The sequence below is a fragment of the Euprymna scolopes genome, chromosome 12 (genome assembly GCF_053919585.1).
Source record: "Euprymna scolopes isolate OS-2025 chromosome 12, ASM5391958v1, whole genome shotgun sequence".
Taxonomy (NCBI): Eukaryota; Metazoa; Mollusca; class Cephalopoda; order Sepiida; family Sepiolidae; genus Euprymna; species Euprymna scolopes.
Genome location: NC_136493.1, coordinates 85,939,467 through 86,227,824, shown reverse-complemented (window position 1 = coordinate 86,227,824; position 288,358 = coordinate 85,939,467). Strand labels below are relative to the sequence as shown.

Genomic DNA, 288,358 nt, shown 5'->3' with positions numbered 1-288,358 from the left:
ATTTTAATATATAAAAAAATAATTTTCATAAATATTTGTCTAAAGTTTTAAAAAACTTGCAAAAAGACTTGCAAATGAGAATTTTTAGCCCGACCAAATCGAAACATCCAACCAAACACATTTCATTAGCTAAGAGCTCCAGGGCCCATCTCTGAGAAGCATACAAACCTTAACTAACCATGAGGCGCCAAAAGAAACAACTAACCCTCTGCTGTAATAGATATAGATATTCTGGGACCATGTCAAAAAAGGCTACTTCAGAAAATCAGCTACCAATCTATGGATATAAAATAAAACATCATATTTGTAGAACCATTATTTTTTTCTTATCAAGTGATCCAATCGAATTCTGGGTGGTCAACACGAAACCAGACATATTCCACATTTTTAGGTGATTTCTTTTCTACTGGTTATTTCTTACACCAAGTCTATTATTCACATGCATCACAAACTTGCAACCACGTATATGTTTACATTAAGATATTTAATTTTTTTTTTAACATTACTTATATTACAATTTTCTTAATCGTGTTCACATCTACTATTTATAATTATTGGTTTCTATATTGTATTCAATTCTTCAATAAGCCTCTTAGATTGTCATTGACCATACGCATTGTTTTGAGACATCTTATCATCCACCTTCTCCTCTGTCTATAAATTTTACATTGTCTAACAAATGCAGATGTTTTCTTTTCCTCAAGATGTGGTCAGTTTTACCTGACTTTTCAATTTCTTACTTGTAATCATTATGTCCGTGGCATGTGAACCATTCTAGGAAGAATTTGGGGAACTATAATCTGGTGAAGAATTACTTCCTTATTTATTACTTAACTAGCAAGACCTACTAACCATCGATTACAAATTTCTGTAACGGCGTTCATAAGTTACATAAGATGGTTGGTAAAAGTTTAGATGCAATAAATTCGGATGTGACATCTGTCATTGCAAACCATCGTAATTTGGTCCACAGAGGAATTTCTGTAATCAAATTATTATATAGAAGATTACTTATTGATTACTAGGGCTATGACAACAGTATAAATGTCTGAATGAAGAAATAAATGTTTAAATAGAAAAAATAAATGTTTAAATAGAAAAATAAATGTTTAAATAGAAAAATAAATGTGGTTGGTTCAAATTCTGTTACTTCAACGACTTACCTCATAAAAATTACAAACAGGAATGGTTTTGTCATATTTGTATTTCGTTCGTATATGTGTAGCAGTTAAGGTGTGACACCTGGCATCAACAGTTTTGCCATCGCGTTCATTACTAACCTGAAAAGGAAGCAGAAAACAAATTCATACATTTCTTTTGATGTAATCTAATTAATTGTGACATAACTAAAATTCTCAACCATCTTCATACGAAGAATTCTCTATTTCTTACATGATACAGAGTTTAGCTAAATTGGAATTAAATTTAATAACTAAAATAATAAGTATATATATATATATATATATATATATATATATATATATATATATACTTATTATTTATTCAATTAATTATAAATAATAAGTATATTATATACATATATATCTACTTATTAGTATTATTTATTTACTTTTGCATTTTTTTTTTATTTTATATATTAGTGAAATAGTAACTATATATATATATATATATATATATGATTAAGTATATTAATGAAATAATAACTGGATTGTGTCTCCATTTGATTATTGAGAAAGAGGTATTCTGATCAGTGCTACTGTTGTATATTAGCACTCCTGGACAGTGTCGAGTCACCTAAGCGAGGAGATTATTATTGTAGAGATGTAGCTATTTTGAATGTGAAATATCCATGAGAGAAAAAGGGATGTTATTGAACCGGATTAGATATTTTAGAATAATAAAATATTATGTGAAATACTTATATAACAACTTTGGAATTTTAGAAACAATAAATAAAATTTAGTATCAAAACAACAACCTAAGGGCTGACCTCGTTATGTGACATTAGAGAGTCAACAAACAAAGAAAGGATTTTCATATATTCAGTAAAACAGACCAGTTAGAGCAGTTTAGGTTTTAGTCAGAGAGATTAAGTCCAAGAGTTGGAGACAGAGTTTGGGTCTCTTGACACGTTGAGAGGTTGATGGGTGTGAGATAGAAGAATGTAGACAGTAAGAGGTGTTTGCATACCTCGAAAGGGATCCAGCGTGAAATAAATGTGTATATGTAATAGAATATAATTCGCATCTTGATGTTTTCCTTTTGGATGGAAAAATGTTGGCAGTGTGGCAACATGTAAGAACCAAAGAAAAAGAGAAAGGAAAGGAAACTAGGTATTTGACTTATCTCAGCACCTCAAAACAAGAATATATATATGTATACGTTGTAATAAATGAACTGTTTTTTATGTTTGAACACCGACACACACACATTATACATACACAAGTTCACACTAGACAATCACAGATACACAGTTATAAATGCTATAAATATATACACATAAATTATACAGACATTATTTATACACACAATATACAACACTACTAGATATTATACCAGTTGTGATAGAAGTAACTGGTCTATTAAAAAATAATCTTCAGAAATACTTAGAAGCAATCTCAGGAAGATCAAACTGTAATGAAATAGAGATAGCAGCCATAATGGGAACAGTGTCTTTTCTTAAAAGAACCCTCAGATATAAATTTAAATCATAATGGAATCAAGTGTTATCTCAAGGAGGGATTAACCCCTTGATCTCTAAAAACTCACTGAAGTAAAATGAAAAAAAAAAACAGGAGGGAACACCTTGATCTCTTAAAACTGAAGTAAAATAAAAAACAAACAAAAAAACTGGAGATCAAGTGTTAACTCCTAGCAAAGCAACCCCTTGATTTTTGAGAACTTCAGCTGAAGTAAAATGAAACAAAAGAGCCATACATTACCCATCTACACCGTTTTTAAATCTTCAAAACAGCTACATGGTAAACAGTTAATGATTCCTGTTTTCTATTTCACAATTTGATTTAAATTTATGTTGCACTACTATATACTTGAATCTCCTTTGGTAATTGTGACTTTTTCAGTGGTAAGTCAGCTTAGGCTGATGGTTAAAAAGAAAACTTCATAACTTTCTTAATTTTTCATATTTTTCTTTTATTTTTTCAGATCATCTAGAGTATCCCTTCCAAGGTCATCATGAGTTGTTACACCACCAAGGAGCGAATATTTATCGTAAAGTCGTATTTTTAGTTGAATGAGTCAATATCAGAAACTCAAAGAGAATTTTGATGAAACTTCAACACAAGAAATCCCCCTACTCCCAATGCAATAAAAGCTATGGTGGCTCGATTTCATGAGCAAGGGTCTGTATGTGACCTCCCTAAATCTGGTAGACCCCATATGGCAAGAAGTGATGAGAATCGTCAGAGATTAGCAGAGAGTGTGGCCGAGGATCCATCCACATCAGTAAGAAGGAGATGAAGTCAAATTGGGGTCTCTCGATCAATGTGCAGCAGGATGGTGCAATGGCGCATACGACACGAGAAACATAAAATCTGCTCCAGGACATATTCGGCAACCAAATAATTTCTCGTGGCTGTGAGATAAATTGGCCATCCCGCTCGCCAGAGAGCACAAGAGTGTGAAAATGAAAATAGTGGACATTTGAGTAACATCATTTTTCATAACTAAAATTAGACCTTGTGAAAAACATACTCTAGATTAAGTTGTGTAAATAAAATTAAAATAAGTAGAGCATGATATCTTACTATATCGCAAAACATCACGGAGAGGCTCATCTACCTACATATGAAAATCGGTAAGCATAACTTAAATATTGAGGAAGTTAATCAAATTTTAAATCCGTCAGCTTCTTTTGGGACACCCTATATATATGAACCATCTGAAACCAGTGGATCTAGTTTAAATTTGCTTGATTGCACATTGAATGTACTAGATGGTGGGTGAAAGGTCTCGAGAAGTGCAGAATAGAGGGAGTAGGATTAGTAGCAGCAGCAATGTAAGAAGAGAAGAGTAAAAGGATAACATAACTGAATCAAACTTTAAGCAGTCGTCTATTTAATCAGTCACCATAGCAATAAGTATTTTGATTGGATGATGTAAATATAGTTTTATCCAGCAACATCAGCATCTGAAACAGTGTATTTATGTTTTGGCATAACTTATATATCTGAAACTTATTTGTGAAATCTCACTAATTTTTGTTAAATTGAAAGCAGACAGTAACTTTTTGGAAACATTTTTAAAATATTTATTTATTTACTTAAAGATTAAAATGTTTGCACTAGTGTACAATGTACCAATCAGTTATTCAGTGCAGTACTAAAATTTATGTTTTGTTTTTATTATATTTTAAGGGAAAACATTTTGTTTCCAATTGAGTTGATGTGTAGAAGAGGAAGATTTGAAAAAAAAAAATGGGTTTTTAAATAGGACACTTGTTGTCACATCTTAGAAGACATTTCGTAGGTAAATTAAAATTATTTGAAAACCAAAAAATGTTACCGAAAGTCTCAGACAGAAAAAAAATAAATTAATGATTTTATCATTTAATAAAATTTTCCTTGGCATTTTCTGGTTTTCAAATAATTTTAATTTATCTACGAAATGTCTTCTAAGATGTGACAACAAGTCTCCTATTTAAAATTTGTGCCAACCAGTGTAATGTGCACATCGATTCAGACTGACTGCCGTCATCAATAAGAACAGATATTTTTTTGCTCAACTCCATGTCAATATAATCCCCAAAGACTAAAATGAGAAAAAAAAATGGAAAAAGAAAAAACACTAAAAGGAACAGTCTTCTTTGATAAGGGTGTGTTGACACCGAAAGTCTCAGACAGAATAAACAAAAAACTAATTTTATCATTTAATAAAACTTTCCTTGGTGTTTTCTGGTTTTCAAATAATTTTTTTTTTATATAGATATATATATATGAGGGCCTTTCCAAAAGTAATGCCTCTTAATTTTTAATTCTACCCAAATGGATTAGAGGGGATTGCAAATTGCATTGTTATGATGACTGAACTTATGCATTCATGACCTGAAAATTTCATCTCTTTGTTGATTGAGAGATATTGACATTGAGAGACTCTAAGAAAATAAACCCTGTCATGGACATGCATCAAAAACAGAAATGTGTCAATGAATTCCTGGCAAATGTGCATTGACAATAGTGGTGATTATGTAGAAAAATAACTTCTAGAGCACAAAAGGTTGCTCGTTCTAATGGCACAACTCCTGTCTTTATAGTTCTTTAATTTTTTGAGCTAAAAAGAAAAGGATGTTTTACTTTTGGAATGATCCTTATACTATTCATTCATCGATATATACAAAGTTTGTCTGTGAATGTGCACAAGTTTGTTCCCTATGGACTCCTAAATAGCAGGGACGATATTTTTGAAATTTCACACAAATGTACTTTATGTGCCTGATAGTGTTCTTAGATAGATTCTGTACAAGGAAAATGCACACACAGACACAAAGTGAAAAGTGGACAACAAAGAATCAATACTCACCGTCGGATTAATGCATAAATTCTTTCGTGAAGACAATGCAAGGCCTAAAAAATTGCATTTTTCTTTTGTCTCTTTTTCATAATACAGCATTAAATTTTTCAATTCTTCAACCACCTGCAAGAAAATTGGTTGAAAATTAATCATCTAAAAAGTAAAATAAACTGTTTGTCTGTCCGCAGAATAAGAAATAATTAGTTGGATTTTAACAACTTCGTATGTAGAAAAAACTTGGATCTAAAAACAAAAACGTCATAGATAAAGTTAACCATGGGCATGCCAAATAAATCTGCAATGAACTTGTAGTACTTGTGCCCCCTAAACATAAATACTCCTGATTAAGCTTACAGGTGGCAAAATCCCACCCCTTCACTGTAGAGATCTACAGATGCAAGAAGGACTTCTGCTCTAATAGTTTCTTCCCTCAAACTGCTAGACTTTGCAATTCCCTCCCTATTTCCTGCTTCCCTGACTTTACTAACATGCAAAAATGTAAATAATGCGAACAGACATCTTGCCGCTCAATCCCCTACATAGTGTTCCCGCAGACATGGCCCCAAATAGTCAACCCTTGCATTCAAATGGCAATATGTCTTGTTTGAGGTGAAGAAAAGAAATCAGAAAAGATAAATCAAGATTTCCTTTCCTTCTTTTTCACTGGGGAATATCAAACGAAATTATTAGTTATTAAATTAGTACTCAGTGATTTGGATGGCAGTATTAGGACTTTTGACTGTGAGAGTAACACAAACTAACAGTGAAAGTGATACAATCAAACACATGCATAATGGCCACTTCCTTAAAAGACTGCATTTTTTTTTCTGCATTTATCACACAAATCAGGGTCCACAATATATAGGCAATAAAGGCTTGGTCAAGGTGAAGTTTGGCCATCTTGAAATCTTTGTTGCATCTGTCCTCTTGACCTTTTCCCAGGATCCTCTATAAAAGACTTACCAGACTCAAATTTTAAACATCTAAACTTTTTAACAACAAACTAAAAATGCATAAAATGGCCTTCAATTTCCAGCAACAGCAGAAATTTGACAGTGCATCCATGAGATATTTCACCATTTGTTTTTCTTTTTTTATGTGATATGTGCTTTATTTACAGTTACAATATGTTTTTGTTGCAATCAAAGGGAACTAAATTTGTATGGACGTATGCTGAAATAAGCTATTTGAGAATAATTTTGACTCAGACAAAAAATTACATTTTATTCTTCTTCTGAGAAACTAGAATCAAATATCAATTTTATAGGAAGAAAGCTATTGATAACAAAGAAATGAAAAACAAACTGATTTTACTTTATATATTAGAGGACAAAAAACATAAAACAGCATACCTTCTCCAATTCTGGTATCGTTCTTGAGCAATAAATTAGTTTTGTTACATCTAATGGATGAGCCTATTTAAAAAAGAAAACATTTTTTAATAAGACATTAAGCAGAGATAACCTATCACATATAACATTTAATGAAACCAAAAAGACATGCATACTAAATAAATTGTGTAAGTTGTAAGTGTCCCACTAACCAATTGTTCCATGAAGCTAGCACAATAGCAAAAAAAGATTACACTATCATAGATGAAGGGATTTACTCTTTGTCAATCAGATTTATTTATGTATTCTGACCAAAATTATACGTCTCTCCTGAGCCATCATTCCAGTTTAACTTACTGATTTTTATTGCCTATATAAAACATATAACTTTCCTGCTTCAATAAGTCACCAAATCTTAACTAATTTTTTGCTAATATTTAAAGCTACTGTTTCTTTGCATATATAAACCACTTCCATCAATTTTTCCTCGATCTCATCAGTCATTAAAGTTGAATTGACTTCCTGATATTTTAACTTCTCATCCACAAATTAATTCAACGGCTGACATCAACCACGATAACAACTTTTATGTCCACTCTTGTTCCAAACATTATTTTTCTAACATGTTTTTCTTTAGAAGCTATCCTAAAGTAAAGTTTACTGTATGTCTACAGTTTGTAAGAATTCCATTTCTTTGGTTTCATAGATTTTTATCATTAAATTTGAACATTTCTAGTTTCTTTCTCAGATATAATCCACATATATTGCCTAAAAAATCTATATCTTAGCCTTCCTTATGATTTTCCATCCAAGTACTGGTGATTGTCCGCGATACAAAAATTTCATAAAAAATAGATAGTAATGTACTACTGTGTTGTAATTAAATGTACTAATGCAGATGCATGTATGCAATAGTTTTTTTTTTTTTTTTTTTTGCTATTCTGGTTTTTTATGGTGTATAATTATAGCTTTGTAGATTATGTTTTTTGTTAAACAAGCATTTTGTAGAGGACTCTTTACCCTTATTTTACAGTTACGTTTGTTTTTCTAGGTTTTTCTTATTTCAACTGGAACCATTACTATTTCTTTTATTTTCATTATTATTATATAATATTATTATGCTTATTAAGTAGGTGTTCTCACAGGAATCAATACTCAATGATTGCTTACTGGCAGAAACAGGTGGTATACTATAAAGTCAGAGTGACAACAAGTCTCCAAAGATTATCAATACTGTTTTTTTCTTGTTTTTCTTTTAGAATTCTGCAAATCAATTGTTATTGCAACAGCCGTTTATCATTGATTTCTCATTGGTTACAGTTTTTGTTCTTTTCTATGGAATTTAAATAAGAATTAATCCTCCTCGGGATTACAGTAATCTCCATGGATTCCAATAGATTAATAACTCTGTCCTGACAGTTGTTATTAAAATATACTTTGATTTTGTTTGTAAAATGCATAATCAACGCCTCAGACCACAAGATCTGTTTCTATTATTCAATGGAGGTTTGGCTGATGCTTTCCCTCCTCAGTGTTTCTTTCCTCCTAGAAATGGTGTCAGATTATGGCAAGAGATTGGACATATTTTTTATTGAAGTGGAGGTCAGACCTAGGAGTTTATCAAAGCAAAGGTCTCCCTCAAGAAATGAATATATACAGTGTTGTGTATTTTTTATGAAAACCAAGGTTGTTAGAGCTATGGTTAGGGTTACGGTTAGATATGATGTTATGCTAAACATGTTCCTTTCATCTGATGGGAAAAATTGACAAGCCATTATTATAATCTCTATATAAATAAAATGAACTCATTTTTTCCCGTCGGATTTTGACATTAATAGGATTAAAAATCAAGATATTTCATGCAAATATAATATGCACAAACGGCAGAACAATATCTGAGGTGTGTTATAGGCTTATTATTTCTCAAATTCCTCGATAATTTTAGATTTCTATACTTTTTCTGCTGAGAAGTCACGGCCAAAATCGGTTAAGATCAATGGAAGTGGTAAAATATTTTCTCTCTAATAAATTTCTCCTCCCCCTGCCACCACTTAACACCATTTGGGGATCGTTCACAAGGAACAGTTGAGAAGAGAACACCGGTTTGGCTTCGTAGTTCTTTCATGTGAAGTTATTTAAAATCACTAAACTAAGCTGCAGTGCTCTGTGGCGTAGTGGTTAGCGTGCTGGACAATTCACATTATATTTTCACGTTCGCGCCGACCTACCGTAGTCGTTTTTTTTTGTTTTTTTTTTCCTAAACAACTGGAATGGACTTTTCTTGGTGGCCGAACTGTTAACGTTGCAGATGTTTTTTGTTTTTTTGTTTTTTTCACACTTTATTTTCCTACTTTTACTCATGACTCCGGGTTTGATCCTTCCTACTTACCTACCATAACATTTTTTAAACCCCCCCCCCCGACCCGGAAACAAACACTCGGGCAACGCCGGGTACCCCCGCTAGTTTATCAATAAAAATGTCACTTTTATCTGCTTTTTTTTGGGTTGCAGATTTTTCAAACATCTTTTATAATACACTAGTGGGGGGGGGGAATACCCGGCGTTGCCCGGGTGTTTTTAGGTGTGTGTATGGGGGGGGGATAAGTAATAACCCTGAAACGATGTTAAAAAAATCGGAAAAACCAAATAAAAAAAAAAAAAAAACAGCGAAAAAAAACAAAAAAATGCTGTGTGTATGGGGGGGGGGGGTAAACTAAAGAATTAGCAAAGTAAAAAAAATAAAGAAACGTTGCCCGCGTGTCTAAAGATGTAAAAGAAAAAAAAATAGTTTTGGTCATGAGGCTGGATTGAACCCGGAACGCGGAGGTGAAACTAACTCCAACCACTTAACTGTCTAGGCCAAGAGTAAGAGGAATTGATTATAGTGTTAAAATAAGGCATATAAAGCGAGTGAAAGAGGTTTGATTGACAGATAGCCACTAAATGAGGTCATCGCGGGAGCGTTACGAGATGACATAGCAGTATTTTATATTTTATTAAATTACGTATTTCGTTTCCTGTCTAGACGTCTCTCTCTATCTGTCTGTCTGTCTCTCTCTCTGTTTGCGTTTGTGTGTGTCTCTCTCTCTCTCACTTCGTCTTCCTTACTCTAAAGACTGCTACTAAAAAAGAAAATGGCGTCTCACTATTTTTTTTTGTAAAAACTTCGATTGTCAATATTTTTTGTAAGCGTATTTTTTTTTTTACTTCACATTTTTGGCTTGTTATTTTTCGTTTAACTATCGTATCTAACTATTTTGAATGTGCTAATAACTTTGGTAACGTTGCCATAGCGTAGAAGTTCATAGTTTAGCTTGTGTAAGGGTTAAATTTTTTTTACCCATAACGTTTTTTTAAATTCAGACTGCCATTAGAGCTTGCTGACGTCAAGATCACGTGACATGACTCAGCGGGTTTTAAATACAAGTTGACCCAAAATAAACAGCCCTGTGTATACTTTATGTAGAAGAGTTGGCGCCCGTATTTTTTGGGGCAGTTATAAATCGATTTAAAAATATGTAATGTTTAACATTAAAATGTCACTTTTTTGGGCCCCCCCCCTCCCCTGCAGAAAATCGATCAGTTGACGTACTTCTGATGGTCCTTTTGGGCTAATTTTTCGATTAGTAATACACACGGACGAAAAAACGCTTTGGATAATCACAGATTTCAAGGTAGTTCTACTAAAATAGCCATATTTTTTTAAACCAAAGCACTTCAAGTCTTCAAATTACTACTGTTTTGTTCGGAAATTAATATACTTTCAAATGAATTAATAAATATGAATGTACATTATATATTTTAAGAGTTTTAAGCAAATAAAGTGATAAAAATGTGAACGTCATAAAATGGCATTTTCGGTAAGGTTTTGTAATGACCCCCCCCCCCTGTTTTCTAAAGGTCCGTACCGTGATTGTATGAAGAATTTCGTCATGAAATTTGGGAACCAATTAGAAGAGGTGTTAATATTAATACTGTCAAGTGTCCGAAATATTTTTGACCATTTCTTTTTTCGTCGTGTTAAAAATAAGACTTTAATATGACGAGTATTGAACATTTTGAAAAAAAAATTCTTCGGACACCCAGTAGTAAGTAAATCAATCTTTTTACTATCTTTATCAATTAAAAGTATTATTTTATGTTGAGTAGGACCGCGGTAATTGATAATTTAAAAGGACCTACCCGAAAAAAAAAATCGTTTCTATTTCTCGAATTTGGTCAAATGAAGTTAGTATTTTAAAGCAGCAGCAGCAGCTCCAGCCTGTAGAATCAGCCATAGCACAGCACAGTGTAAACAACACGCGTTCTTTAATTTTTATTCAAGAACGAATTAAGAAAAACATGAAAATATGAATATAAATGTTCTTATATGTTTAATGAGAGCTATTTTGTTATCAGAATAACATTAGTTTAGAACTATTCGGTTTTCAGAATGTATAATAACAACAATCCCAACCAATTCGGCATTATGAATCTGTTGCAATTTCTTACATTGCTCGTCAAATTTAAAAACATGGTTAAAAAAACAAAAACTACAATTAGGAAGCTTGCATGCACTTTTATTCTTTAAATTAGTTTTGAACAACGAATTAAAACAATGTTTTACTGCGAACAGCCACAAATGTTTTTTTTTTCAAAATCAAAATAAGTATCAAAATCTCGTTCATACATAGATTGGAAAAAGTTGTCAAAAAACAAATATATAACAAATAAATGTTATCAAAGGCAAGATAAGTTACTTTTCTACCAAACTGGATATATTTTTTGTGTTTTTATTCAATGTAACATGTTTATTCAGCTCGAAAAACATACAGTGTTTACCGATGTATTGGAAAATTAAAAATGGCGCCCGGCCCGACTCTCTTTGACACGGTAAGTTTGAGAAAAGGAGTTAAAAATTAAAAAAAACTATACAAAATACTGTTAAAAACTCACCGAATATATGTCAGCCTATGTCACGGTAACATATATTGAGCGAGTTTCTAGCAGTATTTTGTCTACTTTTTTATTTTTAACTCTTTTCCCCAAACTCACCGTTTCAAGAGAGTCGGGCACCATTTTAAATTTTCCAAAACATTGGTAAACACTGTTTTCAAGCTGAATAAACATGTTACATTAAATAAAAACACTAAAAAATTATCCAGTTAGGTAAAAAAGTAACTTGCTTTTGATAACATTTATTTGTTATATATTTGTTTTTTTGACAACTTTTTCGAATCTATGTGTATAGTAATACAAACCCTCAAAATCTATATCAATATTCTTGAAATTTTAAAAGCAGTTAGAAAACACATCAAACTACAATTAGGAAGCTTTCTATTTCGTTATTTTTTTTTCTACTTATTAAGCGAAAGATATTTTTACAACCTGCTCCAGCGTAGTATAAACGGCCTATGGAATTAACACCTTCAACCTCAAAAATAGAAATCAACAAATTTTTGAACGCTCTCTTTGAAAAAAAGCTCTCTTAACTTCACCTCTAATACAAATTATGTGTGGCAAGTCTCCTCCTAAAACACTCTTTAACCCTAACAATAACACTAAGTTCGAGTGGCAAGCCCCCCCCCAACAAAATACCTCTGTAAGCCACATACAAGCATCTAAAACAAACAAACAATAGATCCTTTCTTAAAGAAAAATACACATAAAAATAAATTGGTTAACTGTCCTAAAATGCTAGAATGGCCAGGAAATGGTGAATTATTTTACATTAAATTTTTGTGAAACTAACCGCTCCCCCCTCTAATATTGTTTTTGTTAGCTTTGTCTCTGTCAAGTTTTCAGTATGTTCGCACATAATTTTCCTTAGCCCTACAATTAATTCAAAGACCGAATGGCAACCCTCCCCATATTCTCATTGCATAGAAACCCTCTTAAAACTACACATAATCATCTTAAAAAAAAAAAAAAAAAGCATGCATATTTTCCCATAGAAAAAAAACAGTTAACTACCCTAAAATGCTAGAATGACCTGTAATAGGAAATTATTTTACATTCAATTCTAAAATAATTTGTTTATCTTTCATTAAAGTTTTTCATGGTATTTTATACATAATTTCCTAAAAAGGTAGAATCACATTTTGGAGGGGTGGTCAGAAGGAGTTGAGTGAGGTTAAACAGAAGGTGTTAATCTACAATAATACCAAAGAAATATTGCAATATATTCATTTTTAAATGGTCTTATGTTTAGATTTAAGTTTTTTGTACATAAAGCACATTACAATTCAACTTTGAGTTCTCCAACTTCTTTTCTGTTTATGGATACATGGCATTTTTAAGGAATTGCTGCATATGTATGCACATTTACTGCAGATTATTTGGAAACCATAAACTTTGGGAGATTTGCAGTTGCATATTCTGTTTCCTTGTACAAAAATACACTTATATGGTAAATTTCATTTCTTAGTCTTGTGTTTTAACAAAGATATGACATTTTTACTGAAAAAGTAATGCAAAAAATGTGACGAAACGCATATGGTCTTAAAGAGGGAAAAATATCCAAACGTGTGAGGCACAAAAATAGCCATAACTTCCTTAATTTTAATCAGATTTCAAAAATTTAAAAAGATTCTTTCTTAGCTCATCAAGCTCTTTCTATGCATACCAATATTGAAATATTTCAAGCTATTTCAACTTTTTCATGTGTATTGCTATTTCGATATTTGTCGTCCGGAGGGTGGGGCTTTAATATGATACCAAGTTTGTGAATTTTTGTTCCGTCGGTCAAAAGTTTTTAGCAGACACACAAACATACATACATACATACATACATACATTTTCGCTTTTATATATATAGATAAAATGCTCATATGCAAAATAAAAAAAAAAATATTAAAGCAAAACTGTCGGATTTTTCATAATGGTTTGCTCAGTTGAGAGACTATGGCTCAATCCTCGGTTAAGACACATCAAAGACTCAAAAAAAAAGAAAATAGTACCTGATGTCGCATTGCTTAACACGCAACATTCTATGGTGAGGATCAAGGGTATGTGGAGTAATTCTGGTGTAGAAGTCAATAAAAAGAGAGCCTTCAGGTCACTTTTTGGTTATGGTCACCCAGTTTAATTATTAAAGCTATAGTTTATGATAGTGCAACTTGAGATACAAATAACTTGTGTCCTCATATCATTAACAAAATTTTAATCATAAAAAAAATTTATTGTATAAACAGCTAAAGAAATCATAGACAATCATCTATAAATATAAAAGCGAAAATGTATGTTCGCTTTTTGTGTATGTCCAAGAAAGGCTTTTTTCAGAGAAGCAGTTGGTCGGTTCACAACTTTTTAAAACTTTTTATATCACATGTAAATCGTAATATCTCACAGTTAACAACGGAGCTCGCGTGTCTATTTAATTTGCTCGACTTCGGGAAGATAAACATTCAACAGTTTTCGCTCGCCACATGTAGGTTAGGCCTTTTCTCGTAATCTTTCCCCCTACCTCCAACATCTTGGGGGAGGGGAAAAAAAGCATTCCCGCACTAAATGAAATGCTACCCCGCAGTCAAAAGTTGACCTCATTAAATCATTAAAATGTGCACCAGCTAATTTAAGTAATTAAATAAATTCAAACGTGTTTCCGTTAGCATCTCACGGTGACGCAATGGTTAACATCGCACTTTTTTTTTTCACACTTTAATTTACAACTTTGCCTCAAAGGTTTGGGTTCGATCCTCATACTTACCTACCAAAACATTTTTTTTTATTTTAGCCCCACCCCGGAGTTTTGATTTACCCAAAACCACACACACCTCCAAACACCCGGGAAACGCCAGGTACTCCTCGCTAGTCTATATATATAAAAGGTAAAATGTGTGTACACATTTTATATATGTCTGGCAAAGGTTTTTTTTGCCGGGCTTCTCGGGAGGGGAGGGTACTATTTCTTAGAACTTTTTATATACCGTCTGAATGATAATATCAAGGATTTGCGAACATGCAACGCATCTAGATTTATTTACATCGACTTTTATAAAAATTGTGCTATTTCGCTGTGTCGCCTGTTTGTTCGGCTTTTTAGTATAAATAAAATGAAACTAAATTGAAACGGTATGTGTTCTCGGCTTTCATGCCGGAACGTCCAGAAAGCAATCAGCTTTTGATGAATGCAGTAGAAACCGTCATATCAGACAATTGCTTTTATTTAGACATCCCCATTTTTTATGGGGAGCTGGTTTTCAACCCAACATCTTGGTTAAACAAAACCAAAACAAACTTGACTGCGGGATTGATGTTTGACCTAATTCACTTTTTAGTAAAGTCATCACACTTTTTTTTCACTTTCTCCTCAAGGATTCGGGTTCGAGCATACCTCCCTCACCCAAACTTTTTTTTTTTCCAAATACCCGGACACCGCCAGACTGTATTTATTGCATCACATTCGTTTTTTTAATTGTTTCCCTCCACCCTCCCGATTTCTTTTAGAAGTTTTAACATTGTTTTTTTTTAATAATATTTAAACAGGGTTATTATTTTGTTTTGTTTTACTTTTATAACCCTCCCTCCCCACCAGACACACCTCTAAACACCCGGGCAACGCTGGGTACCCCCGCTAGTCTATATATATAAAAGACAAAAGCAACGCACGCATTTTTGTATGCCTAGCAAATGCTTTTTTTGCCGAGGTTCTCAGGAGGGTTACTATTTCCTACAACTGTTTATATACCCTCTAGATAATAATATCTACGATTTGTGAAGGGATGTTATGTCTAGATTTATTTTGATCCACTTTTATAAAATTCGTGCTATTCCATTCTGTCCCGTGCTTGTTCAGCTTTGTAGTATAAATAAAGTGAAGCTAATGAAGCGACGTTGATTCCTCGGCTTCCCCGCCAGGGATGTTCAGAAAACAATATTAAGTTTGATCAATGCGGTGAAAACTGTCATATCAAGACAATTACTATTCATTTGGACACTTCCTTTTTTGTTATGGGGAGCTGGTTTTCCCCCAACATCTTGGGGAAACAAAATATTTCCTCGCAGCCAAAGGTATGTACGAGATTTCCTTTCGTCTATGGCGTGATGGTTGGCCTCATTAAATTTACGCACCTGTCACATGACTTCTTAATCATTTAATTTCATCCAAACTCATTCCACTGCCTTCGTAACGTCAAGGTAAGTCATCACACTTTTTTTTTCACTTTTGCCTCAAGAATTCAGGTTTGAGCCTCTCTTTAAAAATGTTTTTTTTCTTTTACACAGGCAACGCTGGCCACCCCCACTAGTCTATAATATAAATTTCACCTGTCTGTTTAAATGTATGTATGATTGTAAGTCTGCCTAAAACTTTCAACAGAGGTGACGGATTTTTACGAGATCAGTATCGTTTTGAAGCTCAACCTTTCGGACAACAAATATCAAAAAATTGGTTAAAAACATTAATTCTTTCACTCTCAATTGGGCACTTTTCTGCAAGGGGGGGGGGTCGCTTTTTTCGCTGAAAATTTTTAAAAGTCATCCCCTCTTTTCGACTGACTAGCCTTAATTTAAACCTTCATCACTTCCGGTTTGGTGATGGACGCAACAGCAAAGATGTCACTTTTTTTTTCTCACATTCTTTTCCTCCTTTGCGGTACAGGTTCGAACCTTCGTGCCTACTACCATATTTTTTGTTTTTTTGCTCAACATACAACTCCAAACACCTGGGAACCCAGGCTAGCAAAAAATAATGCATATTTTTTTGTGAAAAAAGAAATGATAATATGACAGATGTTTAATGTGAGCATTAAACACAGGTTTAGATCTCATGACTTCAGAGGAAGATTAAATCTGGACAATAAAGGCATATCGGTACAAAACAGAAGAGTTGGCTTTGATCGTATCGAAAAGAATGGATGACATTTCTTGTCTTAGTAGTTGAGTAATAAGGTGAGATAGCAGTGAAAGGCAACGGAAAAAAATGAAAGCAAATGATAAGGATGGATTTGAGATAGAAAAAGGGACAAGATTCTAGCTAAAGATAAGTTAGTTTGGAAGCCAATTTTTAAAAGTTGTCCAACACATGCCAGCATATAAAATGGACATGAAACCGAATATGATGATTTATTAGATATGTTCTACTTACTCTCATGTAAGCTGTGATAAGACTGAGAAGAGAGACAGTTTTTCCTGTTCCTGACGGCATCTCAAGGCTGCAATGACCCTGTGCGAAAATAATATTTGATAAACAACAAAATCTTTTTATATTCAGTTGACATTATCTATCACATACGCACACACACACACAACAAATCAGAAAATGGATTTGTTTACAACAATTCATGATGTATTGCATGTTACACATATCTGCAACAAATTATTCAATCCAAATATAATGAGAAATAATGATTCGATAGCATGAAGTAAACCACATTTTTAGATCATTTGTAGACATTTAGCAGACGACACTACCATCTATGACAACACTTAAGGGGCCGGCAATAAGCAATGTATTTGTGAGTATCTCTTCTGATCTTGAGCACAAGTTATAATGGGGAAAAAGGTAGCTGGTTAATTTTAATGCATCTTATATCAAGTGTCTCTCTTTCCATCATAAATGCACTGATCTTCACTTGGCCATAATTGAAACAAATGATTCTCATCTTGGGGAAGCAGCATGTTTATACAAGCTTCAGGATTAGCCCTCATTCCTGATCTGAAATAGAACACACACATCACATCTGTTGCCAAGATTACGGGGAATATGGCTAGATCATTTTATTGATCCATTAGATTTCTCACTTCTGATGCAATCATCTATATTTATAAAAGCTAAATACGTCCTGATCGCATCACTCTATCTCAGTTGTATGTAGGTATGCGTGATACAATTAACAATGCGGAGTAAAAGTTGAGCTGATTTTGCTCCAATGGCTCAGTTGTTATTTATTGAATGAGACTAGAAAAACTGCTCTGATTTTCTGGATATATCACATGTCATCCACCTGGAATCTGAATAGCGAACAGTATTAACACTTTTCTGGACACAAAAATGGCACTGAAAACAGGTGAAAATCTGGCTAACCTTTGTGATATCTAACTTAAACAGGAACTCACAACCAACAATCTATGAAATGCAAAGCTGATAAAAGGAAATGGCTCAACATTGTCACTCAGAATGCAATGATTCATGATGCAGTGACATTATTAAAATAGACTTGGGTGAGAGTCAAATCAAGTCAAAGGATTGTAGCGATAAAAAATGTGAAATGTAAACGTTTTAATTATTTTACATTTAATGTTTTCTAATTTTTGTAATTTTGTAATTTCATCAGCCAAAGAGTCACTATTCCACTAGCAAATTGCTGACTTCAACAAAACAATGTTTTAAGGAAATTAACGCACTATTAAAAATTATTAAATATTACTCATAAAATAATTTGGAAACTATTAACCATATGAAACTTGTGGATCAATATACATTCTTAGTTGATTTTAATCAGTCTTATCTTTGGTTCGAGTGGAATTAAAATATCCACATCACATGCCACTAGAACTGAATATATGGGCTTAGATAGTCTGTGAAATCTCAAGGATATCCAACCAAATCAAACCTTACAGATTTTAATAGGAATGAAAGCTATGAATTATAAAAAAACAATATTTCTCTTTAGTTTATCAGTTTTGAGTGTCTTTTTTTATTATTTTTAACTTGAAGTATAAAAATATTTAACGTATAAAAGCACATGTAATTAATATTGGTTATAGTCAGATAATGTACTTCTTATCTTCTGGTATGACTGCTACTGAAAGCAGTGATAATGTATATTAGTTGCTTCACTTTTTTCTCTCACCCCTATATCTCCCCTGTGCATGTATTCTTTTTTTTATATTATGTTTTCTAATCGTTTTTTTTTTTATTTAATAATGATTAAAAGTTTTTTAGGTTTTCTTTTAATTAAGAATTATTGAAATTAGTTTTTTTTTTTTTTAAAGAATTATTAAAAACGCTTTTTGCACTCTTTTTTTCTTAAAAGAATTATTGAAAACACTCCATAAAATCCTTTTAAACTATTTTGGGAATATTATGTATTGGATATGTTTGTTGTTTGAAATTATATTTTGATTTCAATAATTTTATTTTTATACTTTCATAAACATACATTTATTTTTTTTAAATTAAAAAAAAAAACGTATTTTTATAATTTCGTAAACATATTTCTTATAAAATTTCAAATAAAATAAAAACTTATTTTTTAAATTTTGTTATTAAAAGTGCAAATGAAGACTAATTTCGTTATTTTTATTTTTTATAATTTTGTTTATTTTTATTGCATATTTTTCAATAATATTCTTTTTTTTTTTATATTTTATTTCAATAAATCGCTTCACAATAGAAATACTGAAGAACAATAAAAGTAAAGGAACTGATTTGCCCTGTCACTGTTTCCAGTAGCAGCCATGCCAGAAGTTAAGTATGTTAGCTGACTATTACCTTAATATTATTGGAAAATGCTAATTTTATTCTTTTTTCAATCCATATAATTGTTTAAAAAATTGGCACACAAATAAGAAAGACTACAAATTTTACTCTTTACTGCTACCTAATAATAAATTGAATAGAAATGATATTAACAAACCTTTGCATCCAGAGTTTTCTTCAATTCTGTCATGTAGAGATACTGTTCCGGGTAAATGTAATCATATGGAAAGTAGACAAGTAAGCCATCGATATTCAACCTTGAAAGAAAAACAAAAAATTCATTATTGACATTTGGCAGCTGCAAATTTGTTCTCATGCATACACAAAAAATTATTAGCACAAGAATAAAATCAATAAATATGTTGTAACTTTCATCAAAGCAACACTTGACCTTGTGTCTAATAGCCTGGAAAAGAGGTAAAGGAAATAACCTCAGCGAGTCATTTAACACCAACCAAACTTAAAATATAATAATCACGTTTTGTAATCATGCTGTTTTCAAAACAAGATTTTATCTTGTCAGTATTATTATTTGTGAATTTGTAAGAGCATTTTTAGGAGGAGTATTTATCAAGGGGATATTTGTAGGTGGATTATTTATCAAAGCAGTATCTGTTGGAAGAAGCATCTGTAGATGGAGTATATATACATTTTTGTACAACATTGAAGCATCAAAAAATGTTATATTTATCCTAAGACAAAGAGAAATATGTTGATAAGAGAAGAATCTTTATTTTGCTTTTGTGGATCTGGAAAAGACTTTTGACAAAATGCCAAGGGTTGTTACCTAGTGGGCTTTGTGCAAACGAGTGGTTGGTGAAAGTTTTTCAAGCAACGAACAAAAAGTCTGAAAATCATGTAAGAATTAACACAGACCAGATTTCGCAGTCATACTCAGCCATGTATATGTGCATATCAGCACTTGGAATATTCTGAATTTTATTGAGAGTTTTATCTCTTGTCAAGACTGCAATCTACTCTGGTGGCAGCAAAAAGCTGCGTGAACGCAATCAATACAGATTTCAATCTCATCCTTAGTTTGTGGCTCTAAAAGCTGAGCTGAGATACTTGAACTGTATGACTACTACAACAATAATGCCATTGAAAATGATAGGGACTTGGTTGGAAAGGGGACAGTTGGCTGACAGAACCTTTGTATTAAAGACATTGATAAGCATACCCACACATATTGTTAGAGAATGGAGAGAGAGAGAGGGAAGAGGTGAGTTATAGTGTAGACACGTTGACCGGAAGTCAAGATCAGCTGATTGGATTGTGTGTGAGTCATGTGATCAGGTTAGCTGAATCGAGGAGATTTGGTTGGGACTTGGAAGAGAGCAGACGGCTTCGCCGTTGTCTCCTCCCCTTCGCTGGGGGTGGGGAACAAACGCTGACGTGGTAGAAATAAGACCTAGAAGAAAAAAACAACACAGGCCAAATTCACTTTCCACCTTCTGCAAGACATCTGGGAAAGTGAAATAAACTATAGAACCAATTTCTTGTCTTGGTGTGAAATAAATCTTCGTCCCAAAAACAGGTATCAAGTCTCCCTCCCAGATGAGAATGGTGAATTTTTAAGCCATGCAGATTTTTTCACAAGATTTTCTTAGATTAAATTAGCACTAAAAATAGCACCTCCAATTGCTAGTTCAAAATAAATTAAACCAGGAAAAAAAGATATTGAAGTAATGTCAATCAAAAGGTTGATTGCATATTATTGCAACAGTCGTCATACTCCAAACATAAAAATAAAACAGAAAAAAATATTTGAAACAAATTTTGTGTTTTAAAAATCTGATTCAAATGCAAAAAAAAAAAATGTTTTTCAGAAAGCAACTAGTAACATACATTTACATTTTTTGTGTATATTTTGTTCAAGAGGTTTTTCCAGGAGTGACTCTTAATCTCTGATGAGCTGCATAAATGGAAGATCCTGATAATTACATTTTTATTTTCAGTTGTTTGTTTGTGCATGAAATGGTTGTCAAATTACACTGCATTGTTTCGAATTTCAGAAAAACAAAATGAATAACGTCTTGGTCATCAAAATTTAACATACCATTGTTTACTTGTGTATGCCATGCAGATTTTTTCAAAAGATCTTCTTAGATTAATTTAGCAGAAAATTTTTAATTTTATCACTAAAAATAGCACCTCCAAATATTGATTTTGTTGCTGAAATAAAATGACAAATAAAAACGACTGTATTTTCTATGAAATTTTAATTCAAGCCAAAAACGACTTTAAAAGCTTCTAAATTAGTCCAAAATTTTGAAATTTAATCAACAATTTTAATCTATAATTAAAAAGATTAAAAAATGGACAATACTTTTTAAAAGTAATTTGGGAACCTTTAAACTGTCGATTAGAAAGTCATTTTTGATTTGAATAAAAGTTAAAGGCCAAAATTCAAATATTACATCGTTTTTCAGCTATGCTCTTAAATCAAAAGAAAATATAAATTTTATCACATGGATTTGGTGTCACATTTTTCATAAATGTAAGATGTTTTTTTTTCTTGGTGGGAAGAGTAAAGTTTTTTTATATACTTTCATTCACCCAAACACTGCAATTGCCACAAAAGGGCTACTGTGAATTAGAGGTTTATTTCAACAGAAGTGTCTAAAGGTAAAAAATAACAAGTTCTTTAAAATGGTCATTCATTTGGGCCATATTGGATAGCTTTACCTAATCTATATAATTATAAAACTCAAATGATCTTGTAACGATGTATGTAACCCACTTTTCGGTTTACAACATGACCTGCGCACTGAAATATTAACGTTATTATTTCGAAATTATTATTTAACATGGAAGAGTGGGGTTTAAAATAACTTAAACGTAATACAGAAATGAACGATGTAAAAAAAAAAAGTAGATATATCAAAATTTGAATTCAACTATAATAAGTATTATGGTATCTGTTCAGTGCACGTTTACCTATAAGTATGGCCAACCACTTATAATTCAGTAACTGTAAATTTTTTTTTTTCAAAAATAATCAATTATAATAAACAGAACGACTCATAGAAATCTATCTATATTCTTTTTTCATTTTAATATACTTTCATAGAAATGTTTCTGTTATGTAAAAAAAAAACTATTTTCTTTACGTCACAAGTGTCACACTCATACATGAATTACATAGCTAATATAACATACTGACCCAACAGGTCACGGGTAGTCTAGTGTTTACATATTTAAAGTTACTTTCTCAATATAAAATGTGTATTTCTCAATAGATTTTACCTCAAAAAGATTGCTCATATAATAATATTCAAAAATAACAAAAAAAATTTAATTCATACACAAAATTTTTTTCTTGCATAACCTCATTTTGCTCCCTTATCAGAAGAAGTAGATGTTCTAAATAATTACAACAGAAACAACGACGATAAAAATACTAAATAAAGAGTTTTACTCTTAATGAAAAAAGATGGCAACCATGAAGAAAGACTAATTTGTCTAAGGGATGTAAGTCTACTTTTACTAAAAGATTTTTTTTTCATTTGGGACGCTCATTGTAAGAAATGAAAAATGTAACTATTTTTTTTGTTTCAAAGAAAAAAATGTTGATTTTTAAATTACTTTATTTAATTTAACAAAAAAATTTAAAAAAGTAAATAGATAATTTTATTGTTTTTTTGTTTTGTTTTTACATTTTGTTATATTTACTCAAATTTTAAAAAAAAATTACAGTACTGGCAGTTATGAAAGATGTGCCTATTTTTATTTGTTTGAAACAAGAAAATATTTTTTCAACTACTTTTTTTAAATGTAACAAAAAAGTTTTCAAGAAGTAAATATGATAACTATTTTTTCAAATGGTTAAACTTCTGATTGGCATTACCATGGTTTTTCTTAAACAAAACATTTGAGTAAATTATAGGAAAAATATTTTTAAAAAATAATTATCTATTATAATTACTTTAAAAAAAATTTTTTTTACATTAAATAAAGTAGTTGAAAAAACTTTTCTTTTTTGAAAGAAAAAATAATCGCATCTTTTTTTTCTTACGATTGCATCTCAAATTATTGTATGAAAAAAAATAAAAACTATTCTTTCAGTAAAACTAAAGTTATGAACCTTAGACGAATCAGTTTTTCTTTATGATTGCCGAATTGTATTTTCTGAATAAATATGTAATCTAATTATAAAAAAAAAGGTAATTGCCAACATGTGCACAACTTTTTACCTCGTATCGTTTGCTCCCAACCACTCAACCCCTATCCTCTTGCTTTTGTATTTTTAAGGCAGTTTATTCGTTGACATGTAAATTAATGCATATCAAATTGCACGCCCCCATGATCCTTACAGATCATCTCACATGAACCCATGCCAAGATTGGCACTCACATCCTCAGAGCTTCCAGGAACAACTAGCCCCTCAAACACAGCTAGCTCCTACGACATGCCTAGACACAGCTAGCCCCTTACTACACAGTTACCTCCCTCCCACTATATATTAGACACAGCTATTCCCTCACTACACAGCTAGTCCTCCAAACGCAATTACACCAATTCTAAAAAAAAGAATTTTTTAGTCCGGCTTGAATTATAACTTACTCCTCTCCATAATATAACGACGTATGTCTCATGAATTCAACCTGAATTGTATTTTAATCTCTCCATTTCACGATGAAGACACTTTTTATAAAGTCTGACTCTCACCCTGGTCACATCAACTTTACATTTTTGCCGAAATAGCTTGTAATCTAATTAAAAAAAAAAAAAACTCATTGAAAGCATGCTCACAACTTTTTACCCAGTCTCATATCCTTCACTGCCAACCACTTGACTCCTGTCCTCTCGCCTTTGCTCTTTTTAGAACAGCTATTCATTGATATGCATACAAATAATTGCATATCAAACTACACAATAAATGACATTAATTCTCGGATTTAGGTGACCCTAACCCTTTCACGTGTTGTTCATACAAGTCAAAGACAACCAGGCAATGCTGCCGGGCTGAGGTATAGTTCTGTTCAGTCCTAGGTGGATCACCGTCCCAGGCTTTACCTTCTCTCCTTAAAAAAGGGGGAGGGGGTAGTTCATTGCTAATAACCTTAGACGCTCCTATGGGAAAGTGTCGACACAGTTGCTCAGGCATTTTTTGTAACTAACATTGCACTTCATCTAGTTTGCAGGCTTTTTTCAAAACCTCACTTGATCTTTGTGCCCAACAAGGTAAATAATAACATGCTATATAAAATATAATGCTTCAACAAAATTTGAACCGAACTAAACTATAACCCACAACAGTTCGGTTCAAATTATGTAGAAGTATCGAAAACATGTTTTAGCGGAATCGGCCATCAAACCACAGAGCGATAGTGTCACTCGTTAAATATTTCTTTTAACTCGTTGGATTAAGCCTCAATTTTTTCAGTAATTAGATACATATTTTTTAGCGGTAATTAATCGATTTAATTTATTACGACACATAACTAAGAACTGAACGTAGAAAGCTAAATATTTCTTGTCCTTCTACTTCTTCTTCTTCTGACAGAGAGAAAGATTAAATATAGAAGTTACAGTAAATATAAATAAAAAAAAGGGGGGGGTAAAAACAAAAGAATCTATTCGCCGGTAGTTATGTTATAGTCAATTGCCAATAATAATACAAATAATTATCATTAAAAATATATTTAAAAAGTCTTTTAAAAATAATAAAACTTATCTCACCTCATTTTAAATATATTTTCTTATAAAAACAAAAATTAATAAACTTTCAAACGCGTGGTTAAGTTGGATGTGATTATTCAATGTAAGCATTTACACCGAAGCCGGTGTCATACCAAAGAAATCCACCGGTTAAAAAATGCCCAATAAAGAAAAGAAAGAAGTGGCATTTTTCTCAGTGAAGAAACATGACGGTTAAAAAAATGATTGACATATACAACAGGCTCAATCTCTAAAACTTTAATTACATTTAAATCTTCGAACTATCACCAAATTGTTGTTGTTTTTTTTTTTGTAATTTTAAAACCTATTATATTTTTAGTTGGTCTTTAAGTTTGCTTTGTTACGTAAGTTTAAAGTATAATGATTTCCCTCATATTTTTTTAATTTTCTGGTGTGTGCAAGGGGGGGGTAAGATTACGAAACAATGCTGGTGCTGAATTTAAAACTTAGAAAAAAAGATTATTAAAAATACATAAATAGGAGTTTTATTTTGTTTTGCTTTTATTCTGGGTGAATTATTTACTTCCGGTCAAGGAGCGACTATTATAAAAATTATCGGTGAGGGAGTAATCCTCATGCATGTAAATAATTATTTTCTATGTGCTATCCTCTTGCCAGGGTTGCAGTTTGGCCTTTTTAAGGCCAAATTTCACGAATTTGGCCTTTTTAAAAGCAGTTTGGCCTTCAAAATTTCTGTTTGGCCTTTTTTCTAATTTGACTTCAAATTTGGCCTTTTTCTGGTCATTTTATGTAAATATTTTTAAATAGTAATTATTAAAGAAAAAGACATAATTAGTAATTTAAAAAGTAGTTCGGATGTCGAAACTTGTAGATTTTTTAATTTTGGCTTTTTTTCTTTCGATTCATGGATTTGCATGAGAAAAACAGACCCGGAATCAACATCTGCTAACATTTGTCATATCAGGAAAAAAATCTTTTTCTAAAGACTAAAGCCTCGAAATAAGGGAATCTTACACCTAAATGTTTAAATTTGTTTTCACACTTATTTACTAAACGTTTGGAACCTGTCGGAGGGTTTACAGTTGGGTATGAAACCGTTCTGGAGGCATTTTTTTTTTTTTTAGTACTGGCACCTTGGCTCTGTCCAGTCAGGTCACTCGGTCACTGTGTATCCTCTGAAATAATTAATGTTTGAATTTTTCGTTTGGAATTCTTTAAACTTAGTACTTTGAAATTAATGGAATCAATTTATTTTCAATTTATGGAAATTTGAAAACTTATAACTGTTAAATCATCTCTCAAATAGCTAAAGTTGTATTTAAAAAGAAATGTTTAAAAATAATCTTATACTTTTCCTGAGTAAGTCTCAAAAGTTTCTTTAAAAATCAATAATTATAGATTATCTACCTTAGATTAATAGGCGTATTTGTTTTAGTAATGATGCATAGATTTTCTTGGAAACAAAATCTACTTTTAGAGTTATGACTAAAATTAAATTTATCAATATTTTAGAGATATTTTAAGTTGATACCCCCCACCCCCTGAGTAAATGTGGTATTGTGGCGACTGAAATAATTCTTCTCTAAGCATATGATAGACAAATAGAGTAGACAAATAGGAACTTATGTACAAACTGAACCAATAAAAATGATATGGGAAAATTAGCACTAGTAAAATGGTAAAATTGGTTAAATATGAAAAAAATAGGAGTGAAAGATATAGATGAAAGTCTCATAAGTTAATGAAAATCTTGGCTGCAATGCATAAAGGGAAAACATTAAGAACTTTGGACAATTAAAAATAAGTCATATCTATATTTAAAAGTAGATGTGGAGTCTCAGCTAATGACCAATTACCTTGCAATCATACCGTAATCTTAGAAATCTGTTGATTATACTAGCATATTTATTCATTTTAATGTTTTCTTGAGATTTCATGTGTAATACTAAATAGATTCTAACTCCAAAGCATTAACTATGTCATGATCTTAAAAAAAAATTATATCGCCTATAAACATTTTTTTTATTGTAATCTGTCCCAGTCATGAATCAATGATTATGTTAAAGTGTAGTACTTGTTCTGATACTAAACTTTATTTAATCTGTTCTTGGTCAGAGAAAGAAAAATTCATCTAAACTGGGGCATATTTTTGCTATGGGAGATAAATTCTGTGCTTTTTACTTTTTAAGGCGATTTCATCTGGTTTTACGATTTTGCCAGTCAGACTTAGAGATAGAAAAAAGTTAATTACCCTAAAAAGTTATGATGGCCCGAAAATGGAGGATCATTTTATGTTTAATTTATATGCAAAACTAATTAATTATAAAGTATTTCTTTTCTGGATGTTCAACGTAATTATTTGGAAAAAGTAGAATCACATCTTTAGGAGGGATAGCTGAGTTTCCTCATCTACTTTAGAATATAAATATAATTTAATTTTAATTTTACAAACTTCTTAATGTTGTCCTGGTGCTTATCCATAAAAATACACAGGTGAAAATATCAGTTACAAATAAATTAACATGAAAACTCTTTGATATAATTACCTATTAGACAAAAATAGGTATATACACCAAAAACCTTATCTCCCCGGTTTAAAAAAAATAAACCAAATACAAACATAATAAATGCTCATAAACAGAAAATTATATACTAATCATCATCATCATCATCGGCGGTCACTCGTGTCCGAGTAAGACTGTCCTCCGTTGTGGCTTCTGTGGGTCCTCAGGTGAGCATAGAGCCCAATCCTAGACGCAATTTGTCTTGTGCAATTTGCGCAGATAAAGGTAGTGGTGGTGGGGTGGGGTTGGGTGTGTCTGGTTGATAATCTCTCCTTTCTGTGCTTGCGTTTATCCTCAGCAGCTTGATTTAGGTCACTACTATAAAGCGCAGCACCTTCGTGGACAGCGCTCCTCCATGCCAACCTGCTCCCAGCCACGTCCTCCCATGTCTCAAGGTCCATGTGAAACCGCTTTAGATTTATATACTATATTATATACTAATAACCTTACACTTACCTATGCACACATTAACAACATGTCACTATCCCCCCCCCCCAAACAAAAACAAACCCTGAAAAAAAATGTACAGGTATCATTTTTATGTTTCGATTTTTTTTTTAGCGGCTTATCGAACCTTATTAAGATTACATTTGGGGCAAATACTTTGACAACCATCCTCAAAAAATGGCCGTTAGTCGTTATGTTTGATTTTAGACAAATTATACTTTCTGTGGTGTATTTTGTTTACTTCTCTTTTCCTGACTCTTTATCGACACTGCACATACATTACCTTTGTTTATCTTTTTTTATAGGTAAATTTTTACGTTAGCTCCACCTTCACACTTTTCTTTAAAATGCCGGCTTTAATAGGTTTTCGACTATGCTGATTAAGAAAATCTTATTTATAATTAGCAGATACAAGTAGTTTTTGAAATATAAAAACTTGCATTATGCATTTTAAATCAGTGGCTGCCAGATTTGTACGCATGCACGAGCAACAAATTTAATTCTCTCCAACCGACACTGCCCCCCCCCCCAATTATTTTGTTGGTTTATAGTATTTGCAGGTTGGTATCCTAACAACGATTATCAAGGTTAAATTTTGGGGCAAATATTTTTACAACCTCCCCCACACACACACAAAATGGGGTGCCTATTCTGATAGCCGTTTTTAACATTGGGAGGTTAGGGGAGTCCATTCTGAAAGCCGTTCTTAACATGAGGAGGTCGGGTGTGTCTATTCCAAAGGCCATTCTTAATATGAGGAGGTTGGGGTTGGCCAACAACAACAACAATCATACTTTAATTTTTTAAAGGGGGAGAGATGATTCCACTGGGCAACACTAGTTAATGGGGCCTGCTAGTATTTAAATAATTTAAGTTAATAATCTTGTAAAAAACACAATTTATTTTCTTTCACACAGAAGAAATTCTGGTTATATGCTCTTAAAATGCTATCCTGTTAGAAATGGGTTATCAGCGTATGTTAAATTTATATGCGAAACTGATCTCTCACTCTAAATTCTAAAATAATTGTTTTACCCAAGTTTTTCAAGATATTCAAATGTAATTGTCTAAAAAAGTAGATCTATCTGTTATTTTGGGGGGACAGGAGCACCTACAAATTTATCAAATTTTCCTTAAATTATTTAATATTGAAATAGTATTAAATATTCTTTAACGTTTTCTTGTATAATGTTAAAAATATATAAGCTGTAGAATGTATTGTAATGAAATTATATTTGTTTTCACGTTCGGAATGTCTACTACATGGGGACGTTATTTTAAAGCGCCAATTATGTAAACACGATTTTCGTTTCGCAATTTCATTATTTTCGTTCGATGAAAAAAATATTAAAAATAAAACCGTTCCCTATTAACTTAAAACCGAAAAATATGCTTGGAGGGGGGGGGGGGGGCAAAGCATATTTTTCAGTTTCAATTTCATAGGTACCGTTTTTGCCAAGAAAACACGACAACACTAATATAGAAAAAAAAAACTGTTAAAAGTCAACTTTTCTTTAATTTTCAATTTGGCCTTTTTTATCTAAAAATGTAGCTTTGCTGTTGAATTTGGCTTTTTTTGGCCTTTTTTTTTTCCTGAAAAATTTGGCTTTAGTCTTGCCTTTATTGTGAATTTTGTGAGAGGGCGTCAAGTTAGTGGAGATCTCCAGACTGCCAAAATTCACCACAGAAGTACCCCACCCTATATGTAACACGATGTAACTTTATTATAAATTAATATTATCAGTATAACTTTTGTACCATTTAAAAGAAGAAGGGCAAAATAAACCAGTAATAATTTTTGAACATTTTTTCATCGAACGAAAATAATGAAATTGCGAAACGAAAATCGTGTTTACATAATTGGCGCTTTAAAATAACGTCCCCATGTAGTAGACATTCCGAACGTGAAAACATACCCATATTTAATAAATCTAGCAAAAATCAACTAATGGTCAAACTTTCGTGAAATTTTCGATACTTATCCATTTTAGAATGAAATTACATATAAAATGCAGTTTTCGTAAAATATATGCCCCCCCCCATATTTATTTTTCGAAATTCGAACAAAATATATTTAAATCTATCGAAATTTCTATTTATTATGATACATAAGAGTTCAAATAAGTAAAAACTATTTAATTTTTTAAAATTTAAATACATGTATTGAACAAAAATCTACCTTTAAGTTGCAATTAAAAAATTGACATAAACTTTTTATTATGTTTTTTTTTAAATAGCATTTTATCGAATTAATATATACTATAATCAGTTGAATTGCCAAGAAAAAAACTTCGTAAACATTAATCAATTTTTTAAAAATTAAAACGATTAAAATTCCATTATTTCAAAATGTTCCGTTACAAAATAGATTTTTAATTAATTGGGTTTTAATTTTTTTTTAAATATTAAGTTTTAATATAAACATGACACTTGTCAGCTATTTTATCGCCAGATTAAAACCCATTTGAAAATATTATTGCACAATATTAAGCATTTTGTAGGCCCCCCCCCTCATATTTTGTTTGTCTTTTTTTTACCGAAAAAATATGGAAGCCCGTAGGTAACCAAAAGAGCATTCAGTAAAACCGTATTTCATATTTGATATACAAATATTTATAACATTATTAATCATTAAACTGTGCAAATCTTAAAACCTAACAAAATTATAACAAAGATTAATTATTAATTGCAGTTTGAAGAAGATAAACAAAGGTTTTAAAAAATCATTAAGTCGCTTCTGCTTTTCCATAGTTCGTATAGTACACACAAATATGACGTCACGGAAACATGCGGTCCAATCTTTACAATCATTTGGCAGTCCCTAGCGATTCTTGTTGACGTCCATGATTATGAGTTGTGGTTGTACATTATGTTCATGTCCTGGCGTGGATTTGGAATATTTATGGCGTAGTTCTTGGCTTTGGTAGAGGCTTATAGAATAAGAGACAACAAAATGGAGTTTCATTCTATATTCAAAAGCAACTTTATTTGTCATCTTCGTTAATAGAGTGTACACGAGAGAAACGGGTTAGTAGGTGGACATGTTCTTGTGTAAATATAGATTTAATATATTGCCGGTTTGTTGAGGAGAGAACAGCTCAATCCACTCGTACCAGCAGTCATCGAAGGAGGCTGGTTAAAGGAGAAAGAAAGAGTACAGTCTTCAGTGTATTTATGTGTTGTAGTGGGTGTGTGTGTGTCGGTGTATCGACAAGAGCAGTTCTGTCGCATGATAAAGAATGTTTGTTTGGGTACCGCACATGGAAAAAAATGGGAGTTAGAAGGTTAGGGTTAGCTTGTTGTACTCATGTTTGGCCTGGGGCCAAAGCCGCAGGTGAAGTCTGCTACTTGGCTGGGCCAGGAGGAAATAAGAGTAAGAGTTTCAGATTTCGCCTTTTATGTACCTGGTCACGTGATTGAGAGCTGACTTGTGATTGGGCAAGCCAGGAAGAAAATGGATTTCAAATCTTGAGCCGCAAGAATTAGCTCCTGCCTGTGATTGTAGCAAGTTTCGGCTGCTACAGGCTATTTTTGGACGATGATAGCATTTTTGTATTTAGCCAAGAACCACACCAACATTCAATATGAATTGGGAAAAGAATTGACCCACTGAATTATTGCCCTGTAGTGACCACTACATACGGCTGGAACAAATCTCCAGCAAGAACATTTTCACACCAATCATCGTTTTCAATGCCAATACGTACAAAGAACACACAAGCACACAATGTCATGATGTGACCACCCGCACACACAAAACAAAGGAACTATGTTACATTTCCTCACATAGAGATACAGCAAACTGGCTGGAACATTTGAGAACATCTCTATATAAAGATTTGCCGTGAAAAATCAACTCAGTTTTTCTCTTGTTTTTCCAAGAACTGGATGTTCAGATTAACTCTGTCACAAGAGAAACATTAAAATCCCCTTTCTTGAATTTACGCACCAATTCTCATCATGGAATATTATCGCATCGAATGAGAATTTATTTCTCCTTTTTTTTTTAAACAATTTTATTTCAACCATACCAAGTTAGATTTAAGCCAAGCTTACCAGCAATTATTGCTGGATGAAAAATCAAGAAAATTAACAACTATTAATACTCATAAGGGCCTTTTCATGTACAACAGATTATGCTATAGATTGAAATCAGCCCCAGGAATATTTCAAAGGACTATGGAAAACGTTTTGCAGGGCATTAGAAACGTAATTATTAGAATTGATGACATTCTACTGACAGGTAAAACCAGAAAAAAAACACTTAGAGACCCTGGAGGAAGTTTTGAACAGGCTGGAAAAATGTGGAATTCGACTAAACCGGGAAAAATGCAAATTTTTAGTGCCCGAGGTATTATATCTAGGCCATATAGTAAACAGGGAAGGAATAAAACCCGCAGAAAAAAAAGTGAAAGCCATCAACAAGGCGCCACGCCCAACATCAGTAAAGGAGCTACAAGCTTTTCTGGGTATGATAAATTACTATGCCCAGTACATTCCGAACATTTCAAATATTCTGGCTCCTTTGCATCAATTATTGAAGAAGAAATCAAAATTGGAGTGGACGTCAAAACAAGACGGAGCATGGGAGGAAGCAAAAGAACAATTAAATTCCTCAAAAGTGTTGGTGCACTTCGATGCAAACAAAGCAGTGACAGTGGCATGTGATGCTTCCCCATATGGAAGGGTAGGCGCTGTACTATCGCACATCATGGAAGATGGATCCGAAAGACCAATGGCTTTTGTATCAAGGACTCTCGCACCAGCAGAAAAAAAAATATGCCCAAATTGACATGGAAGCGTTAGCAGTAGTTTTGGGGGTGAAAAAGTTTCATCAATATCTGTATGAAAGGCCATTCACATTATATAATGACTATAAACCGCTCTTGGGATATTTTAAAGAAAATAAGAAAATCCCAAAGATCAGTTCGGCGAGAAGTCAACGTTGGGCAATGATCCTATCCACATATGCATACCAACTAGAATATCGGGAAGGAAGGAAAAATGGAAATGCAGATGGGTTGAGTAGGTTGCCGAGACCTACAACACTGGAAGAAGTGCCCATAACAGAGGAGAACATCATGCTGCGAGAATACCTGGATCAAACTCCTGTTACATACCAAGTAATTGCCAGGTGAACAAAAAAGACAAACTCCTAAAGAAGGTGCTAGACTATGTAAAAAATGGGTGGCCAGAGAAGTGTCCTACTACAGAAGATTGGCAGCCTTACTTCAATAGAAAACATAAATTGGGAACTGTGGAGGAATGCTTACTTTGGGGAAACCGAGTAGTAGTACCCATATAAGGGCGAAAAGAACTCTTAGAGGCATTCCATGAGGGACATCCAGGAATTGTAAAAATGAAAGGGCTGAGCAGAAGCTATTTTTGGTGCCCAAAGTTAGACCAGGAAATAGAATTTAAGGTGAGGAATTGCTATGAGTGTCAGCAAACCAATCAAATGCCAGCAACCGCACCTTTGCATCCTTGGGAAATCCCTGAAGAGGAGTGGTCTAGACTGCACATAGATTATGCAGGCCCATTCAAAGGTCATGTGTTTCTTGTGATAGTGGATGCTTTCAGCAAATGGTTAGATGTCTATATATCAGACTCAGCCACCACAAATACCACTCTGGAAAACCAATAAAGATGTTTTGCAACTCACGGGTTACTAAAAAAAAAATTGTAACGGATAATGTAGCCGTTTTTATAGGTGAAGAATTCCAAGCATTTATGTAAAGACAAGGAATACACCATATCACAACATCACCAAAACACCTCTCTTCAAATGGATTGGCTGAAAGATATGTACGCATTTTTAAGGAAGGGATGAAGAAAATGGGTCATGAGAAAGGCTCCATAAGTTCAAAACTGAGCCATTTCTTGTTGTCATATAATTCCACACCACAAACAGTCACCGGCATATCACCAGCAGAATTATTAATGAACCAAAAAATAAAGAGTTTTGGATTGGATCATTCCAAATAAGACTACAGTGAGGGAGCGGATGAAAAAACACTAAGAAATCCAAAAGAAATATCATGACAACTCTAGGATCATACGAGAATTATAGAAGGTGAATTAGTTTTCACCAAAAATTTCTATACAGGACCCAGATGGAAAAAGGGAGTGGTCACAAGACCGACAGGTCCAATATCATATGAAATTAAATTAGAGTCGGGGACAGTAGTAAGGTGACATGTGGACCATGTAAAAAAAACGGATAATGCTGGACTCAGATAGAACTTTGGAAATAGAAAGAACAAGCCCACAAAAAAGAAAACAAAATTCGGACACAGACTGGGTGATCCCACTGATCTCGGATGCCAGTAGTCCATGTAGTTCTCATCCGGCCAGGGAAATGACAACTGGAATGGGGAATACCCAGCATGAGGCTCCAGTAAGAGAAACCATTAGATGTAGTGGAAGAACTAAAAACAAACCCAAGCACTTAAATGACTATGTCACATAAACAAGTAAGTAATTCTGAACTATGGGGGGGGAGAGATGTAATGTATGTAAATAAGGTTCAGACAGAGTAGTTTCCCTTGAACTAAGAAACCAACTAACATCCGGACTACTGGCATCCGAGGTCAGTGGGATCACCCAGTCTGTGTCCGAATTTTGTTTTCTTTTTTGTGGGCTTGTTCTTTCTATTTCCAAAGTTCTATCTGAGTCCAGCATTATCCCTAGCAAATATAGACACAACTTCACAACAAAAAACAGTAGACTTCCCACATTCTACCACCCCATTAAGACCCATAAAACAGGCCCCACCACTCATTGACTTGACTGATCTTCTATTCAGTATTAGGTGTGACTGGAATGTGATCAACTGCAAGATATATAAATTGCGATAGATATATATAATTTCGGTTCAAAATAAAAGTCTGTTGATTTTGTTTGATTTAAGAAAAATGACGTTTTGTGTTTTTTCGTGACTATTTTTAGTATGCATGGTCATGACATCAGTCATGCATCTGTCTCTGCCGACTGGCATATTCACACTAGTTAAATATAAAAAAGGAATGTACAATTAATTGTAAAAATAGTAAAGAATCATTCAATTATTAAACTTTTTAAAAAGTATTGAAACGTCATGCATTTGTTTTGCATTTGCTTTCAGAATAAGAATGAAAGTTGAAATGTTGAATTTCAATTAAAACCAATGTTATCCACTTAATTTTCATGTCGAAATTAGTAACAGATCCAAAAAATTATGAAAAATGATAAAGTAAAACGTTTTTTATTATTAATTATTAAGGAAAATAGTTTTCAAAGAAATTGCAAGTTTTACTTAAATAATAGATGGACGAATCCATATAGGTAAGTGCAATATGAATAGCCATACTCTATAAACATTTTAATCCCTCCCTCTACTTAAAAATTCACCAAAATGAAATTTTCAGTATTTATTAATTAACAATCACAAAATATAATGAACCCGTTACTTTTTTTTATGTCTTATGCAACAGTGTAAAAAAAAAAACAGACAGGATAAAAAGATCAGACAGGATTTGCTTCCCACTCATTATATTATATTTAATTATTAATAAATAATTATTTTAGCTTATTTTTACAATGATTAAATTGTCAGTGTAATCAGTGATTTTAATTTACTTTTTCACACTCAAAATACATATTTACTTTTATTTAAAAAAGAATTATTTAATTTATCATTACAACATGTTTAAGAATAAACTGAGTCACCATGTAAAAAATAAATTAAATAAAATTAACTCTAGGCATGTTTTTACAAAAATTATTTTAAATTCTAAGAAAAAAAAAACATTGAAAAATAGATTTCATCAATATTTTCAGAATATTACTGAATTTGAGAATTTTTAACCATTAATACTGTTGGCTATTGTTAAAAAATCCTCCTGCACTTAAAGCTAATACCAAGTTAAATTCAATCGTTATAGAATCTTAATTGTATACATTGAAAAATAATGTAACTAAATAAGCACTTCTTTTTTATTACAAAAAAATAGGATTACTTCCATTAATGAATATTTCTTATAATCTTCAACATTACTGAAACTAAGGTATAATAATGTTTCAATTTCTCTATAAATTAAAAAAAATGAAATAAAACTATTTACATTTTGGGCTTCCATAGACATTCTGGCCTTTTTGTTTGTTTTAATTGTGCAAAGACCAGTTTTTTATACTAAAGTCACTTTTTGAAGATAATTAAACAATTAACTTTAGTAAAAGTACATTTTTTTGTTTGTTTTTTTTTTCCTTCAGTATCTTAAGACTTCACTTTACTGTTATGATACCACAAATACTATTTACCTCGGATTGCCTGGAACCAGATGTAACCTTTACTGGCCCAGTGCTCCCTCCTGAATAAAGTTGCTATCATTCAGCTCTGATTTCTTAACCAAATAACAACTATCACTTCATGGTGGCAGCGGTATTCCCTTTGTTTCTATCCTACCGTGAACTAAAACAAAACAGGTGAATGTATTAAATATACATGGATGGTGTTATGAAACAAAATAAAATAGCACACCACATGATGAAATAATATACATGACACCATATTGCAAACTGTAAGCGAACGCTGTTTTCATCATTCATATTCAAATTGCTTTCATCATACACATCACTCTATTTGTGTTCATCACACACAGCATTCAAATTTTTTTCATCATACATATCATTTAAATGAAAACATCATGGCACATCTCCTGCCAACGATGAACTGGTCTGACTCAGATCTCAGTGAAGTCATGGCGCTCTTCAAACAAAAAATGACTGTATATATCAAACAAAAAAATGACTATTTATAGAAGATGAAGAGATAATGGATGAAGTTAGGAAAATATTCCGTGATATAGGGGACCAAGGCCTAAAACGCCTAAATGCCAGTGGCCACATGTTTCAACATAAGAAGTCACTCGAGCACCTGTGAGACTTCTTCAAAAGCCAGCTGAAAGTGAATGTTAATTTTAGGATTCATAGACTTCACCTTATGCAGTACCACAAGAAGTCAAATGAGTCTCTAGACAACTTCGTCACACAAGCTAAGATGTTGGTATAAAAATATAACTTCACAAATGAGAAACTGAGCAAGAAACTTATAGAGCTCATCATATTTTCAACGTCATATGATGCTTTCCAGAACAAACTCTATAGCAAACCAAGAGGCTACAGTATAACCAACTTACTGACCAAAAGCCGAAAGTATGAAGCCCTTACTACCAGAAATGACCAGTTGAACCAGCTCAGAATACCGAAGGCAGAAAGAATATGTAATATTAACTACAGAAGGAAACACGAGAACTGCGATACAAACCAAAAGCATCGACAGTGTTCAGCATACAATGATGAGAGCTCTGCATATAGAAGCAAAGCAGGTGCTGCAGAAAGACTAAATCAAGAGAACACAGAAAGAAAAACAGATACAGGAGCAAGTTTCACAATCACCAACACCAATCTCCATGGAGAACTGAAAGCAGGAGACAAAAGGAAACCATCGACCACATCAATACTGGAAGTGACAAAGATGATTACCAACAGAAGTTTCACTCTCCAACTATCAATGCTAAATGCATGGATAGTTTAACTAGGGATGAAGACTACATGACCTCGAATATCAAACCACCTCATCTAAAATGCAGAATACATTATGCTTTTCAAATGAAAATCGATTCTGGGGCATCCAACAACACACTCTCAGTGAGAACTTTCTATGACACTAAAAGCCCTCTCCAATCTGTGACCCTGCTGACATGTAAAACTTCTTATGGAGATGATTGAATTCGATGTCTTCAAATTATTAGCTTTCCATGTCAGTTTAGGGACTCAGAATGGACAATTACAACATTTTATGTTGCAGAAGTATCAGGACCTGCAGACAGGCTTGCAAAATGGAAAGAGCTTTTGGTAATTTTCCATACATTTGTTGAAAATTTTGCAGTGGGAGTGTTGCTAGATGCCTCAGAATCAATTTTAATGTGGTGTGTTCTATATTTCAGATTTTGATATCCGAGGTCATATAGGTGTTGTATCAGTGTTCCTTAGTTATGCTAAGTGGAACTGCTGTGGGTAATCATGTTCATCACTTCCAGTATCGATGTGGTTGATGTTTTCCTTTTGTCTGCTTCTGACATGTGAAAAGTTGAAGCTAATAACCATACTTGTAAGCACCTTTATAAAAGTCTTTAAATACGCCTATCTCTTCTGTGAGTTAACTAATGTCACAATATCCCAAGCAGTTTGATAAGATTGAAAATTTTAGTGAGACCACCAAACTCCTACTAAAGGAACCTTTCATTGACCCTCCATGCAAATGCAGTATCCATCTAAAATACAAATTGAAGTTCTTGAACTCTGAAAAGTTGAGGAATACACAGGCTGGTGCTATAGGTTGGCATACAGCACAAAGAAAGACGAGTGCCTCCAAATATGCATGGACCCACAGAAACTCAACACTAGCCTCAAAAGATGTCCACACAAAATACTGACAGTGGAAGAGCTAAACCCAGCCTTTGCAAAAGCTAAGGTGTTCAGTAAACTTTATGCCAAGGTAGGATACTGATTAGTTCACCTGGATGAGGAATCCCAATTGTTGACAACCTGCAGGGTGCCATTTGGACGAGTATGCTGGAATTGTCTCACAAGATATATTTCAAGCAAAAATGGTCCAAATCCTAGACGGCCTAGATGGCGTGATCAGATTAGCTGATGATGTAACTGTATTTGGCCAAAACAATAAGGACCATGACAAAAACTTACACAACCTCATGGCTAGAGCAACTAAGCTGGACTTGTATTCAACAACAAGAAATGTTTCATAAAGCAGTCAATATATTTCGTTGCGCAGGACCGTACACACAATGAAAAAATTGAATTTGGTTTTGTAATATTGTGACGGTATCACGAGCCTGTTTCTTGACGAGAACCTCCCTGTACGGTACCAAGGTTGGAGTTCTCAGAGAAAATCCCAAGGCCGGGCACGCATTTTAAGAAAAAGAAAAGTTTGACGGGTACCGACTGCAAATTATGCGGTCTCTATGGTACAGTGTCCAGGTTCAGACCAGAATCGTCGTGGAATATACTCGAGGCATTCACGGGCAGCAATGTAAGGCAAACAAAAGAGACACAAGTCGACACGGGTATGAGAGTTATTAAATCAACAATTTATTTAAACAAATTGAACCGGGTAAAATGTAACTACGAAAACAGAACATGCAACTGAAATCATAACTGAAATAACATGAAAAAAAAAGAATAAAAGAATATATACATGCAGACAATGATTTGGGACAAGGAGAGGGGGGGATGAGTGATATTTCGATTGTCTTAGGAAGGTTCTTTTTGTTCTCTTCGATGAGAATCAACGAGATATGAGTGATACTCAGAGAGGGGGGGTCACACTGAAAGTCTCAAGATATAGAGATAGTTTTTCCCTCTTTCCTCTATTTTTTTTTATTTTCTTTTCTTTCCCCCTTTTTTTTCTTCCTTTTTTTCTTTTTTTTACAGTCAATGATATGTTACTTATGGGCCGATCAACGGGGGGGGGGATTCAGCATTTAGAAAAAAAACCTTAGTTCGAGGGTTGCTTTTCTTTTCCCCATTTTTTTTTTTTTTTGTTTTTCCTTTTTTTCATGGGGCATTCAACAGTTCACATAATTGATCGAGCAAAAACAATTTAGAAAGAGTTACTTAACTTCTTTTGTTCAGTCGACGTTCAATTCACCCGAAGCTTCTTTCCCTTTTATGAGGTGCTGGTTTGAAGGATCGATTCTCGTAAATTCCAATCCATTTATGCTAAGGTGGATATATGTTATTCCTTATCAGCACGGCGTGAATTCCAATCGATTAGTGCCAAGGTGGGTATATATTGTTCCTTTGTGGCACGATACGAGTCGACGAGATGTTTTTCTTTTTTTTTTTTTCACCATGCGAATCAACCGCGGTGTTTCCATTTTTCGAGCAGAATGCCCCCACACATGTTTCCGTGTCCACCGCCTTCGTCGAACTGCTTTGATTCTCCCGCGTTTTTCTTGTTGGCGACAGTTGAAGGTCATTGCGTGGGTGTAGAAATCTAGGTCGCTCGGCCAGCCTCATTTTGACTCCGTCTGCTAAGGATTGGGTGTGGGAAGGGGTGTCTGCTTAATTGATATATATGAAGGGTGTGAAAATGTTTCTCTTAACAATATATTTATTATTCTTATGAGAGAGGAATTTTGTATGTTTATGTATCATTTGCTATTTCGAGCAAAAGAATATTTTACCTACATAAGACGGGTATTACACATATGAAATAATTGTATCTTACCTAGGGTAGGTAATTTACAGCATGTATATGCAAGGACAGGTAATATGCAACACATTTATCTCATCAAATTCCAAGCGACTTGAATTAAATTCCACTAGAATTAAACTTTTTTTTTTCATTTTTCTTAAACTTTTTCTTCTAGGGGATGGGACATCCAATCAGATGTCTGACATTTACCCCTATTTTAGTGAGTCCAACCAAGAGATCTTTTCAGGATTCTAGCCGTCCCTTTCAGTGCAATCGTTTGTATTTCACTTGCACTTGGTTCACCGGGTATGCTTGCTATGTACTTTTTAAAGTTCTTTTTCATAAGCCCAGTTGCTCCTATGATGACTGGTATAATTGAAACGTCTTTTAATTTCCAATTTCGTTTCATATCATACATAAGTCCTTGATACTTTGTTATCTTTTCCCTCTCAACTCTGTTAAGCCCTGTATCATTGGGTACACTGACCTCTATTACGGTCGCTTTTTTGTTTGCTCTGTCCCAAATCACTATATCTGGTACTCGGATAAGATGTGTGACATCAAGCAAATGTCAAACTGAAAGGGGAAACTACAATGTTTTATAGGTATGCTAAATTATCTTTCCCTGTATATTCCAAGCTTCACTGAAACGGCTCACCTATTGGAACCTTGACCATCAAAAGTGCTATGACAAACTCAAGGAAATGATTACCAATGACACATGCCTTTCATACTACTGTAGCAATCGAAAATTGCTACAATAACTGGCAGCGGCAAAATCTCGCAACTTAAGATTTAAATCACAAGCCAGCTCTCAGTCACATGAAACCAGCAACAAGCTCTTTCTCTCTTTCTCCCTGCTCAGGTTGCAGGCTAACGTAAGTAAAACAAACCAACATACAGCCTTCTTTCTCATGCTCTTCTTTCTTATGGGACTCTTTAATCCTTGGTCCACAAATGGTACACACAAAAATTTTCTTTATCATGCTATGGGACTACTTATATCTTCACATCAGAAACTCTTTCCATGACTACTATAAATACAAGTGCGCACGAGCACTGAACTCTCTTACTACTCCTACAACACGTAAACACACTAAATACTTTTCTCTTTCTTTCTCCGTTAACTGGCCTATCTAATCTACGTCTCAGGACTGTCTAATACTTTGTCCCAACTACTACTGACTATAGGATTATCAGACAATTATGGTACATGCATACGTATTTGTTTATTAGTCACATGTGTACTTATTGCAGTTTCTGTTTCTATTATTTTCATTGTTATTGATCATTGTTTAATCAACGAATAAAGATTGACAAATAGAGCAGACTCTTATTTATGATCAAGATTTGAAGTCGTATGATGGTCATCAGATAGAAAAATGTCCGAGTGTGTGAGAAATGGTGGGTATTTCGTTTTAGTGACAGGAAACCAAGGCAAACGCCAAGTACAGACAATCAAGTAACGTGCTCTTACTGTGGTAAACACGACCATGGCGAGAGAAGTGTTGCACAAATCTGTAAGACTCGATATCCTGCTTATGGTCATCGGTGTGAACTTTGCCATCGAGAACATCACCTTGAAAGTGTCTGCCGCAGCAAGAACTACCCAAAACGTCAAGCACAACCAAAGCCACAAAACTATGACAAAGAAAGTGCAGTGTTTGATTCATTGTGCACGTTAAACTCTTCTAAGTCACAGAATGACAACACGAATGCTACCGACACTCACAAGCAGAAGAGACAACAGCAAAGTGTCCCACTAGATCATCACGTTTACAATAGCATGACAGACACATGGGTACGCAGAAAATCAAAGCCTCAATCATTTGTGAACATCACTGTGCAAGCCCTTCCCAAGGACTATTCAGCCTTTGGAATTGAGCTGTCAGCTCCGTCAGTGTCTGCAAATATACCTGCTATGGCTGACACAGGATGCCAGAGCTGCCTCGCCGGTCTAAAATTGGTTCACCACCTTGGATTGTCTGAATCGGACCTTATTCCAGTGACAATGCGTATGCGCACAGCAAATAATGATGGAATCAAGATCCTTGGAGCCATGATACTGAGATATTCATACACAATCAACAGTACTAAAGTGGAGACAAGACAAATAACCTATGTAACAGACTCGTCAGACAAACTGTTTCTTAGCAGAGAAGCTTGTGTGAATCTTAGAATCATTGGTGACAACTTTCTTAGAGTACAGCTTCCATAACACCATGCAGCAGCCGTGCAAGGAGAGAACAAAGCACCATGTGGTTGTCCTCTTCGCCAACGACCACCCCCACCTCCGAGTGCTCCACCATTCCCACCAATAGAAGAGAATCACCAAAAACTACAAGAGTACCTGCTTGATTACTACAGGTCTAGCACATTCAACACATGTGAACATCAGCCGCTGCCTCTGATGGATGGACCACCAATGAAACTTATGGTCAACCACAACGCTGAGCCTCTCGTTCACCATACACCAGTGCCTGTCCCGCTACACTGGCGAGATGCAGTTAAAAAAGGCCATGATCAAGATGTACGACTAGGTGTTCTGGAACCAGTCCCCATCAGGGAACATGTCACATGGTGTCATCGAATGGTGATATGTGCAAAAAAGAATGGCCAGCCTAGACGTACAGTGGACTTTCAGGCGCTCAATGCTCATGCCACCCGTGAGACACATCACACACCGTCCCCATTTTTTCAAGCTCGATCGGTGCCTAATGGCAAGAAAAAGACAGTCTTTGATGCTTGGAATGGCTACCACAGTGTCCCTCTATGTAAAGAAGATCAACTTTTGACCACATTTATAACACCATGGGGGAGATACCGATACAAAACGGCACCACAGGGTTACATAGCTTCAGGTGATGGCTACACAAGACGGTATGACGATATTGTGACTGATGTTCCAAACAAGACAAAGTGTGTTGATGATGCCTTACTGTGGGCTGACGACCTACAGGAGAGCTTCTATCAAGCCGTGAACTGGCTTGATGTTCGCGGAAGAAACGGGATAACGCTCAACCCTGAAAGTTTATCTTTGGAGCAGATGTGGTCGAATTCACAGGCTTTGAAATCACTCTCAATGACGTCAGGCCCTGTCGTAGATATTTACAATGTGCGATCATGGTTTGGCTTGGTGAACCAAGTCTCATACGCATTCAGCATGGCAGAGTGCATGTTACCGTTTTGTGATCTTCTGAAGCCAAGCACTCCCTTCCAATGGAATGAACACCTCCAAACACTATTCGATGAGTCAAAAGCTCAGATTGTGGAAGAAATTGAAGACGGTGTCTACATCTTTGACCCCGATAGAACCACATGTTTGGCAACAGACTGGTCCAAATCGGGAATAGGATTCTGGCTACTACAAAAACACTGTGCATGTATCAAGAGTGAACCATTCTGCTGCCCAACCAGCCGAGTCCCGCTATGCACCTATTGAGGGTGAAACACTGGCAGTGGCAGATTCCCTAGACAAAGCCAGGTATTTTGTGCTAGACTGCAGAGACTTGAACATCGCTGTTGACCATAAACCTCTACTCAGGGTATTTAGTGATCGATCTCTTGAAGACATCTTAAACACCTGCCTGAGAAACTTGAAATAAAAAGACACTAAGGTACAGGTTCTGAATGATCCACATTCTTGGAGTCAAACATCGTGCCACAGACTGTCTCTCATGCCATCCAACATGTGATGCAGAGAAGCTTGTCCTACTCGATGATATAGCACAAGTTCACAATCACAAACATGCCGGGAACAGTCATCAGATAGGTGGCATAGATGAAGGCATAGTCTCAGTTGCAGTCACATCCCTGAACATACTTGACCTAAAGTCAGTGACCTGGAACAGAGTTCATACAGTCACAGCCAGCGACCCAGGTATGCTGCAGCTGAGTGACCTCATAGAGCAAGGCATACCGGAGCACCGCCATGAGGTACCAGAACCACTGAGGTAGTATTTCCAGTACCGGGAGGGCTTATCAACTGTTGATGGGGTCATCTTGTACAAGGATTGTGTAGTGATCCCTCCTTCACTCAGGCAAGAAGTACTGGATGCCCTGCATTCTGTTCACCAGGGAGTCACATCCATGACAGCTAGAGCCGAAACATCTGTATTCTGGCCAGCACTTGGATTTGATGGCGCATTACTCCAGATATATCTACTCTTCGTTCAAGCTGCCAACAATGCAACCGTAATGCGCTATCAAATCCAAGTGCTCCACCAGTTCCACTAATGAGCCCGGATTATCCATTCCAGTGCATTTGTGCAGATTATTTCACTTACCAGGGGCATCATTACCTGGTAGTCGTGGACAGATATTCAAATTGGCCAATTGTGGAACAATCAGCTATTGGAGCCAGTGGACTCGTGACCTGCCTCAGACGGATCTTTGTGACTTACGGGATTCCTGATGAACTTGCATCTGATGGTGGCTCGGAATTTACAGCCACAACCACATGACAGTTCCTCAGTGACTGGGTGTGCATCACAGACTATCTTCAGTAGCATTTCCTCACAGCAACTGCAGAGCAGAGGTAGGCATCAAGACAGTAAAGTGCCTTCTGATGGACAACACAACTTCGTCTGGTAACATTGACACTGACTCGTTCCAACGGGCTATGCTACAGTACAGGAATACACCAGACAGAGACACAAAACTCTCTCCAGCCATGTGCATATTTGGCCGACCAATTAGGGATTTCATCCCTATTCCACCTGGGAGATACACGCCTCATCCAACTTGGCAAAGCACATCTCTTGCTCGTGAAGAAGCATTACGAAACAGGTATATGTAAAGTGCTGAAAGATTATCTGAACACACCCACAGACTACCGCCATTGTCGGTTGGAGACCATGTTTGCCTCCAAAACCAAATTGGGCCATTTCCCCGCAAGTAGGACAAGACAGGGGTGGTTGTCAAGGTTTGTCAGTTTGACTAATATGTTGTGCGCATTGATGGTTCGAGACGGGTTACTCTGCGGGACAGGAAATTCTTACGCAAATATATTTCAATGCAGGTTAAACCAAAGAGACTTACCATAGACTCGGATGTAGGACTACGCCAACCATCAGCTTACATGCCACAACCTGTAGTACTAACTGCAGTGGCTCCGGGCACAGCTCCAAGACCTAGCATATCTATGTGTGTGAAATATGTCAGTAGGCTACCCGATAGGCCACCTCCACCTGCAAAATCTCCAACCATGGCACCATCGTGTGAGATGCCTACACATATTCCAGTGCACCAGAGTAGCCGTCTACTTACATACACAGAGCTACAATCCCCAGATGTCAGACCATTAGACCTTCCCTTTGGACCCCCTTGGGTTGAAACGGATCATGTCCCGTCACCAACAGTTGAGGCTACACCTACTCCGCCGAGACGCTCCAGCCGTGTGAAACATGCCCCAGAGTGGCAAAAGGACTTTGTTATGTGAAAAAACACATAAATGACATTCATGCACTCTTAGTGCACATCAGTTGATTCCTAGGTACAGTGGAATCTACCCATTTACACTATACCCAACAGTTCCATATGTTTCTTTGTTTTCAAGTTTTATATAAGTCTTTTTCAATCAGTAAGTCCAGCATCTCACGCCAACATACATATGGATTCCTTACTAAAAGACTTAGGGGGAGATATGATTATCAGACAATTATGGTACATGTATACGTATTTGTTTATTAGTCACATGTGTACTTATCGCAGTTTCTGTTTCTGTTATTTTCAGATCTTGATCATTGTTTAATCAATGAATAAAGATTGACAAATAGAGCAGACTCTTATTTACTGACTACAACACATGTACAATGAACTATCTCTCCGTCAACAAGCCAGTATAATATTTAATCTATCCTTACACACAAGAATACTTTAAGCTACTTACTCATTTCTCTCTTATATACACGGTAATAATGAAGATGGCAAATAAAGTTGTTTTTGAAATGTTAAAATGAGACCTTTTCTTTGTCTTCATTTTTTAACTAAACTATGATCAAACTAAACCTACATTATTGGAGGTGGATGCCTTGCAGAAGGGCCTGGGAGTGGCACTGAACCAAGATGGCAAATCAGTTCCATTTGGATCTAAAATACTAACTGATACACAAACCAGATTCAGCAACAGCATGAGAAAGCTTTTACACAGACCATAAGTCACTAGTTACAATATGTGCTAAGCCATTACATTCAGCAGTACACTGGCTACTGTAAATGCTATTGAAGATCCAGACCTACCTATGCCAAGTAATATACAGACTGTGTAGCAAAATAATTCTTACCAACACCTTAAGTCGATTGTTTACCCTGAAAACAACAAACCAAGTGAGCTAAATGAGAGGGTGGATAGCATAAACTCGACAACACATGGCACTCTGGAACCATCATCAAGGATCTAGAAGTCACATAGTAGAGTCGCCCAATGAAAATAGACTTTGTTGCAATCACACCCATTTATATGCCATACCAATTCCGGTGATAAAAAAGTTCACTTTGATATCCCTGAACCTAACACTATACAGGGCACGATAAGACCAAGAGAGATTGATGCTGAAGATGAAATCACCAAACTCGACATCACCAGAACTACACTAGGCAAAAACAAAGATGGCCCAGTTCAAACTAAATTGGACAGAACTATAAAAGCATCCTCGTGGTACAAAGACTGCTTTCATTCTATTCTATAGACCATAACATCATCACATGCTATAAATCAAAGACAAAACAGACAACAAATATACACATACAATTAAACGGGAATGTTATAGTACTGCAGATACTATTCACCCTGGATTGCCTGAAACCGAATGTAACCCTTACCAGCTCCAGTACATTCTCCTAAATAAAATTATCATGCTCACTTTATCATTCGGCTTTGATTTCTTAACTAAATATCATTAACTATCGCTTCATTTACTAAATTATTTTTGAAATAGTTTCAGAAAACTAATATTTATTTTTCAAGGGATTTTTACAATTAAACTTTCAAATGTTAAATTTCCAAGTTTTTTGGAGCCGCCGTGAAAACATTTTTCATGATAACTGTTTTTTTTTTTTTTTAAATTTTATTTTACTTCTTCAATCATAAATATACATTTTTTTCCTTTCAGAGATTAAATTTAGGTTTTAATCTTTCAAGTTCAGTCAAAATGTAATCGGGAACTTAGGAAAAAAAAATATAAACTGGCTTTCAAAACTATAAACCCTACGAGTCTTCACCATTAAATTTCACTCCACCAGATGATAGAGGCGATAACTGTGATCTGTCTTGTTACAATACCGAAATAATAATGGCTGATCAATGAATCGTGAAAGTACGTTTTATCTAATAATGCAGTAACATGTTACTAATTGCGACATGGCAGTCAAGTTAACATTGCTTTTAGTTGAAATTAATATAAAAAGTAAGTAGATAACATTGGTTTTTAATGGAAATTCAATTTTTCTAACATTTGATTCTCGCTCTTATTCCGAACATGCAACTTATTTTCTCACTTTTAAATTAAAAGAGAAGAAAACAACACCATAAAAACCAATAAAGTATATGAACCCACAAACATTATAGTAAAAATGAATTTATTAAGTTAAATGTTGGGTGAAGAACTGAAGAACAAATGGGAAAACACAGACGCTGATTTTATTCGATGAAGCGATCAGCAGAAAAATATTTCAATAAATGTTTTTAAAAATTAGTAAAAATTGTCATGATTTTAATTAATGAAATAAAATACTTTTATGAAAAGAAATATAAAATCGCGTTAATTTAAAGCAGTTTAATTTTAATGTAGGCGGTGGTGAAGTCGTTGGGGGGGGGGGGGAAGCCGGTCCGCAGCAAATCGTTTTCCTCTTTTTCAAAGCAGACAGCTTTGTCTTTATTGCAGACTTGTTGAAATAAATACCAATGGCCAGCCGGCCCCGGCGAACCAATTTGGGCTATTCTTAGAGCAGCGGTCGATGCAAACAACGGGTATTACCTCGTGGGTACTTAAATAATTCTGTAGCAAACCAAGCCATTTTTTTTTAATCGCTGATGACGATGACTGTGAATTGAATTTCAATATGGACAAAAAAAACAAACGAACAACATATGTCGTCGTCGCGCTTCTCGTGTTATTCGATTGTCAATGAATATTTTTAGTGTTTAGAAACGTTGTTAACATTATGGAGCGTGTGTTAAGAGACCTCGCCAACGAGGCTTCCATCCCAAAGTTTCATTCAATCAAGAAAGCTTGTCTTGATGCATTAGGTAAGAAAATATTCTTTTTTGTTTTTTTTCTGCTGTTGTGTTGTTGCAGAACCGAAACCATTTAGAACCCAATGAACTGTAATGAATTGTAACATAAATAAATAATAATACAACTAGAAAAAAAATTGTTATAATTTATTTTTATTAAAAGAAAAATGCGAAATACATTTTCTGTTGTGTTTATAATTGTAGTTATCCGAATTAATTTGTTATCATAATTTGCATTTATTTACCCAATGTTTACAAGTTTCTAAATACACTGTGCGTGCATACGTAAGAGGCTAAGAGACTCTGATTATATTTTTATCTAGCGTGTTGTCTATAATCAAAATGTAATATCCAATAATATAATTATAAATATCTTTTTTGTGAATAAAATACATTGGGGGATATTTTAAGTGAGGTAGTAGTCTATAGAGTAAATGTGGTATTATGGTGAAGTGATAGTCATGGACTATTGGACTAATGGTGAACAAATGTATCAAAATATGTCTCCACGGAGTATGACTACTGACCCCTCATTCTCCAGATTCTCCATACGTCCCTTATGCCTAACTTGTAAAATGTGTTTACTCTTTTTTTTTTTTTTGTAATTAATTCAAAGTTTGGTATAAGAACATATTCTTCAAGGCAATACCTCCTCCTTTCAAAAAGAGGATGGGTTTACTGCCGTTTACCTGGGGAACCCTTATTCTCAATGGGTTGACCCAACAGTCAACAGAACTATAGAAGCAAGTATTTTTGTTTTCAGTAATCACCCTTCTTCTGCCTTTGATAGATAAGCTAGATTTTGTCCTCATAAAAAAAATCGACTTTATGAGGGCATTTTAGAAAGATCGCGGTCATAGAAGAACGCGAGTTGTTTCCGTTATATACTATTAAATAAGGAATCATTTCTATAAAAAATTCGGTTATTATTATGCATCTTAAATTTAAAAACAAAGCAGTTTTCACCCAGGTTTGCTATTAGATAAACATGACATCCGGTAAAATTCGGGGCCATTTTGTTTTGTTTCAGCATGCTTTCCTCAATTTTGGATGCATAATACTAAATAGATTTTTAATGGAAATGATTCCTCGTTTACTAACGAAAACAATACAAAGATACTATTAATACATAAACTGATTTTTCGCGCGTTTTTCCATGACAACGATCTTTATAAATTGCCACCGTATGTCCAACTCTGGCTTCAGGGGAGGGAGTAAGAATTCGATCATAAAAATAATTTATTTGAAGATAGATTGATCAATTGACCCCAACATGTTTTGTTTATGTAGTCGATGTTTTTCGTTTCTTGTTTGCATAAATTGTAATTTATCGAAAAAAAATAAATGTTAGTGCTATATTTGCACGTGATGAATCTCGTTGAAAAAACGATGGTTAAAATAATTTTTCAATTTTCTATTAAAAAATGTTTGTCAGCCAATAAAAAAAAGAAATGCAATCAAATGGCTAAATCACAACTGCTGTGAGTAGAAACCTAAACACAGATATTTAACGTGTTGAAAACTTCAATAATATATAATTATAGCGAATTGGAAAAGCAACGTGCCAGTTGCGACCGTTCTGTTAAAAATGTTAAATATTTGCATGCTATTCGTGTTTATTTTAGGTATTTTCCCTAATTTTTTGCATTTTGTTTATTTTGTTATTCAAAAACCTTAGGCAGGCAAAAATAATCAAGATGCTAAAATTATTTACACTGACTCGTGTTTTTTTGTTATTTTTTTTTTTTTCAATGTTATTTTGTTCTTCGTTAAATTTTTTTTTCTTCTGTTCTTTGGGTTATTTACAAGTTAAGATATTTCTCATATTTAATTTTTGAAATTATAGTTTTGTGGTTGATCGCCAATATTTTATTCTGCTTGCTTGTAAAATCCCATATGTCAACTTGTCAATCGTTAACGTCTGTCATCTTTCTTGAAATAAAACGGAGAAACAATTATTTATGATTTATTCAAGTGCCAAGCCGATCATCATTTAATTTGTTTTAAAAAATTAAATGAATTAAAAAAAATGTTTTATTTTATTATCAAGGCTGTTTTATTAGTTGATATATAAATAAATAAACATCTCTCTCTCTCTCTCTCTCTCTCTCTCTCGTTTCTTAACTCTATCTTTCTTACTTTTCATGTTTTTCAAATTATGAAATATTCTATTTTTGGCACGTTGACTCCCCACCACCACCACCATCGCCGCTGTTTACTTCATCCTTTCTTAATAACTGCAGAAAACGAAACCGACAATATTAGTTTCTTTCCATCAAGCCATAAATGATGAATCACTATTTTGCATTTGCAGTGACGTGCGATGCAATAAATCGGAGGATGAATCTCCAGCACTCGTAGTTTGTTGATGATGCCAAATAAAATAGAAGTTAGATTAAAAACTAACTGTACCTACCGAGCGTTGCCTGGGAATGTCTTACTTTCATTTTTAAAATACAATGTATTTTATATTATTGCATTTTAATCGCAACAAATATCAATAGTAAATAAAATCAAATAATGTGTAGGTCACGTAGATACGAGACAGTAGACACGCATGAAAAAGATTATTTGCCGCTTTGATTTTGATTTTGATATAAAAAAAAAAAAAAGCAACTGGTATTTTATTTATTTATTTATTTTTTACATGGAGGTCCCCACTTACCAAGGCCCAGGGGCCATTCGAGGATAAGGGTTAATGGGTATACATTAGTCATTGTGATTTTAGCGTAGTAAACATTAGTGGGAATTTTGTAACTTGGATTACTTTGGGGAGACGGTTCATCAAGAACTTGTTTACGTTGGACTTGAAGACAATCAGATTGTAGTCAGCTGGGAAGCAGGCAAACGAAATAGAGTTCCACAGGCGAGTAGTTCTAAGGAAGAAACCCTGTTCATGGAATCTACGTTTAGGTTTAGGCAGAAATAAAGAGTGTAGTAAATTGTTGATAGTGGTTCTGGCTAGACGAGTGTTTTTCGTGAAAGTCTGGCGAGGGGGAACCATAGATTGAAGTTCAGATAAGCACCTGCCATGAAAATAACGATAAAGCAGGGACAGGCTCGCTACGTCTCTTCTGTGGGAAAGAGGTTGCAGGAAAGAGAAAAGGGCACCTCCCATTAAGCTACGAAGTCTATTTTGAACTCTGTCAAGACAGGATAAGCTGCTTCTAGCAGCTCCTGCCCAGATGTGGCAACAGTACTCCATCATTGGCAGAACCTGGCTTTTATATAGGTAAAGAATGGCATCAGGAGTGAGATATCTGCTGGAGCGGTAGAAGGATTCCATCATTTTTCCAGCGACTTTGGCAATGGATTTGATATCCGTGTTCCATTTCAGATCAGGAGTAAAGGTCAAGCCCAGAAGCTTGTCAAAGCATGAAGTTTCCCCAAGGTAAGCCATTCATTTCCATTGATGGCAGCTGGGCAACAGTGTTGATGATGTAAAGACAGAAGCTTGATTTTAGATGCATTAAAAGTAACCAGCCACTTTTTTCCCGATTGTACCACATGCTCAAGATCAGAGGAGAGAGAGTCAGAGAGAACTTGGTCATTTACGGTCTTTGAAGTGCTACCATAGATGGTAGTGTTGGCAGCATAATGCCTACAAATGATCTAAAGATGTGGTCTAGAAGAGTAAGAAGAGAATTGAACCCAGGATGGACCTCTGAGGAATTCCAGCATTAATACTGAGAGCCTCTGATTTCTGCCCATCAACCACTACTCTTAAGAACCTATCAGAGAGAAATCATTTAATAGTTGAGAAGACATTTTCAGCTATACCATGACTGGAGATCTTGTGAAGTAGACCTTTATGCCATACCTTATCAAAGGCCTTTGATATGTCAAGAGCAATTGCCCTAGAGAGGAAGCCTCCATCGAGGGATTCACCAATCTTATGAGATATAACTGTAAGCACGTCTGCTGTAGATCTAGCACAACGGAAACCATATTGCACGTCACTAAGAAGGTTAATTTTGCTGAGATGGTTGACAACTTCCTTATTTAGCACAGATTCCAGCAGCTTACTTATGATGCATAGGAGACATTGGTCTGTACTGAGAGGGACATGAGCGATCACCTGAGTTCTTAAATACAGAGCATACTGATGAGATTTTCCAAGGTGTTGGGAAGCATTTCTCCTTAAGACAACGCTTAAATAACTTTGTAAATATGGGCACTAGTTCCGGTTGAAGCCTTTTGAGCACTATAACTGGAATAGCATCAGGGCCAGTTGCTTTACTGGAATCAAGGTTTTTGATTAGCTTGGCAACATTACATACATATATTTGTATGTCACATAGCATGTTTTCTGATATACAAGGGAATACTGGGGGTTGGTGGCCTTAGTCGTAAAGGGTAGAAAAATCAATTGTAAAATAAGTGGGTGCTTGTGTACATTTTTTTTAACCAACACATTTCAGGTGTAAATATTATGTACTTGCGTGTCATGTTGAAACTAGTATAAACTCCAAAAATTACAAAACCTAATGCAGTAGATGTGCTTTCAATAACGAAAAAATCATCCACACTTACGTTCAGTCTAAAAATGGCAAGGAAAAACGGTTAAAATCAAGTTTCGTACGTTTTTGTTTGCATTCTTCGTCAGCTGATCATTCTGTTTCATGAGGAATGCCACTTCTTGATTAAAATTTGCCATTTTTTAAATATGCAAAAACGAACTTGGCTGTTTTCATAATAACAGAATGTTTTAAAACTGGTACGCATCATTCAGAAGTGACATTACAGACATTCATTGTGTAACAGAATGATCAGCTGACGAAGAACGTAAACAAAGATGGACGAAACTTGATAATTTAAACCAATTCAAATTTTGTCATTTTTCCTGCAGAAAAAAAAAGGCAATCAAATGAGAGATTTCGTTTATCTCAACATAGAAGCGCATTGAATGCCTACTGTCCTCGAGTGTCTAAGGTCTCTCTGTACAGAGGTTTGTCAGAATTACCTGGCATGAGGATACTTTTCCCTGACCAAATATTCAAAATTACATAGTATTCGCTGCGCAAATAGATCTCCTGTCTATGGCTAACTTTACATTAGCTTTGAAGAGGAATGGAGCACCTTCTCCAAGTGATGTTACCTCAAGTAACATCACAAAGCTGGATACTCCACCAGTCTAGATAAATTCTTGTCCTGGAATTCAGTAAGAAATAGACCAAAATAAAAGATATACGGCAACATATGAAAATGGTTGATTGGGGAGAGGAAAATTATGTTCTCAATTTCTTTACTAACTCAGTGTTTGAGAGATAAAGAACTTAAATATAGAGTTCAAGTGTTAGCTCCAGGTAGTGGGCCCCTTGATTTCTAAAAACTTCGGCTGACCTAAAATAAAACAAAAAAATAAGAATAGGAAGATTATTGCTTAACACGAAGATTCATGTGTGTGTGTATATATATATATATATATATATATATATATATATATATATATATATATATATATATATATAGAGAGAGAGAGCAAGCAAGGGGTCCTTCAGTCTTTGATGAAGGGGTGCCTGTGCATGAAATTTTTGTGGCAGGAGGTGCCTGAGTCACCATTACTAAATACCAGTGGCAAGTGAAGTGTATGTTCAGGACGATTGGAAACAAATACTGAGATAAGCGGAGAGCACATACAGCACCTAGAATTCCCAAATGGTCACCCATCTGGTACTAACCAGGCTCAATGTTACTTAACTTCGGTGATCCGACGAGAACTGGTATGTTAACGCAATTATGCTATATATATATATATATATATATATATATATATATATATATAATTATTTACTATAATAATTATTAAATACCTACAGATATTAGTGTTTCAGCTTTTCGGGAATCATAGATTTGAACCCAGCAACAGAAGCCATCTCTGGCTTCATTAGCAGGGACCTAATCCATTTGGCCAGCATTAATCACAAGAAATACTGTTGAAACTGAAACATTTATTTTAAAATTTTTTTTTTTAACGTCTGTCAGAGTAATCTAATTATATGATAATCTGCATATCAGAGCTAAATTGACCGACTTGATTTCAACTGAAAGTGCTCAACAATAAGAAACGAGTTTCTTAAAAGGGCAAACATAATTATTTACTATAATAATTATTAAATACCACCTTTCAAGAATCATCAGTGCAGGGTATCACGATTAACACTGGTCAATAGATTTGAACCCGGTTATATATTTATTTTTATAGACAATTGTTAGACTAAACATGCTAATGTTTTGGATAATTGATTTGCAAGAAACCATTTGAGTCTAAAGTTTCATTTAATATAACCCATCCCACTTAAATTTAGCATTTTAATATTTTATTGATAAAAAAATATATTTCACTTCTTTCATTTGAGAACCAGCTGCCTTCTCTGGCAAATAAACTTTATTTCATCGCCTGACAAGTGACTTTTGCTGGTTTTGGTTTCCTGCAAATCAATTGTCCGAAACATTAGCATATTTAGTGTAGCAACTATGTAATATTTGTCTATATAAATAAAAATATCATATTTTGCTCTTTTTTATTGAGCACTTTTAATAACCTTGTACTTTTTAACTTGGTGTATATATATATATATATATATATATATATATATATATATATATATATATATATATAATAAATGATGCGCATACGATGTAGATATTTTTCATTGTAGAAGTATCATCTAAAAGTTGAACATAACAGATTTGACTGGGTTTGACCCTGGCTCAGCAGATTCCATAGTCAGGATTGATGTTCCTTAGGTATGTGCAAAACGAATGCTGATGCTCAAAATGTATAAACATTTTTACTCCCTCCCTTTGCTCAAAAATTCACTAAAATTCAGGAAACTAATCAATTTTAATGAAATTTTCAGTATTTATCAAATAATGATCACAATATAATGAACACATTATTTTTACTTAAATCTTAGTGGAAATGTTTTGTTTAAAAAAAAATACCTTTACTAAAGTTATGGCTTTCAGTAGTAAAAAAAATTGCTTTTTTTTTATGAAAATAAAGCATTATAAATTGTAACAATTTTAAAAAAATATTTAATTTTTACAGGAACATTATGAAAAAAGCCCCCTAAAGTCCATACTCGATATAACTCGAAGAAAAATTAATTTCTTAAACTACTGATATTAGCAGTATTATTGTTTCTTTAATATTTTCACACAAAAAAACTTATAATTGCAAAAAAAAATATTTGTACATTTTTTTTTTTTTTTTAATTACAGGTTTCGCATAATTTTTATATGTATGATTTCAATATTTTCTTTGCTTGCATGAATGTGAAACTTGCGGCATAACATAATTTTTATATAATCTTGAAAAATAAAAAATTTTCTTTTTCAATATAACATTTTAATATATAGGAACATAAAAAAATAATTAAATTAAAAAAATGGTAAAATTAGACAAACCTTCATGATAGGAATGTACGGATGCACATCTGGGGGAGAGAAAAAAGAAAAACAGCACCCCCTACCCGCCTTTAACTACCTGACGTCATTTTCAGACAGCCTTTCGACTGTCTGAAATTTTGGGTGTCCGTATAATCCATGTGACAAGGACTTTGTTTTCTTTCGGTTGAACAAATCGAGAATCTCTCACTTTTGGGAGCTTATTAAGCTATTTTTTGTATAAACAAAGTGTTTTCTTAAAAAAATTTTTTAAATCTAATTCAATATCTAAGGACTTTACTAATTATCTTGGAAATAGATCCAGAAAACTAATAACAAAGATTTTTACAATGAATTTATTTAACTTCAAAATTTATTAAAAATGTTTTCACGACGAGCTAACTAGCTCGTCGTGAAAACATTTTTCATAATTTTTTTTTTTCACGTGTACAAATATTGTTTTTTATTTTGGAAATTTAGTCTTTAATCTTTCAAATACAATCAAAAAGTAGTCAGAAACCTACAAAAAATTATGATAAATCAGCTTTCAAAACTATGTCCTCCTATCTTTATTCGTCCATTTTTTGCCCGTACCTAGTATTCATCATTCTACCATTCTTTCTTTTGGTTTCTTTTTGCAGCCGTCATTTCTCAATTTCCATATGGTTGATTTCATTTGAAAAAATTTGTTTTCTTTTTAGATAAACATCACACCACATCAATACATTAAATCACATTTTTTTCAACAACTGAACTCCTCATCATCTCTATATTAAAAAAGTTGTGCGACCACTTTTCGTCTGCCTGTGTGTGTATTTTCTTGCCTCTACATGACTTACACGTTCTTATTATTTACTACTACTTAGTTGATTATTTATTTAAATGAAAAAAAAAAATCCATATAAAATATGAAAACGAACTTTTCAAAATTTGACTTAAAAATAATTCTAAAATGCATTTCGGTTTCTTCCTACGTGGGTCAGTATTTTGACCATTTATTAATAGCTGAAAAGACAAAAGATTGAATTATTTTGTGACTCTTCAAAATTTGAAAGAAATTTTAGAACATTAATAGAAAATCATTTAGTTTAAATTTCTTCACAATTAAAAGATTAAAATTTTTGGAAGCTATTTGCATCCAATCTTTTCATGAATATTACTTTAAGAAGCAATTGTCAACCTTCACAGGAAAACAATCTTCTCAGTGACAAGCAATATGGATTTTGCCCTGCAAGGTCAATTGCTGATCTGCTGTAATATCGCATAGGATCAGCAAATCTCTTGACAGTCTTTGTTTATAGAGTAATAGCCGTTGACATAAGGCCTTTCATAGAATCTGTCACAAAAGATTGCTTCACAAATTTACAAGCTATGGAGTATCTGACAATGTCTTTGCGGCTGTTGGACTCTGTCCCAGCAGCATTAGCAGTAATCATAACAACAATGGCAAAGAACTAATCTCCTAAATCATTTGATATTTGCTTGATCTAAATGCTTCATACTGATTCGATCAAAAAAAAAAACATGCTCCTGACTTCTGCAAGGTTGGTTGTCTATAATAGACTTTAGCCAATCAAACACAATCTCTCTGGGAGCCAAGCACCTGTTCATGAAATCTATATAAACAACCACATTTGCTCTTTATTATAAAAGAGTCAGTGATGAGACAAATTTGCCAAACAAATACTTACTCAGAACATTATCACTATCTTTTTATAGCACAGAAACGAATGTCAGTCTAATCTCTGGCAACATCAGCATGTGGACTTATAAAAATCTCACTCACTTTTAAATATAACGACACCTTAGCAGTTATGGATTTACTTTCACATAATACAAATTTTGCTAATTCACCCAACACTTCAACTTGCATACATATAGTTATAACTTTTTCCTTGTTCAGGCCTGTGGCTAAGCAATAAACTAACCATTCTCAGCATATGCATATCTCAACCTGACAGAAGCTAGATGGGCAACTCAGAAATGACTCAAACTCTAGAATGTATTCTCGACTGTTATGAATGACACCAACACATCATTTGTAGCAGCAACATTAAACGCATCTACAGTGATTGAGAAAAGAGCTAAGTAGAGAGGAGCAGGTGACACTGAACTGTCTATAAAGCAGTCAACATTCGAAATTGAAATATTGACTCATCATAAACACTGATGAGTCTTCATTAAGATGAAGCATATACATACAGTAGAAACCCGGGTACAGCATTAGTCCGTTCTGGGGTTGTGATCGTAAGGTGAAATTGCCATATGACTGGGGGCTAAGCAAAATTGTCTGCATTACATATTAAAAATTAGTAACTAAATACAGTACAGTATATAATACACATGTATATAATCAAATAACACTGGGCAAATACTGTAACCAGGGACGAGAAAAACATTGTATTCCGCATCGTAATCTGAAAAAAACGTATCTCGGGGCTACTGTATTCTGGGGTTCTACTGTATGTGGATTTAAAGAAATATTTATTATGAATAAATATAAGGGAGTAAATCCAAATATTTTGGTCTAGCTTTAATGATGTGTCCTTATTTTTTACCAATATATATATTCAATAACTTTCTTATTAAACTCAACACTATGGCAAGAAAGAAGAAGAAAAAAAAAGGAAATGTATAAAGTGCTGAAGATGAAGTATTACTTCAAAATATATTCATCTTAATCAATAAATATTGTTTATTATCATATAATTGCATCACGATTTGGCTTTCAAACATATATAATACGTATTCATTTTATATATGCCCTAGCTGGGCAAACTTGAGTCCTTGTACCGGAAAAATGTCCAGTACATAAAAATTGTTTAGTAAATTTCAGTACCTTACTTGCCTGGGTGGATTGCCTGCAGACTGAGATAAACCGCGTCACACACACACACACACGCACACGCACGCACACACACGCACACACACGCACACACACACATTAGAAAAATTTATAACAATCTATATATATAAAAATGTAAAGTTGGTTCGTTCTAAACAAATAAAACCATGTTTATACGTTACCAATTTATTTGAAATTTTCAGACAACCCATTTTTAGAGTCGAGGTATGTTTTTATATTATTAAAATAAATTTACCTAATTAAAATTAAAATATTAAATAAAATAAATATATTTATTTATTGTTTCTGCGAATCTGTTCTGTTGATAAAACTGAACTTCCGGTTCGATTCATTTCACAGCCACGAATTGACGAAAGGTTTAATTTTCTGTTAACTCGATAAGTAAAAAAAAAACAAAAAAAAAACATATTTCATTTGTTTATCTTCCAAATTTTTTAATTTACACATCTTTTCTTTATTATATAAGGCCAAAAAAAAAAAAGTTTGTTGCTTGCTTTTGAGTTTTTTTTTTTTTTTCTATATAAGATTACTCATGCAGAGAGTGATCCGTGCTGAAATAATGTTATTATTTAAAAAGTCATTCTTAACATGGGGAGGTAAGGATGTTTTGTACCTATTCTGTACTTTAACCTTACAATTGAATAAATAAAAAAAAAAAACATATCGTAAAACGTTATTTAAACGTGGAAATATGATTTAAAAAATAGCGCGGCTCTCTGCATTAGCACCATTTTTATTTATTGTTGTTGTTTCACGAATTTTCGGCCAACTATTCCTCTGGCCTTCATGAAAAGAAGTCCTTTTATAAATGTTCAGTAACTTTTTCCTTTTATTATTCTTAAAGAGTAAAACTTTTCTTATTCATGAAAGGAGTTAAGCCTACGTAAATAAATAAATGTTTGTACACGTGACAAATTATCAATAAATGGTTTAGTTACATTTTTAAAAAAATGTTTGTAAAAGTGCGAAAGGTGACGTTGTTGTATACTCCCATGCTTAATTTCTATACTTATAGGTTTTTGGAATTTTTTTTCACTGGATTATTATTGATTGGACATTAATTAAACAGATTATTAAAAAAAAAAAAATGTAAAAAAGAAATCATTATTTCGACATTTGAAAGTGGTGCTCACTTTTTAGTTACAACGTTCTGATAAATCAGTCACCCATTTTGTAAGCAATAAAAACGCGGTATATCAAAACCATAGAAAGTAAAAATAATGAGTCTCTACCGCATTTGTAAGTCAGAAATATATTTGTTTCTCAAAGAAAAAAAATAGAGAGAACAGGACTTTTTTTATTGTTTTCATGAAGATAAAGTTTCGAGATTTTTAATTATTTTTTTTTTTTTTTTACTTATTTAGTCAGTTTGTGTTTTTTTTTTTTAAATTGTTTTTGTGAAAGGTGAGTTTTTTTTCCAAACTTTTGTTTTGTTTCTTTTTAATTTTTTTAAAGTATTATAAATTTCACTAACATGCTGGAGAAATGTTTAATAATTTGGTATTTTTTTAGATTAGGTCCACCTCCACAATTTTCCTTTCAATGACGACATTTATAGGTTTCCGAGAATGCTGAACACGCAAATTGCATTGAAATTTTGCGGAAATAAATAGTTGTATTATGCATTGTATTCTTCGGCGGCCATCTTTTTATGTGCACACGCGCCATAAACAAATACACACACGTAAAAAATATGGCCGCCAAAGATTACAATGCATAATACAACTTTTTATATCTTGATAACTACTTATTTCTGCAAAATTTCGATGCAATTTTCATATTCAGCATAGTCGAAAACCATTTCAAGTCGTCATTTAAAAGAAAATTGAGGAGGTGGACCTAATCTAAAAATTTACCAATAATTTTTAATCCCGTACGCCTCCCGATACATTGCTTCGTCAACATGCGACCATTTTATATCTCCCGAAGACACTTCCGTATTTAGAAAAAAAAAAAATAAATAAATAAAAAGTGACCGATTTACCAGAACGTGGTAACTAAAAAGTGAGTATCCCTTTCAAATGTTGAAATGATTTTTTTTTTTTTCAATTTTTTTTCATAATCTGGTTAGTGTTCAATCAATAATAATCCAGTGAAAAAATTTCAAAAAACCTATCAGTATAGAAACTCCACCACGTAAGTAAATAAATAAAAAATGTTACGTGCGCATGCGTTAGCCTTGACTAGGGGGGTACTAAGGGAACGACCATTAAATAATTCTGCGGGTCTCCATGGAACTCAACGCCCAAGGTGTATCAAAATAGTTTTCATGATCTGAAGAAATTTTTTTTTCCGAAAAGTGGGTGATCACTTTTCCATCTAAATTTAACTTAAAATGAGCACCCACTTTCTGGCCACCTGAGGAAGGGGCATTTATTTTCGTGTTTATTGGCTTAAAGGGTTTTTTGACAAGGCAGTTTGGTACGCGAATGCATATTTAACAGTTTTCGTTTATGCTCACGCATAGCATAAACAAAGGCTACGTCTGTGAAATGGAAAATAGTCCCAGAGTTCAGGGGTTAATACCATGCAAAAGAAATCAAACAAAAAGACTTTTTAGCCAAGAAACACACAGAAAGAAAAAAAAAAATAGCATCCATTTTTTTCTATCGAATTCATTTCCTGTTTTTATTGAAAACTATTTCCCCCCGGATTTTTTATATAATTTTCCATTAAGGGCTGTGCGTCTCACGTTCGTAAATAACAAAATTTTTTTTGTAGATTTTGGTGTGCTAAAAACGAATCTGCAAACCGTTTCCGTCACAAAAAAATAGTTTTTATGATATGAAGAAATTACTTTTTCGAAAAAGTGGCGATCACTTTTCCATGTAAATTTAACTTAAAATGAGCACCCACTTTCTAGCCACCTGAGAGAGGGGGGATTTTTTCCCATGTTTATTGGCTAAACAGCTTTCGTTTATGCTTACGCATAGCGTAAACGAAGGCTACGGCTGTTAAATGGAAAATAGTCCCAGAGTTCAGGGGTTATTACCATGCAAAAGAAATCAAACAAAAAACTTTTTAGCCAAGAAACAGAAAAATGCCCCTCTTTCAGGTGGCCAGAAAGTGGGTGCTCATTCTAAGTTAAATTTACATTGAAAAGTGATCACCCACTTTTCGAAAAAGTAATTTCATGAATGTCATGAAAACTTTTTTTTTGCTACGTAAACGGTTTGCAGATTCGTTTTTAGCACACCGAAATCTACAATAAAATATTTTGTTATATATGAACGTGAAACGGGCCTTAAAGTAAAATAATACCGGATTTTTTTGAGCAGATTTGCCGTTTAGTTGTACAAATATCCTCAAACCAGGTAATCACTAAAAGGGATTTTTAAAAGTCGTCACCTGTATCGAGCAAAAGTTTAAAACCACCGATTATATGTCAGCCTACATCATGGTAACATATATTGAGTGAGTTCCTAACAGTATTTTTAGTTTAAACTCATTTTCCCAAAATTTCCCCAAACTTAACATGTTCGATACAGTCTGCCGCCATTTGTATTTTGCAGATATACCGATAAACATTGAATGTTTTTGAACCGATTATACATTACATAAAAACACTAAAATCTTATCCAGTTAGGTAGAACACTTACTTTTCTTGCCTTTGATAACATTTATTTGTTATATATTTATTTTTTGACAACTTCTTTGTATCTGTGTTTAGTAATATAAACCCTTTTCATTTAATGTAACGTTTAGTCGGCTCGAAAAACAGTGTTTAGTGGTGTATTTGAAAGCTACAAATGGTGGTGGACACTGTTGATTACTTTAAGTTAGAGAAAGTGAGTTAAAACTAAAAAAACTATACAAAATACTGTCAGAAACCTATCCATTATGCCAGCCTATGTCATGGTAACATGTTCGGTGAGTTTCAGACACTGTTTTGTATAGTTTTTAGTTTTCAACTTACTTTCCCAAACTTAACGTATTCAACAGAATTCGCGACCATTTCTGTTTTTTGAGCCAATTAAACATTTTACATTACATAAAAACACTAAACAATTATCCAATTAGGTAGAAACGTAAATTACCTTACCTTTGCTTTCATTTATTTGTTTTTGGACGACTTTTTCGAATCTGTGTATAGTAACCCCCCCTCCCCCCACCATCAACCAAATATTAATTACTAAATCACATTTTTTAAAACAACAACAAAAAAAGCATTTAGCGTTTCAACATTTTTGCTACGTTCGGCTTCATCCACTGATTGTTGGTTAAGTCCAAAACATGAATGATTGACAGAAACTCTCGAGGATCCAGATCAAATTCTGCAAGAGCACCATTTTTTTCAGTTTCGCCTTCTTTTTCACTTTTTGCAGTGGATTGCTGTACTAATATAAGAAACATGCATTTTCTCTTTTATTAAATTTTTCCATTACACCAAATTGAGCCACTGCAATGCGTGGCAGGGTACAGCTAGTATATATATATATATATATATATATATATATATGCACACTATTATATAAAAATCACTTGGTGCGTGTGTGAGTTCCTTCCTCTTAGGTTCTGAAATGGCTGAGCCTAACTTTTGCAAATTTCACACAACAGTAATTTATATGTCTGGCAGTGTTCTTAGATGTGTTTTGTACAGAAATTCATCCAATAAATATCGGAAATCGAAAAAATTCCAATCCTAAAAATAATCTTATAGATAAAAAAGAATTTTTACAGGGGAATATAATAAAATCTCACCAAATCATTTCTTCTTTAAAAAAGCAAATTTATTACTATCTGGAGATGTAACTCAGTGGTAGAGCATTCGACTACAGCCTGTGTGTACCTCAATTTTATTTTAATTTTTTCTTATTAATACAATAAAAGAAGAGGTACCATTTAAAATCGCTGCAAATCATTTCTTCGTTTGCATATTTTAAAACTAAACATTAATCAGAAATGACTTTTCCAGAGGATTCATCGTCAAGCCCAGATATCAGCTGACATGATATTGTAAACGGAAATTGATGAATGACATTGTCATTATTATTTTTAATTAAAAAAAAAATTTTTTTTTTTTTGCGACTTGGTCCACTGGACAAATTATTCCTTGAAATGTATAATTGATTCTATAATAATAAAGACACAGTTTGCATAAATCAAAATACTATGTATAGTCATATTGTACGACTGGCAACTGAGCAATGCCAGGCAGCCAGCTAGTATGTATATATACAGAGCCGTCAAAAAGAAAGTCCACACTTGTAATTTTTTCAAAAACTGCAAATTTAAGCTAAATTTAATGTAACTGTTTAAACAATCTATACCTCATTTGATTCACCTTTTATTCCTCTATAATTTTACCTCTTCATATTTGTCTTTTAATTGAAATATTCTAATGTTCATGTCAATTTAAAAAAATAGCTTCAAATTAAGGAGGCAAAATGAAAGTCCGCAGGAACAAATTTGCTTAAAAACAGTTTAAATTATTGCCCCTAAATCAGTTTAAAATATCCACCAACAGGCAACAAAGCATCTCTAATCATGTGTTGTTGTTCCAGGTTATACAACATAATATTTAGTCCATATGCCACAACTTTCTCTTTGTGATCGTCAGGAGCTCATTAATCTCCACCTTTTTGCTTTATCTAACCGAGAAATCGGCCGCAGATTGAAATGTGATGAGAAAACAGTACAAAAGACTGTGCAAAAGCGCCAAAACACCAGCAGTGTTTGTGATACCTCTAAATCTGGTCGTACTAGAGTTACTTCTAACAAGGAAGACAATGCTATCAAGATCCGTACCCTAAGAAACAAATTTGAAACAGCTCCTAAAATTCAACAACAGTGCAATCGTGTTAAAAAGTGCTCTCTTTCTACTGTCAAGAACAGATAAAAGGAATTTAATTTGTTGCAAGATGCAAGCCAATGATTTCTGTAAAGAACAGAAAGCGCCATCTGGATTCGTCAGATGCAATGACTCTTCATATTGGTCAAAAGTGCTTTTTAGTGACGAAAGCAAGTTCAATAGGCTAGGCAGTGATGGTAGGCAGTACGTCCGTCGGAGGAAAAATGAAGAATTTAATCCTAGGTGCTCAGTTTCAACACTGCAAGGTGGTGAAGATTTAGTTTTGGTGTGGGGCATTATTAGTACCAATGGTCCAGGGCATATAGTTTGCTTGCAAGGTCGAATTAATTCAACCAAGTACATTAATATGTTGACTGAGCATTTTCTGTCCTACTTTGGTCGGAATTTGGATGATAATCCCATCTTCATGCAGGATAATACTCCCATTCACACAGCTGGCAATGTTAAAAGGTTCCTGGAAGAGCATGATATTCCATGTTTGGATTGGCCTGCACAATCTCCAGACCTCAATCCAATCAAAAACGTATGGCATTACATCAAGCAACATCTACGCAATGCTAAAATTTCAAATTTGGAAGAACTAGGGACAAAAATTAAAGAAAAGTGAAATGCTCTTTCCTCGGAGTATTGTTGCAGTATAATTCAAGGAATTCCCAAAAGATTTAAGGTTGTCAAATTGCAGAAGGGCTATGCTACTAAATATTTACTAGTTCATTGTGTTTCTGTTGTATTTGTGTTGCAATAATGTCCTAAAGTTACATTTAAAGAACAATTTTCCATTGTGCGAACTTTTTTTTTGCCTCCTCAATTTGAAGTTATTTTTTTAAATTGACATGAACACTAGAATATTTCAATTAAAAGTCAAATATGAACAGGTAAAATTATAGAGGAATATAAGGCGAATCAAATGAGGTATAGGTTGTTTAAACAGTTACATTAAATTTAGCTTACATTTGCAGTTTTTGAAAAAATTACAAGTGCGGACTTTCTTTTTGCCATGTGTGTATATGTATATATATATATATATTTAAAAAAAATTTTTTATTACATTTTCACCCCAAACAAGGCACATTGCCACTTTGTTGTAGGGGGGCTTCTATCAGGGACATAAGCATCAGGGGTACTGTGTAGGGAGTTGGGCAGCAAGCGGTCGGTTCACATTACACTTGAACTTCTGCATGTCAGTACAGTTGGGGAAGCAGGGACCCGGAAGGGAATTCCAAAGTCTAGCTATCCTGGGGATGAAACTACTGGAGTAGAAGGCTCTCTTACATCTAAGGATTTCTACTGTGTAGGGGTGAGATTTAGTTGCTTGTCTAGTTTGTCAGGGGTGTTTACGTCGAGGGGGCACAAGTGCTTGCAGTTCGTCAGAGCATTCACCATTAAAGTACTTGTAGAACAGGCAGAGGGATGCAACGTTTCGTCAATGAGACAGAGGCTGAAGGTTAGATGACAGTTCAGGACCTATCAGATTGGCGACTCTCTTTTGAACCTTATCTAGGAGCGAGAGACTAGTGGCAGATGCACCATCCCAAATATGACAACAATACTCTATACATGGGCGAATGGTGGCCTTATAGAGGTATAGGATACTTTCGGGCATTAGTATCTTTCTAGCATGGTAGAGAGAACCCACCTTCTTCGCGGTGGTCCTGGCGATACTCTCAATGTAATTGTTCCAACTCATGTTTCCTGTGAGCATTAGGCCGAGGAGTTTAAAAGATGTACTTTCAGATAAAGAGTCATTGGCTATTGCTATTAGTGGTAGAGAAGGTTTCTTGTAATTATTGAAGGAAACGAGTTTAGTCTTGGCAGCATTTAATATGACCATCCATTTATGTCCCCATTCCACTACAGATCGGAGGTCATCCTCTAGTGTTTCTGCCATTTCTTTAGATATGTGTTCATTTGTTTTCCTGTTGTGTATGTTATAGAGTGTGGTGTCATCAGCATATATACCCATCTCACAAACAATTTTGTCAGGGAGGTAATTTATGAATATTAGGAATAACAGGTCCAAGGATAGACCCCTGAGGCACTCCCACATTTATATCATATTGTTTAGATGTATGACCATTGAGACAATCTGGATTTTTCTGTTATCTAAGAAGGATTTAATTATGTTATGTATTCTTCCAGTGATGCCATATCATCTGATTTTCCTGAGAAGACCTTCATGCCATACCCTGTCAAAAGCCTTAGATATATCTAGAGCTACCGCTCTACCCTCTCTCCTGCTTTGTCCAGTGACTGGTATATACGTTCTGAGATTAAAGTTAGAATGTCTGCTGTGAAACGAGCTTGCCTAAATCCATATTGTTGCTCGGTCAGAAGTTTAGCATCTGTAAGGTGATGGACTAGAGCTTGGTTAATTATGGTCTCTAATATTTTGGCGAAATGTGGGAGGAGGCTAATGGGGCGATAATTTACTGGGTCAGTTCTTTCGGCAGAATTCTTGAAAACTGGTACTACAGAAGCAGTTTTCCAGCAGGCAGGAAAGTAAGATTCATTAAGGCATTTGTTGTAAAGTTTGGAGAGAACTGGAGCTACTTCGGCAGAGCACTTTTTTAATAGCACAGCCGGGATGAGATCAGGTCCACATGCTGTTGCAGTGTCAAGATTTCTTATGATAGCATGCACTTGAGAAGGGGGTGATTTTCAGATCGTCTAGTGTGACATCTGTCTGCAAAGGAAAGTCAGGGAGGTGGTGGTTGGCAAGGTCCAGTGTGAAGTCGGAGGCAAACCGACTGGCAAGTATGTTAGCCTTCTCAGTTGTAGAGCAAACAACTTCATGATTGTTGGATAGTGGGGGAATTGTTGATTGCCCATTATTTACTACACTGTTGTAGATTTTCCAGAAGTCGCGAGTTCCTAATTTCTGTGCTTCGATGCGTTTTTTAGTGGTTTCAGTAAATTCTCTCTTAGCTGTTGCTATTTCTTTCTTAACGTTACTTCTGGCTTCTGTATACTTCTGCCTGTTTGAACTGGATTTATGTCAGTTAAATTTGCGGTACGCATGCTTCCTTTATGCTATTGCAGCTGCACAAGTAGAAGTAAACCATTGGGGAGAGTGGGGCTTGCTATAAAATTTGCATGTGGGAACGTGCTTCAATGGCCGTTTTGAACCATTCAGTGGCCTCATTTGCACAATGTTCAGCAGGAAGTGAAAATATATTTTGCCATGGGGCATCCCTGGTGAGATCCCTGATGGCTTCCCAGTCAGCCTTTTTATAATATCTCGTTTTGAGCAGTGGCTCTTCAGTTTTGGCTCTAAAGTTTAGGGCTATTTCAACCATTACCACTGCATGATCGGCGTTCCCAAGTGGGCTGTGGGCATTAGTTACAGTCATCGGGAACTGTGGTCAGAAACAGATCTAGAAGTGATGCGTGTTGTTCATGTTGGTCTGGGAAACTGGTTGGAAACGTAATCATCTGTGATAGCGAATGAAATATAGAGAAGTTATGAGTTGTGGTACCAGCTGTGTCTGTGTGAGTAGAAAATCCAAGCCAGTTGTTGTGGTGGACATTGAAGTTACCAAATACATGCACTTTTGCACTAGTGTTGAGGGAAAGTGCTGTATCTATGCTGTCAGAGACTTTGTTTAATTGGGTACAGTGCTGGGTCGAGGGAGAGCGGTAGAGAAAATAAAAATAGCTAATGTTATGTTGCATGTTAAGTGTAAAGCACATAAAGGCTTGATCATCCAATTCTACTTTAGTTTCTCTAGTCAAGGGGAGTGTGTTTCAAATATATACTCCAAGCCCGTGCATATATCTGTCAGAGTCCTTATGGCAGAGTGGGAGATATCCAGGCATGTTAAAGTAGTTAGAGGGGATCGAGGAGTGTAGGTTAGTCTCACTTAGTGCTAAGATATCCGGGTGTTTAAGAGAAATGCTTCAACATCATTTAAATTAGTTCTAAGCCCACGGATGTTTGTAACTGCAAGCCTCAAGGGAGAAGGCAGGTTGGTTTTGTTTGAGTTTGGGCCTGGTTTTAGCGTCATTTTTTATTGTACTCTCATTTTTATATATATATATATATATATATATATATATATATATATAAAACATTGGATACTTTACCTTTCACCAGACTATCCATTCACGTGAAATCACCTTTATCTTCGCCCTATTCCCTCTGCTTCACTTTTTGTTATCAAGTAAGATCTTTGACTTACTTGCAGTTTCACCAAATACTTTTGCATGCAAAATCCGATCCCGCATTTTGCTAATTCCTACCCTCTGATGAGAAGGAAAGTATTTCTTCGAAACTCCACGGATTAAAGACTATCCACTTATTTAGTGTTTCCTTTTCAAATTAAATATGTTTTTAACTCTTTTTCAAAGTGTTTTTAACGTGTTTTATTAACTATTATCTCAATGACTCTGTTAAGTCTCTAAAGACAAAGGATACCCCCTGTAGGGGCAGCTGCACGTGTAATTGTGTGGCAAGGGTTGCACAATCTCTAACTACACCTTTCCTAGATCGGCACTGCTTGACTCCAGTGGCAAGGAGAAGTCTAGAATGGCTGGAAACAATGCCGAGATAAATGTAGAGTACATACAGCACTTGAAAATCCCAAATGGTCACCCATCTGGTACTGGCCAGGCTCATTGTTGCTTAACTTCGGTGATCTGACGGGAACCGGTGTGTCAAATATGATTATGTCATATATATATATATATATATATATATATATATATATATATGTATATTAAAAGTTGAAATGAAATTAATGATTAATAAAACTGAAAAAGGCATAACAAACAAATCCTAAGTAAGCATTTGAAATTCTAACATCTGGAACCTTGAGGTGATCTACTGATCTGAATCGCTCAATACGCCATATCTTAAAAAATATCAATATATTTATGTCACATCCATTCGTAAAGCATATGTATTTCATATGGATTGAAGGATAATATGTTTTAAGTTGTTACATTTTTTACATTTTTCCTTTTTTTTATTTTTTTTTTTTTTAGGCATTAACTGCTGTACAATGTAACAATATGGAATTGCATCGAATTCATGTAAAAAAGATGAGAATTTTCTGTTGTAATAAAACCTAAGTTTTATGCTTTAAAAATTGGTATTCGCATTCCAAAAAACATGTATTACATAAGCCAGAGGAATTCCAGTACACACACATGCACACAAGTTTTGATATGGGGCAACAGGGAGAAAGTAGCAGCCCTAGTTGAAGTAAGTGCCCCTTATGATGATGGCCTTAACAGAGTTAAGAGGGAGAAGGTAACAAAATACCAATGCTTTGTGTACGATATGAAAAGAAAAAAAACAAAACTACCTAGCGAATACCTAGTGAACCATGTGCAAGAGAAATACAATTGCACTCAAAGAAACGGTCAGAATCTTAAAAAGATTTCTCTGTTGGAGTGGAGAGAAACAGAGTGAGAGAGAGACAGAGAAATAGAGATTTTAAAATCATTGTATCGGCACACAGAGAGAGACAGAGAGAGAGAAAAACACAGAGAGACAGAGAAAGAGATTGAGAGATAGAGAGAAAGAGATTTTAAAATCATTGTATCGGCAAACAGAGACAGAGACAGAGAAATAGAGAGATTAAATTATCGAATCAGCACAAAGAGAAACACAGAGAGGGACATTAAAACAACGCTACATTTTTACTCTGTGACTCATCGCTGTTTAACCCATAAAAATATTAAAATCTACTTTTTTTGGCCATGCCTTTATTAATTATATGAAAGCACAACTTTGCATAATGACTTAAAATTTAACTTATTAGAGTGGGGGATCACTTTCCTATGAGACTTTATCATAAAATGCGCACACACTTTTTGGCCACCTAGTGTTCAACAAGACATGTCACCCTTACTATTTCTTTAAAGTTTGGTGATTGAGAGAGAGAGGGAAGAAAGCAAAGCATGACAAAAATTTTTTTTTTTTGCGACAGGGCAGGGGGAAGGTTTACATTGAAACCAAAAAATAACAATAAATTTAATTAATTCTTTTTCGATGGAAGGGGATCCAGGATTAAATTTTTTTATGAGACCGTTCTGTACTTTCACCTAACAATTTCATAAACAAAACTAACACAAAAATAGGACAAATTAAATTGGTGGAGGGATTACATTAGAAACATAAAAAATCGAAATATTTAATTTCTTTTTTGTAAATATGACCTGGTAGACCAACACACAACCTACCTTTAAAAAAATATTTTCATGAGGAGTTGGAGGTGTCTATTCTGAAAGCCGTTCGTAACTTTAGGAGGTTGGGGAGCAGCAGCAACAACAATGGTAATATAATTTTTTGCAAGGGAGGCACGCTTTTACTGGGCGACACTGGTTAGCGGGTACTGCTAGTTAAATATATGATAGTTTCTGGTCCAAGAATAATAAGTTGAATAAATACAAAAAAAATATATATATATCCATTTTAGATGTGTTCTCGGCAGCTCCATAACTCTCACTTCTTCTATTTTGTTTCTCAGTTCTTGTTTACAATGGAGCAATGTTTCTGACAAAAGGAGAAGAAAATAGCTGTGATCAGGAGTGTTTTCCTAAACAGTCACTTGAGATGTCCTCATTTTTCTCCTATTTCTATCTTTGTGGCCATGTCATTAATAAAGGTGCTGGAAGTAAACGTTTTACCTGGGCTGACATTATCTGCCTGATAGTCAGAGACCTAAACCTTGGATTAACCACCAAGGAAACCATCCTATCAGCATGTGCAAAGTTCTGGGGCTGCTGTATTCCCATTTGGTGAATGGATTCTAGACCTTGCAGTAGCTTCTGGTGGTGCCTCTCGATGCCATATTAGTGGGTAATGTTATAGCTTTTCCTTTACATGGTTGCAAAAATCATTCTTCGTTCCTTTTCTTTTTTTTTTTCTCTCTGTTCTAACAACTCTGTCAACCTTTTCCAAATATTTCAATCCTCAGTAATGAAAATTCTCAAGAAACAAAACAAAATTAAACCCAGAACCCCAACTCTCAACATAGACCCCCACTACTATGTCTCCTTCTCTAACATCAGGTCTATGTTCCAACTTTCAGAGGTTGTAATCCAATAAAGAGACTAAACCTGACCTATTGTTCTTGTGTGAAATTGGCATTAGACCGACTGTTTTCCTAGATGATTTTGGGATTAAAGAATACTTAAACAACATCTAAATCTGACCCCCAAAATCGTCATGGACATGGAATATGTGCCTACATTAGAGATGGCTTTCCATGTGGTAGGAACATCTCCAGAGAAGATCCTAATTTGCCTTATATGTGCTTCAGAGTAACACTTGCTCAAAGCACTGCGTTCATATTTGGCGTCTATTATCCCCATAACAGCTGAGATACTATCATTGAAAGTATCTCTGAAAAAATGAACCACATTCTGTCTATCTATCTGTTGGCTAACATTCACATTTGCGAAGACTTTAATGTTCACAACAGTTAGTCCACTCAAACAAGATGGATGATGAGAGGAGGTATTGTCATGATTTTCGATTGTCTATGAACTAACATAAATTGTTCACAAACCCACCCGTACACCTGACTCCAACAAACAATATGCAAGACCCTTTTTTTTACAACTTGCTCAGAAATGTGCTTATCCTCTGTTGTGTCTCGATTGGGATCTTCCAATCAGTTGTCTTGTTTAAGATAAAAGAGCAAAATGTAATAAACCCTCAAATGTACCTCTCCATTGCACTGTATATTGATATACTATGGCTGATTGGGATAACTTCTGAACATTTATATCAAATATACCTCTGCACTCCATTTTCAAAAAGAATGTGTCCTCTATAGTATCCGACCTGACTGAATGGTTAATTGTGAGTATAGACTGCTTCATACCCTCCAAGAAATTCCAGCAAAAGCCCAACAGCCAGCTGTGGTTCACCCCAGAATGTGCCACTGCCATTGCACACAGAAATTACTATTTCCATTGCTTCCAACATAATAGATGTTGTGAAACTAAAGCCATCTTTAGAACTGCCAGCAACCATTATAAAAGAGTAATAAAGAATGCAAGAGATTCGTTTGCTAAGTACGTCAAGTTTAAAGTAGCTGGGCAGTGGCTTGGTTCCCACTAGTTTTGGCGAATGACAAACAGGTTCTGAACAGAAGTGTGTCCTCTATCTCTACCATCATTAATGGACCTGAAATAATTTCATCAGCATCTGACTAAACAAAATTCTTTGCTAAGAACTTTGCAGCAAATTCTTCCTTTTGCAGTCAGGGCCGTCTACCCCCCACTATATTTCCTCATGTGACTGAAAACACACTATAAGACATACAAATATCTGTATGTGATGTTGCCAAGCTTATCAAAAACCCTGATTCAAGTAATGCGACTAACCCCAGCAGCATTCAGTTCAGTTCATAGTGCTCAAAAAACTTCAACTGGAACTAGCTCTCATACTAACAAAGTTCTTTAAACGTTGCCTTAAGGAGAAATGCTTCCCAACACCTTAGAAAACTTCACCAGTCTGCCTCGTATTTAAAAATTTCAGACATTGGTCATACCCTCTCAGTACAGACCAATTAGTTTCCTGTGCATTATGAGTAAGTTGTTGGAAGCTGTGATAAACAGAGAAGTGGTCAACCACCTGAGCAAAAATAACCTGCTCAGTGACATGTAATATGGTTTCCATTCTGCAAGATCTACAGCTGATGTACTAACTATAATATCACACATAATTATTGAATCTCTCGACAAGGGCTTCGTTTCTAGAGCAATAGCTCTTTACATATCAATGACTTTTAATAGAGTATAGCATAAAGGTCTACTTCACAAGATCGCCAGCTATGAAATAGCTGGAAATGTCGTTTCAATTATTAAATCTTTTCTCTCTGATAGGCTTATAAGCAAATTCTTCCTTTTGCAATAGATTGGGGGAGCGTAGATGGGCAGAAATCAGAAACTCATAGTATTAACACTGATATCCCTCAAGGTTCTATTCTGGGCCCAACTCTCTTTCTGACCTTCATCAATGACCTCATAAATCACATTCTTAGATCATTCGTAGACATTTATGCAGATGACACCACAATCTATGGCAACACTTCAAAGGCCAGTAATGACCAAGATCCTTCTGATGCTCTCTCTTCTAATCTTTAAAACATGGTGCAATGGGGAAAAAGGTGACTGATTAATTTTAATGCATCGAAATCCAAGCTTCTCTCCTTTCATCATAATCACTTTGGCCCACATCACACACCAATTGAAATGAATGGTTCTTGTCTTGAGGAAGCTCCATGTCAATAACCAGATTCTAGGACTGACCTTCACTTCTGATCTGAAATGGAACACCTACATCAAATCTGTTGCCAAGATCACTGGAAAAATGGTTGGATCACTCTACTGCTCCAGTAGGTATCTCACTGCTAATGCACTCTATTTGTATAAGAGCCAGGTATGCCCTAAAATGGAGTAGTACATCTTGGCAGGAGCTGCTCGGCATGCTCTATCCAACCTTGGCAGAGTTTGAAACCTAGTAGGTGATGCCCTTTTCTCTTCCCCGCAACCTCTTTCCTACAGAAGAGACGTTGCGAGTTTGTTTCTGCTCTATCATTATTTTCATGGCAAGTGCTCATCTGAATTCCGGTCTATGGTTCTCCCTTGCCAAACTTTCACACAAAACACTTGACTAGCTACCGCTACTATAAACGATTTTCCCCACTCTCTGTGCCCAAATCTAAACCCATATTCCATGAACAAAGTTTCTTTTTCAGAACTGCCTGCTTGTGGAATACTGTTATGCTGGCTTGATTCCCAATTGAATACAACATGACAGCCTTCAAATCCAATGTAAAGAAGTTCTTATTGAGCTATCCTCATAAATGATTAAATTCTACCCAATTTACACCATTTACGATTACTGCACTACCCCTTTACATTCATTAAACCTTATCTTCGAGTGACCTTCTGGCCTTGATATACGGTGATTCCCAAGTCAAAAAAAAACAAATGACAGCTAAAAAATTACATTATTTATTGCATTATCATATGTGCAAAAACAAAAAAACAATAGAGAATATTCCTTAATGGAGTTTCAAAAAATTATAATTTTCTCATCAGAGGAAGTAGTTCAGGTAGTATATAAAAGAAAAGGAAAGATTTCTTGAATAGAAAAAAAAAATGTAAAACTTAGAAAACATGGAATCTGATTGTGGGAGTGAGAAAGAAGAATTCGTATGAACAAACACAATCGAATGGTAAAATTTGTGGACAGTATTGAAAGATTAGAAGCTGCAATCATGGAACAAAGTTTGTGCGAATGGGAAAAAGTTATAATCTATTACAGATTATAACTTTTTCCCATAATCCAAAGGTAAATGCGGTCAGCAGATTCTTGCTAAAATGAATTAGAAGACTGTTAAAGAATAATTTTAAATTCTTTAAAAATGAAAGTTAAAAAAAAAATATATGCGATCTTCAACCTTCAATCGCTTCCTATTGCAAGAATTGTTTTTGATAGTACTTGTATTTTGAAATTCTCTTTTCTTCTAACACACACACATATGTGTGTATTAGAAGAATATATATATATATATATATATATATATATATATATATATATATATAATGTATTAGACAAAAAGAGAATTTGAAAATACAAGTACTATCAAAATATATACTCGACTATTCTTCTATATATTCTATATATACTTCTAATACACACACATGTGTGTATTAGAAGAAAAGAGAATTTGAAAAATACTATCAAAAACAATTCTTGCAATAAGAATTGTAATATATATATATAGTATGTCATAGGTGGAGAGTGGTAGTTAGCAATTTGTGCAGGAGTTCAGAATCAGTATCAGGATTTTAAAAGCGAAATAATGTAGGGAGTTTCATAATAGATACATTATGAAATACATTCAGTTTTCCATGATCCAGAACATCAATAGTTGTCACAAAATCCTGGCATATTATCACACACTGTATTTCATTTCTAATTAATATTGTTCATAATCAACTTTAATAATCCCACACAGTTAACAGGTGTGTTAGGTCAGTATGAACATGAGAATAGGTCTGTGTGTTTATGATGTGTACTTTATTTTAATAAAGAATTTTATTTCACCACATTTTAGACATTTGTGTGTTTAATTATAAACATTGCATGAATGTCCAGTCCTCCTCCTCCTTCACATTATGCACACTTCTAATTGCTGTAATTCAACGTTAATTACATCTTTGCTACATATTCCAGTTTGTACGACTAAATCCACACTATTTTCTCATGTCAATTCATGTCCAATTTCTTTGCATCATCTTCCAGCTTTTTTAACAATTATTGTATTTATTATTTTTTATTAAAAACATAATTCGACTTATTTTGAAATCCTGTAATTTTCCGAGTCAATTTATAAGTAAAATGTTGATTTCTGTCTAGGTGTATCAGAATTTGGGGGGAATTTTTTGACATCCCTAATAGAAAACTGCGAATAAAATATATAAAACCCGTAATTTCTCTGTTAAAAGTGGATTGTTTATTTTCTGTATGGAATATACTTCCAAAATAAACTATTAAAAGTTGTTTAAAAAATAATAGAAATATTATTTTTTAAAAAACAGTGTTCATAAAATGCCGATGCGCATTCAACCAGCCATTTTTTTTTTTACGTATGAAGTCAATTGAATTTTACAAGTGAAATCTTTTTCAATTTTTAAACTTTAAAAATCTATCGAAATTTTTCTATTGGTTCAATTTTTACGATATTTTCAGGGTTAATGTGAAATTTTATGCTCTTTCCAATAAATTAAATATAATATTTTAGACAAACGTTTTTTTTTTTTTAATTCACTCCCCCATTTTGGAATGTCTATTAAAAATTAAATAATTTATGTACCAAAGTTTTATATATCGCAAATTGAAGATAAAAGATCAATAAATAAAATATTCTAATTTAAAACAAAAAAGGAGAAGTGTTTTTTGGAAATTTACCTGTAAAGTCTAAAGTATAAAACCTTTTTTTTTTTTTTTTAAACCACGTTGAGCTCATATTATGCTTATATCGTCAAGTAAATACTGGACGCCGACGGCAATTTTTTCTATTTCATTTAATGTTTTCTTTTTTTAGATATTTTTTTTTTAAATTCAGTCGATAAAGTAGAAATAAGATATAATAATCAAAAACTCGTGTATTTCATTAAGAGAATTAAAAAAACAAAATCGGTCGACTGAATTTTTTGTTTAACGGGAAAAACTTATAAGTGAATGTGTGATTTTTTTTTTTTTTAACTATGAAGGATCAAAAATACTAATTTTGGTTAACAGTACGCAATAAAAAAGAGACATTAATTATGTCCCTTTGACGAATCCGTATTTGATAAATTGCAAATTAGCAGCAGCAGCACTTTAAGCTTATGGGGCAAAACGCGTTACGAAAATGTGATTTTCTACAACCCTCACTTTAAAAAATCCTTTTATTTAAAAAATACATGGAATATAAAATATAAATATGGACAATTCTTATAGATAAAGAATTGAAGCAGCCATTACTTAGTTTGTTTTTTTTACAGGTAAGTGATTTTTTTGGCATTTATATATACTTAATAGATTTTGGTAGCATTTAAAATTTGTTAAATTTTGTGAAATCTTTTTTTAAGAAAACCGATGAAAAAAAAAATTGTATTTTTTTGATTAAACCTTTTATTATTTTAAAATTTGGTCTTTCCTCATTTTATTGAAAAAAAATTACGGTTTGAAATTACATTTTCATATTGATTATAAGCTTCGAAACAGAGACAGTCTATATAATCAGATGTTTATTCAAGTTTTCAATGGTGGCCTCTGATACTCCTAGTTTCTGTCCAATGCAAAATTTCATTTTCCATATTTTTTAGCCTGTTGTATTTTTTGTTCGCTTTTAAAACATGATCTGAATAATGCGTTTCCATATTCAATATTAAAACAGAAACCCATTGCATTTAACATCTTGTAATCCATTCTTTAGATTAAAAATGAATTATATCCGCATTTCAACAAAAACAGAAATCCACTAAATTTAACATTTTGTAATCCATTCTTTGAATTAAAACTGAATTATGTCCGAATTTCAACAAAAAAAATTTATTCACTTGACACACAATAACTTATGTTTCCATTTCAATATTTGATGTTATTGTTTGAGAAAAATAAATCACCTTTCTGTGCCATTTTAAGATTGGCAATATGGATTAGTTAAAACATCTGTTGTTAAGTGTTGAGATGAAACCATTTGATAGTTTTTTTGGGTTTTTTTTCATTTGCAAAAAAAAAAAAAAAAACATTTGAAATTATCGAATGCAAAATAAAAAAAACTGTCCAGCAAAATTTTGTATCCATTTCAATTAATTGCTTTGTTCACACAACTCGTAAATGCTTCAATTATTTCTGAGTATTTTACTAAGTATTTACTGCAGTAATTACCCCCCCCCCAATTAAAATGTTAACATTTTGCATTCTTATGTCATAAACATATACTACATAATCCAATGGTAAGTGAAGACACATCTAATATTTTTTGTGTCAAACTTGGTTCCGTTGAACTAACATCTTATGGAATTTGATATTCAAAGTATGATTATTTATTTATCTAATATTATCTAGTTCCATATTTTTTATTCTAGATATTCGTAGCTTTTTTTAATAGATAATTATTTCCATTCTTTTTGATCGCTTGCAGAGATGCATCTCAACATATTTTGATGTCCCTTCTTAACAAATTTCTTCTTCCTTTTTTTTTTTTTTTTTTTTTTTTTTTTTTTTAAAGCATACAAGTTCATTGAAGAAGTCTGAGACTTTATTGTGTTAACTTCCTTAAATTTATTGCGATTTGAATTTGATAGCTTACATTTATTTAATTTTTTTTTAATCTATTTTCATGGAGCATTTCATTCCGGATCTAAAAATGAAAGATGTTTTCAATGTTTCAAATTTTATGGTTTACACAGATTTTATAGAAACCACTAATTCTAATATCACCCTTTGCTTTTCTCAAAACTATTGTCGATTGTGTCGTACTGTTCCCTTCCAAGTTTTCATAAACTACATCTTTGATACAGACCCATTCTCATGTGGTAGGTTCAACGTTAATCCTCTGGGGTAGCACACCTAAAAGGCAGGAGCTGTAGTGAGTAATATGCTGGCTACAGGCTAGATGCATCTGAGAGACCGAGTCACTGGTGGTATAACTGGTAAAGTATAGTTGCAGATGCAATAGAAGTGACCGTATGCTCCACAGTGGCTACTTTCGGCCAGAAGCTGCGGCTTCCTGTGTTACTAGTTATCGTAATTATACTCCACTGGACCACAGCACAGTAAGCTCAGAGGGTGCACATTTGGTATGCAACAGATGAAGCACCAATTATTGTGCAAGTGAGGCAAGGGGAAATTGTTATTAAAGAGTAAATCTTTAACAAAGCAAAACTTATCAAGATAAGAAGAACTCAACACTATTAAGAGGAGCAAATTAAATGTTATTGTATAATTCTGGTCCTTCTCTTCTGATGAGAAACATTTAGCTTTAAAATGCCATGGCCTAAAGAGTTTTTTTTTTTCTTAAATTTTCAATTAATTTTTCCTTATTGTTCTGATGATATAATAAAGGTATATGTAACTTTTCTTCCTCATCTTTCATTTAATTTAATATATGTACCCCCCACACACACACATATAATGGACTCTCCCATCGATTTCGATGTATGAGCATCTAAAAAAAAAACTAATTTCAGTTTTGGTGTTTCAGTCTTTCATGGAGCTTCAGCCTCACCAGTGACTTGCAGATGCAATCACAAGCCATGCACAAAAATGTATTCCACAAAGTGTCACTTGGTCTAGCAGCCAATTCTTTTCTCTTGATTCTCTGAGTTTTCATACTCTTCCTAATTCAAAAAATTTTAAGGCATTGTGACATGTCAGTTTCCATTATTTCCTGTTAGAAGCAGTTTGTTCAAGAGTTAACAGTGGGATGTTAGTTGTTGTCAGATTGTACTTGAGCTTATCCATGTACCTCAACAGTTGGCAGCCAACATGCCTTTTACCTGTCTGAAGTTGACTGTACAAAAGTGCCTTAGGCATTCTATTATCACTCCTATTTATATATTTATATGTAATCAATAAAGGTGAAGCTGCACAGCTTATTCCACCATCTTAATTTGCTTCAGTTTGTGTATATCCATGATACCTTTTTCTTTATACATTAAACAATGCTTCAAGCAAACTACATCAATTTTTTTTATGGAAATTGCTCCAAACAATGCATGAAGCCACTTGATGTAAGGAGCTAAAACAAAAAAGGTCAAAAACTAACTAATGCTAAGTATTAGACAGCTAGATTCTGACCCAGAAAACAGTAATTCTTCCTCCTTTCTCAGAAACATCGCTCATGAAATTGGAGAACTAAAGGACAAAATAAGGGAAGTGAGAGTCACGAGGCTGAACCTCTTATATTATCCCAGGTTAATATAATTCAGCGGTAAAACATCCAATGAATTTAACGAAGTTTGTACATGAGTACTCAATACCAAGATAGAGCAAGATATACTTTTTATTTATTTTTACATAAACATTTAGGTATCGCTACGCATTCATGACTGTTTCAATCAACTAGTTATAACTAACTAGAGACATCATTACGTTATGTTGCTTTTACAAAAGTTCAGTCCTTGCAAAAGTGACCTAATGATATATAATCAGTTATAACTAATTGACTGAAACATACTCATGAATGTGTTGCAATATTTATGTAAACATGAAGTGTACATATACAGGGTGGAACGATAAATTTGTTGCCCTAAAGAAAACAACAGTATAGCTTTATCTTAAAACTTTTATTGAAAAAAATCAATTCAGGTAACGGGATTATGTAGAAGAGCTAATATCTATTTAATGTAAACGTCTTCAACCTCAGTCACCACCTTGTATATGGGTCTGGAACTGGGAGCATGCCTTTTCCACAAACGCCAATGACAATGAGGCAAATACTCGGCAGATGGTGGTGATCAGGCTGGCTTTGGTATTGTGGGAGGTCATGTTGGTGATGTTCTTGATGTATGACCAAACGAAGTAGTCCAGCGGGTTGAAGGAGGAGGAGGGGCCAGTGAGAGAATACAAAGTCGTAGCACTCTTTCTGAAGTCAAGCCCAGGTCTCTTTGGACTTGTGGGCCTTTGCTGAGTCTTGCTGCCTCACCCATGGTCTGCTAGCGGCCACCTGATTGCATCAGGGGATCACTACACTTTTCAGCACATCCAAGTACACTTTGGTGTTGAATTTCAAGCTGACTTCAAAGATGTGAGGCAGCATGATGTGGCCCTCATTTGAAACCGCACCAAAGACCATAACCGTGGCTGGAAACTTTGAACTGTGCCCTCAAGCGTTGAACCATCCGGATTTGCATTATGAGGATGCTGGCTATGCTCCTGTTGTCATAACTTAGATCAGTAGAGAGCATGAGTTGTACAGTGGCGCATCTCTGATCTTGCTCAGTGAACATTGTGTCACTTTCAGACATGATAGAAGGTTCCTATCGCTCGTGGGATTTGTACATAACTGGTTAACTAGTAGATGGTCTGTAACAAAAAAAGAAAACCGGTTTTCATCAGATGAAAATGGAATCATGTTTTTTCTATGTTAAAATTTTATCAAAATTCTGAAGTAATATTATGTAAGAATTAAAAGAATACTCCAAAATATTTTTAAAAAATATAATTTAGTCAAACGAAAAAATATTAGTTTGAAATGAATTTTTCTTAATAAATTAGATTGTAATATCATTTAAAACTTTAACTTTTGTTCAGCCCAAACAAAACTTATTGCCAAAGTAAATATGAGAGGCTACTGTGATATGGCCAAATTTATATGGGGCAACCTGATTGGAAAGTTGGGCAGTAACTTGTTTGTTCTCATTACATCTAAATTTCTGTATGTTAGTATGGTCTGGGAAACAGGAGAGAACTCCAAGGCTGAGCAGTTTGAGGAAATAAACTTTCAGAGAAAACCTTCCAGCATCTGTGCCCATCGTTGGTAAACTTTATAGATGTACTTTAAAGATGCACATGCAGAGAAATTGGAGAAAATTGCAAGTTGTACAAACATAAAAGCGTAGTTATTTGGAAAAATGTCCTTTTTATTAATTCTTTGGCATGAATATCAAACTATATCATGGGCAGCATATTTGTTTCTGGCATGAAAAGTTTCACCACAACAAAAACACTTATTTTGTTGTTGATTTTCATTAGAAACAGACTGATAAGTAGGAGTTTGCATTGCATTAAATCAGAATAAGCCTTGTTATATTAGCTGTTTTTCAAATTCAGCATTTTATTCTCAAGAAGGCGATGGCATACAAGGCGAAGATTTGCTATTAATGAGAGCCTCCCTCACGGTTTATATAATGGCTCGAATTAAAGTTTAAAATGCAAAAGTCAAGTATCATGGATCTGTTGGGCTCTAATAGCAACATTTTGAACACGTCCCTGTCTTCTCAAAGAAATTATTGTTGATTTTATATGCTGGGCCTTTCTGCTTGTGTGAGAAAACTTCTCAAGTGGACTTGTGATGTTAGGTTTTATAAAGTGTTAGCTTTGTTCAAAATCGGTCTGTTCTTTGCTTAATCGAAATTTTTGGATTATCGCTTAATGATTTTTGATATTTATCATTCCAATACAAAACCTATATAAAACATTCTCAGACACATAAAGTATATTTGTGTGTAATTTCATAAAAATCGGTCCAGCCGTTTCGGAGTCCACAGGGAACACACACACACACACACACACACACACACAAAGTGCCTTTTATATATAAGTAGAGATTCTAATTTGGTAGACTATTTCATATCACTTTTAGTTATGCAAAAATTATAAGAAATGTCTCAGAAACATTAACTAAATATTTTATTCAAGAAACAGATTTTTTTCAAATAATTTTATGCCCAATTTGGATAATAAGAGGTTCTGTCGGTTCGTCACATTTAAATTTTCCATCACATTTTTATAACTTGTGTTTTAAAGAATTAAGAAAACTATTTAAAAAATAATGGAAAGATAATAGTTGAATCTGTGTTTTAAAATTACTAGTATTATTAAGCACCAATTCTTTTGAAATAATGTTCCCAATTTTAGCTACACATGAACAGACCACCAATCTTCATTATGGTATGATACTATATTATTGAGTTTTTTTTTTAAGAATTAAAAAATATCGGGAAAACCAATGCTAACAACAGAATTTTTAGATGATGATTCTCTTATTGTATTTATTCCATTCACAGGATGGCTATTTCATCTAGGTTTTGTTTACAGGTAAATTTATTGCATTACTATTTGCATAGCCGGTAGAGTTCTAATTTGCTAATGTTTATGCAACAAACCATTCTAAGGTCATGGTTAAAGCGTGAAACTAAAATGGCCAACTTGAGTATTTCTTATCACTTCATGTTTTGCTGACAATGTATTTTGCTGATTGCTGCAAATGTTGCAATCGTTCAGCAGCAAACTGACAATGACAGCTGTTGATAACAAAAAAAAATAATAATAATCATGTTTTATTGTTTATAATCACAGCATAAACCGTTTGCAAATGTGAATAATAAAACAGGAATAATCTATTGTTATTGCAATGGAGTTTTTTTTTTTTTTTTACTAAAAAGCACTGATTGTTTGATGGGCATTTAAAAAAAAAAAAAGAAAGCAAATTTATAAATGCAAGAAGACAAAAAATATTTGTTTGAATTCCTTTCGACATGTTCAAATTTTTAAAATGAGGATTGATAATTTGTATTATTTGGACTACTATTCTCATCTTATATGTTATTCTCACAACGTTTCGGTCAATGTAACCTCTGTTCTTCTTCAAGCGTATCATTTTGAACTTGGGAATTTGCATTTAATTTCAAACAGAACTCTTTATTTAATCCACGGGGGTAGCAGGCATGCCCTCATTCAGTCAGCTTAAGTAATTCACAATTGTATTCTTTCATATCACCCGCACTGAGGTTTGAACCTTCAACCTTCAAAAGAGTGTCACTTACTAATGAATTTTACCTAGTACATTATCTGTTATGCCACAAGTCCTTGTGGAAAATTAGCATGAATTTTGGGGACCTTAAACCTATTCTTATTTTTAGCTGTGCAATGTCACTACTTATCACTATGAGCCGCTACTTATTACTGCATATATATATATATATGCAGTTATATATATATATGTATATATAAGAAATAAAAATTACAATAAGTTTACCAAGGTAATCAAAATGGTAAACTTAAAATATATTATAAATATTAAAGAGTTAATATTTACAAGTAAAGTAATCTCAACCAGATGTAAAAGCTCAATAAAACCGAAAAGGAAATAGAGCTTATAATATGAACAAATGATGAATAAAACATGTTAAAAAACATCTTGAAAAAGAGTTAAAAACATATTTAATTTTAAAACGGAAGCACAAGATAAGTGGATAGTCCTTAATCCGCTGAATTTCGGAGAAATACTCTCCTTCTCATCAGAGGGCAGGAATTAGCAAAATGTGGGATCGGATTTTGCATGTAAATGATGAGAAGGGGAGTATTTCTTCGAAACTCCGCAGATTAAGGACTATCCACTTATCTTGTGCTTCCTTTTTAAAATTAAATATGTTTTTAACTCTTTTCAAGATGTTTTTTAACATGTTTTATTAATCATTTGTTCATATATATTTATATATATATATATATATATATATATATATCTTATTACTGCATATATATATATATATATATATATATATATATATATAGGTCTTATTACTGCATATATATATATATATATTACTGCATATATATATATATATATATATATAACTTATTACTGCATATAGAGAGATAACTTATTACTGCATATATATATATATATATATATAACTTATTACTGCATATATATATATATATATATAGATAACTTATTACTGCATATATATATATAGATAACTTATTACTGCATATATATATATATAGATAACTTATTACTGCATATATATATATATATAGATAACTTATTACTGCATATATATATATATATAGATAACTTATTACTGCATATATATATATATATATATATATATATATATATATATATATAACTTATTACTGCATATATATATATATATATATATAGATAACTTATTACTGCATATATATATATATATATATATATATATATATATATATATATATATATATATATATATATACTCTTCTCATGAGGCAAGTAGTCTGAATAATCCAAATACAAAAGTTCTCGATATTGAAAAATTTGCAAAACCAATAATATTTATCTCATGAATTAATTTTTTTTTAAAATCTTAATGCAATAAAATTTTGTTTTCTATGTTTAATAAAGATTAAATAGGCATAAGCTATTAGGTTGGTGCAAAAATAATGACATTTTTTGACGTTCAACTTCAAAAGATCATAACTCTTTTCATAGTAAACTTTATTAATCGAAATAAGAACCATTACAATCGACCCATTTTTGCCAACGAGAAACAAGTTTACTTATCCCATTCGCATAGATATCCGAAGTTCTGGAAGCGATGAAGTCATTGAAGGCAGATTCGGCATCATCTCGGTTTTTGAACCATTTTTCGCACAGGAAGTTGTCGAGATGCTTGAAAAAGTGATAATTGGAGGAGGCAGTCTCATAGCCCAATTCGTTCAGTTTCTGCAGGGTCAGTATGGAGGAGAATTGGTCCCTTCATATTGACCAGTCTCGGGCACATATGTTTGAGCTTCTGGTGCATTTCATCAATTTGATGGTAGTACTTCTCCGCTGTAATTGTTTTGCCATCCACCATAACCTCTTTTTGGTGCAATTTCAGCTTTGGGAAGTGTTGTGGAGTTTCTCCAGCATCCAACCACTGTGCTGAATGTCGCCAGTTGTCATAGGATCCATTTCTCATCACATGTCACAATCCGCTTGAGAAATGGGTCGTTTTTGTTGCGCAGAAGGAGCGTAGAAGACACTTCAAAATGACAATTATTTTTAATTATCATTCAATTCATGCAACACTCATTTATCTAACTTTTTTGACTTCTCTATTTGCTTTAAATGGCGAACGACTGTTGAGTGGTCGACCTCGAGTTCAACAGCAACTTCTGATGTGATTTTGCGAGGATTGGCTTCAATTAAGGCTTTCAAATGTTCATTATCAATCACAGTCGGCTGGCTGCGACCATCTTCTTCAAAGCTCTCATTACCATTGCAAAATTTCTTGAACCACCATTGTGCCACACGTTCGTTAGTGGTTCCTGGGCCAAACACATCATTGATATCATGAGCTGTCTCGGCAGCTTTCCAGCCTAGTTTGAACTGGAACAAGAATATCGTGTGGATTTGAATTTTGTCCATGCTGTCGAAAAGCCTGCAAGGAAATGAATGAAGAGATTGAGAACGGTAATGAATAACATGATTCGATAGAGTGAAAAACACGCTTCAAAATGATATATAAAATGGCTATATATATATATATATATCAATGAATTAATTCAGAAATCATATAAAAGTTGTATGTGTGAGAAAACGATATTGTTTTTGCAGCAACCTAATAACAAAAAAAGTTGATGTAATTTATGAAAATACCGCAATTAAAAGCCAATGATTGATTAAAAAGATAGAAACTAAATGGAATGAACGACTAATAAAAAGGATCAGAAAACCAAATAATTGATTAAAAGAAAAAAAAAAAACAATTTAAAATTATATGGATCCAAATCACTGTTTAAAGAATCAAATTCTCTCAAATAAGGAAATCGTTAGAAAAATTATTTTTGTAAATTTAAATGCTATTTCAAAGAAAAACATATGTTGCGCCTCCAAATATAATGAATTAAAATGCATTTCAAAGACTGTATTCTTCAACATAATAAGAAAACTTACATTAATTTTGTGTGTGCCGTGGTTTCTGATCTTGGTTGAGACCAACTTTCACCGTCTTTGAATAGAACCAAGAACCATACCGATATTTTAATATGAATTGGGGTAAAAGTCATTGTTTTATGAAAGAAAGAAAATGATATATATATATAACAGGCATGCATAATAAAATGAAACATTAAAATAATAGAAGAGTCGGCAGGTAACAAATGCTGCCTAAAACATAAACAGAGTTTTATATGAGAAATATGAAAGTTTACAAGAAAACATTTTTTATACAAAAAAAACACAAAAGTTACTTTCATGTTAAATGTTCAACAAGTGTTTGAGTGAAGAAGTTAAAATGTTCGTTGTATGAACAGGTGCAGATTTGAGTATTTGTGTGTGTGTGTGTGTGTGTGTCTCTCTCTCTCTCTCTCTCTCTCTCTCTCTCTCTCTCTCTCTCTCTCTCTTTGTTCTTGTAGCAGGTCTGTAGATGTGCCATATGTGAGTTATGGAGTTCTTTTCCTTGTGCTTTTTCAAGGGCAGTAGGGGGGGGGGGTTAGTAGAGAATGCTTTCTTGGAGTTCCTTTTGGTTGGGCCAACTGGATACTTCTGAATTCTTTTAGGCCCCTGTCTCCCTTTTCAAGGAGTTTCCAACTTCACACTGGCTTATTGCAAATAGGTATTACTTCTTGGGGGTTTGGAAATATTTTCATTGATTAAAAATTATTTGATTTTCCAACTTTCATGCTAAAAGTTGGAAAGTGAGGAGGAAAGCGAAGGAAGCAGAGAAGGAAAGAGTGTAAGCAATTAAGGCCATTTGTGTTAGAAATCATGTCTACTCTCCTACACAACTTTATACATCAGAATTCATTTACACTTATTAGATCTTAGCTTTTAATTTTAAAGATTCTAAATTATTAAAATACACGGTAGAAAACAAAGAAAGATCTCAGAAATTCTAGCATTATTTCGAATCACAACATAAATAATGATCCAAATTATTTTTATATTACAATTTTTTATTATATTTTCCTCCTTAATTACAACATCCCATTGCGCCCTGATTAATACTTCTTAATAATAAAACTAGAAATTAACCTTTTAACAGTTTGGACACATGTGACAATACGAACACAATTTAATATTGTTTCATGCATCTTCCTTTCTGCTGACCAATCAAGTGTTAAAACTAGCAACTGATCAACCTGTATAAAAGAGATGTGCTTTGGGCACTTTAGGTGACTTTGTAATTTGCCTCAAGAATTGTTGTCAGGTGAGATGAAGATCTGTTATGACGACAGCGATGATAACAGCAACAACAGGAAGGTGACAATGACTACGTGGTTAATGACACGGACTAACAACCTGGGTATGCCAAGTTCGAATCTGGTTTATGCCACAGAAACTCTTTCACTTAGGGATGTTGGCAACCTTCACATGGTCCCTCCTGTAAGTATCTGATGTCTTTCTAGAAAGGATTCTAACTAGAAAATATCTGGGAAATGAATGCTGACAATAATCATTTGAAAAGAATGATGCTCAACAGTAACAGCTTTCATGAGGTGATGATCATGATACCTAATGTCAGCCTTGATCCAGTGACAACAGTCATTATCCAAAGCCCAAATCATCATCATCATCATACACTGTGACAAGCCAACACTTAATAATTACAAGATAACTGGTGACTTTTCAATATTTCTACCATTATCATTATTATCATCTACTACAGTAGCTCTGTTCCTATTCACTACGACTAGGAGCAACAATTCTGTCCTCTATGACAAGCAGCAGTTTCTGATCCTGCTGGCATCATCAGCATCTATTATAGTAGGTCTGTGCTTATCTACAACTAGCAGCAGTAATATTGCCCTCTAGGACTAGCAAAAGTTATTAATCTCATCATCATCAGCATCTACTATGGTAACTCTGCTTCTTACCCACTACAACAAGTAACTATTATCAACATCATCATCATCATCATCATCATCATCATCATCATCATCATCTACTCCAGCAGCTCTTTCTTAGAGACATATTTATTTCTAATGAAATAAAAACACTTTTATCTTTATTATATACTCCTCTTTGTTTTCCTTTTGTCACATTTCATCATGTCACTTGTATTTATCTTTGCTTATTAGCACGAGTCATGATACACTGGAAAACTGACCCTCATCATCTGTGCTGCCACTCCCACTAGAATTCCATTTAAAAATTATTCCATTTATTTGTAGACAACCGTAGATATATAAATAATTGTCACAAAAATAGATCATAAAATATGAAAATGCAATGTTTTGGATTTGAAAAAAAAAAAAAATCTTTTTAAATATATTTTCTGTTTTTCTTTTTACCAAAAAGTGCTTTTGTGTTTGACAAAAGAAAATATTAATTTTTTTTTACAAATCCAAGTTTCATTTTTTTTTTTTTCTGTTATATAACCCTCTGCCTTAAAGATAGTCAGATAGCTTAAGAATTTTAATTTTATTTATTTTTGTGGTTTTTAGATTTTTTCTCGAGTTCTGATGCCAAGGAAGTGCCAGTATATCAACTCCGGAATCGGTGTTTGGAACCATTCCAAATGGCATTGGAAACACGGACTAAAAGACTGAGCAACATGGCCATCAAAGGGATCGAGGTTGGTTTTCTTTGTTTTGCTTTTCAATAAATTTTTGTGACTTATAACGTGTTGTGCAATGCAGGTTTATCCATTCAGATTCACATAAAACGTGTTAAAAAAGTTGTTGTTGTTTTACAAAAAATAGTGATTAACAAAACAATACTATCAAATGTTCAGAAGACAATATTACCTGACAAGAATAAAGTATTTTAGGTAAAATAAAACAAAGTATTAATATAAGTATTATTAGAGGCATAGGCAAGAAAATGCAATAGTTTTTAAAAGAAATGTTATTTTAGAACCCCCCTACTCTCTCTCTCTCTCTCTCTGCCATGTTACTGTAATATTTGTTTATTGGTTGTTATAACTGACAAAGTGGATACAAATATTAGCTTGAGAGGAATATTTTATTTTCTTAGTTTTTACATACTTTTAGAATTCTGTGTCTGCTCTTCGTAGGACACCTGTGACAACGTAGAAGCCTGGAGACTGACTGTCCAATCCTTTTTAGGTCAATCATCGGTCAAAGAGAGAGAGAGAGAGAGAGAGAGAGAGAGAGAGAGAGAGAGAGTGTGTGTGGGTGAGCGAGCAGCAACAGCAGAAGAGAAAAGGGAATAGATTTTTGGGTATCTTGGTTAGTTGAGTTCTTTTAGAGAAAGAGAGGATTAAAGAAACAATGCCTTTTCTTCATGGTAGTAGTATGTGGCCTACCAGATAACAGAGTGTTTTTTTTTGTTTTTGTTTTTTTAATAATAAAAATATTCATTATCTTTTTTCCATTTGACTCTCCTACCAGAGTTTGTTGTTTTTATTTTATGTTGTACTTTTTCAGGCGGTAAAATATCAGGCTCTTTATTTTTGTTGATAGTTGTATTTTGTGTACATTTTTGCTTGTTTTCAATGTAAGGTTTTAAACGATCTATTGAAACTTGTGTATGCGTGTTTAGGTTAGTTTCTATAAGGAAATATTTAGGTGTTCGTTCGAGTACAGTATAAGGACCTGAATAGGGGGCTTCTAGCGGTTTTCGAATGCGGTCAATCCTTATCCAAACTTTTTTACAGGTTTGCAGTTGATTTGGTATGTAAGATTTTTGTGTTGATTTTTCTCTGTTCGAAAAGTCAGTCAAGTCAAATTTTGCCATGGTTTTATGTAGTTCTTCAGTAAAATTTTGTGTGAGTGTTTCTGGATTTTCCGAATCTATCATTAGGTGTGGCAATAACATTTTTGCACCTGTGACTGCATAAAATTAGAGCAGTTGGGCATACTTCGAATTCCCAAAAGAACAATTGGTAGGGCTGAAATCCAAGATTCTTTTAGGGCCATTATAGCTGCTTTGATAGTTCTGTGAGCTCTTTCTATAAGTCCGTTGCATTGTGGGTGATACGATGTTGTTCTTAGCCTATAGAATCCAATAAATTTTTGATAATTCCATGATTAATTCACTTTCAAATTGTGTGCCTCTGTCTGTTATGACATGAAGTGGGACACCAAAGCGAGTAATCCACATATTTACAAAAGCTTCTGCAACAGTTTGTGCTGTAATATCTACTATGGGTTGCGCTTCTATCCATCGACTGGTTCGATCTATGCATGTTAAAATATATCGACATGGATTGATGTAAGGATTGTTTGAACATTTTGCTGGTGGTAGAGGTCTAATTATGTCGATGTGTACAGTGTGGAATCTTGACGATGGTATTTCCAACGCTTGTACTGGCGATTTTTTGTGCCTATATATTTTCGCCTGTTGGCAAGCTGTGCATGATGCACATAATTCTTTAATGGTTTTATCCATGTTAAGCCAGTAAAACCTAGCCTTAATCATTTTTATAGACGATTTTATACCTGGGTGGGATACTGAATGCAAACTATCGAAGATGGATTTACGTAGTGTGAATGGTACAAAAGGTCTGGGGTATGACGTTGATATATCACACAACACGAATTGATATTTTCCTGATATTGTATATTTTTTTAATTCTGGGAAGGACTGTATTTCAGTATCTGCTGTTTGGGCGTCTGCAAGTGCTGGGAGGTTGTACATGTCAATCTGTACAGCAAGCGTTGGGCGTGATAGACAATCTGCTACAACATTTTGATCACACTTCACATGGGCAATATCTGAGATTAATTCTGTGATTATGGCTAGTTGCCTTTGTTGCCTATCCAATTTTGCTGGTTTTAAACTGTGAAATGTGCCGCATATTGGCTTGTGGTCTGTTAGAAGTAGTACTTCGTGACTTTCAATGAGGTGGCGAAAATGTAATACAGCCAAATAAGCTGCTAAAAGTCCACGGTCGAAAGTAGAATATCTTGTCTGTGTTGCTGTCAGTTTCTTTGAGAAAAATTCTATTGGTATAGGGCTTCCATTCACGACTTGAGACTTGATGTAAGGCAGCACCTACTGCATATTTGCTGCTGTCCGTGACAAGTTGATACTGTGTGCAGCTTGGTTGAGGATGGGGTAATTCCGTTAGCTTACCCAATATTTTAGTCATGGTAGAGAAGGATTCTTTTTCTAATGTATTCAAGGTGATTAATCCTTTCAGTGTTAGTCGCATTCTCTCAGATAAAGGAAAAACTAACTTTGCAAATCCTGGTATTAATTTTCTGTAAAATCCTACCATACCAAGAAATCTGCATAGGCTTTTAGCATCTCTAGGGCACGGAAAGGATTCTATTTCTTTTACTTTATTTGCAGTTGGTGCAATTCCCTTTGAGTTAATTTTAAAGCCTAAGAAGTCAAGGGCAGTTACGTTGAAAATCGATTTGGAGAGTGATATTTTGAGATTGTTTTCTTGAAGGATTTGGAAAACTCTGTCGGTATCTTTTTTATGGGATTGTTCGTCATTGCTGAAAATGAGTATATCATCGATGTATACGAAGACACAGTCGATATCTCGAAAGATTCTGTCCATATATCTCTGAAAGGTAGCCGAATAATTCTTTAATCCAAATGGCATAAATTCATATTGATATAGTCCCATTGGCAAAATAACTACAATTTTTGGAATATCATCTGGGTGCATTTTAATTTGATGATAGGCTGAAATTAAATTAATTTTTGAAAATCGTTGTTTATCAGTGAGTTTAGTAGTAAAAGAATTAATATTAGGGATGGGGCATCTATCACTTTTAGTGATACTGTTTAAGGCACGGTAGTCTCCACAGCAGCGATATCCTCCACTCTGCTTAGGTACTAGATGTAGTGGGCTTGACCATTTGCTGTCTGAAGGGGTTAATACTCCTTCATTTATTAGTCTCTTAAATTCTTCTTTTGTAGCAGTCAGCTTTTCAGCAGATAGTTGTCTGGATTTAGCAAAAACTGGTGAGTGACTACCTGTGTTGATTCTGTGATAAATATTGCAGTAGTTATTGTTTTTGTTAGTGTGAGGAGAGATAATTTCTGGGTATTTATCCAAGCTTGTTTTAATAAATGTGTGTATATTTGCTTCGTTTATGACCACATTTACAGGAGCAGTAGTGTTTTAATAACTTCTTTTTAGTGGTTGTTGTTGGGTCATAAATTGTCCTGTTTGTGCAGTCGATAGTGAGGCAAAAGTTATTTAGAAAGTCAATTCCGAGGAGGGGATTGGTGATATCAGCGACCACGAATGTCCATGAAAAGGTCCTTCTTAAGCTTGGTATTGCAATCTCCAGGTTAGCTTGGCCGTGGCATTTTATTTTCTCTCCGTTCGCAGTGGTGAGTGATACTGGTGTTGGGTATAACGTCACACCTTTTAATGCGAACATTGGTATTATTGAGAGGCTTGCACCAGTGTCTACTATAAATTGTAAAATTGTTGTCCCTAATCTTGCTTTGATTTGTAGTAGCAGTGAACTCAAGGGGACTGACACGGTTCGCGCTACTAGTTTTCCGAGGCTGTTGGTGGTGGTGTGGGTGAACGCGAACTTGGTAACATTTTGATGTTCTGTTTCTTTGGCCATTTACACCACAGTTTGCAGGTTCTAGCCTGCTCAGCAAAGTAGAGGTGCGCTCTGCATATTTTAGTTTTTTGTTCTAGGAAATAGGGTTTTATTCCTATCCGTATACGGACGTTTTTATTCCTTTCTGTATACTGCTGCTGAGTGGTGAATGCTGTTGCTGTTCCATTCATGTTATTCAAAAAGGGCATTAATTCGTCCGCTAATTTTCCAAGTTGGGATAAATTTAGTTCTTTTTGAGAGGCAATGACGGGGGAAATTGTTGCAGAAATTTATGAAGAACAATTTCTTTGTCGACGCTTATCCTTTTTGCTATAGAGAGCATCTCCTGTAAATATGCTGATGGACGGCCTGTTATTGTGTTTTTAGACATTAACTTGTCTAGCAACTCAGGCTTCGTTCTTTCATTCGCTTCAATTAAGGAGCATTTCAGTTCCTCATATTCCTTTTTGTTTAAAATATGAAGTGGTATTTTTGTTACCACCTCTGCAGGCAGAGCTGATATGACCATATAAAATTTTGTTGTCGAATTTGTAATGTTTCGCAGATGGAATTGCGCTTCCAGAATAGAGAACCAGCCATTCACTGCTGTTTCCATGAATTCTGGCGGTTTTATTGTAATTTGTTGTAAGGAGGCTTTTTCCATTAAAAATTTTTTTTTTTTTTGAGTATGTAAAAATATATTCTAGTATTTTTCTTTTAACCGAAGAAAGGTGGAAAAAAAATATAGTTTGTTTTACTTACGTTGAAGGTTCTCTTTGAAAACGTTTGTGACGTGAAATAACAGTTATTTGTAATTTTCCTGAAAACTCCAAAAAGTGTTTCTTTCCTTTCAGTCCTGGGTAAAATTAGTTTGTTTCTTGAGGTTGTAATGTCCTTTTTGTCGGGTCACCATTGTAATATTTGTTTATTGGTTGCTGTAACTGACAAAGTGAATATTTGAGAGGAATATTTTATTTTCTTAGTTTTTACATACTTTTAGAATTCTGTGTCTGCTCTTCGTAGGACACGTGTGACAACGTAGAAGCCTGGAGACTGACTGTCCAATCCTTTTTAGGTCAATCATCGGTCAGAGAGAGAGAGAGAGAGAGAGAGAGTGTGTGTGTGTGTGGGTGAGTGAGCAGCAACAGCAGAAGAGAATAGGGAATAGATTTTTGGGTATCTTGGTTATCTTTTCTTCATGGTAGTAGTATGTGGCCTGAGGTCACTTAGGTTCACTCCTACATTAATTTTTAAACACACCTTCGAATGCTTCTCTTGCTGACTCATTGTGCAAACTTTTTGCAACTGCATAAATATAATGAAAGAAAAAAATAAAAAAAAGGTAATCAATAGCTGATTTTTTTTTTTTTTTTAACATTTACCAGCAAAGATGAAAGAAAGTAATTTTTTTGAGCTCCACATGCACTAAATTGGCTTATAGGAATCTGGAGCAAATTAAATTATTCTTAATTAGGATCTACAATTGGGAGGCAAGGCAAGGATATACTCAGCATTTATCGTATGAAAGATGATTTAAATGCTGTGATATTTATTGAAATCATTTTCAGGAAATTTTAAAGCGTTTAAGAACATTTAAGTACCCCCCCCCCGCCCCACACAAAAAAAAAATCAATGAAGAGTCATATGTAATATAGTATTAACATTTCAATTTTTTCCCTTTCTATAATTTTATACATTTTAAAATAAAAAAATCTTCTGGAAAGCAGAGCTAACAATATTATTATTACCCAAATGAAGTCACAAATGAAGTCTATTCATCCAAATGCACTGATTAATGTACAGGGCTCCTTCAGTCTTTAACAGACTATGGATACCCACAAAGAGGTGCCTGCGCGTAAAATTTTTGTGGCAGGAGGTGTGCAATCTCCAACCACACCTCTCCTGAGTCAACATTGTTAAATACTAGTAGCAAGTGAAGTGTATGTACAAGGCGACTGGAAACAAATGTCGAGATAAGCGGAGAGCACATACAGTACCTAGAATACCCAAATGGTTACCCATCTGGTACTAACTAGGCTCAACGCTTAACTTCGGTGATCTGATGAGAACCGGTGTGTCAACGTGATTATGCCGTACTGATTAATGTAATTTAATTATGCTGTACTGATTAATGTAATTTAATTATGCTGTACTGATTAATGTAATCTAAGAATAAAAACAGTTAAGAGGATCTATATCCTCTATATATAGTTTGTGAAGTATTTCCTTTTTATGAAAATCCAGCACGAATGTAGATGCCATAATATTATTGTACATTTTTTGATGAAAATGAAATATGCTTACCTAATTTGGTTGATATAATGTAAGAATATATATATGATAATATGGTGTATCTTCAAAACCTAAGAGTTGAAAATATTAAAAAAGGAAAATGTTTGGTTCTTCTCACCTAACTTTCCAGCAGCATAAAATTATAATCATATTTTCAGTAGTTCAAATGGTTGAAAACTTTTTTATCTTGGATGGCCTTATTATTCAAAAGCTGTAATTTTTAGTTTTATAATTTGCTATTGATATAAAAAATATATATAATTTTCCACAGTTGCCGTGCATCAATTCTGTAACTAAACTGCAACATTAAAACAAATTGGGTTGTCTGGTATGAAAATTGGACATGAAGTTTTCCTGCCTACAACTTTGCTTTGATTTCTTACATCTGCAAACGTGGTGTGTGTGACATACAGTCAAGTTAGTATTGTTTGCTTTGATAAATTTTCTACATGAAAAAAACAAAACAAAAAAAAACAATAATTTAGATCCATTGTAAAATATGGAAATACATTGAATGAATACATATTCACACAGACATTTTCAGTCGGATATTATCGATTTGCACCTGCACGCAGAAGGGAGGGATGAAATGAGATCATGTTGGTTATCATTAGCATAAATAAATTTGTTAGATGCCAAAATAAATCCATTGAAAAATGTGAAAATGCTTTGAGTACATACACCCATTCTAGTTATTATAGGAGAAACTGGACTCCTGAAAAAAAAAATTCAAAAACTACCTGGTAAATATACCTGGTGAACCAAGTGCAAGAGAGATTCAAACAATTGCATTTAAAGGAACGGTCAGAATCTTTTAAGAGATCTTTCAATTGGAATGTCTTAGTTAGTGAGTGAATGTTCGGCATCTGGTAGGATGCTACATCTCCAGCTTGAACAAACTGATAAGAAAATTAAAAAAAATGTCACACATACACACACACACACACACATACACACTAGAACAAAACATGCTGAACAGAGATCTGGAAGGAAATTTTTTTTCACTTCTGTCCATGCAAAAGAAATGTTCCACCCCTCAAAATAACTTATCAGTGACACAACAGTCTGAAGGTTTTAATGAGGCTGAGATGGAGTACATGAAAACATAAGTATGAACTCACATAAGAGAAAAAACAGAATCTGCTGGAAAGCCCCATCATAATTCCCATCATTGACTAATGCACCAGCTCAGAAGGACAGCCAGAACCACACCACTACTAACCAGTTGATCCATCCAGACAGTCTGTGTCCAGGACACTTTAACATCATGATCTCCTTTGTTGAATGACTCCTCTACAGATCTTTCACCATCAGCAGGTAAAAATGTAAAAACCCAAAATAACCCTCACTGAACCTGGGTTCTTCCCTACCACTATCAGCAAGTAAACTACTACCAACAACTATACTACCAACACCACGACCTCAGGCATTGCTGGAACCAAATGATGAGCAGTTGGCCCTGGAGGAAAAGCTATGCAAAACCATTGAGGAGGTTCAGATGATGGTGCTGAAGGAAAGACCTCAACTGCCAAAAGTACAAACTACAATAGCTACCAAGGCAGCAATAAAAAACATATTGCTTTCCAGAGACTTGTCCAGTACAACACATCCCTCGGGAAGGGATGGCTGAAGAATATCATCTGCAAACTTAGTGTAAAATATGAGACAAAAGGGAGCTGAAGAACATTGCGAGGGAACTCAAGGGCAAGATCCCAGCACTTGCCAAAAGAATAATAAAAAAAGAACACGAATAGGGCAAAAACTGGAAATAAACAGTTTAAACAAAATACACTATTGTTCTACCAAAATTTGATATGGGATACAATCACGGTAGGAAAGCTGCCAGAAAAGCAAGAGCTGGGGGATTACTAGAGGCTTGTGTTTCAGAATGAAGGTACCTAAAATCAGGAGGCCAAATCGTTTAAGATGTTGCTAAAAGCAACTAAAACAAACCAGAAATATCAGAGCCAGATATAACATCTGGAATGATAAAACAAAAGCTGAATAGATTCCAGAATTATAAAAAAAACAAAAAAACTGGCATAGACAACTATCCAATTTCTGGCTTAAGCAATTGAGAGCACTTCATAGTCATTATAGTAGTTGCTTCACTATTGAGGGGTGAAGAGGTCACACCACATGGCTGTTAAAAGTGATACAACCCAAAACAAGTGAAATGCATGCCCTAGTAAATACAGGCCCATCTGCTGTCTCACTATGATAGCTTTTCACTGGCCTGGTTGCAAATGGTATCTATCAACACCTCTCCTCTGGAAAAAGAACAAGCAGGATGCAGGAGGAAGTGTTTAGGCATCAAAGACCAAGTGTTGATTTTTTTTTTTTTTACTCACGTTCACCCCTAACAAGGCATATCGACACTTGGATGTAATGGGCTACTATTTGGGATCATGCCTAGGAAATATTAACAAGATGTTGATTTACATTACATTTAAATTTCCGCATATCAGTACAGTCAGGGAAGCAGGTAGCAGGAAGGGAATTCTAAAGTCTAGCTGTGATAGACCAAGTTTTGGTTCTTTTTTTAAAGATCAAAATAAAGCAAACTTTTTCATGTTACACTATTAACAGTACTTTTGGGGGATTTCCAACATCTCTGCCAACTTCCTTCAAACTATTTTCATCCAATTTTGAAGATCTTCAGGACAATTTCCATCTTCTAAACTAACGTCTCCAAATTTAAACTTTACACGCCATCTCCAAACTATGGATTGCCCTGCACAGATTCACCATGAACTGCATAAATTTTTCTGCAGTGTTTTCTAAAGAAAATGTTAAAAATGGCAATTTTGGTCGTCTTTTTTTTCTTTTATTTATTTATTTATTTATTTTTTTTTTTTTTAATGTTTGAGAATATTTCTCTAGTACCCCCAAAATTGCATCAATAATGTATAATGCCTGTTCCTGTTTGAAGTGTATTTTTCCTCATTAGCCTAGCCCGACGATAATTATAAGCATTTATATTTGGCTGAACGATGTAAGATAATCACATAATTTCATGGAGCCATATTGCTACTTTGCATAAAAATATCCGTTTTATTTCGAACCAACAAACGTTGAAGGAGTGGCCACATTGAATGATTTACAAAAGAAATTAAAAAAGAAAAAACATTGCAGACTTTTTGATATAAAAGAAAAATTTCTTTTTTTTGTTCTTTACAAGAGTCCCCCTTTTATCAAGGCCCAGAGGCAACTCGAGGATAAGTGTTAATGAGTGTATAGTAGTCATTGGGACAATAGTGTAGCAATCGTTAGTAGTGGAAATTTGATGAATTGGATTACTTAAGGGGACAGTTCATCAAGAATTTGTTTACATTGGACTTGCAAGAAATATTTTTTTTCACTCTTTTACATGCTCATTTATTAAACATGATTAGAAAAAAATCTGTGGTAAATATTATTTGTTTCTCATTTCAAATAAAACAAAACTTCAGAAAGAAAGTTTCATTGCATTTCATATGAAAGTTGTTTGATTGTTGGAATCCAGCCAAAACTGAAGTGGCCGCTGGGATTATATTAGCCTGGCCATTCTCATTTCCATGCACCAAATAAAATGGTTCTTCCTATAGATTTACATCTAATTGACCTTATATTGTTTGGCACAATTTAATAAACCTAATAACGTTTTCTATTGTCACTGTTTGCATTCGATTTCTGCTTGACCTACTTAATGAACAATAAAAACAAGGCCCTTAAAAGCAGACAGAAAACGTTCAGTTATGTGATGATTATCAATAGAAGACATAAAACATTGGGAGTAGGAATAGGAGAGGAAAAAAACAGGTTATTGTGAAAGAAGAGTAAGAAATAAGAAGGTTGGACATTAACAAGGAAAACCAGTATAAAAATGTATATATGTATATGTAGATATGTGGGTGTGTATGTATTCAGTGTGGAAGGCATTGTTCATAATAATAGAAGTAATATTCAAACGGTAGTATGAGCAGGTGTAGACATGACTAAATTATTGTTAGTGCTAATAATAATAATAATAATTACAAAATAATATGGTAATTTATTGCCAGTGCTAGCATTGATTTAAGAAAACTAGTTGCAAATGGTTATATATCAATGCATGTTCAATAATAGTTACTAATATTTATATCAATACAAGTTGAATTGTAATTTATCAATTATATTAATACAAATTAATAAATACTTGGCGATAGTTAATGAAGGTGCCTTTAATAAGTTTCCAGACCTTTTTCACAAGGGAACTTTTATTAATAGTACACACATGAAACTCTAGTCCCCTTTGAAGTAATCTCCTCTGGCTGCAATGCACTTGTACCATTCTAACAACTTCTGGAAGGCCCCATGGAAGTCTTTTCATGTGAGTGTGTTAGTGACCCCATCACAGCTTCTTTCATCTCCTCAATTATCTCATAATGACAGCCTCTAATGTCTTCCTTGAGCTTAGAGAATAGCTAAAAGTCACAGGGAGCAAGGTCTGGACAATAGAAAAGGTGAGGAATTGTCTTGATGCCTATCTTGGTAAAATAATCTGTGACAAGGATGAAGTTGTGAACTGGTACATTGTCCTGATGGAAATGCCACTGATCCGATTTGAAGAGTGCTGGCCTCTTCTGACAGAATCTCTTCCTGAACTTCCTTAAAATCTCAACATAACATTCCTTTTTGATTGTCTGCCCAGTGGGAACGTAGTGCATGTAAATCATGTGCACACTGTGAAAAAAGAGATCATAAGTTTCTGGGTAGATTTGCTCTGTCTGGCCTTCTTGGGTTTGGGAGAGCCAGCATGCTTCCACTAGGAACTCTATCTGTTGGTATCTGAGTTATAGTAGTAGATCCAGCTTTCATTGCAGGTCACCAGAGCATCAAGAACTGCAAGATCTGCATTGATCAGCTCAATTATCTCCCTGCTGTCATGACAATGTCTTTCTTTCTGATCTCGTCTGAGCACTCTTGGGACAAACTTTGTGCAAATCTTCCGCATCTTCAATTCCTCATGAATAATTGTGTGTACAGTTTCCACATTGACATCAAATTGTGCACTTATTGTCTCTATAGACACACGACGGTTCTTATCCATGAAATTCTTTATTTGGCTATTCAACTCTGGTGTTTTGACTTCCTTACTTCTCCCACACCTATCATCATTAGTGCTGTGACAACAGAATAATCTTTTCATTCTTTTGACTCTCAAGTATATATCTGATGCAGTAAGACACAGTCAATCAACAGAGAACCACATCTGTCTATATAAAAACATAAGATATGAACGGATACATACTTAAGAGTCAAAATGAAAAGAATATGCTATTGTCACCGCCCTAATCATTATCCCTAGCACACTCCCTGCCTTCTTTGAATCTTTTATGCCATTCAAAAACTGATGCTCAATTCAGGAAAGATGGTCCAGAAGCATGTTCCATATTTCATTTTTAAAATTCACCAGCTGTGAAAATCAGACTTTAGTATGATGTATTCCAATTCCTGCTGTAGATGTTCATTTGAACTTGAAATTATAAAAATTGGTCAGTCATCTGATAAGACGTATAGCAATAACATACTGAATTTTAGAGTTTACAACAATTTAAAATACCTGTTCAAAAAAGTTTGGAAACTTATTGAAGGCACCTCCTATCAAGTTCATTTATAATTTGGAATATTTATATCAATACCCACTGAATGGTAATTGCCAATAGTCATATAGCAATACAAGCTGAATAGTAATTAATTGTAGTTATATATTAATACATGTTGAATAGTAGTGGCCACTTGTTATATATCAATACATTCTGAATAGCAGTTACTAATATTTACATTAATAGAAGTTTCATTCTAGTTTCCAATTGTTATATCAATACAATTTTAATTACATTGAGAGTTATATATCAAGTTCGTTTATATTCTCGAATATTTATATCAATACAAGTGTAATAGTAGTTGCCAATAGTTATATATCAATAAAATTTGAATTGTACAAATAGGAAAAAGCTTACATAATTCTCTCTCTCTCTCTAATAAGAATGCTAGATGAAGAAAACTTGGCACTAAAGAGGTTCACTTTGCATTTCACACATGCTTAGTATTTGCCAATGGTTATTGACAAAACCAAAACTGATTAAATCAGAACATAATTGCCAGTATTTTGACCAAACCATGCTTAATTCCTGCTAAGAACCTAACAAATGAATAATTCGTTGAATACAAAGTACCTTGTTGCTAATAGTTTAATAAATCAGTTTGCAAATTGCTAATAATCAGGTCAAAAATTCAGTTATTTACAAAACCACAAAAGATCAATCCAACATTTTTATTGCAATACTTTGATAAATCCCATTTTATTCTAATAATGTTGCAATGAGATGGTGTAATCGTTTTTTTTTTTCTATTTGCAAAATTTATCAATGATGATGAAGACAATAATCAAAGACAATATTAAAACTGAAAGGATTATAGTTTTGTTTTGAATTAAATACCAAACATGAATTAAATACCAAACATGAATTAAATACCAAACATGAATTAAATACCAAACAAAAATTAAATATTAAACTTAAATTAAATATTAAACATAAATTAAATATCAAAAATGAATTTAATACAACACATAAATTAAATATCAAACATGAATTGAATACCAAACATAAATTAAATATTAAAAAACTATGCAAATTAGCTCTTTTAATTATTTTTTATTTTCAGTTGATTCTTCAAGATAACCAATTCCAGTCCACCATGGAGAGTGAAAATGAGGAAGAACGGCTTCCATTTCAAATCTTGAAGACAATTTACCCGACACCATATTTACAGGAAGATGCACAGATAGAAATCATAAAGGTATTCCTTCTTGTCAGACATTTTGTTTTTGTTATGTATAAAAAAAGTCATTCTTATGTTTTTAATTGCATCTAAGATTCTTTAGAAAAGGTTCTGTCCATAGGGCAGTCAGTTAGTTTTTCATGTTCAACTTTTAAACAGTATTTTCGTTAAATAGAATTGTAAACCTAAACAAAATGTACATATTCAGATAATGCTTTCAAAGTCAAAAACATTTTTATTTATCCTGGTGTGTCAGTGTGTTTTAAATGTCTATTAGTGGTGAGATCAATAATTACCTGGGAGAGTGTGTTTTTAAATATGTGACAAAGTATTGCATCGGACCAATCATAATCTATTGATAACAGTAAGATTTTAGTTTAAAAAATTGCTAACAGATTTTAATTTTGATGCAAATTTGATGCAGGTTTCAATATCAACATGAATTATATATTTCTCTTGGTCTGTCTGTTCACTTTTCCTCAGAAACTACTAGGCTGATCTGGCTGAAATTTTGTTTGTCCTTTATGATTAGGTGAAGTGAACTAGGTATTATGTTATTTGTTTGATAAATAGTTAAGGATTAATGGGGATTAGTCACTGCAGTACCATGTATACTCTAGATGTTTCCTCGGAAACTACTGGTCTAATCAGCTTATGGACTTTTGTTATGGTAAGGTGCAGTGAACTAAGTATTATAGTATCTGGTTGATGCATATTAGGGTTTTATAGTATTTAATGCATAAATGAGCTCTGATTGAACCATATTCAACCATCAGTTTGATATAAAGCACTAATTCTAAGTCAATGGGCTATAACTTTTGGTAATTTTTTCACAAGGTAAACAGTCCATTGTATATATATATATATAAATATATATATATGTATATCTCAGAAAATCTATAGAAAAGTTTAAAATAAAAATAGAATTACCTCCTCTTAACAGTGTTCAAATTTATTACAAAAATTCAAACACAACAGCCGCTTTACAGTGGACAGCTAAGAGAGTGGATATATGTTTCTTCACTGATGATGAGTGATGCACTTGAAAGGATGTTTGGGTTAAATACCATCTACAGTTAAAAAAGAGGAAAGAAAAAATAAATCAATCAGGTAAATAAAGGAATATTATTGAATTATTTATCTGCTTACAACGACTGTACATTCCTGCATATATATATATATATATATATATACACACACACATATATATATATATATATATATATATATATATATATATATATATATATATATACAGGGTGTTTCAAAAGTCTTGGAAACATTACAAATGCGTATATCTCGTTACGTTCCCAAGACTTTTGAAACACCCTGTATAATATTTATAATTCTAAGCCCCTTTAAAATTATTAAATTTGAACCCTGTCTGGAGAAAATAAATCAAAAAGCAGTTAACTAGCGATATGCAACATTCACGCCTTCTGGTTGTTAGAACACTCTCTGGCTGCTTTACTGGTATGTCCGCATTTGGCATTTATAGGTGTTTAATTTTCCTTAATTTTTGTGTTAATTAGTGCTGAACCAGGGGTATCACCCAAACAAATGGAGTCAAAGGTGATTTTGTAGCTGGGTTCAAGTACCTGGATCAGTAGTAATTATCACTTCCGGCACGGATAATTGCAAAAGCATGAAACATTAGTGTCTGTATGTATAAAAATAATCATATATATATATGTGTCTGTGTGCATGTATGTATGTGTGTGTATATATATATATATATATATATATATATATATATATATATATATATATATATATATTTATATAAAATGGGTTAAGAAATTCCAACGAAAGAAAGATGTATATTTAAATAAGGGGGTAGTCACCAACAATGTGTATTTTTTAACATTATTTTATTATTCCGTGTCTTGGTTTTTCATTGAGAATTATGTTTAAGACGTTCTGTGAAACGTCCTCGTCAGAAATTATTTTCAAATATATATATATATATATATATTACCATTTAAGCCTGGCATTGCCTGGGTGTTTGAGGGTGTATGTTGAGCAAAAAAAAAAAATTTTTTAAATAGTAGTAGGAAGGCAGGCTCGAACCCATACCACGAAGGAGTAAAAGAATGGGAAAAAAAACCTGACGTCTTTGCTGTTACAACCATCGCCAAACCGGAAGTGACTTATGTTTTAATTAAAGCTAGACAATCAAAAGATGACTTTAAAAAATATTGGCGAAAAAAGCAACTTTCCTCCTGTAGAAAAGTGCCCAGTTGAAGGTGAAGATAATAATGTTTTTAGCCAATTTTTCGATATTTGTCGTTTTAAAGGTCGACCTTAAAAACGTTACTGATCTTGGTAAAATCCGTCGCCCCTGTCGAAAGTTATAGGAAGACATGCAAACATACATACATTTATATATTGGTAACACAAAAATTTTCAACCCAAAATGATTAAAAAGCTTGCCCTATCTCTGGATACCCTTTATGTAAAATTTTAAATGTTTAGACCAGAAATTGTCTGAGTAATTTGGTAGAAACCGCAGAGATCAATTTTTTTTTAAATTTGACCTCTATTATGACCCCTTAACATTTATTGTTTGAGGCTCAAATAAAGTTCTTACGTTAGATCCATGTCCAAGAAACATATATCTAAAATTTCAACTGTTTAAACCCAAAATTGTCGGAGGAGTTTGGTAGAGTTTTCAAAGGTCAAATCGTTGAACTTTGACCCCTTAACAGCCAAATTTCTGGCCAAAAACCGATTACAAAGATTTTCCCAAATCTCAGTACCCTGTATATCAAATTCCAAGTCTGCAGACTTAAAATTGACAAAGTTATTGCATAGAGAAATGTACACACACAGACACGTTCACTTTTATAGATATATAGATATACTAGCATTTCAGCCCCCCAAAAAAAAGTGGTAGTAGGAAGACAGGCTCGAACCCGTACTGCAAAGGAGAAAAAGAACGGGAAAAGAACCTAATTTCTTTGCTGTTACAACCACCGCCAAACCGGAAGTGACGTAGATCTAAATTAAGGCTAGACAATCGAAAGGAGAGGATGACTTTCAAAAATATCGGCGAAAAAAGCGATCCCACCCCTGTTGAAAAGTGCCCAGTCGAAGGTGAAGAAGAAATTAATGTTTTTAGCCAATTTTTGATATTCATAAGGTCGACCTTAAAAACGATACTGATCTTGGTAAAATCCGTCGCCTCTGTCAAAAGAAGTTTTAGGCAGACATGCAAACATACATACATATATACATACATTTATATATTGGTAACTAAAAATTTTCGACCCAAACCGATGAAAAAGCTTGCCCTATCTCTGAATACCCTTTATGTAAAATTTCAAATGTTTAGACCAGAAATTGTCTGAGTAATTTGGTAGAGACCGCAGAGGTCAAATTTTTTAAAGCTTTGACCCCTATTATGACTCCTTAACATTTATTGTTTGTGTGCATGTGTAAAAAAACTTTTGTTGTTAAAACAATTACAAAAACATAATAAACATTATAGAATGCAACTTTACGTAAGATAAATATACATTTTTTCAGTAAATTTACAGTATATATTTTTTTTTTTATTGTATTTTTATGTAAACAAACTGAGCTACAGCCTAGAAAATACATAAATATATACTAGCTCTACCCGTGGCCGGGTAGAGCTAATATATATATATATATATATATATATATATGTATATATATATATATATATATGCTTGAACTAGTATATATATAATTTTTACTTACTTTATGTAAATATAGTCATATCTTGCTATGATGTGCAGACCGTTTCGATCATTATTGAAGGCAAGAAAAAATTTTGAAAATTAAAAATAGCTGAAGAACTTTTTATAATTTTAGAAGGAAATATTTTGCCATGTATAATGTGTAGCATGGTTTAAAGGTTTTATGGTATGAAGTCGAAAAGCATAACTTTTACAACTGTATATTCTGTTAAGAAAAGGAGGGCGTGTTCAAAAATTTGTGTTTGTGTAGTTAGCTTAGAGAGAAGAAGAAAGAAAAAAAGGAAGGGATACAAATGATAATGAGCATGGGAAGATAAAATCTAATGTTTTAAGGGGCGAATTAAATTGCATTTTTTTAATACTTTTTAATTATATCCAATTAAATTTTGAATACATACAATTGCTGAAAAAAAAAGGCATAAATTCATAAAGATAAATTATGTTTTCAAAAACAGTATAGTATTTTATTTAGATAAGACTGTCTAATTAAAGGGATCACAAGTAATTTTAAGTAGAATTTTGGAAATTTTGGAAAACTATCTAGATTGGAACCCCCCCCCCCTCTTTTATAAAAATGAATAAATAAAAATTTAAAGCACAATATGTGCATGTATGTGTGTGTGTATATATATATATATATATATATATATATATATATAGTCATCCACATACAGTACTGTTTCGCTGTTTCACAGCTCGCCAGTGTGGCTAGACAAGCAACTACCTCAAGCCAGGATCGAAACCCGATCACCCAAATGACAGTCGGAGCTTCTAACCATTGTACTATATGGCTGCTGCTATGCAGGCAGTGAATTAACAATGTATTGACATTGTCCAAATACCTAAACTCAATTTGTTTATGCAAAGAACATCGCTTCATACGCTAATGGTAATTTGTATATCACTTCCCAAATACTCAACCTAGGATAGGGAGCATTATGAAAAAAAACTTAAAGTCAAAATAATTACTATCTGGTAAATTTCTTAAATGCATAAATTCATTAAGATACAAATTAAAAAATTTCATTGGATATAACTAAAAAGTATATTAAAAAAAATGCAGTTTTAGTTGGGCCCCTAAAAAAGTAGATTTAATCTTTAAAAAAGTTGCCGTAAGATTCTAAAAATAAAAAAATTGAATAAGTTTCCCCCGAATTGGAGACACAGATTGGCCCTGGCCCAATTTCAGTGAACTGCTCCTAATTGATAAATGCATCCCACCTCCACTGTCTACCTAATTTAAAATTGTCTGAAATATTGTTTTCTGACCTTCCTTTGCTCATTATCGTTTGTATTCATTTCTTTTCTTCTTCCTTTCTTCTTCTCTCTAAACTGGCTACACGAACCCTCTCCTTTTAAAATTTTCCTCTCTCACATGCATTCTCTCACTCCCTTTAATCTTTATACATCATCCCCACCAACAAATTTTTGAAATCCTCTCTTTTTCTTAACAGAAAACAGCCGTAAAAGTTATGCTTTTGGACATCATATCATAAAACCCTTAAACCATGCTACACTTTAGACATGGCAAAATATTTTATCCTCTAAAATTAAAAAAAAGTTCTTCAACTTTTTTTAATTTTCAAAAATTTTTCTTGCCAGATGAGATCAGTAATGATCAAAACGGTCTGCACATTGTAACCAGATATGACTATATTTACATAAAGAAAATAAAAATTATAAATTTGTTCTCTTTGATTGAGCACTATCAACGACCCTTGTTGGAATTCAATGGTTCTAATCTTTTGAATATTTTCCACCTGGAATAAATATATTTTCACCTTGGAAAATATTTTCTGTTAAAAATGATTTCAAATGTCTATTTTGAATTGAAAGAATTACAATCTGTAACTTCAACTCAATCATTTGTTAATTTCAAATTAAGGTTTAAATAAATTGTATCTTGCTTGAAAAAAAAATCAGATTTTCTTGTGCTTTGATTATTGTTAAAAATTAATCAATGATTTACAAAATTCCATTTCTAATTTCCATTCTTTAAAAAAATTATTTTCAGTTGCTTTTAAATATGTCTTTATCATCGGCCTGGTGTGTCAATTCTAAAGTGATTACTGAAATCTCACAGGTAAGAATTTTTTTGCATTTAGTTTCATCCATTCAAAATAAAAATATGAAAGAAAAACGTGAGCTATTTTAAACCATTTATTTTCCTGGCATGTTTTACTGAAAAAACAAAGAACTTTTTTCAAAGTTATAAAAATAACTTTTTCTCATATTGGCGTTTTTATTTGAGCAGATACTTAAATGCATAAACCAAACCATTTCACTTTTCTTATAATAAACTTGTATTATAAGTTAATGCATATATTACCTGCAACAAGACAGGTTTACAAGTATAAATCAGTTAATCTTTTTTATTTTATTGTTTTTTGAACTAGTAATAATATCATATTTGAAATGACGCCTATTAATATTTTGATTTAATATTTTTCCCTGCCTTTTAATATTGTTCTCCATTAATGAAAACAGTGCTTCTTTATTATATTAGCAAAATTGAAAATATTGAATTTCAATTAAAACCAATCATATCTATTTGACATTTCGCAGTAATGAACATATCCAAAAATTACAAAAAAATAATAAGTTAGAAAATTAATTATTAATTAAAACAGTTTTGGAAAACAGTGAAAATTGAGTTTTGCTAAATTAGCTTAAAATTTTCAGTTTTCAGAAAATAATTACCTCCCTTGTTACGATTCAAACTCTTCTGCTCATTTTTTTTTTTTTTTTTGTAAAACTCAATTTTCACTTTGAAAACTATTTTCATTAATAACTAATTTTCTACTTTATTATTTTTTGTAATTTTTGGATATGCTCATTACTACGACATGACAATTCAGTAGGTACCATTGGTTTTACTTTAAATTCAGTATTCTGAATTTCGAATTTCACTCTTATAATGAAGAAGTACAAAAAAACTGTTCATAAAAACAATGTAGCACTCGTAGTAAACAGCAGAGATGAAAGAATCATTTATAATCTACCAACGATAGAAATGCAATGTGAGAGGACGGGATCAATTGTGCTTAATTTTCAGTTTATTTCCAACACATTCCACATTCCTGCAAAACAGATGTTGGTACTAGAACAGCTTTTGAACCAGACAAAACTGACTCTTTGTTTGGCGTTTTTTGGTCATTTATATTTTTGTGGAGCCGAATGTCGGTGGCAATCGACCTTGCAACTAAAAGATGACAAGAAAAAGATGAACGACAATGGCAAAGAAGAGATGACAAACACTGTAAATACTGTGGTGAACGAATATAAATCTGTCCAAGTTTATTTTCCAAAAACTAAAGGAAGTCAGAGGTTTTAGGCTGAGAGTTGGAGTCCAGCTGGGGGTCCAGCTGAAACGGTTACATTGTCGTCATTAGTAACTGCAGGAATGCGCTGACTTGCAATGTTTAGCTGATGGAATTTAGTAAGTCGGCAGTAGGTTGCTGCTGCTACTAGGTTAGGCTGCTGTTGGAAGGGGGGTTGGCTAACCCGTTTTTGCAGTGGCATGACTGCTGCTGTGTTGGGTTAGACCGCTGATGGGCCCAACTTTGCCGTTCAGCAATCTAGCCGCGACTGCCTACTTGTTAAAAAGGCCTGTTGTTTTTATACTCATCTGGTGAACGTAATTGTAGACAAAGTGGCTCCCAGTGTTGGTCATTGTTTTCGTTTTTGATTTATGTTTGTTTTCATTTTTTAATGTACTGTAAGGAGCCATCCGTCCAGAGGATATGCTTACTTGTCCATATGCAATCAAAGCTGATAAAATCGTGGATGTATTCAAGTTGGAATTGTATTCTTACAGTGTTTCACAAGATAATTATTCATGTCAATGTACTTGCCAAAGGGTCGTTGGCTGTGATGTTTATGTTTTGAATTTGGTTCTTTTTTTGATGAGTGGTGTCTTTTAGTTGAAACCGCAAGAATATAAACAGCCAGGAAATACTTAAGCGCTTAGTTGGCTAAGATCAAGAAATAAATGGCAACTCTGGATTTTTTATATGATCCCATAGAGGAGGATGTCGAATAAACATATATTCATCTTACTGTGTTCAGGTGAAAGAAAGAGAAAAATACTAACGTCATTCCATTCAGAGCTAGGCATAGGATATTCAAACTTGTACGAGTTTTTGTACTTTTCACTACAGATCCTTTTGTAACATTGCACGAAAGGTTATGTGAAAATACTGAGCTGTGAGCAAAATGATGTCACAGTAAGGGAAAAGAAGACTATAAGAAGGAGAGAACACATGTGAGAAGATGATCACGTTAGATGATGTTCGTGAGCATGTTCGAGAAGACGATCGCATGAGAAACGTCACAGCAGTAACGGGAAAATTAGGAAATAAATGTTGTTGTACAACAATAAAGGCGAGTTGAAGTTCTTTTCTATTCTTGATCTCCGAAACAATGTTAAAACTTTTTACATTTATAAAGTATTTAAAGATGTGTAACATTATGACAAAGTTGAAAACGAATACTTATTCGGTGAAAAGCAATTGAAAATGTCATGCATGTCCGTCTAATAGAAGAAAAAACAAAAGACTTCTATTCACAATTGTAGATTTGGGACTAATTTGCATGGCTGGTGACCGACTGACTTGAAAGATGAATTAAAATCAGATTGCAATTAGAGAGCCAATTTATTAAGTATTATTTCAGCATCTGAGGAACAAGAATTCTGTTTGAAATTTGTATTGTCATTCTAACCATTTTTTTTTTCTTTCTTTCAGTTAGTAACAAACCTGATAGTTAAAACGTCTTCAAAATATTTCAGACAAGTTTTTATCAAATTATATTCATTCAAATAAAATGAATTCAGCTCATAACTGAAAACGTTTTCGACAAATGAATATACTTGGTGACTCTGGTGAAATGTTTACCTGATTCCAAGTCTGTGTTTGAGTTGCATCATTTATGCTAATACTCCTGGGAAAAGTATAAATACCTCTATTCCCACTCCAGCTGTAGGTTAAATATTACAATAGAGTAACATGCAAGTTTTGGTAAGACAACTAATCCCAGAGAAGGAAAACTGGAATAATACCAGTTCTGGTAGTCCTGTGTGTTGACCATTCATTATGTTGAAAAGCAAAATTGTTTGCAGAAAATGGTTGGCAACTTTCAATTGTGAAAAGGATGAGGATGAAGAGATCACTTAAAAGAAGTAAATGTTAATCACAAAATCTTACATTTGATGTCTCTTTTATTCTTTCTTTTTATTTTACTTAAAAAGTTTTGGTGCCTGAACAGTATTTTTTATTTCAAATGCATATGCATAATATTTGCCAATAATCCACAGTAATCCAATGCACAAAATGCAAAGAAATATCAGCTGCATCAGTTTATACGGTTGACAAATAAATGATTTAGAACAATTTGTAATCTGGTCATTTTCTATTTTCAGTGTAAACAAACTCTAAATTTTTACTATAAAATAACTTTAGATCTTCATTTGATATTCATTGGTGAGCAGATGTTCATTGATTAAATCTTACCAGCTGTGCATACTATATATATATATATATATATATATATATATATATATATATATATATATATATATATATATATATATATATTCTCACTGAAAAATGATTTAATTAGATAATTGTAGATAGATATTACAAATATCTACAAAGAAAGTGCTAAATACATACATAAAAAAACTGAAATTACTTTATCCTTCCTCTTCACTTCAAAGACAAAATATGTTTTACTATCCCCATAGTCAAAACTTGGTGATCATATTTACAAAGAGATAACCCTCTGAAGTTATTACAATCACATTATTATCCCATCTGTCTTTATACATTTAATGCGACTTTAAAATAATCTAGGAAGAGAATTCAAAGTTGTGTGTAAATGTCTGAAGGAGTATGGGATAATAATGTGATTCTGACAATTGAGTCTCCTGTATTGCTGACATAACCCAGTTTTAAGTCTCTACAATTGTTATAGATTATTTCTTAAATAGAATATTCATGTAAAAACATGAAACTAGAATTACTGGATTAAAAGTTTGTTTTTTTTATTTCAGTTCTTTTCTTTCTTGCAATGTGATTTCAAATAATATTTTCACTCAAAAACAAAAAAATACATCAATTAGAATCTTTGATTTTGTTTTCTTTTCTAAATCTAAGGTTTCCGTTGCTTTAAAACATTGTGACATCTTCTATATTATTACTCTAGGTGTACATTAATGTTTACATTGGTGGTACGCTCAGTGTACAGACTGCGGTCAAAGCAACTATCACTCAAATGCTCAGCAGTTTCACCAAAAAATTGCAAGAAGTAAACAGTGGCGGAGAGCACAGGGTATGTTGTGCATATCACAGTGATAGGATTGGATGCAGTGACAAAAAAAAAAAACTGCATTGAATGCTCAACTTTTCTAATCCAATCCTGTTGGCTGTGATGACACTGCATGTATTAACGTTGTTGCCTTAATATTCTGCTGAAGCTTCACTAACAACTATTGTCTGTTTTTGTTTCAATATCTTTTCATTTGTGCAATTTTATTGATCTGTTGTTGCAATATTACTTTGCCCTAAAACTGCACTGCGAATAATTGCTGTTGTATATAATTGCTTCCATATTTGGTAAAAAAAAAAAACAAAAAAAGAAATTCACTCTACAAATGGAATGCAATAAAGTTTTAAAGTTACAGACTTTCGTATGTTTCTTGATTTTTTAGATAAGAAGTGATAATTTGTATTTTTTGATTATTCAAACTACTATTCTCATCTTGGGTGTTATTTTCACAATGTTTTGGTCGATATAACCTGCAACCTTCTTCAAGCACATCTTGTCAAACTCTGGAATCTGTATGAAAGTTCGAATGTAACCCTTTTTTAATCCATTGGATTAGTTTGCTCTCATTCTGTTAGCCATGACCATATAGAAATCTTAAGTAATCCATAATTGTATTCTTAGTATCGTCAGCACTGAGGATTGAACCATCAACCTCCAGAAGACTGTCACTTAGGACTGATAATTACTTAGCACTTATATCCATTACACTACATGGATTAACTAACGGTTCCATTCAAAATTTCATACACATTCCCAAGTTCAATAGAGATTATTATGTTCAACAAGATTCATTTGAAGAAGGTTAGGAGATTATATTGGTCAAAACATGACAATAACGGTTAAGGAGAGAACAGTAGTCAGAACAAGTTTCAATATATTAGCATTATTATGCTGTTTGTTTTTTAAGCAATACTTAAGATAGTGTTGCAAATGATTTTCAATATGTAAAGAATTTTATATGTAAAAAGATTAAAAAAAACATGAAAATAATATTTAATTTCAACCAAACAAAATTGTAGTTCAAAAGAGAAAATGTGCAATAAATTTCAACGGATTTTTGCAGACACTTTTGTACTATCGTTTATATATATATATATATATATATATATATATATATATATATATATATATATATATTTGTGAATGAATTTTTGCCTGCATCCAAACTGTTAGCATGGTCAATTTTATCAAATGTTGCATATATTAATCACAAAAGTAATCGATATTTTGAAGCTTAATAATCGAATCTTCTTGGCGTTGTCAGGGAGTTTTTTTTTTCTTTTTCATTCTTGTTTCACTCATTGATATGCTCTAACCTTCTTTTTCTCTTTTTTCTGAAAATATTCACATTTTTGCAACGATAATTCAATGGAGAAAGATATATCATTAAAAAAACATTGGTTTTGTAATAAAATCGATTGGATGTCTTATGAAAGGTTGAAATTTAAATCCTATAAATACTTTCAAGTTTATTGTTTTTTATCTCAAAATAATAAGAAAAGGTTAGAAAATACTATTATAATAAACTTTTTCTCACAATTGTCACTTGTAAAATAAATGTTTGGTTGGTTGGATTTGGGGTATCAGAAATTATTCATATTGATAGGATATTTGGAAAGCAAATGCCAATTCTTGTCTCATCACTGCAATATTGCATGTTTTTTTTTTATTGTACCTTTTTTACAAGTACTTTAATCGAATTTGCTCTAATGAACTCCTAGCACTTGTGCAGCCTTAAAATACATACTCCTCCTCACTAGCCCGATAAGCAGTAAAATCCCATCCTTTCACTGTAGAGATCCGTAGATGCTAGAAAGCCTTTACTCTAATAGTTTCTTCTTTTGAACTGTTAAACTTTGGAATTCCCTCCCTGTTTCTTGCTTCTCTGACTGTACTAATATGATAAAAGTTAAATGTAATGTAAACAAACCTCTTCTTTCTTCTCAACTCCTTACATAGTAACCACTTATGTCCAAGTGGCAGTATGCCTTGTTTAGGATGAATAAAAGTGAAAAAGAAAAAAAATGGGCAAAAAAACATAAGCAACATAATTTCATTGAATATAAAGGAATAGCAACAAGTGTTTTAGTTACAGCTTGAAATGATTTTGTAGATTTTGCTTTTTTGGTTTGTACTCCTGAGCTGACTTTGAGGATTAAAAAAAAATACCATGAAAGTTTGGTCTGTGACTTCAGTTTTAGTGTCTGTTCATGTACACAGTTACTTTGCTACTGGTGTAGGCAAGGAACTCTGGGTAACATCCATTAGTTATTTTTTGTGATAATACTGAACAGGATTTTTTTTTTAAATTTTTTTTTTAGAAATTATCAAATATTTACAAACTGTTCACCTTCAATCAAATTTCGTGTGAATAAAATAATTTTCAGTTAAAATTTAGATGAATTCTGCTTTTTTTGTTCTTCCATCTGTGCCATAATTATTTTTACGGACATTTTTGTCTGTGCTTTTATTAATTAAATTCAATTTTTTCTTGTGGAGGTATTTGGTTTTTATTTTTCTTATCTGCCGTCCTCTCCTCCCCACCTACCCTTTATTTGTCTTTTCTAATGTAGAATGTGTACCTTTAATGCTGATCAATCATCTTGGTAATTAATGTTTTCACTTGGAAAAAACAGAATGATGACACATGTTTTTGATATTGAAAAAACATTGAGGCATAAGAATTGATTTTTGCTTATTTGAAAAATTGTTATTTTTAGTTTTGCTCCTGATTTTTTTTCTCACACACAATTTTCATTTTCCTTATTTTAGCTTCAATGGTTTCAACAACTTGTATAAAATAATCGTTATTTAAGTGTTTATTATAATAATAATAATAATAATAATAATAATAATAATGCAAAGTGATAATGAATTAGTTTAGCTTTCAGAGTACAATAATTTGAAAATTAAGTTTTTGTGTTTTTTCTTCTGTAAAAAATCTAACAAGAAAACATTTTTATTGATGGAAAGGATTTTTTTAATACAAAAATTAGAAAATATTATCAGATACCATGGACGTTTTGCCCAAAAATAAATAAAAACCCATGTATACTTCAAGCCCTAAACCCCATGTTACCATTTTTTCTAATATTTTTATTTTTAATTTTGAAATAAGTAATTTTGCTGTAAATTCTGTATATTATGGGACTTAGCATATTATAATATTGAAATTCACATTTATGTGGTAGTATCATAAAATTCTTGTATTCAGCTGAAAGGAAAACAGTATACCAAGCATTAAAAAACAATTTTAGATTGTTTGGCAACAGTCTTTATGAATGAGTTCACAAATTATTCTTTATTTTTTTAATTTTCAGTGTGATTAGTCATCTTGTTTGATACCATCTTCTTGGTTGTCATGATGATGATTGGTCTCGTGTGATACACAGATAAGACTTAAAAAATACAGACTTATTTGTCCATTCTGTGCGGAACTGGACACATATCTGGTGGAGATTATTTAGAGATTGTCTTGCTGGTTCTTAATTAATTATCAATGATAAATATGACTATGTTTGTGCCCTAAATATATGTTCTTATCATCTTTGGTTAAAGAGAAAGATAGCGATGAAATAAATGTAATTATCTTGGGTTGATTTCAAATGAATTGAAAAAGATCCAGTTAAAATAATGAGATGTGTTTCTTTTTAACAGATGTGTAAATCTTTCTTTTTTTCCCTTTATTAAGCCATGGTCATAAAACTATTAGCATTAGGCAGAGGCTACAAAGCTAATTAGGGAATACATAAAACTTAAGCATATCACAATAATTAACCAATACAGAACTTTGAAAATGTGATAGTGATATATGTTCAGTCACATAATTCTGAGGCAACATGTTCAGAACTGCAGAACACAGATAAGGTCACAGATTATTGGCTCAAGTATACCACATTCAGATCCCAATCAAACTGTTGTATTTCACTCTCGTTACTAACTCTTGCTAATTATTTCAAATTGATAACTTGGCTTTGATTGTCACAATTTCCCTTTCTATTTTTATATTTTTACTATTGGGGTGGGGCCCGGTGTTGCCTGGTCGTATATTTTAATTTATGGAAATTTTGTATATGTTATAATAGAGAATTAAAAAAAAAACAGGACTTGGGAGCCATGTTATTGTGCTATTAAAAGAAAAAAGAAAATGTTATGACGTTGCAAATTTAGCTTTTTAAAACAACGACTAAACCGTTTGTGTATGCGTTTCTACATGAAATAATTAACAATTTTTTCTAATTTTTCGATATTACGTGTCCAAGAGATTAGTGTTTCTAATAGTATCATGTTCGTGCCGCTTCAATGCGAATGACAAAAGTTCTTAGTGGACATACAAGCACAGGCATTTGCTTTTTATACAATAAACTAGCATGGATATTTGGCATTGCCCGGATTGACATGAAGTTCTGTTTGAACACGCCAGCTATACTAAGGATATTGAGCACTTTTATCGTGGGCTATGTTGATACCTTCCACAACAATTTCAAAAATAAAATGGATAATAACACGAAAATGTAATCATCCTAAAAAAGAAGTACATAGTTTTAGTTTGATACACATGCATTACTTGTAAATGAAGTGACGTGAAAAAGCCCCCCCCCCCTTCCGGTTGACCACCACAGAATTAATCTTTTTTTCTAATTTTCACATATTATGCATCCAGGGCATTGCTCTTTAAGGTGGTACTGATTTCAACCCGATAGGATACAGATGACAAAAATTTTTAGGCATACAAACACACATGCACACACACTAACACACAGATGACTCTCCTTTATATAATAGACTAGCATGGATACTCAGCATTGCCCAGGTGGACATGAAGTTCGATTTGGACACAGCTGCTAACTCCATCATTACCCCCACAACAATTTCAAAAATAAAAGAACAGATAAAAACACAAATGTAATTACCCAAAAAAAAGTAGTACGTGAAAACCTCACCAGATATTTCAGCAGAGGGGATGCGAAGATAAGAAGCTATTCTGGATATTGATCACTTTTTGATGACTATATACCAGTTTAAGCAAACATCTCTATTGCTGCCTCAGTCTAGAAATATTTGCTGTTACAGTCTGTTCCAACGAAAACAGACTGAAAATAATTCAGTTTGAAAAATAACAAAGTAGAATTTGTTTTAACCAAAATGACTGTTATAAAAATGATCAGTTATGACTGAATGGATTAAAAGAAAAATAAATTAGCAGTTACGATGTCGAAATATGTTATTTATAAAACCTTTGAAATAAGAAAAATGTTTAGTTTTAATTAATTAACCACCAATAAAAAATGCAAAATAAATAAAACAAAGTTTAAAAATCTTTTAACCCTGTTTAAATGTAGAAGAAAAAAAAACTGTAAAAAAAAAATGTAAATGATAGAAAGTTTGTTTGATTTTTGTTTATTGTCATTGAATTGGAATTTTTGTTTCTTTTAAATAAAAACTTAACCTTCAGTTTACTTAAACCTCTGATAAAAAAATCGAAATAAGGAAATCGTTTTTCCACCGAAATTAAAAAAAAGAAAAAGACCACCATTATGTGTACGCGAATGTCAAAACTAAAGCTTACGAGGCAGCCTCCTAATCCACTAGCCCACACCGCTGATTGTGAAATAACATTGGAAATTCATTTATTTAAACCAATTCAAAAAATATTGCTTGACACATGCGCAGTTTTTTAAGTCATTTAGAAAGAGACAATTTTACTGACCCTCCCTTCGTTTAAAACTTTATTTCTACACGAAATAAGTGACCATTTTTTTTCTCTAATTTTCACATATTATGCACCCGAGAGATCACTCTTTCAGATGGTACCAGTTTTGATGCTGTTTGATGCGGATGATGAAAGTTTTTAGTACACACACACACATACACCGATGTTTAAGATTTATATTATAGAAAACTAGCAGGATGAGAGAGGGGAGGGAAGGTGTTGCCCGGTCATAAATACTGTTAAATATTTGATTTATGGAGATTTCGTATATATTATAATAGTCAATTAAAAAAAAACAAAAAAAAAACAGGATTTGGGTGCCATCAGCCAGAATCGAAACCGAAAACAAGATTTGTAAGCAAAAAATGGAGATAGACAGACAAATGATAGCAGGAATAAAAACGCGAAAATATAGCTGACCACTTTTCCATGCTTGTTCAGCAGTTTAAAGAAATTTTTTAAATGCTGCCTTAGTTTAGAAAGGTTCGTGTTTACAGTCTGTAAAGTTGAGAATTGTAAAAGATAGAAGAGAAAAAAATGTTTGCTTATTATTAATCATGTTATTAAAAGAAAAAAAAAATGTTGCATGGTGGGTGTACGTAAAAAAGTTGAGAATTTTAAAAGATAGGAGAGAGAGAAAACATTACTAAAAGAAAAAAAATGCTGCATGGTGCATACACTTGCAAAAGTTAAGTCTGTAAGCAAACATGTTATTGATTGGACCAAGATGTTACCGATCCTAGCATGTAGCAAATTTATCTTTTTAAAATGAAATAACGTACCGACTGTTTGCAGTGTCAAAACTAAGATTTCTACCTGAACCCCCTTCAAATAAAACAACATTTCTACATCAAATAATTGACAATTTGTTTTGTAATTTTTTTATATTATGTGTTCGAGAGACCACTCTTTCTAACAGTACCAAGTTCATGCCAGTTCAGTGCAAATGACAAAAGTTTTTAGCAGACATACAAATATGCACACACACACACACACACACACACACACACACACACACACACACACACACTAACGTACAGACAACTAAGACTTGTATAATAGACTAGCGAGAGGTACCCGGCATTGCCCGGGTGTTTGGAGGTGTGTGTGTGTTGGGGGGGGGGTAAAAAAAAAGTAAGTATGAGTTGAGGCAAAGTTGTAAATTTAAGTGTGAAAAAAAAACGTGATGTTAACCATTGCCCCACCACGACATGCTAACGGAAACACGTTTGAATTTATTTAATTACTTGGATTTAGCAGGTGCCCGTTTTAATGAGTTAATGGGGTCAAGTTTGACTGCGGAATAGTATTCATTTACTGCTGAACGCTTTTTTTCCCCTTCCCCAAGATGTTATAGGAAAAAGACTAACCCACATGCGGCGAGCGACAAATATTGAATATTTATCTTCCCAAAATCGAGCAAATTAAATAGACAGGCGAGCTTCGTTGTTAACTGTGAGATATTACAATTTATATGTGATATAAAAAGTTGTGAAGCGACCGACCGCTTCTCTGAAAAAAGCCTTTTGTTGACATACAGAAAAAGCGAGCACACATACATACATACATTTTCGCTTTTATATATATATATAGATTATTTTAACATAATATCTTTTAATTGCTTTCAATTTGATTGAGAGATTCCAATATTAGTAACATATCTCAATTGTTAAAAGCCATTTCCACCGAGAAGAGGGATTTATCCATCATTCTGCATTGGCAAAAATTTATTTTTTTATGAAGTGAACACTACAGTTTCTCCCACTAAGGTTTTAAATGTATATGTATTCTTTCACAATGGATATAAATATTTGTTTGTTTTTCGTTTTAAAAATATTTACTATTGACTTTTCAAATTCAATTTAATTGTATTTGTACAATTCAAAAGGGACAATTCAGAGTTTCTACTGCTATTTATCCACAATGTAATGACAGAGAATCTCTTTTCAGTTCAATGATACAACAGAGGCGCAGTAGAAAGGCGCTGTTTTTTTTTTTTTTTTTTTTTTTTTCTTAATATTTTAGGAGCAAAAACTGAGCCATAATACTTTTGCCTATAAACTTAATTTGTTAGCTTCAAAATTACTTTTTAATGTTAAATGGCCACGAAGTAAACATTTCTTTAATATATTAATAATAAAAACTAATGTCTGGCATTGTGTGGTGACTGTGGAGAAACCAATGTATAAGTGACCATGACTAGTATGTGTCTGCTGCAAGAAACAGTCGCTGCTCACAGGAGTAAACCTAAAAACCATTTGATTTCAAGGCAAGGGTCACCATTATACAAAATAGGCGTTGTTGGCAGTCTAAATAAAAAGAACAAAATTTTTGCTTGAAAATCAGTTCGTTTTTGGGTGCCACTCGTCCACATGTCTCGGTTTCATCTCTTCCTTTTGGACTGTTGTCTGTGAGAAGACAGGAGAACTATTACTGCTGCTGATATTAAGAGCGAACTTCTTCTCTATTATTTGTGAAGAGAAGAAAAAGAAAATAATCTGGCTCCCAATATGAATACTGAGAGTTAACATTCTTTTCTTTAAACTCTTAATAATTTACGTCATTGGAATAGGAATTAACTAAACATAGCTTTCACATTGTTTATTTTTTGTCAATACAAAGTTACAAAATTTGTTTCTGAAGCCATAAGCTGTGAATTAGAAAATAATTTTTAGCTAAGATTAAAATGTAAAAGCAGAGAAAAACAGTATTTTTTATTAAAAAAAAAAAAAAAAAAAAAGTTCTCCTGTCATGAAAATAATTTGGTACTTGTGCAGAATTTGAACCAAACATAACTAACCGTCTGCTCGGCTTTGCTCAGAACATGACGTCATGTGCTCAGGTTTGACTGTAATCTTACGTAAGATGCTGATCAGCCAAACAATGCACACCAAAGGAACAGACGATCTTTGGGGAAAATATTGGAAGAAACAAAAAATCAATAAACTCATTAAACAACACACCCTCAAACGGCCTTTATGCAAGATGAATATCTCCACCTTGGATCAACAGTTGCAGATGCCAGAAGATGTTGTTTGATATTGTTGAACAATGATTAATCACAAAAATAAATGGGCGAAGAAAAAAAGATTTACTTTACATCAGCTAAAAAATAAAGAAAAAAATGCAAAAAATAATGCATGAAAAACACACAAAGGTGCTTTTTTTTATTTTAAACTCTTGATTAAAAAATATGAAAAACACAAAAAAATTGGCTATCTTATTATTTTTGTCCAATTTTGTTTGACTAAAAAAATACAATTTACTTGTTTATTTTTTTCACTTAAAATTATTGCAATAGGTCATCGTTTTTTTATTTTTTTTATTTTTTCTAATAATTTTATTATATTTAAATGTTTTACTAATTATTTTCCTTTAGTAGCATTGTTACGCTTTGATACTCTGCAAAAGTCAGTGGTTGTCATGTTTAGAGCAAATCCGAGCAGCCAGTTAGTTACGTCTGGTTTAAATTCTGCACAAGTACTAAAAACTCTTCCTCTGTAATATCATAAAAAACCCATTCCCCTGTAATATTATAAAAAATTGTTCTTCTGTAATATAATAAAAAAAACATTCCTCTGTAATATTATAAAAAAATAATTGTTCTTCTGTAATATAATAAACATTCCCCTGTAATATTATAAAAAAAATAGGTGTTCTTCTGTAATATAATAAACATTCCCCTGTAATATTATTAAAAAATAACTGTTCTTCTGTAATATAATAAAAAAAAACATTCCCCTGTAATATTATAAAAAAATAACCGTTCTTCTGTAATATAATAAAAAAAAAAACCATTCCCCTGTAATATTATAAAGAAAATAACTGTTCTTCTGTAATATAATATAAAAAACCCATTCCCCTGTAATATTATAAAAAAAATAACCGTTCTTCTGTAATATAATATAAAAAAAACCCATTCCCCTGTAATATTATAAAAAAAATAACTGTTCTTCTGTAATATAATATAAAAAAACCCATTCCCCTGTAATATTATAAAAAAAATAACCGTTCTTCTGTAATATAATATAAAAAAACCCATTCCCCTGTAATATTATAAAGAAAATAACTGTTCTTCTGTAATATAATATAAAAAAAACCATTCCCCTGTAATATTATAAAAAAAATAACTGTTCTTCTGTAATATAATAAAAAAAAACCCATTCGTAAAATTATACAAAAAAAAAACTGTTCCTCTGTAATATTAAATCTTTTAAATACTAAGCACCATTTTTTTAGTTTTGCTTTTTGCTTTTCCTATTGCTTTTATAATATGATTCTAATAAAACCATTTCCTTTTTTTGCCATTCATGTTGAAAAAGATAAAATTATAAAAAAAACTTATTAAAAAAACTTTGAAGATTTAATATATTGGTTTTTTTACCTAACAAAATTAATATTTTTTTTTAGGTAATATATATTACTGGAGATATAATGGAGACAGTTTCTATTTAGCATAAAATATTACTTTTTGTAATTAGAATAGAACTACAAAAGTATAATTTATATTTTTGTTGGAGTAAGCATAATAATTGCACAGAGGTAAAATACAGGATTGTTTATCACAACTTCAAGTAATCTGGCGATTGTGTTTCAAAACATAGCATGGAAAAAAATGCCATGTCTCACTACAATGAAAATCTGATATGCAAAACAGCCGTCTGTGGATGACACTAATATATATATATATATATATATATATATATATATATATATATATATATATATATATATATATATATATATATATATATAAGCAATTAAACTACACAAGAATGAAAAGCAGAAAATTGTGAAAAGTTTAATTGCCATATATAATTTCATAAAATATTACTCACATTGAGCAGTAAAATAAATACTGAAAATTAATTCATAAATTATTATATCTCCTTATAAAGTTTTATTTGGGTGCATAAAAAATAATAATAATATGATGATGATGATGGAAAGTAAAGCAAAGCAAATTATTTCAGTTGTTACTTTTACAGTGTCAAATAACTTATGTTTCAGTTCAATGAGATCTTCCTTGGGGCAAAGTTAATAGGAGTTAAGTAAACTTTGGAAAAATGTATTTTTTTTCTAATGTCTGCATGCATGTACACTGTTTACTGCTATTAAAAAAAATTGAGCATGACACATAAAAAGATGTTAGTATTAATATATATACAAGTTGTTTTTATTCCAAATGCCAAAAGATGTGTTCAATTCACGGTCATAAATTTTGTTTTTTATTTTGTTCTAATTTTTTTTCTAATTTAGGCGCACATACATATGTATGAAACCTCTTTTATGGAAAAAGAAAACACATAAACACAAACAAAATACATATATGTTTTAACACTTTGGATTGTCTAATGTCTACCTGAATAGAGTGTTTATGAGTTATAATTCCCTTAATTCTCATGACAATTGCTTGATGTCTTGGAGGTAAAGGCTTAGCAAATGGAGTTGGAGATGGCTTTGTATCTGGGTTTGAATCTCTCGATAGCCAGGAATTTTCACCTCCACTGATGATTGCATAAGCATGAAACACTAGTGCCTGTAGGTATAAAAGAAAATGGTTATTATTTAACTCTGTGTGTGTGTTTTGTTTTTCCATAAAAGATGTCTTTTATGATATGAATATTTCACAAAATCGCAAAAATCGAATCTCACTCATTTCTTTTTCACTGTATGTATTCAGAATTAATTTGTTTTCCAATCATATTGATGAAGATATGTGCTATACCAACGATTTCTTCATATTTTCTTTACTATTCATGAAATTCAATTTTAAAAAGAAAATAGTTACAAAGATAATTAAAATTCTTATTTCTTTCAGATTCATTATGTTTTTCTTAAAGTTTTCAGACTTTATCAAATTCTTATTGTTTTAATCATTTTTTTAAAAATTGTTTTGCTTTTAACTAATTATAACTTTTATTTTGCTTTTAATTAATAATATATAACTTACCTGTGGAAATTTAATGGCTTCTTAGTTTTACAAGTGACGCTGAATGATAAAATTTCTTTTGAAATAACACATATCTGTCACTGTGAATAATATTAAGAAAAAGAAAATAACTCTTCTTCCAACTAAAACATCCTTTAAATAAATGAAGCGAAAATGCTTTATTTATTTATTTTTTTAATGAAGATGCTTTCTTTTTAAAATAATATGCTTTCTTTTTTAAAATGAAAATGCTTTCTTTTTAAACTAATATGCCTTCTTTTTAAAATTATTTATTAAAAGTCGTTATAATTCAAATCTATTTAAAACCATATTTTTGCAAGCTAAATATTGTTTAGACAAATGAAATGCTTTAATTTTTTTCATTTATTTATTGTAATCTCTTTCTTACTGTAAAAATAATATAAATAAAACGAATGTCACTTTTAAGTTGACAAAGATAGCAGAATGCTATCCATGACGTTATATTGGATTTTGGAGCAATTTATTTGTAAATCCTAAATTTTCATCACCAGATAATTGGTGATCAATGTTTTTGTATTTTGTATTAATCGATCAAACAATCTTATTTGTCCAAAAAGGGATGTGAAGTGATAATGTACATATATGCACATTAGTATACAGTTAATATTACTACTGTTACTACTAATGCTTATGTAAGCTAAATTGAAGCATTTTAAATGTCTGACAAAATATTTAATTTTAATAATCATTAAAATTTCAAATAAAGACCTTTTGGAATTTATTTCTGTGTTATGGTCACAGATTGTTGACAGGATTTGTGTTTGTTAGTTTTCATCATTTATTCTTGAAATTGTGTATGAAAAGGCAATCAGTAAAAAAAATCATCAATGTCACAAAATAGTTTTAAAAAAATATTTTTTTTCACTTGGATTTGTAATTGTATTTTATCATACAAACAAAGGATTGTTTGACATTGAAATATTTATTTGCACAAAATATGAAAATACAATATGAATAAATTAGGCACACGGCCATTCAAAAGTGTGGGGATAATGGGTGTTGTTGGTCATCTTTGGTTTCCAATACTAAAAATTGTCTATCCTATTCTTAACTAGAAATATCTCAGTTACCACAATACCACATTCACTCCAGGGGCTGTCCTACTTAAGATAAACCCAAATTTGTAAAAGTTTTATTGAATCTGTATGCTTAAAAACAAAAAAGATATCATACAGATCTGACAACTAAACTTGAATGTATAACTCCTATTCGTTGCTTCGTATGAATAATTTGTGATGACTAACGTACTAACCTGTAAATTACCTGCATGCATATATTCCAGGATTATTCAAACGAATCTGATGTCTTGGCTGACTTCAAAAACAAAGGTATCTTTTGCTGCTTTTATCATCACATTTTTCTCTTTTTACTAAAACAAAGAATGCCTTAATAGATTTTATTGTTTGATATCCAGTTCATTTGGACTCATTTGAAATTTTGTTATTTTATTTATTTACAAGATGATGGGTTCCTTTATTAATGCATTTTTTAAACTCTTGTCTTCATCTTTTAAATTCCAGGAATTTTGAACTCTATCATTTATTTAATCCATCATGATAGAGTGCTCACAAAAAATAAGCTACAGTGATTTTTTTTTTTTATAGTATAGAGATGAACTCATTGCATTTTAAATAATAATCAAGGAATAAATGGCAGCTGGATTAGAAATAATAAAAACATAAATCAATCAAAATAGTAGGACTTAGTTCTGTAGTTGACATTAGTTTCCTCAGTTCTTTCTAGAATCATGTAATAATTGTTTCTAGGTCATATAATAATTGTTTTAGGTCATGTAATAATTGTTAAGCAAGAATGAAATTAATGCCTAATTCTATGAAACAAAGTTTAGGAAGTGCTGTAAGTTCGAATTGAAACCACATTTTTTTTTTTTTTTTTTTACAAGGGTGTCACCACTTATCAAGGCCCAGAGGCCACTCGAGGATAAGGATTAATAGGTATACATTAGTCATTGTGATTTTAGCATAGTAAACAGTGGGAATTTTGAAACTTGGATTACTTAGGGGGACGATTCAATTAGAACTTGTTCACATTGGACTTTTTCTTTTTTTTTTTTTTTTTTCATAGGTATCAACTCATTATCAATGCCAAGAGGCCACTCAAGGATAAGGGTTAAAGAGTGTACAGTAGAAATTGGACAATATAATAATCATTAGTAATAAAAATTTGTTAAATTTGATAACTTATATGGAACGGCTCATCAAGAACTTATTTACGTTAGACTTGAAGACAACCATATTGCAGTCAGCCGGAAAGCAGGAAAACGGAAGACAATTCCACAGGCGTGAAGTTCTAATAAAAAAGCTTTGTTCATGGAATCTACGTTTAGGTTTAGGCACAGATAAAGAGTGGGGGGAATTATTGATAGTGTTTACAGCTAGACGAGTGTTTCTTGTGAAAGTTTTGCGAGGTGGGACCATAGATTGAAGCTCAGTCGAACACTTTCCATGAAAATAACGATACATCAGAGACAAACTCGCAACATCTTTTCTGTGAGATAGAGGTTGCAAGGAAGAGAAAAGGACATCTCCTACGAGGCTACGAAGTCTATTTTGAACTCTATCAAGGCAGGCCAAGTCCTTAATACTCAATGTTTTTAGATATTTTGCCAATGAAACAATTTAGACATTTGTTAAGTATACTTTTAAAACAATACTCATAAGAAAAACTGCATATACATGTTTAAGAACATCCTACATGTAAATTATTGTATTAAAAATAACATGTATATGTGTGTGGCTGTACATATACACATGAATTTGGATTAATAAAATGGAAAATGCATGGCTGGTTTTACCATTAGATCTTCAGTTTCATCAGTTAGAATCATGCTTTTAGATTATTCTGCCTTCTATAAACTTAAATTTCTTCTTATATTCATATTTGAAGTTTTAAGAGGGTTCTGTCACCATAACTTATTTTCAGAATGGTGTACATGTTCGGCACATAGAGAATATCAAAATGGTATATACTTGAAGTTTTAAAATAGATTCACCTCCTCCCCATACCTCCAGCTCACTTAGGTTGGGGGGGGGCACATATATTCAGGTCCACTTCCATTTTCTTCCCTAGAAACTTTTATACATATGATTTAAATTTCATAAAACTAAGATATATTTAAAATTATAGAAGCCTTATGCATTCATTTGCCTATCAGGGGTGCACTTATAGATTTGTGAACACTTCCATTGTCTTCCCTGGTAGATTTTACATAAGAATGCAGTTTTAGATTTTATGTAGATTCTCTAACCTTTCCTTTTATTGGGAATACAGAGAGATCGAGTTTTAAATAATAATAAAAATAATAATAATATGTATATATATATATATATATATTATAAAATTTGTTAGTTGTTGATATGATTATGCTTATGATATCTTGTGTGCTAAAACTTTAAAATTTTTTGTAATCATGTTCTTTTTCTAGATGATAAAATAAATGTGGATGCAGTACTAAGTGAAGTGATTTATATGCTGAAATTTTTTACTGATAAATTGGAAGAAACACAGAAGTAAGTATTGATAAGCAATTATAATTGCACTTGTTGCAATAAAAAGCAATCCTTTCACAAAAAAAAACTGTTTTAAAGCATTCACAATACAAAAGGCAAAATTTTATTCTTTCTTTTTCATTTTTTTCTGCTTTGTCGACTGAAAACAAATTCTGCAGAATTATAAAATGAGAAGGAAAAATAATTCAAAATATCGAATAAATAATGATAGTAAATAAATAAAAATGAAATAAAATTTTTCCAAAACCAATTAAAAAAAAACAAAACAAAAAAGAAAGTAAAAAAATTTCATGAGATATGAAATGTCCTTGAATGAAAATTTGTCAAGGTTGAGGCTGTACACTTTAAAGCTTGGAAGCTTGCAAGAGATGGTGGAGTTTCTTGAAAATATATTGACTTGTGTTGTCTAAGAAGCACAATGAGGGGTGAATCTATTAAAATGATTGCAGTTAAGAATGCAAGATATAAATTATTTGTGTAGATGAGTGAATTATACTGATGAAGTTGAAATTTTCACAGCTCGTATATCTGTTTATGCACCCAACGTGTGTCTGTTCATGTAGCTTGAGTGAAAGATGAGTTTTATGACAGAACCTGTTTTATGCAGTAACTTAGTAAATTTAGTGAGAAGGAAGTAATTGCTGTGACAGGAGATTTGAATGGTCATGTTGGGAAAATGTTAACCATGACCTTGAGTTGTCTCCCATTAACGGCTTACCAATTAGTTTCTTCAAACACTTTGTACAAACTACATTTTATAAATAGAATGATTTGTTTATGTTTTGTTTTGTATATTTATATTTCTTTCAGCTATAGTTATGTATTATAAGAGATGTATTCTCTTTTTTTATTATATTTTAGCAATAGTTCCAGTTCTTTAAAACAAGCCATTCCTGTGCTACTTGAAGGTGTCCTTGCTGTACTGACTCACTCTAAAAAGTTTTTAGGAGTGCAGAAAGAGTTTATAGAATTGTTATGGTAAGTGAAAATTATATTTTGTGTAAAATCATAACTTGACTGCAACAACAATAATAGACAAACCCATTTGTAATTACAAACAACTGAAATGAATTCTACTGCCAGGAAAAATTAGACATTTACAGATATAAAATGGATGAGGTGAAGTGTAAGGAAACACCCCCCCCCCTCCACGCACATGCACACACACACACAGACATACTGTGTTGAGTACCTCCAATCTTTGGTGCATCATATTATTTCGAAGCGAAATTGGAATAGGGCCAACCACTTCCCTAGATGAGTTCATAATTATGGATACTCTAACTTAACAGCTAAATCTGACCCCCAAGATTGTCATGGGCATGGAATATGTGCCTACATTAAAGATGGCTTCCTGTGTGGCAGGGATATCTCTAGAGAAGATCCTAATTGAACCTATATGTGCTTCCGAGTTGCACTTGCTAACACCACTGCATTTATATTTGCCCTCTATCGGCCCCACAACAGCGGAGTTACTATCTTTAAGAGCATATCTGAGAAAATAGACCACATCCTGTCTGCACATCCCTCAGCTAACATCCACATCTGTGGTGACTTCAACGTCCATAACGTGGAATGGCTGACCCATTCAAATAAGACAGATGATGAGGGGAGGTTTTGTCATGATTTTGCCATTGCTTATGACCTCACTCAGATTGCTCGCGAACCCACCCGTGTGCCCGATACACCCGGTCAGTATGCAAGCCTCCTAGACCTTTTTCTCTCAACTTCCCCTGAGCTATGTTCATGTTCCGTTCATTCTCCTCTAGGATCCTCCGACCACTCCGTTGTATCAGTTAAGATAAAAACGAAATGTAATAAGTCCCCAGATGTATCCCTCCACCGTACTGTATACTGATACTCTATGGCTGACTGGGAAAGCTTCCGTACATTCATCATATCTGATTTACCTCTGCACTCCATGTTTAAAAAGGAAGTGTCCTCTATAGTATCAGATCTGACCGAATGGTTAATTGTAGGCATAGACCAATTCATACCATCTAAAAAATTCCAACAAAAACCTAACAGCTAGCCATGGTTCTCCCCAGAATGTGCTGCTGCTATCGTGCACAGAAATCACTTTTTCCATAACTACCAACATAATAGATGCACTGAGACTAAAGCTGCTTTCAGGACTGCCAGCAACCATTGTAAAAGAGTAATAAAAAATGCAAGAGAGCTATATGCCCAGTCTGTTAAATCCAAGGTAGATCAGCGGCTTGGTTCCCACCAGTTTTGGCAAATAACAAATAGGATCCTGAACAGAAGTGTGCGTTCTATCCCAACCATTATCAATGGACCAAAGGTCATCTCGTCAGCATCAGACAAGGCCAAACTATTTGCAAAGAACTTTGCAGCTAATTCTACCCTATGCGACGAAGGCCATCAACTCCCCATATTTCCTCCTATAACACAAAACACGCTAGGTAATATACAAATATCCGTGCATGAGGTTGCCAAGCTAATCAAGAACCTTGATTCCAGTAAAGCAACTGGCCCTGACGGCATCCCAATTATAGTGTTAAAAAAGCTTCAACCAGAACTTGCTCCCATACTTACAAAACGGTTTAAGCGCTGCCTTAAGGAGAAGTGCTTTCCGACTCCCTGGAAAACCTTATCAGTTTGCCCTGTATTTAAGAATTCAGGTGATAAGTCATCTCCTTCTCAGTACAGATCAATAAGTCTCCTGTGTGTTATGAGTAAGTTGCTGGAATCCATATTAAATAGAGAAATAGTCAACCACCTCAGCAGGAATAACCTTCTTAGTGACACACAATATGGTTTCCGTTCTGCAAGATCTACCGCAGATGTGCTAACGGTTATATCTCACAGGATTAGTGAATCTCTTGACAAAGGCTTCCTGTCTAAGGCAATTGCTCTTGACATATCAAAGGCCTTCGACAAGGTATGGCATAAGGGTCTACTTCACAAGATTTCCAGCTACAGTATAACTGGAAGTGTTTTCTCAATTATTAAATCATTTCTCTCCGATAGGCTCATAAGAGTAGTGGTTGATGGACAAAAATCAGAGGCCTGCAGTATTAATGCTGGAGTCCCTCAAGGGTCAATCCTGGGCCCAACTCTCTTCTTGATCTACATCAATGACCTCCCTAAACACATACTTAAATCATTCGTCGACATCTATGCTGATGACACGACCATCTACGGCAACACATCAAAGGCTGTAAATGACAAAGTTCTCTGATTCTCCCTCCTCTGATCTCGAGCGTGTGATTCAGTGGGGGAAGACATGGCTGGTTACCTTTAATGCATCTAAAACCAAACTCCTATCCTTACATCATCAACGCTCTGATCCCCATCTGGCATCAATTGAAATGGGTGGCTCTCGTCTGGGAGATGTCCCATGTTTTGACAAGCTTCTGGGTTTGATCTTTACTCCTGATCTGAAATGGAACACGTACATCAAGTCTGTTGCCAAGGTCGCTGGAAAGATGGTGGGATCCTTCTACCGCTCCAGAAGATATCTCACTACTGATGCAATTCTCTATCTATATAAAAACCAAGTACGTCCAAGGATGGAATACTGCTGCCATATCTGGGTAGGAGCTGCTAAAAACAGCCTATCCTGCCTTGACAGAGTACAAAATAGACTTTGTGGCTTAGTGGGGAATGTCCTTTTCTCTACCCTGCAACCTCTCTCCCACAGAAGAGACGTTGCGAGCCTGTCTTTGTTTTATCGTTATTTCCATGGCAGGTGCTCGTCTGAACTCCAATCTCTGGTCCCCCCTGCCAATCTTTCATGAAAAACACCCGTCTAGCTGAATCCACTGCGAAAAATTTCCCCCACTCTTTATCTGTGCCTAAATCAAAACGTGGATTCCATGAACAAAGCTTCTTTCTTAGAACCGCACGCCTGTGGAACTCTGTTCCGTCTGCCTGCTTCCCACCTGACTACAACTTGGATGTCTTCAAGTCCAACGTTAACAAATTCCTAATGAACCGCCCCCTTAAGTAAACACTTCATCAAATCTCCACACTAACGTACTGTACTTGCAATAACCCTTATCACTGAGTGGCTTCTGGGCCTTGATAAGTGGTGACCACCATGTAAAAAAAAAAAAATCTCAATATTAAGAAGAAAATCATTATTCTATTGGCTTTCATCTCTTAGGATTGAGCAGAACTCTGACAGCAACAAAGACACTGTCAGGCTGGTTGTCAAAGATGTATCAAACCCCCCCCACCCACCCCCACCCGACTGATATGTGTAGTTATTTTGAAGTAAATTCCTTGTCGGGTTAGTTTATACTGAAATCATTTTTTATGAATTTAAGTCTTTTGATGCTGCATATATATTTTTAATGTGTTTTTTAAGCTAATATTTTTTGTCAATAAAAAATCCATAAACCTATGAAAGCTTTATCATTTTTTTTTTTAACCTTATAGGAAACATTTGTGTCCATCATTGATTTCTTTACTGGGTACACCAAAGTGCGAACGGAGTGTAGTGACCCAACGACCAAATATAGATGAGATGGGTCGTGGGTCCGGATGCTCTACCAGTGGACCAAACTTAGCTTCAACAACAACAAAAGTTATTTACAAGTAAGTAATGATGATTTATATTTTTTAGATACAATTTCAAGAATAAATGTTAATTTCTATTTGATTTCTGTGTATTTATTACATTGATTTATTCATTAACTAGCATGGGTGCCCGGCGTTGCCCGGGTGTTTGGAGGTGTATGCTGAGCAAAAAAAAGGGGGTAATTTTTTAAACTTTGACCCCTATTATGACCCCTGAAAATTTATTGTTTTGGGCTCAAATCAAGTTATTAAGTTAGATTCATGTCCACGGAAGCTATATCTAAAATTTAAAGTGTGTAGACCAAAAATTGTCGGAGAAGTTTGGTAGAGTTCTCAAAGCTCAAATCGTTGAACTTTGACCCCTTAATCGCCAAATTTCTGGCTAAAAACCGATCACATAGATTTTTCCAAATCTCAGTACCCTGTATATCAAATTTCGAGTCTGTAGACTAAAAATTGACAGAGTTATTTCGTAGGGAAATGTACACAGACACACACACACACACACACACACACACACTTTAACTTTTATAGATATATAGATTTAAAATTTGAGTCTGACAGAATGACAAAATTATATTGCAAACCGATATATTAAACAAACGAACTTCAAAGAGACAAATGAACACATAAGTAAAAACAATTTGTATTAGAAAACATTTATTATTCCACGTCTTTTTTTTACAGACCTGACGACTGAGGTTCGCTCTTAATAAAAATTGTTTTTTATAGTCTTAATTTTGACTTCCTTTTTCATAAAAAACTAAAAAAAAAATCAAGAAAGAAAAGAAATTTAATTTTATTTTTTCATTAATTTCTTTCTGTGCAAAGCAATTCTTTCAAACTTACTCTGTTTCCAAAATGTTTTTATTTTATTCCCCTCCCCCTTCATTCATTTTCCTCCGCATCCTGGCAAGATTACTGTACACATAGATTCGAAAAAATAGTCAAAAACAAATATATAAATAAATGTTATCAAAGGCAAGATAAGTTACTTTTCTACCTAACTGGATATCTTTTTTGTGTTTTTATTCAATGTAATATATTTATTCAGCTCGAAAAACATACAGTGTTTACCGATGTGTTGGAAAATTCAAGATGGCGTCTCACACCCTCTTTAACACCGTAAGTTTGGGAAAAGGTGTTATAAATAAAAAACTATACAAAATACTATTAAAAACCCGCCGAATATATGTCAACCTATGTCACGGTAACATATATTGAGCGAGTTTTTAACAGTATTTTAACAGGGCACATCGTAAAAACTGACCCATTAATTTTCCTGAAGTAAAAACTATATAGTTTTTAAACTTTTAAAACTGTACATTATAAAAAGAAAACTGTTCGAGTGATTTTTTTTTTTTTTTTTTTTTTACATGGGTGTCACCACTTATCAAGGCCCAGAGGCCACTCAAGGATAAGGGTTAATAGGTATACATTAGTCATTGTGATTTTAGCATAGTAAACAGTGGGAATTTTGTAACTTGGATTACTTGAAAAAGAAAACTGTTCGAATGATTTAAAATGAAAACAAAATAACAATGTAAATATATTGATAAGAAAAAAACAAAAACAAACGAAGTTTCCGTTTCAGGAACCCGAGTTTAATTTTATGTCGTAATCATTCAACTCGTTAGCGGTTTTATTCAGCGATTAGGGATAACCATACGACATATCTAATTACCAAAGCGATTTTTTTTAAATTTTTTTTTTTATTAAAACTAAACCTGTTTAGTTTTAATGAACCAATTTTTTTAAAGCCAACACTTTAGTTATTTTGAGAGCGTGCAACTGCACCCGAAAGGTTGATTAGGAAACTCCAAATCCTTTTATGACTCGGGGAAAAAAAAGGGCTTTTTATCGGCTTAAATGATAAACTAATGTTAAATATTAGTATTTGCCATCGATTCTGAAATAAAATGAAATCCTGACATTGTGATCATTTTTGCAGGTGTTATGTGCCAAATATTGAAATAAGAATGTTTAAATTCAATTATTGTAATTTAAGTCTTTAATTTTAAAGTCGATTTTATTTATAAAATATCTTTTTAGAAATCAATCTCAAAAACAATCTGAACAATAAATCTCTTTTGTTATGGCTAAGTTTTTGTCAAGGGTAGAAATTATAATAGACAAGTATTCATCCATGATGACATTTTACCGATTTCCTGGTTTACAGGTATTCTTGCTAAATTTCTTCGAAAGAATTGACATAAACAATACTTCAACTAAATACGTATATTTCATGCAATAATGACTTTTATTTCTTCTGACTTTTCCTAAACTAAACATAAAACATCGGTTAGGGTTAGTTTAACATTCTGTAAAAGTACCTTCTGTTTTTTTTTTTTTTTTTTTTTTTTTTTTGTACTTCTGCAGAGAAGGTAAAAAACCGATAAAAACTGGATATATTTTTCGTGTTTTTATTCAATTTAACATGTTTATTCAGCTCGAAAAGAATACAGTGTTTACCGATGTGTTGGAAAATTCAAGATGGCGTCTCACACATTCTTTAACACCGTAAGTTTGGGAAAAGGTGTTATAAATAAAAAACTATACAAAATACTATTAAAAACCCGCCGAATATATGTCAACCTATGTCACGGTAACATATATTGAGCGAGTTTTTAACAGTATTTTAACCGGTTTTTTATTTATTACACCTTTTTCCAAACTTACCGTGTTAAAGAGAGAATCGGCCGCCATCTTGAATTTTCCAATACATCGGTAAACACTGTATGCTTTTCGAGCTGATTAAACATGTTAAATTGAATAAAAACACGAAAAATTTGCCTTTGATAACATTTATTTGTTATATATTTGTTTTTTGGCAACTTATTCGAATCTAATTTAAGACCACGAGTGAAATGAGAAAAAGAAGTCAGCGGGTTTGGTTGCCATAACAACGTGACGGTAGTGAACGTGCGTGTGTGCGCGTATTTCGTGTAGTTTAGTTTCGCATAATAGTTTCGTATTTTTTTAATTTGTAAATAACAAGTTATTAAAAAATTAAACCCTTCCAAGATGGACAATAAATAAAGCCATAATATTTTATGGTAAAGGTAAGAGCGTAGAAACGATTGTTTTTTAGGAGATGTGATTATTGGATTAACCAATCAGAAATCGTCTGTGGCACACACATCTCTGTTTTTATAGATATATAGATTACTTTGTGAAAATAGTTCACAAATTACTTTGTGAAAATAGTTCATTAATTTTTAGGTTATTTAGAATCAAGACCATTATAATGTCTAATATATAAGGAAGAATCAATCAGATTCTCAAAGTTAAACTTAATGTTACAGCATTGTAGCTGATCTGTCAATATTTGATCCTAACTTTCAATTTCTTCAAATATAATCTATTTTTCCTAACTTTTCTTCACAACTTTAATAAAATAATAAAAATAAGTTTTGTTATTTCTTTTGCTAATTTTGCCATTAGGTGGCTAAGCAGAATTCAAGTGTTATCACATTTAATTATGCGCTAATATCGTTGGGAAAGGTTTTAGCCCAAAAGTTTTTCCAACTATAGGCAAAATGATAAAATTATATTCAATTAATACCACATATTTACATTAAATAACCTCAAAATAGATGAAAATGTTACTTGATATTTAATCTAATTGAATTTCCGTTTTCATTACAATTATTTTAGTTTTGTAAAAAATGATTTTAACTATTTCAAATCAAATTTATTGACAAAAAATGCAAAGTGCAAAAAGATTGAAGATATTTGCATCTACAATTTGAATATTCATCCAAGATGACTTGATGTGCTAGATGTTATCACAACATCCTCTGGTAGAGAAAGATATACAGACAGAGATTGCTTTCACATAATGATATGAAAGTGATGATTTTGTGGGTGCTGTGAAAGTCATGACTCGGCATTGAATGAAAAACTTGTAAAAGATGTAGTATTAAATTCCTGATGATGATAACATAGACCAGAATCAGTTCCCCTTGCATCCTCAGCTTTGTAACTTAGGAGTAATCATTTAAGAATTAGTGGCCATGATGTATGCTTTAAACAGTTGGTTTTTATTTTATGATTTTAGTGTCTGCATCACATTCTAGAAATTCACTTAAATTACAATAATATTCTCTGACAGAATAAGAAAATTTAGGATCAATTAATTTCTCCAAACATCTCACCAGCTACTCTGAAACAACTTGAACAACTACTGGAGAGAAACTTTAATATCTACTAGACACCGTCCTCGAATATCTAAGGTTTCTCTGTACAGGGGTTTGTTAGGACAACCTGGCATGTGGATACTTTTCCATACAAGTAAACCCTGACTAAATATTGAAAATCACAAAATATTTGACTTAAGATTTCCCTGGTATGGCTAACCCACACTGGCTTTTACGAAGAATAGTGTACCTTCTCCAAGTGATATTACCTTAAGTAACAATATAAAGCTAGATATTCCATCAGACTAAATGAATTCTTGTCCTGGAATCCAGTAAGACCAAAAGACCACAAGAAATATATACTATAACATATATAAATGGTCAATTGAGGAGAGGAAAATTATGTTAACTTTTTTACTGACTCGGTGTTTGAGATGTAAAGGAGAACTTTAATGGAATATTCGAATATCTATGTGTCTCTCATATAAAGATCAAGTGTTAGTCCTAGGAAATGGGGCTAACACTTGATTTTTGAAAAGTTTGACTGAATTTAAATGAAAGAAGAGAGAAACAACTGTGAAAATATCAAAATGTTTCATATTTTTATTACATTTTTTTCTTTGCTCATTTCTAATTCTTTAAGTTTCTAAATAGAATTTATTGTATTTGAGTTATTTAAAAATATAATTTCCATCTTCGAAAATTACTTGAAAATGATTTTGTATTGATTGTAAATAACTAAATTTTATGTATAATTTAACATTGCTATATTTAGCTTCGGTCTATTTTGCAAAACAACGTGAATTTCTGAAAGGTGGTTGCATAATGAGTAGTTTATAGTGAAGCAAACGTTGTGAAATCTCTAACTGCACTTCTCTTGACTTGGCATTGACTTGAATTCAAGATGATCATAAAATGCTGGTATATGTGTAATGTACATCCTTATCTTTTTTTAAGGCATTTATTTGCTATTTACGAAAATACTATATTTGTAAAACGGCAAACTACACTTAATTGCTTCAAACATAGCTGGGGGAGGGGTGGATATGCATTCATACCTTCCTCAAGTGCATTACAGAAAAGAGACTTTACAACAACTTCCATTTCTAACTTATGGCACCTGGTATTTCCAAATCGCCACCCCTACTGACTAGACTCAATATTAATTTTAGTGGACCAACAGGAGTCATTATTTCAACAAAATGCATTGTTATAACATTATAATATAGATAATATTTTCATAACAATATAAGGTTCTTCGTTACTGTATCGAAATTTGAAAATTGAAATATTGAATTTCAAGTGAAACCAATGGTATCTACTGAAATTGTCATGTCACAGTAATGAACATATCCAAAAATTACAAAAAAAAGTAGAAAATTAATTATTAATGAAAATAGTTTTCAAAGACAATTAGTGAAAATTGAGTTTTACAAAATAAAGAAAGAAATTGGAGAGTTCTAATTGTAACAAAAGGGAGGTAAATATTTAAAAAAAAAAAAACTGATAATCTTGGCCACTTTAGCAAACAATTTTCACTCACTGTTTCAAAAACTGTTTTCATTAATAATTCATTTTCTACCTTATCACTTTTCGTAATTGTTGGATATTTTCATTATTATGACATAACAATTCAGTATGTACCATTGGTTTGACTTGAAATTTGATATTTCATTTTTCAAATTTCGTTACAATAATGAAAAAGAACTCAATATAATATCGACAATATTTTTATAAGAATGTTACCAGGCCGCTTGGCCTTGCTCGGTTGTAATGATATTTTAATTCATGCAGATTTTGTTTTTATTATTATAGAGACTATTCTCTATTATTATATTGAACCTAATATATACAGGGTGGCACAATATAATTGTCACCCTAAAAAAGATGACATAATTTTATTTCTGTTTGATGAAAACCAGTTTTCTTGTTGCAGACCATCTACTAGTTGGCCAGTTGTGTACAAATCCCAATCATGTCTATCATGTCTGAAACTGGCACAATGTTCAACAAGCGAGATCGGAGATGCGCTGCTGTACAACTCAAGCTTTCTACCAATCCAAGTTATGACAATAGGACCATTGCCAACACCCTCAAAATAGTTCAATGCTTGAGGGCACAGCTCAACGAAGTTTATGGCTATGGTTTGGTGTGGTTTAAAGTGAGGGCAACATCATACCACCTCACATCTTTTAAGTCAGTTTGAAAGTCAACACCAAAGTGTACCTGGATGTGCTGAAGAGTGTGGTGATCCCCTGATGCAATCAAGTGGCCGCTGGCAGATCCTGGGTATGGTAGCAGGACTTGGCGCCAGTCCACAAGTCCAAAGAGACCCAGGCTTGGCTTCAGAAGGAGTGCTATGACTTTGTACCCATTTCTCACTGGCCCTGTCCTCCCCCGACCTGAACCTGCTGGACTACTTTGTTTGGTCATATGTCGAGAACATTACCAACATGACCTCCTACAATGCCAAAGCCAGCCTGTCCACCGAGTATTCACTGAGTATTCGTCAAGCTCCCACTAGCACTTGTGGAAAAGGCATGTTCCCAGTTCCGGACCCATATTGAGGCAGGCAGTGATTGAGGCTGAAGGTTGCTACATTGAATAGATATCAGCTCTACTACATAATCAAGTTACCTGAATTGATTTTTTTTTTCAATAAAAGTTTTAAAATAAATCTATAATATAGTTTTCTTTAGGGCAACAAATTTATCATTCCACCCTGTAGTAGTGAGATCAAAACTAAAAAATGTGTATAGGACTTGGGTGCCATCAAAGACAAGATTCAAGCAAGCAAGTATGCCCAGACAGTCCAGACTTTTATAATTATATAGATAATACGGACAATATTTTTATGACAATATTAAACACACAATATTTTTGTAACAATATAATTGTAGACAATATTTTTATGACCATATAATACAGACAATAATAACAGAATTATGTTCAAATAATTCAAATATCTATTTTTTTTTTTTTTTTTTTTTTTTTTTTTTTAGTATTGCCGTTCAACTTGTCCGTCTTGTTGGGTCAATTGGTTCCCTTCGTCCAGTTTTGGAATCGCTTTTTCATCGCATGTTGCTTTATCCACCCCCGCAACATCGACATGATGCTCTTAAGGGAATGAAAGTCGTAAGTTAACATTTTGTCAATTCATGACATTCCATGAATGTGAAAACAAAATAACTTGAATAAGTTCTGTGAATTGGTATTATTCAACTCGTGTAACATTCGAGGAGATAAAGATTTATTTTTGTATATGATGTTGATTTAGATAAATATTTTTCTAAGAAGAATAAAGTCGTGTTGATAATTAAACTGCAAATAATATTACATCGCAAATTAGGAGCTTTGGGAAGTCTGGAGTTACCATTATACACAGCTTTGTTCAGCTCAAAAGTTGTGGTAGTCATGGTATCTGCCTGAGCTTATGAGTTTAAAAAGAATCTGCTCTTTTCATATGACACCAAATATATAAACATGAAATATTTCCATCATGATTAACTTATTGAAGCAAACATAAATATTTGAAAATGCTACAAGCTTGAAGCATGAAAACACATTTTACATAAAAAATGACTGAATTTGACATTACTCTGAAAAGATTCACCTAGTAATTAAGATAAAATTGTTTGCAAGTTGATTAAGATAAAAAAATTTTTTTTTTTTTTTATTATTACATTTTCGCCCCAAACAAGGCACGTTGCCACTTTGATGTAGGGGGCTACTATCAGGGACATAAGCTACAGGGGTACTATGTAGGGAGTTGGGCAGCAAGATGTCGGTTCATGTTACACTTGAACTTCTGCATGTCAGTACGGTTGGGGAAGCAGGGACCCGGAGGGGAATTCCAAAGTCTAGCGGTTCTGAGGAAGAAACTACTGGAGTAGAAGGCTCTTTTTCATCTACGGATCTCTACTGTGAAGGGGTGGGATTTAACTGCTTGTCGGGTTTGTTGGGGGTATTTATGTCTAGGGGGGGGGGTGCTTGCAGTTCGTTAGAGCAAGCACCGTTAAAGTACTTGTAGAACAGGCAGAGAGGTGCTACATTTCGTCGATGGGACAGAGGCTGAAGTTTAGATGACAGTTCAGGACCTATCAGATTGGCGACTCTCTTTTGAACCTTGTCTAGGAGCGAGAGACTAGTAGCAGATGCACCAGTCCAAATATGACAACAATACTCCATACATGGGCAAATGGTGGCCTTATAGAGGTACAGGATACTTTCAGGTGTTAGTAGCTTTCTAGCACGGTAGAGAGAACCTACCTTCTATACAGTGGTCCTGGTAATACTCTCAATGTAATTGTTCCAACTCATGTTTCTTGTGAACGTTAGGCCGAGGAGTTTAAAAGATGTAATTTCAGATAAAGAGTCATTGGCCATTGCTATTGGTGGTAGAGAAGGCTTGTTGTAATTATTGAAGGAAACCAGTTTAGTCTTGGCACCATTGAATGTGACCATCCATTTTTGTCCCCATTCCACTACAGATTGGAGGTCATCCTCTAGTGTTTCTGCCATTTCTTTAGATATGAGTTCATTTGTTTTCCTGTCGTGTTTGTTATAGAGCGTGGTGTCATCAGCATATATACCCATCTTACAGATAATTTTATCAGGGAGGTCATTTATGAATATTAAGAATAATAGAGGTCCAAGGATAGACCCTTGAGGCACTCCCGCATTTATATCATATTGTTTAGATGTATGACTATCGAGGACAACCTGGATATTTCTCTTATCTAAGAAGGATTTAATTATGTTAAGTATTCTTCCAGTGATACCTTATGATCTGATTTTCCTGAGAAAACCTTCATGTCATACCCTGTCAAAAGCCTTAGATATATCTAGAGCTACTGCTCTACCCTCCCCCACTTTGTTCAGTGAATGGTATGTACGTTCAAAGATTACAGTTAGGATGTTTGCTGTGGAACACGCTTGCCTAAATCCATATTGTTGGTCAGTCAGAAGTTTAGCATCTGTAAGGTGATGGACTAGAACTTGATTAATTATTAATTAATTATGAACTCAAATATTTTGGCAAAAAGTGGGAGGAGGCTAATGGGGCGATAATTTACTGGGTCAATTCTTTCGACAGAATTCTTGAAAACTGGTATCACAGAAGCAGTTTTCCAGCAGGCAGGAAAGCAAGATTCATTAAGGCATTTGTTGTAAAGTTTGGAGAGAACTGGAGCTACTTCAGCATAGCACTTTTTTAATAGCACAGCCGGGATGAGATCAGGTCCACATGCTTTTGCAGTGTCAAGATTTCTTATGATAGCATGCACCTGAACAGGGGTGATTTTCAGATCGTTTAGTGTGGTGTCTGTCTGCAAAGGAAAATCAGGAAGGGGGTGGTTAGTAGGGTCCATTGTGGAGTTGGAGGTAATTGTTTGCAAGTTGATTAAAATAAAATTATTTGCAAGTTGATTTGATTGCTGGAAGTCAAGTTATAGATAGTATGAATTAATTAATGTTGCAGCTACTCATTATTGTTTTCTTATTTGATTATCAGCAAATATTAACAATTATTTAATTATTAACCAATAATATTTTGGCTTTTTTATACAAATCATACATAGATTTTACTTAACTTCCTTTCTAATAACCCAAAATAAACAAATAGAATAAATTAATTTAGAAGGCATATATTATAGAATTACTGTCATCCGGGCAACACTGGATCCTTAGCTTAACTTAGACATTGTCTTTTGTTTATTCTTTTTACTAATTTATAACAGATTATAACAAGTTATGTTTTATGCAAGGATAAAAAATATTTTTAATTACAATTGCAGCAAATATATTGTTATATAAACATATTTTCTATAAGTATATTTTTCTCTAACTATATTGTCGATTTAATATAAAATTATCATTTGTCAACCTGTATTCATATTATCATTTTAGTTGTTATAAATTTTGCTTAAATTAAATATTATTTTTGTTTAAAATTTATTTAATTCTTAGTTACTCAGTTCTCCTCGAGGTGTCTTGGACATTGCAGCTCCAACAGGCATAGAACCAGGCGGCAGCAAAAAACAATCAAATTGTAAATCTGATATGGCACTCATGAAATTGTAAGTAACATTTTGTTATTTAAAGTTTGAAAATGTTTACAATTTTGAAATTGATTTAGATTTTACTAGTTCTACCTTTCTGGCATTGTCCGAGATGCAATAAAATAATTTTAGTTTTAAATTTTTATTTGTTTGCACATTGTTAAACTTAAGGTAGACCACTCCTATTATATTATTCAGCTTAAAATGAGTTATACTCCTTATTTATATTTTTAGGTGATTATTTTTTTAATGTTTCATATTGGCACTTGTCTGGGCTGGACTAAGTAATTCTTATAATAAATTATAGCTAAATATATTACCTTGTCTGGGCTGGACTAAGTAATTCTTAATTACCTTGCCAATAACCTGGTACAACAATAGCATGAAAATTGGCTTGTCAGAAGTTTTATTTTGTTAGCTTAAATGGTGTTTGTATCTAACACTGAAAATTCGACAAAATAACTTTATATGTTAAACTTGAAAAGTTTTTTTTTTTATTTAAGGAAGGATTTATTTTTCATTTTGATTAATTTGTTCTTACACACTAAAATTTCATGACAAAAACTTCACACATTTATTACACTTCGATTTTTCTTTCTACGGTTTTACATATTACTGATATTTTGAGTTATGTCCCTTTAGTTGAAATGGTTTAAAAAGCTGACTTAATGCTTGTTGATTTTTGTAGATGCATTTACAGTTGAACAAAATCTTCCAAATAACAGAAGCCAGTTATTAATTCTGTTTGTCATTATATCGATGAAACAGCATTTTTTTTTCTTTTAATAGACATTTAGATAAACAGGCATTTATATAGAAAAGAAACAGGGTGAGTCACAGGAAATGGATGTTTTTAGAACGCTCCATGTTCTCTTTTACTAAGGGATAGGGGGTGAGTAAGGTAGTCTTTAAACCTGCTTAAGATGCTGTTTAGCTTATTATTTGTTTATCTTTTATGTTAATTTTTGTTTTAGTTAGTTATTGATTTTGAATTGCTTTTTTTTTTTTAAAAAGCATCCATTTCCTATGACTCATCCTATATATATATATACACACACACACACACACATATATATATATATATATATATTAGTGTTGTGCCGATGAATCGGAATTGGAATCGGGAATCGGTTAAATCGGTAATTTTCGGGGAATCGGAATCGGCATCGGAATCGGAAAAATTTGTGTATAATTTCCGATTCCAAAATCGATTCTTTGAATATTTTTCAAAAGTTAATTTTCAATTGCTTGTACCGATTATAAATATTTATTTCTCTTAAACTATTAGTAAAACTAAACTCTATAGATCTACGTACTCGTTATAGAATGAAGTTCTCATAACAAAATCACGTAATTTCATTAAATAGTTTTTGTTTTACGCTCCCTTGACTAATTATCGCAGTTTTTTTAGGAAGATTCCGAATTTCCCAAATCGTTTTTACGGCATAAAATAAAAACTATTTGATGAAATTACGTGATTTTTTTATGAGAACTTCATTCCATAACGAGTACGTAGAATATATATATTTTTTTATTTTTCGTTTTTTAACATAGTGTAAACTGCACAAGCACCCGTTTTTAATACGTGAAGACAGTTAAGAGCTTCATCCTAGATCTAAAAATAATTTGGTTTTTAGTGGGTTTACAAATATCGTCCAAAAGTAGAATTTCAATGAGGGGGAACTTTTAAATGTAAATATAATTTCTTTTTCAATCTGAAAAATTTCTAAATGTTTTCTCTTTATCTATTTTATCCAGACTTTGATAAATTCATTGTGAGATATTCATGTATATTTTTAACTTTTCCGAAACCCGAGAAAAATGCGACGGTGTCAGACAATGTGGCTCCAGGAAAATAAAATAAAACTCTATTCGTTTGAAATCTTTTCATATTAAACTCCTTGAGAAATTTGGCAAGTGGGTGTGAAAAAGTATTGTTGTCGAAACCAACGGCATCGAAGGTGTTAATTACCCCATAATACTTTCAACTCAACTTTTGAGTGAGATTGGCGGGCTTCAGCGAGGCCTCCGTGATATATATATATATATATATATATATATATATATATATATTAGTCATTTTTCTGAAATATATTAGTCATTTTTCTGAAAACTTTTGAAAATTTTTTTTTCACTCAAAATTGTTTTTTTATCAGTTATGTATCACTTTTTTTATCACTTTATTCGATCCCCCCTCCTCACATAGAGGGGGACCATGCATGCACGGCTTGTTATATTTGTCAATACCGATTGCCGAGTGAGGGAGCAGCAAACATACCGACAAAACCCAACACTTTTATATTCTACTTTTCATTTAATTAGCAATAATGTTTGATATTATTTTTCTGGGCAAAATATTTCTTTAATTTTAGACAATTCTTTCGCTACTTTGAAAATAAACTGCATTCTTCTAAAGGTTACCTAGCGAATTTTCGCAAAGTTTCAATTTTTGTTTTGTTTATTTTACGCATATAAAATAAGTTTAGATCTTCTTTAGTTTTACTAATAGTTTAAAAGAAAGAAATATTTATAATCGGTACAAACAATTGAAAATGAACTTTTTAAAAATATTAAAAGAATCGATTTGGGAATCGGAAATTAGGCACAAATTTTTCCGATTCCAATACCGATTCCGATACCCCCAAAATTACCGATTTATCCGATTCCCGATTCCGATTAATCGACAGAACACTAATATAAAACGATTAGGAATTTAAAATAGACGGTCAGTTTCACAAATAAATATAACGTAACATGAGCTGTAGTGTGTTACCAATTTTAAATTATGTGCGCTTATTGGGGATAGGGTGTCTACTTTTTAAGCGATTACACATGGTTTTACAACGTTGCAAACCGAACTTAATTTAGTGGGAAACACTTTAGTTAATATCCATAAAGAATTAGGATGGCCAGAAATGATGATCATTTTACGTTAAATTTATATTCGAAACTGATCTTACATTCTAAATTCTAATGATCGCTTTTCTTTCTGCCAATTAAAAAAATGTTCTAACACGTAATCTATAAAAGTAATATTTCATTTTGGAATAGGGATTTAGCTGCGAGAGAAAGCACAGAAAGCTCACGCAATCTCACGTTAAAAATGGTTTTCATAATAGTAATATTATTATTTAGAAATTCGTTCGTAACAATGAGATGTGGCTTTGCTAAGTGGCGTTGTTAAATATATTGTTCTTACATCGTTTTCTTATTTTGCCTACCAATCTTCGAATATTTTCCACTATTCATGTAAGTAGCATGTTATACAGTAAATACGAACTGCTACAATATAGCTTTGTTTTAAAATCAAAATAAATGTTTTGTTGTGTTACAATTTTTAATCAATTACAAGGCAAACATTTGAGATAAAATATACGCGGACATTAACCAGGGGTTTATGTAATAATTTGAAAATTTACGAAAAAACAAACAAAAAAAATCTCTAATTAAATATGTATAAATTTTACAGGAATCGGAATCGGGAATCGGATCGGAATCGGAAATTTTGAACGGAATCGGAATCGGAATCGGGAAAAATTTTGGCATCGTCCCATCACTAATATATATATATATATATACAGCTTTTCAAGAATTATACCTGTTTATTGACTGACCATTTTATATTCATCAAAATATTTAAAAATAATTTCTGTTTCTTCATGCCTTTTTTTGTTAACATTTTTCAAGTTCATTCATGTACTTTCTACAAATCCGTTTCAAAAAAACTTTTTAAAAAATTTTCTTTCAGAATTGTTGATGGCATTCAAGAATGCTGCCATTGCAATGATTCGGCTGTGTGCATTACGAGTGTAGAATGCATCACACTTTTGTTGCGTACATTGGAGAGACTCTGCCGAGGTGTGGGAATTCCAGACGATGTTGTACGAGAGATCAATCGAAAGTATAAACCTACATCCATGTCAGGTTAGAACAAATTTTTCAATCAACATTGATGCATATAAAATTAAAAAAATTGTCGACAATGGCCTGAGTTCATTTTTAGTGAATAGTGTCCAAAGGTCTTTCTACTAACATTCCTCCTCCTCCTCCTCCTCCTCCTCCTCCTCCTCCTAATTCAAATTGAAAAGTAAAATCATGAAATTGTTACTAACAAATTGTAATAAATTTTTAATCAAATTCCTTTTCTTTACACATTTGTTCTTATATTTAATTCCACTTGAATCTTAACATTACTTTTCCACTCCTGATGATTGTTAGTTTGAAGACAATTTTATTCAAGAAACTTTTATTGTAGATATATATATTGATGAATGCAGTATTTTGCAGCTGTTTGGGTTATTGTATCACTTTCATAAATATTCTTGAGAAAGGTATGAACCCATCTATCCTCTTCCATCAATAGATTAAATAAACTCAAGTCTTGATAAAGCAATTTGTCTAGAAGAAAGAACATTTTGAATTTAGATCAGTTGTGATAATATCAATAGCCTACTATTCTTATCAAACTCCATGAATAATTGCTTAGAGACATGGATGCCAACCTTCTTGTGAAGAAGAGAACACTACAAATTTTTTTTTATTCATTGATAATATTGTCACTAAATAAAAACAAAAACTGAGTTCAAATACTAATATTTTTCTATTTATTTTTTTTCCAAACAAATTTAATATGCAACCATTGTTTTCCAAATGAAAATCAAATCATGGTGATAAAAGTGTATAATTAACCAAGGAACTTTTGCAGAGTTAAGCTATCCTAATAAAATAAATTATTTAAATATGTAGTGAGAGTAATGTTTAAAAATATTAATGAATTTTTTCTAAATATGACCGTGTTTGACATATAATAACTGAAACGACTTCTATGGTTTTACTTTCCAAGTGAAGTCATATTAGTTTTAATTACTCATGTCTTGATTGCGAGTTTGAATTCTGAAAGAAGTGAACAATTTCAATATTTATTAGTTGCTGAGGCCACCATCATCCATTACCGCCGCCTCTACTGGGCAGAGCATATCCACAGAATGGATTCATCCAGGCTCTCCAAGAATATACTCTATGGCAAGCTTATCAATTGGACCAGACTATGAAGAGCCCGAAAATATGCTATAAAGACCAGCTGATGTGCACTCAACAACATAGACCCATCCTTGTGGGAACAAACTGCTAAGGACTGGAACATGTGAAAGAAGACAACATGTCATGGCATCACAAACTTTGAAGACAATAAGAGGAAAAACCGAAGTGCAAGATGATGAAGGAGGAGAAGGAAGTGAACAACTTCTTCCTACCCTTCCTAGTAAACATTGTCCGCATCTCTTCCACCATATATTAGGTTTTCGAAATCATACTATTCATGGACATTAATAAAGAAGAGAGCAGACAAACAACAGAACCTGATGTTCAGACATGAATGGGAGCTGCTGCCACCATTGAAATAATTTAAAAATAATACTAAACAAAAGCAATATCATTGGGAAATGTATGAACATGCTTCTGAAACTATAGGTAAAGTAGCAACTTGTATTCCAGCAATAGTTTCTAATAAGTATTAGATATAGATTATAGGCATTAAATAACCTAAACAAATAAATCAAACATTATCCCCGATTAAAGATGTTTGCAAATATTTGAATCTTATAAATGTGATACCCAGGTACCATCGAATTGTTCTGTTCTTCATAAAGAGATATTTGTTTTTATTTTTTAATTTAAAAAAAATTTTTTTGCATATTATTTAGATTATTTGGACTACTGTTCTCATCTTGAGTGCTATTTTCACAATGTTTCAGTGAATGTAACTTCCAAACATCTTAAGGTGTATCTTATTGAACTCTGGAATTTTCCTGTTGAACTTGGTACTCTGCACAGAATTTCAAACAGAACCTTTTATTTAATCCACGGAGTTAACATGCTATTATTCTGTCAGCCATGACTGGGTAGAAGTGCTATAGAAGTGCTAAGTAATTCGAAATTGTATATTGAGTGTGGTCAGCACTGAGGATTGAACCTTCAACCTCCAGAAGAGTATAACTTACAACTGAATTTTAGCAAGTACTTTATCCACTACAGTTCCTTGCGGACTATTCCAGTATGAATTTTAAGAGCCTTAAATCTATTTTTGTTTTTAGATGTACTTATCACTATAGATCTCTACTTATTACTTCAGATTAGTAATATATATATAATTATGACTTTTACCTATTTTATAATTAATGGCCTCCATATTGTTAAATTCTATACTAGTTCTGCTTAGTAGGTGATTGCATTGCTTCTTTATTCACTATTATTTTATTTTATTTTTATTTTTTTTTTTTTCAGATTTTTAATTAATCTTTTTTCTTTCTTTTAAACTTTTTAACTTTTTTTTCTCAGATGAAAGCAAAAATTCACTTTCGGGTGAACAAAATATGAATTTGAGTTTTGAAGCAGAAGTCGACAACTGTGACGAAAATGCTGAAGATAATGTTGCGATTGTTGTTGACAATCCTGAACAAGAAAGCAGCCTTAAAGTAGAAGATGTGCGAAACAGTAATGTTCCTGATGAAGGAGCATCTGATGTAGACAAGGAGGAAGATACCTACAGCAATAGTTCCGTCGTGAGTAGTGAATATGTTATGGATACTTCTCCAACTAAAACATTGGATGGTACGATTCAGCAATCAGAAGAGGATGAAGAACAAAACACCAAAGATAAAGCCATTTCAAGCAGAGCCTTTCTTTCTGCAAAATGTGATGCTGCCGAGAGAGCCAATGCTCAAGAATTCATCGATAGACTATCTAAACTTTTACCGCGTCTTTTCAACATCATGTCCATTTGTCAGATGGATAACACACTTCAGGAATTTGCCTCTAAATTCTGCTCAGGTAAGTTCAAATTGTGTTGATGATTTTTATTTTATTTTTTTTTTTTTACACCCTAAACAAGGCATATTACCACTTGGAACATAAGGGCCTACTAACAAGGGACTGTGAGGAGTTGAACAATGAGATGTCTATTCACATTACATTTAAACTTCTGCAGGTTATTACAGTCAGTGAAGTAGGAAACAGGGAGGGAATTTCAAAGTCTAGCAGTGCAAGGGGAAAAACTATTAGAACAGAAGGCTTTCTGGCATCTAGGAATGTGACCTCAACAGTATAGAGGTGGGATTTTGCTGCTGGTCGGGTTAGTCAGGAGTATCTACGTCAAGAAGTCATAAGTGCTATGAGCTCATCAGAGCACATTTTATTAAAGTATTTGTAAAACAGGCACAGAGATGTGACATCGCCGCAATGAGACAGAGGTTGGAGCTTGGTTGATAGTGTGGGACTTATTAGATTGGAGACTCTTTTTCTTTTTAACTCTAGTAAAATTGGACCTTCAACTGGACTGTTCACTTCTTTGGTTTTAGCATATTCAACATTACAGGATACCTGACTTACACTTTTGAAACTTGTGTGGAAATGGTTAAGGTTAGGCAATATTTAATGGTATGAGCTGTGGATTCAACTGGGCATGTTCAAGTACTGCCATGGCCATCATATCATTTTCGCTAATACCCCTGTGATAGGTATGAAGGTATATGTCCTCTCTTTAGCTACAGATTAAATAATAGGATAGACTAGACTATCAAACTGTGATAAGGCAACCAGTCTGACAAAATAAATAACACCGATTGTGGTAGTTCTGAGGGTATGACTTGTATCAGCATCTGTGAAAAACTGTAATGGAAACCAGAATTGCTTGAAAAGACATGATTGCCAGCCTCCATTATGGAAATGAAATTAAAAAGAGGAAATTAGTAATAATTGAACAACAGAACAACATTCAAAGTTTTATGATAATTACATAAAACATTCACTCTATTACAACATCCAATCAGAAAAGAGATAAATAAGGCAACATTTTTTATTTAGTTACTTTACTGACTTGCTTTAATTGTAATTAGATTGACACATTTTCAGAACATCTGATGGTGATATTTCAAATTCAGTCAAAATAAATCTAACATAAAATGTCTTATAGCAGAAAGAAATAGATTATTCTTCTCTGATGAAATCTGCATGACTGATAAAGAATGAAGTTGCATACACTGGCATAACAGGCAAGATTTTAGCACACAGTATTATTATAATTATTTTTTGTTTTATTATCTGAAGTGTTCCTGGTTTAGGACAACAAAATTAAAGAAATAAAAAACAAAAAGAATTTGTCTTTGCAAGCCAACAACCGCCGAGTTTGAGATCACCACTGTCACCAACCTTCGTCTGTCTGCCTCTCCCCGACCTAACCTGCCAACTCCTTTTATACATGTCCCTTGTGTGATTCCGCGTGACTTCTACCAGAGCACACCTTTTAAAACTATGGGTGCCATCTTGATTTCTCTCTCTCTTTTGCCTAACCTCACCCAACACACACGCGGTAAGACCTCTGTTCGTTTGATCTGTTTTTCCCTTTCTTTTTCTCCTTTCCTTCTGCTAACTTTAAACAACATGCCTCCCTGATCTCTGGATCACACTTCATAATCCCTCATCCACTGTGATGGTCGTCTTTCCCTACTTGGTTTCTGAAGTGTCTCGCCATCCTCCTGCTGCACATCGCTTTCCACTGTTTCATTTTTCACTGGCCTGATATCAAGAATATGTCTTGGAACTCCATCTACCGCAACATTGTTGCTAGTATTATTCCCGGTTATGCGTCCTCTGCTCCACTGTGTGGTACATCACGCCCCTGGAGGCTTCACCCATACTTCATCACCGAGTTTGATGGTCCCTGTTGTCTCCATGTCCCTGCTTGCTGGATGCCTCCAGGAGTATTTGTATATTGACAAGTATGGAACTGTCCCTTGCTGTTGTCCCGATTTAGGGGACATGTTGTACCAATAGACCGATTGCTCAAGTGAGGTGTTCCCTCTTTCTGCCACTGCCTTTATTGTCCGGTGGTTTCTTTCTACAATCCCGTTGCCACTGAGTCTATAGAAAGAATTGATGGATATTCCGTTTCTTTAGCACATCCGCAACTGCTGCCGATCTAAAAGCAGTACCATTATCGGTTAGAAGCTCTTCCACTGGACCGCGCTCCAAAAACACCACGTCAAGGACTGCTGCTATTTCACTGCCCATTTCACCTCGCAGCTTTTTCCATGGGGCAAAGTGCCCGGGGCCACAGTCGATCATTGTCATGTAAAGCCCACCCCTGTATTGGGTGACATCAACTGTGAGTCTTTACCAGGTCCTAGTCACACCTAGTTCTCCAGCTTCATGCACCCTTGGAGCAGGGTCAGTTGACTGACACTTGTCATAAGTCCTGACCACTTGCTTCACTTGTTCCTTTAGGACTGATATAATGGACTGATCCAACACCCCTCAAATGAATGGACTGTTACGTCTATAAAAAGACAAGCAAACTCTCCTCATGTGGGAGACAGAATTTAGTACTAAGCTGTCAATGGACGCTTAGAAATGTGTGTACCCTTTTACCTAAATAAACCCTTTCTGTACAACCTCAGTAATGACTTGTTATTCATATAATCTACGATATAACAACTGGCGACGAAGAATTCGAACGAAACTCACTAAAAAACAAAGCGAAGGAATAAGCACACAAGAAGATTAACAAGCAAAAAACAAAAGAAATCCAAAGAAGGAAGAAGAAAAAAAAAAGGAAAAACTTCGACAGAGCCAACATTCAAAAAGTAAGTGTTTCAGTTGGTTACAGTCCTAAAAAAAAAAAAAGAAATTGACATTTTGAAGCAAACATTTTTTTGAAAAGAAATTAAAAAAAAAAAAAAGGTGTCCATTGGAAGTGTTTTTTTTTCTCTTCTCTTCGGAAGGACATTGTGCTTGTAATTCATTGAATTTATAGGACATATGAGTTAATCTTTTGTTTAATTGTGTTTTTGTAAAAAAAAAAAAAAAAAAAAAAAAAAAAAAAAAATTTTAACATGGAGCAATTAGCGGAATTCACTAGAACTATGCAATCGGCATTGTTTGCACAACAAAAACAAATGGAATTACTTCAGCAACAGCAGTTGAAGCAAAGCGAAATACTACAGAGTATTTTAACGCAGCAGAAAGACTGTCGTTTCACTCCTGAAGGAATAGCAAATTCTTTATCCGAATTTGTATACGAGCCGACAAATGGGTTAACTTTTCTGGCATATTTTCGGAGATACGAAAATATTTTTGCTAAGAGATGTCAGTCTTGGGCAGACGAAGAGAAGATTATCCTTCTTCTTCAAAAACTTGGATCTCAGGAAAATACAAAGTATACGAATTTTATCCTGCCAAAGAAACCTGAAGAGATTTCTTTTAGTGAAACAATAAAAATATTGTCAAACATTTTCAGTGAACGAGATAGTCTATTCTATACACGTTATAAATGTTTAAATATCACGAAGCAGGAGGACGAAGATTTTATTACTTATGTAGGGAAAGTGAATGCTCATTGTGAATCCTTTAAATTAAAAGACCTCAAAGAGGATATGTTTAAAAGTCTAATCTTTGTGCAAGGTTTAACAGCCTCTAAAGATAAGGATATTCGTTCAAGGATATTATCCATTATGAACCAAGACACAGAAATAATGTTACAAAAAGTTACGGAAGAGTGTTAGAAACTGCTAAATTTAAAGCAGGACAATACAAGCATCGAAGGAAAAAATTTTGAAGAAAAAAATATGGAAAAAAAAAATGGAAAGGGTGATGAAATGTGCACACGAAAAATCCTGTAAGACATGTGGGGGAAAAAACCACTTCACTAAAGATTGTTACTTTAAATACAAAATATGTAACAAATGTAATAAAAAAGGCCATAAATCAACAGTATGCAGGAAAGGAAAATACCGAAAAGCAGAAATAAAGACCATTGGTTCTAAAAATGAGTCTAGGTGTGATAAAAGAAAATATATTAAAATTAAAATTAATGGCTGTAATGTGAACTGTCTTCTAGATACGGGAAGCGACATAAGTATAATTGACGAGGTAACTTGGAAGAAAATTGGGTTTCCAAAGTTACAAAATACAAAAAAAATTGCCAGAAGTGTGTCTGGAAATAAACTAAAATTTAAGGGTGAATTTTTTACCAATGTGTCTCTAAAGGAGAATGCTGTGAAAACCAAGTTATATGTCGTACCGGGGAAAAATTCTAATTTGTTCGGTATAGACTTAATGATTCTTTTTAATTTATGGGGAAAACCCATAAGCTCATTTTGCAATAAAGTAAGTCTGGCGGGTTTAGAAAAGTCTAAACTACCAGGAAAGTTTATTGACGAATTAAAAAAAGATTTTAAAGAGGTATTCTCTGAAGGTTTGGGTTGCTGCACGAAAACGGAGGTGAAATTTGAACTAAAGGGCAAGGCTAAACCAGTTTTCAAACCCAAAAGAAAGGTTCCATATTCAGCATTAGAAACTATAGAGAAAGAATTAAAGAGACTTCAAGATATTGGAGTAATAGAAAAAGTGGACTACTCTGAATGGGCTTCACCCACGGTTTACGTTAAGAAGAAAAATAATAAAATCAGGGTATGCGCGGACTTTTCGACAGGTCTAAATGATTGTCTCAAGGAGCATAAATACCCGCTTCCTACCCCAGAGGAAATTTTTTCGAAGTTAAGCGGAGGAAAAATTTTTACAAAAATTGATTTGTCTGAAGCGTATTGGCAAGTAAAAGTCCAGGAAGATTGTGCTAAGTACCTGACATTAAATACCCATAAAGGACTATTTTCACTAAAACGTTTGCCTTTTGGTTTAAAAGTAGCCCCAAATTTGTTCCAGCAAATTATGGATACAATGCTAGCAGGTTTGGATTTTGCTATGGCTTATCTAGATGACATCCTTATAAGAAGTAAAAATGTGGAAGAGCATAAAATCCACATTGGTAAAGTATTCGAGAGAATATCAAACTATGGATTGAAAGTGGCTCTCGAAAAATGTAATTTTGGGATGGACAAAATTGAATATTTGGGACAAGTGATTGATCGAAATGGTAGAAAACCTAATCCTAATAGGACTGAAGCAATCAAAAACATGCCTAGACCAGAAAATATAGTGCAGCTACAGTCATTTTTGGGACTAGCAAATTATTATAATTCTTATATCCCAAATATGCATGAACTAAGAGCACCTTTAAACGAATTATTGAAAAAGAATAAAAAATGGCTCTGGACAAAAGAATGTAATGAAGCATTCCTAAAGATTAAAAAATGTCTGTTATCGGATTTAGCACTAGCTCACTACGATCCAAAAAAAGAATTAATTGTAGCAGCAGATGCGAGCGAATACGGTTTAGGTGCTGTGCTACTACACAGACTCAAAGATGGATCGACTAAACCAATTATTCGTGCCTCAAGGGTTTTGCTACCCGCAGAAAAAAATTATAGTCAGATAGAAAAAGAAGGTCTGGCAATTGTATACGCCATGAGGAAATTTCATAGGTTCATCCATGGAAGATTTTTTATCTTGGAAACGGACCACAAACCTTTGTTATCGATTTTTGGTTCCAAAAAAGGAGTTCCTACTCATATGGCTAATAGGTTACAAAGATGGAGCATGATTCTGTTAAACTACAATTTTAAAATGAAACATCTAGCATCCATCAAAATTGCACACGCAGATGGGTTGTCCAGGTTGATCCCAAATAAAACTGAATTACTTGAAGAAACTGTTTTAGCTGCACTAAAAGAAGAAAATGAACTAACAGATATATTAATAAATACTGTTAGGGAACTTCCGGTAACACTTGAGGAAATAAAGAAAGCAGCAAGAACAGATGAACACATTAACAAGATAAAAAAACAAGTGGGACAAAAAGAAAAGAAGAGGAAAGGATTAACCGTTTTTCCATTTTCAAAGTGCGATGAAACTCTAATGTACGCAGATAGAGTGGTAATACCTCAAGTATTACAGAAGAGAATTTTAAAAGAATTCCACATGGGACATCCTGGAATCTCCAGAATGAAAGCACTAATGAGAGCATATACGTACTGGCCTGAAATGGATCAGGACATAGAAAACATGATAAAATTATGTAAGGGTTGCCAACTAGCAGCAAAAGCGCCGCCCATTAAGACGCAACCCTGGCCTAAAACAGATATACCATGGACGCGGATCCATATAGATTACACAGGACCTCTAAAAGGATATTATTACCTGGTAATAGTAGATAGCATGTCGAAATGGCCAGAAATTTTTAAATTCAAACATCCTACAGCGTTAAACACAATAAAGGCGTTGGACGAGGTATTTGGGCGTTTTGGCGTACCAAAATCAATTGTTAGTGATAATGGCACCATGTTCAAAGGTCAAGAATTTAAGATCTACTGTGAGTCACTGGCCATAGAGCATGTCACAACACCAACTTATAGCCCTCGATCTAATGGACAAGCTGAAAGATTTGTCGATACGTTTAAACGAGCGTTAAAAAAGAACGATAACATCAACACGGAAGAAAAAAGTCTTCAGAAATTTTTAGCAGTGTACAGGATAACGCCTAATCCGAATACAAATGCAAATTTATCCCCAGCGGAAATAATGTTTGCTAGAAAAGTGCGCTCTGTGTTCGATCGGTTAATTCCGAGTAAAAAAGTAAAACAAAGTGTAAAAGATAATGGACGATACAAGATATACAAGGACGGGGATAAAGTTTTTTTCAACAATTATCGGGCAGGGAAGAGTTTTTGGGAAGAAGGCATAATCTCAAAAAGAATTGGAAGAATGGTCTACATTATAAAAGGTCAGACATTTTCCCACAAAAAACATATAAACCAACTCAGACCCCGATATATTGAAATAGTTAAAAACAATGAAGTACCGATGGAAGTACTGTATGACAGTTTTCACATAGAGCCTCCAAAAAAGGAAGCACCAGTAATTGAAAATACAAGTAACTCTCCAAAATCCAAAAATTCGCAAACACAAATTTTAAGGAGAAGTGAAAGAAAAAGAAAAAGAACTGAATTTTTTGGACAAAGTCAAAAAAGAAAAAAATGGTGAAGCGAAATTCTAGGGAAGAATTTAGCTTGGGAGGAAGGTGATATAATGGACTGATCCAACACCCCTCAAATGAATGGACTGTGTCGTCTATAAAAAGACGAGCAAACTCTCCTCACGTGGGAGACAGAATTTAGTACTAAGCTGTCAATGGACGCTTAGAAATGTGTGTACCCTTTTACCTAAATAAACCCTTTCTGTACAACCCCAGTAATGACTTGTTATTCATATAATCTACGATATAACAAGGACACTCAGATCAACTTTTCTCATCAGGTACAATGTCCTCTCTACCCTGATATGGTGCAGATTGTGCAACTCTCACACCCCAGAGTTATCCAGATGAGTCACTGTAGCAATATGCTCTTTTGTTGGCACAAGCCAGCTTTTTCTCACTCTTGTGAGAGCATCCGCTTTGTTCTTCTCAGAGGCAGCCATGATTACGTGCAGCTTCAAAGAAAACTTCTGCATCAGCTCAGCCAGCATCCCGAGCCTGCGCTTTACTAGCATCTTTGCTGCCCCTTTCGTGTTTATCCTTTTGTCATGTGAAATCCTCGATTTCAGTCAAGCAAACACAGTGGCAATCTGTTTTCACACAGATGTTGCATAGTCCCCATTTTAAAGCCAGATTCACTCCTTTGGTAACTGCATCCAATTCTGCTACATTAATGTGGCTAGCATCATCCTTCTTCCGTAGCCAGACCGCATCCTCTGCAACCACTCCACCCATTTCCAAGACAACCCCTGTTGCAATACTGCTTGCATCACACCACACAACTCCATCCAGTGTTCGCTGCACATTCCACATTCCCCGAACTGGGTCTTGCTTTCCCACTTCTTTCAGGACCTCTTCAATCAAGGCAGTCGTTCTTCCTCCCACTCTATCATCCCATGCCTCTTGATGTAGCTACATGCTGATCTACGCCAGCCAGCAATGGGGTAATGCCCAATCAGCCTGCTGCATATTGAAAAAAAAGCTCCTGTTTGTTGAGCTCTTCTTTCATTTGTGGGATCTCGTTTACTCTTCGAAATTCCAGGCCACCTGACACATTTTGTTTCAGCTTTAGTCCCAAAGTCGCTTCCCCATCCAATTCTTCCAGTGCCTTGGCGACCAACCCGAACTTCTTCAAGTGAACCACGACCTTCCCTACAATAACCAGAGTGTCATTCACGAGGATGTCATCTATATATGAGCTCACAGTGCCATCTCCCTCCCCCATTTTTTCTAGAATCTTCCTTAGAATGGTTGACATGATCTTGGGTGCCGAGTTCAGCCCAAACCCCACCCTCGTAAGGCAGTAAGTTCTGCCTTTATATCTGACCAACTGGTACTTCCAGAGTTTCTTGGCAACGTGTAGTTGCAAATAGTCAGATTTTAGATTGACCAACTTAGAGGCACCGTTCATTTGCCTCCATTCTCTGATGGTCTCACTGCATATATCTATAGCGTCACCTCCAGTATGTTGGTTCAATTCTCGGAAATCTAGTACTGGTCTGACCTTTCCTTTTGTTGGTTGCAGAATGACCATTAATGGCAAGATGCCTGATTCAACGTCATTTATCCACAGCAACAATATTCCCTCCTCGATCCATCTATCCACGTCTCATTCAAAATCCTTTCTTGCTCCTCCTTTGAGTGAGTTATCGTAACATGCTACCCTGTTTCTTAACATAGGTGGTTCATTCTTCCATGCCAACTCCACTTTCCACTGATTCTCATCGAATTTCACTCTAAAATCCAGATTACTGATTGATATCCATTTCTTTTCACCAACCTGTTTGATTCCTTCGTTGACCTGCTCTGTTACTGCACACCAGCTGATCCAAACCTCACACCATTGCTGCCAACTGTGACACCTCCAAGTTGGCATATTACGTCCATTCCGACAATCGCTTGGATGCCAGGTACCAGGTGATCAGTGACAACCACATGGTCTCTCAGGTCTTGGGTGGCTTTTGCTCTCATCCTTTCGTGCTGTTGCCACCATTCCTATGGCCCCAGAGAGTTGGGTGCTCACTAATATTCTTGCAGTTGGGAGCAGATCACTCACCTCCAAAGTTTCGATACCTGGGACCTGCTGCAGCCTCTTGGAAATCTCCTCCGGGAACCCAGTAATGAATGCCATCTTTGCTATGTGATTCGCTACCTGTCTCCAAATTCTTGCCAGTTCCATCAATCTTTTGACTTCATTTGTATACACATCAACGGATTCCCCCGTCCACCTCTTCTCTTTTAATTTGTTGTATGCCTCAAACGGCCCTTCCGCAAATGCATGGATCAATCTGGCTATGATCATCTCAGTGTCCTCCTGTTCACGGGAGCTCAGCTCCAAATATAGGGCTAACGCATCACCCTGCAGGAACAATGGTATCACTGTGGCAATGTCGCCTATCTTTTGGAGCTTTGCCACTAGATCCACTTTCTATAGCAAAACCACCACTGAATGGCTTTATCATGTTGTTTAGGCCGGTAGCCATCACTGAAATAGCTTGAAGTGTTCCTGGTTTAGGACAACAAAATTAAAGAAATAAAAAACAAAAAGAATTTATCTTTGCAAGCCAACAACCACCGGGTTTAAGATCACCACTGTCATCAACCTTCGTCTGTCTGCCTCTCCCCGACTTAACCTGTCAACTCTTTTTATACATGTCTCCCGCATGATTTCGCGTGACTTCCATCAGAGCACACCTTTTAAAACTATGGGCGCCATCTTGATTTCTCTCTCTCTTTTGCCCAACTTCGCCCGACACACACGCGATAAGACCTCTGTTCGTTTCATCTGTTTTTCCCTTTCTTTTTCTCCTTTCCTTCTAACTTTAAACAAAAATGAAGGAACAAGAAAGGATCATGGTGTATAAATTAGAATCATTGATGATTTGAGCCAGTTGATATGACAGGCATTTTCTTTAATCTCAAAAACTCCAACTTGGGAGAGCTCTAGTTCGTTAGGAAACCACAAAAGGGATTGCTTTGCCAGCACTGAAGAGCTTATTAATATTATTTTTTGTCTCCTTAAAATATGTAAAAAAAAAATTGCTAAAAGTGATTATTAACTGTACCATTTTTGATTTCTGCTTATATGTGTTAATATGGTCTAATGTTGAATTTCATCAAACTGTCACTCTTTTTACATTAGTATTGTTACATTTCAAAGCTTGTATAGTCTTTGTCAAATATATACTTTATTCCTTGTTGAATATGTACTTTATTTAATAAATATTGAAATTTTTTATTAAAATTGAACAATTCATTGATTTTTTTTTTTTTTTTTTTTTTTAGATTAATCTTTTAGTTGTGTTGCCATATATTCATAGTTGCCAAAGAAAGAAATGATTTAATAATTGAAAAGACTTTTCCAGCTATACCATAGCTAGCGATCTTATGAAGTAAACCTTTATGCCATACCCTATCAAAGGCTTTAGATATGTCAAGAGCAATTGCCCTAGAAAGATTGCCACCGTCGAGAGATTTGCTAATCCTATGCGATATAACTGTAAGGACATCTGCTGTAGATCTAGCAGAACGGAAACCATATTGAGTGTCACTAAGAAGGTTATTTTTGTTGAGATAGTTGATTACTTCTGTATTTAACACAGATTCCAGCAACTTACTCATGACACACAGGAGACTTATTGGCCTGTACTGAGAGGGGGATGAGCGATCACCTGAATTCTTAAATACAGGGCATACTGATGAGATTTTCCAGGGAGATGGGAAACTATTCTCCTTAAGACAACGTTTAAACAGTTTTGTAAGTATGGGCGCTAATTCAGGTTGAAGTTTTTTGAGTACTATAATTGGAATACCATCAGGGCCAGTTGCTTTACTCGAATCAAGGTTTTTGATTAGCTTCACAACATCACGTACAGATATACGTATATCACATAGTGTGTTTTCTGATACAGGAGGAAATATTGGGGGTTGGCGGTCTTGGTCGCAAAGGGTAGAATTAGCTGCAAAGTTCTTGACAAAGAGTTTGGTTTTGTCTGATGCTGACGAGATTACCTCAGGTCCATTGATAATAGTTGGGATGGAGCACACGCTTCTGTTCAGGATTCTGTTTGCTATTTGCCAAAACTGGTGGGAACCAAGCCGCTGCTCAGCTACTTTGGACTTAACAGATTGAGCATACAACTCTCTTGCGTTCCTTATTACTTTCTTACAATGGTTGCTGGCAGTCCTGAAAACGGCTTTAGTTTCCATACATCTATTACGTTTGAAGCAGTGGAAAAAGTGATTTCTGTGCGCAATGGCAGCAGCACATTCTGGAGAGAACCATGGCTGGCTGTTAGGTTTTTGCTGAAACTTTTTAGAGGGTATGAAATGGTCAATACCTACAATTAACCATTCAGTCAGGTCTAATACTATAGAGGACACATCCTTTTTAAACATGGAATGCAGAGGTAGATCAGATATAAATGTACGGAAGCTATCCCAGTCAGCCTTAGTGTATCGATATACTGTACGATGAAGAGGTACGTCTGGGGACTTATTACATTTCATTTTTATCTTAATTGCTGCCATAACTTTTGTACAGTTACTGACCAAAGAACTTCCATCCATTCTTTCAATATAACCATACCATCGAAGTCTCCTATTCTACACACTTCTTCCTAATTGTCCAAATTTAATCTTCCTCTGAGGTCATCAAGACTAATCTTGTCTTTAAAACTCACATTAGACATACATTGTATTATTTTCATATCATTTCTATTATTCAACTCTCACTGGCCAAGTCGCAACATGTTAACTTTAATTTTTTAACGTTACATACTGACATAAATTGGATGATTTTAAGAAATTGACTAACATACTAACCTTATCTGTATCCCCTTTTCTATCAAATCTATCATTTCACATTTTTAATTGTAAATAAAATGTAAAAAAGAAAATTAAAATTTTTTAATTTTGTTTTTGTTTTGATTTTTACTTTTTTGTTTCTACTTTGTTTTTATTACATCAGTTTAGTATCCAATAAGCTCCCAATCCTGCCCATGCAATACATTCTTTATACTATAAAAAAAACGTTATTTTAAAAGCTATCTACATTGTGACATTGTTCAACAACTTGTTTCAATAATTAATTATTTTATTATCAAAGACGTTTCTCATGTTTATTGGAATGAGTAATCAAATTGTTATTTATTTATTTATTTACACTTTTTTTTTTTTTTCAACATCTGAAAATAAAATTGTAAATTTATAAGTATTTATCTTTATATCCATATGTGCTTTTTTTTTTACCTCCAGAAACAGTCTGCATTGTAAGATCAAATTTCTGTTTACTTTGCTCGGGTAAGGATTTGCAATTTGCAAATACAAAAAAAAATGATTGGCTTATTTGTTTCCATTTTTTACTTTTTAGCTATAATCCCCTTGCTTAAAACTCATTTACTTCAGGTGCTGAAAATTTCTGAGCTCAATTCAATACATAAAATATGATTATGTAAAATGATAAAACGTTTCATATTTGGAAAAAATAAGCTAGGATTCGTTGGCTAGTGAACTTTTTAGCATCTCTACTAACAAATGTTTTTTTTTTTTTTATTTAAAAATATTTTCTTTTTACTTTATTCTAATGTACACTCAGAAGGTCTATTATATTTCAACCTTTTTTTATGGTTGCTGTAAATATTATGTTATATTTTTTAGTATAACAGCCCCATCTTAGTGAGTTTGATGTGTTTGGAAGTTGATAACTATAAACACCTAAAAACATAAATATAAAATTTACAAATTAGTTTATTATCTTTTAGAATATGATATTTATTATTATTAGTTTATAATAATTTTAGAAAACAAATTATTTACAAACATACGAGTTTTTGATTGTTCTCACCCAATGTTTTTGCTTCACTATTTTTAATAAGCTAGCTATCATATTTACTAATCTCCTCCTTCCTCTATTCATGCTTAGGAATAGCTTGTATCTATTTTTATGTTTTGGTGACTCTGATCAAGTACTGAACTTTCAACCACTAGTTAGCTGTAATCACTTAGACACACCTTTTTTATGAAGTCATTCTCTTGTTTCTGTTTTTCACTTTATTTATAATCAAATCAAACTTGTGGGACCTGTGGTAATTATGCAGCGGACTCTTTCATATGTAATATATAGATGTTGGCATTCTGTGGATGTTCAGCATAAATGGAGATGCCCTGATATTATTGTAGCTCTTTTGTTAAAACTGCAAAAGTATTCATGTAAGCTAGCAGGGACGCCCGGCATAGCCTGGCCGTAAAATACGCTTAAATATGATATTTTAATTTATGCAGATTTCGTATATATTATCATAGAATCAATTTTCTATCAATTCTTATATATTATAAAGTTGTGATTTCAAAAATTAAAAAAAATATATATCCATATGACTTGGGTGCTTGGATTGAAACCGAAACCAAAACTTATGAAGAAAATATCAAATATTCCTAAGCATGGACAATCTATGCTTCTAGTTTAAATAAAAGGTTCAGTTCAGAATTTCTAAAAAAGATTACTGTTCCATCTCAACTAACTGGTTCGTTAACTCTAATATTGGTGTGAAATGGATGCTGTTCAAAAATTTATTTAATCCTTTATGACCTGGATTATGATGTAGATGATTAAAAAAAATATTTATTGTTAATTTAATTTAATGGACAGTTGCAATCTGGAGGTATCTGGCATCTACTCAGATACTGAACTAATATGTACAAGGCGTGTTTTAATCAATTCCCACTTTATTCATGCCATTATATTCATTTATTTATGACTGAACAAATTAGTTCAACCAGGTCATAAAGGGTTAAACTGCTGACAGTCAAGATTGTTACAAATCTCCCAGCATGCAATGTTGAAAGTGAATATTAACTCTAGCAGCAAGAAACATTATAACAATGCCATACTTATGTTATAACAATGGTGTGTGGTAAATTAATATCAAAGATTGGAGGTTAAATAACTATTGTTTTTCTTTTTCTCTTTTATCATAAATTGAATTTTTAAAAATATCAAATGTATAAAACAAAAATTATTAATTCAATGGAGTAAAATTCTCTGAAGGCAGCTGTGTCACAATAACAGATTTATTCTCTAAGATATTATGAGGTTGTGAATCAAGAATTTCAATTTAACAATATTTTATTTAAATATAAAAAAATTATCTGCAAAATTTCTATTGTTTTTTTTTTCTGTTGGTTTTGTTTATAAATTAATTACTAATGAATGTGAAATGTAAATAAAATAATTATGTGCGTTGATTTTAATACAAATAATTGTACAAAGAAGAAACTCAGAGAATTTTATGATTTGAAAAATGTTTTATGGTGAAAATGAAAAATTTAAACAAATATAGGGTGGAATGATAAATTTTCGCCTTAAAGAAAACAACACTGCAGTTTTATTTAAAAACTTTTATTGAAAAATCAATTCAGGTAACTTGATTATGTAATAGAGCTGACATTTATTCAATGTAGCCACCTTCAGTTTCAATCATCGCCTCGATATGGACTCGGAACTGGGAGTATGTCTTTCCACAAGCATTGGTGGGAGCTCGGCAGATGGCGGCAATCAGGCTGGCTTTGCTGTTGTGGGAGGTCATGTTGGTGATGTTCTTGACGAATGATCAAACAAAGTAGTTCAGCATGTTTAGGTCAGGGGAGGAGAAGGGTACAAAGTCATAGCACTCCTTCTGAAGCCAAGCCTTGGTCTCTTTGGACTTGTGGGCTGGCTCTGAGTCCTGCTGCCACATCCAGGGTCTGTCAGCAGCCACCTGATTGCACCAGGGGGTCACCACATTTTTCAGCACATTCAGATACACTTTGGTGTTGACTTTCAAGCTGACTTTGAAGATGTGAGATGACATGAGGTGGTGCGTATTTGAAATCACACCAAAGATTATAACCATCGCTGGTAACTTCATTGAGCTGTGTCCTCAAGCGTTGAACCATCTGGATTTGTATTTTAAGGATGCTGGCAATGGTCCTGTTGTCATAACTTGGATCGGTATAGAGCATGAGTTGTACAGCGGTGCATCTCCAATTTAACTCATTGAACATTGTGCCACTTTCCGACATTATAGAAGGCTCCTATCACTCTTGGGATTTGTATATAACTGGCCAACTGTAGATGGTCTGCGACAAAAAAGAAAACTGGTTTTCATCAAATGGAAATGGAATCATGTTATCTTTTCTTGGGCAACAATTTTATCGTTTCACCCTGCACATGTTTTCAATATAAGATAAAATATTATAGAAAATTATCAATCTATATTTTAACTAGTTTTATCAGTAAAAATATTTATACAAAATCTTGCACTTTGTCAAATTGAAAAGAAAATCTTAACATAAAAGTTTTTAAATATGTGAAACGAGAAGGTGGATATGTTTATTCATCAATTAAATTATCAAAATAGTAATCTTATTGTGATAAATTGAAATACTTTAGTCAATCGTTTTTTAATATTTTAGTTTGTTATTTGTATCAAATTTTAAATCTTTAAAATATGATATATATTTATTCGTCGATTTATGTCTTAAAACTGAAATGGCATTAAAAACAATATGTATCATTGATTTCTTTTCTTTTCTTTTTTAACATTGGCTGATGTACTTAAAATAATGCTAAATGTTTTTTTGTTTTTGTTTTTTTTCAAGAAATAATTTTAATCTAATTATAAAAATATTTTCAAAGCTGACAAATTTACTGATCGGATTGCTCAGCTTTGGCATGGTTCTTTTTAGTTGCCTCATCATATGACATAGTAACTGTTTTAATATGTGGAGAAGTTCAGCTCATTCAAAAGTGGCACTGTGAAACAGGCACAATAATACTGTGTAACATTTCCTAGCACTCCCTCACAAATGAGGGTGCTTACAGCAACAAGCATGTAAACATATAATATAAACTCCTGATTGAATCCCCATAGACAGTTTACTTTGCATTAATGATGGGATAATTCCAATAGTTTTCCTGATTCTGATACAATTACCGATTCTGTTTTAAATCCCCGATTCCAATACAATTACTGATTCTGTTTGTTTTTTTCAAATCTCTAAATATTAGGGGTTTTTTTTTTTGTTTTTTTTTTCAATTATTTTGCAGATTACTATAAAAACCCTTGTCATGTGTATATATTTTCGCAAATGTAAAAATATACTCATGGGGTGATCTATATGTTTAATTTTATTGATATTTTAAAATCAATAAAGATTTATCTTTTTTTGGGGTGGTGAATCCTTTGAGATGATGATTTACAATTTGTGCATTCATTCCTTTTCCACACTGTTATTCTCATCTTCATTGTTTTTTTTTTTTTTGTTTTTTTGTTTTTTTTTACATGGGGGTCACCACTTATCAAGGCTCGAAGGCCACTCAGGGATAAGGGTTATTGCGTGTACAGTAATCAATGAGATAGTATTGTAGTAATCATTAGTATTGGGGGTTTTGATAGTGTCTTACTTAAGGGGGCGGTTTGTCAGGAGTTTGTTTATGTTGGACTTGAAGACGTCCAAGTTGTAGTCAGGTGGGAAACAGGCAAGCGGCAGAGAGTATCACTGGCGTGCAGTTCTAAGAAAGAAGCTTTGCTCATGGAATCTAGGTTTGGATTTAGGCACAGATAAAGAGTGGGGAAAATTATTGACAGTAGTTTCAGCCAGACGGGTGTTTCTCGTGAAAGATTGGTGAGGGGGGACGAGGGATTGGAGCTCAGACGAGCACCTGCCATGGAAATAACGATAAAACAAAGACAGGCTCGCAACGTCTCTTCTGTGGGAGAGAGGTTGCAGGGAAGAGAAAAGGGCATCCCCCACTAAACCACGAAGTCTATTTTGTACTCTGTCAAGGCAGGATAGGCTGTTTTTAGCAGCTCCTGCCCAGATGTGGCAGCAGTACTCCATCCTTGGACGTACTTGGCTTTTATACAGATAGAGAATTGCATCAGTAGTGGTAGAAGGATCCCACCATTTTCCCAGCGTCCCTGGCAACAGATTTGATGTACGTGTTCCATTTCAGATCAGGAGTAAAGGTCAAACCCAGAAGCTTGTCAAAACATGGAGCCTCCTCAAGACGAGAGCCATCCATTGTTTTGCCATGTTTCAGCTAACTCTTCCTCTGGTCTTCTTTCTATCCAGTCTTAATATTAAGAGACTCTTGGACTCTTTAATAAATTTAAAAGATCTAACGTCCAAATATTTCAAGGCACATTCTGTTTTCATGAAAACTGAAACAATAGGGAGATGGCTATCATGTGTAAATTGACGACTCTGCATGCCATGTCAATCAATGATTCGTACATGTTGCATTTATGTGACAACACAGATTATTATTCATTATTAAATTTTTTTTTCTTAAAAATCTCTTACGATAAGAAATGAAAATAAAATTACTAAAATTTTATAAATCTGTAGGATTGTATGTGATTTGAATTTAATTTAAATTTTATTAAAATTTTGTTGGGGGCTTGTACATAATAAAATAATCATGATATTGAATTATGATTATATGTGTTCAGTCCAAATATAATTCTCTATTTAATATCAAACTATATTGAGATATGAATATAGATCAAATGTGATATTGAGAGTTGAATGTATTTTAAGTACGGAACAAATATTCAAATAAATGATGCTGCACTGAAATCTCACAAGAATCCAATGGTTGTGGAGTTAACACAGAGATGAATTAAATAATGGATTTCAAATCCAACATTTTTAATAGGTTGTGGAGTTAACACAGAGATGAATTAAATAATGGATTTCATATCCAACATTTTTACAGTAAAAGAAAGAAGAAGCAATGTTCACTCAAAATATGCATAATCTTTGTAAATAAAATACTTAACACAAAATGTACTTTTTATTGAAAAGATGTACAGTTGGCTATAATAGCTTTGAATATGAAATATCTTAAAGTTTGAAAAGTTCTTCTCATTAATTGAATACAACAAAAGGAAACACTTGCGAGGATCATTCACTTCAATTAGAAAAGATGAATTATTTTCATTGTTAAAAACATTTCTTTTGCTTTTATTGCTTCTAAAATATGTTTCATTTTTTAAATGATTGCCATATGTCATTTCTTGATCTCTTCTGCTAGACATGGTGACAGGTTTCCCATCGTTAAATAGTGAACCTGTTGTTATTGTAAATGCTGATGGTATCTACGTTGCCACGATCGCTGTCCTTTCTCTTAACCTTAAATTGATTGTCAATGGATTTTACAACAGTAATTTCCAAGGGAAAATTATTGAATCCAAGGTGAGAAAATTTTCTTTTTCCAATCCATTTTTTGCATAATTAATACTGGTTTAAAAAATGAATAAATAAATAAATAAAAAGTAAAATCATACTGCTTATATGGTTATTTAACTGCTGATTCTACACTCCAGTTGATAGTCCTGCATTTCTACAAAAAAAGTTCCTAATTACTTAAAATTATAATAGATTAGTAGTATAACATCTATTATACAAAGGGAGGTAATTTTTCAAATTTTTCTATTGTCCTTCTTCCTTTTTTTTTTTTAAATGAGAAATAACCAAGATATTTAATATATAAAAGGAAAAGTGTGTGTGTGTGAGCCAAAAACTTTAAACATATGCAATGTATCCTGACCAAATTGGTATCGTTTTGAAGCTCGATCTTTCGAATGACATCGGCTAAGATATCACATTTTTTTAACCTTTTTGTTTCTCCTTTGTGTTAGAGGTTCAAGCCTACCTGCCTTTCTACCACTTTTTTTTATTCTTAAACTTCTCTCCACCCGGGCTGCCTATTGTTGTTTTGATCCCCCCTCCCCCACTATGACCACTTTTTTTTTGGGGGGGGGGGGTCCTTACTACACCACCTACACGCACTCGGGCAACGCCGGGCACTCCCACTAGTATTATATAAATACTAAGAGAGGTAACTTTTCAATATTTTCTATTACCTCCCTTCCTTCAAAAATGAGAAATAGCCAGATATATAAATAATAAGACATAATTGTATATTATACTAGCTTATCCTTTTTTGCAAAATTGATAGAGAATAATGTCATTTCCTTTTTTAACAAATCAATCAAGTATTAAAATTGTAAACAACATTTACATTTCGCAATAAAATTTATTTGCATTCAAGCTATCAACTTCACATCATTTGTTTCTTTGCAGATATTATTTAGTAAAATTAAGTTTTCAGTGTGATTGATGAGAAAATAGCAATTTACTCTTCTAACAAACAGGATTATGTGTGTTTAATACGTCTTCTTCTTCACCCACTATTTCTTGTCTGATTCACCTTCCATTGTCACCTACTAATTTGTTTAGTAGTAATTGGATAAAGAGAAAGATGCACATGAGAGCATCCAAGCATTACAGTATGTTAGCATTACAGAATCCTAGCATTACGGCATCCTGGTACAATGGCATCCAAGCATTATAGCATCCTAACATTACAACATTCTAGCATTACGGTATCCTAGCATTATGGCATCCTGGATTGTTGTTTGTCATTATCATCCTGGTATTACATATAATTTGGATTGTTGTTCATCACATTGTCTCACATATCCACTTAAAGTTATCATCATTGTTATTTCCGTTTAATGTCTGTTTTACATGCTGGCATGCGTTGGATGACTTTATGAGAGTAACTGCCAAATTAACCTATTTCTGGTCAGGTTTTTATTTATCCCTCTTTATATCAGGTACATTCTCATAATTTTTTTACATCTTTTCCCTGGCCTTTACCTGTTAACTGAGCTTGCTACTTCAACTGTTCTATATCTGTTAACCCAAGCATATGTCTCCATTCTTTGCAATCTAGTCATTTTCATATATTGTTCAGATTTAATCTTTCTCTGAGGTTTTGTTAGTAAAAGAATTTCATAAAATATGTAACATTTTACTTTGATTTGAGTTGTTTTTCTTTATAGTATTATTAATTGATAACTGGTTTTGTATTTTTTTTATCTTCAGGAATCCTTCGTTGACAACATTTTGAACAGTGGTCTTATGATCTTCCTGTCTCCAAGTTGGTTAAATGAAGTCTACCAACAAGTGATATCCAGGAATCTTTTGGGTGAAGCTGGTTATGAAATTGATGATGAATCTCCCCTCATTAGTATGCTGACTGGTATGTGAAAAACTTCACTACAAAATGATCACAATTTAAATCTAAAGCAAAAATATAATAAATAATAATAATAATGATAATAATTATAGTGTCGGCATTGACTGGCAACACACCACAATCAAGAGGTGTCAAGGAGAATGGAATGACTGAGGAGAGAGAGGACTAACTAGGCTTCCACTGGATGAATGCAAAGAGAACTGGAATCTTGGGGAGGCTTATTGTCACCCAAATTTCAGTGCAAACGAATAATCACTGCCAGTGAGAAGTCAATGGTAAGCAGTTGTTGCAATGATGCAAATTAATTTTCAAAGGTTATCAAAAGAGGAGGAGATTACTAAAAATTTGAAGAGGCTTGTTGTCACTTAAACTCCAGGCACACCACCAATTGTTTGTGAGCAATCTCTGTTGATGACTTGTGTGAGAACTTTGAGTGAGTGAATAATAATAATTAATAATAACAACCACCCACATCAAAGCAAGGATCAACAAGACACAAGAAATAGCAAATGCAGACTCTGTGGATAAAGAGACTGAAACCACATAAGTGAATGTAGCAAACTAACCCAAAAAGAACATAAAAATAGACACGCTCAACTGCATCTTGAAAACTAAACAAATGGTACAAGCACTGGAAAATGAAAACCACACGATCCTATGGGGCATGGATATACAAATGGATAAACCCATTCAAGCAAGGAAGACTGGATATCATAATAGTTAATAAGAAGGAAAAGTCTTGCCAGATTGTAGATTTTGTCATTCCAGCAGACCACAGAATGAAGATCAAAGAGACTGAGAAGCGGAGCAAATACACGGAACTAGTCAGAGAGCTCAAAAGGGGCCTGGAAAATGAAGAAAGTCAAGATAACACCACTAATAGTCGAGCACTAGGAACAATACCGAAAATCTTTGAAAAAAGAATAGGAGAGATTGGAATCAGGGAGATGGCTGAGAAGATACAACGAATAATGTTACAATATTTTTTATATATTAACAGGGTATGATTCCTGAAAGTTCTAAATAAAATCAATTTCTTTTTACACACATACTTTCTTTGGCATTTGAACTAAATGACTTTTCTAGGTTTTTTATTTATATGTTGCAACTTATTTTATTTTACTTTATTTTACACACACACACACACACACATTATATATTATATATATATATATATATATATATATATATATATATATATATATATATATATATATATATATATATAAATAAAAATTACAATAAGTTTACCAAGGTAATCAAAATGGTAAACTTAAAATATATTATAAATATTAAAGAATTAATATTTACAAGTAATCTCAACCAGATGTAAAAGCTCAATAAAACCGAAAAGGAAATAGAGCTTATAATATGAACAAATGATTAATAAAACATATTAAAAGACATCAAATACAGAAGTAATCAACCATCTCAACAAAAATAACCTTCTTAGTGACACTCAATATGGTTTCCGTTCTGCTAGATCTACAGCAGATGTGCTTACAGTTATATCTCATAGGATTAGCAAATCTCTCGACGGAGGCAACCTTTCTAGGGCAATTGCTCTCGACATATCTAAGGCCTTTGATAGGGTATGGCATAAAGGTTTACTTCATAAGATCTCTAGCTATGGTATTGCTGGAAATGTCTTCTCAATTATTAAATCATTTCTTTCTGATAGGTTCATAAGAGTAGTAGTTGAGGGGCAAAAATCAGAAGCTCACAGTATTAATGCCGGTGTCCCTCAGGGGTCCATCCTGGGCCCAACTCTTTTCCTGATCTACATTAATGATCTTCCAAATCACATCCTTACATCATTTGTAGACATTTATGCTGACGACACTACCATTTATGGTAGCACATCTAAGACAGTAAACGACCAAGTTCTCTCCAATTCTCTCTCCTCTGATCTTGAGCACGTAGTACAATGGGGTAAGGAGTGACTGGTTACTTTTAATGCATCTAAAACCAAGCTTCTCTCTTTACATCATCAACATTCTGATCCACATCTGGCATCAATTGAAATGAATGGCTCTCGTCTTCAGGAGGCCTCAAGTTTTGACAAGCTTTTGGGCTTGACCATTACTCCTGATCTTAAATGGAACACGTACATCAAATCTGTTGCCAAGGCCGCTGGAAAAATGGTGGGATCTTTCTATCGATCCGGTAAATATCTCACTGCTGATGCTATTCTCTATCTATATAAGAGCCAGGTACGTCGAAGGATGGAATACTGTTGCCACATCTGGACAGGAGCTGCTAGAAAGGACTTGTCCTGCCTTGATAGAGTTCAAAATAGACTTCGTAGGAGATGCCCTTTTCTCTTCCTTGCAACCTCTATCTCACAGAAGAGATGTTGCGAGTTTGTCTCTGATGTATCATTATTTTCATGGAAAGTGTTCGACTGAGCTTCAATCTATGGTCCCCCCTCGCCAAACTTTTACAAGAAACACTCGTCTAGCTGTAAACACTATCAATAATTCTCCCCACTCTTTATCTGTGCCTAAACCTAAACGTAGATTCCATGAACAAAGCTTCTTTCTTAGAACTGCTCACCTGTGGAATTGTCTTCCGTTTTCCTGCTTTCCGGCTGACTACAATATGGTTGTCTTCAAGTCTAACGTAAATAAGTTCTTGATGAGCCGTTCCATATAAGTTATCAGGTTTACCAAATTTTCATTACTAATAATTACTATATTGTCCAATTTCTACTGTACACTCTTTAACCCTTATCCTTGAGTGGCCTCTTGGCCTTGATAATGTGGTGATGCCTATGTAAAAAAAAAAAAAAAAAATCTTGAAAAAGAGTTAAAAACATATTTAATTTTAAAATCTGATCCTGCATTTTGCTAATTCCTGCCCTCTGATGAGAAGGAGAGTATTTCTTCGAAATTCCGCGGATTAAGGACTATCCACTTATCTTGTGCTTCCTTTTTTAAAATTAAATATGTTTTTAACTCTTTTTCAAGATGTCTTTTAACATGTTTTATTAATCATTTGTTCATATATATATATATATATATATATATATATTGAACAAAATTAAATATGAAAACTGAAAGGACTTTCCCATTATATAAAAACAGTTTAATATATTAACAGGGTATAATCCCTGAAAGTTGGAAAGTTCTATTTATATATACTGGTGATAGAAACTGACAAATTAAATGGAGTTACATTCTGCTAGCAACAAATCAGAAACCAGAATTGCTCCATAAAAATATGGAATCTTTTAGCATTCCAGCACATAATTTTTTCATGTCAACATAAGAAAGATCTTTTGCTCTGCAAAATTATAAAGTCCGAAGCTTATACAGAACAGCTACCCACTGAAAACTTTTCATATCCAGGATTTGTACTGAGTAGCTACCCATCGTAAACTCTTCTGAAATTAGACATGGTTTTCAATTCAAGATTTTAATTATGAAAACTGCAGTTGAGGAAAACCCTTGAATGCAGAAACTAACACACATGAGCTACAGACACAAATTGGACATACAGAAACTGCTACAAATGTGAAACACAAAGGGACATCACATGAAATCATGAAAACTGAAATAGTATAATTGTAAGTTAACAACCGCCCTCCCCTCTGCGCCCCTGCCTTCTGTGCCCCTTTTTTTGTATATGTCACTATAGACTGGCACCATACCAGATAAATAAAAAGGGCCAAAGAGGATGGAAAGGCTGAGAAGAGAAAGTACAAGCCAGACCTTCGCTGGATGAGTGCAAAGAGGACTGGGATTTTAGGGAGACTTATTGCCACCAAAATTCCAGTGAAAACCAATGGTCGCTATCAACAAGAAATCAATGGTAAATGATAATGCAAAGGTTATCAAAAGTGGTAAAGAGTACTGGAAAACTGAGGAGACTTGTTGTTACTCAGATTCCAGATAACAAACACCACAAGTTGTACTCAAAGAGAAATCTTTGATGATGGCTTGGGTGACTACACTTAGTGAGTAATATAACAATAATAATAATTATTATTAATAATTAAAATTAGCAATTATAATAAAAATAGTAATAAATAATAATAATAGGAATAAAAAATAACAATGATAATGATAGTAATAACAACAACACCGAGGTACAATATTTGTCAGATTTCAATTTTTCACTTGATTTGAGACCTTTTATCAATTCTTCAAATAATGACAATTGCATTGTTTGTCCATAAGTGATGCCATCCATGAAATCGTTAATAAAATCCACAAGCATTTCTGCAATCCAACGATATTTTATACAAATAAACTTCATTGTACGTCTGACTTGTCCACCAAGTTTCATTCATCATTGTCCAACAGTCTTTGCTCTATCGCTGTTCAATGATATGCTTCATGAATATTGAGTGCCACCTAGTAGTAATTCAAAAAGTTTTAATCAACCTTTGGCAGATTAAAATGTGTTGTGGTTTAAAAAAAAATAGAACAACTTATCAAACTTCAAATGGGGTTCATAATCCTTGGATTTTTATTTCCCTCCACATGTTGCTCAAGTTTTATGTGTAAATGTAAATGTTATCACAAAGATAATATCTATCAAAAATCCCCAGATAATTCCTGAACTGGATCAGGACAGTGCCAAGAGATGTGTGTGTCATTCACAATTTTGCATGTCAGATTTACATGTGATATAAAATATGGAGGAAAAATCTAAATGCTCAACGGTTCGCCCGTTTTACGTGAGATTTTTCAAAAGTGAAACAGTTAGAAATGAACCATTTTTAGCTGTTTCACTCTTAAGGTTTTTCTTCTCCATTTTTTAAATCCTATCGTTCATATTTTTATTTCATTATTATTATTATCCATCATATTTGGGAGTGTTTAAGACGTAGGCTAACACCAAATATGGCAGGATTGGAGAGAGGATTTTGACTGCTATTAACGATTTCTATGAAAAAAAATAAAAGTAAAATGACACCTAAGCAACATCATAGTTTTTTTACTTTCATTTCTTATTTTAAAAAAGTATTTTGAAACCGTTTCTTTGTTTTTACCAAATGTTATTTTTATTTTTTTATTTTTTGAGATTTGGAAGTTAAATTTAATTATTATGCTATCATTAGGTCATAAAATTATCAATTAAACCAGATAATAAAACTATCACTGATGTTTATTAAGGTAATATTATTTTAATCTTTATAAAATGATTGGATGTAACTGGCTTTTAAAATTTCAAATCTCTTTAAACTGGAAGAGTTGCTAATAATTTAAAAGTCAATTTAAATGACTTTCTATTTGACAGTTTAAATGTTTTCAAATTCCTTTAAAATTTTGAAGAGTTGTAAAATAATTCATTTTTTTTTTAACTAATAACAAAAATTTCAAATGACTGATTATTTACATAATTCTGATAATAGTGTATTTTTGATTTCAATAAATTTTTGATTTCAATAAATTTTTGATTTCAATAAAGAAAATGATTCAATGTGCATTTAAAGTCGTGAGGAAAGCCAATACACATAAAGTTGTCTTATAATTTTATTAAAAAATATGATTGTTTAACTTTTATGCTTGTTATATTCGCATATCTCTCTACATTTCCATGAATAAACCGGAAATCAGCAAGGCAATGACGGCAGCAACAATGGCGACCCTAAGACAAATCTGTTCGCCGTTACAACGTAGTCAAACACAATAAATACACAGGACAATTTCAAATCCCATCCCTTGAGATACACACATCATTAAAACAACTCGCACCTTACTTCAACATAGAAAACCTCCAGAGAAAGTTGCACAGCAAAAGAAAAACCTAAATAAAAAATCACAGACACTACCGTAAACGCAACTCAGATAGCATAAAAACGCAAATAATGATTCCACAAAACACCCCAACAATACGACACCGACTAGGTTACATTCACAACTTTCTCAGCTTTAAATCGATGTAACACATGCACACACACACCAAACAGATAATTCTCTACAATTCATTAAAGCACAAAAAACAAACACAAATAAAAAATACGACGGCCATTTTGACGCCGGAGCCGATGTGCCTTTTACTACGTCCGCACGTGCTGTATAAATAAGCCGGCCGTCAGAGAAAAAGTCAGTTTTCCAGCAGATCGCTGGCCAGGGCAGGTCGCCTCGCTACCAGTAGAAGCGGACACAGCTGTTCCCCTCAACTCTTCGCACCATACCAGCGACAGCCGTTCCCCTCAACCTTCTAGCAGCAGCAGCAGCAACAGCCGTTCCCCTCAACTTTCGAGCAGCAGCGGCAGCAGCAATAGCCGTCCCCTTCAGCTCCACCTAGCAGCAGCAGCAGCAACAGCCGTTCCCCTCAACCTTCTAGCAGCAGCAGCAGCAACAGCCGTTCCCCTCAACTTTCTAGCAGCAGCAGCGGCAGCAGCAATAGCCGTTCCCTTCAGCTCCATCCAGCAGTAGCAGCAGCGACAGCCGTTCCCTTCAGCTCCATCCAGCAGTAGCAGCGGCAGCTCAGCGACAGCAGTTGATTCAAAGCGCCTAGTCACCATATCACCGCTTGTTCCAGTCCCGGATCCTAGACCGCACCAGCATCTAGGCCCCTGTACCTGCCCGAACCTGATCAGGCCAGGATCCCAACCTCTCTAATCCCTATTCCGGCCTTCCTGACGCCCGGCTGACCGTTCCGGCTTTGATTGAGGATATATAAGCTTATTCACTTTGACCCTCAATAAAGGTTTAAAACCAAATTACTTCGTTTGTTCTCCTTGCTTCCATACGCTCGTGTTATTTTATAACATGCTGTTGCTGCATATAAAAACTGCTTTAAAACATTTTTTTTTTCTTTTTAATGTTACTTTTACATTAACTTTACCCATAACCATTTTATATAAGTAAAAGATTTCTATCTGATTGAATTGTGATTGCATTTTAGATATTGATGGACTTGGTAGCCATGAGCTGTGTGGCCAGATTTTGACGGATGCCCGTTCCAGCTGTGATACATTACTTTCTGATGATGATGAAGAAGAAGATGGCCAGGATCAACTGACCGGAGAGAGATTACGGCCAAACAAGAATTCTATAGCTGCTGGTAGGTGTAATGTAATCTTGGATAATTATCTTTAATTATTTGTTCTCTATTGAGTGATTTTATATACAAAATTATTGCTTCATATTTTCCATGTTAAACCTAAATAGCAATGTATCTGACAATTTGATGTTTTGCCGAAAATAATTATTCTCATAAAGAAGATTATTACGATGAAGACAATTTTAAATAATGACCTAAAAAGCTATAAATGAAAGCAAAGAAGAAAGAAACGTACACTTAAATATGTTTTGCTCTGATTATCATGGAGATTTAAACCATACTTACTATTGTATCCCTTACTCCTCCTAGGATGTTCAGTGAATGACGTCACCAAATTCAGCTGTTCTGGTTCTCTTGGTACTCGGCGGTCACTCTGGTGAAGCCCCTAAGTGTTTTATCGTTTCTTACCCCTTGTAATCTCATTAAAATCTTAAACACCTTTGAAAACAGACTGCTTATATCATTAGCAGATATTCCCTAATCAAGGTCACACTATCTTTGCTGTTTTGAGTGCATCTCATTCTGCTCCTCGGCAGGATTATATGTATAAAAATTTGGTATTTTATTATCCATTACTATATACCACCTTAATCAAACTTATGCTATTATTCCTTTATTTTATGAGATTATTTTAGCATTTTTTCCTTCTCACTTTTACTTTTATAAATTATTTTATCTTTTACTTTAATTGTATACGTCATCATATTTCACACTCATTGGACTTTAATTATATCTCCTACAGTATCATGGTAAACCCTCAATCCTATACTGTGCTATTAATCTCCAATGTGTTAAAAACCCATTCTGGCTTAATTACAGTTCCACCATTATCTCAATAATCTCCCCGCTATCTCTCCCACCCCTCTCTACTATATACCTTTTATGCAAAATATCCTAATATTTAATTCCTAATGTGCTATCACTAGACGCAGCATTCCTAATTTGTTACCTAGCACCCTCTCTCCTCTTCTGTTGAGACGCATTAGACTTCGAAATAAAGAGCTTTTATAACCCCTACTCTCATTAATATATCCTCTCTGTTGAATTGATAATTATATGCACCAGTATATACTTTTCTATTGTCGATATTTTTCCTCTTGTGTTTAAACTCCACCTTGCATATTGACTTTTCATTATCTCAATAATTCTCCATACTTTAATTTCCTAATATATATATATAATATATGCATTTTAAAATAAAATGCATATGAAATACTTTTATAAGCCAAATCACAACACGATATTATGAAAATAACAAATATTTATTTGTTTAAAATTAATATTTCGGTGATAGATGCCATTTTCAGAATTTTATACATTTTTTCTTTTTTTTTTCCTCCAGTGATGGTAAATGGACGAAATATATATACGTGAAAATAGATGATGTTATGAAGGGTGAACGATAGCATTTGGGAATTAAGAAGAAAAAAAATAAGGTCCTTGTCTCTAACCATCCCCCAAGAAAAAACAAAACTAAAGAAAAATCTTTATGATGTACATACCAGTGGCATAAAGAAAATAACATACACTAAAACTCATGCAAATGGATCAAGTAGAAAATCAAATTTAAAATAGCTCATCAGAAATAGTTTACAATCAGTGATTTTCTTTATGCCTACAAATTTCCAGTGATTTTATTTATAAAAGTAAAATTACTTGATCAATTTCCACCGTAAAGAATAGAAAAACAATTTTACGTCATTTTATTCCTTGTTGATTATTTTTATTTACTGATAAATCACCATTTTTTTTCAAGTATAAAAGTCACTCAAGTACATGGGTTAATGAGATGGACACATTGTTAGTTGAATGATGAAGAATATTATGAAGGTAATTAAAACAATAAATGGAAAAATAAAATTTGATGATTTAGAGAAAGTTTATGGAAAGCGTTTATTGACATTGGATTTGAAGAAGACCATGTTGTAGCTCTCAGGGAAGCAATTTTGTGACTATGTATTATTGGAAAAAAACACTATTAATAGAAATTAAGGTCCAAATTAGTAGGCAAATAAAAGAAGGCAGGTTCCTTGGACTTGCAGTTAAAATCCAAGTTCTACTATGCTTTCTTATTCCCACAATTCTTTCATGTACTGCCCGCCCCTCCTTCACTTTGTCATACTATCTGCTTTCTACACCTTCACTTAATAATACTGCCTTCTTCGACTCTCCGTTTTCCCTGAGCTGTGCTATCTCTGCTTTCTCATATCTCCTCTTGGCTCAACTATTTATGCTCATATTCTCCCCAGAGTCATGCTAACATGAATGAAGTTTGAAATAATAAATAACACCTAATTTTCACATATTCACAAACATGAACTTATGATAAAAAAACTTGCAACAACATAAATTCTTATCTGAATAATAAATCAAGATTTCATACCTGAAAATGTGCAATGTTAACTGTTTTTTTACCTGTTGTTTTTTTTTTTACTGATTAGTTATTTTTTTCTTTTATCTGTTAATTGTTTTTTTAACTTGTTAATTGTTTTTTTTCTTTTACCTGTTAATTGTTTTTTCTTTACCTGGTAATTGTTTTTTTTTCTTTTACTTGTCAATTGTTTTTTTCTTTTTACCTGTCAATTGTTTTTTTTCTTTTACCTGTTGTTTTTTCTTTTTACCTTTTAATTGTTTTTCTTTACCTGTTGTTCTTTTCTTTTACCTCTTAATTGTTTCTTTTACCTGATAATTTTTTATTTTATTTTACCTGTTTTTTCTTTTACTTGTTAACTGTTTTCTTTTCTTTTACCTGTTAATTGTTTTTTATCATTTTTCTGAATCCTATCTTCAAAAATATTATTCATTTTTCAGGTAAAAAAATATCTAAACATATTTTGTCGACCTGCTGGGATGGAGTGTTGGATGTTGTTTCTGTTCTTTTGAATGGAAAAAGTTCATGTGGTATAACCAGTAGCTTGGCTTTGATGCTGGGCACAGAAGGTGCCAAGGAAGAAACTATGAGAGCAAGAGAAGCTGTGTGTCACAGCCTTGATGGTCTGCAGAAAGCAGCAAAATTGTGTTGCATTTTAGGTAACTATTCAGGAAACTCGTACATCTTATAGGTGAAATATTAGTTGACTGAGCTCTCAAGTCCTGGAGAGACAACTAATATTTATGACAGGAACTCTAAAATAACCATATAGTCAATATCATTGTAAAATCAGTCCAAATTTTTTAAAACCAGATTCAGTGGAGAGTATGATATTTTTTCCTACCAACTTTCAAACACTGGTAGTCAGCAATTTTTTCAGGAGTCGGTCCCAACCTCTTGAAACAACCCTATAGGTATTTGAAATCTGGAAAACTATGCACCTACACAGTAATTACTTTCCAAATGAAAAAAAAAAGTATATTAAAAGGAAAAGTTGACAAAAATAATTTAACCTTTATGAGGCTTTAATTTATTGATTCATTAATCTCTACTTATATATAAAAGGTACTTTGTATGTGTGTTCATTTTCTATGAACTCCTAAGTGGCTGGGCCGATTTTTATGAAATTTCACGCAAATGTACTTTATGTGTCTAGCGGTTTTCTTGGATAGTTTTTGTATCGGAATACCCCTGATAAGTATCAAAAACCAATAATGAAACAAATCCCATGTAAGAAGGAACAGTTCGATTTTGATCAAGGTTAACACTTTTATACAGCCTAACATCAAAGGTGCATTTGAGAAGTTTTATCACCACGCACAGGAGTGCCCGGGGTATAAAATCAACAGTAGGTTCTTTGATAAGACAGGGATGCATTCGAAATTAATATTTCTGTTTAGAGCATAATCGATCCATGATACTTGACTTTTGAATTTTAAACTTTAATTCAAGTCATTGTATAAAAATAATTTCATAAAATCAATAGTAGGTTCTCTACAGTGCAATGTAGACTACTGTATACTATGGGCTAAGTCACTGCAGGGAAGTATATGAGCTTCTTCCCAGTGCACCGCGATAGGTTCTCGACTAGAGCATAAAATCAATCGATTTGATTGACGAATGAGTGATTTCACTGATTTCGATGACAATAAAATTATTGAAAGTATAGAATATTCGTTGATTCTCATTCAATCTTTAGTAACGTTGGGTCTCCCTGCGAGTATACATATATATGAAATGTCTATACAATAACTGTTGCTTATATAGCAACATTGTCCGCAATCAAAGCCTTCATCAAATGATCATTCTGGGTTCAGCCATAGTTTTACCACAAACTCAGAGCACCTCAGCAGCATCTGATACCACCAATCTTTTTGTTGGATTGTCATCATTCTGTGGAATTTCCATATTCTTGTTGATGCAGATAGTTTTGTTTTGTTTTCTTTATGTATTTCCTCTTGTCTGATGGAGAAAGATCAAGATTATGCAAGAATGTTGAAGTCAAGTTGGCAAAAAAACCTTGGCATTGTAGGAAATACAATGGCTTTCTAACTATTCCTGACACATTGTTCTTATAGATCTTCATATCTTTCCAACTTGCGTTAGTATACCCAGTCAAAATTTTCCTCAAATACCAACATTTTGGCTATATATTAACAAATATTAATTGCTATAGTTATTGAAAATTATTTTTTATTTTAATTTATTTAGTTATTATAATTGAAAACTGATTAATTGACAGATTAGTAAAAAATATGTTAAAATTAATAACTAATAATAATAGAAACATGTTATTAAGAAAGTAAGAAAGATGTTTGAAAATTATTTTCTTTTTGGCAGGTCTTCAGAAACGGTGTGCAGCCGTATTTACACAGCTTGCTAACACGTCTTGTGTTGTTGAGGAACGTACAACACTTCCAGAAAGAAAGGGTATAAAAGCACCTATACTACCAAACCGGCCCAAACTGGTTAGGCTCCATGCAGCCCATGTGCTCAGCATGGATGTAGTTATGTCTGTAGGGCTAGAGATGGGCAGCCATGCAGCGGACTGCTGGAAACACATATTCAGGTAACACTTTGCTTCATAATTTTTTCTTGTTTAAATACTACAAAAATCACAAAACTTGATTGCAACCAATCATTTTTATATTAAAGACAAATTGTATTTATTGAGTACTCCATGCTGTGATCTTCTGGCTAAGGAACCTAAGAAAAACAATAGAAATAGGAGATTATTCTTATCAATTTTCTTATTCCTAAGTCTAATAATTGAGAGTAGTTAAGTTAGCATATATCTGAGGCCGCTGGAAAAATGGTGGGATCTTTCTATCGATCCGGTAGATCTCACTGCTGATGCTATTCTCTATCTATATAAGAGCCAGGTACGTCCAAGGATGGAATACTGTTGCCACATCTAGGCAGGAGCTGCTAGAAAGGACTTGTCCTGCCTTGATAGAGTTCAAAATAGATTTCGTAGCCTCGTAGGAGATGTCCTTTTCTCTTCCTTGCAACCTCTTTCTCACAGAAGAGATGTTGCGAGTTTGTCTCTGATGTATCGTTATTTTCATGGAAAGTGTTCGACTGAGCTTCAATCTATGGTCCCCCCTCGCCAAACTTTCACAAGAAACACTCGTCTAGCTGTAAACACTATCAATAATTCCCCCCACTCTTTATCTGTGCCTAAACCTAAACGTAGATTCCATGAACAAAGCTTCTTTCTTAGAACTGCATGCCTGTGGAATTGTCTTCCGTTTTCCTGCTTTCCGGCTGACTACAATATGGTTGTGTTCAAGTCTAACGTAAATAAGTTCTTGATGAGCCGTTCCATATAAGTTATCAAATTTACCAAATTTTCATTACTAATGTTTACTATATTGTCCAATTTCTACTGTACACTCTTTAACCCTTATCCTTGAGTGGCCTCTTGGCCTTGATAATGTGGTGATGCCTATGTAAAAAAAAATCTCTCTCTCTTTCTCTCTCTCTCTCTCTCTCTCTCTCTCTCTCTATATATATATATATATATATATATATATATATATATATATATATATATATAATGCTGACTATACTGCAAGACATTCTTCCTAACTTGATAATTTATAAACTATTTGGTCAATGTCAAGACAAAAGGGCAATTTAAATCTATAAAATTGTTTGTTCTTCCACAGATGCTGCAGCCACATAGCAAGATTAGAACATACGTACTTCAGCGCTGGCAATAACCAATCCAGCCTTCCTAAAGTTCACCAGGAACAACCTGTAATGAGTATTCCAAATGTGGATGGATCATATAAGTAAGCAAAACATTTTAATCCATTTCTATTGTGAATTACTGTTCATAACCAATTTTCAACTTATGAAATTTGATAAAAATATATTTAGACTATCGTAAGCAAGTTTATAAACTTGTAATAGTATTTAAAAACATCAGTCTGAAAAAGGACACACATGCAGATGAAGGAACCTGGCAGTATAAATCAGATTTAAAAAGCAGGATTAACTATGTTGTTTTTCTTATCAAACCAATTCTAGATAATACTGTAAACACAAACCATGTTAGTATAACTTGAGTAAATTTGCATTCATTTTAATCGTTCTTGATCGACAAGATCATTTAAGTTGTTCTTGATCGACAGAAAACAATTGCAATGAACAACAAAAAATGTAAAAATACTATTTTTATAAAAATATTAATTTTTGGCTCATTTTAATTTGTTTCCATTTATATTTGTGCATGACTTATTTCTCACTGATTAAGGCACAAATCTTTTCTTATGGCAAAAATAGGTGGTGTTCCCTAGAGTTTGGCTAACAGTAAATCTCTCCTGATTTTCAGTACTCTCTGCTTGTTTCAATCATCATAGTAAATCACCTTGCATTATTGCAACATCCGTTTCAAGTTAATTCTAGGAGATGATAATAACCTAAAGAAATGCCAAATCGACAAAGTTTGCCTTTTTGTAAATATAGTATCTATTGTAGGCAGAGATCTTCTGTAGTTTCGTCTGTATAAGTAAAGATTAGTATGGATTCTTACAATATTACATTTTTTTTAAAATATGAATGATGTCAATATTTTAGTTTCGAGCATAACGATAGAGAAAGAATAAATAATACTTTCTATTTTCACCTTTGACGTCAGATTTTTAAAACCCCTTCATAAAAACCCTTCATACAATTTCTGTAGAACTTATGACAAAATCAAATGTTGTCAAGTTACCACCACCATCTTCTTTTATTTGGTTTAGTGTTCGTTTTGCATGTTGACTTCCAATTAGCCAGGTCTTTATTTATCACGTTTCTTTCAGCATTCAAACTGTACATGAAATTGGACCATTTTCTTTGGAAGTCATTTCCTTAAGACAATATGAACAGAAAAATTGGCAAACGTATACAACACATTTCTCTCTTTTAAAATTTTCCTATTGTTGTGGTCCCATAAGGGTTTAGAAGAAAGACACAACTCTGTATTTACTGGAAACAAAATATATTAAATAGAAAAACAAATACAAAAAATAAAGTGTGTAGTTATACATCATAACTTGTACATAAGTTTTGTGCTAATGCTAAGAAACATATTCTCTTAATCTTTATAATAAGTAGAAGAGTTCATTATTAATTATCCATATGATGGACATGTCACAACACCTATTTGATTTTTATCAAGCATTTTATCCATTTTAGCAGGTGGATCATTTTGTATTGAACTTTTATAGCAACATGCTCTGTCTCCTTTCCTTAAAAAAATGAACTTGTAAGAATTTTATGTTCATTTGAAGTTTATTTTCAAAAACTGAAATAACAAATATTTTAGAGAATGGGAAACAACTCTTCAGTGAAATACAAGGCGCCTTCAATAAGTTTCCAGACTTTTTTTTCGTATGGGCACTTTTATTGATAGTATAGACATGAAATTCTAGTTCCCTTCAAAGAAATCTCTTCTAGCTGCAATGCGTTTGTTGTAGCATTCCAACAACTTCTGGAAGGCCCCATGGAAGTCCTTTTGTGAGAGCATGTCAATGACCCTCATCATAGCCTCGTTCATCTCCTCAATTGTCTCATAATGATGGCCTCTAAGGCTTTCCTTGAGCTTGGAGAATAACTATAAATCACAGGGAGCAAGGTCTGGACTATAGGGAGGGTGGGGAACTGTCATGCCTATCTTAGTCAAATAGTCTATGACAAGGATGAGTTTTGGACTGATACCCCATTTGAAGAATGCTGGCCTCTACCAATAGAATCTCTTTCTAAACGCCCTTAAAATCTCAACATAGTATTTTCTGTTTTTGTATCATCAGATCAATAAGGATGAAAATGAGAAAAACAGTAGGAAAAACTTTTTAAGTCATGGTATTTCATCAGAAGTGAATAAAAGCTAGCATTATACAAATATAAAAGTTATACAAAAAAAAACTAACTTAAGAACATTTAGATTAAAGCATCGAAAAACAGCTGTAGGGGAAGGAGTAGATAAGGAATGCAGAAAACATATAAAAAGGAGTAAAATAGAAAAATATATATATAAAGGAGTAAAGAAGACATTTTAGATGAAGGCCAGAAGGAGAAAATGTCCAAATTTTAAAGATTGCCCAATTAAAGTGACATTCCAGAGAAAACAACTGTAGTAGTCACACTATTTTCTCTGGTGAATCAATGGCCCCCTCTGAGTTCTCCGGCCACAGGCTGACCTATCAGCTAACAGGGCGCATTGATTTATCTGCTCCCTAAAAGTCTTGAGGGAACATCAGCCAGTCAGAATCTGACCGCCAGCCTAGCAACATCTGTCCTCTTTTGTCCCTTGTCCACCAGACATCTCGCTATAGCATTAACGGTCTTGATTTGAGACAACTGCTATCCAGCTGGGGATGACACAGTACTGACTGACCTTCGAGGATCTTAAAGAACTTTCTTCTCCTTCTTCCCGACCTGCCAATTCCTGCTACAAATAAAATATTCTTCATTGTTATTGTTTAAAAAGAAGTTTGTGTTTCTTTTGTGTTCTTTAAACATAATTTATTAGGAAGTTAAAACAATTACCTCTCCTAAACAACAATTATTTAAGTTAGAATTTACTTAAGTAAAATCTAATAAAAGATTCCTAGGTAAAAAAAATCCTCAAGAGTATTTCACAAATTGGTAATAGATCTGAAGTGTTCGTATGTGCAGGCATATCTGAAAATATTTGTAAAACGTGCAGTATATTTTTAAGAAAAATAAACAATATAAAAGTTTAAAATATTAGATTCAGCAGAGAGAAATTTTAAACTCCAAAAAATTCCTTTAAACGATTTTAAGGAAGCTGAGTAAATTACATTTATATTCAACTCAAGATTGAGTTAAAAAAAAATTAGTTCATATTGAAAAAGCCACCAAAAGCAGGTGTGGAGATATTTCAAATGCCCATTATTCAGAAATCATGAACGCAAGCAAAATACAAAACAAAAATTTTAAAGCAGAAAAGTATAATAAATATATATATAATAAAAAATAAATAAAAAAAAATAGATAAAGAAAGAATAGCCGAGAAAAAAGGGGAATGGCAAAAATGTGTCAATTCTAATGATTCTTATTTCAATTAATAAAGTTTATTATGAAAAGAGTTATGATTTTTTGAAGTTGAACGTCAAAAAACGACATTATTTTTGCACCAACCGAATAAAATGTATTCAATTCTCATAGTTTCAAAGAACAAAAACACTCACACACATTTGAAGTTGTTTCATATTTTAATTTTTTTTATAATTATGTGGCTTGAACGTTCAAGTAGGCTTTTTCATGAGAATAGTTTTAAAGTTTATATGATGAATTGATGTTTGATCTTAAGATTGGAGAGTAGGAAGTGGATCTTGGGTTTACTTATAGCAACTGTGTAATTCTTGCTTTCCTTATTTTGTCCTTTAGTCCTCACATTCTAAGAGCAATGTTTCTTACAAAGAAGGAAGAATTGTTGTTTTCTGGGTCAGAATCTATTCATCCAACATTTATCATTTGCAAGGTTTTGACTAAGTACTATTTTTTTTTAAGCTCCTTACATCAAGTGACTTCATGCCTTGTCTGGAGCGATTTCTATAAAAAAAGATTGATTTATAATTTAATTTTCATAATTTAAAACTAATAAAATTTGTTTTAATGATTCAACTAAAAACATCTCCATTTTACTTGCAATAAATTTTGATTTAAGCAGTTGCAATTAATGATTTTATTTATAATTAATTCACTTCAACTTCTGTTCATATTATATATAACTTTTGTTTATACTAGCAGGTCATCTGCTGTTGGCCAGTCATAAAATACACTTAAATATGATATTTTAATTTATGCAGATTTCATATTTATTATTATAGAACCAATACTCTATTGATTATTATATTGTACCTAATATATAGTAATGATTTCAAAAGTTAAAAGCAAAATATGACTTCAGTGCCATCAGTTAGAATCAAAACCAAAACCTTTAGCTCTCCAGCAGTATTCATTACCATATGATCTAAGGTCAGATGGATATCAATACTTGAAAAATTAATGCAGTTTAACATATAAATGTGTATTTGCATATGTGTAGAATAGCACTTAGCAGCTATTTTTATTGGCTAAAAAAACAAATTAAATTTGTTCCACAGGTCCGAATACTCTATATATCAAGTTCCAAGTCTGTATACCAAAAATTGACAGATTAGTTTGGTAGAGTCCATTCCACACACACACACACACACACACACACACTGTTACTTTTATATATAGACTAGCGGAGGGTACCCGGCGATTCCCGGGTGTTTGGAGGTGTGGTGTTAAATAAAAAAGAACGGGGGGGGGGGTATCGAACCCGAAGCCCTGAGGCAAAGTTTGAAAATAAAATCGGCCAGCCAAAATGAGTTAATGAAAGATGTTTGAATTTGACAGGTGCGCGGCCGGAAGTCGTCGAGTGTTACAACGACGACGTAGGTTTGTTTGTTATAAGCGAAGTAAAAAAGAAAACAACGTTAACACTAAGCAGGAAAAAAAACAAAAAAAACTAACCTAAGGCAAACGAACGATGAAAACAGAAAAACGAACACGTGAAAAATGGCTTAAATAAGCCTGTTTCGATATTAAAATTTAAAAAATCGAAAAAAAAAAACATCTCACACCACGATTCGAACCCAAAACGTTTACATAATGAACCAAGACCATAAGCAACTGAGCTAAGGCGACGTTCACGAAATTTGTTCGGTTTTTCAACTATTTAAAGTAAATCAGGTCACGACGTCATCTGACGCATGCGTAGAATCAGTCATTGTAATGAGAGGACCGTTTTTGTTGACCCCCCCCCCCCACTGTCGAGAATTGTCGATTTCGGGGTGAAAAAGTGAACATTTTTGGCCAATTTTTCGATATTTTTCGAGCAAAGGATGGAGCTTCGATGTGATACCAAGTTTGTGAATTTTCGTCGCGTCTGTCGAAAGTTTTTAGCAGACATCCAAACATACACACAAACATACATACATTTTCGCTTTTATATATATAGATTAATTAAATTTACAATGAAAATGATTTTGTTTATGATTCAAATGAACTGTTGCTATTTTCAGTTGTGATCCTGAACTGTACATGACCCCTATGATGCATGTCATGCCTGTGGCTCCTACAATAAGCGTCCATGAATTGACACGCCTGAGCAGCGTTGAAGCAGGGTGGGACAGTGCAATCAGTGGAGGAGGTGTGCTCAGTGCTTCACAAGCATCAAAAGCTCTGTGCGGTCTTTCCCAAGAAGTAGACAGGTAATTAAATCATTTAATCATTTTTCATTTTATATTTTTTTAATTTTGACTTTAAAATCTCAGACTTATGTACATATTTAAAAAAAAAGAAAAGTTTTTTACTTCTTTGTAATCTAATAAGAACTTCTGTTTTTCAATGCAGACTCTATTTAACCAGAGACTGAATATGGAGATTCTAGCAACAATTCAAATTTGAGTTTGATGTATGTGTGTGGTTATATTTATATTTGTTTCTAAGTATATGCGTGTCTTATTTTACGCACATATATTGTATATTTAACTAGCATTTGACATGGAATGGAGAGAGCAATGTGATTCTAGCAACAATTCAGTTCCTAAGATATTCTTTGCTTCAGATTCAAGTGGAATTGTAGATCAAAGTGTGTGTGTGTGTGTGTGCATGTGGTTGCATTTATATTTGTGAGTATATAGATGTCTTATTTTATGCATATATGTATAATTATTTACTATAATAATTAAATACCTACAGACACTAGTGTTTCTACAAGGGGAAAGGATCAAAGTGACTACGATCATCACCACGGGATAACGATTCTTGAATCGGCAGGGAAGGTGCTGGCGAGAGTCTTGTTGGATAGACTCCTCGAAAACATCTGTCCGTTAATCATTCCTGAGTTACAATGTGGTTTCACTGAGGGTAGGGGCACTGTAAATATGATATTTACTGCAAGGCAGCTGCAGGAAAAGTTCATCGAACAACAGTTACCACTTTATCAAGTATTCGTGGACTTCACAAAAGCGTTTGATACCGTAAACAGACAGGTCTTGTGGGTAATTCTTGGGAAGATTGAATGTCCTCCTACCTTTTTATCAGGATGCTTCAAGAACTCCACAGAAATATGAAGGCTCGCGTTGCATACAACGGGCAACTATCTGGGGAATTTGTCATTGACAACAGTGTGAAATGGGGATATTCCAGCTCCTACTCTATTCTCAATTTAATTTGCAGTGCTTCTTGCATATGCATTTAAGGATTGCGATGAACGTCTTTTTCCACTTTAGGACTACTGGCAAAGTATTTAATCTAAGAAGATTTAATGCAAAGTCACAAACATTTGGAGGTCTAGTTAGGGAACTACTCTATGCTGATGATGCTGACTTTATGTCTCACTCGGAGCGTGATATATAGTGAATTATTTTTCAGCAGCATGTGACGCCTTTGGCTTAATTATCAGCATTAAGAAGACAAAAGTGATGTTCACCCCTGCACCTGGCGCTCCATACATTGAACCAAACATCTATGTGGGGGGAAATAGACTTGATGTTGTGAGCACATTTATGTACTTGGGTAGAACAATCTCTAGAGATAGCTCTCTGGATGCGGAGATACGTTTTTGCATCCAGAGGGCTAGCGCGGCATTTGGAACACTAGAAAAGCCGCTGTGATGTCATTGTGACATCTCTGTCAGAGCCAAGATCAGTGTTTACTCGACCTGTGTGCTTTCTGTTTTGCTATACTCATCTGAATGTTGGACAACACAACGTCGCCACTTGAAGCAACTCGAGAGATTCCATCAGAAATGCCTCAGACGAGTTCTAAATGTGAAATGGCAGTCTCTGACACCCGACACAGATATTCTTGGGAAAGCTGGGTGTTTGAGCATCGAAGCAATGATGATGAGGAATCAGTTGCGCTGGGTAGGAATGGAGGTTGTGAGGTTGCCTAAGTAGTTGTTTTACGGCGAGCTTAAGACTGGGAAACGTCCTCAACATCGACCAAAGAAGCGTTTCAAGGATTGCATAAAGGACGATTTTAAAGCTTTTAAGATTCCTGTTCAGAACTGAGAGACCCTGGCAGAACACCGGCCTGAATGGAGGAGGCTAGTTGGAGGGGGTTCTGAATTTTTTGCAAGGAAAAAAATTACTCCTGCTGAACTCAAGAGAAGCCTTCAGAAGGGGAATATGTCGGTTTTGCCCATTGAATTGAAGAGCTGGAAATGTGAGGCTTGTAATCGCATGCTCCTCTCAAAAGCAGCTTACATTAACCATAAAAAAACACATGCCATGAGCAAAGTGAGCAAAAAAACGGAGCCAGAAATGAAACAAGTTTTAATGCACAACTTTGTTTGCTATATGTGTAGCAGACTGTGCAAGTCTAATGCTGGCCTGAAAAGTCATCTTCGGGCTCACAGACGCGGCTTAGGTGTTGCTGAGAATTGACTGATAACTATGATGAGGTTGGTGGGGAGGATTGGGATGGCTAACATCTGTAAAGACGATGTAATTAGTATGTATGTATACGATTGTGTTTGTGTATGTGCTTATAAGTATTCTTGTGTTTGTATATATATATATATATATGTGTACATATACATACATGCATGTATGTATTTTTGTATTTAACTACTTACATATACGTAATGTGATATCTGAGATTGCACTATATCAATTAAAAGTTGGCTACATGTCCTTAAAACTCTATCTGGTCCAAAAGAGGGATCATTTCACGTTAAATTTATATGCAAAGCTGATTTTTCGTTCTTTTGTTTTATTTTTTCAGCAAAGTTTTTCAGGCTGTTTGAAAAATGAAAAATTACGTGCTTTTTTTTTTTTTTTTTTTTTGTGAATTAGTTACAGAACTTTAATAATTGATAACTTTCTTTCTTTCACAAAAAAAAAGTTATAATTGCAAATTGATGTAAAAAAAAAAAAAAAAAAAAGAGGAAATAAAACAAGCCAATTATAATTTTTTTCAAATTTTCCACACATAATCACATAAAAAAGTAGAATCTTATTTGGAGGGGTACAGCTGAGGGTTTTAATCTACAAATTTTCCATTATTATTAGTACCAGTTGCATTACTATTATTATTAAGTATATTTTGTTTTCTTTTTACAGTAAAACAAATCAATCTAACAATCAACCTAATCTTTATAATTTGGACAAAAAAATATGAACATTCTTTTCCGATAGGAGACACAGAATTGTTAATAGCCCTTTTTCACTCTTTCCATGTTAAAAAAATCATTCTAGAGAATCATTCTTAACATAGGGAGGTGGCTCTCTTAACTATTCTTTTTTCGTTTGCTTATTTTGCATACAAATTGTAGACTGTTATCAATTGGTTACGAAAAAACTAAGGTAAATTTTTACGACGTGTCTCAGCATATTATTAACACCCCAACCTCCCCATATTAAGAACAGCTTTCGGAATAACCCCCCACCCCCACCCCCAACCTCGAAAGCCGTTCTTAACATGGGGAGGTTGGGAGGGGTGTTTATTCCGAAAACTGTTCTTAACATGAGGTGGTTGGGGGTTTTTATACTACATTGGGGCAGGTCGTAAAAAAATACCAAAATTAAAATAGGATTAAGAATGAAATAATGCAAATCACTTTGTTTTAAAAGAAATATAAATCTTTAGTTGTTTCACAATTTTCAATCGATTATAAGAAAAACATTTGAGAAAAAATATTTAGAAAGATTTACTCATAATATAAATCCCCCACCCCCACCAGTGTATTTTTAGGTTTTGTAAAAATAAATACTGGGATTTTACAGTGCTTTAAAAAATTAAGAAAGCTACAAATCTCTAAATATTTAGAAATTTTAAAAGAATTGGAATCAGTAATTGTATCGAAATCAGGAATTTAGAACGGAATTGGGAAAAATTACTAGTACCTGTGTATTCTTGTCTTTATATGTTTCTATATTGTTGCTGTTTGTATATGTATTTTTGTGTTTGTATGCATGTGTATTTCTATGTTTGTGTGTATATATGCTTTGTTTTTTTATTTTTTTTATCATTTTGTTATGGCTGGGGATTAAACATTCTATCAGATTCATGTCTTGTGTGCATGTGTATATGTATTTTTTTTTTTTTTAATTTTTTACAAGGTGGTCACCACTTATCAAGGCTCAAAAGCCACTCAGGGATAAGGGTTATTGCATGTACAGTACGTTAGTGTGGAGATTTAATAAAGTGTCTGCTTAAGGTGGCGGTTTATTAGGAATTTGTTTACATTGGACTTAAAGACATCCAGGTGGGAAGCAGGCAGACGGAACAGAATTCCACAGGCGTGCAGTTCTAAGAAAGAAGCTTAGATTCCATGAACTGTGCCTAAATCAAAACATAGATTCCATGAACAATGTTTTGATTTAGGCACAGATAAAGAGTGGGGGAAATTTTTGACAATGGTTTCAGCTAGACGGGTGTTTTTTGTAAAAGATTGGCGAGGGGAGACCAAAGATTGGAGCTCAGACGAGCACCTGCCATGGAAATAACGATAAGACAAAAATAGGCTCGCAACGTCTCTTCTGTGGGAGAGAGGTTGCAGGGAAGAGAAAAGGGCATCCCCCACTAAGCCACAAAGTCTATTTTGTACTCTGTCAAGGCAGGATAGGCTGTTTTTAGCAGCTCCTGCCCAGATATGGCAGCAGTATTCCATCCTTGAACGTACTTGGCTTTTATATAGATAGAGAATTGCATCAGTAGTGCGATATCTTCTGGAGCGGTAGAATGATCCCACCATCTTTCCGGTGACCTTGGCAACAGACTTGATGTACGTGTTCCATTTTAGATCAGGAGTAAAGATCAAGCCCAGAAGCTTGTCAAAGCATGGGGCTTCTCCTAGACGAGAGCCACCCATTTCAATTGATGCCAGATGGAGATCAAAGCGTTGATGATGTAAAGATAGTAATTTGGTTTTAGATGCATTAAAGGTAACCAGCCACGTCTTCCCCTACTGAACTACGCTCTCAAGATCAGAGGAGAGAGAATCAGAGAGAACTTTGTCATTTACAGCCTTTGATGTGTTACTGTAGATCGTCGTGTCATCAGCATAGATGTCAACGAATGATTTAAGTATGTGTTTAGGGAGGTCATTGATGTAGATCAGGAAGAGAGTTGGGCTCAGGATGGACCCCTGAGGGACTCCAGCATTAATACTGAGGGCCTCTGATTTCTGCCCATCAACCACTACACTTATGAGCCTATCAGAGAGAAATGATTTAATGATTGAGAAAACATTTCCAGTTATACCGTAGCTGGAAATCTTGTGAACTAAGCCTTTATGCCATACCTTGTCGAAGGCCTTTGATATGTCAAGAGCAATTGCCCTAGAAAGGAAGCCTTTGTCAAGAGATTCGCTAATCCTATGAGATATAACCGTTAGCACATCTGAGGTAGATCTTGCAGAACGGAAACCATATTACGTGTCACTAAGGTTATTTCTGCTGAGGTGGTTGACTATTTCTCTATTTAATATGGATTCCAGCAACTTACTCATGACACACAGGAGACTTATTGATCTGTACTGAGAGGGAGATGACTTATCACCTGAATTCTTAAATACAGGGCATACTGATGAGGTTTTCCAGGATGTTGGAAAGCACTTCTCCTTAAGGCAACGCTTAAACAGTTTTGTAATTTGGGAGCAAGTTCTGGTTGAAGCTTTTTTTTAACACTATAATTGGGATGCCATCAGGGCCAGTTGCTTTATTGGAATCAAGGTTCTTGATTAGCTTGGCGACCTCATGCACAGATATTTGTATGTTACCTAGCGTGTTTTGTGTTATAGGAGGAAATATGTGGAGTTGATGTCCTTCATTGCATAGGGTAGAATTAGCTGCAAAGTTCTTGGCAAATAGTTTGGACTGTAGTTTCTTGTAAGTGCATATGTTTTTATGTGTACAAATATATAATATATATATATATATATATATATATATATATATATATATATAATCTCTCACTCTCTCTCTCTCTCTCTCTCTCTCTCATATATACGATTATTAGGGCTATGACAACAGAATATTCTTTTCATTGTTTTGACTCTTGTGTATATATCCGACAAAGGTAGACACAGTTAATCAACCGAAAACCACATCACTCTATATAAAAGGATATATCAAGAGTCAAAACAATGAAAAGAATATGCTGTTGTCCTAGCCCTAATGATTATATATAAACTAAGCTCATTTTTAATCATTACTACTGCTGTATGGCTTTCTTATAAATATTTGATACTTATATAGATGCTCTCTTTTGTTTGCTAGATTGTTTGAGGATGCTGCTCAGAAACTCAACATGCAGGCATTGGTCAGTTTCCTGTCTGAATTATGTACAGCCAGTCATATTCAACTTATTCAAATGAATAGCAAATCTGAGGAAGAAGAGTTCTTGAATATTGGCTCGAAACTTCCAACAAATGCTCTGCTACTGTACAGATTGCAAGAAGTTCTCATGAAAGTACTTCATACGGGACGACCACTCTTACATTTGGTTCAAGCCTACAATGCTGTTTCTACCCACCTTGTCGAAGTAAGTGCAGAGAATTTTGCTTTTGTTATGATGATTCCTAATGATCAAAATAATTAATAAAATTTAAAATATTTCATCATAATTTGCCAAAAATCTTTGCTTTCTTTTGAAGCTATCTCTTTTATTTAAACCATAATATGTTGTCTGCTCAAGTTAGATTCCCATTCATATCTTCACATTTAAATAGTAATTTTAAAAATTCTAAATTTACATATAAATTATTGATAGCTAGAATGTTTTATAATACTTTGCACATAATATGCTACACTGTGCATAAAATATATATATATATATATATATATATATATATATATATATATATATATATATATATATATAAAAATAAAATTTAAGAAATCTGCATATAAGGGAAAAACAAATTTTATTATCCGACAAGGAATACTAAATTAAAAATTAAGAAATCCTTAATCTGCGGAGTTTCAAAAAATGCCTTCTTCTCATCAGAGGAAAGATAATAGCACAATATAATGATGAAATGTTATTTCATGTATAAAATGAAACTGCAAAATATGAAATACTAACATATTTGCATTAAAGAAAAAGTTTTTGAAATTGCATAGCAAATGGGAGTAGCTATAGCAACAAAAAGTTCTGGAATATCAAATAGGTAGGGGAAGTCAATGGAGATCCTTAGGTTGAAATTCATATTTGGTAAGATTCAGATGCAAATCCAAGACAGGTAAATCCGATGTGGTAAATTGAAATTCAAGGTAGAGAAGATCCAAAACAAATTTAAAGAACAGTTAATAGACAGAAAGGATATATCTATAAAAGTGAACGTGTGTGTGTGTACATTTCCCTACGCAATAACTTTGTAAATTTTAAGTCTACAGACTCCAAATTTGATATACAGAATACTGAGATTTGGGAAAATCTTTGTGATCGGTTTTCGGCCAGAAATTTCGCTGTTCAGGGGTCAAAGTTCAATGATTTGACTTTTGAGAACTCTACCAAACTCCTCCGACAATTTTGGGTCTAAACACTTGAAATTTTAGATATAGGTTCCTTGGACATGGATCTAACTTAATAACTTGATTTGAGCCCAAAACAATAAATTTTAAGGGGTCATAATAGGGGTCAAAGTTTTTTTAAAAAATTGACCTCTACAGTCTCTACCAAATTACTCAGACAATTTCTGGTCTAAACATTTGAAATTTTACATAAAGGGTATTCAGAGATAGGGCAAGCTTTTTCATCGTTTGGACCGAAAATTTTTAGTTACCAATATATAAATGTATGTATGTATGTGCACTTAAAACTTTCGACAGAGGCAACGGATTTTACCAAGATCAGTATCATTTTAAAGTTTGACCTTTCATATGACAAATATCGAAAAATTGGCTAAAAACATTAATATCTTCACCTTCAACTAGGCACTTTTCTACAGGGGGGGGGGGTCGCTTTTTTCGCCGATATTTTTGAAAGTTATCCACTCCTTTAGATTGTCTAGCCTTAATTTATATATAACTCCAAGTTTGGCGGTGGTTGTAACCGCAAAGACGTCAGGTTTTTTCCCATTCTTTTCCTCCTTTGCGGTACAGGTTCGAGCCTGCCTTCCTACTACAATTTTTTTTTTTTATATATATACAATCCCTTCTGTAATGATTAGTTTGTGGTTTAGTTGGCTAAAACAGGCACGTTAAAACTTGTGTAGAAATACATTGGACAATTCAACCACTTCTGCACATGCTCAGCTTTCCTCATTTTCACTCAGTCTTAGATTAGCACTAAAATACAAACAGTTTCTGGATAGCTACCATAGAGACTGATACTAAAAACATCTTTTTATCCTTTGTCATGATGTGGCAGCATAAAATAGAATTCTGGAACTCGATACATTGCACCTCACCCTTATTTTTATTTTTTCGTTTTTCAATTTTTCCAGTCGATTGGAAACTCCCTCTAAATATACAAAAAATTCAATATTCAAAGATTTTTATGGGGTGCTCAATTTCTTGTACAACATTCTAGTAAATCGATTCCCCCATAATGGAACCAGTCGATGGTTGAAAGCCAAACTGCTTTTAAAATGACCAAATTTAATAAATTTGGCCATAAACAGACTGATCTGGGAATCCAGAAAAGGTCAAATTTCGGGAATTTTGCCTTTTTTTATATCAGTTTAATCTTCAAACGTTGACTGAATCCATTATAAGGATCCATTTATTAGTAGAATATTGTCTTAGAAACTGAGCACCTCATAAAAAGGGAAAGTACATTGTACAGGTCCATGTCCTGTTTCTATAGCTAATGCCTGCCTGCGAAACAAACTTGCCTTTAAACTTGCTGTTAAAGTTGATTTAATTACAGAGAAAATATTGGTATTTTATATGGACCTCTGGTATTTGTATTTTCGTTTTCATTTCAAGCCAGATCAAATAAATACAGCCACTTCTATAAAATTACTATCTCCAATCTCTGGCAAGTGTCTCTTAACGCCAACCACCCTACAAACTCACCCTAATTATAAATCATTGATAATGAAAACAAAAGTTTAAGTCAAACAAAACTATATAAACTCTCACAGCAGAAACACACCTTATTCGTATGTATGCTTGTTTATGTGCTTTCCTTCGTTTATAAATGCTACCAACATTTTCTTTGGGAAATAAATAGCTAAACAATAACATACTTAATATTATATAACCATTAAACCTCTATTTGATCCACTGAAAACTGTGTATGCATGTGTTATTCTAGAATCTGTTCTTACCTATATTACTGAACACTTACTCAAATTGAAATATGGCTGCACTATATGCAACTTCTGTTCCAGTAGTACTATACCACTTCTCTGTTGGCAAATAATTTACTGAAAAAAAATTTATATTATATATATATATATCTAAATTTGTTGCAATAATGCAAATTCATTTGCAAAGGTTATCGAAAGAGATTAAGAGTACTGGTAATCTGGGGAGACCTGTAGTCACCCAGACTCCAGGAAATACCACTGGTTGTTGTTAGTGAGCAATCTCTGATGGTCTGTGTGAGAACTCCTGATGAGTACATAATAATAATAATAGGTGTTTTTATTGATTATCTCATAATATAAATATTCAGTTGTAATTCAATTTTCTTCTCCTTTTCCTTTTTACTGAGCAGGCTTCTGGTAACACTGATAGAAGAATCTCCAAAATGGCCGTGACATGTATACATGATTACATTACGGCAGTGTTAAGTACACACCCTGAACACCCACATTTCTACGTCAACGAATTGCTATGCAAAGGTTTTGAAAGTCTTTTTTCTCAAGAAATGTGCGATGGAGATGTACAAGATCAGGTAAGTAATATCTTTGCTTCAAATTGCTTTAGTTTAAGATTTTAGAAGTATGATGGCCATGGACAAGCTGGGTTTAATTCAAGTCAGATTTGTTTGCATTCATTATTACTGTTAGGAAATATATAAGCCCTCACTTTTGATCCAGCTTAGGACTTTAATAAAAAAAAAAAATTCATATTAATAGAGAGTAGCAGTCAGTCAAATAGATCATTTTGAATATGATCTTAATTGTTTGTTAATTTATTAAGGTATTCCAAGGAATGATTGAAATTATATAAGTGGGGAACACCCTTGAAAATCAAGCATTCTGATATTCACTTATTCCTCGAATGCATTCAGGATACCATTTATTATTTTTTATATTATAGGGTAGTATGTTGGAATTAGCATGAGTGAAAAAAATGAAAATATAAATGGTGACGTAGTGGTGACTTAGAAATAATTATATCTGTTAAGTTAAGAACACAATGATTTGAGGGTAATGAGAGGACTTAATGGGTAGAGAGTGTAATTCTTTGCTACCTGCTTTGTGGGAATATGGGAATATGTATTTGAAAGAATCAGTTTCTTCAAAATAAATGTAATCATTTTTAATCATGGATGAAATGCACGCGATCTATTGAAATACACTTTGTTATATAAAAAGGAAGAGAAAATGTAAAAAGATTGAAAAAAAAAATATTTTTATGAAAAGATAATTATTTTCATACCACGTATATATTTAAATTCAAGAAATAAATCCAGCTAAGAAGTAACAAATGGAAATGATTTCATAAACAGTTCTGATATTGGTAGGTGTGGTGTGCATCCTATCCTCCTACATTCTATGTAAAAATTAGCTGCTCCTGAGTGTACCTATTTACTATGCCTCCCCACGGGACAGAGTTAGACACCAGGGTCATTTTTTAACGTGGAGAAAAGGTACAAAAATAAAAATTGTCTCAGTCGTGAAGGATTTCTCTTCCACCGAAAGAGAACAAGAAATGGAAGTGCAGCATCTGAAGAACAGATACTACACTTTGATCTTAACCAAAAGGCCAAAATGTGCTCCTGAGTGTAAATGTGTCTGGTTTTTTATTTCTTTAACTAAATTTTTCACTTATGCTGAATAAAACCTAAAAAACAATCTTTCAAGAAAAAAGAATAGCAAAGCGAAAGATAAACAAATACAAAGAAATCTTTTTGCCTATGAACTTCAAATTTCAATTTACTGCCACTAAAATTTCCATCAACAGGAGAAATTTTGAACATCCTATCCCTCCTACTTTCAGTGTAATAATGAACTGCCCCTTATTGTGATATTAATAAGTGCAGATGGTTAGGGATTAGAAGAGGATGCGAGGAGACTGAAATGAAACGCGTTTAATTTGCCGAGTCTACAAACTGGAACTGCTTGATAATGAGCCCGAAACTGGATGAAGGGATATGGGAGGGGAGTGGGAAGAGGACTGGATGGGGCTGTTATTACTGATACTACGCTACCTCTGATTATAAATGATCCATTTTTTTATTCATTTTTTTTTTTACTTTTAAAAATTTTCAACTTAGAAGTTTGCAGTTATTTCTACAATCATAAAATTTTACAAAACAATCTATTATTCTATAAATTATTCTAAAGTAAATACGTTGTTTAAATTATTGATTGCAAGTCTACTATTGTCACATATTTTAAGGGGAGTAGAAAGTTGAACTTTGGTTTACTGTCTGTAGTCTTGTAACTTTTGCTTCCCTTAATTATTATTTTTGTGGTCAGGATCTACAAGGTGCCTTCAATAAGTTTCCAGATTTTTTCCTATGGGCAATTTTATTGATAGTACATGTATGAAACTCTAGTCTCCTTCGAAGTAATTTCCTCCAGCTGCAATGCACTTGTCGTATCATTCCAACAATTTCTGGAAGGCCCTATGGTAGTCCTCTTGTCTGTGAGCGTGCCAATGACCCTTGTCACAGCTTCTTTCATCTTCTCAATTGTCCCCTGATAGCCTCTAAGGTTTTCAGTGAGTTTAGGGAATAACCAAAAGTCACATGGTCTATAGGGAAGGTGAGGAACTTTCGGGATGCCCATCTTGGTCAAATGGTCTGTGATGAGGATGGAGTTGTAGACTGGTGCATTGTCTTGGTGGAAATGCCACTGACCCGATTTGAAGAGTGCTGGCCTCTTCTGATGGAATCTCTTTCTGAACTCCTTTAAAACCTCAACATAGTATTCCAGTACATATAGATCATACCCATATTGTCAAAAAAAAAAGGGATCATCATGTTTCTGGGTGGATTTGCTCTATCTAGCCTTCTTGAGTCTGGGAGAGCCAGCATGCTTCTACTTTTGGTCTCTGGGTCATAGCAGTAAATCTAGCTTTCATCACAGGTCAGCAGAGCATCAAGAACTGCAGAATCTTAATTAATCAGCTCAACCGTCTCTTTGCTGTCATGACAATGTATTTCTTTCTGATCTTCTCTGAGCACCCTTGGGACAAACTTTATGCAAATCTTCCGCATCTTCAGTTCTTTACAAATTATTGTGTGTACAGTTTCCACACTGACATGAAACTGTGCACGTATTATCTCTGTAGGCACACAACGGTCCTTATCTATGAAATTCTTTATTTGGCCAATCAACTCTGATGTTCTGACTTCTTTACACACCTCTAATCATCCCTCATAGATTTCCTGCCTTCCTTGAATCTCTTATACCACTCAAAAACTGATGCTTGATTCATGTAATATGGTCCAAAAACAGTCTTAAGCATTCCATAAGTTTCTGTGGCATGTTTTCCAAGTTTAAAATGGAGTTTTATTGCATATCGTTCTTCTAAATTGACCTCACGTCCATATTGCATTTTTGAAATTCACCAGATGTGACAATCAATGTTTAGTAGGGTGTATTCCAATTTCTGCTGTCGCGGTTAATTTGAATCTGAAAGCATAAAAATTGGTCAGTCATCTCATAAGATGTATAGCAATAGCATACTGAATTTTCAAGAGTCTATGACAGTTTAAATGCCTGTACAAAAAAAGTCTGAAAATTTACTTAAGGCACCTTGTATTTTACATTTGGCTTGTTTTTGACATTGAAGTGGTATATTTTTAGCTCCTTATATTAATTAGCTTCATGCCTTGTTTGGAGCGATTTCCATAAAATATGTGTGCCTTTAGCTCTTTCTATTCTCTTAAAAACGATTGTGTAGTTTTAGTTTCATTTACAGTAAGGAAAGATATTAACAAAAATTGTATTCCATATTTAGAAACGTCATTTATTATTTGAAATATCTCAATTAAATACCACAAAAAAAAACACCTTATATCCCAATTCCCATGTTCAACGATTAATGCCAGGATAAAGTGTAATATTTTACAATAACATGTTCATTCTTTAAAATAAAATTTCTAATCATTCAACCAATTATTTTATTTGTTGTTGATACAAATTTGTTTCACTATATTCTGGGAAAATTCCCAGAAAGGTTAGCTAATGGTAGATATGTAAGTTGTTCAGTGCAATTTCAGCCAGCAACACAAAATTAAGTGGCTCCTGGACAAAAATTAAAAAAAAAAACAGCACATCTGCTAAATTGTTTTATATATACATTTTAATTTAACTTAGCTTTGGTTATTCCTTTCTTCTGACACTTAACATTTTCTAACAGCGGCTGTAAGCTTATCTCCCCACTTTATCAATATGGATTCAACCACTGAATATTATTCAAGCTTGATATGATTTGGCATTTCTGAATTTTTTAGATGAGGATTGGTTATTCGTATTATTTGGCTTCATTGGACTACTGTTCTCATCTTGAGTGTGATTTTCATGTTTTGTTAACATCTGACCTTCTTCAGGTGTATCTTGTCGAACTCAAGAATTTGAACAGAATTTCGAGCAGAACCCTTTATTTACTTCACGGGAGTAGCATACTCTTGTTCCAATTTGCAATTTTATTGAGGATTGAACCTTCAACCTTTAGGATAATATCACTTTTTACAATTGATTTTTCCAAGTACTCGAACCACTGTGCCACAGATTCTTGCAGACAATTCTGGTATGAATTTTAGGAACCTTAAACCTATTTTATTTCTATTTGTAAATATTTGTAAATATTCCTATTTATTACTAATTATTATTATTGTTATTTATTAACATATATCTATGTATATTAATGTTTTTATACTTACTACTTGTACATATTATCTATTGTTTATAATTAATGGTTCCCATATCAAATTAAATTCTATACTAGGTCTACTAAGTAATTGGTTATTCCCCAGCATATGTGCTGCTTCTTTGAGTCGTCTCACTCTCCACCGTTCTTCTGTCTATCATTTTTACTTTGCTCCATAATGGTGGATGGTTTCCCTTTTCTTTCCATATATGGCCAGCTATACCTGATTTTTCAATCTCTCCATGTACTACAGCTTTTCGATGTTCTTCTAACTGTACTTTTAGTGGACGATGCATCTCACCTTTGTATAATTTTCCACATTTATATAGGATTTCATATACACAGTTCTTAGTCATGATTTTTTCTGTAGGGGGCTTGACTCTCACAAGCTGTTTCTGGAGAGTTGAATCACTCCTGAATAAATACAAATTACAAATTACTTAGGACCTCTATCCAGTCATGGCTGATGGAACAAGAGCATGCTACCCCCGTGAAGTAAATAAAGGGTTCCACTTGGAATTCTATCTAAATTCCTGATTTCGACAGAAACATTCCCGAGTTCGACAAGATACACCTGAAGAAGGTCGGAGGTTGCATTCACCGAAACGTTGTGAAAATCATACTCAAGATGAGAACAGTAGTCCGATGAATCCAAATGATACAAATTATTATGATTTCTTTAAAACAAACTTTCAACTGCTACAATCTATTATGATTGTTACTGTAATTATCTCCCTTTGGAAGAAGTAAATTTTGTGTGTCAGTGTTTTGGGAAAAAAAGGTCAAGTGCCTCCTTTCAGAATAAGGAGCATTTCCAAATCCCATGTCCTGTAGATCAGAAATTGAGGTCCTTATTCTTACTTTATTTGCTGGCTGGTAATAGGACTGAACATATCTGCCATGTTGGGATTGATCTTTGCAGTCAAACACTATGGTGCTGTAGTTTTGCTCCGCATGGCTTTCTTGCCTTATTATTACAATGATGTACATTCAATTGTTTGAGATTTATGTTAATTATATATACAATCTATGCTGGGTGTCTTTATGGTTTAACTAGCCTGGGTGCCCGGCATTATCTGGGTGTTTGGAGGTGTGTGTTGAGAAAAAAAAAATGGTAGTAGGCAGGCAGGCTCGAACCTATACCGTGAAGAAGGAAAAGAACAAAAAAAAAAGTGATGTCTTTGCCGTTGCGCCCATCACTAAACCGGAAGTGGCGAAGGTTTAAATTAAGCCTAGTCAATCGAAAAGAGAGGATGACTTTCGAAAATATCGGCAAAAACTGTGACCTCTCTCCTTGTAGAATAGTGCCCAGTTGAGGGTGAAGGAATTAATGTTTTAGCCAATTTTTCTATTTGTCATCTGAAGGGTCAAGCTTCAAAACGATACCAATCTCGTGAAAATCTGTCGCCTCTGTCAAAAGTTTTAGTCACATATAAACATACATACATTTGAACAGACAGGTGAGATTTATATTATAGATGACTGTATATTTTGTTAAACAAACTTTCTTATCAACACTTATATAACTTTTAACATTAATGTATCTAGAGGATTTATTTAGATTTTCCAACCACATTTTGCTAATCTTAATAGGATGAGAATATCCAAGATTGCTATCCATTTTTTTTTTTTTTTTTTTGCAGGTTGTATGTTCAATTTGTGAACTTGTCGAAGCTTGTACTGCTGAGATCCGGTCTGGTTGGAGGCCATTATTTGCAGCACTTCAAGCTGTCAAGATAGAGTACACTCTCAATGAAGAGGTGAATGAGGCTCGACAACGTCATATTGCTGCTGTACTTGATGTCTTTGAAGTGTTCCTTAATACGGACAATATCCTTGTGTTTTCTAATGCTGCTGTGGATTGTATACTTTGTCTGCTGAAGTATGTGCGTGGTCCAGGTATGTACATTTTCTATCTTGAGATAGCTGATACATTCTTGAAAAAGGAAACCCTCAACTAAAAATTTATTTTAGTTATCTAAAACCATGAACTCTTTGGATATCCACTTCCTTAACCAAGAGTTTCCCTTGAATAAGCTTAATCCCTGCAGACAGTCTGAATGCCCCTAATTCTTTGAACATTACATCTAATCTTTCTTCATTAGAATTCTGCTCTGCAAGTGAAAACCCCCAACTTCAAATCTTTTAGATGTCACATGAGTAAACTAACCAATTAGATATCTATCCTAATATGGGGTCACTATTTAACATGTTATATTAATTAATCTTATGCATCTGGCATTACTGCTAAGTAAAATGTTTAGAATAAGGTGCTGGGTACAACAAGAGACTAGAGTCATTAAAAAATATGTTAGTGTCTTAGATACTCCTCAATGCAGGAAAAATTTGGAGGGGGCCGACCAAAGGATTTTGCTTTTCCATAATTCTCAGTGTTCTTTAGAAAGTTGCAAATAACAGTTTTACTGCGATTTACTTTAGCTGCTATCCCTCGCTGTGACCAACCTTGCTGATGGAATCCTAGAATTCGATAGTGCTCAACTTCGGTTAGTTTTCTTGCTTTAGGCATGGTAACACTTTTACACAGTGATTGCTAATCTCTAACTGAACTAAAAACATTAGAATTACCATAAATCTAACAATTTATACCCTTGGTCTTATAATTTTGATCATGTGTAAAAAGCCTAATTTAATGTATTTATTTGCTTCCCCCACCAAAGCAAATTAGGCACAAGGCCATTTTTAATGTGGGGTAAAAACCAGCTCCCCTAAAAGTAAGAAAAAAGGGGGCACTCTAGTTACCAAAAATAATAATTGTCCCAGTATAGAGGGTTTCCCCTCCATTGACTGGTACAAATTATCTTAAGTGCAGCATCTGCAGAACAGATGGTATTTATTTGCTCTCCCACCGAGCAAATTAGGCACAAGGCCGATTTTTAATGTGAGGAGTGAAGGGGAAATGGGGACCAACTCCCCGGGGAGTAGGGGAGCTGGTTAGTGACAATTGGTATGAAGGGTTGCCCCTACATTGACCAAGGTCTTATATGTGGGGTCGCCCCCACATATGGTCTTTGCTTGCAGTATCTGCCGGAACAGATGGAAAAAACATTTGATCCTGGCGCCCGAAGGCCAAGAACAACAGAAAAAAGGTAAGCCTCTTTTAAAAAGCCTAATTTAATAAAAGTGCAAAATTTTAAATAAAATCTTTGGAATGTACGTTTTTGTTTCCATAATTTTTTAGACTGTAGTATTAGTAACCTTAAGTCGGAAGAGGTTAAAATCTATCCTTAAAAAAAGGTTTCTTTTTAAAGATTTTTAAGTGGTCTTACATTTTTGATCAGTAGTGTAGGTGTTTGCACAATGTTTTTGTTTTGCCAGCGATCTGATTAGTGATTTGATTTGAAATTCTTTTCCATATACATATGAGTGAAATCTTTGATAACCAAATACCACTGCAAGTAGTTCTCTTTCAACGTTAGCATATCATGATTTGGCATCAGTCAGTCTCTGATTGGCAAATGCAACAATTTTATTAGTGTTGTACGTTTCAGTAATATGCTTACATCTACGTATATCACTGTCTTTGTGTTTGATTTGAGTTTTTCATGTATGTGGTCTTTCAATTTTTGAATGGTGGAACTTTTTTTTTTTTTTTTAACTCTTATTCAACCAAAACCAAGCAGATTGCCACTTGAATGTAAGGAGCTGAGCAGCAAGATGTCTGTTAACATTACATTTATATTTCTTCATGCTAGTTCAGTCAGAGAAGCAGGAAACAGAGGGAATTCTAAAGTCTAGCAATTAAAAGGAAGTAACTACTAGAATAGAACACTTTCTGGCATCTAGGGCTCTCAAACATGAAGGAGTGAGATTTTATTGCCTGTTATATTAGTCGGAGCTATTCACATCAAGGGGGTACAAATGCTATGAGTTCATCAGAACATTAAAGCTACATTTATGGTGTGTTTTAATGCACTTAATCAATGGTTTAGAATCCAAATTATTTTTAACTAACAGGTGATTGCATTCATCCAATCTGTTGGTTTGTTTATCTTTTTGTAACACCATTTCATTTATCTCTTTCTTCAATTCCTCTCTCAAGTGTATTGGATATTTGCTTGGTGGTTGGATGGCTGGTTTGCATTCTCAACAACGTGTATTTTTGTCTGGAAAGCTTCCAACTTCTTGAAATCTGTCAATATTATTCCTTTGCCAAGTCTTCTGTGCTTTCCATTAGTCTTTTATCATCAATTGTTGTTATTCTATAGTTGTACCAACTCCAATAGTAGTTAGTCTTAATCCCAATGTAGCTCTAATCGTTGGTGAATCTTTATATTTTTAGTATTATTGTGCCATATTGTGTCATTTACTGCCCATAGGGTAGTTATCTCCTTTTTTACATTACTTGTTTTTGTTTTTTTTGTTTTTGTTTTTTTTTGGTTTTTTTTTCAATTTTTTAGTGTACATTGTTTTTTTAATAATAAATGCTATTATATTCCTAGTTGTTCAGTTGTCTGCTTTCATTTTTCGTTTTTTGTTTTTAACTCCTCACAATTTACACTAGTTAATATTTCCTCTCTGTTGTTCAGTATTCTTTTTACTTATGGTCTACAGGCAAAAGTCTTTTCTTTATCAGATTTGTTCTCTGTTATGTAAGTGGTATTTACATTTTTCTTTGAAGCGTTTAGCTTCCTATATCTGTTGTGTGTGAACTGTGATTTCTGGTTCAACACAAACTTCCTTATCTCATTTTATATGGATTATATTTTCTGTTTTATCATATGTGTGTTTTAGTGAGGTAGTAATTTTCCAAATGCTATAAGCCATGGCATCCTCTGAATTCATTCTAAAAGGCACAGCAGTCTTTTCTTTTTCAACACTGTTTAGTAGTTCTTACCTTGTGATATATTTCACTTTTTATTTCATTATCACATTTGCCCTTATATATTTTTTTTATTGATTTGTGAGATTCAGCTTTTGTCTGCACGCACGCTTAAATTCTTTTATAATTTGTTCTAGGATTCTTTCATCCTTATTAATCCGAAATATTCATCAATTGTTTCTTTTTAGAATGAAGTTATCTCCAGACGTTCAAGCCATTTGTTTGGTTTTGAAATCGTCTGTGTTTTAAAAATTCTAAACATGATTTCAGAATTTTCTTTTTGTTCTGTTGTAAACAAAGCAATTTTTAAAACTTTTTGTAACTGTGCATTAATTTTTCCTCCTCTAATGAGGAGGACAATTACAAAAAGTTGTAATGAAGTATAATTCAAAAAAAAAAAGTTGATAATCTGATGCTGATAATGAAATATTTGAAATTGACTTTTTTTTTTTTTTTTTTTTCTTAGTGGAAAAAGTTTTTCATGTATTTATCATAATGTACTCACTTTTCTATTCACTTTCCTGGGGTTGTTATAATTCATATCACTTTTATAATAGTTTATACTTAGATAATAATTAATACAAACACACATCATGGTCTATGTTTCCTTATTTGCCATATAGGTTTCAACTAGCTAACAATTCAAGGCAGGTAACTCTCTATCTTGTCACACACCTGCTTCATTTATCCATATTGCTTTTGATGCAGGGTGGTCATCTAGTCAAAGATAAAACACAACAGCAATTAATTCTTAGACCACGATTCCATAACTGCTATATTTAATATGCTTCATTGTTGTATTAGTTTTCCGTTAGGTACTTTTTTTTTTTACAGTTTGTTTATTTGATATCAAAATGAGATGTTTAAATAAAAGTCAGGGATTGGGCAGAAATAAAATGCAAGTCTCTTCCATTCATTCAACAACATCTGGCATTGTTATTGAACAGGAGTGACATCCTGCATAATGAGGCCCACAACACTTTCATACATAGCAAAAATTACACGTGTTAAATACAAGTTTGAGAGAAAAGATAATTTTGATGCAAATTTTACTTAAATGGACACGTGGAATGTTTGTGATTTCTGTTTAAACATTTTTATTTTAGATGCACTTTGCTGTATGACTTTAGGTTTGTTTTTACTAATGAGTCACCACATCTTAAAGTTAGAAAAATAATTAAGAGTAAGAAAATCAAATGGAAGACATTGCCAAAAAATTTCAGTTGAAGTTAGACAAGGCAGTACTCAATGTTTGAGAGTACAAAGAAATATTCACCTTAGATTTTTTTCTGAAACAAAATATCTGCCATATTGTTTTTTGTTTGGAATCTGTGTAGCTGGAATTATTTATGTCAATAAGGACATTTACAAATATTTTATTAAGATATATTTTTAGGGTGGTTTTCAGAAGGAAATCTGGAGAAGCAGCAATTATGATCAGTATTAGGGGTAACATTGTGTTGTAGAGAGCGAAGATTGCTAGATCTTAGAAAAATGTCCAAGTTTCTCACATTTGTTACATCAGGTATTTTTGACTGATGAGGAATATCAAGAAAAACATTTTTTTTTTTTTTTTTTAGTAAGGACTAATATGACAAGGAAGAAAATTGATAACAAGAATTTGCTGAAGAAAAAAATTGAAGAATCAGGGAAACTGTGAGACCTACCAACAGCATTTAAGAAGAAAACAGACTGTTTTTGGTTGACTTCAAAATTATTGGCTGTCATAGCTTTTTCTCCAAAGATTTTTTAAAGTTCATTTATAAAAGCTTCTATAATATCTTCATTTACAAAAGCAACTATATGTTCATTTATAAAGGCAACTATAATATGTTCATTTATAAAGGCAACTATAATATGTTCATTTACAAAAGCAACTATAATATGTTTATTTACAAAAGTAACTATAATATGTTAATTAACAAAAGCAACTATATGTTCATTTACAAAAGCAACTATAATATGTTCATTTACAAAAGCAACTATAATATGTTCATTTACAAAAGCAACTATATGTTCATTTACAAAGGCAATTATAATATGTTCATTTACAAAAGCATCTATATGTTCATTTACAAAAGCAATTGTAATATGTTCATTTACAAAAGCAATTGTAATATGTTCATTTATAAAAGCAACTATAATATGTTCATTTACAAAAGCAACTATATGTTCATTTACAAAGGCAATTATAATATGTTCATTTACAAAAGCAATTGTAATATGTTCATTTACAAAGGCAACTATAATATGTTCATTTACAAAAGCAATTATAATATGTTCATTTACAAAAGCAACTATAATATGTTCATTTACAAAAGCAATTATAATATGTTCATTTACAAAAGCAATTGTAATATGTTCATTTACAAAAGCAATTATAATATGTTCATTTACAAAAGCAATTGTAATATGCTCATTTACAAAAGCAACTATAATATGTTCATTTACAAAAGCAACTACAATATGTTCATTTACAAAAGCTCCTATAATATGTTCATTTATAAAATCACCTATAAAATGTCTGCCCCGGGCATCCTCTACATTGATTACTTTCAAATTACTGTTTTTGTTTGTTTTTAAAAATTCCTAAGTGGTATCAGAGTGAGTCCTCATCTTGTTTTTGAGCGGTGAATAGGTATCTGATGTAAACATTGCTTTCAGGCCTAATACAAGTAAACAACTGTAAAGAAAGAAAAGAAAGAGAAACCTTTGTTTAGAATAAAACAAAAAAAATACCCATAACCAAAGTAGACACTCAACCAACATGATAAAAGGAAAATATGCATTCTTTAGCAGTTTAATGATCAGCATCGCCTTAAATAGGAACATTAGACAAGAAAGTCTTTGAGGAATAGTTGAATGTAACCAGGTCTTTTTCTTCTATTTGAGAACTATTTTCCAAGGTATATTACATATTTCATGCCATATGTTATCTAAATAAGAAAGATAGAATCATCTGTATTTCCTATAAAAAGAATGTGATATCATTAAACTTGCTAGTTCCACCTAGCGATTGTTAAATTACTTTGTTCACCTTGTATCTTGTTTAGTACACCTTCTTTCTTGGAATTTTTCCCTATTTTCTTTTAACCATGTTCCTATTTACTTGCCTCCTCATGAGGGCAGTTAGACACAAGGTCAATTTTAATGTGCAGAAAATCCAGCTCCTCTAAAAAGGGGCACTGGATAGGAACAAAAATAAAAAATTGTCTCGGTCATGAAAGATTTCTCCTCCACTGACCGAGGACAGAAAACGTGAAGTGCAGCATCAGAACAGTTACTACACCATGATCTAGGCCAAAATGCCAGATACTGTTGTTTGAGCTAACGAAACATATCTTGGCAAGTGTTGAATTTAAAAGTGATGGCAAACAAAAAAATTTGTTCACTAATGGAGAACTATTTTCACAGCAGAAAAGGCTGCAGGTTAGTGAAGACACATGCTTATCATTAACACACCCATTCACTTATAAAATTAAGAACAGGTCACTCATTCAGGATATATTTTTTTCACACATATCTTTCTTCATATTAAGACTCAAAACAGAATTTAACTCAATATATTCATATATTAAACTTTAGCTTGATACGAAAACATATACAGAACATCAAAAGACACGTGCGATGTTGAATATGTTACAAAGAATACTACTACATTGTACCCAGTCATGACTGAGGGAATCCCCATGAATTGAATAAAGGGTTCCATTCAAAATTCTGAATAGACTCCTAACTTCAACAGAAAAATTAACAAATTCGACACTGAAGAAGGTTGGAGGTTACATCGACCAATATATTGTAATAAATAATACTTAAAATGAGAACAGCAGTCCAATTAATCCAAAATTTCACATAAACTTTGAAACCAATAATTTTTTATATGAAGTGTGTTAATATTTAGGCATTTTTAGATAATTTGCATGTGCTGACCTGTTGGACCAGTCATCCTTGAGCTGTGGTGTAAATAAGCTGAAAGGTGTGAGGTAGTTTTGCTTCTATACTGACTCGATGTACATATAAAAAATTGACAATTTGGACATTTCAATAAAAGAAAGTTAACAAAAGAAAAGTTGGTATTTTAAATCCTTGTCCTCCCATTTGACGTCATTTATACAATAACCTTTGATAGATGAGTGGGATTTCTCCCCCACCCCTTAAAGTAACAATAAAAGAACTGAAAAGTGTTTTAGTGATATAAAATGTTTAAATGACTATGAATAGTAGATACATGGAATAGATAAGGATGCTTACAATGCAACACATGTGCACACATATATCTAATATATAAAATAAAGTTATCAGCTTTTCCAACTTAGACCCATATAGCAATTGATCTGACAAATGGTTATTGGATTCTGACTAGCAAATTTTTGGTTATTATTGTTGTACTTGACTTAAAAGAAAAGGACTTTGTTTAAGTTTCTTTAGAAAATTAATTATCCCGGTCTGGAAGATTGGTACAATGGAGACATTTACTTAAAAGAAACAACAGATTATATCAATAATGCAAACATATTTTAACATACTGGCAATCATTTTTCATTTATAGCAACTACTGATTGCAAATGTCGTCTTTCCGGCTGTACATGAAAAAAAATCTTACTGCATGATTAATTACAGATTTTTTTTTTTCTAAGTGTTTCTATTTCTGATTTCAAACTTAAAAAAATGTGATCCCTTGGTTAGAGAGACATATTTAGTGATTCGTTTTGCTGGCAAAAACTTCTTGCAATCTTGAACATAAGAAAGAGACAACAAACAATTACTTATCACCTGTTACTTATCATAAAGCCATAAAAATTGTCCACTAAATAACATCAAAATATTTTAATCTTTCATAGTACTAAGTTTAGTTCCTTTTTTGGCTGTTATAATTCCTCATAAGCAGATGGTGAAGATCTGTAATACTTTTTTGGCAACTCCTGCAGTCACGCTGGCACCGACTGTATTGGTTTGCTTTCTGTCAGACTCTGTCTGCAACACCAAGAAGAGGACTCTGGTAACTGAGCAAGCCTAGGTCTCCTTATAACCTTGCACCTGGAGAGATCACTCCAGCTTTGCTGTATCATAGAAAAGAGAATCCAAAGGCAACAGAGGATCCGGTCCACTTCTGCTGCCTCTACCATGCCTACCACTGACTACACCTGCAACAAGTATTAACGAAACTGCAAATCCAAAATTGGACTATAAAGCCACAGCAGATGCTGTAGTGCACCAAGACTAGGTGCAGAATGCCATCGCTTCATGAGACAGAAGGTTGCCATCAGCATCATAGTTTCATTATCTCCAACAGTGATGCATCTACACTCCTGCTAGCCATTAGTTGGCAGTTTCATTGACTACAACAATGAATCATCATCATCATCATCATCATCAAAATCAAAGCCAAGACAACATTTCTGGCTTGAAAAATGAACATCATGCATAAATTACTCTTTAAATTGTACTTTTATATACATTTATTTTTTTTCAGTAACCACATATTTCATTTCCTAAGCATTATAACTATATTAGACAAGAAATTACAATTAAAAAACAAGGCTATTCTATTTGAAAAAAATTCCATTCCTTTTACAGTTTAAAAACTGCCAGAAAGAGAAAGATTAATAAATAAATGAGAAGAGAGAGAACATTAGTTTAAATAAATAAAAAAAATAACTTAACGCAGGTTTATCATACATGTTAAACACCATACTTATTCACAGATGACTACAATATTTTGATTTTTCTAAAAAAATAACAAAGTCACATATTCTCATGCAGTACTGGGTCATATCACATAGTATATATATATATATATATATATATATATATAAAATCCTAGGTTATTCAAAAATATTTTTAGTGTCAATTGAAATATATATATATTGTAATGATATAGGTGGAGAGGGGAAACAAAACAAAACAAAAGAGTAATAAATAAATGAATAAATATCTGCGAGTAGCGACCCCCCCTTCCTCCAAATCAAACAGCCCCTCCCTCATACACAACACCACTAGCAACGAGAACTCCACCATCATCTTTAACACCCTACCTTTTTCTTCCCTTTCGTTTACCCCCCCCCCCTCTCTCTCTCTCTCTCACTGTGTAAATCCGATGTGCCAGAAAGCAGTAGCAGCAATGAGGGCAGAGGAAAAAGAAATCTTTAAGCAGGAGAAACGAAAAAAAAACCCGATCTTTTTGGAGTCGACACCACGAGAGAGTGGATGGAAAAATGCCTTGCGCCGTCATGCCAAAAGGAACCAGTGACCAGATATGATGGACGAATCATCTCCATACTGTTCTGAGGATAAAATAAAGAACTTTCTTTTGCTGGCTAACTCAAACTCCCATGAAAAGAAACTTAATATTCAACCGCCAGAAAAAAAATAAATCGACGTGGAAGTGATAGCCATGTGGAACGATGTAAATGATACCCATCGCATACAAGTTTCGGGTCAATGAGATAATGTCAACGAATTGGAAAAAGCCTGCCGAAGGCAATGTATCTGTGTTCACGGACTTTTAAAATAGAAATAAATAAATAAGATAAAAAGCATGAAAGAGAGAAGCTACGCTGGCCATGTGTCATATCCTATCGGCAGTTATATACCCCCATTTCTAATACCCCAGCTCCCAAATCCAACCCCACCTCCATCCATGTTTATATATATATATATTTTGGACTGCTATTCCAAGACGACATTCATGTCAAGTTGTTTTCACTTGATCCTTTTTTTTTTGTTTGTTTTTTTTATTTCATTATTATTTTATTTTTTTTTTTTGCTTAATTTCTCATTTGCTCAACCTCACCCCAACCCATTGAGGCATTACATTAAATTTCATTCATATGTTTAATAAAACCCTTATGATATTTTATCCATGTGTTGTCAATCTTGCTTTGTGTTTGAATTGTTCAAGGTTAAATGAGTTATTCATGAATCTCAGACAACGTGTCATTCCAGGGCACAAATCTGCACCCGACGCATTTTAAATCTTTTTCTTTTATTTTTATTCTGTGTTACAAGAACGTAAGGTGAAGCACCAGTTTAGAGCCAGAGATTCTAACCAGGGAGATCACCCCGACTTAGCTTCTCCCCGTCCGTAACACTATACACACACATTATTGTAACAATTTTTATCTATACAGAGGCATTATGTTTGGTTTTGTCTGCTATATGACAAATTGGTCCTCCTTTGTACCATCTTGCATATTTATTAATCACAGGCATGACAAAAGACTCATTTTCCCCAAGATATATATTTTTTTTTTCACTTGATCTTTAATGACACTTTTTTTTTATTTTTTAGGCGAGTTTGAATGTGTCAGTGATGATGATTCCGATTCAGGCAGTGATTTTACTTCTTCGGATGGAACAGAAAATCTGTGTCTACCTGCACTCAACTACTTGAAACAATGTTCACAAATTCTGGCATCCATGTGGAAGATACCTCAATGTCCCATTTTTCATGGTGCCCACAGGTAAACCGATATTTAAGCAAAGTATGCGCACCATAGTTTTTATATACATTACCTGTTTTCTTGAAACCTGATAAAATAATACAATATATATATATATATAGTGTCAGGAAGCGATGAAAAGAAATCAAATAAGGTGCTCAATCGTGAATGTGAGAGCTGAAAATACAAATATTTATTTATATATTTATTTAAAAACTATATATAGTTTTTAAATAAATATTTGTGTGTATATATATATATATATATATCTATATATATATATATATATATGACACAATCATGTTGACACACCGGTTCTTGCCAAATCATTGAACTTAAGCAACAATGAGTCTGGCCAGTGCCAGATGGGTGACCATTTGAGAAGGCTAGGTACTGTATGTACTGCTCAGAGACCTGGAAATTTCAAGATTGGTATCTGGGGGCACATTTAATTCACTGAGAGAGATGCACTCCCAGTCTTCTTTAAGACATACATCTAGGAGAAGGAAAACTCTGATGTAAAATCTGAGGTCTACTGTATGTTCAGTCTTACATAATAAAGATTAGGAGTTGTAGGTGGGTTTAATATATGCGCATCTAAACTCTCACAAAGAATATAGGATAAATGATTGAAAGAGGATGCTTATTTAATCGTATGTATTGATGGGTTATAACTATCGAAGGAGGTTTACTTGAAATAGGGGATTTATGCTAGATTATTATATATTAGTAAGGTATCGGAATTACAGCTTAGTATTTAAATGAAGTATAAATTATTAGAAATAATTAATATAATAAAAGAATAAAGGTAAGAGGATAAATTTTAAAGGATAAAATAAAAATTGTAAGTGAATAAGATAGAGGATAAACAAATGATAGAATAGGGGGGTTAAAAATACAAAGGAATGTGGGATAAAAAGTATAAAATTACAAAATAATAATAAAGGTATAGGAAGTACAAAGTTATTAAATATAAAAGAATAAAAAGTAAATATAAAAAATAAGTATAAAGACTTTTCAATGATTATTAAATAAAAATAACAGGTGGAAAAACATAAAAAGAAATACATGCATAGCGGAGATATAGGCATGAGAGAAAAAAGTGAAGGGACTGATTTGCCTTGTCACTGCTGGAAGTTAGGAAGTACATTAGCTGACTATAATCAAAAATTGAAATAATTTCTTTTCGATGACATAAATCTGAAGCCCTAAATGTCTTAAAATGATCCATAAATTTCTGTCAACATAAGCAAAAAACAACAAAGAAATCTCTGATGACTGATTTGTTTATTCAGCATCTTCTAGAACTTGTTTGCAATGATTCTCTTTAAATGATTGATGTATTTGTCCTTGATTTTTTTTTTTTTTCAAAATGTCAAATAACAATGACCTTTTTTTGTGACAAAAAAAAGGTTTAAAATAATAAAGGTCTTACATTCAGGATAGATGGTGTATATATAAGCTAAAACCTTTGACAATTTTATCCATCTTCCTTCTTTTGCTGAATAATATATTTTTGTACATCTGCAAATAAATTCTGATTACAAAGAATGATTACAAAAAAAGTGTGAAAATGTTCTTTGGCATGACCTCATTTGGCTTTAGTCACATTTTCTCAAAGAAAAAACTTGTTTCTGGCCTGGAGGATAGCTTAAAGGCAAACAACAGCTGGTTTCGTTTTGAAAACAAATATCGAAGCAACAGCTTGTGAAGAACTAATGTATCTTCCTGTCAGGCACTGTGAGATTTCATCATCTCTATTCACAGCAAACATGGCTTGATCACTGCCCTTCTTCATGATATCTTATAGATTTAATTGATGAACATATTTCTACATCGAAATGAGTGCAATCAAAAACTTTCAACAGTTTCATGTTACACCGTATAACCCACTTGGAAGTGATACTGGATTTACGTTGTAATCATCATCAAAAGATCCTCTTATTGCAGATGTCATGTTTCTGAATTTTTGAGATGGAGATTCATAATTAATATTATTTGGACTACCGTTCTCATTCCGAGTGTTATTCTCATAATGTTTTGGCAGATGTAACCGCTGCAGGGAACCATAGCATAAAGGATAAAGTATCAGGTAAAAGTCAATAGTAAGTGACATTTTTCTGGAGGTTGAAGGTTCAATCCTCAGTGCGGGTGATATGAAGATTACTATTGTGAATTACTTAAGACTTTTACCTGGTTATGGCTGACAGAATGAGAGGATGCTCCTCCCGTGGATTAAAGAAAGAGTTCCATTTGAAATTTTGTACAGATTCTCGAGTTCAACAAGATACATTTGAAGAAGGCTGGAGGTTATATCAGCTGAAATGTGGTGGAATTGAACACTCAACATGAAAACAGTATAATTCAAATAACACAAGATAAGAATCTCCATCTTATAAGCATTTGAGATACAGATGCATAAACTACTAATAAACTTGGGAAGCTTTTTAAAAAAATTGGGAAGCTTTTTTGTGCATTTCCCATCTTAACTACAAGATGAATAGTAGCAGCAATTTGGCTCTAAATCATAATAATCATTAGTAATTCATGTCGCGGTAATTCTAAATTTGGATCTCATATTTTTTATAGTCCGTCTCTCTCCATGGGTTCATGATAGCTTTGATAACAAAAGATCCATAAATCTTTTCAGTTAGTGATTTTTTATACGGATTGGTTTATGTTGTTAAAAAAAATTTTTTAGTTTGGTTTCCTTTAATATTTAGTCTTGCTTGATATTTTTCTTTAAGTGATCATGCAACAAGTAAGTTGTAAGATCACATTATGATCTACTCTCACTATTCACCTACTGGAAAGACTTTATGTACTGTCAGATATTCGAAAGACATTATGTACTGTAAGATACTGCAAAGACATTATGTACTGTCACCTACTGGAAAGACATTATGTACTGTCAGATATTGGAAAGACATTATGTACTGTCAGATATTGGAGAGACATTATGTACTGTCAGATACTGGAAAGACATTATGTACTGTCAGATACTCGAAATACATTATGTACTGTCAGATACTGGAAAGACATTATGTACTGTCAGATACTGGAAAGACATTATGTACTGTCAGATACTGGAAAGACATTACGTACTGTCAGATACGGGAAAGATATTATGTACTGTCAGATACTGGAAAGACATTATGTATTGTCAGATACTGGAAAGACATTATGTACTGTCAGATACTGGAAAGACATTATGTACTGTCAGATACTGGAAAGACATTATGTACTGTCAGATACTGGAAAGACATTATGTACTGTCAGATACTGAAAAGACATTATGTACTGTCAGATACTGGAAAGACATTATGTACTGTCAGATACTGGAAAGACATTATGTACTGTCAGATACTGGAAAGACATTATGTACTGTCAGATACTGGAAAGACCTTATGTACTGTCACCTACTGGAAAGACATTATGTACAATACATATTTTTGTAGTAACATTATTAGTATTTCGTATTTCAATCTTGCAATTGTATTTTACATACTCTCTACCATTTCATATGATCTCCGTACATGTTTTTCGTGAGACACGTTTTTATTGGATAATCCACAATCGATGCACTTGCTTCTTGTTTTTTATTTCCAGAATAACAGAACGATCAATAAAAATAAGCAATGCTCATTTCTGCTTCATCGAGACACAATTTTAAGTTCCATTATTTAAACAAAAATTAATTATTTTAGTAAAACCGTCCGACTTGAATTTTTTATTAATTATTACTAAAATATCAAAATTACAGAATACTTTCATTGAATCCTAAACAAAGTTTTATGGGCAGCTTCACATTTAAAATTGTGCAGCAACCATTATGCAAAAGAAGCATGCATTCCACTGATTCCTGCAACATAAGTCAAATAGGTAAAAATTTATACATACTAGAAATCATTGTAAGAATAGATCCTAACTTACCCTATATGTGCTTCCGGGTTGCTTTAGCTCACACTACTGCATTTATATTTACTCTCTATCGCCCCCACAACAGTGGAGTTACTATCTTTCAAAGCATATCTGAGAAAATTGACCAAGTCCTTTCTACTTATCCTTCAGCTAACATTCACGTATGTGGAGACTTCAATGTTCACAACGTTGAATGGTTGACCCACTCAAACAAGACCGATGATGAGGGGAGGTTCTGTCATGATTTCTCCATTGCCTATGACCTCACTCAGATTGTTCAGGAACCTACCCGTGTGCCCGATAATGATGGCCAGTATGCGAGCCTACTAGACCTTTTTCTCACAACTTGCCCTGAACTATGTTCAGTTTCTGTTCTGTCGCCTCTTGGATCTTCCGACCACTCTGTTGTATCAATTAAGATAAAAATGAAATGTAATAAGTCCCCAGATGTACCTCTTCATCGAACAGTATATCGATACACTAAGGCTGACTGGGATAGCTTCCGTACATTTATATCTGATCTACCTCTGCATTCCATGTTTAAAAAGGATGTGTCCTCTATAGTATTAGACCTAACTGAATGGTTAATTGTAGGTATTGACCATTTCATACCCTCTAAAAAGTTTCAGAAAAAACCTAACAGCCAGCCATGGTTCTCTCCAGAATGTGCTGCTGCCATTGCGCACAGAAATCACTTTTTCCACTGCTTCAAACGTAATAGATGTATGGAAACTAAAGCCGTTTTCAGGACTGCCAGCAACCATTGTAAGAAAGTAATAAGGAACGCAAGAGAGTTGTATGCTCAATCTGTTAAGTCCAAAGTAGCTGAGCAGCGGCTTGGTTCCCACCAGTTTTGGCAAATAGCAAACAGAATCCTGAACAGAAGCGTGTGCTCCATCCCAACTATTATCAATGGACCTGAGGTAATCTCGTCAGCATCAGACAAAGCCAAACTCTTTGTCAAGAACTTTGCAGCAAATTCTACCCTTTGCGACCAAGATCGCCAACCCCCAATATTTCCTCCTGTATCAGAAAACACGCTATGTGATATACGTATATCTGTACGTGATGTTGCGAAGCTAATCAAAAACCTTGATTCGAGTAAAGCAACTGGCCCTGATGGTATTCCAATTATAGTACTCAAAAAACTTCAACCTGAATTAGCGCCCATACTTACAAAACTGTTTAAACGTTGTCTTAAGGAGAATAGTTTCCCATCTCCCTGGAAAACCTCATCAGTATGCCCTGTATTTAAGAATTCAGGTGATCGCTCATCCCCCTCTCAGTACAGGCCAATAAGTCTCCTGTGCGTCATGAGTAAGTTGCTAGAATCTGTGTTAAATACAGAAGTAATCAAACATCTCAACAAAAATAACCTTCTTAGTGACACTCAATATGGTTTCCGTTCTGCTAGATCTACAGCAGATGTCATTACAGTTATATCGCATAGGATTAGCAAATCTCTCGATGGTGGCAATCTTTCTAGAGCAATTGCTCTTGACATATCTAAAGCCTTTGATAGGGTATGGCATAAAGGTTTACTTCATAAGATCGCTAGCTATGGTATAGCTGGAAAAGTCTTATCAATTATTAAATCATTTCTTTCTGATAGGTTCATAAGAGTAGTAGTTGAGGGGCAAAAATCAGAAGCTCACAGTATTAATGCCGGTGTCCCTCAGGGATCCATCCTGGGCCCAACTCTTTTCCTGATCTACATTAATGATCTTCCAAATCACATCCTTACATCATTTGTAGACATTTATGCTGACGACACTACCATTTATGGTAGCACATCTAAGACAGTAAACGACCAAGTTCTCTCCAATTCTCTCTCCTCTGATCTTGAGCACGTAGTACAATGGGGAAAGGAGTGGCTGGTTACTTTTAATGCATCTAAAACCAAGCTTCTCTCTTTACATCATCAACATTCTAATCCACATTTGTCATCAATTGAAATGAATGGCTCTCGTCTTCAGGAGGCCTCAAGTTTTGACAAGCTTCTGGGCTTGACCATTACTCCTGATCTTAAATGGAACACGTATATCAAATCTGTTGCCAAGGCCGCTGGAAAAATGGTGGGATCTTTCTATCGATCCAGTAGATATCTCACTGCTGATGCTATTCTCTACCTATATAAGAGCCAGGTACGTCCAAGGATGGAATACTGTTGCCACATCTGGGCAGGAGCTGCTAGAAAGGACTTGTCCTGCCTTGATAGAGTTCAAAATAGACTTCGTAGCCTCGTAGGAGATGTCCTTTTCTCCTCCTTGCAACCTCTATCTCACAGAAGAGATGTTGCGAGTTTGTCTCTGATGTATCGTTATTTTCATGGAAAGTGTTCAACTGAGCTTCAATCTTTGGTCCCCCCTCGCCAAACTTTCACAAGAAACACTCGTCTAGCTGTAAACACTATCAATAATTTCCCCCACTCTTTATCTGTGCCTAAACCTAAACGTAGATTCCATGAACAAAGCTTCTTTCTTAGAACTGCACGCCTGTGGAATTGTCTTCCGTTTTCCTGCTTTCCGGCTGACTACAATATGGTTGTGTTCAAGTCTAAAGTAAATAAGTTCTTGATGAGCCGTTCCATATAAGTTATTAAATTTACCAAATTTTCATTACTAATGATTACTATATTGACCAATTTCTACTGTACACTCTTTAACCCTTATCCTTGAGTGGCTTCTGGGCCTTGATAATGTGGTGATGCCTTTGTAAAAAAAAAAAAAAAAAAAAAAAAAAAAGAACAGTTGCAAGAAAGAGAAGACATGCTGAAATGACCAGGAAAACAATATTTTTGGAAAAATTATAATAGTGTAGTAAATAAAGAGTAATCAATAATTTCTCTACTATCCAACAACTATGAGGTTATTTGCACAACAACTGAGAAGGCTGAACTGCTTGCCTGGTGATTTGTCTCCAACCTCACCTTAGATTCTACAAGCCACTCCCTCCTAAATTTCATTTATGAACAGAAACCATACTTGATGATTTGAAAATCATCCTGTTCTCATGTTCATGATATCATAAAAAACCTAGACACCCTTAAGGTGTGTGAGCATGATCTTATCCCTGCTATACTAATAAAGAAATGCTTCACTGAGCTAGCCCCTGTATTCTCCAAACTTTATAACAAATGCATTGTCGAATCTTGCTACTCCGATAGCTGGAAAATTGCCTCTGAGGCATCAATATTTGAGAAGTTTTAAAAAGTGGTGGACTAGCATTTGATTGATCAATGACTCAAAGGTTTTAGTGAAGAGTGGGAGGAGATCGATAGGGTGATAATTAAGCAGATTAGATCTTTCACTAGAATTCTCAAATATTGATGCCTCAGAGGCAATTTTCCAGCTATCAGAGTAGCAAGATTCGACAATGCATAAAGAATACTTTCAGGGTAATTTTCTAGCATGATAGAGGGAACCCACATTCTTGGCAGCAACCATGGCAAGGTCCTCAATGTAGTTGTTTCAATTCATGTTGCCTGTGATTGTTAGGCTTAGGAGTTTGAACGATGTCTTTTATAGAGTGTAATGTCATCAGCAAATATACCCATCTCAGACACAATTTTTAAACTTGTCTCTGATTGACAGTATGGATTTATGCATACCTGTTCTACTGTGGATATCTTAATGGTAATCTCTGAACGCATATACTATGCACTGGATAAGACAGACGAAGCTAGGATTGTAACCCTTGATATGCCCAAAGCCTTTAACAAGGTTTGGCACGAAAGTCATCTCATGAAAATTCAATCATACAGTATTACTCAATGAATATGAGGCACAATCAGATCCTTCATAGTAAAGAGGAAAATCCAGATTGTCCTTGATGAATGTACACCCAAACAACACAATATTAATGCAGGTGTGCCTCAGGGAGGGGTCGATCTTTGGACCTTTATTATTCTTGATATTCATAAACGACCACCTTGTAAAAATTGTGTCTGAGATGGGTATATTTGCTGATGACATTACACTCTATAATAGACATGAGGGAAAAACGAATGTACACATATCCAAGGCAATGGTAGAAATTCTAGAAAATGACCTTTCGTCTGTATTGGAATAGGGCCATAAATGGATGGTAACATTTAATGCTACTAAGACTAAGCTTCTTTCCTTTAACAATTACAAGAAACCTTCTCAATCACTAATAGCCATGACTAATAATATTCTACCTGAGAGCTCATCGTTCAAACTCCTAAGCCTAACAATCACAGGCAACATGAATTGGAACAACTACATTAAGGACCTTGCCATGGTTGCTGCCAAGAATGTGGGTTCCCTCTATCATGCTAGAAAATTACTCACCCTGAAAGTATTTTTTATCTATACAAAGCCACCATTCACCCATTACTATTTAAGCAGGGTTTTAAAAAAGTCCCCAATCTAATAGATTCTATACTATCAACCAAGCTTCAACACCTATCCTATCGCTGCAATGTTGCATCCTTTTGCCTGTTTTGCAAGTATTTTAATGGAATGTACTCTGATGAACTTGCTGCATTCGTGCTCTCTTAACATACATCTGACTAATCCGGCATGCAGCAAAATCCCATCCCATTCACTGTTGAGGTTCCTAAATGCCTCAAAGGTTTCTTCTCTCAGACTGTTAGATTTGGGAATTTCCTCTGTTTTATTTTGCTTTCTTAACTGTACTGTCATGCAGAAGTTTAAATGTAATGCAAATAAATATCTTGCTGTTTAACTCCTCACGTAACCTCTCTGAAAGATAGATACAGATCCTTACATCCAAATGGGAATATTCCTTTTTTTCTTAATGAACAAATGAATTTGCTGAAAAAATAAAATGACCATACTTTTTTCAAAATTGGTAATTTTACTTTTCTGCAAATTTATTTGTTCCTCCCAAAAATATCTTCATGATCATAATCTATCAGTAACAGTTGAATGGACATTTTTGAAACATTTGAAAAATAGTGTAAACATGAAAGTATCGACAAGAAACATTTGAAAAATAGTGTAAACATAAAAGTATCAACAACAAGAAGCCATGTTGCATTACTTCTAGCTAGTGTACATAGAAGACATAGTACAAAAAATGTCATCGTATTAAGAGTTATGATAAATATCAAAATAAAAGATTCTATTCTTGTATAGCTCTGTGCAGAAAATTAACGAGGAAATTTTTTTATGATAGTTATGATAAATATCAAAAAATGATAGTTATGATAGTTATGATAAATATAAAAAAATGTCATCGTATTAAGAGTTATGATAAATATCAAAATAAAAGATTCTATTCTTGTATAGCTCTGTGCAGAAAATTAATGAGGAAATTTTTTTTTCAAAATTTTTTAGGATTTAAGTTTTTTGCATAAAGTCAATGTGAAATTGTGTTGGTCTTTTCACTGTTTTTAGCTGAAAAATCACTTTTTGAAATTTCGAGCAGAGAATTATTTTCTTCTAAACTTACATATTAAACAACACTTTACTAAAAATATAGAAGAAAGTATTTAAAAAAAAACATTTGCTTTTAATAAATTGCTGGTTTCATGTACTGACATCAAGAACCTAGAAGAATAGGAAGAATACAAATACCTTGGAATAGAAGAAAATTACTTTATCCGACATGGCAAAATGAGAGAGAAAAAAAATAAGCAGAGAATATGTATGCCATATATGAAAAATTTGCAAAATACAACTTACAAATAAAAACTGTTGTTAACCAGCTTGCCATTCCAGTAGTAATATATAGTTTTAGCATTATTGACTGGCCATAAAAAGACATTAACAAGTTAGAAACAAGAAAATGTTGGCACTGTACAGAGTAATATACAGAAACCAGTATCCACCAAAGCTGTATTTGCCCAGAGGAGTAGGTAGTATAGGTTTCTCGGACATTGACCAGAAACACCGACCCACTATTGTGAGCACAGGGCAATATGTAATAAGCTCTTAGAATCCAAACCTTAAGATGGTATATGAACACCAAGAGCAAGTAGAACAACCTCCATCACAAAACTGGCCAAACATTTTGGGCAATATTGTCTTTTAAATGAAATAGAAATGAAAAACAAGCCTGCAATGGAAATAGTCCAGAAGAGTCAACAAAAATACACAAAGACCTTCCACTGCAAAAAACTGAAAAAATGGGCCAAACAACCATGTGCCAAGCGTATCCTGGATTAGCCATTACAAGAATATATAGATAAAGAAGGCTTCATAGACTGGAAAGAAGATCGCTACACCATGATTAGGAGAGAATAGTAATGGTTGCCCAAGATGAAGGCTTGATAACGAATACCTTTAAAAGATGAGTAGTCTCGGTAATAACAAGTGCAGGTTTTGCCACACAGAAGTATTGAGTGTGAGACACCTTACATCAAGTTGTAAAGTTCTACTGAAGGATGACTATTATACAGTGCACAACAATAAAGTGCGCAAATATCTCTACTAAAAAATCCGTAAAATGCTGAGCATCCAGTCTAGCAGCAAATTATGGGAGCATATACCACAAAGAACAGTTGGAAATAAGTTATATACCATCCATTGAGACTATGAAATTCCTACAGCTACATACTTGGAAAACGGGAGTTGTTAAGCCTGATAATGATATAGTGATATGGGAGAAGAGAGAGAGAAAGTACCAATTCTAGTTGAAGTAAGTGTCTCCAACGATGCTGGTCTTAACAGAGCTGAGAAGGAGAAGATTACAAAATAGCAAGGCCTTATGATATGTACTGTATCAAAATAAACTGGAATCTTTAGATCTCCGCCATTCCAGTAATTATAGGAGCAACTGGACTCATAAAAAAGAATTTCAAAAACTGACAAATATACCTAGTGAACTAAGTGCAAGAGAGATTCAAACAATTGCACTCTAAGGAACAGTTAAAATTTTAAAAAGATCTCTAGGTTGGAGTGACTGAAATAGTGTGTGAATGTCTGGCATCCGGTAAGATGCCCCATCTTCATAAAATCAAACTGATTAGAAAATGAAAATACAGATTTAAGCTTGTCTGTAAGACTCATATTGCACATCAATCATATCTCTCTAAGCCTATCGGTAAGACTCGCATTACATATTAATCATATATCATATGCAACATGTCTTCAACCCTAACTGGTCACATTTCACTTCCATATATTATTATATATCAACTCCAAAGTGAATGTTTATCATAAACATATAGAAAACTGAATCCCACTATTAAAAATCGGACAAATAATTTGTTTAAAAAAGTTTCTTGGCATTTACTGAAGATAGAATTCTCACATACAAAAGCAAATTGTAACATAAAAGAGATATTTCTGAACATTTCTTTTATAAGTTGATTTAACTTTCATCAAGTTTTAGAGTTAAGCCTATGCGTAGTAATATCATGGAACTGTTTTTATACATGTAATAAATGCAATCACTTGGCAGGGGAAGAACATAAATTGCCTTGAATGTTTAAACTTACATCTTATGTATATAGGTTAAATAATTCATTTAATTGCATAACAATGTATCTGTTACAATTTACTACGCTTTGATAAAACATGGACTTTGCGATAGTTCATAATGGAGGCTGGTGTTTTGTGTGAAAGAAGTTCTTTTGATGTTTTAGATGATTGTGAAATGTAGGCGGAAAAATTGTTGCCTTCTTTTGAATAGAAATAGGTTATCACAATTAAACCAATTTTATTTATACAGTTTTGTTTTGCTTTTAACAAATTGTAATTCTTGTGCTGAAGATGAGATTATGGATAATTAAAAATCTCTGAAATATATTTGTTGATGGTGAATTTTTGGATCTTGATTACAAAATATTGATTATGTCATAAATTTTCTATTCTACTAATTATAAGATAAATATATAATTAGAAAGATAAATATTACTTTTATTTTTATTACCTATCGAGATAATAAAAAGCCCAATGTACTAGAGCAATTAACAAACAAGGAAAATGATGAAAATAAAAATTGAATAAATTACAAAAAGTCATTTTCACGATAAATTGAGTAATCCACAATAACCCATTCACACTTTGGATTACAGATTTTTTTTCTTCAGATTGTTTGATCACTTGCTTCCGTTGAAGATGCTGCTGAATTCTCTAGAGGTTTTTTTTTTTTATATATTTTCAAATTTATAATAACCAGTAAAACATTCTTTGCCAATTTTTATCTTCCGACAAAAAGAACATATCTTTGAAAATATATAGGTTAAAGATTATTTTTTAATCTGATTCGTTGTTTAAATATGTGATGGATTAATAAACATTGTAATCTATATGTCTATAAAAATGAAATTGTCTGTGTGTGTGTGTGTACACATTTCTCTACCAAACTACTCCGTCAATTTTCAGTCTACAGATTTGAGATTTGACATAAAGGGTATTGAGATTTGCGAAAATCTTTTTAATTGGTTTTCAGCCATAAATTTTGCTGCAAGGGGTCAAAGTTCAATGATTTGACCTTTGAAAACTCTACCAAACTCCTCCATCAATTTTGGGTCTAAACAATTGAAATTTTAGATGTAGGTTACTTGGACATGGATCAAACTTTTTCATTTGATTTGAGCCCAAAACAATAAATGTTAAGGGGTCAAAATTAAAAAAAAAAATTTGACCTCTGCAGTCTCTACCAAATTACTCAGTCAATTTTTTAGTCTAAACATTTGAAATTTTACATAAAGTGTATTCAAACATAAGGCAAGCTTTTTAATCGGTTTTTGGTCAAAGTTTAAGAGTTGACCTTTGCAGACTCTACCAAACTCCTCCGCTAATTTTTAGTCTAAACACTTGAAATTTTAGATGTAAGTTACCTGGATGTGAGTCAAAATTTTTAATATATATAAATACACATGCACATAAAGTTATGAACAGTACATAGGGCCCGAGAAAAGTCGGGCTGAACTGCTAGTTTATTAAATTTTTATTTTCATCAATTTTCTTATATATTTATTCAGTGAAGGTTTTCTTTAGTGATATTTTAGCTATTGATATTTTAGGTCATTAACTTTCTAATTTTCCCTTTTTTCTAATTTCTCTAGAATACAAATTGGTTTCCTCCAAGAAATTATGGATCCAATTATTCCAAACATGGACTTTGAGCTTTTCAAACAGAATTTTCCATCTGTAAGTGACCAACCACCTAAGCAGCTTTCTAGGCATCCCAGTTTTTCACAAAGCATTGTCATAGATAGCAGCTTGGACTCTGTTACTTCACCGACTCTCAATGGAGGTGTAAGGGCTGATAGTGGCACTCCGACTGATAGCAACAGTATAACGTCACAAGACTCTGGACTAGAGGTGCCTGCCACCACTCCTGTTGCAGAAAAAGCCTGTTTGTCCGAAGCAATCAACCCAGAACATGGCATGGAACAGTATAAGACACCCACTCTAAATGCACTCGATAACCAATGTGGATTACTACACGTGTGGTTTCTTATACTGGATGGCTTAGTCAGTGCAACATCTGTTTGCCCACGCAATTACCAGCCTCAGACTATGGACATGTTGTTTGAACTTCTCAAAGACACTGCTGATATTCCAGGTAAGAAACCACAAAATTTGCATTTTACATTCTTAGCAAATCCTCATTTAATTAAAAAGTTTTGTACATCTTTTCTTACACTTATCCACTTTTGCCTAATATTTAAAAAATTATAATTGCACTAAAACTTTATTATGTACTTACCTGTTAGGGTAAAAAAAAAAAGTTGTACACCAAAATTTTTGCAAATTCATCCAATATTTTTATTTTTATAAAATAACAAGTGGAGCATGCATGGTACCCCGTGAGTGACTTAGTGAACGAGGCATAAAATAAATGACTAAATTCAGCGTTGGCTACCCCCTCCCCATTAAGACCCAAAAGTTCCCAGGAGATGTCAAATCCTGGTGAAAATGAACAAACGGTGCAGCTTTAGGCCTTAAAATATGTAAATTTGAGTTCTGTACCATGCAAAAAAGAAATGACTAAGTCCATCATTACCCACCCTCCCATTTAGTCCAAATGTCCCAAAGGCCTTAACATATTTAAATTGAGTTCAGCACCATGCAAAACTGCTAAATAGACATACACAGAAAATTTTGGAAAAATATGGTTAAATAGTCCCAAAAATGGAATGTTTTTATTAGCCCTAAAAAGCCAACCCAAAAGTTATTGTAAAGTAGAGACAAACAAAATTATATAGAAATCAGTTAATTACAACTTTTCAGAAAGTTTTATAAAAATCCAAGGGATCAAAATTTTTTTAATAAACACAAATGTGTCAATTTTAGCTGAAAAACACCCATCTAGCTGAAACCACTGTCAGTAATTTTCCCCACTGTGTCTAAATCAAAACGTAGATTCCATGAACAAAGCTTCTTTCTTAGAAGTGCATGCCTGTGGAACTCTCTTCCGTTTGCTTGTTTCCCACCTAACTACAACTTGGATGTCTTCAAGTCCAACTTCCTGATGAATCGACAAATTTAAATTCAAGTCCAAATTCCTGATGAATCACCCCCTTAAGTAAGACACTTTATCAAATCTCCAATACTAACGATTACTACGATACTATCCCATTGATTACTGTACACGCAATAACCCTTATTCCTGAGTGGCTTCTGGGCCTTGATAAGTGGTGACCCCCATGTAAAAAAAAAAAAAAAATTTTAACCCAAGAGGCACCCCTAGGGGGGGGGGGCAACCAGAGTTTTCCCGGAAAATCTGTTCTGTTACATTTTTACTCATATCATGTTTAATGTTTGTGCAAAACTTCAACAAATTCCAAGGCATAGTTATTGAGAAAAATGCAGACAGACGAATAGAAGAATGGACAAGGGTGAATTTACAGGTCCACCTTCCTTTTGTTGGGGGACCAAAATGAAATTTGATTGGTAAACGATTTCTAGCTGCTATTATGATGACTGTGTTGACCTTAATGTAAGTGAAAAATGGCAAATGTTTTTTTTGTTTTGTTAAAAAAAAATATTTGATAATTTTTGGTATACTGTCTTTCGAATTATTGTTTGTTAAATAAAAATTAGTTGCTTTTAACTGTACTTCAGAATGGGATGAATGTGTACATGTGCAATTTAAAAAAAAAAGACAATGGTTTTCGGTAGAATGATTTCACATGAACCGATTTATATGTTAAGTCAAAGAATGTTGAAGATTCCAGTTTATTTCAAAGTTTTCATTTTCATTTATTTTTCGTTTTTTTACATTTTTTTTTTATTTATCAAATGTGAAGAATGAAAAAAAAATAGGAAAAATACCATCTTTTAGATAAATATATATATTTAATAACGATGTATGCAATGCGGAATAAGCCATAACAATAAAAAAGACAAACAAGATCAAATAATTGAAGACAATATATGCAATATTTTTCTTAAAAAGAAATTTATTTATCTTTTAGCAAATCTTTCACATATTGTGCCTGTTAATTTTTTTTTTTTTTCATTTAATAGAATAAAAAAACTTTCTACTTGTTTTTGAGAAGGGGAGATTTCTCTCGAAATATAAAAATATTTTCCACCATCCTGGATTCTATTTCATATTACATACAGCCTTAAATATCTATATTCTTATTTACCAAATATGCTATAAGCAAACTATCATGTTCTTATTATATAAAAAGAACTTTGTATGTATGAGTTCATTCCCTACAGACTCCAAACTGGCTGGGTCGATTTTTATGAAAATTTACACAAATATACTTTATGTATCTGATCATGTTCTTAGATTTGTATCAGGATGTCCTTGATAAGTATCAATAATCAATAATATCCGATAAAAAAAAGGTACAGGCGATTTTGACTAATGTTAACACCTTATATAGCCTAACATCACAAGTACATTTGAGAAGTTTTATCATATGAGCAGAAAGGCCTAGGCATGTAAAATCAACAGTAGGTTCTTTGATAGGACAGGGGCATGTTTCTGTTTAAAATAAAATTGAACTATGATCCTTGACTTCTGCATTGTAAACTGCTGTAAAATATTCTGCAGTCTTCCAACAAATTATATTGATTATTCTTCTCCTTTTTCACAATTCTTGGCATTAAAATTCAATACACGGCTGATTCTTCTCTTTCCTACAATTTCTAATCTCCAAATTCGATAGACATCTGACAAAACTCACTTCTGCCAAAAGAAATCCCTTTTCTGATTAAGAGGCTTTTTATTGAAACTGTCTGCCTTTCATATGCATATTAGATACCCTGAAGTCTTGTTACTGCATAAGATCACGAGCCTATATGTAAACACAGTGGCCATTTTTTTTTCTTTAGTCGTCTTGCTTTACATGAACATTGCATGCTGTACAAAATATCAGGTTTGTATTAATTTTTAATCACACGCGCTCTTGATCTTAAAGATAAGTAATTAGTCTCATAGTTCACTAACCACACCAAGCATCTTTGTTCATGGTGCGATCGTCGTATCGGTTCTTTTTGTGGAACTTCATCAACCTCCTCCTCTGTTGGCAAGGAATTTCTCCATATGTTTAAGATGTGACATGGCATTCTGTCAACTGCCACTTTGTTTTTGGAGAGCACTTCAGTTATAGTACCTCTTCCCCAGTGTGTTGCATAATGAGAATTGGATGGTTTCACCCACACCTCTTCATCAACCATGATTTCTGCTTGTGTTTGTTCGATTCTCTTTGTGATGGACAGCGAATGTTACTATTCATATGTAAAAACAGATCGATGTGGCACTGATATTTCATCTTGGCCAGGCTTCAGTGCCATATTATATCAAAATACACCTTCTTGAGAGTGAAATTTGGCTTCTTGATCCCACAGCTTGGGCAATACGCAGCTCTAAAATACTGTCTCATGTTCCACTTTGCACATAGATCTCTAAAAACTTCCGAGCAGAAGGACATGCTTAGTTAGGTCACCCTTAACTTTGAGGATCTCCTTTCCTTGTCTAAACATCAACTTTCCTGCCTTATTCTGCTGCAATCTCAATCCCAAAGCCACTATGTTTTCCAACGAATCGGCTGGTTTAGCCATCAGGCCATATGTTTTTACATGATTTCTCACTCTTTCTGCCGTCACTTCTGCATTGTCACCAGTACATTATTGATATAAAAAGCAGGTGGGTCTCATCTTTGGTCAACATGGTCTTAAGAACTGCTGTCATAATTTTTGTTGCCGAATTCAGACCAAATCCTAATCTGGTCAAACAATAAATCTGACCTTTATACTCAACCAATTGATACCGCCATAGTTTTTCATTCATATCAATTTGAAGGTAGGCCAACTTTAGGTCTATAATTTTAGTTGCTCATTCCATTTTCCTCCACTCTCTCATGACTTCTTCACATGAGTCAATTCCATCTTTGGTGTGACAAGCCACATATTTTTGAATTACCAGAAATCCAATACTGGCCTGACTTCCTTCTTGGTAGGTTGAACCATTACCATGAGTGGCAGAATTCTTTCAACCTTCCCTGATCATGGTATTAAGATTTCTTTGTCGATCCACCTTTCAACTTCCTTCTCAAACTGTGACCCTATCTCTCTTTTTAGTATGTTTTTGTAGCAGCTGTCCTGGTTTATCAACACAGGTGGTTCTGCAGTCCATTGTCACTCTAATGTCCATTTGTCGCTATCAAAATAGGCTAAAAAATCTTCATCCTAATTCTCACATGGCCTAGGTTTAATTAGTTGGATAGTATTGCTACTGGTTGCACTTCTTATTCTTGGTAGACATTGCCAAATTGCACCTGGTGGCCTTTAGCAGTTGTAGCTCCTCCCAGTCAGGCTATCACATCTAGGCCCAGTACCACATCAATTTCCACAATAAGCCTATTCAGCACAATCACTGAGTCACAGTGGCATATTCCTCACCATGATCTCAGCATTGGCCCCTCCACAACACTCCACTTCTCTGCCATCTAATGCTCTAATATTGCTGCCTCCATTCCAGGAGTTGGCGATACTTGTAGTGATAAGTGTAGTGGTATAGCCGGTATCAACAATGGCTCTAACCCTCTTCCCATTAACAGTAATCACCATCTGTGGCAACAAACTCTTACACGCCTTTGCAGTATTAAAGGAGTGACTACTGGTGCAATAGCACTCTTTTACTTGTTTCCCAGAAGTGAAGAGCAATCCTTGCTAATGTGCCCAACCTGGCCATACTGAAAACAGATACTGCCTGATTGTGGCTCCCTACAGTCTTTCATCAGGTGGGGTCCTTGACATCTGAAACATTTACCGGTAAATTTATATCTTCTCACCGTCCGCTACTCTCAACTCAGATTGTTTACTGTAGAGGCTGCAACTTCCCCCAGTTCACTGGGATTTTGCCAGCACTCTAGCATGGCTCAAAATCTCTACCTCCATTGTTTCAATCCTAGTTAGTCTTTGTAGTTCCATAGAGATGCGGTCAGGTAAACCACTCACAACAGGCAGCTTAATGATCTTCTCAAGGCTGCATCCAGTATATCCAGCCAATCCTGCTATACAGTTTATTTCTGCTGCATATACATCCATCGATTCCCCAGTCCAGTTAACTCTTCTAAGCTTATTGTTTTCATCAAAAATGCACTCTAAATTTGTGGTCTTTAATCTGTTCTTGATACTCTTGGCAATGGTCTGGTCTGCCTCTTCCATTTCCAGATAGACCGTTAGCACATTCACTTCCAAATACATCGGAATCAATGTTGCTACAACTTTAATCTTTTTGCAGCTTTGCAACTAGCTTTAGCTTATTAAGCCTTCTCCAGTAAATGGCCCCAGGATGTCACTGCTTAATATTACTCACTTGCCCATTTTCTCCATTTACCAAAATAGCTTACTGTAAAATATTCTGTAGTCTCCCAACAATTTATGTTAACTATTCTTCTCCTTCTTCATAATTCTCAATATTAAAATTCAATACACATCTAACAAAACTCACTTCTGCCAAAAGAATCCCTTCTCTGATCAACAAGTTTTTTTATTGAAACTGTCTGCCTTTCATATGCATATTAGATGCCCTGAAGTCTTGTTGCCTCATGAGATTGCACGCCTATAAGTAAATACAGCAGCCATTTTTTCTTTACTTTTCTTGCTTGATGCGAACACTGCATACTGTAAAAAAAAAAAAACGGTTTGTACTAATTTTTAATCACATAAAGCTATTATACAGGGTGTTTCAAAAGTCTTGGGAACATTACAAATTCCTATATCTCATGAACTATTCCAGGTAGAAAAATGAAACTGGTGTCATTTTAAAGCTTGCTTAATCAAGATTTTGGTCATACTAATGATTTTCGTCTTATCTTTCCATGTGCAGTAATGGCGTTCTCTAAACAAGACAAGGCGTTTTGCGTCCTCCAATTTGCAAAGACTGAATCGTGGACATGTGTTCAGCGTGCATTTCGCAGGAAATTTAAAAAAGAAGTCCCTGAAAGGAAACCCATTGTCAGATGGCATGCTAAATTTGTGAAAGATGGGTGTTTGTGCCCAAGTAAGCGAACAGGTCGCCCTTCAACTTCAGAAGCTGCAGTTGAGCAAGTCCGGGCAGCCTTTCAGCGGAGCCCCCGTAAATCAGTGAGAAGAGCCAGCAGGGAACTTCAGCTTGCTCCAGCAACTGTCTGGCGTGTCTTAAGGAAACGACTGCAAATGGTACCTTACAAGCTCAAGTTGGTCCAAAAGTTGAAGGACACTGATAAGCCACTTCGCCGTGACTTTTGCATTGCAATGCAAGAGAAGTTGGAAGATAACGGCTTTGATGACCGGCTTGTTTTTAGCGATGAGGCGACCTTCCATCTGAATGGCAAAGTTAACAAGCATAGCACTCGCATATGGGGTACTGAGAATCCTCATGAAATTCTTGAGCACGAGCGAGATTCACCAAAAGTGAACGTGTTTTGTGCAATTTCCAAGAAAGGTGTCTATGGACCGTTCTTCTTTGAAGAGGCAACTATCACTGGTGAATCCTATCTCAACATGATGGAAGACTGGTTAATGGCTCAGTTGGAAGAAGCAGAATCTGATGACTTCATTTTTCAACAAGATGGTGCACCACCACACTGGAGACTTAGAGTAAGGCAGTTTCTTAACACAAGGCTGCCTGGTAGATGGATTGGGAGATCTGGGCGAGGTGATGACGTTCTCATGCTCTGGCCTCCTAGGTCTCCAGATCTTACCCCGTGTGACTTTTTCCTTTGGGGCTTTGTCAAGCAACAAGTCTATGTGCCGCCCCTTCCAAGAGATATTTACGAACTAAAGGCTCGAATAACGGCAGTTGTGGGAACCATTGACGTCAAGATGCTGGAACGCGTTTGGCAGGAAATGGACTATCGACTAGATGTCTGCCGTGTGACGAATGGTGCTCATATTGAGCAAGTTTGAAGATTCCCCACAAAACTTGAAACTTTAACCTTTCCAACGGTACCAATTTCATTTTTTAACTCCTAATAGTTTTTGAGTTATTAAAAATCTTTATGTTCCCAAGACTTTTGAAACACCCTGTATATAAAAAATAATTTTATAAATTTTTTTTCTTTTTACGTTGGAATCACCACTTATCAAGACTCAAAAGACAATCGAGGATAAGGGTTAATGAGTGTATGGTAGTCACTGAGACACAAGCATATTAATAGTTAGTGGTGGAAATGGAGTAGAAATAGATTATTTAGGGGAAGTCAGCTGGAAAGCAGGTCAGCAGAACAGAGTTCCACAGACAGGCAGTTCTAGGAATAAAGTTTTTTTCATAGAATTTGTATTTAGATTTAGGGACAAATAGTGAATGAGAGAAACTGTTGTTGGGGCACCATAGCTTAAAGCTCAGATGAGTACTTGCCATGACAATAACAGTAGAGCAGACACAAGCTCACAGCGTCTCCTCTATGGAAAAGTGGTTGCATTACCTACCAAGTTTTGAAGCTGGTTTTTAACTTTGTCAAAGCAGGATAGGATGCTCTGGGCAGCTCCTGCCCAGATATGGCAACAATACTCCATTTTAGGTCATATCTGGCTCTTATACAGGTAGAAGATTGTGTCAGGAGATACCTTCTGGAGCAGTAAAATGATGCAACCCTTTTTCTGTCAAGCTTGGCAACAGATTTGATGTCTTATATTTCAGGTTGGGAGTAAAAGTCAGACCCAGAAGTTTGTCAAAACAGGAAGCCTCTTTTAGACAAGAGCCATTCATATCAGTTGGGGCCAAGTGAGCATCAAAGCATTTATGGTAAAAAGATAAAAGCTTGATTTTGGATGCATTAAAATTAATCAGCCACTTTTTGCCCCATTGCTCCACATGCTCAGGGTCTGAAGAGAGAGATTCGGAGAGATCTTGGTCATTGTTGACCTTTTGAAGTGTTGCCATAGATCGTAGTGTCATCTGCATATATATCAACAAATGAATTTAGAATGTGACTTGGGAGATCATTGATGACAATAAGGAAGAGAGTTGGGCCCAGGATGAGCTTCAGATTTTTAGCCATCAATGACTACTTGTATAAACCTTTCAAAGAGAAAAGATTCAATGGTTGAGAAGACATGTCCAGATATTCCATAGCTGGAAACCTTGTGAATTAGACCTTTATACCAACCTTTATTAAATGCCTTTGATATGCCAAGAGTTATTGTTCTTGAGAGGAAACCCCCATCGATAGATTCACTGATCCTATATGAAATTACAGTCAGTACATCAGCTGTAGATCTTGCTGGACCAAAACCATATTGTTTGTCGCTGAGTAGTTTGTTTTTGCTGAGGTGGTTGACAATTTCTCTATTTAACATGGATTCAAGCAACTTACTCATGACACACAGAAGACAAATTAGTCTGTACTGAGATGCAGAAGACCGATATCCACTGTTTTTAAATATTGGGCAAACTAACAAGCTTTTCCAAAGTGTTGGGAAGCATTCTTCCTTTAGGCATTGATTGAACAGCTTTGCAAGAATAGGTGTTAGCTTTGGTTGCAGCCTTTTGAGTACTATAACTGGAATATTGTCAGGACCAGTTGCTTTGCTGGTATCAAAGTCCTTGATGAGTGTGGAAATATCACAAACAGATATGTGGATGTAACTTAGATTATTTTCAGTTTTCAGTCTTGGGAGGAAATTCGGGAGGTAGAAAACCTGTATAGGGTTGAGTTTGCTGCAAAGTTCTTGGCAAAGCGTTTGACTTTGTCAAATGCTGATGAAATCACCTCAAGCTTATTAATGATGGCTGGGATAGAGGGCATGCATCTATTTAGGACGTTGTTTGTTTTCACCAAAACTCATGGGAATCAAGTCTTTGTTCTTCTATTTTGGACTTGATGGATTGAGCATATGATACTCTCGCGTTTTCTATAATCCTTTTGCAGCAATTGCTGGTAATTCTATAGGCGACTTTTAAGACATCTATTATGTTTAAAACAATTGAAATAGTGGGTTATGTGTACAATGGTAGTAGCACATTCAGAAGTGTACCAAGGCTGGCTGTTCGGTTTCTGTTGGAATTATTAGGAGGGTATGTAGCTGCCTATACTGATAGTTAACCTTTCAGTTAAGTTAGATGCTATATAAAATGCTTTATTTTTTATCATATAGTGTAGGGGTGGTTCCAATAGTAATGTTTGGAAATCATCCCAGTCAGCCATTGAGTATTGATACTCCATTCAATGAAGAGAGATAGTTGAGATTTTGTTGTATTTTGTTTTTATCTTTGTAAGGACAACCAAGTGATCAGAAGATCCTAGTAGACAGAACTGAGGATGAGCACAGTTCAGGGCATGTTGTTAGAAAAAGTTCTAAAAGACTTGCAAATTATCCATCAGCATTGGGTACTCGAGTAGGTCCGTTAACAACCTGAGTTAGTAATAAGAAAGGGAAAAATCAAAACAAAATCTCCCTGCATCATCCGTTTTATTTGAGTAAACTAGCCATTCAACATTATGAACATTAAACTCTCCACAATGGACAGGGTATGATCAATTTGCTTAGCGATTCTCAAAGATAGCTACTCTATCATTGTAAGGACAGTAGAGGGCAAATATAAATGCTAAATAACAATCAACAATAGGTTCTCTGCAGTGCAATGTAGACTAAAATGTATTATTCAGTCACTGTGAGGAGGCATGTGACACTTCCTTCAGGGGCACCACAATGAACCCCCAAGCAGAGCAGGCAATCAATTAATTTGATTAAAAAATGGGCAATTTCACCAATTTCGATGGCAATAAAAATATGAGAGTGTGAAACATTCGTTGATTATCATTCAATCCCAGGCAACGTTGGGTCTCCCTGCTAAAGGATTATATGAAAAGCACATTGTCTGTGTGTGTGAGTTTGTTCTCTATGGACTCCAAAATGGCTGGGTCGATTATTTGGAAATTTCGCACAAATGTACTTCATGTGTCTAGCAGTGTTCTTAGATAGGTTTTATATTGGAATGTCTTTGATAAGAAAGATGATGAAAGAAAAAACAGGCGATTTTAACCAAACTTAACACTTTATGTAGCCTAACATCCCAAGTGTATTTGAAGTTTTATTACCACACAAGCAAAAAGGTGCAAGCAGATAAAATAAACATTTGGTTCTTTGATAAGGCAAGGGTGCTAGGGTGAAACATTTGTTGATCATTCTTCAATCCCGGGTTTCCATGCTAGTATATATATAAAGAAATTTAAGATAATGTAAAATAAATATGGGTATATCTGAATTTATTTCTCACTTCAATAAGGAAGTAATATCATATAGAAAGAGTGGTTACAAATGCTCTTTATACCTAGGAATTTTTAAGCCTAATTTTTCTTGGCAGAAGAAGAGAAAGGAGTTAGATTGCAGATATAAGGAAATGCTTAGGAAACATTACAATGAAAATGTAAAATGAAATAGAAGAAATAAAAAATAAAAAAACAAAGATTGAAAGAAAAAACAAGACATCCTGCTCCATCTTCAAAGGTTAAGCTTCATATATCCTGATAAATCCCTATAAAAACAATCTTTCCATATTCTTGAAACCCATATGGTAATATATACATACATAGAGAGATAGAGAAAGAGAGGGCTTATAATTAGTTATGTGAGTGATAGTGGATGCCTTACTTGTCTATGTAACTTTTGATAAAAGCTTTCTATTAATGTTCTTCCAGCATTATTTTATAAGGTTGATTGGTTTCTCCTTCTTTATTCATGACCACGATTGCACTGGATAGAATAACTACAGTTTTTGATCATGTTTTCCTCTATGTTTAGTACAGTGTTTCTCAACCTTTGATGTCTCCTCCCCCTTACCGAGTATCTCAACACTCATGAACCCCTTACACTTTGCCTATATATATATATATATATATATATATATATATATATATATATATATATATATATATATATATATATATTTTGTTTTGTTTTATATGCTATTTAGTTACTCTAAAATTATAAATCAAAGTGAAAATCTTGCTGAAAATGACACATTGCCATTGAGTTGAGTGATGAGGCCTCTTATGTCCAGCTCCGTCATGAATACAGCAAGGCGATTATCATTGGTGGTTTCTGGATTTTGTTTTAATGGTCACCAGATCAGAAAATCCACATCCATTGTTGTAGTGAATTGTATGAGCATTATGAATGCCTTATTGTTAAGTAGGGGATATGCGTCCTGAAAGACAACCAGAAGCTAGAGAGGTCTTTTTTGTTACTGAAGGCCAGCTTCATTGCTTTTGAAACTTTGAACTCTGCCAGCTTTTTAGCTTCATTTTCAGTGTTGAAAGAAACTCTGTGTATTTTTAATGACATTTTTCTGCTGTTCTCTTATGGTTCCCTGATCGTTTGACTTGTAAAAGATATTCTTTAAAGTTCAACTGCTTCCAATTATTAACAAAAGCAGAATTATTTATTGCAGCTAACTAAAAATAATGAATAAAAAAATTACTATAAGTAATTGTTTTCTTATTTGTTTTATTTACTTATTTTTCAAACCTTTTGTTTTTATGCTTGCGTCTATTATTTTTCTACTTCTATTCGCCAGGTCCTTCATTCACCATGTACTGTGTAAATAACCTCCTATTGCCAACACTTCAAACTTGGCTGAGAAGTTTCCGGAATCAGACATTTTGTGATACAGGCTCAGCAAATTTCAAACAATGCTGTGGTCTCAGTACAGATTTGGTGGTACAATTGATTACAAGATTTGCTGGTAAATAGTTTGCACTTTACATTTCTTTTCTTAGCTATAGTAAATATCGGTGCAATTTTGAGTTTTTTGTCAAGTGTCATTACTTTCCAGAGATATTTTTATAGTTTTATTTTATGTATGTGAGGATGTGATCTGGTGACATGTTGCTACTAATCGGCGATCTCGTTAAATTTACCTTTAAATCTCGTGGATACTCTACTGTTTTTGACTTTAAGAGATTCCTGTACCTGCAACTTTGCTCCTAAAAATTGATAAATCGTGATTATAAATTGGTGAACATCAACTCATACCCTTACAAATTAGTGACTCACAGTCAGCACCTATAATTGGTATCCCCCTTAACGTTACTCATCTTTACATTGGTGACTACACATGAATCTGGAAACTCAGACGGGACATGATCGTTCATTTTTAATAGATCATTGAATAAATAACGATGGCAAAATTCAGTAAATCATAATGCCTGCAGTATATGGACTGTGTTCAATGAATTACTGGACAAGTGGCAAACCAGAACACTTGTGCGGCACATAATGGAGAAAGATACAGTATCATCAAATTCGACTATGCTGGTATTGGTTAAAGTCCTGCTTTTTCGGGCAGATGATCCCACACTATGGTTCGAACTTGTAGAAGCCCAATTTTATATTCAAAGGATCCACAGCAAGCTTATCAAACTCAACCATGTCATGGCATCTCTATCGCACAAAGTACTGGCCGAAGTGCAGGATTTAATCATAGCTCCTCCTGGACCTGTTACATATGATACTTTTAAGTAAGAATTGATAAAACGAATATTGGATTCACAACAAAAACACCTCTGCTAGATCCTCATGAGAGAAGAACTGGATGATAGGAAGCCTTCTCAATTTTTGAGGGGGATGAAGCAATTACTAGGTGAGAACTAGCTCCAACCAGACATATTGAAACGGCTATTCATCAATAGACTGCCATTTGGGTCAAAATGATACTCGCGTCCACTTGGGAGACTACACTAGAACTAGTCAAAGGTTTGGCCGATCTTGCCGACAAAATTATGGAGGTCACAACGTCAGTCAACCAAACTGCAGCCCCGACCATCTCCCTCACCAGACCTGAACTGACAAAGACTCACACCCTTACAAATTAGTGACCCACGGTCAGTATTTATAATTGGTAACCCTCTTACTGTGAGTCATCTTTACAAATATTAGAATATTGAAATGCAAGCATTGTTAAAAAGATAAATAAAAAAAATGTGCGGATCTCAACTGTAGTGATTTGTCACTGAAATAATTTATTATCAAAGTTATCTGATAGTTGTAACTTCATGATCAAATTCTAACAGACACAAAGTTTGAAAAATATGAACAAATACTCATGCCATGAAAATAATGTTTCATTTTTTGAACTCGTGTGGGGATACAATTGAGCCAAATTACACACTCACAACATCTAGAACTGGAGCATTTCTTCTAACACAAGTCCAGTAACAAGGAGAAATCTAAAATAATTGGAAACTTTGCTGGAATAAGTTGAAAAGGATTGTTGTTATTTTAGCAATTCCTTTTTTCGAAACAATTTGTCCTACCAAAGTTTTACAGTCTGGTCTACTCTACTATTTTACCCATAGCTAGAGAATTCAATATGGATTACTACCTTTCTAAGGCTTATTTGAGAATGTGACTCTTCTACTTCCCAACATGCATATCCTCAAATGGTTACTTATGTGAAGCTCAATACTCAATGCTCTGCTTAACTTTGGTGATATAACTGTGCACTAAAAAATGCATCCATTTAAAAAAAATAAACACGTTTTTTTTTACTCACGTTCACCCCTATCAAGGCATATCCCCAATTGGATGTAAGGGGCTACTATTTAGGACCATGCCTAGGAAAGATTAACAAAATGTTGGTTTACGTTACATTTAAACTTCTGTATATCAGTATAGTAAGGGAAGCAGGTAGCAGAAAGGGAATTCCAAAGTCTAGCTGTTCAAGGGCAGAAACTGTTAGATTAGAAAACTTTCTGGCATTTAGGGATCTCAACAGTGAAGAGGTGAGATTTTGTTGTTAAGCGGGTTTGTCACAGATATGTACATCAAGGGGGCACAAGAGCAACGATTTCATCAGAGCACATTCCATAAAAATATTTGTAAAACAGACACAGGAATGCAACATTGCAGTGATGGGACAGGGATTGGAGCTTAGTAGACAAAGTGAGACCTATTAGATTGAAAACTCTTTTTTGAGCCCTATCCAAGAGGGAGAGGCTAGTGGTAGATGCACTAGCCCAGATGTGGCAACAATAGTCCATGTATGAATGAATGGTGGCCTTGTAGAGGTACAGGATATTCTCAGGTATGAGTAGTCTTCTAGCTCGATAGAGGGAACCCACCTTTTTTGCGGCAGTTTTCGCAATGTCCTCATTGTATTTGTGTTAATGGCTTCCTGAAAATAAACAAAAAAAAAGTAACACCCATTACTTACATATAATTGGTTATAAGGTGAATCATATGAAAGACTCAAAAAATAATATTTGATTCCTCCTTGCTAAGTAGAGCAATCTAAGGAAAGGATTGACGTTCTTTCTACATCTGGTAACTAAAGAAAAGAAAACCTTTGGGTTGCCCTCGACTATGATCGATCCATTTATTTATTTTTTTAAAAGCTTTGTAAAAAATTACCAAAGGAAGGAACTTGTCCACTTGCACACAAAAAAAACATTCTTCTGTATTTCATTGTTTGCTTTTCAGACAACATTTAGGCTGGCTTCCAGCTGTTTATTTTCAATCTTTAGAAAAAAAATTCTTTGACTTTGAAATGTCAACATTTCTCTGCTAGGACATCTGCACATTCTTCTTTTTTACTTGTCTATTATTTGATTATTTTTGTTATTATTCCTTTTTAATTCTTTAAAAAAAAAAGTTTAATTCATTGTTTTTATTCTTTCTTTTTATAGCTTTTTTTTCTTTATTGATTTGTGCCTCTGTCTCGCTTTTGTGCACAAGAATCGCGATATCATATTCAAATGAGAAAACATGCAAAGCGATCAGACTAATATAAGGAATAAAAGGTCTCAATTTAAAAAATAGTGTTAGAATCCTTAGGGTTAACTACTTTATTAGCGTGAATAATAAGGGAGGATTTAATTAAGACAATAATTTCTAATATATTTTAATACTTCATATCACACTGGAAATTTATTAGCAGATGTCAAAAACTAAATCCACCGCACTATAAACTTTTTAAAATTTGTTTTTGTTTTTTAACAAATAATCCAATCCAGTTAAAATTGCACACTTGCACACACACAAACACACATATATATATATATAAATATATTTTCTAGTCGGTGGTAACTAAATAACAATGATGACAACAACAAAACAACACTATATATACAAATGTAGGCAAATTTGTGTATATAGTGTCCTGGCAGGCAGCTTCAGATTTGCTGCTTCAGTTTTCTGCCCTGTGGCTTTGCTAGGCCACTAATATATATATATACATACACCCCACACTATTGGTTTGAAAATATTGGTTCATTTTTACCAATTGTCATAAAATTTTACACAGAATAGTATTATAATCTTCAAACAAGCCTGCAAATTTTCATGTAGTTTTGTCTCATAGAACCAAAGATATGAGCATTTTAATATTCAGTTTGGCTACGAATACAGATATATTCATATATCTATATCTATCTATATTTTTATAAAGTAATAGGGTTCGTGTGTTTCTGTCTGTGTGTACAGCTCTCCATCATCAACGAAATATAAAGGAGGTAAGAGGGTAGATCTCTCCTGGTAGAGAAACATTAGAACCCATTTTAGGATGTTTCTGTTATAGGAGACATAAGAATCTATGCCTAATTTCTTTATATACTAGTCTACAAACCACCCCCATATCGAATGACTTATGCTCATTTGCATATCACATTATATTAAATCTCTTTAACTAATTACCTCGACCTTATTACATATTGGAAATATTCTAATCATTTCAACTGTACTATTTACAAAATCTATTTAACATTTAATTATTTAATATATTTTCATTTAATTTTATATTCGATTTATTTCACTTTACGTATATTATCAAAACAATTCATTGACGAGCAAAGCTTTATGTTTTGGGATTGTATTGAAAATGTAATGGAAATTTCAATTTCGTTCCGTTTTAATCTTTTATATTTTACTTGCCAATATAATTGAAAGAATACAATTCAACTATCGTAATTTTATATAAATAAACAAAAACAAATATTTTAAAATAAAACTTTATTAAAAAAGAAATAATTTTATTTTTAAATGAAAAAAATCAATTTAGTAAAATAATTGTATTAAACACCCCCAGCCTTGTCAGCAAACCTGTAAACCTATAAAAGTTAACATTTCGAATGTAAACAGTGATTTTTCGATTTTGTTAGCGCTTGCCGCAATTAAAGAAAATTAAAACGGAACTAACTTTATTTCCATTCTATTTTTTAAACAACCCCCAAAACATAACGCTCTCTTCCAGTTATAGCCAATGTTTTTTTAAGGCCGTTGATATTCGCAGCCGGTCGCATCAGCTGACCGGAAGTGACGTCAGACAAATCTTAAGTAAATTCTTGGCTAGAATTGTAAAAATAATTTGTTTTCTTTTGTAATAGAATTTAACAATTTCTTTCATTTTGAGCTGCTTTTTTCTCCCGTTTATTTTTGTTTTCTACAATTAATAAACCAGTTTACAAGTAAAAAATAAGTTGTTTTAATTTTTAATTACCAACACAGTGGCGAATTTAATTTTTCTCTCTCCCATTTTTTATTTTGAGCGGAGAATTTAACATGTCTTTTCATTTTAATTATTTGTTTTAGTTTTTCATTACTAACACAGCGGAGAATTTGGGGTACTCATGCAGAGAACGGCATGGGCGTGGCTTATCACTTGCTCAGTTGCGAAATATTTTTGTTTTTAGTAAATAATTTGTGTTTTTTGGCAAAGTTTATTTTTAATAAAATTAGCGTATTTACTGATATTTTTGAACCTCGATATTACCATTCTTTCATAACACCGATCACTTTAGTCCTGCCTTCTTACACAGGTTTTCGGGTCGCTGACAACGAATCTGATAATCAACCCCACAGCAAATTTACCGTTTAGATGGTATTAACCCCTGGAGACTGGCTCTACCTGTCGCCATTTTACAGGCTTCGTTGCCCGCCCGCTAGGTGTATCAGAATTTTAGGCGGAATTTTTGACACCCCCAACAAAAAAACTGCGAATAAAATATATAAAACTCGTAATTTCTGTTTTTAAAGTGGGTTGTTTATTTTCCTTATGAAATATACTTCCAAAATAAACTATTACAGTCGTTTAAAACATAATAGAAGTATTATTTTTTATTTTTTAAAAACAATGTTTACAAAATGTCTAAGCGCGTTTCTCCGATGTTACAAGCAGCCATTTTTTTACGTATACAAATACATTGATTTTTACGAGTTCACTTTTTTTTAACTTTAAAAATCGATCTAAATTTTTCTATTAGTTCAATTTTTACGTAATTTTCAGGTTCAATGTGAAATTTTATGCTCTTTTCAATAAAGTGAATATAAATTTCTGGTAAGGTTTTTTTTATAATTTTGAGATAAATACCGTCGACTCGACAACTTCCGGTTTCGCCGCCGGCCGGCTGCGAATAGCATTTTAGAATAGCCGCAGCCGGCTGCGAATAGTCACTTCGTTTTTTAATTAAATAAAACAGGTCAAAATAAACAGATAAGCGCATTTTCTTTTACATTTTTCTTACAACCATTGTCATTTAACCAACTGCAGGATACCGTTACTTTTGTGGGGTTGTTTTGAAAATGGCACGGAGATTATAATTTCGTTCCAATTTAATCTTTCTGGTCGAGCCTATTTCGAAAGCCTGTCTTATCATAGATTTGAACTACAAATAATTTATTACATTTTGATTATTACTATCTTAAGACTTAAAGCTTATATTTATTTCATTTTTCTATTTATATATTGAATTAGTTATTTCCAGTCTTATTTAAACTTAGCGCTTTCTTTAAACCGGATGAACCTTTTATAAAAAGGTGAGTTTAACGTAAAGAACACGAACAAGGTTTTATTCAACTGAATTTCTTCCAGTTTACTAACAAAATATATAAATTTAAAAGAGATATAATTAATAAAATAAAAAGGTTATGTAATTTAAAAGAAATACACGTACTCACAAAAGCAGAACTTTTTTTACACATTTTTTTCTTTAAAACCATAACAATGAGACTAACAATTACCTAGATCTTAGTAATTATTTGTTTTAATAGAACTGTTTTAATTGTACTGTTTACTTAGTTAACCTAAGTTGGTATTACATTTATTTTACATTTACTTTTTTTTTTTAATTATTACTTTTAGATTGTGACGTTTACACCCGGAAGTAATGAGTCACACGTAGGTCGCTTTTATTCATTCCTTTTGGTCAAGATCAAAGTGTAGTATCTGTTCTTCAGATGCTGCACTTCATTTTCTTGTTCTCTTTCGGTGGAGGAGAAATCCTTCACGACTGAGACAATTTTTATTTTTGTACCTTTTCTCCACGTTAAAAAACGACCCTGGTGTCTAACTCTGTCCCGTGGGGAGGCATAGTAAATAGGTACAATATAATTGTTTATAATTGTACTATTCAGAAATATTATTTATAGTTCGTCCATTTCAGTTAGTATACATTTCCTTTACGCTTAATTAATTTACAATCATTAATATCGTTAAACAATTCCGTTTAAAACCGAAATTATGCCACCCAAACGAAGTAGAAACGAAAGTGAGGAAGAAAGAATGGAAAGATTGGAAGCTAATAGACTAAGAGTTGCTGCAATTCGCTCCAATGAAAACAATTCAGATAGAGAAAGACGTCTAGAACTTAACAGGATACGTCAAAGAGAAAGGAGAGCAAGACTGTCAGATTTGGAAAGAGAAACCCAACGTGAAGCTGACAGAACTAGACATGCTGTAAGGCGGTTAAATTCATCACAAGATGAAATTCAAGAAAGGCAAAGATATGCACTGGAAAGAGAAGCAATATTACGATCGAATGAATTATATGAGGTAAGTAGACGTACACAAGGTCAGTTGAGAGTGGCTCAACGACATCAGAATGAATCGGAAACCCAACGAAGCTTTCGCCTATACCAAGGGCAACAACGAGAGGCTGCATGGAGAGAGAGTATGACTTTGCCCCAGCAATTGACAGAAAACGAGGCAGCTAGACAACGAATGACTGCTTTGAGACACCATGAAATAGAACACTGCAATAGAAAAGGATTGCTCTACAACAAAAATGACTCTCTCACTACAGCTGATATAGGAAAAATGGACAAAGTATGTCAACATTGCTCAGCTGTAAAATTTAAAGGAGAAACCCCTGGTTGTTGTTGTTCTTCTGGCAAAGTTGTGCTTGATAGCTTTCCACCACTGCCTCAGTTGCTTCAAGATTTGCTCTCCGGCAATGGTCCCATCTCTAAAGATTTTCTGCAAAATCTACGCTGTTATAACAATTGTTTTGCAATGACATCATTTGGTCACAAAATTGCGGCAGTACATGGGTGGAATCCTTCTTTTAGAATTCGAGGCCAGGTTTGCCACCAGATTGGGAGTCTTACCACCTGAAGATGAAACAGCAAAGTTTATTCAAGTCTACTTCTTGGATAGTCTGGAAGAGGAACTACATAATCGGGGACGTGACAGTAGACTCAATAGAGACATTCTCCAAAGTCTGACTGAATTTTTACATGAGAACAACAGCTTTATTTGTCAGCTGAAAACAACAAAGGAGAGGATTGAAGAAGAACACTTGGTAGAACATAAAGTTGTCATAAGGGAAGACCGAAGGCCGCAAGAAGAGCATCCACGGCGATTCAATGCTCCAACAACAACGTATGAGATTGGAATATTAATGGAGAATGAACCAACAGCTAACCGGGATATTGTCTTGCGTTTTAGAAATGATACATTAAAATGGATCTCCGAACTACATCCCCTCTACGATACTTTAATGTACCCGTTAATGTACCCCTATGGTTCTCCATCTTACAACATCTACATGAAGGCATCCAATGGGCGAAAAGTTACCCAACAGCAATTTTATTCGTACCATTTAATGACTCGGCCTGGAAACTATTTTCTCTGGTACCGAAGGCTATTTCAACAATGGCTGGTGGATGTGTACTGCAAGATTGAAACAGAACGTTTACAGTTCCTGAGGCGTGAGCAACAGACCCTGAGAGCTGACAATTATAGCAACTTGAGAGATTCAATTCTTAGGGAGGATGGGAATCCAGAACAGTTTGGTCAACGAGTTGTACTTCCGGCAACTTATACAGGAGGCCCTCGATACATGTTTGAGCGTCAAAGTGATGCCATGGCATATGTTCGGCGAATGGGCCGAGCCGACCTCTTCATCACGTTCACAACAAATCCAAAGTGGACAGAAATTACAGAAAATTGTCTTCAAGGGCAAGACCCTCAGGATCGTCCAGATATTGTTGCCAGGGTTTTCAGGCAGAAGCTAAAAAAGTTACTTGAATTTATTAAAAAGGGAGGATTTGGCAGGCTGAGGGCTTTCCTGTACAGTATTGAATATCAAAAAAGAGGACTGCCGCATGCACACATCCTCACCTGGCAGGCCCCAGAGGACAAACTTCTACCAGAAAAAATGGATCTCTGCATATCTGCAGAGATCCCTGACAAAGAGGAAGATCCTGATCTTCATGCTAAAGTGATGGCACATATGGTGCATGGACCTTGTGGACCATTTAATCCAAATTGTCCATGTATGATTGACAACAAATGTTCCAAAAAATACCCAAAAGAATTTCTTCAGTGTACCGAGCAAGGCCAAGACTCTTACCCCAAGTACAGGCGAAGAAAACCAGAAGATGGAGGCCAGACTGGTACAATAAGGATGAAGAGAAATGGTCGGTATGTTAATCAAGAAATAACAAACCAGTGGATTGTTCCATACAACAAGGTCCTCCTTCAGCAGTTCAACGCTCACATTAACGTAGAAATTTGCAGCTCGATCCAAAGCATCAAATATGTCCTCAAATACGTGAATAAAGGATGTGATCAAGCAGTGTTTGAACTACAAAGAACTGATGGAGCAGCTAACCAACAAGGCCAAGTACAAAGTCACATTGTGGATGAGATCCAGCAGTTCCAGAATGCAAGGTATGTCGGCAGTTCAGAGGCGGCCTGGAGGATATTGGAACATCCCATCTATGAACATTTCCCCCCAATTGTACAACTTTCTGTTCATCTTGAAAATGGGCAGCGTGTCATGTTCTCAGCTGATACTGCTCTGGAACGAGCCCAAGGTCCACCGCCTGCCACAACTTTGACAGCATTTTTTCAACTCTGCCATGAGGATGACTTTGCAAGGGGTCTCAAATACGCAGAAGTCCCTGAGTTTTACACTTGGAACAAATCGACAAAGAAATGGATGAGAAGAATGCGTGGGGTACAAGTTGAAGGTACTGAAAATGATGATGTATGGAAGGCACCATGCATTGGGAGAATCTACACGATTAGTCTAAAAGCAGGGGAGTGTTATTTCTTACGCCTGTTGCTCAATGAGGTTGCTGGTCCAACTTCATTTCAAAATTTGCGAGCATACAATGGTCAGGTGTTTGAAACATACAGAGCAGCGTGCCTTGCTCGAGGCCTTCTAGAAAATGACCATCACTTGCATCAAGCAGTAGGAGAGGCAAGTGCCACTCAATCACCTTCAAATTTGCGAAGCCTATTTGTGATAATTTTAACAGCCTGTGAGCCAAGAAATCCTCTTGAGATCTGGATGGCTTTTCGTGATGTAATATCTGAAGACATTCTTCACAGATACAGGCAAGAAGTTAACAATCCAGAAGCAGATTTTAATGAGGACATCTACAATAAAACTCTTTGTCTAATTGAAGAAAAAGTTCTCCTTATGTGCGGTCAACCATTGGCAAGCTATGGATTACCTGCACCAACGCAAGGGAGAGATGAAAGACTCGCGAGAGAGTATCAACGTGAAGTTACTTATAATCTTGAAGAACTTTCCCTACAAGCAGAAAATATGCAAGAAAAATTGACCGATTCTCAAAGAGAAGTTTACAATTCATTCATGGCAATGTTGGAAGCACAAGGTGAAATGAACAAAAACATGATGTTTCTTGATGCTCCAGGTGGTACGGGCAAGACTTTTGTAATCAATTTGATCCTTGCAAAGATTAGATCCATGAGAAAGATTGTGCTTGCAACAGCATTCAGTGGCATTGCTGCTACTCTACTACAAGGTGGCCGCACTCTTCACAGCACTTTTAAAGTACCCTTGGATACTCATCGAATGGATCAGCCAGTTTGCAAAATTACTGGTAACTCAGCCTTGGCAAATGTAATTAGAGACACCTCTGCAATCATTGTAGACGAAGCCCCAATGACGCACAAGAGTGCTTATGAAGCAATTGACTGAACACTGCAAGACATCACAGGAAACAAGAATCCCATGGGTGGCATTCCAACCTTATTTTGCGGTGATTTCCGTCAAATCCTCCCAGTGGTTAAAAATGGCACAAGGGCTAACATTGTCAATGCAAGTTTGAAACAATCCTATCTCTGGAGGCACGTTATAGTGAAGAGACTGACTACTAATATGAGAGCCTATATCTCTGATAACACAGCTGCAGCAGACTTCTCAAAATTGCTTCTCCAAATCGGTAATGGTCAGTTTCCTATCACTTCTTCACCTGACACAATTAAGATTCCAACTGCGCTTGGTAAATGTGTCGGTAATCAGAAGCAACTGAAAGACAAAGTGTACCCAGACCTGCAAAACAATGGAAAATCACCGGATTGGCTTGCTGAGAGGGCTATTATTTCGCCATTAAACAGCAATGTGAATCATTTGAACAATTCAATAATGGATGAATTTCCAGGAGACACAAAGCAATACAAGTCAGTTGATTCGGCTACTAATGAATATGAAGCTGTTCACTACCCTGTGGAGTTTTTAAACTCTTTGGAGATATCTGGAATGCCTCCACACATTTTAAATCTCAAAATTGGATCGCCAATCATGATTCTTCGATCCTTGGAACCGCCAAAAACAACAAACGGAACCAGATGTGTTATCACCAGATTGCACACCAATGTACTTGAGGCCACCATTTCCTGTGGTCCCTACAAAGGCGAAACCGTTCTACTGCCAAGGATCCCCTTAGTTCCATCGGACTCAGAACTTCCATTTAAATTCCGGAGACTCCAATTTCCTGTGAAGGTGTGTTTTGCAATGAGCATAAACAAAAGTCAAGGTCAGACATTTAACACCATTGGCGTAGACTTGACATCAGACTGCTTCAGTCACGGTATGTTCTACGTCTCCATCAGCCGGACAGGAAGTTCAGAAAAACTCTACATTCTGGCTCCAAATCAAAGCAGCAGAAATGTAGTTTACCCTGAGGCTCTTCAGTGAAAAGTTCGAGAAATGGATATGAGGAAAAACTGACATGATCTGATTGTGGTAAGTTTTTAGTATTGAATGTGCAAGATAAAATTTAAGCAAGAGTTGAAAATTACTTCAATGAAAAATTTACTATGTAACATCAAGTAACCTTCCTTTTTGATGAAAATGTTTTGTGAAGTTCCTGATTGAATTTCAGTCACTACAAGAGGTAGTTAAAATGTTAATCACCTTATGCAATCGTTGCTCTTACAACATCAACTTACTGGAAAGGTGCCCACAGATTTTGGTACCCGAGTGCGCAACAAAGCTCCGTGCGAAGCACGGGTATCTTTGCTAGTAAGTTATAAATAAATTGATTTTAGAGAGAAGTGAAGGTAAAAAAAAAGACAGGAATGGAAATAAGGAATACAGAAATACATACAAAGGGAAAATAATTTACATATAATAAAAAAACTTTACAAAAAGTCTTTAGTATAGTACTTGAAAATGTTCAAAAATCTTTCACAGTAAACCTTAACGACAGTAATCTGAAAAAAAAAAAGTTAACTATCTATAGGATAATACAAGTAGGCAGTGAAATCCAATAAAATCCCAAAAGGAAAATCCACAAAACACTTGCAATAGAGAGTAAAATCTCTTCAGCATGCATAAATTATGTGTAGATCAATTGGAGCATGATAAAAAATTCACAAAAATTTTTAAATGATATTTCAGAGAAAAGAAGGGAATTGTCCAAAGAGTAATATGAGTCAGGAAAGATCCAGCAAAATAGTCCCAACAGATGGTAAAATCTCCTTGTTGTCAAAGCTCAATATGTATTTCGAAGTGAAATTGATCATAAATAAATGATGCAGTATCTCTCAAAATAAACAGTGAAAAGCTGAAAAAAAGAATATCCGATACAGTAGAATAAGATAAGATTTCATGAAAGAAAACTTTAGATACTTTTCCAAGGAAAAGCTGGATTGATCAAAAATTATATTCCAATTTACAATTCACTGAAAAATGGAGATTATATTATAATACAAATATTGAATACCGGATATATAGAAATGGGTGGATCAAAAATATCCAACTCACAATCAAATAAAAAAAAAGGAAGTTACATTAAAATAAAAAATATCTAAAATTGGGTACAGGAATAAAGACAGAAAAACCATTCTCCTGATATAAAATATAATTAAATGTGTATTATATATAATAATTTATTCCATCAGATCTTCAAATATAAGATCCTGTTCAAATGTTAAATGAATTATCTATAACTCATGTAATGGTTTAAGTTTCATTTCTTATCTTTTAATATATTTAATAACTCCTCTTAATTGTGTTGAGCTTTTTGTATCTTGCTTTGTTAAAGATATATTCTTTTTTTCGCTTCATTTAATACTCTCTCTCTCTCTCTCTCTCTCTCTCTCTCTCTCTTTCTTGGAAGTAGTTTTAAAGTAAAATCTCTTATTTTTTCAAAGTAAAAAAAAATTGGAGAACTACAAAGATGGGAGTGGTATCATTAAAACATTAAAACAACCAACCTTTTATACGCTAGAATTTACTTTCCTACATAGTCACCACCATTCTCTATCCAATTTTACCAGGAATTCAATGACCCATCTCTGCTGCTGATGCATATCCATGACAAGGGTTATTCTGTTAGAATCTCATAACGTCAATTTCTGCAACACAGAGATGAAACTTTCTGGAATGCATAATTTCAGTCATCATACAATTTGCAATCTTTAATCCATTCAGGTGGAATAAAAAAAAAAATAGAAAACATTATTTTTAGAATACTCCTATGTACATATGCAAGTCATTCCAAAAGTATGCAATAGAATAAATTCTGGAGCACAAAAGGTCACCTGTTTTAATGGTACCACTCCTATCTTTGTAGCTTTCCAACAGTTTGAGTTAAAAAATAAGAGGCATTACTTTTGGAATGAACCTCATATATAACTTATTAGATCTGGGTTAGATGTAGTGCATCTTTTCAGAATAACTCCAGTTAGAAAGCTCAATTACAGAGCAATATTAATAAAGTTATTTTGAAAAAAATCACGCCACCATCTGTGTTATATATAGTAATTTATTTCATCAGATCTTCAAACATAAGATGCTGTTGAAATGTGAAATAAATTATCTATAACTCATATGACAGTTGATGCTTTTTCTATATAAAATTTTGTTGTATTTTATGTATAAAATAAAAATGTTTCTTTCCCATATTTTTCATAGATTACTACAAGCTACCTAAAAAAAAACAGTAGTTTATAACATATTTGATCTATTTTATATTTAATCCTGATCAATATTGTTAGAAGGTGCTAATACTTCTACCCAAGATGACTAGTCAGAAGTGCTAATACTTCTACCCAAGATGACTGGGTACAGATTTAATAACCAATAATTTTGCTAATATTCATTAGTGACAAAGAGAAAGAAAATCTTGTCTTTTTCACTTTCTTTATTGTTTTTCTTTTGTGGCCTCTGACTGACTGACCTTCAACTCTAAAACAAGAGAGAGAAAGACAGAGGTAAAATAAAGACTGTTTGTTTCATTTATTTAATGTCATCATTTCATGCTTGTTATTGTGGCTCAATTAGTTATCCTGCCATACTAAGAGATTTAGTTTGTGAGTTCAAACCACACACAAGGCATAATTATTTTTACTCTTTTGTCCTAAACTGAATTTGTCTAAATTCAGTTTAGGACAAAAGAGTAAAAATCATTTTAAATTACAATATTAAACAGTTTTTAGTTTTGCTTTAATTTTTATGTAATCTATGTAATTTAGGGAAAGTAAAACACTATAGATACAGTGTAGTCCTGCTAGTAGATATATGTGTATAAAAAATAAAAACAAAACCTGTTTGGTCACCTGTTGAGCTCGAATTCTATTAATTAAATGGGGACGGGGTTACAAAGCCATATAATTATTTTAAAAATAAACAGACAAAATCCAAAATTAGTCTTTTTCTGCTCACTATTTCCCCCCCCCCCCCGTTTCCAGCTATGAGTTAAATAGTATCAAACTTGTGGTGATATTTCTGTTTGCCTTGCCGCCACTACTACATACGAACTGATTAATTTAAATCTGACGATCTCAAAAATGCCCCTCTCTCCCAACACATGATTCTTGTCAACCAATTTGAGTAATAATTGTATTAAATCCTGCAGATATTTTCCAACCCCAATGTTGGGTCTTTGCTTTTTTGTTTTCAGATGAAACTGAATATCACCAGATGATGGAATTGATGCTCAAAGAACTGTTTATTGTCCTCATTGAATGTGTAGCGCAACCTGTTGAATCCATCTCTCGGCTTGGATGTTCTTGTATCAGGTTTGTATTAGCTATGCACATATAACAAATATGAAGTTTCCCATATTTGAATGAAAAGCACACTTTCAGTTTTACAAATATTACATTCAAATTTCACAAAATCATTCCTTTAGATTTATTTGTATTCTAAAACTTAATGTCCATATTTTATTTTCTTAGCATAAAATTAATTATTTACAAATATATATCTATTTTCCCTATCATTATAGTTATGGCTATTAAAATTATTACTCATGTTTAGCATATCTATCTATATTTATTTATACACTTTTAGTTTGATATCTTCATTTGTCTATTTACTTTATTCTTTGTATGTATGTATTAGTATTTTTGTATGTGTGTGTACATATATATGTATACGTTTGGCAGTAGACCTGTGGTCCAAACAGTTCTTGTGATAATAATTATCGATCTCCATGTATGAACATTAACTTTAATTATTATTATTATTATTATTATTATTATTATTATTATAGTCATCATTTTTATCACATTATTATATTTGTTTACTATTATTTTTGTTTCTATTATTATTATTATCATTGCTATAATCATTATTAATACCATTGTTATTATGATTCATTATACTATTAACTTTTAATTTTCTGTTCATTACATTTCTTCCTGTTTCTATTGATGTTGATATCGATTGAGATGAATGCAGATGTGTTCAAAATTGAAAAAAAAGACGGCATTCTCTTTTTTGACAAATGGTTACAAGAATTCTCATGAACTATTTAAAAAATTTTGGGAAAGAATGAACACAGCTCAAAGATTTCCAGTATTTTCAGTATCTTCCATTTTATTTATTTCTCTAAATTTTATGACTAACAGTGGCGGTTCACATGAAATATCAAAATATCAAATTAAAAACAAAAACACTGTTTTTATGCTTCTTCCACCTCCCATAACCTTAAATAACAGCAAGTTATTTTCATGGAATGTCTGGTTGAATGCGACAGTTCTCTCCTTTTCTGATCTTTCTGCTGAATCTCTCGATTTGTTGAGAGATTCAGCAGAAATTAAGATTTAATATTGTCTCTTGGTTTCTGGTAGTAAATTGTGTAGTATGTAGCTGAGTGATTTCGTGTTGGCCATTTTCTCACAAGTGCTTTATATATATATATATATATATATATATATATATATATATATATGCATATAATATAAAGCTGAATGTCTGTGTGCGTGTGTGTGTGTGTCTGGTCACGAATAGGCTCCTATATGGTTGACTATTTTAAAAAGCTGATTACATATAATGATAAAAGATGTATCGAGATACAGGAATGGGTATGTTTGATCTGGTAGAACGGTGGTTCATAAAAATTGTAGGGTCTGTGTTCGCCCCTGGCCCCCAAAGTATGGAAATAAAAAATGAAAAAAAAAAAAAACGTTTACAAGTGTTTTTGATATAGATGTACATAAGAATACTTTGATAAGTATGTTTTAACTAGGGATGGTATAATAAAATTGTGGTGTCTGCATTCATGCCTGGCCTCCATTTTACTTTCATCATATTTTGCTTTGCTTTTGATACACCCAAATTCGAGCTATCTCTTTACAACCCTTCCTTTTCATAACTTATCATACTTTCATAAATCAGAGTCCATTTTCTGTAGGCTGTTTTTGAACCCAGTCAACAACGGGTACTTTTGCTAGTATATATATATATATATATATATATATATATATATATATATATATATATATATATATATGAACAAATGATTAATAAAACATGTTAAAAGACATCTGGAAAAAGAGTTAAAAACATATTTAATTTTAAAAAAGGAAGCACAAGATAAGTGGATAGTCCTTAATCCACGGAGTTTCGAAGAAATACTCTCCTTCTCATCAGAGGGCAGGAATTAGCAAAATGCAGGATCGGATTTTGCATATAAAAGTATTTAATGAAACTACAAGTAAGTCACAGATCTTACTTGGTTAAAAAAAAAAGAGTGAGGTAAGGGGAATAGGAGGTAAAAGAAAAATGATAAAAAGAATTCACATGAATGGATAGTCCGGTGAAGGGTAAAAAATCCAACAATGGTAAAATCCAAAACGGTCGAATTTAAAATTTCCAATCCAATAGGTAAATTTCAAATGGTCCAAAATGATCCAAAAGGCAGAGTTCCTTATAAGCTCTATTTCCTTTTCGGTTTTATTGAGCTTTTACATCTGGTTGAGATTACTTTACTTGTAAATATTAACTCTTTAATATTTATAATATATTTTAAGTTTACCATTTTGATTACCTTGGTAAACTTATTGTAATTTTTATTTATTTATTTTTATATATATATATATATATATATATATATTCAATAAATAAAAACAAACAATAGTTAATTAATAAAATATATGTATTAAAATATTTTTTAGTTTAATTTTGAAATAAAATTCATAAATCAACAATAATTAATTCAAAATTGCCATATACAAGCATTATAGATTTCACTTCTTTCATGGCAGTTACTGATAGCATAGGGTTAGGATCTGACTGCATTAAACACGCTCGGTTTTTGAATGTTAGCTGAAAGTACTTGCTTGTTCTAATTATTAAGTCATTGTCAGTGTTGGAAATTTTTTTTTTTTTTTTTGCATATCCTGTTTTAACAAGTAATTAAAATATCTAACATGTCTTCGTTGCAGGCATGTTTCTTTAGCCGCAGGTCCTTCATTTACAGAAAGCATGTGGCAAATAACAGTGGACAGCTTTGAGAAAGCCATGGGTGTAACAACTTACAGTATACGTCAGTTAATGGTCCTATTCCATCCTAACTCTGAAAATTTTTATGGCGACATTGGCCAAGTGAAAGTAGCAACAAGAAAAGATTGTTCACCAATGGAGTTAGAGCGACTTTATCAACTTGCACAGCAGGTAAAAGTGAATAAAAAAAATTAAATTGTAAAAGCGATTTATTTATTTTAGGTGCTTTTTTTTTTTTTTTACTGATTGACCATCAAGACTAAAATACTAAGAAAACAGCAATTGTTCATCCTTTGTCAGAAACATTGCTCATAAAATGTGAAGAGTAAATGACAAAATAGTGGAGGGGCGGAACTAGCATCTAGGGGCCTCTACAGTGTTTTGTTTGTTTTTGTGGCTGTAACGTTTTTTTTTATTCAACTTTAAATTAATTTTAAAAAAAGATTTTTTTCTCAAATAAATTTCTTGATTTATTATTTAATAACAATTTTTACTAGTTTATAAATTTGAATACTTATTTAATATTTAGGAAACATCATTTGAGTTTAAAATGAGCATGTTTATTCCAAGCGACAAGCTCCCATTTACGTTTTTGATAAAGCAAGGAAAAAAAATGAAATAAAGTAAAAAATATAGTTAATGAAATCCAACATATCTATATATTCATAAAATTACAGAATATGAAATTTTTTTTTTTGTATTAGTGAATTTGTGTTTTTTATTTAACATAAGTTTTAAAAAGTTTATTTGTAGAGGACAGATAAACAAAGAATCAATGTATAAAGAGTGTTCTTTTGTTCATTTTGTCTTAGTACTTTTGTGTCGTATTGTATGTTGAGAGTAGTGTCATTTCTACTAGAATTATACTCATTTTGGTATAGATAAAATGAATTCTCTGAACAGAACAGTTTTTTGCACCACTTTTATGTGTCATTACAAAGATTAAAATCCAGATATAATGTTACCATAATCGTTATTCTAATTTTGAAGCAAAAAATAACAGCAGAACAAATATTTTTTTTTTTTTTTACTTCCAGGTTTTTTTGCTGGAAAGTCAAATCCAGCCAAAAGGGCACAACATGATTGGCAATCATTTTATGAATGAAACGGACAAGTCTTATATATTTTTGCTGTATCCCCCAAATCATGAAAACAACTTCAATCCCGATAACCTTCTTACAAGGTAAGTTTTAGTTTTATTTGCTAATAGATATCTGAGTGAACTTGTAATAATATAGATGCACCCCCTCCTTCAGAGCATGTTAAAAACTCACTCAAAAAAAAAAAAGGAAAGAAAAGATGTAAATGACATAAAACACTGGTTAAAAATAATTTACCAAAGTATACAAAGACGGCCAGAAATGGAATCGGTGGTCAGCTAAGAATGACTGAGACGATGAGTCATTTTCTTCTTATTGATCACTCTTAAGAAAAGATAAGACATAGGATTTCTAATCTTGAGTCAATAAATTCAGAAGTTAGAGTTAGTTTATGGACAGTTTTCAGTTTTGGACAGTTAGCGATGTGGAAGTTTCCTAAAAGAGATCAGAGAGATTAGAGTCAAATCAGACAGAGTTTTGGAGGAGATGAACTGGATAACCGACAACAAAGATGCCTCAACAGACAACAATCGGAGCCATATTTCCATATATATTCACAAAATATATGCACTCAGAGCACAGCTGATTTATACATGATGTGTTTTCTTTTGTGAGTTTATTTTTTTTATACTTGTAAGCCATCAGTAATCACCAAAATGAGAGAATACAAATAGAAAACCATGGCAAACAGCATTGGGGTTGACAGATGCAGAGATGTATGAACTGGTGTATCTGTTTAACAATGATATCAACTCTTTTTTGGGTTTATTTATGACATAATATTGTTGGAGAATAAAAACATTTGGTCAAAAAGTGAATTCATGACAAAGTTCATTTTAACATATTTTATCAACTTTATTTCATGTCTTTGCTCAGGCAATACAACTTAAAAGTAGGGTGAAAAAGTCCAGTGAAAATGCATTCGATGCAAGGTGTTTTCATTGAATAATACATCAATCACTCTGCGTATGAACATTAGCTTACATGGAAAGAAAATAGTCCATCAAAATGTAAGTGTAAAATTTTAAACTATCCATTATATATTATTTATTGAACCCTAGTTGGGAGGGATAGTGGGTTCATATCTTTACCCATATTATTAGTGCATACCTTTACCAATATTATTAGTGCATAAATGAACATGATAGAACCGATTAAATTTGAACTCTGCATAGAAAGCTATTTGAGTGGAAACACTTTTCCTTACTGAATCAGGTTAAAGGGACGTTATTATGTGCAATTATACTCAGTTTTCTCCCTTGAGTTCTTAAAAAAAATAAATATATACAGAGGTCGTTTCAAAAGTAATGCTTCCTATTTTTTTAAAATTCCGAATTGATCAGAGGAGATTGCAAATTACATTGTTATGATGATTGAACTTGTGCATTCATGACCTAAAAGTTTAATTGCTCTCTTGTAGATTTTGACGGTGTGAAACGCTAAGAAAGCAATCCCCGTCGTGGCCAAGCATTAGAAGCAGAGATGCAATTCTTCCATACAGAAAAATGTGAACCAATCAACATTCACCAGCGCCAGTTGAATGTTTACGAAGCCAATACAGTTGATATCAGCACAGTTAGAAGAGGGGGTTCATCGATTTCAGTGTTGATAGAGATGTGAATAACAATGTACGCTCCAAACTTTTACGACCAAGGCATCAGAAAGACTGGCAAAAATGCATTGAGAATGATGGTGATTATGTAGAAAAATAAATTCTGGGGCACAAAAGATTGCTTGCTTTAATGGTACCACTCCTATCTTCGTAGTTCTTCAATATTTTAGTTTAAAAATATGGTCTTACTTTTGAAACAACCCTTGTATATTAATTAATTTATGTGATTTCAAACATGTCTGCGTGTCTCTTGCCTTCACATTAATGACACATTATGATTTATTTACTGTTAATAGATTAGCATTAAAACTGAAAGTATTAGCATTAAATACTAAAATGAAAAAGGCCACATAAAAGTGGCAAACAGCATATTATAAAAGAAACTGGTAATTTTGATATGCTAACATAGTTTTAATAAACTTGTTTTACAGTTTGTTACTTGTAAAAATATTCTATTTTAAAATGATAAAAAATCTCAACAAAAAAAGGCTTATTTAAATATTTGTATATCATTTATATATCATTTCAATTACATACAGTTCACGGTGAGGTGGGAATTAATATCAATTCTATCTCATAGCACAGCTGTATTGTTTTACAGTTTTTCTCTGAGTTTCTTTAGATTTATAATCATGGGGTATCTCTCTCAAATTGCATGCTGGGAGTTTTACATTTTTTTTTTTTATGACTTACAAATTTTTTTAATTATTTTACTTTTATTTACTACAAATTCACACTTCATTTACAGTGTGTTATTTTTTTGTTGATAAAAGTTACAACTAATTAATTTATTAAAATATCCTGATTCCTTTTTTTCTTTAGAGTTCCATTCAGAAACTTAGTTGTTGGTCTCTTGTCACATCAGCTTTTACTGCAAACGATGGGATGTGTACTGTTGCAAGCTCCAAATGTTGTAGAGGCAGATGACAGCAATTCTACTTCAGGTTCATCTACACAAGCTGATGAAGTTTCAAGCCAATTACCCGGTAAGACATTTATATCGTTACCAATTGGTGAAATGAAATTTGAAGGCGTGATTATCAACACAATAGTTGTTGACACTGATTGTTAAAACTGTTGAGGATGAGGAGTTAATACTTATCAAGGCAAAAAGCCACTTGAGAATAAAGATTAATGAAATGGATATATTGTCAGTTGAATGATGAAGAATATTATGAGAGGAATGAAAATGATTAATGGAATTTAAAAAATTTGTTTACTTATAGAGACGGTTTATAACAAGTGTTAAAGATGGCCATATTGTAATCTCCAGGGAAGCAATTTTGTAGTAAGCTGTTTCCCAAATGGGAAGTTCTTTAGGCATATGGGATAAAGTTATTTTTAGTTGTGATAGACAAACTTTTGTTGTGAATGCCTTATAAGAAAGAACCAGAAATGTGGCAGTAATACTTCATCTTCAGCTGTATCTGACTCTTACATACTTAGAGGATTACATCAGAAGTCACATACTTTATGGAACGGTTGAATGAGCCAACTATTTTTCCAGCAACCTTAACAACATATTGGATATGTCTTCTATTTTAAATTTGGAGTCAAAATCAATCCTAGAAGATTATCAAAACAAGGAACTTCCTCAAGGACAGGGTCATTCATTTAAACTAGGACAATACAAGGATCCGAGCATTACTAGTAAAAGGTGAGAAACTTGGTTTTAAAGATGTAAAACATAACAAACCACTTTTTCTCCATTGCACCATGTTGTTGCGGGCCAGGATATAGATATCCTAACTCGCTACAAAAGAAAATAATGAAACAAATGGAAAGAAGGAAACAAAACTCAATTGCTGGATAAAATAAACATGTCGTTTATTTTCTGTCAAAAATAAAGAGCTTAGGTGGAACAAGTGTTCATTCAGTCATTGACGGTTACGTGTGTGGAAAAGAAAGGAATGCAGTAGAGGATGAGAAATCGCAGTCCTGCATGTAGAAAGGGAAAGAGAGAGAGAGTGTTAACCTCAGTAAAGCCGCACGCACATGGTAATACTCATCCACGTGGAAAAGTCTTCAAGCCAAGAGCTGTGGACGCAAACTTGCCTGGTTGATGAACCAGGGCAAAAAGGGAAGAAAAAAGGAAGTTGAATGGTTGTTGTTGACTTTTATATCGGGGTGAGTGTTCTGACTGCACATGTCTAGAATTCCTTTCAGGGGAAGTGACGTTTTCCATTTGTGTGCGTATGTGTGCGTGCATTTGTGTATGTTAGAGTATGTGTGTATGCACATGAATGTGAGTGTATATACGTGAACGTGAATATATGTACGTGTCTGTGCATATGTGCGTGCGTACATGTTTGTGTGTATGTGAGGAAAAAAACAGGTTCGAACAATGTGCACCAGATCAGAAGAAAGAGAATCAATGGTGCACTTTGTGGTGGTGTCATTTTCTTTTTTCTTTTCTTTTTACAAAGGAGTCACCACTTATCAAGGCTTGAAGGCCACTCAAAAATAAGGGTTACTGAATGTAAGGTAGTCGTTTAGTAATCATTAATGGTATAGATTGAGTAGAATTTGGATTATTTAAGGAGGCAGCTTAACAAGAGCTTGTTTACATTGGACTTGAAGGCTACCATATTGTAATCAGCAGATCAATGGAACAGTGTTTCACATGTATGCAGTACTAGGAAAAAAGCTTCCTTCATGTAATCTGCGTTTAGATTTAGGTACAGATACAGAGTGGGTAAAATTGTTGATAGTGGTTGTAGCTAGTCAAGTGTTTTTCCTGAAAGTTTGACAAAAGGGATGATAGATTGGAGCTCAGATGAGCACTTGCCATGAAAATAATGATAGAGCAAAGACAGGCTCATAACAGCTCTTCTAGGGGAAAGAGTTGCAGGGAAGAGAAAAGTCACGACTTGCTAGGTTTCAAAGCCTGCCTTGGACTCTATCAAGGCAAGGTAAGACGCAACAGAAACCAGACTGCACTACAAACATATCATATACGTACATTAGATCCACTTTAATAAAGCTGAGAATTTTCAACCACATATCATCATTTAATAATATAAACGCAGATAGTAACTAGGGAACTTCTTTAATAACTCTTATTAAAAAAAACTTAGATATAAGAATATCCATTTCTCAATTAATTGGGATATTATTCGTAAATCTAAATCATATCTCCCAGGCTTCAAATTTTGTCACCTGTGCTTATCCGAGGCAGTTAAGATAAGAACTTCCCCTCAAAGTAAGAATGTAATTAATACTAAAAGCAAACTGATTTTTTCCAATGTAAACATAAGGCAAAATACAAATATAGCAATTTTGAAATCACTTAACTGCCATTGAAACGTCATAACTGCCTAATAACTAATTTGGCATCTCTAACATACATCAATTTTTCTATTGAATAACATACTAGCCCCTGCATTATAGTTTATTACTTGTTTCTCCTTAATGCAATTAGTCATATTCCCTGCTCTTTAAGAGACCATATATTTCATTTACACTCTCCAATTCCTATAAGATAGGTATATATAATTATAACCTTAATGCAATTTTCTAGACCTTCTCAAATACCTTTAAATTTGTAATTCTACTCCCTATAATCTCTAACCACATAGCCTTTATAATCTATCTGTATATTATCAATATTTTTACATTATACACTGTCATCATTAGCATTGTTATTATTATTGTCATTTTAACTAGTGCTAGTAGTGGTACTCATGGCAATAGTACTATTATATTTATGTATTGCTATCAATATTATTATTACTATCTTTATTTCATTCAAATATCCAATATTATAATTATCTTCATTATTTAAACATTTATTATCATTATAATAGTTATTATTACTATTTTCTATTTCTTGTTATTATTATTATTATCTGTATTATTTTTAGTAGTATGATAATTATTACAATTAGTATTAGTATTTTTACTACTTTTTATTAATTTAATTAATGCTTCGTACAATTACAACTTCTAGTACATTTCATTACTACTGGTAGCAGCTTTAAAACCATTGCTTTGTTTTCTCAGTAATGGTACTGTTGCTAATTTAATAGTACTGTTGTAATATTATACACATGCTTCTTTAACCATTTTATTATATTGTCATTTATTAGATCTCTCATAATACTGAAGAATTACTCCTGATTTGTTTTCTTCCATCTAGGGATGCTGCCTTACTTGTCCACAAGAAACGTTGCTAAAATTTTGGATTGTTTGTACGTATCTTACCAGATTGCTTGTGATTTTGATTCCCGTCCTGGTCTCAAATTTCTCATCCAAAAAGTTGCCCAAACAAGCGTGGCTGCAAATCTTTACAAGCAAGCCGGTGCCAGCATGGTGTTTTACATCCATACTCTGATTGAAATCTCCTCAAACATCAACACACTCAAACTGGAAGGCATCCGACAGTCACTGAAACAAGTGTCCACTTCTACACTGAATGATCGGCAGACCTGCATTCAACATGCCAGCACGATGATGTCTGCTATAACTGATAACATGGATATTTTCTTGTTTCTCCTACAGAGCATTTGTGATGAACTATGCCAAATGTACGTCGACATGACACTGGATGAAGAGACAACCACTTGTGTTGATCGTCTCTCAGAGCAACCACTTGTCTTTTTAATAGCTCAAGCTGATGACCTCTGTGATATTACTGGCTCTAGTGGAACAGAAGACAAGCAGTCATCATCATCATTCCATGATAACAATAATATTTATTCAACTCAAGCTCCTGTCAGCCTGCAACCTGTTGAAGGTAATGTTTACATCTTTTAATTTTATTGTTTGTACTTATTGTATTTGTTATTTCTTTTACTATGGAAACAATCCATTTTTTTTTTTTTTTTTTTTTACCTTATCCTTTTCATAATAAAAAAAACAATGCTTTTTTTTTTTTTTTTTTTTTTAAATTTGTGATCTTTTAGACCAACACATTTCAGGTGAAAACATTGTTACATACTTATGTGTCATGACAGAATTAGTATAAATTACAAAATTTACAAAAAAAAATTGATCTAGTAGAAAAATAATTACAAGTAAAATATATCGAATTATCAAGTTTTATTGTATATTTTAATGTAGAAGACTTGTGCGAACAATTCAGTATGATAAATAACGGAGATAACATTAACTTAAATTAAAGATCCACCATCTTTAAACACAGTATCTGGTAATGTAATTGTGACTGATTTTTATTATTTAAAAAACTTCTAGAACATCATCTCCTGGATAATTTTTCATAGTTTTTGGAATTTGTGTTAATTTCACCATGATGTATAAGTACATAATAGTGTTTTCACCTGAAATGCATTGGTTTAAAAGTTCACCATTGTAAACAAGCACCTAGAAAACTATGACAAATTATGTTGATCAAATACAGAAAAGATAAAAAATAAAATGTGTGTGGAGTTGGGTGAAAGTCTTGTCATGATACTAGAAAAATGTTGAGTTGTGATTGTTTTTTGTTCTGCTGTTGTCAGGACAATATCATTATGTATTTTTTCTGTTTAGATCTCCTGGCATGCATTTGTGTGTGTGTGTGTGTGATTTATTTTACTTCAGTCGAAGTTCTCAGAAATCAAGGGGCCAACTACCTGGGGCTAACACTTGAACTCTATATGAGATATATAGTTATTCAAGTGTTCCATTAAAGTTCTTTACCTCTCAAACACTGAGTTAGTAAGGAAATTTAGAACATAATTTTCCTTTCCCTAATTAACCATTTTCATATGTTGTAGTATATCTATCATTTTGGTCTCTCGGTCCTACTGGATTCCAGGACAAGAATTTATCTAGTCTGGTGGAGTATCCAGTTTTGTGCTATTACTTGAGGTAACATCAATTGGAGAAGGTGCACCATTCCTCGTAAAAGCTAATGTGAGTTAGTGATATTGAGAAGATCTTATTTAGGCAGTGAATGCTACATGATTTTGAATATTTGGTCAGGGTTTATTTCTAGAGAAAACTATCCTCATGCCAGGTTGTTCTGACAAACGCACGCGCGCTTGTGTGTGTGTGTGTGTGTGTGTGTGTGTGTGTGTGTGTGTGTGTGTGTGTGTATACATACATGCTAGAAAATGACCTTGGTGAGAGGTTAGAGAAGATAAGACTTTTAGGATATTATCTTTTTTAAAAGGTGATCATTAATTTTTGACTATGAGTATAATATGTACTTCATCCTTGAAATGAGTACTTAAATAATTTAAGAAGAGATCTAAAAAAAATCTATAACCTTAATAAATAAAATACTCTATATTAACAAATTAATTTATTACTTGATTAAGAAGAAAATATTGAAAATTTCATTATGATTAGACAAATCTCTGATTTTTGGTTTTTTTTTAAGTCTGGAATATTCATTACTTTCATTTCTTTATCCCACTGTTTTTTTTTGCTAGTGAATATAGATGGCAAACATTGCAATGATAGCTGAAGGAACTGAAAATATTTCTGTCCAAAGTTCAACCACTTAAGATATTTTCTTTATTTGAAAGAACAAACACTTCATTTTTAATAGGAAAGTCATGCTAGAATCAGCGTTTGTGAGGAAATAATGTTCAAAGTTATCTGCAGTGGATGTCTTGAGTGGTCAGTCTGTGGGTGGCCGAATAATGACCACTAACAAAGGCCAGAATCAATCAAAGGTGAAAAGATTCCAGGAAGAGCAGGTTGTGGAGTTGAATGTTTGACAGAAGGAGTTGATTTCCTGAGCACTTTGGCTGTTATGGCTCTTCAGGCAGGTTGAGTCTTTTGTGGCTCTCAGCCAAACTACTGTGTACTGGAACTTATATGTTTCAGTCTGGCAAAGATCTGCAAGTTTACCATTCAACCTTGTAACATCACCAAAAATATATGAAAAATTATTGTTTATAAACTGGGCTTGTAATTGTTGCTTTGTAAGGAGAATTCCTTTATTGCAGAGCTGACTGGATCAGACAACTTTGAACTGACACAGACTTCATTCAATTTTTGTATTGATTCAAGAATTATATTTTTTTCATTTACTTTAATATTGCAACAATTGTTTTGATATTTTTACTTCATTTTTTGTGGAATTATATACTGATCTTGATGGAAATATCCTAGCATATTTTTAATGTTGGTATTTATTTACATGTTTGCAGTTTTATCATGATTTAAAGAACGTTTTGGATTTAAAGTTAAATATATTTTGCAGAGAAATGAAAAGGGAAGATTTCCCTTCTTTGCAGGAAAAATATAGTCAACATGAAAAATCACATGAATCACAGTACATATCTCTTTGTCATAATGTAATATTTTCAATATTATTAACAAAAATATAATTTTATGGTGAGACAAACAATGAGTAGAATATTATGTTTCTTTGTTGCAGCCCAAGCAGAGCAAAAAGATGATGGACCTGATACTGAAGATAATGAATCAATTGCCAGCACGATAACGAATACAAAGGAGAGTAATTCAATGACTTCTTTGAATCTGAAGAGCAAGAAAGAGAAACGAGCAGAGAAGGAAAGCCGCGTGTATACGGTGGCAACAGACAAACTTATAAAGAATCTAATGACAGAATATAAGAAACGTAAACAGCAACATTCAATGCCTACCTTCGTTAAAGCTGGCAAAGTTCTCAATACCAAAACCAACACTGCAGAAGTCTTCAAGCAACCGGTAGACTATGAAATTGAGAAACAACAAAAGGTATCCATCATGAAGGTGAGAAAAAAGTTTTTCTTTTCAAACTGAGATGAGACAGTATAAATCGAAAACTCATCCATTTTTTCCTGTATATAATAATATAAGTTTAATGAATACTAAGAGGAGAATCTATCAGGCATGTGTATATAGTTTGATGCAGTATAGAAGTGAAACCTGATTAGTGAGGGTTGAGGGTATATGGTGCATGGAGAGACAACAATGATATGAGAATGATATAATGGATATGTAATGTGAGTCTTAGTTCTGATCCCATCAGAGGAAGATTAAATTTGGACAATATAGGGAAATGTGTAGAACAGGAGACTTTGTTGTTTTAGCCATGTTGAAAGAATATATAAGAATTCTTGGCTTAGTAGATGTAGAACCGTTGAGGTAGCAGAGTCAGTTGGCAAGAAAAACATGGGAGGAAGTGAGAAGAATAGATTTGAAAGAAAGAAGAGATAAAGACCTGGCCAAAGATTAGTTTGAAAGTGAATTCCTAAAAGTTGCTCAATATTTAACTAAATATGATAACAATTGTTTCCATGTATGCACCTTAAAGGCATTTCCAATTGATGAAAAGAAAAGAGAACATTACTGAAAAAGTGTGGATATTTCTAATTATAGCAAGTTATATATAAGTTAAGTGAAGATGAAATCTAATGACAAGATACAAATTCTCATATTCTAAGTTTGGTTAAATTCAAGGTATTTTGAGTTTGCATAGCTTACAATGTATTCAAGCCTTGTACCCGCCTTTTCTATTTATTGCTCTGTGTTTTGTAACTTAAATAATAATAAAAAAAAACTACAACCTGAACTGGAAAAAGAATTTGTTGAGCAATATCCAAAACAGTTTGTTACATAAAAAACCCACTGAATTTGAATATCATACAGACTATGTAAAGTGTTCGAAAATGACAATCAGATAAAGACCCAGATAAACTGTCTATCAATAAGCAGTAGAAAATACAGATCAAGGTAGTGGTGTGAATATTGCATAAAACATATCTAAGAATTATTTAATCAACTGAACTCCATATCCATGATGAAATTTATTGGCTTGTCAGGACCACAAATTTACCAACTAAAACCCCATGCAGAAAAATAAACTCTTCCAACCTCAAAAATGGAGCCTCATGTGGGGCATGAGTGATGACCTGTGATGCCTTATGATGGGATCCTAATGGCTGAGCAGTACATAGTTTGATGACTTGCAACAATCTCATCAGCTCTTATTTCGACTAGATGGGAAGTTGAAGAAGCCCAATCCGATCAATCAGCTGATCATATTGTGCTAGTATCTATAAATTTAGCTTCAAACATATCTGATTCTTCTAAAAATATAAACTGTATTGCTTCTTTTTAATCTCCTTTCAAATAGAAGGCAGTGGTAGAGAATCAATCATATAGAAAATAAAAAAACATTGCCAAGGAGTAATGTTTTCTAGGACTACTGCTTTGTGAGAGTAATAATAGTTTTCTCTTTGTAAAATTTTCTTAAGAGTAAGGCAATGTATTGTATGTGCAATGTATTCTGGGAGCATTTTGTTCTGAGAACAATGTTTCCTTGGAGTAAAATTTCCTTCTAAGAGTAATGTTTTCTGAAAGAAATGTTCTCTATAAGCAATTTATTCTGGGAGTATAAAACTTAACTATATAGTTCTTATAATTCAATGTGGGATTATACCATGAAAAGAATGTTTTAATTTTTCCTTCAAACAAATCATAGTCATTAGAATTCAAAATGTGTGATGCATTTATGAAATGGTATCAGTGTTTGTAAGTTATATCTTCTCAGCATTGACCATCAAAAAAATCACAGTCAGTGTTATGGTAGAGCTGGCAACAATTATGGGGAAATAAAAGGATTTGGTGCAAGAATGAAATAAATATTCATGTGCACTTCCATTCAATCTACAACATTCTGTGGAATATGACGGCAACGGCTGATCGAGTGTTGCAATATTTTTCAATTTTGATAATAAAAAAGTCATCCTTGCAAAAAACACAATTTGCTGAGGAATAGAAAGGCCAAAAAAGATCATGTGGCACTAAAGATCAGCTTCTGATCGATAAAATGATCCTGAGAAACTGCAAACAAAGATCTACTTACCTGTTATGGAGTGAGTAGATTATAAGAAAGCATTTGGCGTGGTGCCCCATTCATGGATTTGACACAAATGCTTGGAAATTTTTGGAATAGTCCCTCCACATTTGGACAGATTTAAAGACTAGCACAAATTGAGAAACTAATTAATTTTCCGGAAATGTTGTATTCGGTAAAGTAAAAATTAAGATAGGGATTTTCCAAGGAAATAGTCTTTCCCCTTTGCTTTTTGTTATCAGTTTGATCCTGAAATGTGGAAACAGGATATGGACTGGGAAAAGGCTTCCTACAGTCATCTATTTACTATTCATGGATGACCTTAAAGTTTTTGGAAAGAATGAAAACTGTTATATTCCTAAATACTTAGGAAATAAAGACAAACGTGAGTTACACCGAGTGGTATGTGTAATGGGGTTTATTTATAATACAGAAACGTAAGGCTGCTCGCCTAAGGTAAATAGAAGTACATAGTAACAAGTATGGGGAAGAAAGTCTGATAATCAACACGTAAGACTATCCGTCTTACTGCGACTGCTTGTCTGCCGCTGTCTGCCAAACAGTCCAATATATATATACAGTTTGTAACCGGTGTATAGCCAGTTATGTTCCTTCACAACACCTCCCCCTGAAGCTGAAATCTTCCTGATTTTAGCTTAAATACCTCTTCCTTTTAGGGTCAGGGCTTAATCTCCTGGTAACTTTTCTCTTTCTTGCGCTTTTCCTTCTGGTCAGCGTTACCCGGGGTAAAGGTTTCTGTCCAGCCCGTATGGTCGGTTCAGGCGAAATATTCATTGTTTGCGGTACACACGCTGGTTTTGGTATATCAAAAATATCGCACAATGTTTCCATTGGTGTCTCTTCCACATTTGGAGACAGTCTGGGACGTATTTGATTTCTGTGTCTTTTGCAGACAAAACTTAATCCTTGGATGGTATAGACCATGCTCCCAATCCTTTTTTTGATAATACCTTCAACCCACTGATTTCGTCCATTTTGAAAATTTTTGAAATATACATTTTCACCTGGGGAGAAGCACTTGGTATTAAGGTTTTCTTTTTTGAAAACTTTCTTTTTCTCTGGTAGCAGCCTATCGAAGACAGATCTTATCTTTCTTGCAAACATTAGCTCAGCCGGGGAAGAATTGACATTATTATTAGGATTTGGTGTCACCCTGTAAATTGCTAAAAATGTTTGAATACATTGTTCGTCTGTGTCCGTAGTAAGATTTTTCTTAAGTGCCCTTTTAAACGTATCTACAAATTTTTCGGCCAACCCATTCGATCGTGGATGGTACACAGGTGTTGTCATATGTAGAATATTTAGTGAGTCACAGAATTCTTTGAATTCATGAGCAGTAAATGCTGTTCCATTATCGCTCACTAAGGTTTTTGGCACTCCAAAACGGCTAAAAATTTCATTAAGCGCACTCACAGTGTTTTTTGCTGTTGGATGTCTAAACTTAAATATTTCTGGCCATTTTGAAAAAGAATCTACAATAATCAAGTAAAAATAACCATTTATAGGTCCCGCATAATCAATATGCAGACGTGACCAGGGTAGGTCCGTCTTTGGCCATGGCGTCGTTTTTACTGGAGGATCTCGAGCTGCTAATTGACATCCTCTGCATGTCTTGACACATTTTTCAACTTCCTTGTCCATACCAGGCCAGTACACATATCCTCTCATAAGGGATTTCATTCTCGAAATACCCGGATGACCTGTATGAAATTCCTTCAGAATTTTCCTCTGTAACGTTAGTGGAATTACGATCCTCTCACCATACATGAGCACATCTTCACAGATGGAAAAAGGCGTTGTTTGATCTACCTTTTTATTTTTTTTTATCCATCCCAATTGATTTTTCATTTTCTTAATGAAAATGTCATTTACTGCCTCTTTTTTTATTTTTTCGAAAGTTACCGGAAGTTCACGTATCATATTACACATTGAACTTGTACATTCACTTTCGTCTTTAAGCGCAGCAATTACCGTTTCTTCGAAACTTTCGCTTCTTTTAGGGATCAACCGTGATAATGCATCTGCGTGTCCTAACTTTTTTGAGGATACATGTTCCATCTTAAACTGATAGTTTAAGAGGGTTACAGCCCATCGCTGTAATCGATTCGCAGTATGTGTGGGAATGCCTTTCTTTGATCCAAATATGGTAAGTAGGGGTTTATGGTCGGTTTGCAAAATAAAAGATCGTCCATGGAGAAATCGATTGTACTTTGCAATTCCAAATATTATCGACAGCGCCTCTTTTTCAATTTGGCTGTAATTTTTCTCCGCTGCAACCAACGTTCTTGAAGCATGGGCGATAGCTTTTGTCCTACCATCCTCATACTTGTGAAGTAATACAGCGCCAACACCGTAATCACTGGCGTCCGTTGCTAGTATTAGTTCCTTTTCTGGATTGAAATGTGCCAATGCTAAGTCTGACAGTAGACATCTTTTGATATTTTGGAAAGCAGATTCACATTCCTTATTCCAGTTCCATTTAACACCCTTTTTCAGTAACTCGTTAAGAGGAGCTCTTAAATTATGTATGTTAGGGATGTAAATTGCATAGTATTGAACTAATCCCAAAAACGATTTTAATTTTGTCACTGAATCTGGAGCAGGCATCTTTTCAATTGCTTCAGTCCTTTGTGGATCCGGTCTTCGACCCTCTTTGTCGATTATTTGACCTAGATATTTAATTTTTTTCATAAAAAAATCGCATTTTTCTGGGCTCAATTTAAAACCAAATTCCTGTATTCTTTTGAATACTTCTTTTACATGCTTCTTATGATCTTGCAAATTTTCACTTTTAATTAGGATATCGTCAAGGTAGGCCATTGAAAATTCCAACCCTGCCAGCATCGTGTCCATAATTTGCTGGAAAATAGCAGGAGCAACCTTTAATCCAAAAGGAAGCCTCTTTAGCTTAAAAATGCCCTTATGAGTATTTATGCCTAAGTATTTGGAGCATTCATCGCTGATCTTAATTTGCAAGTAAGCATCTGAGAGGTCTATCTTAGAAAAAATTTTTCCTCCGTTAAGCTTAGAGAACAGATCTTCTGCGGACGGAAGGGGATAATTATGGTCCAATAGACAGTCATTTAAACCCGTTGAAAAATCTCCACAGACCCTTATTCTGTTATTTTTTTTCTTTACATACACGGTTGGACTTGCCCAATCTGTGTGGTTAACTTTTTCAATGACTTCCAGTTGTTGAAGTCTATCCAACTCTTTTTCGATTGCGTCCATCGCTGAAAAAGGCACATTCCTTTTAGGTTTGAATACTGGAGTGGCATTTTTCTTTAATTCAAATTTTGCCTCTGTCTTAATACAGAGTCCTAGTCCTTCGGCAAAAACATTGGGAAATTCAGTTTTCAAATCCTTCAGGAAGTCTTCCCTTTGGTTTGCTTTTTCTGCAGTTAAAACGTTACAAAACGAATTTATGGGTTTCTCCCATAAATTAAACAGGACAATCCAATCTACCCCAAACAGGCATGTATTCTTTCCTGGTACGACGTACACTTTGGATTTATGAGTCTGGTTAGCGAATGTCACTTTGCATTTTAATTCTCCCTTGAACTCTAATCTTTTGCCGCACACACTTCTCGCCGTCTTTCTGGTTTTCGTTAATTCAGGTCGACCTATCCTTTTCCATATATCTTCATTTATAATACTAATATCTGCACCGCTATCCAGAAGCAATGTAACCAGATGTCCATTTATCCGAACATCAACATATTTCCGTCTTTCGCAGCTTTTTTCTTTATTCATGCGAAGCGTATTTACATTATCGGTCCCTTGTCTTTTCTTCTGGGCACAGTATGTTCCCTTGTGACCTCTGAGACCACATTCATAACATATTTTGTTCCTAAACCAGCAGGTCTTATTGTTGTGTCTTAAACTACCACAACATTTACACTTTAGCTTTGGGTCTTTGTATCCTTTAAGGATCCTGTGTTCTTGGAACCTGGACTTTCTTGTGGTCCCTTGCCTTTTTACTTGCTGCACCTTAAAAATATTTTTCTCTTCAATGCGAGTGTTGTCTTTCTTTATGTTAATCAGACGTTGACACTCTTCAGTGACTTTTTGCAATGTTATGTTAGGATCCGCCTCCATAATTGTTAGGATCCGTGAACGTATATCTTTGTCCCTTGGTGCTGTGAGACCTTGTACAAAGATTAAACATTTAAATTGGTCTGCGGAAATTTCATTCAATTTAAATGATTCGCATAAACAGTTCACAGTGCAAGCATATTCTAGATAGTCTTCAGCTTCTGCCTTCTGAATGTTCAAACATTTGTATCTAGAGTGAAATAGGCTATCCCTTTTATCAAATATTTTCGACAAGGTACTAATTGTTTCCTCGAACGAAACCTCCTCCGGTTTTTTTGGTAGAATTAGATTTGCATACTTGGTGTTTTCATCAGTACCCAGTTTTTGTAGTAGCAGGGTAACTTTTTCCTCATCAGTCCAGTCTAAACATCTTTTCGTAAAAATTGTTTCGTATCTTCTGTAGTATGCAGGGAAAGTAACACCAGTATCCGGGGAGTAACGAAATTCCGTTAGTGAATTTGAAATACCCTCGGCAGAAAAATTAGTCTTCTTCCCGGTCGACGTTAGAATTAGCTTTTCTAAATTCTTTTGCTGTGTCGACATTTGTCGTTGTAGTATGTTTGTTTGTTCTTGTTGTGCCTCTAAAGTTTTTTGTGTTCTTTCTTGTTGTTGTTGCAGCTGTTGCTGTAGAATTTGTTGTTGTTGTTGTTGTTGCGCTAAAAATTGTTGAGTCATTTTTGTCTGTTCCTGGATGCTAAGGGCTAGAGCCTTAGTTAACTCTGCTAATTGTTCCATGTTAGCTTCTAGTACAAAAATGTCTTTTCGAATTCTACACAATAATTCCAAAGAAAAATCGTAAATTTACGTATATCGTAAATTAGTAGCAATATGCAGACACAACACGTTTCAACAAAGTTCATCCATAGTAATTCAACAGGCTTTGTAAAATAATTCTTTTTTTTTTTTTTTTTTTTTTTTCAACAACGTAAGTTCATACACAAAATATTTCTTACTTCCCACGACAAATAGTTCCAATTATTTATATAAAGGCAATAACAAACAATTAATTTTCCAAAAAAAAAAAATATATGGCTGCCGTTCCCACGTGGCATAAAATGGTACAATAGTCGTTGTATTTATATTTTTTCTTTCGAAACTCGTAATCCTTTAGTGTAGTTTCGAATTCAACTTGCGACCATTTTCTTTTTTTTTTTTTTTTTTTTACTTGTCAAAATAAATATAAATTCCACTTTACCTTGAACATGTTTCTATAATTTCTTGTGAGTTCTTTACGAAGAAAAATCCGTACTTTTCGCTACTTTAGGTAGGAAAAATTTTTAAATTCATTGACGCACGTGGTCAAAAATCCTTGTGTAGTTTGTTTTTTTCGTAAAACAAAAAATCCTTGCATTGTACACAGTCCTTGGTACGGTAATTTATCTCTGTTAAGAGAAAGAACATCCTTTCGTCGCCATTGTTATATTCCTAAATACTTAGGAAATAAAGACAAACGTGAGTTACACCGAGTGGTATGTGTAATGGGGTTTATTTATAATACAGAAACGTAAGGCTGCTCGCCTAAGGTAAATAGAAGTACATAGTAACAAGTATGGGGAAGAAAGTCTGATAATCAACACGTAAGACTATCCGTCTTACTGCGACTGCTTGTCTGCCGCTGTCTGCCGCTGTCTGCCAAACAGTCCAATATATATATACAGTTTGTAACCGGTGTATAGCCAGTTATGTTCCTTCACAACAAAAACCAACTTGATACTCTTATGAATATGATCAGATTATTTAGTGACAACATGCGAATTGAATTTTGTATCACTTCTTGTGCTATTCTTGTGATAAAAAGTAAACTCGTTCACTCAGATAATCTTGAACTTCTAACAATGGGTCTTCTATAGAATATTGGCAGTGAGAGAAAGGCTATAAATACTTGAGAATACGAGAAGTCGATAAGATTAAAAACAAGGAAATGAAAAATCAGGTTACATATGAGTACAAAAAAAGAGTAAGGATTATTCTTGTTTAGACCTCCACAGTTAGAATGCCATCAATGTCAGAGCAGTAGCTATCATTTGATATACTATTGATATACTTGACTGGAATGCAGATAAATTAAAATGTTTGGACACAACATGTAAAATGCTTACAATCTATGGGATTTTTGCTTAGAAAGGAGATGTAGGTTGATTGTATTTACCTAGAAAGGAAGATGGTGGAGGTTTAGTGGGGAATATAGAGAAAGGATGTCTAACTAAATATGTTTTAGAAATTAAAATGAAAAGAGAAGAAATACTAATGTGATATTATTGATGTTCCCCCCTCCCTTTCAAATGTTAGGAAGTAGAAGAGAAAAAGAAATATGACAAAAAAATAGGAAATAGGTTTACCAGCAGAACAATGGTATAGGAAGTTGTTTATAAAGGAACAGAAAAGGAAGAAAAAATAGGATTGTTAACCAAGGTGTGATGGTGATTTAAGACAAGAGGGCTGAACAATGGGTCAATAATTTTAGAGTTTGAAGACATCGGAAGGCATGGAACTGCCCAACCAAGAAGAAATGAAGGTGCTTAGTAAACATGAGGATAAATATTTGAGAGTTCTTGAAGCAAGCATCAAATATACAGGCAGTACTAGAAAACGAAAATCACAAAATTTTCCGGAACATGAACAAACATATAAATTACTTTGAGTAAGTAGACTGGATATCATAATAGTCAGCAAGAAAGAAAAATCCTACCAAATCATAGATTTTACTATCCCAGCAAACCACAGGATTAAGGAGACATTAAATTTTACTATCCCAGCAAACCACAGGATTAAGGAGACATTAAAATTATTTGTAATGTATATTTTCATTTAATAATAATTTTGAAAATTTATATTTAATGATATGCATACTTTTTTAAATAATTTTTTTAAATATACTTTTTAAATTTTTTTCATTGTATTTATTTCTATTCAAATAATTTTAAAAGATTATGATACGAGGGGTGTGCAATAAGTAATGCCCCTGACCCACTTCCAGTTGTCTTGTTGAAATTTTGCATGTGCAATGATTTATATCTCTATGAGTTATGTGGCAAATTACAGCTCTGAACTAATTGTGGTTTCTGTTTTACAGGTGTTTGAACTGAGTCAGGTGTGAAATGGAGCCTGCTGAATGTCGAGCAGTGATCCGGTTTTTGTATTTGAAAGGATGCACATCACAGGAGACTTTCGATGAAATGAAAGAAACTTATGGTGATAATGCCCCATCATATGACCTTGTAAAACGCTGGCATTGTGAATTCAAACATGGCCGGAAGTCTGTGGAAACAGCTCCCAGACCTGGTTGGCCCCCTTCTGCCATTGATAAGGCATCTGTCCGTCAAGTTGAGGTTGCCATTTTGGAAGATCGGCGCATTACTATTCGCCAAATAGCCCAAGATGTCAAGATTAGTATAGGGTCTGTGTAAACTGTCATTCATGACCATTTGCATATGCATAAGGTGTCTGCCAGATGGATTTTCAGGTTGCTCGCACCATTCCAGAAGCAAGAACGCATCGAGTGCTTGAGGATGAATTTGGAGATGTGCCAAGAAGAGGAGTCAAAGTTTTTCAAAAGACTGATTACACAGGATGATCCAAAGACCAAAGCCCAGTCAATGCAGTGGAAGCACTTGGACTCACCACCTCCAAAGAAGGTAAGGGTGCAGCCCTCCGCTGGCAAGGTCATGCTCACAGTCTTCTGGGACCAGGACGGAGTAGTGATGACAGATTTCCTGGCAAAATGTACCACAATTACAGGAGCCTATTATATTTCACTTTTGAGGAAATTAAGGGAAGCTATCAAAATCAAGAAGCGGGGCATGGTCAGCAAAGGTACTCTCCTCCTGCAGGACAATGCTCTGGTCCACAACTCGCATGTCGCCAGATCAGAAGCACGGGCGTGTGATTATGAAATTCCTCTTCATCCTCCCTACTCTCCTGACCTTGCACTCTCTGACTTTCACCTCTTCCCAGCCATGAAGTTGTTTTTGAAAGGAAAGCGTTTCCCAGATGATGCAGCCTTGATTTCTGAAGTCACGTCGTGGTTGGAGGACCAACCTGGGGTGTTCTCCAAAAACGGTCTCCAGAGCTGCATCAAACGATAGGAGAAATGCATAACTCTGGCTGGTACCTATGTAGAGAAAGACTAATAACTGCCAAGTTTCGTTTATGGGAAGTGAGTCAGGGGCATTACTTATTGCACACCCCTCGTAGAATATATATATTTTTTTTTAAAATTATATAATTTTTATTTTCACTGAATAATTTAAATATTTTGTTTTGTTTTTTCTTTTTTTTTAGGACAGTGAAGCACATTTAAAATCTTGGACAGAATTACTGTGTGCTATTCTTCGACTGTTTCAAGAACTTCCTGATTCCAAATTCTATGCATTATTACCGACAGTATTTAACTGCATCAACCAATTAGTATGCCATTCACATGAACAACGGCTGAATGACGCATTGGCTCAGTGGCTACACAGAGTCGGACACATGGTTGGCATCAACCCTTTGTAACATGGCTGTCACGATTACTTTAGGTCATTGATAATATTGAAAATAAGGAATGTGACACATTCTTTGCTCATCTACAGGAAAAGTCTTGAAGAGTGATTTTCTATCATTTTGATTCTCTGTTGTTTGAAAAATCCTATAAGAAGATTGTAACCATTTTGGTTGATCTTTTCAAGCTATTATTCCAAAAACAAACAAATGAACACAAAAAAACAAAGCTGCTACCAGTCAGTTCATTTTTGAAATGTTTAATGCTGGCCAATTTTATTGAAAAAACATTCTGTATTAAAACCTGACTAAAAGTGGTTCAAATCGATGGTAGGTTTGAACTGCTACATACTAGTTCACACAAACATGGTAAAAGTATTACAAAGTTCACAGAGCCAGTTCCAAAATTGTTTTAAATCAAAGCATTTCTATATACATCACATTTTTTTAAGTATAAGATCAGATTAATGTATTCCCTCCCTCATCAATTTGTAATGAAAAATTTTGATCATATGTGAAAGCCTATTTTAAAATTAAAAAAAGAAACGGTTTCACATTTTAACAAAACTTAGAAAACAAGTGAAATTTTAAATAGTTTCACAATAAATCCAGCATGAATTTCATCAACTTGGCTTCCAAATTAATTGACTCTCCAGTCAGTCTCAATCTTGCATGAAAGTTGATTTTAGAAATTTTCAACAAGAAAAAAACATATTCCTAAAATGCATTCATTAAAAAATGTGCATTTAATTATCCCAGTGTAACAGACTGATGAGAAACGCTATTTCAAACTTACATGTGACAGACTAATAAAAATGTTATTTCAAACTTAAATATAGCAGACTGACCAATACTTGAACTTAGCTACATAGAGATATTTTTGAATGCATTTTAAAATGTTATTTCAAACTTAAGCACAACTGAAATGCTATTTCAAAATTTGGTGTGACAGACAGACCATCTGACAGACAGTGTTTCTTATGCATCCAACCAGTACTCATGAGATGAATGTTTAAATAACCTTGTAAAACTCGAATAAATGAGTGAATTCCAATAAACTAGGAAATAATTTTCAAGAATCAAAATAGAATTTATCACCTGAATATTTCACTGTTTATAATTCTATTGAGAAAGAAATAGAAATTCGAGATTAAAGTAGTTTAAACATTTAAATCCCACCATCCATTGTGATTAATGATTTTTAGGACTTGTAAGAAACCTCTTCTAATTTTTATTCAAAACTGCTAGCGCCTCTTTATCTGGATGTTATTTTGAATTCTCAACAGAACAAACTCAGATTTTGATCTCTGATTTCGGTCGGTTTTCACGGCTTTTTATTCAGAATTCTTTTGTCGTAGTATTTAGAAGTTTTCTATCCTATTGTTGCTGTTGCAATTTTCTTCAAGTTTTTTTTTTTCTTTCCGCTCATTGACAATTTTTCTGTCATTTCATCAATATAATTTAATTTGATAGAAACAACCGTTTGGTTATTTTCTAACAAATTTGAATATTTATTTAGTATTTCTTTTTATAAAAATACTAACTATGGTTATTGGCATTCTCATGTGAGAATTATCGCCTTTAGCCTTCGATTACAATTTTAATGTGTATTTAAGATACTTGTTTATATATTTGATGTACATATATAAAAGTCCATGGTTATCACATAACTGTGATTGAGCATTACTTATTATAAACTTTTGTCATTTTGTTTTTGTTGTGCGTAAATCTGTTTGGTTTATATTTTTTGTCATATTCCAACTTATTCATCTTGACGTCATAAAATGGCTGAATTTTATTTCTGGAATTTTCAGATTTTATAAAAGCAGTTCAACAATTTTGAAATTTTATATTTGATTAAAAATTACAAACAAAATAAATTTCGGTACTCATTCAGAATTACACTTATTAAAAAGAAAAATACAGAAAAATCTTTATGATGTGTTTATGAACATGTCATATTCCAAAAATTATGTAACTCGATGAATTATTATTTTACTTTTTTTTTTAACTAAGAAAATCCAAGTCTTTCATTTTTAACAATTTTACTGCAAATAGTACTAAACATGAATCTGATTTTGATTTTGACACCGGATTGGGTTATCTTTCCCTTTTTTATTTCATCGGATTTCATCATGGCGGACAAAAATGTGACTCCGTCATAAAATTTAATTTTCATGAATAAAAAAAAAAGTTACTTGATCAAATTATGATTTTTTTAATATTTCATCTTCGTTTTGTGACTGGTATGTACATCATAAAGACTTTTCTGTATTTTCTTTAATATTGATTGTCACCAAAAGTTCAATTCTGAATATTCACCAAAATTTCTTTACTGCGATAAAGAAAGCGAAATGTTTCCTTTATGAAAATCTTTTCTCTTTTTTTTTTTTTTTGTCGATTAATATGACATAGTTTTGTTCTTTATTTAAAAATTCCTTGAAAAATTAAAAATCAAATGTGCACACGATGTGATTTTTTGAAAGTAAAATAGAAAACTCTCAATGTTATGCCATATCATGGTATAAGGCCTGTGCAAGAATGTTACAACTTGCTGAGTTTTTTAACTTAAAATTTTGATGCTTACATTTGGAGGAGATGGGTGTCTTTTATGTGATCCATCATCGATGACAGCATTTTATGTCATACTAGGTAGACTATAATAATGAATGGAGTCAGTTCTATAATAATATATTCTATATATATGTTTACAGTATTCCCCGGGATAAATCCTCAGGCTAATTGCAATTAGTCTGATGATTTTCCTCCCGGAATGAAGCACAAACGCTTCTGTGTAGCTTAGTTGCCATGAATATTTTCATATTACTAAGCTTTACTCATGTATTGAGCACTGTTGAAGTAAATACTTCAAATATATATATACACTAGGTGTATTACATAAACGATCACACACACACACACATATATATATATATATATATATATATGTATGTATATATGTATATATATATGTGCATTATTGTGTACACATAGGTATATTTATATGTATAAAAAAAAAAAAAAAAAGGAGAACGACCACCTAAAACCACTAACCTAGTTCTAAAACAGATCCGTTGTTTGATAAAATGCATGCCCATTGGCTGATAGGAAGGGGCGCGGTGGATACTAGAAAGCTGATTGGCCAACTAGAAATCCTCAACATATATAAAAACAAGAAGCAACGACAGAATTCGCGCATAAGCCTGACGAATCCTATAGTTGGATGAAACGCAGAATATTCAGTGTAGCTTAATCGCCATATATATTTTATAAATTATTATACACTAGGTGTATATACTTGGCGTTACATATATTGCCAGGCGAAGGGATCAGTCACATACTATTTAAGATACACCAAATATCCTAATTTGTTACAAAAATTGATTACATGTTGGATTTAGGAAAGCATAAAACACATCCATCTTAGTCTATGAAAGTTGAACGCAAAGTAAGGGGACATAACTCTCATAGCTTAAATAAATAAGCTTCAGGTTTTAAACCCAACTGTTGTCAACTATTAATAATTGAAAATAAAATAAAGATAAAGTAAATTGAATAAATCAACTTTAAATAGTATTTCTAAATAGAACAATAAAAACGATTCTATTACAATAAATAATGACATCGAGCTAATTATTAAAATAGATTTTCTTTAATGTAATATGCATGTAGATTTCTTTTGAATCAATAGTATATATAGAAATCCTACTGGAATAAAAGTGTATGTAAGTCCATTTTCAGTATGAAAATTAATTTGTGAAATTAATTTGGACGTATTAATTAAATTGTGAACAAAGAAACGAACAGACAGGAATACAACTTCATTATAATAGATAATACATATTATCTATTATAATATAATATCATGTTATATTAACGTGCATATACATGAAATAGTAATATATATATATATATATATATATATATATAACATAATTATATTATCAAAGAGTAAATCTTTAACAAAGCAAAACTTATCAAGATAAGGAAAGCTCAAGGGGAGCAAAATCAATAATATTAAATCAAAGATGAGGAATAAAAGTTATATATATATATCATCAAAACAATAAGGAAAAGTTAAGGGGATCTCTAAACTTTTCCTTATTTCTCATTTTTCATTTAATATTATATAAGAAGAGCTAACTGTACCAGTTTTAATTATTTATTGTTCTGACCCTGAGATGTTGATTTTTTATGCTTTTGGGATATACATAAATTATTATATTTACTCACTTGGAGTTCTCACACAGATCTGTCCACACAGATCTGTCACACAGATCTGTCCACCTCTTTTGATAATTTCTGCCAATGTATTTGCATCATCGAAACAGCCGCTTGCCATTGATTTCTCGCTACCAGTAACAATTGATTTACACTAGAATCCCAATTCTTTTCACACCCATCCAGTGGTGGCCTGATTATTGCTCTCTCTACTTGGTTTTTACATCCTTCTTGACCTTTTGGTGTGGTGCCAGTCGATGCTGACATTACTATTTTTTTTTTTTTTTGTAGTTAATTTACAATTTTTTGGTTTCAGTATCATTATTATTACTACATGTATTCAGATAAAATTTTATAAGGATATATAATATTTTATGTATAGATTTTTTAGTATTTACTTCAACAGTGCTCAGTACATAAGTGGAACTAGGTAGTAAGTTATGAACATATACATGGCAATTAAGCTACACAGAATTTTCTGCATTTCATCCCCGTAAGTACCTGTCAGGCTAATATATATATTACAAGGATAAACTTTACAATTTAGAAAAATTTGAAAACTTAAAGTGGATATATAAATATTTAAAAGAAAATCCTATCCAGGTGAAATTGCTCAATATTCGAGATAAAGCATTAGTATAGGAAATTTCATATATATATATATATATATATATATATATATATATATATATATATTCTCTGAATATTCATAGAGCTTCTAAACAAAAAGGATTGGTATACACAAAGAGTGAAATATAATTGCAAAAGCAGATTTTCCCAAAACATGCACACACACATTATATATATATATATATATATATATATATATATATATATATATATATAATCGACTTTTCTTGCAATGCTATTATGTTACTAAAATCTGTTAGTATAATAATGTTTTTAGTTTGGGATGTAATATTTCTATCTTTCTCACATTTACAAAAAAAATCAGATGACATGACTGAAGTTGCTTTGTATAGTTTTAAATGAAATAAAAATAACAGCAGACATAATCTGTTATATTTCTCGCCTATGATGAAATTCTATGATCCAAATTAATATTTAACTTAATTCATTGCTGAGTCAACCATTTTTGACTGCCATTTTCTTTCTCTTTGTTAATTCATTATCATCTTCACTTTCTCACTGAAATCTCAGTTCGAAATACAATTCAGTATAAAAATGACATCTTTGTATTTTTTTTAAATCTCGCTTATGCAACATATCTCAGTTTATTTTCAATCTTTTGATTATTTTGTTTAACAAACATTAAAAAAGATTTCTTCTGTGTTTCAATAACATTTTCAAATTGAACCCACTTTCTCCAGTTTTCTTTACACTCTCCAGTTTTCATGGGCATGTTTTACTATAGACAACAAAATAATGGTAAAAATTCATCAAATAAATACCATCATAACATTTCTATCAGTATTTTATTTTAGATTTTTGAGCGATTCTCGAGACTCCAAAGATAGCAGCCTCATGTCCGCCATCTTGTTTTAACTTAAGCATGCAGCACTACTTGCAATTTAAACTTAATAAACACTTTAAAATAAGTTCAAACACCAAAAATTTATCCAAGTTGGTAAAAGAGTAATTTATCTTGCTTTTTTTCTTTTTTTTTTACAAGGTAGTCACCACTTATCAAGGCCCGAAAGCCACTCAAGGAATAAGGGTTAATAAATGTAAGGTGATAATTTAGTAATTGTTAATGATGTAGATTGGGTAGCATTTGGATTATTTAAGGGGACGGCTCAACAAGAACTTGTTTACATTGGACTTGAAGGCTACCATATTGTAATCGGTTTATAACATTTATTTGTTATATATTTTTTCTTGACCACTTTTTTGGTTTGTTGTCTAAAACATGCCCATTTTCTCTTATGATAAAACTATGTAATCTGTTTATTTTGTTTGGTAAATTGTTTTTGTTGTCTCTCATAGAATTGTAGGTAGCCATAAAGATGCTGGCCTGTTTATCAATGATTTTATTGTTTTAAATTCTCATGGGTGTAACTTTATTCTCTTGCTTTTATCAATACCGCATTTAATAGAAAACATAAACAATAAAGTTGTCAGCCTTTTTTGAGTTGAAGAATTATAATTTATGCTCTTTCCAAAAAGTTACTAAGTGTGGTAGACACATGAAGAACACTTACGGAGATGTTGTGGCAATAACTACCAACATGAGTATACCAGTTAGACCATATTAAATGGTTGTGTTGGGGTTGCTTTTGTTTCTGATGCACGGAGTACTAGATCACATGACTATAGGCCAGTCAACCATTTGTTGATTCAGCCATGTTGTCACCCATATAAAAGGTGTGACTCTGCTTCTATTTATCCAGACTAATTCTATGATTCCTTATCAGTTCTGCTGCGGTGCCTTTTAGACAACATATGGTCAGTCGTTACTAAATCTGTACTAGTTATGTTTGACATGCCTCAACACATTTTGGTAAATTCATTATTTCATATATTTGTGTATTAAGAAACTTTTGATATGTGTGCATATTTTTGTGTATTACTTGCAAGCATGAATAAATCCTGTTATATTTTTATAAGTAAGATTTAGTTCTTTTCTTCTTTATCCCTTTTATTTATGTATAAGGACAATTTTTAAAAAATGTTTACAGCTGTGCACGTGATAATTTGTAAAAAATTTTATATTGAAAGGAATAAAAATTTCCTGGAAAAAAATGTCTCATACACATGTATGTATTTGTGATTTTGGAAGACAAAATATATATAAAGATGTTAATGCAAAAACGGCTTAAGTATTTATTTTTTTCACACAACAACATAAACTTTAAAATATTTTTTTTTAACTTAATCTGCTGTTGTGCAGTGACATTTATTATGTATAAATTATTTTTAAAACCTTTTCTGATAAGGACAGGTCATTGATATGATTTGCTTGTAGTTGATCCTGCCATGGAATAATTTTTTTTTTTTTTTGCAGTTGATCCTGCCATGGATTAATTGTTTTAGCTGATCCTGGATTAATTTTATTAGCTGACCCTGCCATGGATTAATTTTTTTTAGCTGATCCTGGATTAATTTTTTAATTTTTGTAGTTGATCTTGCCATAGATTCATATTTTTGAAGCTGATTCTGCCATGTTTTTTTTTTTTTTTTTTTTAGTTTTTTTTGCTCCAAATCTGTCCAGATAAATGAAATTATTTTTTTTTTATCTTTGATTATCTGAGAAAAATTACAAAAAAAAAATAAGAACAAAAAAATCTTTCTTACTTGCTAAACAATCTTCTTTAATTATCTAAAAATAAAACTATTTTTCCAGCCGATAATAATCTTAATTATTTTACCATCTATACTAGTTAATTTTTATTAACTTAAAGAAAGAATTAAATAAAAAAATATTTGGAAGACAGTTTATGCCGGGTCATCTTAATAAATGGTTTACAGTGGGGCAAAGAAGGAATATGTGTGTTGTAACTTGATCTCAATAAATACTAAACTTGAAACGTGTATTTATTCATTGTTTTAATAGACATAACAAATGAACAATATTTTTTATGATAACAATTGAATATTTGCATTTGTTTCCAATATTTAGCGTCATAGCCACTACTTCTGTAACCATGCATATTAAACAACTAAAAAGTAAAACAAAAGAAATAAAATCACAAAACATTTTTAATACAGTAGGACCTTGGGATATGGCATTAATCCGTTCTGGGGTTGGGATCATAGGGTGAAATCGCCATATGGCAAGGCCTAAGCAAAATTTTATACTGTACATATTAAAAATTAGTAACAAAATGCAGTACAGTATATAATACAGATGTATATAATCAAATATTATTATAAATAACACCATAAGATGGGACAAATGCCGTAACCAGGGGCCGGAAAAACATCATATTCCACATCATAACCTGAAAAAAACGTATCCCATGGGCACCGTATCCCAGGGATCTGTTGTATTTCTTTTTTGTAAGTTGGGGACCCACTATAACATTTTGACCAGGAACTTGTACTATTAAGACAGCCCAATGTTTATAATGCATTTTCTTTATAAAAAAATGTTTGATGAAAATGGTAACTATGTCTATTTTACTATTAGATATGTGTATTGTTTTATTTTCTGTTTTGCATGTACTTAGCTGCTTCATTAATTCTGCTTCAATAACATTAGGCATATTTAATAATTCCATTATGTTATTTATAACATTTGTAAATATATATTACTTTCTATTTAAATATTTTCAATTTATATTCATTAAATTACTGAGCACAAATATTAAACATTCAGGGTTTTAATAAAAAAAATATGTTTGTGATAAATATGATTTTTTTTTCTCTTTCTCTAACAATATCTAATGATTATGGAATATTCAATGAATATTGTTAGAATCCAATAAAATCTTTTACAAATAAGTTTTTAAAATTTGTCAGGGTTTTTTATCTTTTGTTTGATACAGACCCAGAAATTACTGAACGGACTTCAGTCAAACTTAGTATGTAGAAGATATATTATGATCCAGCGAATGCCATGGACTTAGTTCAACTTTGGAGCTCATCAAAAAAAGGAAAATAAGCCATTTCTTACAAAATCAAAAGGTTTCATCAAATTAAATATGTTGAGTGACTCTAAAAATTGGGTTTATCATAATTCATACTGCAAAGATGAAATGTTCATGACACAAAGGATGGGAATGCAAAGTTAAATAAAACTCTATTATCAAATCAATAAGGAGAAAGAAAACCTGTTTAGACATTTTCTTCTCTTTTAAGAAGCATTAGGTTTTGAAATGCCATGGTCTAAAGAGGTTTTTCTTTTTTCCTTATTGATGTTGTAATAAAGTTTTAACTTTGAATTCTCACCCTTCATTTCTTATATTAATTGCTCCACTTATCCATGTAGAGCTTTTCGTATTGTGATATTTTTTCTTTATCAATTTTATTTATTACTATATATATATATATATATATATATATATATATAAAGTTATTAAATAAAAATTGTTTGTTCTGATTTCCATTGGATTTTTTTTCTGGTATTTGTGGATTTCCACTAATGATGCCTGGATCGCATTTTTCATTCTTATGCAATTAATGAAACATACTGACAGATTTGTCTGGAGACAATAATAAATAAAGTGTTTTAATCAAAAGTTCTGGTTTTATTTTATATTTTAGCTCTGGTTTTTATGTGCTATACTATATAAATAGTAAAAATTATCATTTAGTTTTCAGCTTTTCTTGTGTGGTTTTTAAAGAAATAATATATATATATTCACTAATTTTTCATAGGAAAGCAAACATTTAAAGTTATAAATTTAAAAAATCACTTCAGAATAGAACCCTGAAATAAACAAACAAAAAAATATGACAAACAGAAATGGAAGAACGTAAGTAATATGTGATAAAAAAAAAATTGTTCTACACCTTTAAATTCATTATTTTCGGGTAATACCATTTTTAAAAAAAATGTTATTTATTTTTTTTTTTAGTAATAAAAGGACACGTACTGATATTTGGAATGTTAATACTATCATGTGGTTTAAGGTAATTACTAGTGTTAGGACGATTAATCAGAATTTTGTGGGGTATCGGAACCAGTAACATTTGTATTTATTTTTCAGAGCCAAAACCAATTTATTTTACTGTTTTTATTTGTCTTGTTTTTAACTTCATTTTCCATGGCTCATATTAATAATGAAATGATATTTATTGATTCTAAACTACCAGTAAAGCTAAAATCTATAGATCACCCTAATAAGTGTATCTGTACATTTGTGAAAATATATGTACATACAACATGGGTTTTTGCAGTAACACGACTCCCAACCCTCGACCCCGCCAAAAAAAAAAAAAAAAAAAGACTTTATATTTAGAAATTTAAAAAGAAGCGGAATTGGTAATTGTATTGGAATTGGGAATTTAGAACAAAATCAGTAATTGTATTATAAACTGTAAAAATATTAGAATCATCCCATCACTAGTAATTACCAAACTGATGCCTTTTTCTGCCCATTTAGTTCTGAATGTTTGTATTAAGAAAATATTGTACATGTTCTCTCTTAATATTTAATGTATTAAGAATATTATCTGCTATAACAAATATGAAGGTTTTTGCTTGTCTTCATCAAATGTTGATCAAGTTTGATATATAATAATTAAAATGGCAAATAAACTCAGATTATGTCTCTAATCTAAGAGAATGCAGCTCATAAAAAAGGACTAACATTTTCAAATGTCAACCTTTTATTTCCTAATATCAAATTAGAAAACATGTAAAATTGATTTATTCTATATTAAAACTGGTTAGTTATTCAATAGACTATATAGAAAATAATTACTGTCATTAACAATTATTAAGTATCAAACGATTTAAACAAAACTGAATTTACTAATAATCCTCTTTTTTCTTTAAAACCGATCTTTTCTATGGTTTATTACAAAATCAATTCTTTCATCAATTGGTGCAAAAAAATAACATGTCACAAAAGATATTTGTGCATTTGGTTATTTTGGACAATTTTTTTGTGTACTTTCTGAACAGGGGGAGACAAATCAAGAAAACCTTAAACTTTTTCAAAAACCTTTCCCCCAAAAAGGGATGTAAATACATTGAATATGCACAATAGCTTTCTTTTTGTTTTTGTTTTTTTAACTTCAAACCAAAAAAAAAATGATCAACTCAAAAACTGTTATCTTCCAAGACACATACCTGTGGAGAAGAAATGATTTCTGAATTTTTTAATGTTTCTGAACAATCCAAATCATACACAGGAAATGATCTTTTGTTTTTACTTAAAATTTATGCGAAACTAACATTTTCCAATAAGGTCTTCTTGCCTCCCTCTGTTCTGAAAGGAGTTCTTAAAAACTG

The 288,358-nt window shown here is 33.4% G+C and overlaps 3 protein-coding genes and 1 pseudogene across 3 annotated transcripts in view; 2 read left to right on the top strand and 2 right to left on the bottom strand.

Moving 5' to 3' along the window:
- Positions 1-25,174, bottom strand: part of LOC145291394 (general transcription and DNA repair factor IIH helicase subunit XPD-like) — a 105,850-nt gene extending 80,676 nt beyond the window's left edge. Inside the window, exons 1-6 of the mRNA XM_080137190.1 lie at positions 24,910-25,174; positions 19,382-19,481; positions 16,888-16,965; positions 6,843-6,905; positions 5,500-5,613; positions 1,164-1,280 (exon numbers count right to left, since the gene is read on the bottom strand). Of these exons, the coding sequence (XP_079993316.1) occupies positions 1,164-1,280; positions 5,500-5,613; positions 6,843-6,905; positions 16,888-16,965; positions 19,382-19,481; positions 24,910-24,914 (477 nt within the window). The 5' untranslated portion in view covers positions 24,915-25,174. The remainder of the gene's footprint in view (positions 1-1,163; positions 1,281-5,499; positions 5,614-6,842; positions 6,906-16,887; positions 16,966-19,381; positions 19,482-24,909) is intronic.
- Positions 25,175-42,550: 17,376 nt separating this feature from the next.
- Positions 42,551-43,582, top strand: LOC145291082 (uncharacterized). The gene has a single exon (XM_080136597.1). It carries the CDS (start codon positions 42,551-42,553, stop codon positions 43,580-43,582), a length of 1,032 nt encoding a protein of 343 aa, XP_079992723.1.
- A 4,363-nt stretch (positions 43,583-47,945) lies between these two features.
- LOC145291392 (brefeldin A-inhibited guanine nucleotide-exchange protein 3-like) lies at positions 47,946-277,985 on the top strand. The gene is made up of 34 exons (XM_080137186.1): positions 47,946-48,388; positions 88,832-88,962; positions 101,855-101,989; positions 107,711-107,779; positions 111,901-112,026; positions 124,993-125,038; positions 127,156-127,240; positions 128,102-128,218; positions 131,648-131,806; positions 138,930-139,062; positions 141,895-142,004; positions 145,735-145,910; positions 148,323-148,814; positions 161,167-161,211; positions 166,991-167,151; positions 168,850-169,006; positions 175,868-176,026; positions 178,838-179,056; positions 180,738-180,966; positions 182,069-182,194; positions 187,469-187,657; positions 193,676-193,940; positions 197,067-197,246; positions 203,044-203,299; positions 213,535-213,706; positions 226,611-227,113; positions 238,517-238,684; positions 253,378-253,495; positions 256,148-256,376; positions 257,243-257,388; positions 259,740-259,903; positions 263,056-263,652; positions 266,251-266,588; positions 277,075-277,985. Exons 1-34 carry the CDS (start codon positions 48,304-48,306, stop codon positions 277,288-277,290), a joined length of 6,501 nt encoding a protein of 2,166 aa, XP_079993312.1. The 5' UTR covers positions 47,946-48,303; the 3' UTR covers positions 277,291-277,985.
- Positions 69,005-69,122, bottom strand: LOC145291660 (5S ribosomal RNA; annotated as a pseudogene).
- Positions 277,986-288,358: the final 10,373 nt, after the last annotated feature.

What these genes read in the sequence shown, in the direction of transcription:
- LOC145291392 (XM_080137186.1), top strand. Translation starts at nt 48,304, where the DNA reads ATGGAGCGTGTGTTAAGAGACCTCGCCAACGAGGCTTCCATCCCAAAG. An exon ending in GAAGTATGTGCGTGGTCCAG is followed by an intron (nt 203,300 to 213,534) that starts GTATGTACATTT and finishes TTTATTTTTTAG; the next exon opens with GCGAGTTTGAATGTGTCAGT. An exon ending in AAAAGGTATCCATCATGAAG is followed by an intron (nt 266,589 to 277,074) that starts GTGAGAAAAAAG and finishes CTTTTTTTTTAG; the next exon opens with GACAGTGAAGCACATTTAAA.
- LOC145291082 (XM_080136597.1), top strand. Translation starts at nt 42,551, where the DNA reads ATGGATGGACCACCAATGAAACTTATGGTCAACCACAACGCTGAGCCT.